At 32.0% G+C, this 283,000-nt stretch overlaps 4 protein-coding genes and 1 pseudogene across 21 annotated transcripts; 3 read left to right on the top strand and 2 right to left on the bottom strand.

The window, feature by feature from the left end:
- Window positions 1-24,796: 24,796 nt before the first annotated feature.
- On the top strand, window positions 24,797-30,831 carry LOC139502403 (uncharacterized). Its single transcript, XM_071291849.1, has 6 exons — window positions 24,797-25,072; window positions 26,081-26,185; window positions 26,604-26,831; window positions 27,524-27,631; window positions 28,124-30,489; window positions 30,659-30,831. Exons 2-6 carry the CDS (start codon window positions 26,101-26,103, stop codon window positions 30,770-30,772), a joined length of 2,901 nt encoding a protein of 966 aa, XP_071147950.1. The 5' UTR covers window positions 24,797-25,072; window positions 26,081-26,100; the 3' UTR covers window positions 30,773-30,831.
- Window positions 30,832-37,783: 6,952 nt separating this feature from the next.
- Window positions 37,784-41,183, bottom strand: LOC139503986 (putative amine oxidase [copper-containing]; annotated as a pseudogene).
- A 26,618-nt stretch (window positions 41,184-67,801) lies between these two features.
- LOC139503985 (putative amine oxidase [copper-containing]) lies at window positions 67,802-117,303 on the bottom strand. Its single transcript, XM_071294034.1, has 3 exons — window positions 117,156-117,303; window positions 70,163-72,108; window positions 67,802-68,101 (listed from the first exon to the last, which is right to left on the bottom strand). The coding sequence occupies exons 1-3, from the start codon at window positions 117,301-117,303 to the stop codon at window positions 67,802-67,804; spliced, it is 2,394 nt and encodes a 797-aa protein (XP_071150135.1).
- On the top strand, window positions 95,557-222,027 carry LOC139503873 (uro-adherence factor A-like). Of its 18 annotated transcripts, XM_071293833.1 has the most exons (29): window positions 95,557-95,672; window positions 100,339-100,459; window positions 101,706-101,809; window positions 104,638-104,776; window positions 116,062-116,204; window positions 130,775-132,038; window positions 134,362-134,501; window positions 150,630-150,851; window positions 153,983-154,113; window positions 160,235-160,354; window positions 170,364-170,381; window positions 185,094-185,228; window positions 185,911-186,057; window positions 186,592-186,675; window positions 187,289-187,389; window positions 194,467-194,568; window positions 197,601-198,727; window positions 201,975-202,351; window positions 203,267-203,458; window positions 203,937-204,107; window positions 206,024-206,155; window positions 208,230-208,378; window positions 209,153-209,311; window positions 211,404-212,117; window positions 212,645-212,803; window positions 213,219-213,512; window positions 216,382-216,402; window positions 219,542-220,077; window positions 220,809-222,027. In XM_071293833.1, the coding sequence occupies exons 7-28, from the start codon at window positions 134,362-134,364 to the stop codon at window positions 220,061-220,063; spliced, it is 5,217 nt and encodes a 1,738-aa protein (XP_071149934.1). In that variant the 5' UTR covers window positions 95,557-95,672; window positions 100,339-100,459; window positions 101,706-101,809; window positions 104,638-104,776; window positions 116,062-116,204; window positions 130,775-132,038; the 3' UTR covers window positions 220,064-220,077; window positions 220,809-222,027. The 18 variants fall into 18 exon arrangements, with proteins under 18 accessions (XP_071149934.1, XP_071149939.1, XP_071149935.1 ...); XM_071293838.1 differs by lacking the exon at window positions 170,364-170,381; XM_071293834.1 differs by lacking the exons at window positions 95,557-95,672; window positions 100,339-100,459; window positions 101,706-101,809 and adding an exon at window positions 102,817-102,960.
- A 37,028-nt stretch (window positions 222,028-259,055) lies between these two features.
- Window positions 259,056-267,815, top strand: LOC139503984 (uncharacterized). The gene is made up of 7 exons (XM_071294033.1): window positions 259,056-259,264; window positions 259,592-259,721; window positions 260,065-260,223; window positions 260,642-260,935; window positions 262,651-262,671; window positions 265,189-265,724; window positions 266,465-267,815. Exons 1-6 carry the CDS (start codon window positions 259,056-259,058, stop codon window positions 265,708-265,710), a joined length of 1,335 nt encoding a protein of 444 aa, XP_071150134.1. The 3' UTR covers window positions 265,711-265,724; window positions 266,465-267,815.
- Window positions 267,816-283,000: the final 15,185 nt, after the last annotated feature.

The following is a 283,000-nucleotide window of genomic DNA, read 5'->3' as shown; positions in this document are numbered from 1 at the left end:
GACCTCTGGGTGTAGCAAGATAAAGTGTTGACAGAAGAAACATTTCATAAACATAACTGAATCTACAGCTGTTAATGTTATCATCAAGACAACTTTAAAGCAGCACTTCACTGTCAGAGTTCAAATCCATCTGGAGATTATCTCAAAATTTTTATTTAAAGGCCAAATAAAAATATATGGGTGGTTCCTGAGTTACCCTACCTACCCTATATTTTTAGTCCTCATAAAAGCCTATCTTTAAGGTTTTTTTTGTCATTTTTCAACAAGCTCTGTTATAGTCAGAATATTGCTCACATAGAATCAATTTTAAAAAAAATCCCTAACTAATTTTAGATGTAACTGGAACCACACGTGCTATTTTATTTGGCCTTATATTATCTGTATATAAACTTCAATGTAAATTCTGTCCTCCTTCATTAATATTAATTTACTGGGTGGTCAGAGTATGTGCAGATGGCTCCTTAAATTTAGACTTTATCTTATTTATTATGTTTAATTAGATATTATGTTAACTGCATGGAAAAAAGTGATGTAACCTTTGAGCTCCCTACCATATCTAGAAATTGTAATTATAATAATGATATAAATATTTGAGCTTGGTGGTTCAGTTTTTTAGGCAAAGAGAATGGCCTATATTTCTGAATGTTTTAAGAAAAAGTGTTCTTTTCTTTTATTTAAAAACATATTTATATTCATTTGTGGTGCAGCTGTTTATTAATTTTAAAGAGAGTGGGGTGGCATTCAAAATGTATTTTGGTATGATTCTCCACCAGAAACCAACTATATGTCCTAGTACAGCCTTCAACAATGAGCAAAGTTGATACCACATTGTATTTTAAGCAGTAAAAGGCTGTATGCTTATTATCCATATCCTGCTATTTTTGTAATTTATTCCTTTTTCCTAGATCCCATTTTTTTCTACGATTAATGCATTTAAATGGGGACACATGGTTGGAACCACACCCTCCCTTTTTCTATTGGGAACCACCCTTTTAAAAATGGCTTGATCCACCCCTGGTGCCAGTCCCCTTACAGAAAGTTTGATTTAAACACGTTTCATTGTTTAACTCAAAATTAAATTTCTAAATCTACATGTGATTTACATTAGGAACAATAAATTCCAGATCATCTACACATTTAAGAATGCTATAAAGCTATTACAATTTACGAGTAGTAATAAAACACAGATAATTTTTACATTTCAGAATGATCCAAGCTAATACAATAACCAGAGTGTACAGACAGCCACAATTAGCAGATGTTATAACAACAAATGTTTCCTATGGTGGGGAGACAGTTATATCATTAAACCAGAAAGTGCTGTAATACAGCCCTGTTATACCTGCTCAACTGAAGTGAGTTTACTCTAAGGCACCTCCATTTATCTTTGGTGGGGGGATGCTATAACAACAAATGTTTCCTTTTGTGTGGAGACAGTTATATCATTAAATCAGAAAGTGCTGTAATACAGCCGTGTTATACCTGCTCAACTGAAGTGAGTTTACTCTAAGGCACCTCCATTTATCTTTGGTGGGGGGATGCTATAACAACAAATGTTTCCTTTTGTGTGGAGACAGTTATATCATTAAACCAGAAAGTGCTGTAATACAGCCCTGTTATACCTGCTCAACTGAAGTGAGTTTACTCTAAGGCACCTCCATTTATCTTTGGTGGGGGGATGCTATAACTACAAATGTTTCCTATGGTGGGGAGACAGTTATATCATTAAACCAGAAAGTGCTGTAATACAGCCCTATTATACCTGCTCAACTGAAGTGAGTTTACTCTAAGGTACATCCAGTCATATTTTGTAAGAGGGCATATAAACTGTTAGATTTTTATATTCTTCAATAATTAAAATAAATTTTACTATTATTTTTTTTAGTAATAAATGAAATGTGATAAAGGAGTATACATTAATGAAACAGCAACACAACAACATAAAATATCAAAACTTATTTACTACACCATCTATAACATGAGAAGATATGTTTCTCTCTAAATCTTCCTCAGAAACCACAGAGAAATTGTGAATAAGTTTAGGAATTACTAAACTCTGTATCCTAAATTCAACATGTGCTCTTATATATTTACCTATTTTTATGCCCCACCTACGATAGTAGAGGGGCATTATGTTTTCTGGTCTGTGCATCCGTCCGTTCATTCATTTGTTCGTTCAGGTTAAAGTTTTTGGTCAAGGTAGTTTTTGATGAAGTTGAAGTCCAATCAACTTCAAACTTAGTACAAGTGTTCCCTATGATATGATCTTTCTAATTTAAATACCAAATTATATTTTTTATCCCAATTTCACGGTCCACTGAACATAGAAAATGATAATGGGAGTGGGGCATCCGTGTACTATGGACACATTCTTGTTTTAAATATTTTTTGGAGGTTAGAAACAGGGGAGTGGGAAGTACTTTAATAGTGAAAAATTAAGTTGAGTAAAGGGTATTCCAGCTTAACTTTGTATAATATTATGTGATTAAAAATAACCTGGAGAAATTGGGGCTTCTAACCTCCATAACCTCTTGGGTTATCCCCCTTCTAATGGATCAAATAATGTTATGATCTTGTCTCTTGTTGATAAAAATATCATGTGTTTCAAATGTGTTTTGCAAAATCTGGCTTCTTATCCACAGTAATTTATATATGCTGGCCCTCTATTCTTTGTTTCCTATTTTATCATTGCAAACTATTCTCTCCGAACCAAGTATACCAGGGTTGTAGCGATGTATCTAAATAATTATATTGAACATGCTATAATGGATTGAAAATGATTTATTGCTGCAAATGTAATTAGAAAAGATTTGTTTATAATTACAGTTACGTAACATGGAGGTTCCCTGCAGGGTTGACATTACAATTATGACTGGATAGCTGCAGGAAGAGAATGATGAAAAGCTATGATGTCAGACAAAGGATTTAAGGTATCAGGAAAAAAACAGAGAAAACAGTTTTAAAAAACTGAAAATTAAATGTTAGTTTTATTACCTTGATAGATTTAACAAACTTTAAGTGTTAAATGTGAAATATTGAAATATAAAAATTTCAGTATAAAAGGATTGAAAGGACTGCATGGAAATAAGACTTTTGCAGAATTAAACAGAACTGCCAAGAGCAAAGAGTACAAAACAGGATGTGTCAAGAAAACAAAATTTTAGTTGTATAGAGAGGGAATGTATTATAATGTTCCTGTACAATACAATGTCACTGTATTTGTTATTAAAAAAACATCAAAGATAACAATTAAATAATAAATAATTATAATGAAATTGTTTGTTTGGTTTTGTTAAATGCCACTTTCATTGATCTCAGCTATACATAGATATAGGAAGATGTGGTGTGAGTGCCAATGAGACAACTCTCCATCCAAATAACGATTTAAAAAAAAGTAAACGATTATAGGTCAATGTACGACCTTCAACACGGAGCCTTGGCTCTCACCGAACAACAAGCTATAAAGGGCCCCAAAATTACTAGTGTAAAACCATTCAAACGGGAAAACCAACGGTCTAGTCTATATAAAATTTAAAAAAAACGAGAAACAAGAACCATGTATAAATTACATAAACAAACGACAACTACTGTACATCAGATTCCTGACTTAGGACAGGTGCAAACATTTGCAGCGGGATTAAACGTTTTAATGGATCCCAACCTTCTCCCTTTTTCTGAAACAATAGCATAACATCACAACATAGAAAAACACACGATAAAATATCAATTGGCAGGCTTAACTCAATCAAAAAACGTACATTAATACACTATAAAAGAATAAATTTGATCTGCGATATCTGAATGCAAATGCACAGTTAATGAAATATTAGGGACAAACATTCAAGGCCAAAAAGCAAACAAACAAGTCCAAACAAAGCCATGTCAAGACACCACTGCGAAATATTTAACCCTTCGACTTAACTTTAGAAAACATATTGCAAGTTATAAAACCATGACATGACAAATATGTCAGAATAATTTCTCTTAAGAAAACTAATGTCCAGATTACTGTACAAAGCAAATAAAGAAGAACAAAAACATGTATTAGATTCAGCATCAAACAGCAACCGGCACTGAATTACAGGTTCCTGATAGTCATTAACCAAACTATTGGTTATAGGGTGTCTAGATTATACAAATAATCAACACACTTAAGGCAGAAATGGCCAATTTTCATCACTCTTTAACTTTACCTTGCCACAAATACACAATGCTCATTACATCAAGTTTGGATAAGGTAGTGTCACTTTTATCAATTTTGAGTTATGTCCCTTTATAAATGAAAAAATTGGTCCATGAGACATTTCCACACTCTAACTTTACTTTTCCTCAACCAAATTGAATGAGTAGATTTGGCGTCTGCATATTTTTAAGCAGAGTCTATATTCTTGTTTCATTACCTTTTTTAATCTAGACAAAATCACTCCCTAATTCCATTAAATTTAGGACCCAAACATTTTTATTGTGTAATTCAATGAACCTGCTACTTGTTATGTAAAGCGTATGTATGAAGAATGCATTAGGGAGGTTTATAAAAAAAATGCATTTTACCATTTGTACAAAGCACAAAAATCTTTCTAATCTAATAATATGAAGCTTATATAATGATGATTAAAAAGGGACAGTGAATGAGGTTTGATTAAATACAAATACACGTCATGATGAAATTTTAATAAAGTTTAGGATGTTATGGATATTCAAATATAGTTGTTATTTTTTTGGTCATTAATATGAAAGGTTATAATTATTTATAATCATGACTAAATGTAATTTTTATTCAGATTCACATGCAATTTGCCATTAATTACATTTGGTGGTGTCTGTAATGTATTAATAATAATGATTTTTAAAATTCATTTCTATAATTATAAAATTAATAACATGTGCAGATGAAATGAAAAAAGATTTTTTTGAAGTGCCTGATTGACAGTGAGCATTTGTAGTATGCAATAGTTAGCAGTTAGTACCATGCTCAATCATATTATGTGATTGCACATTCTGGTAAAAAGTTTTGTATAAGATATTTCCATACACAAAGATATTTTTTTTAAAACATATTTGATTTTTTTGTCAGATTCACTTTGACTTATACATTTTAATAATATGGTATTTCTCCCATTTTTTTATACGACCGCAAAAATTGAAAATTTTTTGGTCGTATATTGGTATCACGTTGGCGTCGTCGTCTACGTTGTCGTCGTCGTCGTCGTCTGAATACTTTTAGTTTTCGCACTCTAACTTTAGTAAAAGTGAATAGAAATCTATGAAATTTTAACACAAGGTTTATGACCACAAAAGGAAGGTTGGGATTGGTTTTGGGAGTATTGGTCCCAACATTTTAGTAATTAGGGGCCAAAAAGGGCCCAAATAAGCATTTTCTTGGTTTTCGCACTATAACTTTAGTTTAAGTAACTAGTAATCTTTGAAATTTTGACACAAGGTTTATGTCCACAAAAGGAAGGTTGGGATTGATTTTGGGAGTTTTTGTTCAAACAGTTTAGGAATTAAGGGCCAAAAAAGGGCCCAAATAAGCATTATTCTTGGTTTTCGCACAATAACTTTAGTATAAGTGAATAGAAATCAATGAAATTTAAACACAAGGTTTATGACCACAAAAGGAAGGTTGGGATTGATTTTGGGAGTTGAGGTCTGAACAGTTTAGGAATTAAGGGCCAAAAAGGGGCCCAAGCAAGCATTATTCTTGGTTTTCGCACCATAACTTTAGTATAAGTAAATAGAAATCTATGAAATTTAAACACAAGGTTTATGACCACTAAAGGAAGGTTGGGTTTGATTTTGGGAGTTTTGGTCCCAACAGTTTAGGAATAAAGGGCCCAAAGGGTCCAAAATTAAACTTTGTTTGATTTCATCAAAAATTGAATAATTGGGGTTCTTTGATATGCCAAATCTAACTGTGTATGTAGATTCTTAATTTTTAGTCCCGTTTTCAAATTGGTCTACATTAAAGTCCAAAGGGTCCAAAATTAAACTTAGTTTGATTTTAACAAAAATTGAATTCTTGGGCTTTTTTGATATGCTGAATCTAAACATGTACTTAGATTTTTGATTATGGGCCCAGTTTTCAAGTTGGTTCAAATCAGGATCCAAAATACAAGAAATTTTCAGTTGCACAGTATTCAGCACTAACAAGAAATCTTCAATTGCACAGTATTGTGCAATAGCAAGAAATTTTCAATTGCACAGTATTCAGAATAGCAAGAAATCTTCAATTGCACAGTATTGTGCAATAGCAAATATTTTCAAATGCACAGTATTGCGCAATAGCAAGAAATATCTAATTGCACAATATTGTGCAATAGCAAAAAAATTTCAATTGATTGGAGTTATCTTTCTTTGTCCAGAATAGTAGTTGAATCAACTTAAATCATTGTTTTATACAATATACAATGTATATTCACTTTTACTACCAACTGATAAATTAAAACAATCTTTACCCTTCAGTGATAACAAGCACCTTTTGTTACATTTTAATATTTTATGATGTATTTAAATGAGTATATATATAGTTATTGTTGCAAACTCCATTAGAAATTTGAATTGAGATCAGTTTTGGAAAAAGGGAAAGGGGGATGTGAAAAAAAATGGGAGGTGGTTAAATTTTTCACATTTCAGATTTCATAAATAAAAAGAAAATTTCTTCAAACATTTTTTTGAGAGGATTAATATTCAACAGCATAGTGAATTGCTCAAAGGCAAAAAAAATATTTTAAGTTCATTAGACCACATTCATTCTGTGTCCGAAACCTATGCTGTGTCAACTATTTAATCACAATCCAAATTTAGAGCTGAATCCAGCTTGAATGTTGTGTCCATACTTGCCCCAACCTTTCAGGGTTCAACTTCTGCGGTCGTATAAAGCTGCGCCCTGTGGAGCATCTGGTTCAAACTTGATATTGTTTTAAGTAAGGATGAATGTTGGTTCTTATTAACACGTTTAAATCCGCTGTCTTTGTTTGCACATGTCCTAAGTCAGGAATCTGATGTTCAGTGGTTGTCGCTGGTCTTCAAACAGGAAAACTAATGGTCTAATGATCTGAGAATTCCTGTTTGAATGGTTTTACAATAGCCTTTTTTGGGGTCCTTTATAGCTAGCTGTTTGGTGTTCGCCAATGCTCTGTGTTGTAAACTTACTTTGACCTGTAAGGGTTTATTTTTACACATTGTGACTTGGATTGACAGTTGTCAGTGGCGGATCCAGAACTTTTCATAAAGGGGGGTGGGGGCGCTGACTGACCTAAGGTTTGGGGGGTGGTCTCCAGTCATGCTTCAGTGATCCCCTATATATATAATCAACCAATTTTTTTCCACAAAAGGATTTAAGGATACAAGCAAATTCAACAGCAAAATAATTCCTTATAAGAAGTTCAACCAAAATTAAAGATTGAATATAAATAAGAGCAAATATGAAAATATCCATAACCCCATTCAAAACGCTATCTTTCCAGAGGTCACCTCAGAAACTAATGGAAAACACGTGAAAAGTTCTATTTCCTTTCAACATCTATAAATAAATTCATTCATATTACAATTTAAAGATGAATGGCAAATATTGGAAAAACAATCAAAACTCCATTATTTCATCAACTGAGAGTTCCTAAAAAATTACGATTAAATTGCTACTTCCCTTATTTAGCTTGTGTACTGGAAGGAAATTGTAACATTAATAGTTGGTCAGGTAATGATGACATCAATAGTCGGTCAGGTAATGATGACATCAATAGTCGGTCAGGTAATGATGACATAGCTTGTTATTTGGTAATTACAAGTATTTCAGCTCATACTTTGATTTTCTAAGTGGAAAGCAAAACAGATCTAGAAAGCACACTTATGGAGCTACATATATGGTAGCTATGAAGCACACCTATGGAGCTACATATATGGTAGCCGCACTTATGGAGCTACATATATGGTAGCCGCACTTATGGAGCTACATATATGGTAGCCACAGTTATGGAGCTACATATATGGTAGCCACAGTTATGGAGCTACATATATATGGTAGTTGCACTTATGGAGCTACATATATGGTAGCTGCACTTATGGAGCTACATATATGGTAGCCACACTTATGGTGCAACATATATGGTAGCCACAGTTATGGTGCAACATATATGGTAGCCACAGTTATGGAGCTACATATATGGTAGCCGCACTTATGGAGCTACATATATGGTTGCCGCACTTTTGGAGCTACATTAATGGTAGCCACACTTATGGTGCTACATATATGGTAGCCACACTTATGGAGCTACATATATGGTAGTTGCACTTATGGAGCTACATATATGGTAGCCACAGTTATGGAGCTACATATATGGTAGCCACACTTATGGAGCTACATATATGGTAGCCACACTTATGGAGCTACATATATGGTAGCCACACTTATGGAGCTACATATATGGTAGCCACAGTTATGGAGCTACTTATATGGTAGCCGCACTTTTGGAGCTACATATATGGTAGCCACACTTATGGAGCTACATATATGGTAGCTGCATTGACTTTTTCCAAGTCCTATTCCTTTTATCACCTTGGTGTTCCTTTCAAAATACTGGACCCTCACCAAACCAAAACAAAGGACCAAGTGAGCTTTTCTCATCACTTGGTGTCCGTCGTCCGTCGTCGTCGTTGTCCGGCGTCGTTATCTTTTACAAAAATCTTCTCCTCTGAAACTATCTGGCCAAATTAAACCAAACTTGGCAACAATCATCGTTGGGGTATCTAGTTTAAAAATTATGTCCGGTGACCAGGCCAACCAGCCAAGATGGCCGCCATGGCTAAAAATAGAACATAGGGGTAAAATGCAGTTTTTGGCTTATAACTCAAAAACCAAAGCATTTAGAGCAAATCTGACAGGGAATAAATTGTTAATCAGTTCAACATCTATCTGCCCATAAATTTTCAGACAAAACAGACAACCTGTTGTTGGGTTGCTGCCCCAGAATTAGTAATTTTAAGGAAATTTTGCAGTTTTTGGTTATTATCTTGAATATTATAATAGATAGAGATAAACTGTAAACAGCAATAATGTTCAGCAAAGTAAGATCTACAAATAAGTCAAACATGACCAAAATTGTTAGTTTACCCTTTAAGGAGTTATTGCCCTTTATAGTCATTTTTTAACAATTTTCATAAATTTTTGTAAATTTTTGTTAATTTTTAGAATTTATTTTCCCTTGTTATTACTGGGCCAAGTTCATTATAGATAGAGATAATTGTAGCAAGAAGAATGTCCAGTAAAGTAAGATATACAAACACATCATGATCACCAAAACACAATTTTGTCATGAATTTATCTGTGTCCATTGTTTAATATGCACATAGACCAAGGTGAGCGACACAGGCTCTTGAGAGCCTCTAGTTTTATGTATTATTACTATAAAATTTCATGAGCAAAAAAACATATATCCGAAAATCATGCAAGCTACAAAAGCCTTGACGTGACAAATGTGTTAAAATTATTAATGTGTACTGCAACATTCAGATGGGAATTATACATTTTGTAGTTTGTGATGTTTATTTTCAACATATATATTGTTTACTTTCACCATATATTTCAGATTGTTCTGTAACTTTTCAAGGTTGTTTACTTTTGCCATATATTTCAGGTTGTACTGTAACTCCCAAGGGTTGTTTACTTTCACCATATATTTCAGATCATAGTGTACTGTAACTTCCCAAGATTGTAATTTTCACCATATGATATATTCAGATTGTACTACAACTTTCCAAGGTTGTTTACTTTCACCATATATTTGAGGTTGTACTGTAACTTTCAAGGTTGTTTTTTTCAGCACATATTACAGATTGTACTGTAACTTCTCAAGATTGAAATTTTCATCACATATTTCAGATTGTTCTGTAACTTTCCAAGGTTGTTTACTTTCACTATCTGTTTCAGATTGTACTGTAGGTTTTTTACCAACTATAACCGATTAAACTGTTGTTGTCTTTTTTTCTTGACTGTTTTAGATTATACTGTAACTTCCCAAGGTTGTATATTTCACTTTCTGTTACAGATTATACTGTAATGCTTCAATGTTGTATATTTTCACTATCTGTATCAGATTGTACTGTAGGTTTTTAACCATCTGTGACCGATTATACTGTTGGTTTTTTCATGACTGTTTTAGATTATACTGTAAACCAGATGTCATTGATAAGATCATGTTTTATTATTAACTTAATGTAATAACATTGTAATCTTATATTGAAGATAGATTATGACAGACATGTATCTTACAAATATCACAAAAACTCGCACGAAACGAGCAGTTTCAATTTATATGGACCGTAAAGCTGTTACATCAATGACGGGTCAATGATGACAGTTTTTTTTAGCTTCCTCTTCTTTCTTCCTGTTTTTTTCTTTCTGCCACCCACTTCTCCTTTCCCCCACCTACTGTCTCCCTGTCTTCCACCAACTTTCTCCTTTTCCATAGCCACCGTCTACCACCCATTTTCTCCCTGTCTCCCATACACTCTCTATTTTCTCCAGCCACCGTCTCCCACACACTTTTTCTATTTTCCCCATCTACCACCCACTTTCTCCCCGTCTCCCCCGCGTCTCCTACCCACTTTCTCCTTTCCCCCCACCTACTGTTTCCAACCCAAATCTCTCCCTGTCCCCCAACCACTATCTCCTTGTCTCCCACTCACTTTCTCTCGGTCCCCAACTCTCTTTCTCTTTTTTCCCACCAACTTGCTCCTTGTCTCACATGAACCTACTGTCTCCCTGTTTTAAACCCACATTCTTCTTTTCCTACCAAAGTTCTCCCCGTCTCCCATCCATTTTCTCTTTTTAGTTTAAACATATTTATTTATAGTGGATTGGGAAACAAGTTTTGCAACTTATATTAATCCCTTTCCACTTTGCGGGTGCGAGTGCTGCCTTGTAGCGGCATTAGCCTGCTCTTTTTCGAAATCTACAAAGGTGTCTTTAACGTGCAAGAGATATGGCTCTTTCTTAACACGGGTCAGCCATTTATCGTCCCCTTCCGACGGACTATCATCGTTTCCTCGAGACCATACTCGCAAATGGTGTCAAGGGAGAGCCGAAAATTCAGTTCCTGAAATTTTCATCCCAGACGGGAATCGAACCAGGAACCTTTGTGTAAGTAGTTTCTCTTTTTTCCAACCCACCTTCGCCCTTTCCCCACCCACTTGCTCCCTGTCCCCCTTCACCAGGTTCCCAGTCATCTATTGCCACAATGTCTATAAAACCTCTTTAGTTCACATGGTGTTAATGGTCCAATGCGAAATACAATACGACGTTGTTTTATACCATTTACCAAAATTTTATTAATATTTTCAAAAATATTATGCTTTGAAAATAAAATTGAGAATGGAAATGAGGAATGTGTCAAAGAGACAACAACCCGACCATAGAAAAAACAACAGCAGAAGGTCACTAACAGGTCTTCAATGTAGCGAGAACGCTATGTTCTGTCAATTTGAAACAAAATTTCAAACTAGAACTTTAAGATTGGTGTTATTGAATTTTAAAATTAAGATCATCCAATAGAAAGACCATGTGTTTGCCCCATATAAAAATGGCAATATGTTCTCAGGTCTGTGCGTTCGCAGTGGCGGATCCAGAACTTTTCCTAAGGGGGGGGGGGGGGTGTTGGCGCTGACTGACCTAAGGGGGGGCCCGCTCCAGTCATGCTTCAATGATTCCCTATATAATCAACCAAATTTTTCCCACGAAAGGGGGGGGCCCGGGCCCCCCAGGGCCCCCTGGATCCGCCTATGGTTCGTTCTTCCGTCTGTCCCGCTTTATGTTAGTTTGGTCAGGGTAATTTTTGATGAAGTTGAAGTCCAATAAACATGAAACTTAGTACACACGTTCCTTATGATATTATCTTTCTAATTTTGACCCCGATTTCATGGTCCACTGAACTGAATGATAGTGCGAGTCGAGCATCCGTGTGCTATGGACACATTCTTGTTCCTAAAAGTTAAAAAGGTGTAAAATTATCTTAATGGTAAATACTGGCCATGGCGAGACATTGAAGCTCATGGGAGTCTCTACAGTTTATAAAATGTTTTGTTCTAAATTGAACGATATTTGTAGCAATGGCATCAGGTTGTCGAGTTCTTGTACAGCAAAACTAATTAGCTTTTTAATAAAAGACATATGTATAAATCTGTTATTACGTATTGATCCTAGTAATGTCGCCTGCCATCTTATTGTTTTACACGTGTGATATACATACAAATTACTGTTTATTATATAGCCACAGAATCAATAATAGCAACTTTAATATCCTGGAGGTATGTTGAGTCACATCGTAGAGAACTTGTTTTATTGATGATATTGCATAAAGTCAGGAAGAGTTGTGACATTAATTTCGAACCTTATTAGTATGAAAAGAGTGTACTTTTTTTTTTTATTAAACCCGAATAACACCAATGTTTTTAGATTAACTTTGGCATTTTCTGTGCATGTGTAGGTACTTGGGACATGATATTTTGTTTTAGCCCTCTCCCCTTTTCAAAATCCGTTATTTTTTAACGGCTTTTGAGAAATGAGGGGGGAGGGCCTAACAAATTTGTCCCCAAGTACTTAGGTTTTGTGTGCAATCCTCCATTGTTCCAGACTTAGGACACAGGTGCAAATTAACGCTAACCTTCACCCAACCTGAAACAATAGTGTAACATCACAATATAGAAAGTCACACTATAAAGCCTTATAGAATCTCAATCAAAAGACATATTACCAAAAACAAGTGAACATACACTAAAAGAATAAATTAGATCAATGACACAATGTAATTAAATACAATATTACTAAAACAAGGGTGAGATATTAAACAATATCAGAAAGACAACCATAATCTTGAACAAAATACCGAAAAGCATGAAAAGGGTCAAGGTTAAATGAACCCTGTCAGACATCAACAGCTACTTTTAGGTACGTAGTGCTTTCCTTGAAAACAAATATGTGTGTTTGCAGAAATAAGTTAAAAGCGATACACGAATGAGACAATACGACATAATTGACCAAAAAGTCAACAGACTGATAAGTTTTGTTAACCGGTACCGTTGTTAGCCGTTATGTATATATTTTGTTTAAATATACTTTTTCACTTTTTTGGTCTTTTGGAAAATGTTGTTTGTGTGGTATTTAGACCCTTCTACAACGAAATTTGTTTTACATGCACACGTAAAAAAAAATTGCGGTTTTTATCCAACGCAATCATAGGTTTGAACGTAGTTTTCAATTTAGACTCGTTATATCGTGTTCGCTTCTTTATTACACAATCAGACAATACATTATAAGAAACGTGCAATGAGTTCTGTTTTTGACATAGACGTAAATTCTGCAGATTTTATTTCCCTGCACTACACGATTATTTGATTTTGTCAACGTTTTCCGCTATAAATTTCACCGGGGAGAAAAAATGAAGCTAATTTTCTTTCGATGGTTCCGAGTGCCAGACGATGATGAAGCGTCTAGCTAATGCTGATGGAAGCCTATTTTTCTGATCGAATTTATTGTGAAACTTTACAAGTTTTATGACAATTTAATGTGATATAATTATTAAAAGATTTTCTCAGGAGAATAAAATGTCTGTTGTCATGGTTATTTGGTATGATTCTTACAAGGAAGATTCTATTTAAACAACAGATCTAGAAAATAGCAACGTGCAAATATCTAATTCCAGTACTATTTTGATGCAAAAAAGCTTTGGAATATCTAAAATTCGTTGTAATTCATTTGTATTGAGCGGACAATGACTGGTTTATGTATCGAATTCACAAAATATCCTTTTCATGATTTGTTATATTTCACAAGTTTAATAATATTAATTACTTCGATGAGAGTTGGGTGCGTTAAGTCCAGTGACAGATATTTGACGCAATTACTTAATAGATATATATATTGCAAAGTTGCTCGACTGGGATAAAGAAAACGATTTTTGACTCCCACTCGAAAATAAATGTTAGATAGAGGCGGAAATATTGTCTTCGAACGGGCGACTAACGGACCCTCACGTATGTGTTCTTTAACATGAGGTCAGCAACCAGCACTAACTAATCGTAGAACATTGGAATTAACGTCCCTATTTACATATAACCATTTTAAACCCCTGAGGTTTCAAAGAAAGAGAAACATTTCATTTGTTAGGGCAAATTCAGTCATTTTATACACTGGAGAAAGGAGTTCCGACCCTCCTTTCTTTGTGAATTCGCCACTGTTTGTTACCATTTATTATCTTTGAGTCTATTTCCTAGGCTTTTTCATTCCAGCTGTTCACCTCATGCAGGTGGATCCATGTTAATACATATTACCAGGATCACGTACTATACTAGCTTCCTGATGCTGCAATGATATATTCCCAGACACATTTATTATAGGTAATTCAATCATAAGGTGGCTGTTAATCTTGTCGTGACAGTTGTTATAGAGAATGTAATCATTTACTTTAGCAATTCAGTGATTTAGAAAATGAAAATGAGGATCACAAGAGGATAAATAAACTGGATACATTTTACTGTGATATGACCTGGCTGTATTGTCGAATTTATCGTTAAAAAAGATGAGAGCTAACTATGATGAAGATCTTTACTGTTTTCAGCGACAGGTCAAGAATAAGGCGTCCCCCCTCAAAATAAAATGTTATGTATCTCACGATTTTTATTATTTTCCGCATACCATTCTGCTTATACTTTCGACTGGCTCCACTCGACAGTTCCTTCCGTTTTCGGGAATTGCTAAAATAAAAAGTAGTTACATATATGAACAAACGGCATCCTCTGAATTATGGACTACTGACTAGACCAGTCGTGTAGCAGTACATCAAATCCAAAACAGTCAAAATTAGGCTCAAATCAAAAGATCGGTAGTAAGCCTATAATAAGCTTAAAACAACAACAACGTAAAACAATTTAGACGCAAATAAAGCCATAATAGAACTTGCGGTTACTAAATGCAACTTAAAAGCAAATTACTGAAAATGAAAATAAAAAGCATTTTAAACCCGTAAACATTAAATTGAGAATAAAAATGGGAAATGTGTCAAAGAGACAACAGCCCAACCAAAGAACAGACAACAACCGGAGGCCACTAATGGGTCTTCAATGCAGCGAGAAAATCCCGCATCCCTAGGTGTGCTTCAGCTGGCCCCTATACAAAAATGCATAAACATGTTTCAATCTTTTATACCGCATTTTACTACTGTAATTTTTATCCGATTAACGAAAACCCGTAAAACTAATAAATCATGTCTTGACCAGATATTATAATAGCTATAATTACGTTTTCCACTCAATTAAATTTTAAAAAAAAGAATGTATCTTACAACGAAGCAAGTTTTTCCTATTGTGAGAGCGTCAGATTGAATACAATTTGAAGACCCCTTAGTCAGACACGACCTCAATAATTATTGTCACTTTTTAAATGGTACGAGATGTCAAATATTAAGCGACGGATAATTGGACACCATTGCGGTAAACGCATTGCTTGTCTCCATTGATTCAATATTTGGTTTATATTTAGAGCGTGTTGCAATGTGTTGTAGACTTAGTTCCAGTTGTATGGCTGATTTACATGCAACCTGGTTAAATGAATAGGTTTGATGTGCAGTTAAAAATATTACAGGAATATCCGAACGAGAACAATTCAATGTTATAAATATGAACCTTATTGTACTGGACTAACACACAAGGACAATGTTGACGTGTTTATCGCAAAAGGTAACAGTCAGAATGGTGCAATGTCAGCTTAACCGGATATATTATTCAGGGCGAACCAGTCTTGCTCATAAATATCGCGTTATAAGCTTTGAAACAGCAGCAACCATGAAATGAAGTACACGAGTTCACTACTGCTTTTGAACTGTAGCACATGAGTTCACGGTGAACCTTGGAATGTATGTAGTACATGAGTTCACTTCTGTCATTGTAATGTAGTTCATGTGTGTACATTGCTGCCCTTGAACTGACGCGCATAAGTTCACAATGCTGTCATTGAACTGTAGTAAATCAGTTCCCTCATTCATTTCACTTTGGAAAATGTGTTCACACTGCTGCCCATGAACTGTAGTACATGAGTTCATGGCTAACCTTTAAATGTAGTACATGAGTTCGCTGCTGCCTGTAAAATGGGGCTCATGAGTTTACACTGCTGCCCTTGGAACTGTAGCACATGAGTTCACACTGCTGCCCCTGGAACTGTAGCACATGAGTTCACACTGCTGCCCTTGAACTGTAGCAAATGAGTTCACCCTGCTGCGCTCGAACTGTAGCACATGAGTTCACACTGCTGCCTTTGAGCTGTGGCACATGAGTTCACACTGCTGACCTTGGACTAACTGTAGCACATGAGTTCACACTGCTGCCTTTGAGCTGTGGCACATGAGTTCACACTGCTGACCTTGGACTAACTGTAGTACACGAGTTCACACGGTTGCCCCTGGAACTATAGAACATGAGTTCACACTGCTGGCTTTGAGCTGTGGAACATGAGTTCACACTGCTGGCTTTGAGCTGTGGCACAAGAGTTACTTTCTGTTTTATGCCATGTTTGTGTTTCTCATTATTTTATACTCGATGCGAAACGTAATTTTTGGTCGTGTTGATAACCGTCCTTTGATTTAGTAAGTAAGCTAACTAAAACAAACGCTGTAACGTTCTAGCCAGATACACTGTACATGTTTCATGAAAACCTCACTTGCGTTGATGTTTTTAAACGATATATATGTGAAATATGCAATGGCTTTTGTATAAAATAATTTAAGCAAGATGAATACTATTTTTACCTAAATCTATTGGATGCATTTGCGGTTAACATCGTTATATATAGCACACGGAAATGAGTAAGGAGTTTAGATTGTCTTCTTTTACATATATCATTAATGTCCAAACATTGTTTTTTTCAGTGAAGCTTGATTAGTTATTAGTTGAACATACTCATTGGAAATGACAGACGATTTAAATAGACGATAAATTAGCACGCGTTGTTATGGTAATAACATGAAACGTCTGAAGATTCAACTACATCAAAAGAATTCTAGACAAACTGTACTAAGTGAACTCCATTGTTTAGGAAATAGTTGTTTTAGGATCATTTACATTGTAAAAAATAATAAAACTGTGAAAGCAATGCAAGACTTGTTCGTAATCATTCACACTATTTTCATTTAAACATTGTCTATCAGCCAAATACTGCATGTAAATGAATTGAACTGAAATAGATATTGGCATTCAGATTATTAATTTCCTATAAATGATACCAAGTCTTCTGCACTTAAAATGTTATTTCATTGAATGCATGTGATTTTTATCCTTCCAGTGTTGGAGCTTTAGACATGATATGTTTTTCTTTTTGTGGTATTCTTAGCTCCAATCCACTTCATTTGAGCTTTGGTGCATAGTTGTCTAATAGGCAATCCTATTTTATAATATTTTAGAGAGAAATCATATCGTTAACTTACAACTCATTTGCACTTAAATATTTTTTTCTTTCAAATATCAACACTAAACACGGCAAATTTAGTGTGTTTATGTTATAGTGAGCGGTCCATTTTCGTCAGAAAATGTAAGTGAACTTAAAATAATGTTTGTGTTTGGCCTGCGACTACTGTGTTATAGTACTCCGGTTTGGCCAAATGAAGCTGGATCCGCCAGTTAATGTTTTTTTGTGCAATATTCTCCAAGTTCAACTCTTTAAGTTTACCTTCATTGATAACTAGATGCAATCACATCATGATTAATGAGAAAGAGATTATTTTTGTGGAATATCAAGTTATTGAATCGACTTATGTCAATTATAGATGAGTCGGTCATTACTTGGGTACAAGGGGAAGTAACTCTATTCATTTTAAAGGAATTTGACTTCCTGAATTGTGTACTCCGGAAATAATTATCTATTTATCCTTACAAAATGTTTTGCTGTAGAAAAAAAAGAACATGTGAAGCTTGACTATTAAGTAGACGTCCTCTGTTACATTACACAATCAATCTTTCTGTATTTACCGTTTAGATGTAATTTAATACAGTTTCAAACACAAATCCCTTATGATAAGGCGGAAGTTGAAAATTACATGTAATTCAACCTTGATATAAACGTATGTTTTTTAAACTGTTGGTATTGTGTTCATTTGTCAGAGAAATTCCTTTGAACTGTATTTGTGTAACAAGATGAAAAGTGTAATTACTGTACTTTTACATAATTTTCCTAAAAGTTGGTAATTTTCATTCGTATTACGGATGTATTGCTTACTGACTGGTTTGGGGCGAAATCACAGGTAGCAGAAGCATTATGTCAATCACAGTTTAGAAATTTGGTAGAAGATAACACAGCTGAAAACAAAAAAATCTCTCTATATATAAACACATTGGCTACTTGTACAAGCAATGATAACGTCGCAATGTTGACCAGGCGATTAAATTTCTAAATAGACTAGTAGTTCATAAAAGTTCTATATTTGAATAAAACTAGAGAATCACATGTGGGTATAAATACGACAATAGGGATAGTAGTATCTTTCTGACATATTTCTAGAAATATACAAGGATGGCAATATATTTTAAAAGTATCTGCTTACATATGGAAAGTTGACAATAGGAGACCAAACAAACATCGGATTTTTCATAGATCCTAATAGTATGCAGTTTTCCATCAGCACCAATACTGACGATTATAACATCTAAATATAGACCAGACCTTCTTGTCTGTCTGACATATACCACAACTAACCGGTCCACAACTATCAGCTAATAAAATACGAACAACATTAAAAAGTCCCTGGAGGGTACCTAAGCACACAACAACAAAAAAGAAGGACTGTAATAGAAAGTATGAATTAAAAAGAACTCGCAGTTATAATTCCAAAAAATCCGATCAAAGTCCAAATATCATCTAATAACTAAATCATGGTTTCCCAGACTAAAAAGGTTGTCCTCTTTCATAATTATTGAAATGTTGTATTAAACTGGAGTAGGCGTCTGTGGCGGATCCAGGGGGTCCAGGAATTTCAACCCCATCCTTTTTTAATGATCATTGCTTTTGAATGGGGAGATATTGTTGGAACACCCCTTTTAAAAATGGCTGTCTTGGATTGTAAAATAGCAAATCTTGGATCCGCACGTGTCCTATCATTTATTTTTAATACTAGTATATATTTTTCCTTTGATAACCCATATACAATGTTATTTTTCGCATCCTGTATCTTAAAAAACAAGGTAGATGCCCTAGCTATCATTTGTATCATGTTTTTTTAACATATATAACAATATATATTTTACCACATTCTGAAAACGAATGAAATAGCCAATCAGTTTTCGTTTAAACTCTTATTATACTTGTATGGTGAAGGATAAATTGATATCGAAGGTTTGAGTGTTGAGAGGAATAAACACAGTTATTTATGGGAGTAATAATTAAGCGCTTAATATCCAAAATGCAGATTTTCATCTAATTTATTAAGGTAATTTTACCTATTAATTTTCGTAATATGCAAATTTTTATAATTTATAATGCATATGATTTATAGAATACAATTTGTTCTCATTTTGTTTAATTTTCTGTCAGTAATGATGATATAGGTATACTATTTCATCGTCACAATTTGACAAAATTAAATTTCAATTTAACACCTGTAATTTTATTATTACCTGCATATTTTCTAATAGATTTTGATAGCAATTTATGAAAGGTTTAAACATATGAGATGTGCATAACAAGCGAATTAGATATGAATTTGTGGTTAGATTGCCAATAAGGCAACTGACAACCAGAGAGCAAATGACGTAGAAGTTACCGCATGGCCTGCAATAATGAACAAGCACCATACGTAAGGTATGATGGACCCTGGCATATGATCAAATGAGAAAACCGTAGGCCTAATTTATATCAAAACATTTGGCGAAATTAAAAACAAAACCGACATCAATCAACGACAACCAATGAATTCGAGGCTGCTCACTTGTGTCAGACACATACATGATAATGAATTTGAGGCTCCTGACTTGTGTCAGACACATACATGATAATGAATTCGAGGCTCCTCACTTGTGTCAGACACATACATGATAATGAATTCGAGGCTCCTCACTTGTGTCAGACACATACATGATAATGAATTCGAGGCTCTTGACTTGTGTCATGCAGACACATACATGATAATGAATTCGAGGCTCCTCACTTGTGTCAGACACATACATGATAATGAATTCGAGGCTCCTCACTTGTGTCAGACACATACATGATAATGAATTCGAGGCTCTTGACTTGTGTCATGCAGACACATACATGATAATGAATTCGAGGCTCCTCACTTGTGTCAGACACATACATGATAATGAATTCTAGGCTCCTGACTTGTGTCAGACACATACATGATAATGAATTCGAGGCTCCTGACTTCTGTTAGACACATACATGATAATGAATTCGAGGCTCCTGACTTGTGCCAGACACATACATGATAATGAATTCGAGGCTCCTGACTTGTGTCCGACACATACATGATAATGAATTCGAGGCTCCTGACTTGTGTCAGACACATACATGATAATGAGGGGTAACATGTTGTTTGTGAGCACTTTACCTACGCTCGAACCAAGGGCAGTGTTTCATCAGCAGAACAAATGCATGTACACTGTTCTAACCATATCGAAGTAAAGTGTACGTCTGTTGATTTTCTAAGTTACGATGGTGAGCAATTGTAAGAAACATAGGTCACCGTTCGGACTTCGACATTCACCTAAACCCCATCTTTGATAGCCAAGGGTTACTCCACCTCCCACAAGGAGAATGGATCATAACCCTTGGCTAGCGAAGATGCCGAAACCTCTACTGCATGTAAAGCTACAAAAGACGGGATAATATAAGAAAAACAAGGACAGACACAACAGTAACATACAGTACAGTAACAAACGACAACGTAAGCTTCCTTTCAATTTTTATAAAATTTGATTTTACGTTTCCGAGTTATTGGATTTTATTCTTAGAAAAAGGAGCGATTTTCAAGTTTACGGATAGTACTAAAGCTTGAAGCATCTTTAAGTACTTTTTTTAAATTCCATGCTCAGAATTAAGCAACATTATATTCGAGCTTCAACGTATAAGTATAAGCCTGTAAAAGTTTAGAAATTTTGAATGTTTTTGAAAATGGGGTTAAATTGAACCTATTCGAATCTCTCCCCGCTAAAATAACTCTTGAAAACATACTGACTAGAAGTTCTGTTTAATATGATCAATATGTAGGCATGTAATATTTGTTACTGGACGTCAAAAGCAAACAATAAGCGCTCAATCGGAAATCCTTCTGAATCAGAAGCAAGAAAATTTATATTCAAAGAGAGACAACTGCAACTCTCCTTTGTATTCGTCATCTGTAACCTAACATGATCTTTCAGAGTGCACACTTTCAATTTTTCCTATATATCCTAAAATGGTATGGCTGCACACTTTCTATTCGTCGTCTGCTAGCTGTAACCTTAAATGGTCTTGACTCCACATTTTGCTTCTATCATCTGCATGTAACATAAAAAAAGTCTTGACTGCACACTTTGCTTCCGCAATCTGTAGCCTAAAATGGTCTTGACTGCACCCTTTGCATTCGTCGTCTGTAACCTAAAATGATCTTGGCTGCACACTTTGCATTCGTCTTCTCTAACCTTAAATGGTCTTGACTGCACACTTTGCTTCCGTCATCTGCCTGTAATCCAAAATGGTCTTGACTGCACACTTTGCATTCGTCATCTAGAACCTTAAATGATCTAGGTTGGTCCCCTCCGTAAAACATTTAGTATGCCGTCGGAATATACAAATATTGTCAAGAATTTCAATAACGGCCGGGAAACAGACTAAAAATGATCTTGACTGCACACTTTGCATTTGTCATCTGTAACTTAAAATGATTTTGACAGCACACTTTGCTTCCGTCATCTGTAACCTAAAATTGTCTTGACTGCACACTTTGCATTTGTCATCTGTAACCTAAAATGGTCTTGACTGCACTCTTTGCTTCCGTCATCTGTAACCTACAATGGTTTTGACTGCACACTTGGTTCGAATTGTTTTACCTTGTCATTTCAAAGCCTTTTATAGCTGAATATGTGGTATGGCCTTTACTCATGGTTGAAGGCCGTACACTAGGATGACCTATAGCTGTTAATTTTTGTGTCATTTGGTCTCTTGTGGAGAGTTGTCTAATTTTGGCAATCATACCACATAACCTTTTTTATATTGCCTGCACACTTTGCTTCCGTCCTCTGTAATCTCAAATTGTCTTGACTGCAGACTTTACTTCCGTCATCTTTTATCACAAAAGGTCTTGACTACACACTTTGTATTCGTCGTCTGTAACCTAAAATTTATTTAAATAGTTTTGGCTCGCATGTTTTTCTTTTAGTTATCTGTAACTGAAAATAGCTTTGGGTGCACACTATAACTAAACCCTCGAGGCCGATAGGGCAGTCTCGGGATGAGACCTGGGCCAATATGGAAAATACATGTTATAATCTATTTATCACATATTTAAGTTTTGCAGAAAAGAGAAAAAATTTCAATTATAACAATTTAATGAAACATAACAGGTAAATTTAAAATAAAATATATCACTTGGAATCGGGGCACATTATCCGATACTCTTCTTTTGCCCCGGGCAATTTTGAGGTTATTACATAAGCCAAACCAAACGTATTCGTAACAAATATGTGATAATATTTCGTATCTCATGTCAGGTTTGTATGTATACTATTTCGTACCTCATGGAAGATTTATATATGTTTAACAGGAAAGTCAAGGGACTGTACATATAACTCGGAAAAGTATCAATATACACAGAATGTCGCTAGTGGGAATCCGGAAAAAATACAAGGCGTCCACAGAGACGTAGAAGAAAGCTTACAGAAAACTTTACAAATATATGATTCGAAATAGTAAACATGTATTTATTCCATGAGGTACGAAATGGTAGATCATTTGGTCCATATAGGGTATGAAATTGATTTTATCATGGGTACGAAATGGCAAATGTGGGTACGAAATGACAGAGGTACGAAATGGTCACGGTACAAAATGACCTGCTTCCGTAACACCACTGTCTCAGTTGAGGGTGAAGGTTGGCGCCAGGTAAAACGTTCAAACCTGCTGTATTTGTTTGCACATGTCCTAAGTCAGGAATCTGATGTTTCTCTTTTCTCTTTGTTTATATATCGTTGGTTTTCCTGTTTTAATGATTTTCACTAGTCATTTTGGGGCCCTCTATAGCTTGCTGTTCGGTGTGAACCAAGGCTTTGTTGAAGGTCTTACAATGATATACAATGGTTTAATTGACAACTTGTGACTTGGATGGATAGTTGTCTCATTGGCACTGACACCGCATCATATTATATGTGTTGTCAGCACACTTTCCTCGTCAAAAACCTACAATTGTCTTAGCTGAACATATAACCAAAAATGTGACGACACACTCTGATTCTATCGTGTAAGAACTTCATCAGAATTTTACAACTTAGTATAAACATAAACATAAGGCAAGGAATATTTCAAAATAGATAAATTCATTATTTTGGTGTACGGAATTAAACACCGATGTTGAAAAACCATACACATATTCGGCTGCACCCGAGGGTGTAAGATTTTTTAAACAATGGTGTTAAATTCTGTACAGCCCTGATTACAACAAGAAAACTAATAATGTCAATTACAAATAGTTATATAATCTCTTTATGTTTTATGCTCTTTCATGATGAAGTAAAATTTGTATACTGCAGATTTATCTTATATTCTTCTATGACGTTTTATTAGTCGAATTTTGGGTTTACGCACAAAAAAGGATGATAAGTAAGGGGACGACCCTCTGGTTTTCTGAGAGAGGGGGAGGGGAGGATGATTAAAAAATTAGTATCTTAGCCCGATAAGAACTGAAACTATTGAATTTGCACAAGGCGGGATGGGAAGAATATTATGCAATACAAAATGCAGGATACAAATGTGAACAAAAGTTAAAAAAAGAAATGATCAATCCGTATTAAAAAATTGATGGCAAAAATAATCACGAAGTTGAAGAGCATTTCAAGCAAAAAATCACAAATGGCTGTGCCAAATACGAACATGCATATCTACAATGTATATATATATCAAGGGGTACAATCAAAATCACGTGATGGATATACACACACCGGAAGTAACAGTCGAGCAGACCGCTTGAAAGGTAAGTAGTCGTATTTACTTGATTATATCAATAAAATTTAATAAATAAGGTAGTGCACCGAATGTAGGATACTATCTAGTTTTGAAATACACAATTATCCTTGCTGGAAAGCGTGCAGTTAATGCGAACACTTCGACACAGTTCCAAAATTTCACCGTCGAAGTGTTTGCAATAACTGCACGCTTTCTAGCAAAAACAATTGTGTATTTTAAAACTACATACTATCCGACATTCGGTGTGCCAACTTATTAATCAAAATTTAATTGATATAAACAAGAAAATGCAAGTACTAACCTTTCAAGCGGCGAGTTCGACTGTAACTTCCGGTGTGTGTATATCCATCACGTGATTTTGATTGTACCCCTTGTATATGCATCGGGATAGATAAACCTTTTCATAAATTTAAATAGTAGTAGCGACCTATATGGAATTGAAAAACTTCAATTATCATCATGTTATTTCCCAATTTTACTATATTTTATATTTTCGCCAAGTCAAACAAGTTATAAATCTACCCTTTAAATAGATTAGCACATTAATTCAAGTTTAAACATGTATATAAGATCAATTCTAATAGGGTTGTATTTAAAATATATATCGATTCTGTTAAAAGGTCATGGTTAACCCATATAACTGTGAATAGAAATTGTTACACATGATAAATTGGGGTATTTTTGGTGTGTTTGGAATTTGTAATTCTCAATATATTGATTAGAAGTCTAACTCTTATCAGATTCAGATTACGAAATGCTGTAATATTTAGTTTTTGAGATGCGTGACAACGTAAACACTGAAGCGAGCGTTGCTTTGTTATTATTTTGATGTAAACAAGAAAATATTGATACAGAAATAGTGGATATCTTTTCAATGTATTGGTTAGTATGTTTTCTTTTAAACTTGAGAACTACTATAAGTCTAAGTATTTCCACATTCAAAATATATCTGATGAAACACCAAAAAAAAGCAAGCATTCGGACAATAACACAACCTAGGGGAGACAATTCATACTGTTACTGGTAAATATTATATATTATTCTTTCTTACTATTTTAAATCTGAACATTGACTTGTGTTTTTATACGGTATACATTTCATGTGTGCTTATATACGGATTTTCTTGTAAATAGTTTTTGACCATTCCGACCGTCCGTCAGTCAGTCAGCCTCCGTCCGTCCTTCCGTCCGTCCACCAGTCTGTCATTTTGGTTTATGATGCTAACTCAAATACTTTACATCGGAGTGCTACCTCACTAGGATATATGTTCACATATACTGATAGAAAAATCCAATTGATGCACAAGTCACTGTGTCAAAGGTCAATGTAGAAGTAACTAGAATAAAAGACGAAATTGGGTAACAAAAATTGTTTCCCATTTACCGTATTTATATTGAATTCATGTTTATCTGAATATATTGTCACATGTAATCCGAGGAAGTTTCTGTTGCTTTTAAGTTTCCTAAAATAAGCTGACATTTGTATAGTAAAGAGGTTTTGGGATACTAGATAGAATATTATATATATGAGATCGCAACTTGAATTGCATATTGAATCACATACATGTATAACGAGCGAAAGATACCTATTGATTTGGAGATCACTTTGTTAATGGCAAAGGTCATAGTTATTATAAATAGGCCTCATTTGTGCAATCAAAGGAAAGCTTGTAAAATACTGAACACGGGACATATAATGAGTAACATACCAAAACTATACCATCAGATCTCTATAATTCTCTTTTCCTTTGGGAAATTTTGGAAATGTGTGTATGAGAGCTTGATCACTAAAGGTTCAGTAATTCAAAACAAAATGTTTTTTTTCAGTCACGTACCTTACTCCTACCATTGCCTTAATTGTTTGTAAACTTGTTTTTTTCTCGCAATTTAGATTCGTGATATTATATAAATATGGACTCGATGGATGATTCATTAGTTAACTACAGTTCCAGATACGAAAAGATCTGCCAACGGCTTGCTAGAAGTCTATCAGAAGGTAAGTATCTAATCTAAAAAAAGACTTAGTTCTGTTATAGCAATACATATAGAACCATTAATTTGGACCCTGTCAGGAAGAAATTAGTACATAGTAATACGCCATATTTACGCATACATGTAGCTGTAACATGCAAAACATGTAAAACTTCGACCATGCTCTTTGGTCGGGTTGTTGTCTCTTTGACACATTCCCAATTTTCGTTCTCAATTTCATTTTGGATAATATTGGTATGAAATTTGTTTTTTTATAATCTAGGATCACTGTTGATCCTTTTGAATATTTAGTTTGAGTTATTGAAAGTTTCATAGCTATAGCCAAGCAGTAGGATGCTAGATAGCTTTGCTCACAATACTTTTTTAACTGATTTAATTTGAATGAATAAATCTATAAAAAAATGCATATTGTCTGTTTTCAGATGACATTAAGAATTTAAAATTTGTCCTTCGAAACAAAGTGGATCCATCCGATCTTAGCACAATAACAGATGGACGGGAATTGGTACACATGCTAGAAAAGAAAGAAATCTTAACGGAAGAAAAGTTACCGCACGTGAGATCGCTACTGAGGAATGCTGGGATTGATGGAGTAGATGATATCATCCAATCAGATTACCCTATATCTTCTGAGGGAATTTCGAAACATGGTATGGCATCTGCTGTGACCTGCTATTTGGTTTGGTTGTTGTCTCTTTGACACATTCCTAATTTCCATTCTCAATTCAATGATTTTAAAACACTGTAATTTGTAAATTTTTTGGCAAGGAAAAGAGGACGAGGTTCATAGAAAACTGACTCAATTTCAAAACAATAAAGAGCCATTTATGTATTTCCTTATCTATCCAGTTTAGCTATAGCTGTGTTGTATATGTATTTACAAATAAGGCGGGGTATAAGAGCTAATTAGAGTCCATATGCATTGCTTGATTACGATAGATATGTTATAAAGACCAAGGAAAGAACATCTATAAAGTTAAAGAACAGGGATATAAACAGCTAAAGGTCATCCGCACGGCCTTCATTAATATTGAGCAAAAATAAATTTTATGTTTTTTTGTTCAATCCAATACCAATTCAAGTGTAATCAATGTAGAGAAAAACAATAATATGTGTTGCCGTTTTTACTTCTTTCTACAAAAATGAACGATGTTTGAACAGGTTAAACACGACGCATACAGCAGTGTTGTACTGGGACTTCAGCAATTCATTTTGGCCATATTGAAAGGCACTTATTACATGTATTATTGCTGAATACATCTTGAAATGGCTATTTAATTCCGTTTAATGAAGAAGAAAAAAAGCGTACTAAGAACTTGAAAACTAATAATTTATGTTGTAGATGGGTTTGACGTCAGATCAATGAATGTTGTTGGAAATTTCAAAGAAACAAAGCAGCTACGTAAAATGATAGACATTGTCGAGACGAAAAGAGCAGTTCTTGTTAAAGGTACTTAGTTATTTTGAAATTTAAAATTTGGATGTTTTATATCAAAATTTTAAAGGATTTTTGAGTAGAACTTTAATCGTTGACTTTATGTTTTAATTTCAACTGCTTGCTGTTTTATTTATTTGTTGTTGAAATTCTCTATCATTGACGTTAATAAAAAAAAAAATGAAGATGTGGTATGATTGTCAATGAGACAACTCTCCATAAGAGACCAAATGACACAGAAATTAACATCTATAGGTCATCATACGGCCTTCTACACTGAGCAAAGTCCATACCGCACAGCCAGCTATAAAAGACCCTGAAATGACAATGTAGAACAATTCAAACGAGAAAACTAACGGCCTTATTTATGTACAAAAAAATGAACGAAAAACAAATATGCAACACATCAACAACCGACAACCACTGAATTACAGGCTCCTATAAAAGTTCATTATTCCTTTAATCAATATAGGTTCTCAAAAAGAGTTACATTTTTTATTATTGCAGGACCTAATGGGTCAGGAAAATCGCAGAGTGCCTTTTGGTATGCCAGAAAATTTCAGGTAAACGATCGATCTTCCGTTGTCTGGCGTGTTCATTGCAAATCCGAGAGAAGTGTCTATTTGTCATTTGCCACATTGATGTCACATTTGAAAATAGAATGTATATTATCTGAATGTGATACACGTGACTGTATTAAAACAATGCTTGACCTTGCTATCGAAAATTTAACCAATCAGAGAAACGTGACCCGGAAGCATTTGATGATTTTGGATGACATTGAATCGCCGGAAGACATTATTGTCTTCAATGCAATGGACAGGTTTATAACAGCGGAAAATATTTACGTCATAGCTACCTCTAACAAACGATTTTTATCTGACCATTACGAAATATATGGAATGGAAATGGATAAAATGACTGAAAGTGAAGCAATGTCCTTGTTTCCGTTCTCATGCAAAAGGGAGGAAAAACAAGTGAAATTGTTGGCAAAAAATCTGGATTATCTACCCCTGGCTCTGTCACTTGCGGCATCGTATATAAAAATAACACACATCAGCATTTATGAATATAATAACAATTTGTTAGGTTCTCAGCTTCTTGCAGACACATTGGGGACACAAAGCCTTGCTAAGTCATACAGCATTACGTTGCAACGTGTAGATGATGAAATTACGAACAATTCTCGGAGAGTTCTCTCCCTTGTTCCATATTTAAATCATAACAATATAGCAGTCACAGTCTTAAAAAGTTTTCTATCGGACCAATTATCTAGATCAGAAAAGGAGATAGAAATTAATAAGCTGTTGCTTGTACTTACTAACTATTCATTGGCTACTGTTGAAGGTGTGGGTGAAAAACGGATTTTATCGATGCATGGAGTTTCCTCTTTGATGATTGAGAATGCTAAATCTCAAGAAAAAGTGCGCCAAGATGTGAATCACCTGTTACGTCATTATTGTTATTATTTAGACACCGATGCCCGACTTGTTGAATCCATGAAAAGAAATATATGTTTTATCCATCATGCTGTTTTGCTATTGCGGAAATATTGTGATTTGTTCGAGGACTCTTTTGAACGCAAAGTGTATGAAAGTTATTTATGTTGTTCAATTGGAGTGACATTTCGATTATACGGAAGTACAGAGCTGTCAGCAGACGACTATTTTGCACGTGCAAAACAAATCATTTTCAATGACATTGTATGTATGCCTTTACCAGAAAGAGCACTGCATACGGGTAATGTTACCCATTTAGAGGACTATTTATACGGCAATTTAACCGAGCAGGAAGAGGCGAGACAGGTATTCATGAAATTATTGGAGATATCGATGACCAGTGTTCCGCTACACTTTGTAGAAATGTTTTTGACAAACAAATTCAGAAATGAAAGAGAAATTGAACTATTTCAACATTACGGGAAAATAAATCCAAAAGAGATTCGGAACAATAAGCTTCCGTTGCATATTGCCAAAGCTATGACTTTGAACGATATAATCGTTCCCTTTGCAAATATCAGAGACACATTTCTTATTGACCTTCTTATAACACTGATGAACAATAGTAGTAAAAACAAGTGGTGGATGGAGGCGGCAAAAGTAAACCCGCGTGCACGTGGTCGTACTCATTTCACGGAACAGCAAATTGATAGCCTAACGGAGTTTCGTTTCGCGCATAATCTTGCGCAGTATTTAAATAACTATTACCGTGAGCATTATCCGTCCTGTAATCCGTTAGCGAGTACAGTAACAAAACGAAATGGAATTTTATACTTTCTCAGATCAAACGAAAAAATTGAAAGTAATGAACTAAAAGATGTGATTGTAACATTAGATGAAATGTTCAATAATAGTGCAGCTACATTTTATGCATCATTTGGTGTGCTCAAATTGGCGCCGAAATTCAACCTCCATCATAGATGTTTGATTACCCGGATGTTGGTCAAGTGCTATGTAAAATTGTGGGAAAATGACAGAGACCAAAACGATCTTTCGGAAGCTCTGTTTCAAGCAGAAAAATTAGTGGGATTATCCAAGGAGATGGAGCTGTGGATAGTATTAACCAGCATTTATCTTGAAATTGCTCAAACCTACCTTCTAAGTCCAACCAAAGAAAATATTCAAAACGCTAAACTGCATTATAAAATGGCTTGTCAGAAGGCAAAAGAGAGTGGTAACATCATTAATACACAATATCATTTGAAAATGTATCAACAGTATATAGATTTCTGTTTAAAATATGGTAATGTAGATGACCTTATTGAAGCTGAACAGATTTGTCTGGAGATGTTAGAGAGATTTATTCAAAACGAGACTAAACAAACAATACAGACCCAACTGAATCGGATTCATCTTAAAATAAGCCAATCGAAGGTAAGGCCAAAAATGTAATGCTTGGTCGTTCTTACTCACATCTGTAGACTCTTGTGCGTGAATTTTCGGAAAAGTTGTCTGGTCCCGTCATTTATTCCGGTTTACATTGTATCTACGTATGTATATTATTTTTTTAATAATTCAGTATGCTTTTTTCTTTTCATTTCAGTGTGACAGACTATACCAAACATTGAAGATGTCTTCCATGTTAATTATATGTTTAGTTACTGTTATAGTGATGCTATGGTTTGGACTTTACGGAGATGGCCAGCAAGAGCTGTGATGACCAATGTCAGTATTTCGACAATATTTTGTGCAATAAAATAAATATCTTTAAATGTCCATTTGTCTCGGTTTCTTTGAAATAGCGATGCCCCCATAGCCTAACTTTATACTTCCTGTTTTGTAATAGGTTGACCGACCTGTTTACGGACGCAGTGTTACATATATAATTGTTGTAATTTTTGTGTTCGTTCACTTTTAAAACAAGACAAACAATATACCACTAAGCTCATATTTTTTTCTAGCAATGAATTGCATGAATAAATTGATTTAACCGACGAAAAATTAACCATAAATAAAATAATCAATCTGTTTCACAAGAAAAGGTTGGAATTTCGACTTAATAACTACAAGGCTGTATATATACAATGCAATATTTCGTATTTCTTTCGACTCTGAAGATAAAAACAAGACAATAAATTAAAGATAATGAAATCCTACCTATACATAAATAAATATACTAAAACTATATGGTTACAACTCAATAAGGCAAATTATTATCCTTTCGATTATATAAATCTTACTTATTCCTATATTATACTTATTTACCATGGGCCTTCGGGTGTTTGAATTTGAGCATTACAAAAAAAATAATAACCAGCAAAATGCCTCGGACGTATCAAATTTATGAAAAAAGTGATGTTAATTTTTTGTTAGATAGACATCCCAGGTTTTACTACGCTCCATTATACACGCATGCTTGCACCATTATTTTGACCATATGATTCATGAAACAAATATAAAATTTTATGTCCATTTTGATATTTTCTTTCTGCGGTATGTCGAAAACAAATTGATAAACGTATATGGAAATAAAAGAATGAATACATGTACTAAGTAAAATTTTGAATGGAAATGGGAAATATGTCAATATGGTCTATAAGGTCTATAAAAAAGTGTTCCACTTCAGTGAACATCGACGCCATACAAACTACAAACCATATAAATGAACTAAAATAAAAAAAAAAATAAAAACATACAAAAACTAACAGAGGCCAGAGGCTCCTGACTTGGGACAGGCGCAAAATGCCACGGGGTTAAACATGTTTTATGAATTCTCAACCCTCCCCTATACCTCTAGCCAATGAAGAATAAAGAAACACACAACAATACTCACAGTTAAACTCAGTTTAAAAGAAGCCGGGTCCGATGTCAGAATAGGTAATAAAAGAAACTAAGCTAAATAAAAATGATACATCAATTAACAAAGGACTACTAGCAGTTACTGACATGCCAGCTCCAGACTTCAATTAAACTGATTGAAAGATTAGGTCTTCATCATATGAAAATCAAGCACAATCCCTCCCGTTACGGGTTTATTATCATACCATTATTCAATATATCAGAAGAACATAACCCGTATCATGCCAACAACTGGTAATAGAATAAATGTGTTTATTTCCGATGCAAAGTTCCTTTGAGTGAATCAATATTAAAACCATAATATGTGTCCTGAATGGCATGCCAACAGTATTGTAACTATACTCTTTCTACCTACACAATTCAGAACACTCTACGCTGAGCAACACGTACCCTATGCAAGTTGTCTCAGATTTCCGTCCGATCAGTTGGTTAGCATTCTATTCCCTGGCTTGCACTTCTATGTTGACATCAATTATCATTGATATGGTCATACATATAAATTACCTGTCTACAAAACGTTTAAACTATTGAAATGCTCAATCTTTTCTACCTAATGAATAGTTTACCTTAGCTTTATTTGGCAAAACGTTTAGGAATTTTTGGTCCGCAATGCTCTTCGTTCTTTATTTGGCCTTTTGAACACTTTATGATTAGAGCCTCACTTATGAGTCTTATGTAAAATTTCAGTCCTGGTATCTATGATGAGTTTATTTGTCCCGTGAATAGAAACTCCGTGTTGCATATTTTTCTGTAAGTTTCAACCCACCTTTTTTCTTAAAATGTCCTGTACCAAGTCTGAAAAATGTCCTTTGTTAAATTATAGTTCGTTTCTGTGTGTGTTACATTTTAATGCTGTGTTTCTGTTGTGTTGTAGTTCTCCTCTTATATTTGATGTGTTTCCCTCAGTTTAAGGTTGTAACCCGGATTTGTTTTTTTTCTCAATCGATTTATGAATTTCGAACAGCGGTATACTACTGTTACCTTTATTTATCTGCCACGTATCACGGGTACTATTTGAAGTCAAAATAAAAAATCGATCTTCAAAACTGACGCAACATGTGGGGACGATTTCTTATTATCTAATAACAAATACCAGCTGTACAGCTAAACAGTTTGACGTTATCGTGTTACTATAATCAAAGCTAAGATGACGTCGACCTCGGATACAAAAAGTTAATTCACGACGTGATCAGTCCCGCGATGATCTCAACAATAATTTCTCATAAAAAAGTATGGGGCAGTTCGAAATATACAAGTTAACATTCATTTTCTCTGGCAGGTCATCTTATTATATAATGCAAATCAGTTAATGAGAAATAAGAGTACATGTTCTTTACAGTAAAATGTGCACATATTGTAGCTAAATTGCAAAATTTGAAAAAAGTATACGTGCATGTTCTCAATCAAGTAAAATATGTCGAAGTAAACGAAAAAGATTTCTCGTCAAATACTAGTATACAATTAATGGGGACCATGATATATATAACCTTTTTCCTTATAAGAGATTTATTCATTTGACAAGCAATTTATAGTTAAAAGCAAATACGCAATTGATTTTACTGCAGTTATGCACCCAGGTATGAGAATCATGTAAACCTGCATGAAAAATAACAAAATATTACACTGTTGCAAGATATTTATAGTAATAATGTTTATAAATAAATGTTTGATGTAACAAGGTATAAAAAATATTGCAGAAATAACAAAATGGGTTAAAAATCAACTAAATGAAGACGACATATGCTAAAATCACTGATACAACAAATAGGGCAGTAACACTGCATTATTATATAAAAGACTGTTTGACTTATATAAATAAACTGTTATGGGAATATGTCCAAGAGACAACAACCCGACCAAAGAGCCGACAACCGCCGAAAGCACCAATGGGTCTTCAAATCAGCGAGAAAATCCCGCACCCAAAGGTGGTCCTCAGCTGGCCACTAATAAAATTATGTACTTATTCTGTGAAAATGGACGTCACACTAAACTCCAAAACTGATAAATGAAATAAAAAGCTAAAACATAAAAGACTAACTAAGGCTCCTGACTTGGGACAGGGGCAAAAATGCAGCGGGGTTAAACATATTTTGTGAGATCTCAACCCTAACGCTATACTTCTAGCCAATGTAGAATTAGCAATACGCACAGAAAACTCAGTTTAAAGGAAGCCCAAGTCTGATGTCAGTATTGGTAACGAAAGCAACTAAGCAAAATGACAACGACACATACATGAACAAAGGACTACTAGCAGTTACTGACATGGCTGTTGCAGACCTCAATTGAAATGATTAAAAAATTATGTTTTCATCATATGAAAATCAAGTATAATCCCCCCTTTTTTAGGGGTTTGGTATAATACCATCATAAAGTATATGAGAAGAACAATACCCGAATAATGGAGATATTTATTTTGATACCAGGTGAAGTTTGACTGAGATTTCGATTGCAGAATGCTTGCTTAATAACAACTACGCGAGATTGTTAGTACCGTGGTCATTAATGTCTCGGTATTTTATTTCATGTATTTCGTCAAATAAACTTGTTTAAAAAACTGATTTCATGTTAAAATTGATTGAAGTTTAAACTATAACAAATATTTTATCAATGACAACTATAAATACAAATATTTAGTAGTAGTGTAAAATCAGAAATTGTTTCGTGTTTTTTTTTTATTGAGAATAATGCAACAAGGTGATTATCGCAATACTTAGATCTCGCATTCAGATATATGATATCTACATCACGGGTAGTAACGTCGTCATATCAACGAACGTTTAATTCAGTGATTTTGTCATAATTTGGTTAAGTGTGGCATGGTTTGGTTAGGTTACTTCCCAGAACGATTGCCCCAGCTTTTTTTCAAATGAGCGAGCAAGGCAAATAAGATATTCGAATCTATATTGTAAATCTAGCGATCTACATAGATATTGTTAGTTTTGAAGAAATTAACTCAGGTAAACAAAATATCGAAATTGATATGGTTTGGTTAAGATTTATGACCCCTTCTGTAGCCATTTTTGTACAAACTTTTCAAACTTCAATTGTATCAAAACTACAGATATAATGAATAATAGAGATAGGCCACTTTGTACACATACCAAGGGGAAACTTGATGCAAAGCATTATTATTTACTGTTTCATTGCATTTAATAGAAAAAGAGTACTTTTTATAGAGAACCCACAGCCTTTATTACAGAGATCTTTTGTATAAAATTTAAAACATAAATACTTTACTTGCTTTTCTATGATGTGCTAGTGTTTATTTCTTTCAAAAAGTTCTAACCAACCTGTAAATTCCAAAATAACTCGTGCTGAATCACTAAAGTCGAGCGCATCCTAACAGGTGTTCTTGATTTGGTCCAAATTTTTATTTGTTTTAACTAATAACTACATTAATAAACTTGTTTTAAAGAAAATTAATGCTAGCACTGCATGCAATAATCCTATATCTATCAGTAATCAAATTGCCATATATGACAGTACAAGGAGAAAGACTGGATTTTCTACAAAATTTCCATATGTTTTGCATTGAATTAACACAAATGTACATACTCCTTAAGCGATTGCCATGGTTCAGTTAATATTCTTGAAACTCGTCGTAGTTTTAATCAAATATGTTATGGTTTAGATCCAATTTATACATTTGTGTTTCAGCTTTATATTGTTTGTTTGTTTGGAGCTGCTTATAACAAACCCAGAGATGCACAATTAATAGATTGATTAAACGAATAAAGCTTATTTAACCAAATTTGGTGGGCTTAATATGCAAATCGTACTTTAGACAATTATAAAACACATACAATCAAAAGAACCGACATACAAATGCGCGAATTTGAATATGACAAGCATTACGTTTGATGTTTTAGCTGTGACTTTAAATTCTGAGAACAACCTGAGTTTCAAGTGTTTTTGTATGAGGAAAATGAGTTATCTCTTTGGATGATGTTTATCATAATTGATTTTCGTTTATTGTTATAAACATGGAATTGACAATCATAACATATATTCTTATGTCTTATATTGTTTAATATACATTAGAGAAGTCTTAATTCGTTAATATAAACATACGAAAGCTCTTAATAACGTAAATTAAACAAACAACAACAATACAGTGAATATAATGGAAAAGAACACTCGAAGTACACAACATATTCCTTTACTAATACACGCATCCATGCGATTTCAGATAACACTGGTTGGATATTTTCTCAGCTTAAAATTAAAAAAAAAATGTTTAACGGTAAACTGATTTTTTTTCATTGTCTGTGCGCTTTACCAGAGCTTGGTGTCAGATCACTACCTGGTTTTAAAAACAGAGTAGAGAGGGAAACTAAACAACTTAATGATCAGCAATATTAGGTCAATAAAACTGAGATTTTAATCCAGAATTGTATTCTCGTGTACAATGTTGTAGAGTGTCTTTTGTTGAATATGTACAAAGACCAAGTTGAGCTACACAGGCTCTTAAGAGCCTCTAGTTTTTAATTCCAAATGAAACAATCGTAAACGAAGAAACCATTGACCGGCAGTAATATATGAACTCATCATAGATATCAGGATTGACATTTTATATTTGTGTCAGACGTGCGTTTCGTCTACCATGTCTACAAAAGACGCTCAAATAAAAAAATTATAAAAAAAGCCAAATTAAGTATGAAGTTGTAAAGCATCAAAAATCATAAAAGTGTTGCCAAATACAGATAAGGTACTCCTGAGGCAGAAAAGCCCAAGTATTTAAAAAAAAATCAAAAAAATGTAAGCAGTTCATTTATAACTATGAGCATATCAATGATAACTCAAGTCAACCACAGAGTTTTCATGAAATCGCAATTAATAGTCTCGCATTTTTGTCAATTCTTCAAAAACCGCAAGAACAAATGCACGCAATCATTTCTGAACTTTAGGAATATATAATTCAATAAGCTGTATTGTGCATCATTAAACTTCAAAGTAAACTCCTACAACTTTTCTACAGATGATTGAATTAAGAGTTTAGGTTTTTGAATGATTATTAATCTAATCAAGCCATGGACCATAAACACCGATAAATCAATACATAAATGAATAATGGTTTTCTTGACACAATTTATTTTGTATACTATGTATTATTATGTCATTCTTTAAACCAATGTGTATACAGAGGTTTGAAAGAATAAAAATTGTCTGTCTGTCTGTCTATGAAAGAAATCACAACTATCATAAAAGCAACAGGAATAGCTATCTATACAACCAGGTTTAATCCACAATTTTCTACATAAGAAAATGCATGTACAAAGTCAGGAATATGACAGATGTTATCTATTCGTCTGAATAGTTTGAGCGTTTGATTTTCCATTTAATAATGGGCTTTCAGTTTTTTGTTTTTAGTTTTAGTAAGTAATTTTACTTTTCTCATAGGTATTTATGCTTATTTATAAATAAATATCATTCAAATAGATAAACAATATTTTGGAAGCTATTCAAATGAGAAAACTAACGGCATAATTAATAACAAAACAATCAACAAAACACAAATATGACAGAAAGGAACCAACAACATACACAGAACTATAGGTTCCTGACTTGAGACAAGCACATTTAGTATGTGTTGGGTTTAAATGCTTGTACTAAGTCAGGAATATGACAGTTGTTGTCCATTCGTTTGATGTATTTGAGCTTTTGAGTTTGCCGTTCGATTAGGGACTTTCCGTTTTCAATTTACCTTTTAGTCCAGTATTTTTGTGATTTTACCTATAAAACATGTTTGTGTGGTGTAACAGAACAACAAAAGAACAAACTATAATAATCAGTATCTATCTAATGTTTACATTCCCCATGTTTGTTTGGTGTAACAAAACAACAAAAGAACAAACTATAACAATCAATATTAACATTCCACAACAGGACATGGATTTTGTTTTAACATCTCCTCAAATGGATTTTTCTTCGGGATGCAATTTACATCAGTCCTTATCCCATGTCGTTGTATATTAACAGTCGTGGTTTTGCCATCTTTTTCAACAGCATCTATTCGTACTGCATTATTGACTGATATTCCAGGGCTCTCATCAAAATAGTTAAATGGCGTCAGATAGAAACTCCGTGACATTCCAGGAGTATGTGTTACGGGGATATCTTCTTTATGAATAATGTGGTACATTCCCATTGTAACCCAGGCAACAAGGTCCTGTCAACATAAATCTTCAATACATACGTATACATAGATAGATACAAAAAAAAAATACATGTATCACTGAGTTGAACTTGGTTTAAATACCTTTTTTGTAAAATAGTTCAATCAGATAAATACATTTAGTCCCCTTATACACTGTATTAAGATCGGGTTTTTTTTTGTAATACGGTCAACCAACAAATTTTCAAGAGCGATTTATTTTCGTGACTTTCGCGAGTAGAAAAATAACGCAAATACAATCGTCGTTAATTTTTCTTGTTTAACTACATAAAGTAAATTTGAAATTCAAAACATTATATAACGTAACGCAAAATAAGGTATCCTCGACAAAAAGCTGGTTTACAGTCCACTGAGTATATTCATAAGAAGATTTTCAAGTTGGTGTATTTTTCAGTAGACATCATCTGTAAAAATTATAATGTTATCATGGCACAACAAGAACTAACTATTCAATAAGGTAATTTATGACTCATAACGGATGTATCGCATCCAAAAGCAGACGCGACCGTTATATGCAGAAGCTGGGTTGCATTTGGAAATAAAATGTAGCATCACAGGCTAGTAAAATAATATATTTGATTGGCCAAAACCCAACGAAGTGAAAATGAAACGATTTCCCTTCTGTATGCCCTCAATATATATTTATTTGTCAATTTAAGCCAACAGAGAAACTTATGTTCGGTTTTATATTCTTAAGTCGGATAGTTGTCTCTTTGTCACATTCCACATTCCCATTCTCAACTTCATTGAGAACCAATAGCAAAAAAAATTATCGTAAGAAAATACTTTTAGCAAATGTGATTTTCAACTTAGAACTGTGACTTATTGACGTTGAAAACCTTTATTTTTTCTGCCAGTCTTTTTTTCATCTACCCCATGTGGTGACTCGCAAGAGAAAACATTGTACATATATAATTTACCTCATCTACAATATTTTCGTTATCGTCGATGAATTGTTGAAAGTTAAATACAGGGTTCTGAGAATGTGCAAACATATTACTACTTGATGGTTCGCTGTCTTTGTACTTCGTAACGGCCACTTGATATTGTGACCAGCTGACAGCTGGATTGTTACCATCACATGGGGGTCGGATGTTTTTAGTCATTCCATTATTTATTAACCTGTATCCTGCCGAATTGCCATACTGGTCTTTGACATTATTATTAACAAAAGTTAAAGTTTTTGGTTGGTTGAAGTCATGTTTACAGGCTCCTTCTAGTTCAGTCTTTTTAAGTCGTTTTGAAAATTTACTTTGCACTATTTTTGCGTTGGGGTCATCGCTCACTTCATTGTGAGTAATTACTGGTTCAATATCAAGAGTTTCGAATCTATTCTTTGTTCCCTTTATGTCGAGGTCAACTTTAAGGTGAAACAGGTGATGATGTAAAGGTGCCATGAGATTGTCCTCCAGCTGGGAACTAAATGAATTATCTCCTTCATACCACGTGCCTACCACGACACCGGAAGCAGTTACTTTAACCTTAATGACCCCATTATGATAAAATATAAAATCGATAATGTAATCATACGAAAAGACTGACGGAATTGTCCGTAAAATCAAAACAATATTTTCAACACCTTCATAGAAACTATGAACATTTTTAAAATATGCATGGTGACGCCTAAGTGGTAGTCCTGTGTTAAATTCAAATACGCAAAATGCGTGTTGATTGAATAGAGGTTTATCAGCAAATTCAACCTTGAATGATGAGCTAAGGAATGTAGCATCTATAGGACAATCAACTCCGGGTACCAGATACTTTGCTAAGGTACCAGACTGGTATCTGTTATCCTGGTATAAAGATGAATATTCATAAGGCTTATAGCCGAAATAAGCGGCTGCTAATTCCTGTGTACTTATTTCATACGCAATACGTTCATTTTTGTATCGAATATTATTTAGTCTTGGTCCATAAAAAGGTGCCATTGCAAAATCGAATTCCCAATACCCGTATGATATATGTCTGTCGTAGATATTATATCGTTTTCCGTCGGGAGAAACTTGCTGAGGATCTCTCAAAGGTATCTTGAAAGGGGGCGTTCCTCTCGATTTATGATACGTCTAGATTTTTCAGTAATGACTGGGAAGGGAACTTTTTGTATATAATTCTTGTATTTATAGTAATATTGAAGAACATCATCTAAACTTTTGAATAATTGTCCATCAAACCATATGTTCGGCAGCGTAAATTTGTCAAGGTCATATTCAACTAAAATCGCAAAATCCAAAGGCCTTATTATACTATAGTCTACATCACATTATAACCACCAAAAATATCTCCGTTTCCTTACACCGGATAAAACGGAAGTGACCTGGTTGAATAAGTTCGCCGTCAAGCACCTGTTACCACAATTGATTAAACGACCTCCATACAAGTCAAACAGCATATCACCAAGTTTTTTGTCTAACAAATCCAAGACTTTTTCTATGTTGTCTCCCGCGTTAAAAGGTCTGTCTATGAAAGGAAGAGATTTAGGCCGATATGGAACATGTCGGTAGCTTGTAGGCATGGGCAGAGGACCAACAATAATTTCAATGACATCCGGTAGAGCAATAGCCCCTCGGAAAATCATTACCTGGGCTTCACGCTTAGGTTTTAGACCGCCATTATCTAGGTAATTTAATACATCTTTTTTGGGTGGTAGAAAGAGATCAGCAACAAAAATGTAGTTAGAAGATACTGACGCATTTGCAGCAACAGTGAGATTTAGACTTGACTGAGAATAAAGAAAATCAAGTAGGCCTCCAATCCCTCTTTTTGTTAAATCACGGAACACAGAGGAATGGTTATTTTCGCGTGTGTCAATGTTTCCATACTCGGACGAAGGCCGTCCACAAGTTGGCAGTCTGTAAACTGTTTCTGTGAAATAAAAAATAAATTCGCAGTTTCAGAATATAATGCCTTCTTGGTAATATTTCTAAAAGCGTACACCAAAACGATGTGATTTGTATCAAACGTTCTAGACAATAAACATTGAGCCAAAAATTGATTCTGAAAAGGCGAATTGATGATCATTAGACTTCTTTTCATAATCAAAGATACAAGAAGGATAAATACAACAGGTCAACATACGTTCTTTTTCTTTATACATTTAGACCAAGGAACTTAAATGTGTGTCTTTTAACTGCATTCGTATTGCCAATGGTTAAGTTAATAACATATGTTATATGTTACTAGACTATTTACTGGATTTGTTATAACATGATCAACACGACGGGTGCCACATGTGGAGTAGGATCTGCTTACCCTTCAGGAGCATCTGAGATCACCCCCAGTTTTTGGTGGAGTTCGTGTTGCTTATTCTTTAGTTTTATATGTTGTGTCATGTGTACAATTGTATGTCTGTTGGTATTTTTTAATTTTTAGACATGATGTTGTCAGTTTATTTTCGATTTATGAGTTTGACTGTACCTTATGTATCTTTCGTCCCTCTTTTATAAAAATAAATATATATCTAAAGGCATTTGTTTTAACAATGTTATGAATCGCAATCTTGAAGTTTTGGCTTTTTAAACATCGGTTTTAGTTTATGACCCGGATTATTTTTTGTCTATCGATTTATGAGTTTTGAACATCGGTATATTACTGTTTCCTTTATTTAAAGCTGTATATCAACTGCAAATCTGTGAAAATAAATATTAACTGCACATTTTGACAGCTGTGTATAAGCTAAACATATAGATTCTACCATTGCATCATGTGTTATACGATATATATCCACAGTTTATATACAATTCTACAGACGAAAAGTTTATATACAGCTTTACAACTGTACAGTTGATATACAGCTTTACAACTATACAGTTTATATACAGCTTTACAACTGTACAGTTGATATACAGCTATACAGATGCACAGTTTATATACAGCTTTACAGATGTACCATTTATATACAGCTTTACAACTGTACAGTTGATATGCATCTATAGAACTTTACATCAAGATTATTTGTACTAAAGTGGCTGTGTATATCATAATTACTAAAGGAACTTTAAGGGGGCTAGCGGGTATAAATCATTTTTTTTTAATATAAGATTTCGCTATATTTTTTTTATAAGTGAACTTTATCATATACTTAATAAAAAAAATGAAATAACAAAATGGGATCACCGTTCATATAAGCTCACAATCTGCCTTCGAAAAAGGCATACATTTTTGTTAATGTCCTTTTTTTCTGTTGAACTAATAGGAGAAATAGACGTATAATCGAAATAAAAAAAAATAACCTAATTACTAAATTCGCTTAAATTTTACATTTATTTAGTTAATGTACAGCTTATTTGAAAACAATAATTCACAATATAGGTCACCGATGTGTGAAAAAAGATATTTCAATTTCACCGTAAATAAATGGCATTTTTGCACCAAAGGGAGATAATTTGGAGTTTTTTCAATGATATACATATTTTAAAAGTCATCCAATGCCAAATCGAATCGATTATTTTGGTTGACTTTTGTACCATATCATACAGAAATAACTTGTAGTGTAATAAATAAAATGTGTAATGAATTAACAAATGTTATTTTTTTTGCTGAAATTTTTGTACCCGCGAGCCTCCTTAAGCGTTTTTTTTTTAGTAATGATGGCAGTTTTCCATACTTATTCTAGCAAACAATTTCAGAAATTCGTTTTGATCACCTACAATATAATTCCTAATACATTTTGTACTTACTTTTTGATGCCCATTTATGGAAAAAGTTATAAGATTTTCCACGATACCGGTATGCCTGAAATATATTAATGTTTTTCGACATATAATGATCAAAATTAATATTAAACAACACATTTTTTTATACAACAAATAAATAGTTGGGCTATTCCTTCGGAATCAAATGTATTTTCCTAAGAGTATGTACATTTGAGAATGATTAGCAAAATCTTAACTAACAGTGCATGATCTCTCAACTGAAATTGAAAATCAATATGACAAGCTTTCAAATGAAGCTCAATGATGATGTGGTGCATATTGTAAATTATACCTATTTAACAAATGCAAATAGATTTAAAAAAAAAATTAAAACTGATCAATGGAAACCCACAAAAAAATACGCGTTCTCAAGAATGGATCTATGTTGTTGTTTATTACACATATTAATGTCCGGTTTTACTGTGATGACTAAATATGGTGATCATGACCAAACACTCATCAAACAATATTTGAACAACGCATTATCTCTATATCTACGAAAAACTCGGAGTCAGAACAATGTGTCTTGGTGGAGTTGCATGTCCTCCTGAGTATTTCTTTTACAATTATATAAGTTGAATATATTCAACCAAAACTATCGAGGGTCGTCATCATTACAACATTCGCCATGTAAAAAGAATATGTATGGCCGAGTCTAACTAGTTAATCGATATCCCAACTCGTCATGTTTAATCTTGGTCAATGGAGTCAGGAGATGATACGTGAAAAAACATAAATTCAAATTAAGACTAAACGTGTCCTTCTCCGAAACAAAAAAATCAAATGTAATGGAGACTAGCTAAATCGAATCCTGCATAAACCGAAAACCTGTATAAACCAAACATATTCTTTAGCAACGTCAAATCAAAATGTATGCGTTGTGAAATTGATAAAACCAGAACATCGCATAAACCGAACAAAATCTTCAGTCGTGAAAAGGTTCGGTTTTGGCAGGCTTCGCTGTATATTAATTGAGAACAAAACTTCCTGACAAGCATTTCTGCATTTCAATTATGAACAGCAATTTTTGTTTACTACATTTTCTATATAGGATTAGTTAATCGGTGTAATACTAAACTGGTAGTTCACGTTATACAATAACTGTTGATACATGTATTTTCAAGCTTTTTGGTTTATAAAACTCTACATTTCCATCAAATGATTTAAATACCTGATATAATACATTCTTATGTGTAATCTAAGGCTTTTCTACCTCAGGAATAGCTGTATTTGGTAAAAACTTTTAGGCATTTTCGGTCCTCGTACTCTTCCACTTTGTACTTGATTTAAACTTTTTAACATTGTTTGATTCGAGCATCACTGATGAGCCTTGTGTAGACGAAACGCGCGTCTGGTGTGAATACAAAATTCAATCCTGGTATCTATGATGAGTTTATCTTCAACTGGTTCGAATCTTGTAATTTATTTGCATTCAAATATTCGACTTATAATATTCCTGAAAAAAAAATGATCCAGAAACGACACATGATATACAGTTCTGTTTTCTATTGTTCCTTGTGTGGTTTTCACTTTATATTTCTAAGTCTTCCTTAGTCATACAATTCGTCACATTTTTTGGAATACATATACATCTTTAATATTCATATTTTTGACATTGAGCGTTGCTGATCAGGGAGAATCTAGACAACCACTTCAAGTACAACTGCAAAAATGTATTAGTCTAACCTATGAAATGTTATTTTCATCTTAAATAACTCAAATAAAAGAACAATCTTATAACTTACGCCATCAACTTCTTGGTAAAACGTGGATAATATTAACGTCAACAGTACGAGGCATGTCAACTTGACTCCCATATTCCTGTTGCAGAATGAAAATGTGAGATGCCCATCATATAAAAATAGAAAGTATAAATAGGTTTAAATAATTATGAAACAGCATGTCTTTGTACGGACAATTTGATTTGTACAGTGAAATGGAACGATATACAAAATTTCAAAAAGGCCTTTAAAGTATATGCTTTGATCTTTGGGTTATGCAAGTGAAAAACAAATGCTTATATAATTTCTTTCTTAGTTTCACAGTAAAATCTACAAGCAATCAGCCGACATATCTTCTTAAATAAAATGACGAAAGTATTCCTTATCGAATTACAAATACAAACCAATTTTACAGTTTAATCGTTTTATTTAACAAAGTATGAAACTGCTGTTAGTATTGAGTAATCAAAACCATAATTGATATTGTTTTATAGTACAAAATGCTCTTGATCAAATATGTTGTCTCTACGAAAAAGAAATTTGGCGTCTTTCGAAGTAAAGACTATCTACCTTTATGAGCATAAAGGTAGCACCTTTTTAAGGTAAGGTTTTTCGTTACAAATAATGTTTTTGTATGTATTACGAAAATAGCGTAATGTTAATTGTTGGGGAAAATATTTTATATTATTATATCTTCCGTATATTTCATACAATTCTATACATTGCAAAATCTGCAAATAAATACCTGGTATAGTTTAACAACAACACTATATAACATGTATAATTTGTACTTAATTGTCAACTTTCGAAAATTGTTAAGAAAACACACAACATTAATTTTTATTCACATATTTATGTCATTAAGATGCCAGGCTATTGCTGATAAGACACCGTTATTGGTAATCCTCTATCTTCAACCATGGAAGTATTATATTGACAATATAATACTTTCATGCTTCAACTAACGAACAAGTACCGCCAGAGGCATACGGATTAAAATTTTAATCCTTGATCGTCAATCTATTAACATGTACTGCAATAGAGATGATTAATATTTATTGCATACGATATTTGTAAAACATGAATAATCTATTTAAAAAGTGATTTCAATGTTTAACATTTTATTTCATATTTTTCTTTCAGCTTTGAAATCCGATATACGACATTATTTGCAATTGCATGCGATTCCTTCATTAAAGTTTGCTTTGTCGTGATTCCAGTCTGAGAAAGTCAATTAGCAGGTAAACAAAAACAAATATGAATGAGCTTGCTCACTACTGTTCGTCCAAAATTAAAATAAATATATCAATTGGAGAAAGCACCAAAATTACACACCAAAATAAAGCATATGCTTTTCGAGAGAAAATCGCCAAAATATCCCGACGCCAAAATTTCCCAATTAATGGTAATGAAAGGAATGAAATTATTGAAATTGAGACGTTCTATTATTATTACTTTTACTGTTTGGTCTGTTTCTGTGATAACCGTTTGACGTGGCTCGGTACTTATACATCCCGTTAATGTGTTTGCATCATCTTTCATTTTTGCTGTTGTGTTTTGATCGTGTGTCTTTTTGTGTTTCTTTGTTACATATGACGTGACTCTGTACTTTGAAAGATCCCGCCATTATTTTATTGTTCTATAACATGTCTTTATGTTATTGTTCTATAACATGTCTTTATGTTAGTGTTCTTTAATATGTTTTTATGTAAGGGTTCTATAATGTGTTTTTATGTTATTGTTCTATTATAAATTTGAAAATACTTTGAACGACAAAATTATTTTGCTCGCGTAGTGGTATTTACCATGTGTGGTTCTTAAAAATTCTAAAGAACTTCTTGATAATATTAAATCTCGGTCTTTTTCTGAAATTTGTTCTTACAGAACTTTTGATATTTTAACCCTGAAATACCACCCTTCCTCGTGTGAAATTATATATTGTTTTTAAATACTTTGAACGACAAAACTATTTTTTATTCTTCTTGTGTGTTTTTCATTTTCTGACGTCAAATACGCGAAGCAAAGAATGTAGTTTTTTAAATTTTATAGATGCTTTTTTGTGTCTTTTTGTTAAATATTTCTTTGTTTTGAGATTGTGACACAGTGATGGAATTTGATGCGACTGGCATACAAGTGAGAGGTTTAGCTCTATAAAACCAGGTTCAATCTACCATTTCTACATAAGGAAATGCCTGTACCAAGTCAGGAATATGCAAGTTGTAATCCATTCGTTTGATTTTTTTAGCCCCACCCTGGATCCGCCTATGATATCGGAAGATTAAAATAGTAAAGATTTATATATAAAGCATTTATATGTGTAAAATTAGGGTATTTTAAAGTATCGGCTTTTGTATTAATCTGTTTGAAACTGTTCTGATTGGGAGATTCTTTTCAACGTTATTTATACCAAAAAAAATTACTAGTATATACATTTTTTAGACCTTTTTTATATTCTTTTATATGATCAATTCTACATGTATTTGCAACTTATCCCCATGCATCTCAGCACCGCCGCCTACCCCTCACATACACAAAAATGAAGCATTTGGAATAAGTTAGAATCAAAGTAAATCAAAACGTTTTTAAGTAACGACATATATGCATATTGCATGTATTGTGCAACTGATGCCGTAATAGTAAGCTTTATATCCACAAATTTCAAAATGTGACAAATTTTACATTTTTCAATCTTTGCTTAACAAGAAAATGAAACGCAGTGGCTATGTCTTATTGTTTTTTTTTGCAAATTCACGTAAAGTATTTACATATTTAAACCTGATCAATGACCATAACTGGACACTTCTTTGATGAGTTTATCCAAAACCCCCCGTCTATAGATGGACTGATCTACGATTACTGAACTGGTTACATTCCGCTCAATCAAGTGACATAATCGAAGTAATACTTAGGATTATTTTTTATAATATTTGTATAGATAATTAGTGGTACATTGTTAATGTTCATGAAAAAAGCATTTAAAATGTTAACAAAAACAATCAATCGTAATAAACACTGATGAGCTTAGATGTGTATAAAGTTGAGGGGATTTAGACTTCAGTTGGTGATCACCTAAAAACTACTCAATCGGGGTCTTTTATCTAGTTGTATATTCTTTAGAAAAGAAAAAGTGAGATGAAATTGAAATTTTCTAAAATCTTGTATATTCGAGAATAAACAATTTTGTCAACTTTAAATGAACTAAAAAGCGCTAAAGTCGATTGGAAATTACTCTCTCGGATAAAAGCCATAGGAAAAATAGTAACTAAAACAATTGAATAAGTTATATGTATTGACCAAGCAAATCAGTATATACCATTTAATATGCACGGCTCTGCTGACCATAATTAATCTGAACGACGTAGAAGTTCGGGTTAAAGGTCATCCAGAGCGTGCAGATTAAATCGTATATGCCGATTTGATTGGCCAATAACTGTTTTAACACATGTGGCAGTCAATTTACGTGAACGTTTTAGAAATGTTGACGATATTCCGCAATCCACGGATCCTAGGAAAGTTTCTTGTTGGGCAAAGAAACGGAGAAATACGACATTGGTAAGTTTTAAATTAATAACTTTTTTTTAATATTTAGACTTATTCTAAAATTGCGATTTAATGGTAGATTTTAAAGAAATTAAATAAATGAACGATCTTTGAACTTACGCCATCAACCTTTTTGTAAATTGTAGTTGAAATTAACGTCCAAAGTACGATGAATGTTAACTTGACACTCATATTCCTGGTACAGAAGGAAAATGTGAAATGTAATTCATATAAGTATGTAAAGTTCAAATTAGTTTGAATGCTTATGAAACAACACGTTTTTTGTATGGCCAATTTGATTTGAAATGGAACGATATTAATTTTTCAAAAAGAAAATCAAAGTATATTGGATGCTTTGCTCATTGGCTTATGCAAGTGAAATTCAGCAAAAATGTTAATCTATTTTTTTTTCTTAGTTTCACAGTAAAATCAAAAAGCACTGCTTATTGTAAATCAACCGACATGTCTTCTTAAGTTAAATGACGTATGTACTCCTTATCGAATTACAAATTCAAACAAATTTTACAGTTTAATCGTTTTGTGAGGGGGTCGGAGGGGCTCTGATCCCGAAATCCCGGGTTTACAAAACATGTAATTCCGAGGTCCAGAATTAAAAAAATATTGAATCCCGAAATCCCAAAATTAAAGATTAATTGAGCCAAATTTCATAAAAAAAGTCAATGATGCATTTTTTTTTTAAATTTGATAAATATACAGCAAACAATTACGTTTTTTCAACATTCATGAACACTTGATAAATTTTAGTTATTTCTAAACAAAATATTTCATAAATTTATAGGATACTAATATGAAAGAGAACTTATACATAATTTAACAAGAAATAAACAGCTTGTGTTTATCTTTTTAAACAAAAATGTTTCTGTAGGGAGGGAAAATACGTCCACGTTGGTGATACACTCGGGAACGAAACGTCCACCAGCAGTAGCATCAACATGGTAAATATTTATCAAAGGTACAAGGATTATAATTTAATTTAAAAATGTGGCAAAAAATAAGGGTACAGCTGTCACCATTGTGTTATAATCTTAATCACTATGCCATAGAAAATAAAAACAATATGTCAACAAAGAAGAACACTAACACAATAATGGGATGTACAAGCATCGAGCCACGTCAAATGGACAATACAAAAAAAAAATACATAAAAGTAATAGTAATAATTTAAAAAGACAAATACAAGAATACTTCAACACGATATATATTAAGAGGATAAACAATGCAAGTACCTAGAATCTATACTTTAATACCATCGTGTGTGATTTGTGAAGTTGATACGAAATATTTATCAACAAGGTCTTGCAATTGGTATCTTCTGTTAAAGATCTTCTTTTTTCAAAAAAAAAAAAGGAGGAGACCTATTTAGCAAACCCCTTGTTCAGCAACCTTCTCCTGAAACACTGATGACGTAATACAAAATTTGGGTAGTAGCTGCAAGCCGACTGAGATAGGAAATATATATCCCATATACAGGTGAAATTGGTATATTGCTACTAAGATAGTCCGAGACCACAATTGTCGTCCCTTGATTTTCGTTGTTCACAAATATAGTCCCTAGTGTTGACAGTGGGTTACTTGCCATTATTTTTCATACCCCTTCCAAATTTATTTCTCCATGTTGAATGCCTCAAATTGCAAGAAGGGGGTGAAATTACACTTTAAAAAAATTTGGGTTCAGAATTTTAAAGGAAAGTAGTGATTTGGTCCAGGTGAAAAAGGTTGAAAATTAGCCCTTCGGAAGCTGTCAAAAGATTTCAAGACGCCCTAAACATTAAAATGTTGATATTTTGAGTTAGAGACGATGAAGTTTTCTATAATTTTAATATAATTTGTCCCAAAAGTAGTACAACACACTGTAAAAATTTCATTGAGAAAGCGCATGTGGGATTTTTTTAATTTTCATTTATCTTCTAAAAGAAATGCACTACGAAATAATTGTTGTCTCGGACCAAATGCTGGAAAGTGATCATTTTAAAATTAAAAGAGTCTCGATTCGGTAATTGCGATGACCGCTTATGTCTAATTAGATGTATAAGTCCACAAATGTAATTTCTAGTTCTAGACAATTTAGTAATGTAACCAAATCACAAAAGTTTGGTTTGTTAATGGAAAGAACATCATCAATACATGTATAATTGAATGTTCATTTAATGATCTGGCTTCTTTGATATTTTTATTTTTTACACATGTCTTGAGGCACTCAGACTCATATGAAGATAAGAAGAAGTCGACAAGGAGAGTCGCACAATGTATTCCGATCCGTAGAGATGCCGACAATTTGCTTTAAATTTCTACCTCTAAAATCAAAAAATATGTTGTAAACAAGAAACGCCAGACAGTTTTACCCAATACTTTATTTATTTTTTTTTGCCTAGGAGTCAATATTTTTAGAAAATGTGAGGTTAAAATGGACCTAACAATAAAAATCAAAGGATTCAACTCTTTTTATGCAGATTAGATAAATATTTAATCATTTAATGGTGAATTTATTGGGTCTCACTATATTCTGTCTTGATTTAGATTTGATGCATGAATTTCCCATCAATAACTGTAGATTTTGTCTAACATTACAAAAAATTTACCCACACTATTGAACTGATTATGAAAAAAATACAGTAACATTTGAAATAACCAGTATTTCAAAATGAATAAAAAATCACGTACAGTTTATTCAATTACTCTTTTTTATTCAGATGTAATATCATTATCGCACATACAAAATCTTGTTATATGACATGTTTACGGCAGTTATGGACTGAATAAAGCTTTACGCATGCCAAGTGTTTCTTTTATTGAAACAAAGATTTACTCTGCATAATTTTATGAAAATTGCCTGTTAAACAACAAATAGAAGGAAAATATCTTAAAGTCTATTTCTAATATGTCCATTGATAAAGCGTCATGCTAAAAAGTATCACGTAGCCTACTGTCCCTTAAAACCATGAATCTATATACATGTATAAATAACAAAATTGAGAATGAAAATGGGAAATGTGACAAAGAGACAACAAACCGACCATAGAGCAGACAACAAACCGACCATAGAGCAGACAACAACCGAAGGCCACTAATGGGTCTTCAATGTAGCGAGACACTCCCGCACCCGGAGGCGGCCTTCAGCTTGCTCCTAAACAAATATATACTAGTTCAGTGATAATGGACGTGATACAAAACTCCGAATTATACATAAAATAAGACTGATTACGCGCTTCTAAAATCAAATGCTAGTCTATTTCTAACATAGTACGACAAACGCAGTTTATTTTAGTTTACATAAGTTCAAAATAATGGAATTGCAATTACTATACATTGGTTGTGTAACAATTCCAATCTCTTTAGTTTATGTTGTATGCTTACGCATGTTAAAAATTAAACACACATACATACCCAGCTAACACATAATATTTTCATGATATTATTGACTGGTTATATATATATTTTTCAAAAATATTACCAAAAAACATTTTAAAGACATTTTTACATCAGAAATTATGCATTAATGATATTTTAACAATAATATTTCGTCCCAATGTTTGATTGCTAATATAAACACATTTTTTGTAAATATTTTTTTATAATGAATAATAAATATTTTTTGCTGATGTTTTTAAAACGTTAAATAGACAGTTTTATAAATGAGAACAATTGTATGCCGAGGAGATATTTCTTTGCAATATTCAATCAATATCTGATGGACATTTTTATATAACATTTAATATATATATTTTTTAGATGTGTAAAAGAAATATTTATAAAACATTTTTGATTTACATCTATGTAAAGTATAGGTTTGATGTATAATAAAATATCTTTTTGATGTAACATCAATATACTTTTCTTGTCCTAATCAAAAATATCAAAATGGTAATATCTAATGAATATTTCAATAACATCATAACAATATATTTTGTCGATTTTATTTAGAAAATATTAGTTAAAGACTGTTTCATAATAGTTTTACAGTGAGTTGACTGTTAGTGTTGCTCTCCACCAATTGCAACTCATTCAAAATTTTGACCAAATTGCAATTTGTTTTATAAAATCAAATTGTTCAACTGGTCAGAATATTGAACCAACTGCTGTAGAAAACCACAGCCAAGTCATGAAAGTGCAAGGTGATAAAATAAAACATACTTACAATCCTATAAGACTTTGACTCCACTTTAATGATGTTGTGACAAAATTAGTTTATCAGTTTGTATAGTTATATTATATTCATTTCCATGCTGAAGGGGAACTGTTTATTTTGAATTGCTATTAAATTGTCCAATCTAAGCTTTCATATAGTTTTTCTTTCTAAAAGTATTCTATATTTATAAGAATCAGATATCATTATAAATAAAACATCATATATTCAGTAAAATATGTGTGAAATAACAATATGCTATTGGTAAGTTTTCAGGGGAGATAACCTAAAATATTATTCTTTTGAATAAAGACTTTTTGAAAGAAAAGTTATTATCTCCCCCATGGAAACTTCCTACAAACATATATTTCAATTTTACACATATTTTACTGAATATGAAATGTTTTAATTCACATAATGTCTGATTCTTATAAATATAGAATACTTTTAGAAAGAAAAACTATATGAAAGCTTAGTTTGGACAATTAGTTTTTCTTTCTAAAAGTATTCTATATCTAACTTAAATGAAAAATTATCTAGCGAATAACGATTGTGTTCTAAGAGCATTGAGGACCCAGTAAAAAATCAAAATGATAAAGTCATACCAAATAGGACTACAATAATCTGTGCCTAGAACTAGAAAATTCTTTGTAGTTTGTAGTTTGCCTAATTCAAAGTTTTTAAACAGTGTTTATAAAAAAAATATCATTGATAATTCATGCCAATAAAGAAATATTAGCCAACATTGTGCCAACAATATGCCAACGTATTAGGTACTTATCTCCCCCTTTTATACCACATACTTGAAAATTATATTATTCCAATGTTCTAACAAAAAATGTGCTCTTCCTTCTCTTTATCTAACATTTTAAAATCTGTATAGTCATTTAAATGTATTTACCTAAATGATTGAATAATTTTATACACAAACAAAAAATATTTAAAACCAGCCCAAAACAACAAATACAATTTGAATATACTTTCATTTTTTTCATTTTCTTGTATATCAACACATCATTGACACGAGTGATTTTTCTTACTCTCCAATAGATAGTTGTTAATCTACTGAATATATAAATTATAATATCAACCAGTAGAATATATGAATTGACTTAAAATCATTCAATTCAATGCCTCAACTTTTTAATAAAATGCGAATAAGGTTGACAGACTGTATTTAAAAAAAACATTAGGTAGACATCAATAAAACATATCCTAGACATTAGAAGAATATTTTGTCCAGATGTTTGAAAGATGTTGTCTGGATATTTTTAATTGAAACTGAATTATATCAAAATTATGTTATTTCAATATAAAATCAAGATATTTAAAAATAATGCTCTTTAAACATTCAGAGCAGATATTTCCAGAAAATATGCTATTCACATGAGTATAGCCAGACATATCACATCAAATACATGTTTTTGAATGATATTTTGGTGATATTTTGCAATATATTTTAAAAATATCAATAAAATGTTTTTGTGCTACCTTGGTACGTATTTCGTTTATATATATATTATTGGCGAAATAGGTTAATATGTTTCATACCAGATTTCCTCTTTAACATATAAAACTGTTCATCAATGAGTACCTCTGTTAAAGAAGTTGTATTTCTGTTGAATCAACTAAACGATAAAAGAACGAAACTACAAACGAATGATTAAATTAAGGCAATAGTAACACACAGCTGTTAAATGGTCGTGAATCGATTAAATAATAACAAATTTAAGGGGGCTCGCGGGTCTAAATGATTTTTTTTATGTAATATAGGATTTCTCTATATTTTTCTATAAATGAACTTTATCTTATACTTAATAGAAAAATGAAATAAAAAAATGGGGTCACCGTTCATTTTCGCTCACAATCTGCCTTCGAAAAAAGCATACATTTTTGTTAATGTCCTTTTTTTCTGTTGAACTAATGGGAGAAATAGCGGCAATATCGAAATAAAAAAAGAGCTAAATTACAGAAATCGCTAAAATTTTACTATTATTTAGTTTATGTACAGCTTATTCGAAAACAACAATAAAAAATATAGGTCACCGATGAGTTAAAAAAGATATTTCAATTTTAATGCCAAACAATGGCATTTTTGCACCAAAGGGAGATAATTTGGAGCTTTTTCAATGATATCTACATTTTAAAAGTCCACTGGGGCCAACATGAATTGATTTTTTGGAATGCTTTCTGTACCATATGATAAAGTAACAGCTACTTAAGGTAATCAATAAAATTTGTAATGAAAAATTAATGTTTACTTTTTTCAGAAAATCTTATACCCTCGAGCCTCCTTAATACGATATATATGGGGTCAGTCAATTCCATATGCGGTGAGATCGAAGCTCGAATACCCATATAGAATTTACGGAACTAATATATACCAATATTAAGTCACTAGCACACTATGTAACGAATGTTTCTTACCAACTATCTAAAAATAACGTTTTTATACTAGTGGCAAAAGTTATCAAGACTTCAATACCGTAATTAAAAACCCACTTAAATTGGTCTATACTTTCTGACTTTTTATTAATGATTTGTATACTTAACAAGTCCTTGTTTTTGTAAGAGACGTAACACTGCTACTAACCATGTACTGAAATAAGCACCGCCTATTAACCTAATATGGAAAAAAATGTAAAATTAAAAACTCAGAGGAAAATCAAATCGGAAAAAGTCCCTAATCACATGGCAACATCAAATCACAAAATATATTAAAAACGAATGGACAACAACTGTCTTATTCCTGCTTGGTACAGGCATTTTCAACTGTAGAAAATGGTGGATTAAACCTGGTTTTATAGCGCTAAATCACTTTGTACGACAGTCTCATCGAATTCCGTTATATTTACAATGATGCGCGAACTAAAAAGACATAAAAAATAAAATAGTCAAAATAAGGGTACAGCAGTCATCATCGTGTTACAATATTAAAAAAAAAGAGTTTGCGTGTGTGACGTCAGAAAATTTATACGTCACATATTTTTGTCGTTCAATGTTTATACAAACAATTCTAAAATTTTACATGAGAAATGTTAGAATACAGGGTTAATAACTCGAAAATATGTAAGAATTAATTCCAGAAATAGCCCGAGATTTAAAATAGTCTAAAAGTTCTATAGAATTTTAAGAATCAACAAATAGTACATTCCACTACGTAGTTAAATAATTTTGACATTTTTGGTTCCACGTATTTTCTAATTTATAACAGAAATATAACATAATGTATCCACGTGGTTGCTCTTACCAATCATATTCCAAGAAATGTATAGGACGTAAGATAAGATAAAATACTACTTCTTTTTTAACTCAATCAACAATTCCTTTAAACAAAAACGAAAATAGGAAAGGAAAGGAAGTTATAAATAAAGAGCGGTAACAAAAGGTATCACATATCCTTGCGAAATGAGTGAAAACTCAAATCGGTTGTTTTGAATTTGACAAGGTTGTTCTGATTAACAAAGGCTATGCATTTACATAAAAGTGATTCCCACCTATATCTGATATATTAGACGCAATGTGTCCATAGTTCTTTGTGAATGATAAAAAAAAAGCAAGTCACACAATTTGTAGGACAAAGTGATACCGGTTTTCAAGAAAACAATTGGCTTTTAAAATTAAATAAAAAAATCTGTATTCATCATTTTGTTTTGTATTTTTATTAGTGTGACTTTTCAAAGTAAACATTGATAATATACGGTATGGGTTTCCCATTGTCGAAAGCCTCACGGGTGTCTAGAATTGCTTACATTAAATTCATTTGAGGTTGTGGTGGATCTTCTTGAAGCATTAATGAATTTATAAAATCGTTCAATCACTATTGTTTAGAATAATAATCTTCATGATTTGTGAATTGATTTGTTGGTTTATTGATATTTCTGGTTTAATGCAATTTCAGCACTACTGGCTTTTTCGTGGGGTTTTTGGTGGGGTTCGTGTTGCTTCGTCTTTATTTTTTATGTTGTGTCTTTTGTACTATATTTTGTCTGTCTTTTTATGTTTTAGCCATGGCGTTGTCAGTTTATTTTCGGTCTATGAGTTTGACTGTCCCTCTGGTATCGTTCGCCCCTCTTGTATATTGATGAATAAAGCCAGAATGCCTACAGAGAAACATATATTTATTTTATTTTGGCTGTTGTCATGTCAGTAAAAAGAAATTGGTTTTAACAGTTTAAATAAATAAAAGTAGAGATTATTGGGTCAAGTATGGTTCAGACTAATCAAGTATTGTTCAGACCTTTGGTCGAGTATGGTTAAGACTGAACAAAATAGGTCGAGAAGGGTTAAAACTGTTTCAGACTGGTTGAGTAATAGTTCAGACTATTTTCAATGGAAAAGATAAAGATCAAGTACAATCAGTACAGTGGAATATGGTTAAGACTGGGGTCGAGTAATGTCGAGTAAAATTCAGACCGATTCAGAATGGTCGAGTAATAAATCCGTACAATCGAGTACATTTATAGGCCATTTCAGACTTTTACTAGTTTGTTGTGGGAATTTTAATTAATGCGTGTCCTCAGTTTTAATACGCAACACCATGCAATTTTACAGCATAGTGCTTTGAATGTTTAAGGACAGGTAATTGCTTACTAGGTGAACCGTGAATTCAGTATAAGGTAAGGTAAACTACCCTCCTTTAAGTGTCGACTACACAGCTACTTTTGCATAGGTACTATTTCTGTACTGAAAATCTGTAGTGCTTTTTTTACTTTCAATATTTAGTTCAATTTCTCTACTTTAGAATTATTGTAATATGTAGGTACTTGTACTTTCCAGTACTTGATTTGTACTTAAAATATTGGAACAAAAAAAAATACCAAAAATGATCACCGTATTCTATGTTTGAACATCATAACTTTAAGAGAATTGAAATAGACAAACTTTCAAAATGCTGAAAATGTAACCGTGCAACCAAAAATGAGGGGTACTTAAATTGCAAGTACAAATCAAGTACTGTAAAATACAGGTACCTAAATATTACAATAATTCTTAAGTAACAAAATAGTACTGAATATTAAAAGAAGATTTCCTGTACTACATATTTTTGGTAAAGAAATAGTACCTATGCAAAAGTAGCTGTGTAGTCCGACAGATGATCAATCTTTATTTCTGTAGTACCAGACTTCTCCGAAAGGAAGGTAGTATACCTAACCGAACAATGACTTCACGGTTGAGCTAACAAGCAAGCTAACGAAATAATATATCTCTACCCACATGCTCATTGCATTCTGCTGTAAGGCTAATGAAATATTTGTTTGTGCTGTCACAAGTTTTTGTATGTTTTCTTTTTCTTGGGGAGGCTTGCATATATTAGCCTGTTGCAAGTCCAATTTAATATATTTTGAAAAAGAAAAATACATGGTTAAACAAAACCGCATTTCTAATGATATGATGTGTTATATAAGTTCACATCAACAATACAGATTTAAAAAAAAAATGAAGTGACCAATCTTAATGTTCCTTATGTCGTAACTACAATACCCTTCTCTTTTCACGAATGTGACCTACCGAATTCGACTTTTAACCGTATTTGTAATAACATAAGCAACACGACGGGTGACACATGTGGAGCAGGACCTGCTAACCCTTCCGGAGCACCTGAGATCACCACAAGGTTTTGGTGAGGTTCGTGTTGCTTGGTCTTTAGTGTTCTATGATTGTCTTCTGTACTATTATTTGTCCTGTTTTCTTTTTATCTTTAGACATTGCGTTGTCAGTTTATTTTCTATCTTTGAGTTTGACTGTCCCTCTGGTATCTTTCCTCTCTCTTTTAACAATGTTTAATGGTACATTACTTTGGTTGATTGCTCTCATATTTACTTTTCTTTATACATGTTATAGTTTGAGCATACCTGTGGTCGTTTCCAGACTTGGTACAACCCTTTTCTCATGTAGAAAAGATCCACCGAATTTGTAATTCTGAAACAATTATACTGTTAAATCTGCTTTGGACTTTTGCCTAATTATACAAGTGGAATCACAATTATTTTTCTTTGGGAAGTGACTAGGTCTAACTCACTATCTATCACTAGCATAGCCAACCTCTGATCATTCTGATTGCATCTTGATATAGTCTCCATTCATGTGGCAAGTCTTCCGGTTATAGATCAAAATTTATGAAACTTCAAAACCATAGCCATCTTTATGATGGTTTAAAAATGACGACTTTCCACACTGACTGACTAATCGAGATACAAAAAACTGACTCATTGAGATATAATAAATGTAACGGTACCAATTGTCTTGCACCAGATGCGCATTTCGACAATACATGTCTCTTCAGTGATGCTCGTGGCCAAAATATTTGAAATCCAAAGCTTTTATAAAAGATGACTAGTCGAGATATAAAAGACTGACTAAGCGAGATATAAAAGACTGACTAATCGAGATATTAAAGATGACTGATCGAAATATTAAAAAAAACCAAACTAATCGAGATATGATAGATGACTAATCGAGATATAAAAGACTAACTAATTGAGATATAAAATACCAACTAATTGAGATATAAAAGACTGACTAATTGAAATATAAAAGACTGACTAATCGAGATATAAAAGACTGACTATTCGAGATATATAAGTCTCGTCTGTGTACATGAAGCTTTACATTGGACATTTTATATAAAAAATCAAAGAAAAATTAATGAAATCCGCAAAAACAGTACATACTGATTTAGTTATTTCTCAATGTGATAAATATAATGATCACCATTTTACGAAATTTCCCATTGATCATACAGTCTGAAAATTTCTGTCTCAGCGGAGTCGAGTGATATGAAAATTATCGTTAGAAACTATTTTATTTTCAATCACCTATTACATAAGCCCTTAGTTGCACAGGGAAGCAACTAAGGGGGTCACTTTTTTACAGTCTCATTTGTTGGGGAAAAAACAATTGAGGAAAAAAAATCCCATTATAAATAATTAACATCTATCTTTATAAACATCATCTATCTTTGTACACATTAAATGTACATATAATTATCATCTATCTATATTTTAATAAAATTGAGAATGGAAATGGGGAATGTGTCAAAGAGACAACAACCCGACCAAATAAAAAATAACAGCAGAGGGTCACCAACAGGTTTTCAATGTAGCGAGAAATTCCTGCACCCGGAGGCGTCCTTCAGCTGGCCCCTAAACAAATATATACTAGTCCAGTGATAATGAACGCCATACTAATTTCCAAATGGTACACAAGAAACTAAAATTAAAATAATACAAGACTAACAAAGGCCAGAGGCTCCTGACTTGGGACAGGCGCAAAAATGCGGCGGGGTTAAACATGTTTGTGAGATCTCAACCCTCCTCCTATACCTCTAACCAATGTAGAAAAGTAAACGCATAACAATACGCACATTAAAATTCAGTTCAAGAGAAGTCCGAGTCTGATGTCAGAAGATGTAACTAAAGAAAATAAACAAAATGACAATAATACATAAATAACAACAGACTACTAGCAGTTAACTGACATGCCAGCTCCAGACTTCAATTTAACTGACTGAAAGATTATGATTTCATCATATGAACATCAGGCACAATCCTTCCCGTTAGGGGTTTAGCATCATACCATCATAACATATATGAGAAGAACATAACCCGTGTCATGCCAACAACTGTTTTTAGAATAAATGTGTTTAGTTCCGATGCAAAGACCTTATCAGTGACTCAATATTAACGCCAAAATATGCAATCTTTAATGACTTGACAACAGTATCGTAATTATATCCCTTCTTAATAAGTCTATTCAAAGGTTTTGTAAGTTTCTGAGGTGAATACTGACACCTTTGTGCTTTATAAAGAATATTTCCATAAAAAATTGGATGTGAAATACCTGAACGTATTAGAAGTCTGCATGTTGAGCTATATTTACGAATGATGTCTTTATACCGATGATAAAATTTAGTAAATGTTTTGACTAGTTTGTGATATCGAAAACCCTGGTGTAATAATTTTTCAGTAATACATAAATTTCTCTCGTTAAAATCTAAAACATTGTTACATACACGAGCGAATCGTACAAGTTGAGATATATAAACACCGTAAGATGGTGACAAGGGAACGTCACCATTTAAAAACGGATAATTAACGATAGGAAATGAAAAATCATCCCTTTTATCATAAATTTTAGTATTCAGCTTTCTATTAGTGATATAGATATCAAGATCGAGAAAAGGGCAGTGGTCATTGTTAGTATTAGCTTTATTTAAAGTAAGTTCAACAGGATAAAGTTCATTAATATACATACTGAAGTCGTCATTATTGAGAGCCAAAATATCATCCAAATATCTAAAAGTATTATTAAATTTGTTTATCAGATGTTGTTTCGATGGGTCTTTGCTTACTTTTGTCATAAAGTGTAACTCATAACAATACAAAAACAGGTTCGCAATTAGTGGTGCACAGTTAGTCCCCATTAGAATTCCGATAATCTGACGATATACGGAATCCCCAAAGTGAACAAAAATGTTATCTAGTAAAAATTCAAGGGCATATATAGTATCAAAGCATGTCCAATTAACATAGTTTTTTTGTTTATTGCTACAAAAAAATGACCTAAAAGAGTTTGAACATATATATTCACATTCTGATTTTCTGAATGCCCATTTAATTAGGTGTGTGAATTTTTCTTAATGAGAATGTGAGGCAATGCGGTATACAGGGTAGAAAAATCAAAACTTTGAACAGATTCAAAATCACCAATATAAGCATGCAATTTATCAAGTACTTCCAACGAGTTCTTGACACTCCAAAAGTAATTTATTCCACTATTGTCGAAGGCCTTATTTGAACAATTTATTATCAGGTTTTTAATTGTACCAAGTGTGCTTGTAAGAAGAATAGACAATTTAGTAGTTGAACAATGGCTTGAAGACGAAATAAATCTATATTTGTAAGGGGTTTTGTGTAGCTTCGGAAGCCAATACATAGTTGGGACTTTCATTGTATTTGGCTCTGCTTGTAAAGCGGTGGCTAAAAGTTTATGTTTGTTACAGATATCGTTTTCTGAAAATGGAGTCAGTTGGAATGTTGGTGAATTGGTGATTTCCTTTTTCAGAACCTCAATGTAAAATTTACGTCAAACAATAATAATATTATTAGCAGCTTTATCGGCCGGGACAAAAACAAATTCCTTGGCTAGTTCTTTTAGTTTATGTTTGATACGAGAAATAGGTTTATTGTGGTTATTGTTAATAGTAAAATGTTCTTTAAAATGTTGAATACGTATATCAACTATCTTCATTACTGAATTAAAAAAAGAGTCCAAAGATTTTTTGTCAGCTTTTTCCCGTTTTATCCATTTCATACAGTAAGTATGGAGTGAGTCGTGGATGATATTACGACACTCATTCCAATTAATAATAGACGGGGGACGATATTTAGGTCCTTTACTGAGGAATGATTTAACTCTCGGTCTTGAACGATGTAAAGATCTCCTGTTATAACATGGGAAATGGGTCCATAAATATATTCGGAATTACTGCAATTACATGAAGTAGGTGTTTTTTCACTGATATTAACATCTTTACACAATTGACTATAATTAAACACAAATTTCCGGGTAGATTTCTTGTAAATATAACAAATAAGAGGTAGCTCAGTATTGTCAAAATATCCAGGAATTTGTTCTTTAACAGAATGGTCGTTAAATATACCGGCAATATTTACAAAATCAAAGCCTTTATTGACATACTTAATTTTAATAAAATGTTTTTTATGATCTTCAGGGCGATCAATTTTGGAAAACAATTTAGAATAACAATATGCCATAATAACTTGAACAATTTCATACTTAGGACTGCTATATGAAATTGTGTTGCAATCCTCCTTTAGTACATTACATCATATATAATCATTTGAATAAAGTATTCATTTTATCTGTATTTTTTTGTCTCCTTTACCTGTATTTATTAAGCAGTTTCAATTTTATAGCACTTTAAAAAGTGGGAAAATATTTAATGCTAGTTTATAGTTAGTAGATATAAAAAAAATTGCATTGACATTTCCCCTTTCATAAGAACATCAAGAAAGATATATACAAAAATGAATTCAGTATTGAAACATCCTTTTTAATTCGCCGTTTAAGAATCTAATGCATTCTGGGTAGTATTTTCAAAAATGTACACCAAATAAAGGCAACAGTAGTATACCGCTGTTCAAAACTCATAAATCTATGGACAAAAAACAAAATCGGGGTAACAAACTAAAACTGAGGGAAACGCATTAAATATAAGGGGAACAACGACACAACATTAAAATATAACACACACAGCAACGGACTAAGCATTAGACAAAATCCGATGAGAATAACCAATTTAACATCAAAACCAAATACATGAATTTGGGATAGAAAAGTACCGTGACACGTCTTAAAGTACACTCAAATATAGGAGAAAACAAACGACACAACGGAAACACAACGTAAATATGTTACACACACAGAAACGAACTATGATTTAACAATGGCCATTTTCCTGACATGGTACAGGACATTTTTTAAGAAAAAAATGGTGGGTTGAACCTGGTTTTGTGGCATGCCAAACCTCGCACTTTGATGGCATTGTTAAATATAAAATTAAAATGACAACATAATAATACAGGACTACAATACAAATAAATAGCAGAACGTATTAGGCAAAGAAACACATGAATAATAGATAACAAAAGGCATAAGGCATAAAAGACTGACTAATCGAGATATTAAAGATGACTGATCGAGATAAAAAAAAAAACCCTGACTAATCGAGATATCAAAGACTGACTAATCGAGATATAAAAGATTGACTAATCGAAATATTAAAAAAACTAACTAATCGAGATATGATAGATGACTAATTGAGATATAAAAGACTAACTAATTCAGATATAAAAGACTGACCAATCGAGATATTAAAGACTGACTATTCGAGATATATAAGTCTCGTCTGTGTACATGAAGCTTTACATTGGACATTTTATATAAAAAATCAAAGAAAAATTAATGAAAATCGCAAAAACAGTACACACTGATTTAGTTATTTCTCAATGTGATAAATATAATGATCACTATTTTACGAAATTTCACTTTGATCATACAGTCTGAAAATTTCTGTCTCAGCGGAGTCGAGTGATATGAAAATTATCGCTAGAAACTAAGGGAGCATGTGCCGTTATTAATGAAATAATCATGAAATCAACATGAAATTAACAACGTCGTCATATGTAAAATAGCGATCAAAAGATTATAATTGGTAATCTCACCTCAATGGCTTTTCTCATTTTCGCCGTACCGGCACCTGCTTCCTTAGTTTCTAGCAATAACTTTCATATCTCTTGACTCCGCTGAGAAAGAAAATCTTCAAACAGTATGAATTTTTGACAGAAATAATGTGCTACTTAGCTCTGCACAATTTAGATTCTTTTATCAAAACAAGTTTTCGACGTCTATATATATATTTATCACAATTTCATGTCAAAGATCATTTAAGCTTATACAAATCATTTTGTTTGCAGTTATCTAAAAACTTAATTCGAATTATAGACACGATTCTCTCGTCTGTGTTTTCTTCTTTAAAGTACATATTCTGAACTGATGTTATGTAGGTTGATTTTTGTGAAAAGGGAGTTAACCCATTAGTTATATAAGTAGAATTTACATGCTTGATGATATAACCCCCTTATCCCAATTATATACTAGTTAGAATTTACATGCTTGATGATATAACCCCTTATCACCATTTAAACATTCACAAAACAATATTGGAATAAAAACCAGCTATATCAATAGAGACGAACGATTTGATGTGAGAAAAAATGAAGAAAAAAAAATGAACTCCAATTAAAATTCATAACGAAAGTCCGTAATCAAATGGCAAACTCAAAAGCTCTAACGAGTGGATAACCACTGTCACGTTCCTGACTTGGTACAGGAAGTTTCTTATGTAGAAAATGGTGGAGAAATGTTTCGTTTTAAAGGTTATTAATTAAAATTGAAAAAAATATTTCTAAAACAAAATTAGAACAAAGAGGGACGAAAGATACCAAAGGGACAGTCAAACTCATTATTTGGGATACACGAGTGCATTGGATTTTTTATTTGGAAAATATATATTTATATTTTTGATAATATTGCAATGTTTGACACAATTTACTGGACATGTTGTTGGGATTTATTTTTTTTAATCTTAAAAATATTTAATTTACAATCACCTGTTACATAAGCCCTTAGTTGCCCAGGGAAGCAACTAAGGGGGTCACGATTTTAACAGTCTCATTTGTTGGGGGAAACAAGTGAGGGAAAAAAATCCAATTATAAATAATTAACATCTACATTTATAAATATCATCTATCTTTGTACAAATTAAATGTACATATAATTATCATCTATCTATATATTAGTACATTACATCATATATAATCAATTGAAAATATTTAATGCTAGTTTATAGTTAGTAGATATAAAAAAAATGTGACATTTCCCCTTTCATAAGAACATCAAAAAAGATATATACAAAAATGTATTCAGTATTGAAACATCCTTTTTAATTGCCGTTTAAGAATATAATGCATTCTGGGTTGTATTTTCAAAAATGTACACCAAAACGTCTTGATTGGTTGAAAACGTACAAAACACTGGAGATTCATTCAATGCCGTGAAATTGTTTTCATTTTGGGGTACGAACAATGAAATTACTCATAGTACTTTAGATGCTGAAACGGTCAATTGTATGATGTTTTAATCCAAATGTTTTACACATGGACTCACTGTGCCACTGTTCGTATTTACAAATTTGGTACTTCGAATATCCCATTGTTCCTCGAATTGCCCATATGGTGCAGTAAATTTTAGTCTAATACAAATTTGATGAAAATTGTTTCCTCATCAATGTTTTTCACACTCATATTGTAACTAAACTGTTTTTAAAAATGTATATTCAGTATGGTCATGTGACTTTATAGACATTTATTCAAATTGAACTGTGAAAAAAGGCCTTTTCCATTTTGAATGATTCCCACATGATTTAATGTTAATAGATAGACAGATAGATACTTTATCGTCTAGAAAAATAAATACAAGTTTTCAGAGAAACATACAATATTAATACAGATACAATAGTTGAGGTAAACAAATACAGTAAGATATTATAAAAGTACAAAATTATGATGGCATACATGCTTAGTAACATGTATAATGACAGATTAAACTCAATAATCATTAATAATTATCATTTCTATCCGTCATTTTAGTCAAAATATCTGTTAGATACACCAGCAGAATTTCTCAAATGTGCATAGATTATTCATGTCTTTTTCTGAATAAAAGATACTTTGACATACAATTTTGAAATAGGATACGAGAAGAAAAGTTTTAATTAGTTATCAAAGGTACCAGGATTATAATTTAATACGCCAGACGCGCGTTTCGTTTACATAAGACTCATCAATGACGCTCAAATCAAAATATTTATAAAGCTAAACAAGTTGAAAGTTGAAGAGCACTGAGGACCTAAAATTCCAATATCAAAATTAGCTTTTCGAAAAAGCTAAGAAAAAATAGTGTTATCGAAGTTATTTTTGCTACACGAGGTTAATGTTAATGAAACAATTGTAATAATGCATTCTATAAGTCTTGCCTGGCATATAATATATCTATTAGAAACGTACGCAGCTTGTCAAATATCGACTTAAAATATTGCATATTATCTAACATGTCGTTGTAAAACCCCCAAAAAATATGTCAAAGGAACATTCATTCAAACTCGTGTGTCAAAAACAAACTGACAACATCAAGGTGAAATATATATTTCTAATGAACTTTTCCGATAAAGTGTGCTAAATTTTCATATTTACGTCAAAGGACAAAACTGATGTTTTGTCAAAATTAAATTAAAATTAGTTTAAGTCAATTTGAAAATTTGATACCACCTTAAATGAAGAAGAAATATTGCTTTATGCTACAATGATTCGTGCTACAAACGATTTTTCAAGAAAAAAAAACATTTCCTTTGCGCCAATAAAATAGATTAATACAAAAAATAGTATTTAATAGCATACTAGCAATTAAACATATATTCCTCCGAAATCAGTCATTGTAACCATAATGAAAGTACAAAACACTGATAACATGGTTAATAAAAGATTTTTCTAACTAATGTTATACGGCCAGGGTTCATATTTTTGTTTAAGTTTGATGTAGGGTTCATATATTTCTTTCATTATCATTATTCAAAGGTCTTTTAAAAATCACAAATAGAAAAGCATTGAATCCGGTTTTTTTTCAATGTTCTATTTTAGAATTTTGTCTATTATTTGTTATTAATTTTGTGCTTACTTCAACATTTTTGGAAGATCAAGTGTCATACTTTTATTTATTTTTTTAATTTCATTTTCACTATATAACAATTTTGCAAAATATTTTTTTTGTTTCTGAATTTTGAAAGAGCGAAAGTAAGTGCTTAAAAATACTTACTGTGTTTTACCTGTTATTAATTAATAATGGTTTAAACATCAAACATCACCTATTGTATTTTGTTTGTAGGTTGCATATATTTTTTATCGAATGTTGGCATAGGTTGAAGACACCATTCGTATTGCATTCTATTATACTATTCTAATAATAGTTCAATGCGTCAATCAATCCGTTATTGTGAACCATCTTGTAAACGACACGGTTTACCTGCTTACTGATGTATCTGCACTTACCTAAAGTTGGTCATAACTATATCGTAAATAAAGGACGCAATTTATATACTGTGGATTCATGTATTTTAGTATTATAAAAACATTTTTTTTTGTTGTCTTTACCTCGTTTCGTGGGTTTTTAAAGAATTTGTGAGATTAAAATAACTATTACTTGAATAAATTGTAAACTGTTGTATTCTTGCTTTCATTTTTGTCGTTGTGTTTTGTCTATAGAGTGTTTATATTTCATTTGTTTTTCTTCGTTGACAGAGTTGTTTTTTTTATCGTGATTAAGATAAGAATAAAATGTTCACTGCCGTATTTCATTTTCTGTAATGATTACATATTGGATTTGCTAAAACATATTGTCAATATAATGGAATAATGTGCGTCTGTCTTATAGTTAGATGTTTAGCTAGCTATAAAACCAAGTTGAGACGACCTCTGCTTGCGTAAAGAAATGTTTGTACCATGACAGGAATATAGGAATATGACAGTTGTTTTCTATTTGTCTGATGTGTTTGAGCTTATGATTTTTCCATTTGCCACATGATGAACAGGATCTGATTACCTTTCCGGAGCACCTGAGATCACCCCCGGTTTTTGATGGGAGTTTTGTTGCTAAGTCTTTCGTTTTCTTTGTTGTGTCTTGTGTACTATTAGTTGACTGTTTGTCTTTTTCATTTTTAGCCATGGCGTTGTCAGTTTATTTTCGATTTGTGAGTTTGACTGTTCCTCTGGTATCTTTCGCTCCTCTTTTAATGAACAGTCGAATAAATAAATATACATGTGCAAATCATTCACTTGAAAGTGAAGAGGTTAATATTTTTCATTAATATGGAATCCATAAAAAAGAAGATGTGGTATGATTGCCAATGAGACAACTATCCACATAAGACCAAAATGTTACAGATATTAAACAACTATAGGTTACTTTTTTTTTTAATTTAGCATTGTACTACAAGACATGGATTCTCTTTCAGTTCCGCTTCAAATGGATTTTTCTTTGGTATACAGTCTACATAATTCCTAGTACCATATCGTCGGATTTCAACAGATTCTGTTTTGCCATCTTTTTCCACAGAATCTATCCTTACTGCATTATTAACTGCTATACCTGGGCTTTCGTCAAAGTAGTTATATGGTAATAGAAAGAAGCTACGAGACATACCTGTTGTATGTGTCACGGGTAAGTCTTCCTTCTGAGGAATATGGTGCATGCCCATTGATACCCAGGCAACTAGGTCCTGTCAATGAAAATGTACAAGTGTAGACTATTACTCCAGTAATTTAGCTACTGTAGTTTCACTTGTTTTATAGCTTGTACCAATTTTCGTAGATTTATGACATTACATTTCGTGGTATTGCAAAAGTGTGCAAACAACCTTATGAGAAAATTGTAATTTGTTACGCATTTAAATTAGTGTTTTTTCGAAATCCTTGAAAATATGTATCCGACGAAAAAGGATGAATCCTCCCTACTTCAGTAATTGAGTTAAAATCATAAATTGTATGACATAAAAATAAAATTAAAACAATACTTGAACATCTGAATCTATTTCCTGGATTTACCTCTAGAAAAAGGCTCAAAGCCGATTTTTTTTTAAATCAAAGAATATGTTTTTACAGTCTTATGCCTAATGAGTTTCAGATTTTTTGACAAGTTAGGACCTTCAAATAATAGTTGAATCCATCTATATAAGAGATATAAATGAATATTAATTTCTTTGTACAACGTAAGACTGTCTAGTTTAGGTCTGTGTGTAGTAACAGGAATGACGGCCAGTCGGAAATATGGGCATGGTGAATATTCGTATTAAGACCTGACATTAACTTTCAACTATTCATAGCATTACAAGTACCAGCATTTATACTCAACCATTTGCGCATTTGATCAATTGGTGTTACTTCAGTTATGTTCAAGTTAATAAGCTAAGGTAAGCGTACGACCGTAGACTGCTAAAAAAATGTGTTACATTTATGTGTAAAGTGCATACATAAGGAGTAGTCATAATACCTTTATAGAGTAAATATTTTTAGTCGGGGACTAATTTTGCAGAGTTTGACGTTATGGTTTTCGGACTATTTCCGGTAAATTATGAATAAATACCGTATGATAGTTGACTTTAAATACATACTTTGCATGCCATGCCATCAAAGGCAGATAATTATGTAAACTGGCCTGTTTAAAGCAGACATGTCAATAGAGCAATTCTAGATCTGATTTATCACAGAAAAAGCCTCTATTCTTCAAACTAATCAAGAATACTGTGAAAGAAGCTAAAAAAAAATAACGGAAGACTAAACAGTAAAGCCAAAAGCATTAACGACATTGAATCTATAAAAACTACTAAAGAATACGACAGTGGTAAAACATGACATTCACTCCCCCCCCCCTTTTCCAGTTTGAATTAATTTGAGTTCATGGAGTTGAAAGGACATAAATATGACATTTTCTCTTTTATGGCCAGGTATTTCAAGGACGAATTATGTAAAAATGCACAAGAAATTAACAATTAAGAGAATAATATATAATATGCTAACATTCTTACCCAACGATATCCCGAGATTTCCAAACTACAAGATACACAGGAACTGAAGATAACTCATTTCTAATGCAGGATGGGGTTTCTACATAATAGAATGTTGAGGTCGGACATGTTTGAAATTCTTTTAAATTGCCTTAATCTATGTATCTCTACAGTATTCACAATACAGTGTAGTAAAATCAACGGTACCAATTTCCTTGCACCAGATGCGCATTTCGACAATACATGTCTCTTCAGTGATGCTCGTGGCCAAAATATTTGAAATCCTAAGCTTATATAAAAGATGAAGAGCTATTATCCAAAAGGTCCAAAGAGTATAGCCAAATCCGTGAAACAAATCAGAGCTTTGCATGAGGGAGATACATTTCTTAATTTATAATAATTTCTATCATTTTGTAACAGCAAATTTTAATAAAACAAAAAATCCGTATTTTCATGCCAGTACCGAAGTAATGGCTACTACAGATGTCAATCACAGAAACAAGTAAAATCAAAAACATATACTGCACTCTGAGGCAAATTCAAAACGGAAAGTCCTTAATCAAAGGGCAAAATAAAAAGCTTAATCACATGAAACAATAAGATAACAACTGAACTGTCATATTCATGAATTGGTCCAGGGATTTTCTTATGTAGAAAATGGTGAATCTAAACTGGTTTCAAAGCTAGCTAAACCTCTCATTTCATGACAAAATCGCAACAAATTCCTAAATATTGACAACGATGCGTGACCTAAACAAACAGAACTAAATACTTTACCTCATCTACAATATTTTCGTCATCGTCGATGAATTGTTGAAAAGTGAAGACAGGGTTCTTAGAATGTGCAAATAAGCTGCTACTTGCTGGTTCGCTGTCTTTGTACTTTGTAACTGCCACTTGATATTGTGACCAGCTGACCGCTGGGTTGTTACCGTCATTTGGAGGTAATATGTTTTTGATCATTCCATTATTCACTAATCGATATCCTGCCGAGTTGCCAAACTTGTCTTTTGCATTATTATTAACAAAGGTTAAATACTTTGGAGAGTTGAAGTCAAATTTGGTAGCTCCTTGTAATTCGGAATGTTTTAGTCGTTTAACAAACATATTTTGAACGATAGTGGCATCAGGATCCTCGCTTACTTCATTTGGAGTAAGAACAGGTTCAATATCAAGAGTTTCAAATCTGTTTTTCGTACCTTTAATATCAAGGTCAACTTTATAGTGGAACATGTGCTGATGCAAAGGTGCCATAAGATTATCATCGACTTGGAAACTGAATGGATTTTCCCGTCCATACCACGAGGTCGCCACCATACCGGAAGCTGTTACCTTGGTTTCCATTACGCCATTTTGGTAAAATATGAAATCCATCGTGTAATCATACAGCAGGACGGTCGGAATTGTTCTTACTATCATAACAATAGTCTCAGCACCTTCGTAAAAGCTATGAACAAATTTACGGTATGCATGATGTCTTCGAAGTGGAATTCCTTTGTTCAGTTCAAAAACACAAAAAGAATGTGCATTGACAAGTGGTTCATCGCTTGATTCCATTTTGTAAGAAGAACTAATAAATGTAGCATCGGATGGACAATCAACTCCGGGAACTAAATATTTCGCAAAAGCACCTGTCGTATATCTGTTATCTAGGAAAAAAGCTGTGTATTCCGAAGGCTTATAACCAGAATACATATTTGCAAGTTCCTGGGAACTAATCTCGTATGCAATACGTTCATTTTTATATCGAATGTCATTGAGCCGTGGTCCTAACATAGGGGCAACTGCAACATCGAATTCCCAGAAACCATAGGAGATATGTCTGTCGTTTATATTATATCGTTTACCATCGGGGGAAACCTGTTGGGGATCCCTCAAGGGCGTCTTAAATGGAGGAATGCCTCTAGACTTTACAATACGACGAGAATTTTGTGTGACGTCAGGAAACGGAACTTTTTGTATGTCATGCTTATATGTCTGGTAATACTGAAGAACATCTTCTATACATGAAAACAAATGTCCATCAAACCATATTTTTGGGAGCGAGAACTTATCGAGATCCCATTCTACCAAAAAGGCAAAATTTAAAGGTCTCATTAAATTATACTCTACGTCATGTTTTAACGACCAAAAAAATCTTCGTTTTTCAACTCCAGATAATACTGATGTCAACTGATGAACGAAGTTACTAATCAAGCATCTGTCTCCACAGTTTACTAAGCGCCCTCCATATAAATGAAACAACATGTCACCAAGTTTCTTGTCTAAGAATTCCACGACTTTCCCTATACTGTCTGCTTTATTAGTATAAGGTCTGTCTATAAACGGGAGGGATGTAGGTTGGTATGGAACATGTCTATATCCTGAAGGGTTTGATAGAGGACCAACGATTAATTCTATCACATCTGGTTCTGCTATAGCTCCTCGGAAAATCATAACACGGGCTTCTCGTTCAGGTTGAGGAAATCCATTATCAAGATACTTTAATACATCTTGTTTTGGAGGTAAATATAGATCAGCAACAAAGATATAGTTTGATGTAACTGAAGCCTTTTCAGCGACAGTAAGGTTTAAACTTGTGTCAGAATACAGAAAATCCAGTAGACATTTAATCTCTCTTTCTGTTAAATCACGGAACACAGAGGGATGGTCATTTTCACGTGTATCAATGTTTCCATAGTGATACGAAGGCCGTCTGCAAATCGGCAGTTGGGAATTTTTTGCTGTAAAACAAAAATTAATATTGAAATTTGTTCACTGACGAACTAATACGAGGAAATTAAGTCCCTCAAATCCATACCAACACACATATCTAATACATTTGGACGACCAAACATATTTTTTTTATTTAGTAGGAGTGTTAGATGCAAAATTAATTGTCATCCTTAGGCAATCACTTGTTCAAACTATGAATGGATGATTAGATTTTGATTTTGATTTGATAAAATTTATTCTCTCTTTCTTTATTTTACTTATTGTAATACGCATGACCAGTCGTACATAAGAAAGATAACCATAGAACATCTTTACATTTTTGGCTGCCGTCTAGTATGTAAATTAGTTTTGTTTTAATACATGCTTTTTGTTTCTTGCTAGTAAAACTTTTTACAATAAAATGCCGAATTCAGGCGATAGTAGTTTACCGATGTTCATGCCACCACATATGCATACCCTTCAAGAGCACCTGAGTTCACCTCCAGTTTTTAGTTTGGTTCATGGTGTTTAGTTTTTGGTGTTCTTTGTTAGGTCTTGTGTACTATGTTTGTTTGTTTGTCGTTTTACTTTTTAAGCATGTCGTTGTCAATTTATTTTCGATCTGTGAGTTTCACTGTCTCATTAAATAAAGAAATTATAACCCCCTGGAACATCGTATCAACTGAGAGATATAGACTCTGTATGCAGGCGCTTCCAGAATGTTGATACATAGAAATTTATTTTCACGAAGCAACTAGCACAAGTCATACTAAATTGAAGTAGAAGCAGTGGTTTTGATTTTTTTGTTTGCAAAACGTGTTTTAGAAAAATCTGAAAAATATAAAAGAAACCAAAATCTTTCTTGCAGCATTATATGAAAAGATTTAAAATGTATGTGTTTTTGTGGGTTAAACTTTTTTAAGTGTAGTCTTTGTCTTTTGGCAGAGATTTATTCGCTTGACATTGATTGATGACATAAATGTTACTTTTCTTCTGGATAACCTGAGATCATCCCTTATGTGTTTTTGTCAATCTTTTTCTATGTTGTGTTTTGTGTACTGTTGTTTAACTGTTATTTGTTTTAATGCTGTTCTATTAGAACGAACTCCATATCTAATTTGTTCTTTAATACTTAATACTTAAGGTGGTACCCAACACTTTCACTAAAATTAATTTGGCTCGTTTAGTTTTCATAAAATTTTGACACAGTATTTACTTTGACCCTTTAACAAAAATATAAAAAATTCAAAAAATTTGAACCACCCATTTAATCAGAAAAATTTCACTGGTTATATAGCAGTTTGACATACACTTATTTTGATCATTGAGATGCTTAATATTCCCTTAACAACACAACGTCATTAAAACGTTCTGCTGATTTTACAGAGTTATCTCCCTGTAGTGTTAGGTACCACCTTAAGAATGTTAGTTGTCATGTTTTGGAATTTTTGTCAGATTTGCGGAATCCTCTGGTTTTTACCATTTGAATGCTTAAAAAATTTTGCCCATTGACCCCCATACTTTTTTTTTTATTAGACATCATTTACTTGTATGCCATCTGTTAAAGTTTTATAAAATCCTTGTTATTTTATTTTTTTTAGAACTTAAACTTGTCAATAATAAAGCTACGAAACATCAACAGAGAAGATTTTCCCGCCAAAATTCCAATGGCTAATATCTCGAAAACAAGCACATTGACCTATGTATTTTTTCTCCTTTGGTTCCTTTATTAATCCCCTATTAATATATGCTAGTGTTATGGAAAGATTGTTGTATTGAAACTGAGTTGCGAACCTCCTTAAAGACCAAACAGCCTATTCATTTTTACCAGTGATTTTTCCTTTAAATTTTGTGTGAAGATATTTCATGATTTGAGGAACAAAATATGATGAAAAAAATTGGGGGTCACCGACTTAGTTTTGTCACTATAGCAACCTCAGTTTCGTGTTTACCCGAATATTAACATAATATATGCTTGTTATCTAAACTCTCAAAAAAATCCTTTATATCAAACCTACAAGCATAATTCTTGTTTCACCTTAAACAGTAGATTTATATCTATTAAATACAGGTTCAAGAGTTTTTAAGTATCATATTGTTTTGATCTTTAAAAATATGATTTATTTCATTCCCGCCAAATATTAGACGTAAAATGTAAAAACGTTTCTAGTATTAGAAAATATCTACCATTGATTTCTTCATAAAAATTTCAAGAAGGAAAGTGCCATGTGTTCTCTTCAAAATAGTGTATGTCACCGACCTTTCAAAAAAGTCATGAGTAATTTTCATGTTTTTTTCTCGTTCGTTTTGAAGAAAAGAGTTGTCTTTCTTCAGAACATTGCAAACTTTCCTTGCTGGCGCACTATTTGAAAAAAAATCGCAAATTGGACGTTTGAAACCCACATTTAAATTTCCAAGAATAACACCTATATTCACCTAATTAATTATCCGGTAATACAAGAGATTAAATGCATGTATCAGTATCAGATCTTATGATGTTGTTGCCGCACAATATTAACCTTCAGAAACACCATCCGTCGGAATGGAAAATTGTTTGAAATAACTTTTCACGCCACTTTTGTTAGGAAAGTCTGTTTTGTCCTCTGCCCCTCATAAGCAAAATTATTGAATATAAAAAAGAAAAGAAATGAAAGATGGCACACTGGCTAACTTACAGAGTATTTGACTATATCAGAGTAGATGTGTGTTTTTGTCGCTTCAATTTCAGATGAATTTCATTCGCTACTGTAAACAGACGGACATACAAAAGCATGGACTGACTTCTTTATACTATTATTTTTCCCGACTAAGACGAATGTATAGAAATTATTCCATCTAGTTTGTGAATTCATTATTTCGATATAAGGAAATTAAAGTTATAGGTATAATATATGAATTAAAGTTTTTGATTCTAAAACGTTATACATCTATCATAAAATACAATCCCTGTTATTACTACCTCACGTGTTTTGAATAAACGAGACAGTAATAAAATATAAAAAACAAAAGCTTTTTAATTCAAAAATTTATTTAGAAATAATTTTCCGTTGAAAACTACAAACTTAAGTAAGATTTCTCCAACAGAATAAAATATTATAACTCTAAATTGCTCATTTTGGAAATTAAAACGAATACAAGGTTGTTGCCAGCAATGAAAATCGATATTTGTTTCCAATCTTTCCGGTCATAGTTGTAGCTACATGTAAGGGAAAGATTTTATGGATTTTTTTATAATTTTTTGGAGCAATTGTTTTTGTCATAAGTTAAATTGACAACAATTTAGTTTTAAACACCGAAAATTTTGATTTTAATTCACATTCGCTGAGAATTTTATTAATATGTTTTGCCTTACAGATAATTTCCTACTGCATGTAGGGTACAACTTTGGTTGGCTTCCTTGCTTTGTTTGTATAAATGTTTATTCAAGCTTTGCAATTAAGATTGACATCTTCATACATAGGTATGTAAACCTGTATATATGATATTTAAATTCAATTGGACGTTATCAAACTATAATTATACAAAATATACAAACAAAGCAAGCAAGCTAACCAAAGTATTGATCTACATACATTAGGAAATTAGCTGTAAGCATTAGTGAGATCAGGCGAAAGCCAATGGGTCTTCAGTGTAGCGAGAAACTCCCGCATCCAGAGGCGTCCTTCAGCTGGCCCCTTAAAAAATATGTATACTAGTTCAGTGATAATGGACGTCATACTAAACTCCGAATTATACACAAGAAAGTAAAATTGAAAATCATACAAGACTAACAAAGGCCAGAGGCTCCTGACTTGGGACAGGCGCAAAATTGCGGCAGGGTTAAACATGTTTATGAGATCTCAACCCCCCCCCCCCCCCTAATACCTCTAGCCAATGTAGAAAAGTAAACGCATAACAATACGCACATTAAAATTCAGTTAAAGAGAAGTCCAAGTCCGATGTCAGAAGATTTAACAAAAGAAAATAAACAAAATGACAATAATACATAAATAACAACAGACTACTAGCAGTTAACTGACATGCCAGCTCCAGACCTCAATTAAAGTGACATATAAAATTTTCTGACGTCAGACATGCAAACGAATGAATGGGTTTGTAGATAGTAGATGTTTTTGTGTTCTGTTAAATTGTTCCTTTTAAAATTATTTCACGATGATGGCTGCTGTTCCCATATTTTGACTATTTTATTCATTGTGTCTATTATGTAAATATAACGGAATTTGATGAGACTGTCTTCAAAGTGAGAGGGTTAGCGCTATAGAACCAGGTTTAATCCACCATTTTCTACATTTGAAAATGCCTGTACCAAGTCAGGAATATGACAGTTCTTGTATCAAAAAGAACTACGACACTACAGAAACATAACACTAAAATGTAACACACACAGAAATAAACTATAATATTACAATGGTCATTTTCCTGACTTGGTACAGGACATGTTAAGAAAAAATGGTCAGTTGAACCTGGTTTTGTGGCTAGCAAAACCTCCCGCTTCTATGACGATAACACAATGTGAATATCACATCATTTTATGATGATTTATTATTAGAGTATTTTTTTATTATCATATTAACCAACACATGTTCAAATAATTTAGATACTTCTTTTAAGTGTTGTGACCGTTTACCATTAGCAGTTGCTTTAAAAGCAACCATCATCAGACGTATACGACCAACATTTGTTGAGCACAAATCGTTGAACTAGGTGAAACTGAAAAAAATTATACTATAACAATATTTAAAGACAAAACATTGAAGTTCATATAATTTCGCTTACAATAGTAATTTGGTTCAATTTCGACAGACTATGCTCAAAGCATCGATCATGAATTATTGCATTGCGAATTTTCATTCAAATTTGTATTTAACATTAAATGAAGAATTATTGCAGTCTTTTGGTCATCATGAACATTTATTAAAAAAAAATGTCAACAATGATATGTGAAGTAGACACCACTCATACATATTCAATAACTGATCTCGACTGATTCAAAATTTATACAGGTAAACACGATGATTTACATATATGTTTAACCTATAACATGAAATCAAACAGACCTTAAAAATTCATATAATATCACACATGATTGAGGCTATTTATAATTATGTTTATATCGGGTTATCTGACCGTTGGAAAATTAGTAGTGTACAAAAATTATAGAATATTCTGCCGGAAACTTCAGCGATCAAAGAAATCACAAAAAAAAAAATGAAATTTGATATCAAATTCAAGATGATAATCTGTTTACCTCTTTTTCATCATCGAAAAAACGTTGTCAATTCCTGTCATCAGTGACGCTATGATCAAAAACGTAAAAAGGGACAAATGAAGAATGATAATTTAGAACGTCGATGAAATTAAGTGTTTAGAGTTTTGTAAAGTACAGCTTAGTTGATATATTCCTTGGAAAGTGAATGAAAGATTTTTAACTTACGCATTTTGCTTCCTGTGTAGTTGCAGAAGAAAAGAACATGCAGAACAGGAGAACACTTAGCATCATACTACTTTTCTCAGACACAACTCAGAAATAAATGTCAAACTTTATATACTGGGTTTAGGAATCAAAGCCTAACTAATGATTTTCAAAACACATTTCTGTTAAGTGAAATCTAATTGTAGCAAACTTATAAATGAAATCAGTTGAAAATATACAGTCTTTTGAATGCTTGGTGGGATCACTCATGTATAGGCTGAAAAAAACTGTACTATTTCAATTAAACCGAACAATTGCTGGGTTCATTTAACAAAGTACCTTGATATCATATACTAGTAGTTTAAAATATATTTTTCCATCATAAAATTATATTAGGCATGCATATACTATTATTAATTTTCTTTTTTGGCTGATTCTGACAAGATCAAAATTAACTAGGCGGTAAACAGCATGTGCTGTGATTGAGAACATTAAGTTTATATGATCTTTTATATAACTTTATAAACTTAATTTACTGTTTTAGCCATAAACATTAATAAACTTTCGAGGCGTTCCAATCTTATTCACAAAAGAATTCATTATATATCGAGGAAGTCATATATTATTTTGTGGATGTTACTGGTAAAGGTGGCACGATAGTATTTACGTTCCGGTCTTTTGTGTACCCTGCTTAGTCAATGTATCTGAACAGTGTGATTGGACAGTATCTACTGAATGTACTTTCGCAAACAGAGGGGTGAAGCAGGTGTAGAAAAAGAAGAAATAGTTTTTGATAGAGGTAGAAATGATGATTTTTGAGAATTTTTTAAACATAGCAAAAAAAGGTAAACATTCTCACAATTATTCAAATTCTTTTTTGAATATAATATTGAAAGTACTTCGGTAAACTGAGTATGTAGATTTTTAGGCAGTGTTAGAAAGTGGTGAAAATTCTAAAAAGGCTATTATTATCCCTATGGGCCAGGAATTACAACCGTGCCACCTAATGTGTGGATGTTACTGGTATAGATGAGATAAGGCGACAGTAAAGAACCGATATTCAAATATTGTAAGTCGATTAGAAAGAAACAAAGTGACAGAATCAGGGGAAAATAGAATAAACTCCAAAGAGCCAACAAGTTACGTCGACAAGGAAAGCGTATCCTGCAAACATAATGTTATGATGATAAGTGTTCAACGAAGAACAAATTTCTAGTTGAGGTATAGGCAAAATTTCGAAAATCATAAAATAAAATATTCGACAAAATGAAAAAAGTTAAATCACAAAAATACTAAACTCCGAGGAAAATTCAAAAAGAAAAAGTCCCGAATTAAACGGCAAAATCAAAAGCTCAAACACGGCAAACGAATGGATAACAACTGTCATATTCCTGACTTCGTTTATGTATTTTCTGATGTTAAGAATGATGGACCTAGGTATTTTCTGATGTTAAGAATGATGGACTTGGTTTTATAGCTAGCTAAAATCAACAAAAATTCGTACAAAATGTTAAAACTTCCCTTTTATTCCAAATTACGAACAGTTTATTTGGTAAATGTAATAACAATAACGGTACCGTTTTCTCTGCACCAGATGCGCATTTCGACAATACATGTCTCTTCAGTGTAAAGTGAGTCTGAAAATGTTAATATATCAGTGTCAAGATTGATTAGCTCTTGCATTGGATTCCACATATAACAATGATGTAGCTTGTGTTTTGTGTATAATATTATATATTTTTTTAAACACCATCTTTAGATGATAGGTATTTTATCGTTTATTTTATAGTTTATTTTCGATATTCATTTATTGTATATTCAATAAACTAGTATATGTATAATATATTTCTCGTATTCTATTGAAAATCCCTTTCAAAACCCATTGTTAAAAAATATTTCATCAACGCGTTGTAGCCGGTGATCTTTAAAGATCATTGGATCATTGGATGATATTAAGGATCATAGCCTTTTTAGCTAACTGGGTGAATCAAAATATGCTAACAGGTGTTCATGAAATTGACAACTGCGTGGAATGTGAAAAGCACTTAATCTAAATACGGACTTATTTATGTTATAAGGTCTTTAATTAAGTAAGACGCCCACATACATACTGATTTGTGACTTTTTGCAACTCTTTTTGGACGCATGTTTTCTTCAGAAGAAATTACAATTTCTCTCTTTGGATTTTCTTTTAAAAAATTTCTCAGGCTTATTATTACGATTTTTTTTATAGATTTACGAATATCAATGTAAATCGTCGCTTTAAAATGTCGTTTAAAGTTACAATATTTTTGTATTGTCGTCTTTGTCAGATTGATGTGTATGTTTGTTGGAATTTTATTTTCAACTGTGTTGTATGTCCGCGATGTATGTTTACACAATTTTGGATGCTGGATTATTGTCACATAAACAAAATATGTCTATTTGGGGGTGCTCACATAATATTCTCAAAATAACGGATCTGTAAACAACTTTCATACACTTAAGAGGTTTGGCTAGCTTAAAAATGCTTTGATACACCGTTTTCTTCGGGAAAATAATGTACAAAACAGAAATATTACATAGTTTCCCGTTCATTTTTAAGGTTAATATATTCGAACATTTGGTTTGTAATTGTTTTATGGACACCCCCATTTTGAATTAAATTTAGAGTTTGATATTCTTTACAGGATAAACAAGTGGGAAAAAGAGATAAAAAGGGGGATGATGTGCTATTACGTATGAGTCAATAACCCGAAACCTTGAAACAGGATATGTAATTATATATACCGGTAATATGTATTTATATTCTTTATTATTTGTTGCATTTCTAGTTTCATCTATTCAGGGTTAATAAAGTATAGCCAATCAATAATTGTCGGCCATTTTGCTTTCCCTATGACGAACAGTACAAGCCACATTTTTCCATTCATAACATTGACGGTACCAATTGTATTAATGACAGAGACGTCCAAAACTTTCTTGTTATTTCTATTTTTATTATATGAAACGCATAAACCATTATACAATGAAACGTGTCAGTTATATGATATAACTTGTTGTCTTTATATCATGTGGAAATTAAATTAAATATTTTATTCACATGAAACATCATTTCAACTATGTTCATTTTACATAAAACATGGCTTCCATAACAAATATATTCTATACTATGTTTAAACCCTGAAATATATTTCGAAAGTATGTCCAAATGCATTATAAGATCTGATGTTTTCATCATATAATGTGATAATTGTCTTATATCATAAAAGAGGGACGAAAGATACCAAAGGGACAGTCAAACTCATAAATCGAAAATAAACTGACAACTCCATGGCTAAAAATTAAAAAGACAAACAGACAAACAGTAGTACACATGACACAACATAAAAAAACTAAAGAATAAACAACACGAACCCCAACAATTGTGAGATATATATCCCGTATGCAGGTGCATCTGGAATGTTGCTACTTAGAAATGGAAAATTCACAATTGGAAAGCTGAAATCACATCTTTTGTCGTAAAGTTTTGTTTTCAACCGACCTTCATTGTCAATTTCTAGATATAAGTCAAGATATGAGGCCGACTTAACTGTATTTGATGTATCCTTTATCTCTAGTGCGATGAAATAAATGCGTTCCACATAGTCACCAAATTTTGAGTTATTTAGTAAAAGAACATCATCTATATAGCGGAAAGAAGTGTTAAAGGACATCGCTAACTTCTTATCTTTCTTCATAAGAAGTTCCTGTACGAAGTTAGCCTCAAAATAGTAAAGAAACAAGTCGGCAAAAAGATGGGCACAATTTTTTCCCATTGGAATGCTGACAGTCTGTTGAAAAACAAGTCTTCCGAATGTAACAAATGTCGTCAATCAAGAAATCAAGCATCTTGATAATGTCAGTTTCAGAGAATTTTTTGTTTGAATCAGTGTGATTCGTTCAAAGTAGGATTTATCCCTCCATAAGACAAGTTACTTGTATCTACGTTGATCATTCTTTTTTATGAAACAAAGCAATACCAACTCTTTCAATTTGTCTTTTAGTTTGGAATGTGGAATACTTGTGTAATGTTGACAAGTTTATCAAGCAATTAATGTAGTGACTTTTACAGACAAAAACGATGTTATTTGGGGCTTTGTCTGCGGGGACAACAACATATTTATCATGGAGGTCGGATAAGAACCTAAGGAAGCAAGTGCCCGTTGTGAATGATATTAACAACGTCGTCATAGGTAAAATAGCGATAAACAGATTATCATTGCTCATCTCATATTTGGCTGACAGCTATCAGATGGTATCTATTTCAAATACATTTTCAGACGTACAAAAAAAACCGGGTGTACCTAAATGATCCGTATTAGGACCGGTGTTGTTTTTAATTTTTATCAATGATCTTCCTTTGTCTAATCCTAATCATAACACCGATTTATTTGCTGATGATAGCACCATATCAGTCATTGGACAAGACAAAAGTTGCATTGGTCAAAAATTTAATACGGTTTTACAAGATATTTTTTGCTGGTGTTATGACAATAAAACGGCTGAAAATATATCTAAAACGAAAGCTATATGTGTTGACTCTAAACAGAAGCTTTCCTTTACATCAAATGAAAACATTAATCTTGCTATGAATGGACAACAAATTAAAGAAAGTACACGTGAAAAGTTTTTTTGGTATTTTTATTGATGCATCTCAAACTTGGTCTTCTCATATCGATTATATAATCAGAAAAGTTAACTCTTCTTTAGCTAAAAAGGATTAAAGAAATATTTAAATCACAAAGCTAGACAAATGTACTATAACGCTTACGTTTTACCTCACTTAGATTATTGTTGTTCAATATGGGGAAACTGTAATAACTTTCTATTAGATAGTTTACTAAAACTGCAAAAAAGTGCAACAAGAATAATTCTAGACGAACATGGTTACACCAAACCTTCAAGCGAATTATTTCACGAATGTAACATTGTGCCGATCACACAAAGAATACTTATGTATAAGGCAAACATGGCTTTAATCCAGAATACATATGTCCAGTCTTATTTCATCAGCTTCTGCAAACCATAAATACAATACGAGATTTTCATCGTCAGATAATTTTATAATTCCAAAACCAAATACAAAGTTGTAAAAGTCTAGTTTCTCGTACACTGGACGACATCGACGACGACGGAATAATAGGATCGCTTAGTCTCGCTTTTTCGACAAAAGTCGACGGCTCGACAAAAATCAAATAGAGTATTAGAATTTAAACATAACTACACAATCTATGTACTTTTAACATAACCATGATATAAGTATTGTAATGCCATATCATAATTGTTTCAAGTTATTGTATTTTCATATTGTATTTACTCCTTTTTTTTTTTATTATTATTGAATCTGTATTGTTTATTTTTAATGTAATTATTATTGTACAAAGAGAGCCTAAAATTATTAAGATCCTTACACCTGCTCTGCAAGGTTTTTGTGGTGCTTAGGGTAGTAAGTATGGACAATTTAAAGTTGTGCTCTGTGCTCTTAAAAGATTTAGGTGACAAACCTATTTTGTTAAAAACGAAACCTTTTTTAAACCTTCAACTAGCTTTCCGAATGTCTTTTTTTATTTTAATGTTTTCTTATATTTTAAATTGTGGGTCATGAAAAGAGGCCTATAAGTTGAATTGTAAATATATATAATTTGAATTGCATTGTATTCTCTTCACCGAACCCAATTTATTAAGAAAGCTATGTATAGCCTAGACAAAACAGCTTACACCTTGTACTTATAAATAAACAAACAAATTGAAAACAACAAAAAAACTAACCTAGTCAAACCTGAAATTATCACTGAATACCCATCTCCTAACCATTAGTTTGTTTAAAGGCCACATTTATGAACTGTTGTAAGATGTTCTTTTTTTTATCTGAACACCTTTTTTCATTAACCTTTAAAGGTTGATTTTTACATGGTAAAGTTACACTACCGTCTTATGGTATGTTTGTAATTTCTTTTAAACCAGATGTATTCATAAGCACATGTCCCAAGTGAGAAGCTTGTTGTTTAGTGGTGTGTTTTTTTTTTTGTGTTGCAGTTCATATCTGCTTTTTTTCTGATTTGAAGTTAAATTAGATTTGTTTTTTCTTGTTTGAAATGTTTTATAACAGTGTTTTGGGGCCCTTAGTAGGATGCTGTCCAATAAGAGCCAAGCTTTTGTGTTGAAGGCTGTATTTTAACCGGCATAAATAAATGCATCATAATAAATTTCGCATCATATGTAACATATCTCTATGGCAACTTTGAGATGCTAATGCTTATTCAACAAGTCAATCAATAAACTATTGCGAATGTACATGAAAGGTGGTCATAGAAAGAACAGATGTATTCCGAATAACATCCGGTGTTCCGAAAGAAGTACAGACATCGTTCAATATATACTGCATTAACCCGTAAATACGTAGACTGGTCAGTTCGATAACAATATAGTGATTTCTGGTTGAATTCATTACATTAGACTTCACTCTAAAGAAAAAAAAAGGAACCGAAATCTAAAATAATTTATAATTAATAAAGGAATTAACACTTTTAAATTATCCCATTTTTAGGCAAAAACGTAATGTCCAACGTTACATTTTGTGTGCAAAAGATCGGAGTTCCGTTTCTTTCCTCCGATCATCGTAAAACCTCATAGAAGTATTGCTATTGTTATAGTTATTTGTGTGTTAATGCAAAATCAATATCACTGAAACCGTAATCCGAAAAGGTTATTTTTGAAAACAGTCTGAAAAATGTCCAAGCATATGCAATGTTACTTTAAAAGAGGGACATAAGATACCAAAGGGACAGTCAAACTCATAAATCTAAAACAAACTAACAACGCCATGGCTAAAACTGAAAAAGACAAACAAACAACAGTACAAACGACACAACATAGAAAACTAAAGAATAAACAACACGAACCCCACCAAAAAACTAGGGGTGATCTCAGGTGCTCCGGAAGGGTATAAATCCTGCTCCACATGCGGCACCCGTCGTGTTGCTTATGTGATTACAAATCCGGTAAATAGTCTAATTCGGTAGGTCACATTCATGAAAGGGAAGGGTATTGTAGTTACGACGTAAGGAACATATCCTATATCATTTGTGAAACGGTTATTCCATAACGGTCAACCAACTCGTGATGGCGTCCGTAAAATTTACGAAGGGATGGTTTCAACTTCACCATTTGGAACTCTTGGTTTAATAGCTTCCTTGTGAGCAGCAACCCTCTATCAAGAAAATCATGATAGGAAATGCAAGCACGGGAATATCGTATCAATTGGGAGATATATACCCCGTATTCAGGTGCTGCTGGAATGTTGCTACTTTGAAATGAAAAGTTCATAATTGGAAAGCTGAAATCATCTCTTTTGTCGTAAAGTTTTGTTTTCAACCGACCTTCATTGTCAATTTCCAGATGTAAGTCAAGAAATGAGGCCGACTTAACTGTATCTGTAGTATCCTTTATCTCTAGCTCGATTGGATAGATGCGTTCCACATAGTCACCAAATTTTGAATTATTTAGTGAAAGAACATCATCTATATAGCGCAAAGTAGAGTTAAAGGATATTGCTAACTTCTTATCTTTCTTATAAAGTATAATTCGGGTTTGTGCATTTATACCGTGAAATTGAAAAAGCTCAGAGGAAAGATATTTAATATATTTTAAAAGTCTTATGGCTATCTTGTCTTAACGAAAAACGCTGTAATTTCTTTATAATTACACCTTATATAAGAAAGCCAGATTTTGATTGGTTGATAGCCAGTATTTTTCGCATATCCTAATATGTTTTCCTCACTTCAAACGAATTTGCCTGTTTTTTACCACTGCCGCTGAGTTTGCCTTAAATACCATGATATTTGCCATTTTGGATATTCCTTTTTTATCCTCGCGAGCGTCTTCCCGCCAAAATTTATTCGGAACATTTCTAACTTTATCACGTTTATTAAAAGACAACATGGTTAAGCACTACTTTTTGAGTTAAACCGAATACTTTTACAACAAAAATGTCATATATGAAGTGGAAAAAAGACGTCTATACAAATGAACGATTCATGATAGTGCAACAATGACGTTTACTACAAAATGGGCTAAGCGCGAGAAGATTATGCATTGATACAAATCAGAATTAAGGAACTAAATGGGTCTTTCAACGTCAATCTTTAAAGACCCAAATGTAGCAAAACACTTATCATACCTCCATGACAAATATGTTATTGTCCCCGCAGATAGAGCCACAAACAACATCGTTTTTGTGTGTAAAACTCGTTACATTAACTGCTTGATAAATGAATTAGGTATTGACAATTCACTTGGAAACTCAACATATACCCTCACGACACTTACCAAACAGGAAATCCTGGATAATCATAGGTCTGTTCTATGTTCCTTTGGAATTTCAACCAAAGATGAAGAACTGGATCTTCCATCACTGTATTGGATACCTAAACTACATAAGTGTCCTTACAAACAACGGTATATTGCTGGGTCTTCCAAGTGCTCCACGAAACCTCTTTCTAAATTATTAACATCTATTTTATCAGCAATCAAAGACGGGCTTTAAAGTTATTGTGAAACTGCCTATTCTAGAGGTGGCGTGAATCAGATGTGGATACTTCAAAATTCCAAAGATCTTCTAGAGTACATACAATCTAACTCTCTTTCATCTTGTAACAGTATTAAAACATTTGACTTTTCTACTCTTTATACAAGTATTTCACATTCCAAACTAAAAGACAAATTGAAAGAGTTGGTATTACTTTGCTTCATAAAAAAGAATGGCCAACGTAGATACAAGTATCTTGTCTTAGGGAGGGATAAATCACACTTTGTAAAGAATCACTCTGATTCAAACAAAAAATTCTCCGAAACCGATATTATCAAGATGCTTGATTTCTTGATTGACAACATATTTGTAACGTTCGGAGGAAGTGTTTTTCAACAGATTGTCGGCATCCCAATGGGAACAAACTGTGCCCCTCTACTTGCCGACTTGTTTCTTTATTATTATGAGGCTGACTTCTTGCAGGAACTTCTTAGGAAGAAAGATAAGAAGTTAGCAATATCCTTTAACTCTACTTTCCGCTATATAGATGACGTTCTTTCACTAAACAATTCAAAATTTGGTGACTATGTGGAACGCATCTATCCCATCGAATTGGAGATAAAGGATACTACAGATACAGTTAAGTCAGCTTCATATCTTGACTTACATCTAGAAATTGACAATGAGGGTCGGTTGAAAACATAACTTTACGACAAAAGAGATGATTTCAGCTTTCCAATTGTGAACTTTCCATTTTTAAGTAGCAACATTCCAGCAGCACCTGCATACGGGGTATATATCTCCCAATTGATACGATATTCCCGTGCTTGCATTTCCTATCATGATTTTCTTGATAGAGGGTTACTGCTCACAAGGAAGCTATTAAACCAAGAGTTCCAAATGGTGAAGTTGAAATCATCCCTTCGTAAATTTTACGGACGCCATCACGAGTTGGTTGACCGTTATGGAATAACCGTTTCACAAATGATATCGGATATGTTCCTTACGTCGTAACTACAATCCCCTTCCCTTTCATGAATGTGACCTACCGAATTAGACTATTTACCGAATTTGTAATCACATAAGCAACACGACGGGTGCCACATGTGGAGCAGGATCTGCTTACCCTTCCGGAGCATCTGAGATCACCCCTAGTTTATGGTGGGGTTCGTGTTGATTATTCTTTAGTTTTCTATGTTGTGTCATGTGTACTATTGTTTTTCTGTTTGTCTTTTTAATTTTTAGCCATGGCGTTGTCAGTTTGTTTTAGATTTATGAGTTTGACTGTCCCTTTGGTATCTTTCGTCCCTCTTTTCTAGCGATAACTTTTCATATCACGAGTCTCCGCTGCGAAAGGAAATTATTGGTCGGCAAGATCAAAGAAAAATTTCGTAAAATAGCGATAATGGTATACAATGAAGAATATAAAAGTCAGATGTACATCATCCTATTGTGTTAGTGTCGTTTTCAATGATATAGAGAGGAATGCCACCATATAAATGAAAAATCACATCAATAAAGAACTTCATATAAATGTTAGATTATGTATATTTGTTAATTGCATATTACAAGATACAATCAATACAAAACAAACAGAAAACTTTCAAACAAATGCAAAAAAATGTCTGAATAATTGTCGCTTCCCAAACCAAAATTAGTTAACACATCGAATATCGAAAATAGCATACAGTATCCCTTAAGTATTGTAGAAACAAAAGCTAGCTAATATGTCATTGGGTAATAAAATAAGTGTTAGTAAACCACATAATCCCACTTGTTAAGAGAGGCATGTATAAACGTGACATGATGTAATTAACGCGCAAACAGCGCTTACTTTTGTTTATTCTTCAACAGGGAGGCTATAATCAAGTTTCCGGATAATTTACTCTAATATTTTCAATCAAAAAAGCATTTATCAGTTACCTTTATCACCACGTTTATTTTTTTAAACTGTACAAATAACATGTTTGAGATTGGTTATCTAACAAAAGGGACGTTAGTATTGAAAAAAAAACATGTTCATTTGACAACCAAACTTCAGTGTCAATAAAGTCATCGTAGACAGCAGGCTTAAGAATTGTAGACGCCAGACGAGAGTTTCTTCTACAAAAGACTCGCCAGTGGCGCTTGAATCAAAAAAGTTTAAAAGGCCAACTAATGTACATATTTCAAAAACATTTAGGGCACAAAATTACGAATGGTTTAGCTAGAGACATATCTAGTTAATATGTCTCTGGCTTTGCAGCTGCTAAGTAAAAAATCTTTAGTAATAAGAAAAATTCAAAGTTTTGTTACTATTATCACGGCCGACACTCGGCTAACCGAGAGATAGGTCGGTTAATCTATATTGAGTATGCGGCTATATCGGCGGTTGGTCTGTTAATCGGGTTGGTTATACGTCTGTTAAGAGTAAAACGCACAATTTTAATATTAAAATCTATTTAATATACAGATTCAAGGTACATTATAAGAATCAAATCAAAAAAAGAAAAATGTCTGACAAAATGATATACATTTTCTAACTGTAAAAACATTTCATAGTCTGCGCAGTTTTCAGTAAAACTGAAAGGCGTCGCGCAAGTATGTAGTATTTATGCTTATACGCATAGCAATTTTTGTAATGAAAGGCGAAAAAAAAACAATTTTAGATATCATTTAAAGGACACAAAATCGTACATTGGTTCTAAAATATAAATTGAAATTAGTAAATATTTCATAATTGTAATATAACGTGAGTAATACCACGTTTTAGTGAACATTATGGGAATAAAGTCTGTTAATGGGTTGGACAATTGAAATTGTGTCAGTTAAGAGTTATTTAGCCACGACAATAGTTGTGCTACCTTCATATTTTCCAGCATATTTTCCCTTTGAAAAAGTTAAGAATGAGATGCTCTTGAGTAAAAAAAATGACAATACGCTGCAACAGTATCCTTCTAGTAAGAACATTTTTATTTTGACTTCCTTTGCATTTTATTAAGGGGTGTGTCACTTCAATATATGGATATGGATTGCTTGCTAGAATATGCATGAATCTATTATTAACGTTTTCTTCTGCCTTAATTTTTGTGTCTGTTCAAAGTAGCACGTTCTCAAATCCGTCCGAAAGTGTCTTTCTAATACAACACAGGGGACATATAACGTGTTGTCGTTCTCATATGCACATGATATTTGTCACTGGACGTTAAACTCTAAATCTACAACATCATCCGATTAGTTCTTTTCTTCTATTACTGAATCATCTGTTGTTTACAAATCAGTCTAAAGAAGTAAATGGAAAGGAGCGAATGCAGCTACATTTGGTTATCTTAAGTTTTAATTCATTTTATTCCGTTTAGTTCCTTTTTACATAAGTGCAGAGGAGAACTGCAGTTGTCCGCATGTAAACTTTTAGCATTTATTACCAATATGAGTATACATAGCAATCCGTTACTGTTTCAACACCCAGGGGTGTTTCATGTCTTTATTCTCAAACAGTTATTATTTTTTTCTATCTTTTTTTTTATTAATGCATCACTTCCTACTATCCTTATCTATTATTCTATATATTCTGTGTTTCCATCCAGATTCTCATGTATACAATGAGGGTCCGGATTGGTGGTGTTGTTTATTTCTATATTCTTTAAATTGTCTGTTACTTTTCTCTACATTTTATTTTATCTTACTCATTATAATTTCTTTATCCTTTATATATTCTAGCATCCCAATATATTTTACTTACTGATGTTAAGTTACATTACGACGTGTATCTCTGATTTATATACTAGTTAATACCAATTTAGATACAAATTAGTGTCATTCATGACAACCTAAACAGAATCCACATGATATATGCGACCATTCTTGGATGAAATCAATATGCATAGATTATAACATGCCCTTCTCTATATATTATCCCTGGTATCATCCCGAGACTCCAATATCGGCCTCGGGGCTTTAGCCGAGGGCCAATATGGGTCGAGGGATGATACCAGGGCAAATATGGTAAAACATGTTATAATTTTTACTAGAACACACCCGCGAAATCGCGGGCATATACAGCTTGTGAACTGTTGTATGATGATTTTTTGTAAAAGATATTATGTATGGAGAATTATATAAAAGGTATCTCCCTTTTTCCAAAGTCCGATATTTGTTTCCTTTCTGTTAAATACAATTATATTCGTGTTTCTGGCCTACGACCACAATTATTCTTCTCCTTTTCTACAATGCTTCTTTTGGTAAAAGTCAAATCAAATTAAAAAAATTGCACCGTTTCAAACATGAAATAAATGTAACTGCTTATATATAGACCATTATTAGCCTAAAAAATATGCTTCTAGGACAATCCATCAGTGCTTTTTTTAGAGCCTTATTAACATGCCAATGGTATGATTTGAATCATGTATAAATGACTAATACCGACTAAGGCTAATTTGAGGGGTTGTCGGAGGGGTCCTGATCCCGAAATCCCGGGCTTAAAACTATGAAATACCGAGACGCAGAATTTAAAGAAATTCATATCCCGAAATCGAAAAATATATTCCAGGATCCCGTAAGGATCAATCCCCAAATCCCGAGCTTACAAACATCCGATCCCGACGCCCTAAACACCATGATATGGAGAACGCTCTGATTGGCTTATCTATTTTTCATTTTTGTTATCTATCATACGATTGGTTGTATTTGTGCATGTTTTAAACCGGAAGTCTTGTCTATGACTAAAAGTCAATCTGATGACGGAATCATATCCGGACTCCTTTTTTGTCGTTTTTCTCCCAAAATAACTCAATCTGAATAATCATAAGAATGGATGACAAATGCGACTATGCATGTTACCTATCGGACACAGAGGCATGATGATTGATTTATTGTGGAAGGAAGAGAAGCGAAAATGAGGTCTTCTCGTTTAATAGTATAGAAGCTATTTATCACATATTTAAGTGTTGCAGAAAAGAGGGAAAACAAGTTCAATTATAACAATTTAATGAAACATAACAGGTAAATCTTAAAAATTTATCCGTATCCGTAACAAATATGTGATAAGATATAAATAACACATAGCTGAGAGGGGGATGGAGCAGATAGGGTCCCGAGAAAACATTGTCAACCGCGGCGAAGCCAAGGTTGACAATGTTTTTTCGAGGGATACCGATCTGCTCTATCACCCTCTCAGCTATGTGATATTTGATTTATTATATTGAATGTCCTATCATCATTTTCTTTAACAGATGAGTTTTATTATAAAGTATTTTCTATGTAGTCACGTACTTGACAGCATAACGGGTATTTGAAAAATCATCAGAGGTGAAGTAAATAGACAATAGTAGTGCATTGACTTGACATATCAACGATAAAAGGATTAGGCCCGAAACGGGAAAAAAGCAGTCTGCTATCAAGAAAAAAAATATTTTCAATTGTTGTTATTTTATTATTGTTATTTATTTTATTTAAATTTTGGGTAAATACCCCTTTCAAAAGGCCTCATATCTGGCTGAGAAATATACTACACAATGAACATGATGAAAGGTACATCAACAGTTGAAACCTTTCGATGGTGAACGAATGCGTTTAATATCAACAATAAGCATAATACACAATGATTTATAGGTTTTAAAGTTAAAATATTAACAAGTGAAATACGTTTTCCCAACAATTGTAAAAGAAATAAGTTTGAGTCGTTCCACGCTTCGTTGTATAGTAAATTAGAACTTTAAGCATTGTCTATAAAATAACTTGATGTAGATTCAATTCATTGTCGTTTAAACTGCCGATTTTTGATTGATCTAGCCGAGAGGGTGACATTCCAAAAAATTGTCACCCGCTCAGCCATGTGATAGAGTAAATTAACACCTTCGTATTAGGCAATCAAAATATGGCATTTTAACATGATGTATAATAATACTTTAATATTACACTTTTTTTATATCAGTTTTCAATATTCATGGCCTAAATTCATTGTTCATGTCAGTGTTTCCGTATATGTTATCTTTCATTGCTCATGTGTTGTTTCCGTATATATTATGTTTCATTGCTCATGTGTTGTTTCCGTATATTTTAGCCGCTCGTCTTGAGCCTACCCATTTGATCCGATAACACCCCATACAGCAATAAAATTATACTTTTATTGCCATTCATAACTCTTAACAGACCAATTAACAGACCGAGTTTTATATCCGACCCATTAACAGACCAGGTTTTAAATAAAGATTGATTTATGTCACCAAAATACAGATTTTTGTGTAGATTTTTCACACAATGATATCAATTTGGTTGACAAACATAATGCCTGTCTTTGTTCGATGTTCAAATTATCGCAAGCAAGTAAATTCAACCAACGTGTCTTTTTGTGTACATCTTGTGTGTGTAAAATGTGTATAAATTTATTGATGTGAGTTCGTGGTCTAGTGGTTAAGACCGATGGCTACAGTGCTGAAGGTCCCGAGTTCGATTCTCACTCGGGGTGCTAAAAATATCAGTACATCAGAAGGGTAATTTTCACCCTCTCACACACATCTCTGGTACCCACACCGGAGTTTAAACTAGAATGGGTACATAGGGGGCCTCGGTTGGTCAAAGTTGTCCCCTACTTTGACCAGGAGATCAATCTTCTGATATCTCTCTGGTTTGTCTGTTTCCACCGAGTGGCCCGGTGGTTCTCTCCGAGTACTTCGGCTTCCTCCACCATAATAACAGACTTCCCGGTGTCCTACACGCTCCCTTGGGCGGTGTTGGGTGGGGATTGTTCTGGTGGTGGGATAATATTGTAAAGGACACATCTCCATTAATCCTTAGGGAGTGTACATGGATCCGCTGTACCCTTGCAGTCAATCAAGGGGTGCGTCTACATTGGCGGAATCTCGAGTACATACATACATTGATGAGTAACACGCCTTTTCATTTTATAGATCGTACATCGAAGCTAGAAAAATAATAATTACACCACTGGATTCAGTACATTGAATTGTTTTGTTAGACATGAATATTTTTTATGTTAAACATATATTTAAAAAGTTATACAATGAAACATGGAGAATTTTCAATGATTTCCTCGATAACACATGATTAACAGACTTTAACCAACCCGATTAACAGACCCACCGCCGATATAGCCACATACTCAATATAGATTAACCGATCAATCTCTCGGTTAGCCGAGTGTCGGCCGTGATTATGAAAATTTAAGTCAACTTGGAAAATATTATATTAGTTGCTATACTGTACTGTTTGGGAATATTACGAATAGCGTTTTATGTTAAATTGTAGAAAAGGTATGCACTTGTATAACTAATAGTTATCAAAGGTACCAGAATTATAATTTAGTACGCCAGACGTAAAACTGTCCAATCACAACACGTAGCACAATTCATATTAAATTGAAGTAAATGAATAAAAATGCGCAGTGACATATATGTGTATATGTCTCTGATATGCGTCATAAATTCAAAACTTGAATCAACATCCAGTGCAAGAAAAGAACGGGTAAATCAATTCTAAGTTAAGTATTTAACAGATAAACAATATGATACAAGCATGTATGCAGATCAAAATTGTTTATCAGTATAAAATCTTAAACTTAGAAAAAAAAGCATACATGTTAACCAATGTATGTTAAAATCATTTGATTAAAAACAGTACATTAAACTCAATAAGTCATGTAGGATAATCTGTATCAGGTTCGATATTTTTTATTATAACTTTGCGTCCGTCATCCGTCGTCGTCGTCCGGCGTCGTCTGTTAACTTTAAAAAAAATCTTCTCCTCTGAAACTATTTGACCAAATTAACCCAAACTTGGCCACAATCATTATTGGGGTATTTAGTTAAAAAAATGTGTCCGGTGACCCGGCCAACCAATCAAGATGGCTGCCATGGCTAAAAGTAGAACATAGGGGTAAAATGCAGTTTTTAGCTTATAGCTGAAAAAGCAAAGCATTTACAGCAATCTAACAGGGGTAAATTGATTTATCAGGTCAAGATCTATCTGCCCTGAAATTTTCAGATGAATCAGACAACCCGTTGTTATGTTGTTGCCCCTGAATTGGTAATTTTAAGGAAATTTTGCTGATTTTGGTTATTATCTTAAATATTTTTATAGATAGAGATAAACTGTAAACAGCAATAATGTACAGCAAAGTAAGCCCTAAAATTAAGTCAGCATGACTAAAATGGTCAATTGACCCCCTAAGGAGTTATTGTCCTTTATAGTAAATTTTTAACAATTTTCATAAATTTTTACTAACATTTTCCACTGAAACTACTGAGCCAAGTTCATTATAGATAGATATAATTGTAAGCAGCAAGAATGTTCAGTAAAGTAAGATGTACAAACACATCACCATCCCCAAAACATAATGTTGTCATGGATCCATCTGCTTCCTTTGTTAAATATTCAGAGCCTCTAGTTTTTGTATATAGATGTTTTGTTATTCTTTGTGTGTTTTTATCCGTACTTGTTTTGTTGTTCTCGTGATTAATGAGTGCACTAGTATGTTTGTCATTTTCCCATTTAAATAACAACTTGTGTTCACAACAGTTTTCAAACTTTGTACTAAGGAGAGCCCAGTGCATTTAGTCTAAACAGGTCAATTATGCAATTCCCCTTTTTGAAGTTTTACCATCTTTCTATGTCTGCCATGCATGCTTCTGGTAACGAGTACCTTAGCGAAGTCAACGTTCTAATCGCATTGGCATCCTTCATAAAGCAACGCAAAATAAATACCCCTATTCACCTAATCTTTTTCAATTGGTACATTTTAGATGGTACTTTTCGTCCTTCAATTCGGTGAAACAACTTTGAAAACCGACCTATTATAATGGTCTGTTACCATGGTTACGGCAGCTAGCTAGATCATGAGTATGCATGACCTGTTTTAAGTTTTACTTTGAGAAAATCGATCTTTTCAAGTGTAATTTGAATTAAATACGAACATCTGGTGACCCATTGGTGGCCTTTTGCTGTTATCTGCTTTTTGTTCGGGTTGCTGTCTCTTTGGTATATTCCCCATTTCTATACGGCTCAATTTTATTTGAAACTACATTTGAAAATTAAAAGAATAAAAAAGAAACGATCAATGCAGACAAAATTTCTATATGTTTTCTTGATTGCTTTATTTTAATTGGAGGATCGATTAATAGATAATGTAGGTAGGTATGGAGCCATTATTCCAACGACTGTGCTAAATATAGACCCTCACGGCAAGATAGTCAAGGTAATTAAATGTCACCCTCAATATGAAGCTGCCAGAGACATTGGATTTACTATGCGTAGTACCTGTAGGTATATTAAATTGTCACTCACTGCTCAAGTTGTCGGAGAATAGAATGATTGTACTTTCAACGGAATTATCAGTTTGATTTCGTAATACCATCACATGAACATGAACAAATATGAAGATTTGTAGGCCATGAATACAACAGTAGTTTATTACACCAATGAAGACATTCTTTTCTCTACTTGGGGCAAGGATTGACATTTTCAGTCCATGCTCGGGATTATCAATTCATTTTTTAGCTACAGGATACGTTTTTTTTTGGCGGGAAATATCTAGGACGCTGAGCAGCATCTGCAGTCTGAGAAAATAATAATGATCATGACATGGTAGTTATCCGCCGAAACATGTCATTTATCATAAACATTTGTCAAAGACAAAGGTATTTTGATACTCCATAACAGTAAGCAAAAACAGCTTATTGGATTCACACTATACATGAGGCCCCTCATGGCATGCCAATTAATTAATCACTCCTCTGAAACTATTTCAGTATTTGGTCAAAATTAACCAAACTTAGCCACAATCATTATTAGGGTATTTTGTTTAAAAAATGTGTGCAGTGACCTGGCCAACTAACCAAGATGGCCGCCATGACTAAAAATAGAACATAGGGGTAAAATTTAGATTTTGGCTTATAAAAGCATTTAGAGCAAATCTGACAAGGGGTTAAACTGTTTATCAAGTCAATATCTATTATTAAATTGACCTTACCGGATACTGGAAATCCTATGTTCTATGTTCCCACCTTTAGACGATCAGGTTTCTATTTCAGAACAGATTTTTTTTACGTTTTTCGTTTCTATTGTGAGGGAATATAAATGTAGGGTTAGGATAGACGTGGGATTCAATGCAAAATATTATTTGTCGCCAGCTGGGTGATCAAGAAGAATGATATATTTGCCCAGCTGAAAATCTGGTCACATTGGGCAACTGGGCCACCTTTGAAAAAAAAATCAGGGCGGGCGGGGATGAAAATCTATCAATTAATTTTGATTGGCCTAAGCAGGATAATGATCTTTAATCACAAAATAAAATAAATAAAAATTATAACACGTATGAAAATAAGCTTAACCATTCATATCAAAAACTTAATATAAATGTGACAACTTTCCATCCAAGTCACAATTTATAAAAGTAAACCATTATAGGTCAAGGTATGGTCTTCAACACGGAGCCTTGGCTCACATTGAACAGCAAGCTATAAAAGGCCCACAAATTTTGAATGTGAAAACATTAAAACGGGAGAACCAACTGTCTAATCTATAAAAAAAAATCAGGACGGGTGGGCGGGGGATGAAAATCTATCAATTAATTTTTATTGGCCCAAGTAGGATAATGATCTTCAATCACAAAAACTAAATAACAATTGCAACAGGTACGAAAATAAGCTTAACCATTCATATCAAAAACTTAATGCCAATATGACAATGTATGACAACTTTCCATCCAAGTCAGAATTTATAAAAGTAAACCATTATCGGTCAAGGTATGATCTTCAACACGTAGCCTTGGCTCACATAGAACAGCAAGCTATAAAGGGCCTTAAAAATTTACTGAAAATAATGTGAAACCATTCAAACAGGAGAAGTAACTGTCAAATCTATATATAAAAAAAAACAAGAAACGAGAAACACTTATGAACCACACCAACAAACAGTTTTACTGAACATCAAATTCCTGTGGATTTAGGTTGAATTATTCCCCTTTAATGGTGTTTTAAATTATTTCATCTGACCACAGGACAGGTCTGCTTGGGAAGCTTTTGCTATCATTTGGCATCAATCTATATAATGTTTTGTCACTTGAACCAAAAGCTATCAACATTTTTTGTTATCTGCCTTTTTCAAGTTTTTGAATGTTTTGCAATTAAATGCAAATGATGAGTATTTAAATTAGGTTTCTTCAATGAAGCAACAGTACATTATTTGATCTTATTCAGTGGATTGATACTTGGGTATATGTGGACAATATATTAGTAAATATATATATATATGTTATTAATTAATCTTATTCTTTTAGATTTTGTAAGCTCCTCTAAATCTAAGGTCTGCTTGATCAGGTTTTGTTATCACAATAAAAAAAAATATATGCATCAATGTTTGTCAGGTCAATGTCAGAATGATATCATTTTTTTTTGTATTCCACATGAAACAATTGAAGGGTTCAGGAAACCTTGCCTCTCCAGTTTGTAGGCCTCATACCAAAAAGTTGATATAATATAAGTGTATCGCTCTAGGTTCCTGGCTCATGTCATAAAAATATAGCCTAGAGTCAATAGGTCAGAAATATAATCATAAAATTTTATATTTTCTTAATTAATATATGTAAACAAACTCCTTTATTAACAAATGATTAAGGCTTTGTGTTATAAATTATTATTCTATAGATTTAGTTAAGATACACTACATGTCTGGTTATTGGGGCATGGCAACTGATTGTTGCAAATTCCTATTGATGAAGATGTTTTGACTTGTTGAAATATGATAAGTACTTTTCTACAATGGTACAAAATGCTGACTGGCTTTTTTTGTTTTTTTTGTTGATAAGTAAATATAATTTTCAATTCAAGGTTATGTATATGGACCATAATTTGCTATTTGGCTCCGTTTCCTATAACTATAGAAAAGTGATAAAATGTGAATTACTGTAAGAAAAGTTGTAACTACATCTAAAGATGCCATTATTTTTATCAACATACAAGTGTGTGCTACTCTTCCCTAGAAAAAAAATTGAAATTAACAAATTTCAAAGATTATACGACCGTATTTGTGTTGTTTCTCGCGTTACTTTTCGCGTCCGAAGTGCATAACGCTGACTAATTTATAGATAATCGTCACCGACAAATTCGTAATTTTTGCTTTAAAATAACTAAGAACATCGACCAATAAGAATAGTGAGAAGAAAATGACGAGATTTATAAGTATTTCTGTAGCAGGTGTAAGAACACTGTCGTTATTTTGGTTTCCCATTTCGTAACGCACATTTGAGATGGTTTAATCTGCTTTGTTGTAAAAGAATTCTTTGCAACAATATGCAAATACGAACTCTCGCGAGATGTTCAAACAGGTAAATCAGAGATGATTTACATTCTTGTTTTGTCCTTCGTAATAATTAAGTTAGAAAATGACGTTATCGTTATGCGTTACATTTCACACGAAACAGAAGTCCATTTATTTATTAAAATTGTTTTTGTCGTTAAGTTCTAATCATTTCCGGTCATACGTGAAACATGTGACTAACATGTGATCACGCCCTTACAGCCGGATATACGAAATACTAGGTCTAAACATTGTATTTGTTTCCAACGGGATGTAAGCAAACATAATCTGTAGGCTTGTTTCATCTTGTTTAAAAAAGGAAAATACAATTGTCAAAGAGATTGCGCCGGGGGTCTATTATTTTTCCTATGTGCATAATGTTACATACGATCTTGTGTGAAAATAAATGCCCAATGACTTGACAAAATCGATTTCAGATTTGACCGACGTTTTAACACACTTCGTTTCCCAATAATGATGTAAAGGGTCCTTGGAAAATTCAATCGAAATTACGTCTCCTATCATGGTGCCGATGTTCGTTGGATTGATTTAGCTTCAGCAGTAAATATTACTGGATATTTTAGGTGAATAAAGATAATTTAATAAAAAATACATGTTAATGTACCGTTACACTTGGAATGTACAAAGTTGGTATCTTTGTCACAATTTTTAATTAATTTTTTTTATTCATGTTCTGCAAACACTTATCAGAAACGCAATAAACTTGTCAAAGGAAAAGTAAACTTTTACCATGCATGACTTGAAAGGAAGTACTTTATTGATTTTAGCCCACTAAAGTAGGTTAAAATATGGAAACCATGTAGATGGTGTACAGGTCACAAATATCACATGGTGCCTATTTTAAAGATGCTAATTCCAAGTTAAAAGTTGTTTTCTTTACTGGATTTAAAGAATTTTACATTACCAATGATTTGGAATAAATTGTATATAACTGGAATTTCAAAACCAAATATAAATACATTTTTTTGGCTAAAACATCAAGATACAACGATTATGGTATCCTGTATCAATGAAGAAAATACTGAAATTCCTGAATAAATTGTACTAATTGTTTTCAAAACAAGCACATATTTAGGAGTTTTATAATACTGTTACATTTAAGATGGATTTTAAGAAAAAGTATACTGTTCAGATCATTTTAAGCAGATTTTGCAATAAAATAAAACTAAAAAAATGCTTTCGGTTTCTTATGGTTTCCTGTCGCGTTTAAAAAAACCTTTAATTTAACATTGAAAATAGATTTTAAATATTAACATGAAGCAAGTAACACTAGTAATGGTGTTCATTTATGTCTTTTGAAATATATTGTGCAAAATAAAGAAAATATAGATTGGTTTCCTGTTTTGTTTCCTGTCACCTAAATGGTGAATCAAAATGTATTAATTTTTTCTCGAAAAACTCAATTGTTCCATTAATACTATTCTAACATCAACACAACCCACAGAATAAAAGTTAAAGTTTTAGAACTTATAAAAAAGGATACAAAAAGAAACCAAAGGCCGAATACCAAATTATGGTCCATATTTATAGCCATATATATTCATAATATTTGCATAACCGTTAAAAGATGTACTAGGAAATCATTATTATTTGTGGGATTCCAATTTTAGTTGACTTCGTGGGAAAAAAGTAAAATCACAAAAATACTGAACTCCGAGGAAAATTCAATCGGAAAGTCCCTAATCACATGGCAAAATGAAATGACAAAACACATCAAACGAATGGACAACAACTCATATTCCTGACTTGGTACATGTTGACCACAAACTTAAATTTTGAAAACAAAAAAAAAGATTTTTATTAGGTTGGCATGCATACTATAAATGGCAAAACCACAAAATCAGATATCCATTAAAATACAATTTCCCCTCAATCCACAAAAATTGTTTCCCATGAAAATAAGTGAATCCACAGTATGCTTTTATACATTTTGTAAGTCAATAAACTGTTGGACAACAATCAGTTAGTATATATTTTGTCCTTCAGGCTTTGTCAGGATTGGAAAACATTTCACTAGGGTCTGAATGGGAGTTTACAGACAAAAGAAAAATGAAAAGAGAAATATGAGACAAAAACAGGAAAAGAGAAAAATGGCCTAAAATTACTGGTAAAGTATACAAAATACCTTCCCTCATAATGTCAAATAAGATAACTGGTTTATAAATTATGTGTATCTAAAATGATATTTTTAGCTTAATTTAGATAGGATTTTAAAGCATCCATGTACAAAAATCTTCATCTCTGAAACTATTTGACTAATTGGAACAAACGTAGCCACAATCACCCTTTATTATAGACCTTCTTCCAATGATCCTGCCTGTCAACCAATTTGTCTGCAATGACTGATAATAAACAATTAAGAATCAAATGCTTCTTTTTGTAACTTCATTGGGGTGTAAAAGCGTTGACCGAAGTACATTTTGTATGAAGCGTGGAAGCACTTGATTGTAGAACCTTGTGTCATCTTTATTGTGTAATCAATGTTAATTTCAGAAGGACGCGTTATTGGTGTTTGCCATTCAAAATAACTCTATCAAAATGAAACATACATTTAATGTTATCATATAGGTATGAAATGCTAGTAATTGTCTTATATCTTGAAAACTATTTAATATGTTAGAAAGAGAAAATCCATGAAACATTTTCACCAATTCATGAAAAAAACATGGTTTGAATCTACAATATATGATCCTTTACATGACAATGTATTTTAATATACAGCTGAAGGAAGCCTCTGAGTGTGGAAGTTTCTCGCTGCATTGAAGACCATTGGTGGCCTTCAGCTGTTGTCAGCTCTATGGTTCGGTTGTTGTCTCTTTGACACATTCCCCATTTTCATTCTCAATTTTATTAAAAGTGAAAATCCATGAAAAACATTTTTTCACCAATTCATGAAAAAAAATAAAATGTGATAGCTACAGTATATGATCCTTACAATCTACCTAACAAATCAAGGTTAGGTTGACTATTGTAACCTCGTATATAACCAGATTCATAATCCACCCACAATGGCCATTCATACATGTAATCTAACAAAAACACACATTTTAACCCTTATCAAAACTCTTCTCAACTACTTCAGTCAATTGTTGTAAGGTCCAGGGTTACGTTAAATAAAGTATGAATTTTAAACTTCAAATCACTCTTTATAAGACTTTATGTAAATAAAAGCTTAATTCTGTTGAAAGCACTACTTCAAAAATATTTCAAGCTCTTATGATTTATAAGAAAGCATAATATTTAGAATAAATTTACATTTTATTATGTTGTAAAATTTTAATTCAGCATGGTATAGTTAAAATAGTTGATGAATGTTTGATTAAATTTCTTAATGTTCAAATTGTCAATTTTAGGCATGGAATTTATACATGGTGCTGACGTCACATTAGCTATTATTGGGAGAAGAGAACTTATGAACTTATCATGAATCTAACAATAAATATATAACAGGTACAAGGTAATAGTACTACAAAAGTAAAAGAGAGCCCCCGAAAAAAGATCAATGGATTTTTTTTTATGTTTAAATACTGTTTTGGCGTAAAGTATCATCTGACGTCCATTCTCACTGAACTAGTACACAATTTTGTTTAGGGTGTGTGATTTTTTTCTCTGTGCTGAAGACCCATTGGCTGTCTGCATCTGTGTTTTATGCCCCACCTACGATAGTAGAGGGGCATTAGGTTTTCTGGTCTGTGCCTCCTTCCGTCCGTGCGTCCTTCCATCTGTCCGTCCGTCTGTTCGTCTGTCCGTCTGTTCGTCCGTCCATCCCATTTCAGGTTAAAGCTTTTGGTCAAGGTAGTTTTTGAAGAAGCTAAAGTCTAATCAACTTGAAACTTAGTACACATGTTCCTTATGATATGATCTTTCTTATTTTAAAACAAAATTAATCTTTTGACCCAATTTTCATGGTCCACTGAACATAGAAATTAAAAGTGTGAGTTTCAGGTTAAAGTTTTTGGTCAAGGTAGTTTTCAATGAAGTTAAAGTCCAATCAACTTGAAACTTAGTACACATGTTCCCTTTTGGTTGATCAATTTACTTTTAAGGCCAAATTAGATTTTTTACCCAATTTCACGGTCCATTGAACATGGAAAATGATTATGCGAGTGGGGCATCCGTGTACTTTGGACACATTCTTGTTGTTCTTTGGTTCGGTCTGTTCACAAGCCTTTGGAAAATATATATGTACTTCTCATAAATAAATGGTTTAAAAATACCCATAAAATCCACCAAAATAGATATGTTTAGGCATAATTTTCTATTATGGAAATAAGGATTGATCACACAGTTTACAGCTTCATGTCCTCTGGTTATTTTCAAGTTACGTAATCCTATTTTGATTACACTCTATGCACAAAGCAATACAGTTTTTGCAATGAAAAGTGCATAATTTTCCTTCCGTAATCTAGATAAATGAACCAAGTTATGCCAGAAGCTATTTGATTTAGAGTTTTATTTTATTCTAACATGACCATGAATGTTTGTGTAATCATTAAGTGTAGTGATGCAGACATCACCAAATACATCATGAAAGTGGTAAGATATCAGCTTTTCTTTGTTTAATACTTTTAGTGATTCTACACCATTGCATATTTTTACTTGAAACAGGTAAGGCAAATTAAATATCAGCTGATAAGAGGACTGTCCTATAATTTATAATTGTCATAAGTAATTAATATGAAAAAGAAGATGTGGTATGATAAGTAATGAGACAACACTACAAAAGAGTCTAAATGACACAGAAATGAACAGCTATAGGTAACTATACGTCTTCAACAATTAGCAAAGCCCATACTGCATAGTCAGCTATAAATGGCCAAGAATTATTCTGATAGGAGGATGTGGAATAGATATTTCAAAGAGAAGTTTCTGGGTGATCGTTGGGAAATATTCTGAGTAATTATCTTTGGCTTTTTATCTATCTTATATATAATAAATAATATAATAAATACAATATTTATAGAGCGCATTATATAATGACAAAAATTACTCTAAGCGCTTCACATTAAAAAATATATAAAATACAAAAATACATAAATCATAGATTACAAAGCACTATCTTAAAAGAATTAAACAAGCAAATAAAAATTTATAAGATACTTATAAAAGAAATAAAAATGCATGTACTCTAAAATATATAAAACTGTCTAAAACTAATGCAGTCAATTAAAAGTATATAAAAACTACAAGAAATCCTTAAAAGCAGTCCGAAATAAATGAGTCTTGAGTTGCTTTTTAAAAACATCTAAGGAATTTACACTCCGTAAAGACGGTGGCAAATTGTTCCAGAGTGTAGGCGCAGCCTTGTCAAAACGCCTCTCACCGTAGCTTTTCGTTCGAACGTCATTTGGAGGATGAAGGAGCATACTATTTTCCGACCTGAGGGATCTACTTGGCTTGTATGGCGTAATTAAATTTTGAAGGTAACTCGGAGCCTTGCCATGCTGTGCTTTGTACACATATAAAATAAGTTTGTATTGGCAACGGTAATGTATGGGTAGCCAGTGTAACGAAATTAAAACAGGTGTAAATGAGTCAAATTTCCTTTTTCGTGTTATCAAACGTGCTGCTGTGTTTTGTACCCGCTGCAATTTACTGATAATGTTGGTGTTAGTACCGTACAACAATGCATTGCCATAGGTAGATGTATTTGTTTAATTTACACTGGCTAGCCGCTAAAAGCAAATATAGAGGAGGGTTGAGACATGATTCCCCCCTCCCCCTCTTTATCAACTGTTGTGCCAACCCCTTCGTGTAATGTTAACTTTAATTTTAAAAGTCAAATTTTTTTATGGAATCTTTATAAAAATAGTATTCTGTGGATTTGTAGGTATATTTATATATTGTATTGTAATACTAAACTAGTATTTTGCACAGCTTGAAGGAACTTCAGAAGCTTATCAATGAATGAATGGAATTACATAAAATATATTGATTATCATTATTCATATAAACATTTAATTGTTATTATAGATTTTTATCATTGTTTATTAAATTTCAGTTGAAACCCTTTGGCTATTTTAATTTAATCTCATAACATGAGATATATATGTTATACATCTATAAATTAATATATAGTGTTATAAGCTGCAAACTGTTTATCCCCTACAGGTACAGTCCCTTTAAATTGTGTCCTTACATAGAGGTGTTGTGGTTGGCTTTCCATACTTTTTCACACTTCAATGACCAGAGCTATTTGAAAGGTAAAACAAAATCATTCACCTGTGACATAAGATTAACTAATCTGATTCTTTTAATTTGTTTGTGCTTTCTCTACCTGAACAGGTGAAAATCTGGTTGATTAAATGAAGAGGGGTCAAGGGAATAGACATGACTTTTTGGAGTTTTATAAAAAGTGAAATGTGCTGAGCATTGATGTTAACTAGAATGGATATATAAAGTTTTACAGAAGATTATATATAAGGTAAGTTTTGGAAGTTTAATAAGATATTTTACAATTTATTATGTATATATATATGCTTAAAATGCAAAAAAAATCAATTTAGTTTTTATTTGAAAAGTTTCGAAAGTTATTGAAGAAATTTTGCATACAACAGTGTACAAGTAACGCTATCACAAGATTATTAGTCTTATAAGCAATGAGACAGCTTTGCTTATGTAGCAAAATATTTGGTCCAATATAAGTACAAATGTACTAAGTTTGTCTGTTTCTCTGCAAACAGCAATTCTTCCTAACCATGCATTAACTATTTCCCACTGGACATAAAGCTATAACCTCTTGCCTGACAGTGTGTATCTTTTTAAATATTGTTTCCTTCTGCAATCACGCCAATTGATATTTTGTTTTTAAATTTTCTACATTATTTTGTAAATATTCTATTAGGAAATTCATGTAAAGAACCTGACTTTAAGAAATTTCCACTTATCAACTCTTTGACTTTCTCAGACTGTTCAGCTAGTACATTATAAGTAACCAAAAATTACTGCTGCATTACAAAATAAAAAGTGTTTGTACTTATGTACATCTAGTTAAGACAAATTGACCTAATCTTCATCTTAGAAATAGGAAAAATGAAGCATGAATGCAAAAAGTGGAAAATTTGATCTATTTTGAATTTACAAAATGAACATATTTTGTCATTGCAGTTATTTTTGTGTCCAATTATAGATTGAGCTATATTTGTCATCTAATTACATGAGGGAGTTACTATAGAAGTTTGTCATGAAGTTTGTTATCTTGTATCCTGTTTAATACAAGATGACCTCAAATTGACAGGCTTATTATTATAATAATGGTCATTATGGTCAATTATCACATGTATGAAGTTGACATGAATATAAAGCTTACCAATGTAGACTTTTATATTCAATCAGTGCATGAGTCCTGACAGTTGATTTCTGCTTTCACATCTTGAACATGTATGAAATACTTGCCACTGGACACTGGATGTTAAGAAACAACAATCAATCCTTACTTACCACAATTTAAAAAATGATAAATAATGTAACAGCTTTGAATACACTTTTTTTTTTATAATTCTATCTAGTTTCTTGCAATTATCATGAATATGCTTGAAATATTTGCCACTGGATGTTAGGCCCATAAAAAAACCTGTTATCTTTACCTGTATTTATTGTAGTTTAGATGGATGTATTTAAATTATTTGCTTGATATTGAATTTATTACTGTTTTATTAAAACATACTGTTTTATTAAAACAGTTTGCTTCCAGCAATTTCACCTAGGATTAAGGTTTAGGAATTGGGGGCCCAAAGGGCCCAAAAATAGCATTTATCTAGTGTCAGAACAATAAGTTGTGTATAAGTATTTCAATTGTTCTGAAATTGTAACCCTAAATTCACCTGAGCAATATTTGTTTTAATAAAATTAAGCATCTCTTTAAAACATTCAAATAGAACTGATCTGTTGCCAGAAGATAAATAGAAGCCTTTTAATGTTTAGGGGAAAACCATAACAAAAATGATTTGTAGAGAACATATATTTATATTAGATATATATACATACAACATGTACAGGGAATTTCTTTAAATATTGTTATTACAGCAAGTTGCATAACCACCAAAAACCAATTGTCCAAGAAAAAAACACACATACAAACAATAAACATTGATAACTTGATGCAAACTTGGTACAGTGTAATACAGACAGAGCACATAATATGGGGACGAAGTCCCCAATAACAGTAGAAAAATCAATAAAAAAATCAACAAAAAAAATCGGGGAAATTCAAAATTTTTATTGTACTAATGAATTCAAAATTGTTCAATTTTTTTGATGTCATGTTTTGAATTTCGCATTTGCGCAGAAATCTATAATGTACTTCCTTTTTCCGGTCTCGTTTGTATAAATCTTTGAGTAAAATATATATTTATCAGTCTAGTATAAAATAGGAAGGAACGCAATGCCAATTTCATTTTTAATAATTCCTTGATATGAAAAAACGTTACCTGATGATAGCGTTTCTTTGTTTACATTGCATATGACGTCATAACTTAAATAACGTCACAACTAAAATCCCTAACAACAGAACCAAAAATCAGATTTACGTTTCTTTTTTTTAACGAATATTTAAGTTACAAAAAAATAATTCATACTGACTTCGTCCCCATTTACAGGTAATGCCTGCCTCATATTATGAGATTGCCACATATTTACTGAACTAAAAACACTAAAAAAGTGTGAATCTTTAGATTGTACAGTTAGTATCATAACATTTTACTGGAGAAATACTTCCCTTTGCATGATGAACTGGCATATATACTGTTCGTCCATTTATTTTTGTTGGATACCAACTTTTATGGGTTCACAGGTTAATGTGAACCATAAATAAGAATGAGAGTCAAATTTTCTAAAGGCTTGTAATGTACGAAAGTATGCAATTTCAGGACCTTTTATACCTGACTAATGTTAATTCAGAAATTATTGTGATGTTTTTATTATTGCGAAAAATGCGACAGGATTATAAGCAAAATAATTTAAACTCATTTTGAAATTTTTTATATAAATTAAACAGCATTTTTCTCAATATTGCAAAAATTAAAATTGTATTTAAGTCCAAAAAGGCAAAATCACAATAATATATGCATGCAATAATTTCTGAATTTACAGTACTTGGTAAGGGTTTTACTCGTTGTTGAAGGTCATATGGTTACCTGTAGAGGTGTAATTGTTAATGTATGTGTCATTTAGTCAATTTGTAGACATTTTGAAACCACAAAATATAATAAAAAATGGTACCTCTAAAATTGATGAATCCACATTATCTTGCTAGTATTACTGTATGTGCGGCTCCCTTAACGGTTGTATATAAAATATTTGTAATAACATTTCCATAGTTTCTAGTTAGCACACCTTGTCCACAGTGCCAAGTGATCTTTTCTCAACACTTTGTCACTTCTTGTCCTTTGCAAAAATCTTCTAAAAAAAAATCAGCTAGTCAAAAATAGTCATCTGACTCCTTACTAAAGTAATTGCTCTTTAAAGATGATTTTTACCAACCTTTTGTGTGTTTTTGCTTAAAAATGTAGGGGAAAATCTTCAGTAAAGGGCAATAACTCTAACAAGGAGTCATGTTAAGATTTTAGCCAAGTTGACTTATACATGTATATATGTAGTCTTCACTTATGTTGATAATTTTTGCTCTGACATTTTCTATTATCTATCAAAGTTTTTACACTTTTTTAATGATTTTTCTTTTTAGCCATTGTGTTGCCTGTTTAATTGGATTTTATGTTTTCTGATTGCCAACTTGGTATACTTTCCCTCTTTTTATTGGAATTTTCAAAGTTAATTTTGACCACTCAGAATTTAATGCTTTTATAAGTATTTAGTAGGACCCTTACCAAAATATTTTTACAAACTGTTTACAGAGTTCTACTCAGAATAGGTAATACGATTACCCGTTCCACAATAAACTGACCATTTTAGTAGGTACCTACCTAGAAGTATTTATACAAACTGTTTACATAGGTTCATTCAGAATAGGTCCTTCAATTACCCAATCTACAATAAACTGGCCGTTTTTGTTTATTTTAAAGTTTTATTATTATAACAAAATGACATTCTTTTGTTAAAGATGATAAATAATTTTATTTATTTGTGTTGGTTCAGGAACAATGGTCTTTAGAAATACACTGAGTTTGGATTACATGTACTACAAGATCCACCAATAAAGAATCCTACAGACAAATTCATTGCAATAAAGACAGCTATAAATTTTCTTTTTTCTGTCAAACCATCAAAGACTGGAACAAACTATCATCTGAAATTACCAAAAACAGTACTACAGAAAACTTCAAGGATGCACTCACACACAACATGCTCCTTGATATTTACCCTCATCTGAAATAAACAGATACTCCTGTTTTTATCTTATACCAAAAAATAAAAATAAAAAATGTATGTATGTAATATTTAAAAACTAAATAAAAATTGTATAAATTAAAAACAAAGAAAAATTGTAAAAATTGAAAATACGAAAATATATGACCAAAAACAACTTTGAACAAGAAATATTTTGTTAATTTATATTTTGACAAAAATTATCCACATAAATTTATTAAAAAACATTTACCAGGCATGTGCCGGAAAGTAAACATCAGTACGTTGATGGTTTTCTGTAACAAAAGAAGGAAGGAGAGTAGTAAAGGATTACATGTATTTAGTATTAGATGTAGACATTTTTACAGTTGAAATAACTATTCTGATATAAAGTTTAGTAATATACATGTAATAGAGTTATGTATTGAGTGTTATTATGCTAAACAAAGGCTAAGAACACAGGGGCAATACACAGACAAGTTTTTGGCTTTAAAGGTCTAAAGGAATAGTTTTCTCATTGAAAATCAAATTACCAAATCTCTTTACTTTTATACATCTTGCTGAACATTTTTTATAAATGCATTTTTTCCTACCCTGTGCTAGAAGGGCCTATTATGTTTTACAGTCTGTCCATTAATCTGCCCTGTTTTAGGTTTAAGCTTTTGATTTAGGTAGTTTATCATGGAATTATAGTAGTCATATTAATTACTTATTCATTATGATTAAAAGATTTTCAAATATATACAATAAATACAGAATAAGACAAATGTAAGAGTTTATTTACATTTGAAAGGAGATGTTGATAACCAAAAAGACAACAATATCACTAGCAAAACACTTAAATTTGTTATGATTTTTTATGCAATATTTTCTGAAACTTTATGCTAAACTTAGTTGGTATACATGTATTTTAGTTCTATTACCAAATTTTGAATTCACCAACCGTTCAAATTTTCTCAAATATTAAAAAAAATACAAAATTGCAAAGTTTCGAAAATTTGTATTTGTTTCTTGTTTTTTTCTTGGCCTGAAGCATACATTCATTCCTCGACACCAATGAAGTGTGACCCTGAATACAAACGATTATCCTACTTATCCCTTGGTAGATTGAAATCAAAATATTTAATGTTTAGAAAGGTATTTTAAATCTATTTACAGCTATTCAAACTTTTCAACTTGGCGTGCTTGATTAATTTATAGCAATACACATTTAATAATTGGAGGTATTAATTGTCAATTTTTACTGGACATCTTAGAAAATGACTTTAAACGATAAGGCAGTACAAACAGTATTATTCGTACTACTACTAGACAATTTTATTAATGTCAGGATTAAATTTCTTGTGAGCACTTAAGCCTTTTAGGTGGTATCTTGTTAGTAATTTATAAGAAAAAATCAAGAATAGGATTAAGATTTTTTTTATAAATGCCAATATAACTGTCATTTGCTATTGTTTAAACAAAGATATATGAGGTATTTATCCATGTCTCAAATTCAGCACATTCTCAGAAAAAAACAAAAAAAAACACAAAATTGCTTCTCTACATCTCAAAGTCACAGTTAGACCTTCAACATAGAGAAAAAAACTCTCACCACATTGCAAGTCTAAGACGTTCCCTAGCACCAGCTTTTGGATAAACTTTATGTAAGACGACATCTACCCAATCCTAATTAATTCCTACTTTTTACAAGTGTTTTATGTCTTGTATACTATACATGTAGTTGAAAGGCATTATGTTTTCCAGCTTATGGGGCCTCATGTTTAGCACCATGTGCGGCCTTCCAGTCATCTATTTAAGTCTCTTCGTCCAACTGTCCAGTATCAAGTTAAAGTAGTGGTTAAGAATAGTTTGTGGTCAAATTAACTTGAAAATTTGAACACATATTTGTTATGAGGTTGACATTAATTACGTACCAAACTAGAGTTTTGACCAAGATTTCACAAATTATGGAAATAAAATAGTGTGAGTTGGGCATGGTGTCATATGGGAGCATATATTCTTGTTAAATCTTTGCAGGTTCCTCCAAACAGGATAAAACATGTTAGATCCCAAATTTAGGCCTTTTTAGGTCTAACAAGATGACGGACAAATTAATTAAGTTCATTTTTGTGGTAATATAATAGATTCTTTTGGGTGATTGCCAGATTTAATATATTTCATGGAATAATTAGCTTAAAATAGTTATATGACCACTCTGAACTTTTGGAGGGTTATACTGGATTTCATCCATGTTTCCAACCATCTGTTCCATGATATTTTTCTAGTGCTTTTCTCAGAAACTACATATCTCCTTAGCTTCGATCCTGACATTTGTTTTCTGGTGTGTGCGTCCATTTGTTCATCTGTTCGTCCATCTGTCCGGCTTTAGGTTTTAAGTTTTTGGTCAAGGTAGTTTTTGATGAAGTTGAACTCCAATCAACTTGAAACTTAATACATATGTTCCCTATGATATGATCTTTCTAATTTTAACGCCAAATTTGAGTTTTTACTCCATTTGCAGTGCACAGTCCACTGAACATAGAAAATGATAGTGTGGATGGGGCATCCATGTACTTAAAGGACACATTCTTGTTTATAACTGTGTGATACATTTTCAAATTCTCTTCTCAAAATATTGCTGTGTAACAAATACTTAAAACTCTGACACAAAATGATTGTATTTGAAATTTTTGTCACATTTTTTCTAGGGAACTACAACTCTGATGTTTGGAATTAAGCTTCATGTGAGCATTATGTTCTACTGTGTGCTACTCTTCATTTGCCCACCAACTTCTTGTTAACGGAATATAGTGATATCAGGGTTGTCATGTGAGAGAGCAATATTTTTTTTTGTAGATAACAAATTAAGTTTTTGCACTTAAGCATTGCCTGGAATTGGTCAGAATATTGGATTTGGAATTTTATCTTACAAAACTTGCAGAAATTCCCCGGTTTCGACAGTTTATCAAATATTGACAGTGTTAAGCTAATGCATGATGACAATGGTTATGGAAGCATATTTAGTGTTAATCAATGGATAAACTTTGAAACAAATCCTGGTGGATATTTGCCTTTCTGTCTGAAGATATTCTTATTAGATGACAGACAACCATGGTATAATCATGAATAAAGTGAAATGTGCACCATTTACTTTGATATCTTTACTTATATTAGTAACTGACAAAATTTGAAAATATTAGCTATGATTATTAAACTTTTTCTATTATAATCTACCTTCTAGCACAGACAAAACAAATCTTAAGCTTTCAGTAGTTCTGTTCATTGATTGGGGTTTCATCCTTATTTTCTGTTCAATATTTTCTTCTCCGTTTATATAAACTAGTAGTTTTGTTGTTAAAGGAATAAGGGTCAGAGTGGAAATGTTGCCCATTCCTAAATTTTCTTCAACAGCTATTACCATGGTGTTTTTTTTAACAAGTCTTTATTGTAATTACATTAATTGCTTGAAAACTTCCTTTTTTCCCCCATAGTAACTGAAAAAAATTGTTTTGAAAATATAAGCCACAATTATTAAATTTTTTCTATTATAATCTACCTTCTAGCACAGTCAAAACAAAATGAATCTTAGTGGGTGATACCAAAGCTTTTAGAAATTCTGTTCATTGATTGGGGTTAATGGAACAAGTATCAGTGTTGGAATGTTGGCTCGGACCTCTAAATTTTCTTTGACAACTATTACCATGGTGTCTTTTTTAACAAGTCTTTGTCAAATAGTTATGTTAATTGCTTGAAAACTTGGTGGTTTTTGTTCCATATTTAATTATTAATATACTGTATTACATGAACCAATTAATTTCATGATTTTTGTGAATTGAAAAAATAACAGGAATATAAATAGTTGTGAATTTGTTAATCTTTGATCTCCCCTTATTGAAAAACATAAAATTCTGCAAAGTTAAAGCTAGAACGGGCTCAGCACAAAAGTATATGCAAAAAAAAAGGTTGGTTAACAGTAATTAGAAATCAATAAACTGTCAGAAAGATCTAAATAACAAGTAATTTTGTAAAATGCAAATACAATTATAAGAAAAAAATATGTATTAAGTATCCCATGGGGATGAAAAATGAGAAATTGATTAGATTTAGACCAAATTGGACCCAGCTTTGATGAAAGTAATACAATTTTTACATTGACGTGTAACAGTGTTTGTATCTCTATGTGTCAAATTTGCCCAAGGTCAAATAATGTCAAGATAAATCCATTTTGATACTGTTTTAAAATTAAATTGCTATGAAATGTTAACTTGCCCTTAGAAAATATTGGTTACGCAAATTTAATTTGAAATAAGGTCAATATTAGTTTATGTACAGAACATATGGAGTATGTATGACCTTGTATCATGTGTATTGCTTATTATGGTAATTGATTCCCCTTTTAATAGGTAAGAATTTATATTTGCATTTAAAATGAAGATAAATTTCTGATTTTTTTTAAAGTTTGCATGTACGGTAATACTAGTTTACAAACATAGATTTTACCACTGAAATATTATATTTTTGTCTACACCTGTGACAGTCATATTGTCATATTTTTTTTAACCAATTTCCAGATGTTTAGAATTTCACAATTGCCTTGAAAATGTTTGATACATGTACTAGTTGTAAAATAGATTTTCTGTATGATGGGGACTCAAGGTCTTGAATTCAGTTGACTAAAATTTTGGTTTGGTCACAGCATATTTTACAAGGTTTCTTATAACATGTGGTAAATTGATTGCCAATGAGACAACTCTCCACAAGAGACCAAAATGACACAGAAATTAACAACTTTAGGTCACTGTACAGCCTTCAACAATTACCAGAGCCCATTCCGCATAGTCAGCTATAAAAGGCCCCGAATTGACAATGTAAAACAATTCAAAACGAGAAAACTAACGGCATTATAACAGGAGCTATCTCAAAATGCTTATTAAGTCTAGTTGATTGTCTTCCAATAAGCATATTCATAGAATCTGTCTGAGTGAATGTCTGATACACCTATAAGTGAATTGATTTGATATGTCTGGAATGATTTACAGCTAATGTGTTCATCTTTGGACATCTTATTGGTGTTTTATTTTAAAGAAAATTATGTTTTTGCATGCAAGCCTTATAAATGCCATCACAATGGTAATTTCAGACAATATCTCAATTACTGTGAGTCAATACTAAAAGCAAGAACAAATAAATGTCGTATTAAAAGTGATGTAAAAAAGGCTTAGAACATCTGAAGACAGGAATCCCAAATTACTTTGAAACTGGGGATCCGAAAAGCATTTATTTTTATTTAAGTTGTTAAAATTTCGTAGAAAATACATATAGTTAGCTGTCATTTCCAAATTTTGGTAGCATGTTTTAAAATTCATCATTTTAGCATTTCCTCAAAAAATGACTAGTTTAAAACAATTCAAACAGGAAAACCAACATTCTAATCTATATAAAAAATGAGAAATGATAACACTTATAAACGACGTCAACTTAAACAACCACTGAACATCAGGTTCCTGACTTAGGACAGATAAAAACCAATGCAGTGGGTTAATACTTTTTAACACTCTCTTATCTTCACCCTAACCTGAAACACCATTGCATGTCTTATAGATTCCATTGATAAACTTGATGAATGACCTGGAAAACCCCTTGAATATTTTGTTACAAAAAGAGTTGAGTCTGGTGTAAAGTTATTATCATTAGGGAAATTTGGCACATTTCCTGATCCTGGTGTATCTTTTTAACTTAAGTATTTTTCATCAAAAAAAGGTAGCAATAAATGTCGAAAAATCAAACAAAGATAAAGATTGTAAACGATAGAAATCCCCCCTTTTTTCCCTATTTAAATTGTTATAATAGGAAGTAACCTTTTCAGGAACTATCTCTGATTTAGGGGTTAGTGTTTGAGAAATAAAATATACTGTAAATCATTAACACAGATGTGTTATAGCAATATATATTGAGAAATCATGAGGGAGAATAATTCACAATTGTTGTGGAATAAAGGATCGTTGAACTGTTGTATTTACATTTGATTGATTGTTGGTCGTTTAAATCAGCCGACTACCACAAATCTTGTGTACAATAATTGAATCAAACTACGTTATGTTACATAGGGATTATAATGACGGAAGACTTTGTTACCTTTGAAGTGGAATTAAAAAAAGGTGACAAATTGTTGCTGTTCAGGGCAAGAATGTAGATGTTAGTGCTACAAGTTTAACTAAGAGTTGCTGTCCTTTCTTTAATATATATGCAATGTTGATAGAAAAGTACAAAGTGTTATGTTTCAAAGTCATTCATCATAGTTTCAAATCAAGAAAAAAGATACAATTTTCTTTCAATGAGAATTGATGTTGAATAAAGAGTTCTTGCCCTTTGTTACCCAAATTTTCTTTCAATAAGTTTTGATGTTGAATAAAGAGTTATTGGCTTTTGTTATGCAATGTTGATTCAAAAGTACAAAGCATAGTGTTTGAAAGTCATTCATCATGGTTTCAATTTAAGAAAAAAATTACATTTTCTATTTAATGTTGAAGAAAGAGTTATTGCCCTTTGTTGAGGAATTTACTGTTTCTATTCAATGTTGAAGAAAGTGTTATTGCCCTTTATTGAGGAATTTACAGTTTCTATTTAATGTTGAAGAAAGAGTCATTGCCCTTTGTTGAGGAATTTACTGTTTCTATTCAATGTTGAAGAAAGTGTTATGGCCCTTTATTGAGGAATTTACAGTTTCTATTTAATGTTGAAGAAAGAGTTATTGCCCTTTGTTGAGGAATTTACTGTTTCTATTTAATGTTGAAGAAAGAGTTATTGCCCTTTGTTGAGGAATTTACTGTTTCTATTCAATGTTGAAGAAAGAGTTATTGCCCTTTGTTGAGGAATTTACTGTTTCTATTCAATGTTGAAGAAAGAGTTATTGCCCTTTGTTGAGGAATTTACTGTTTCTATTCAATGTTGAAGAAAGAGTTATTGCCCTTTATTGAGGAATTTACAGTTTCTATTCAATGTTGAAGAAAGAGTTATTGCCCTTTGTTGAGGAATTTACTGTTTCTATTCAATGTTGAAGAAAGAGTTATTGCCCTTTGTTGAGGAATTTACTGTTTCTATTCAATGTTGAAGAAAGAGTTATTGCCCTTTGTTATGCAACATTGATATAAAAGTACAAGGCATTGTGTTTTAAAGTCATTCATCAAAGTTTCAAATCTAGAAAAAATATTACAGTTTCTATTTAATGTTGAAGGAAGAGTTATTGCCCTTTATTAAGGAATTTCACACCTTTCACTTAACAAATGACCAAACATTACATGGTCATTCATCACTAAAAAGACAAATCCAAATCTGACAAAGAAAACCAAAGAAATACCAGGTTAATCTTATTATTGAACTTTTATAATGTGATTTATTGATTTAATGTTTCTTCTATTTCTTAAGATGTCATGGACAAGAAATGATGATATAAACCTCCTACGAAAAGAAACATAAAAGACTGCAACAGATTGGACTGCTATAACAACGAAAGTTATTACTCAGTGTTAAAGATGGAGAAATTTTTACTAGGATTTTAGCTGCTTGAGGTAAATGAATTTTATGACAGTTTACGATATTTATTGTTGATATTATGACAGTTGTATGTTATTTGTAACAGTTGTGACGGGACTCTGTGCGAGGGTGTTTGATTAAAGTTGCATCTGTTGCAGTTGGTTGTCAGATATATAAGATAACAACCCAATATAGTGGTTCAATTATACATTGCAACTTGGTGTTTAGTAAAATATTGATTCTAATTTGAAACATTAACTTTACCATACATTTATGAAGATTATTTGTATTTTAATATTTTAACATTTTAATTTTTTTGGACAAGTTTTGTCACTTGTATGTAAATAATGTCAGTCTATATGTTTGTTTGTTAGTCCTACTAATATTTCTGTTTCTGTCTGTTAGTCCTACCATGGAAGTATTATATTGACAGGAACTCCAACAAACCGACTTCAAACGTTTATAATGCGATGCCGCAAAATCTTTAAGTATCTGTTAATTAATTTGACATCTTTCAATTAGTTGTATCGATGCATGGGTTCAACGACGTTTTCGGGATACTCGTAATTACGGAATTTACCGAAGTAACCGGATGTATACATAAATGTCAAGGATATGACATTTAACGACCATGCCAATATTTGGCAGTTGACAATTTATAGTTTTTAGGTTTTCTATGTTAATAAACTATCAACATTTACAAATATTTCACTAATCAATATGGACATGCACGATTTTGATGATGAAGAATTTGAAAAAATTATCGGAGAAGAAATTGAAGAGTTTTATTGCTTTTGTAAATCTGAAACATGTTCAATAGAAAAGATGATTCCGTGTAAAGGACCCGACTGCAAAACAAAATTTTTCCACCCAAAATGTGTCGGATTAAGAGTCAAACTTGACATTGATATTAATTGGCTTTAAATTTACTTTCCGATTATTAAAGTTCTTTCTCCAGCGCCTTAATTTCATTCTGCATGACTCACAAATATACTGTGGATGACTAGTTGTGTCTTGTTCTATATCAACTTTTAAGGCAAGTTTTATATCCCTTGAAAATCTTGATTTATCGTATGGCAAATGATTCTTAGTGTGTGGAATAGTAGAACAACATAAACGGCAAAGTTCCGCCATATCAGTTAAATGAAAAAAAAGTAATGCTATTCTTCATTTGATTCAGTTGTAGTAAAAAATTAACCATCCCCCTTTTGCGCTACCAATGTGAAACAAAATCATTACTGACAACTAACTAATTAATTTCAAACAGATGCCATATGATCCCCCCCCCCCCCCTAAAAAAAAAACAACTGAAAAAATAACATAATCGTTTGCATGGACATCATTTTCAATCGCAAATATCTATTTATTCTTTATATTCGCTTATTTGTTTCTCTGTTATTTGTTTTGTGCATAATCAGGCCAATAGAATTTTTTTCATATATGAAATGGATTTGCTAAAATATGTTTAAGGCTGTAAGGTGTCCTATAGTTGAAACTTCTGTTTCATTTGATCTCTGGTGGAGAGTAGTCTTATTGGCAATCATATCTTCTTATTTTTATATTGAATTATAATAAATGTCTTGTGTAAGGAAACAAATAGTTGTAATCTGCATGTATAATTGAGGTTTACTGCTAACAAATCACTTGTTGGATTGTTTACTGAAAGTCCCGTGTCAAATGTTTCATTCATTTCAACAAAAAGAAAATTTTATAAATTTCCCAAAACAAATCCGTCAGACGCCAGAGCAATCTCGGACCAGGTTGAATTAAAAAAAAAAAAGAAGGTGTACATGTAATCTGTGTTTTAACTTGATACATACTATATGGAGAGACAATCACGGGCGTATAATTATCCACCTCTTAGTGCTTAAAACAATTTCTATAAATATGTTAAGTTACATTTTACGATCGAGAAAACTATTAATATTTGTGTTACACTCGATTAAAATTTACAATCTTTAACTTAAAATTTGAGTTATCAGGCGCCATCAGGCACACTACACGGACATCAAATTATTTTCTGCAAACACTCTACTTCAGAGTCATGTAATCTGCATAATCCGATATTTCCCGATTTCCTAGTTCTAGTGATAAAAACATATTAGACAAAACTAAAAATAATCTTACCTTAATCTTTCCAAATACAGTTATTTTTCTTTTGTCATTCTGTTAAATATGGACCGATTTTTAAGATTTTTTCAGCTGTAGTCTTTAATTATTGAATAGAAACAGGTGTCGTTATTCATGTAGCGATTCGCAATTAGCCACAGGAGTTTCCGTGTTTATTTACATTGGTAGGTAAATTAGACCCTCGATAACAGATCACGTGATAAGATCAGTTTCTGTAAACTACACACGCGAGGGCGGCATCGCAGATACCCCACAAAGGAGTAATCACATACTTGACATACTGAATCGGAACCTTTTATTTCCCTAAAGAAATCAGTGGGGTGCGAATGTGCTAATTTTTCGTTGGAGTTCCTGTCAATATAATACTTCCATGGTCCTACTAATATTTCTGTTAGTCCTACTTCTAATATGTTTCTGTCTGTTAGTCCTACTAATATTTCTGTTAGTCCTACTAATATTTCTGTTTCTGTCTGTTAGTCCTACTAATATTTCTGTTTCTGTATATAAAAGGTCACCCTCTATGGAAAACAGATAGCTGATGATAAGAGCAGTGGCATAAAAAAGATGCATAGTACACAATTAAAACAGCCAGACAGGATGAGGTTGACCTGACATGACATGTTTTCACTTACTGTGAATTCATTAATATTCGTTGGATACCAATTTTCAGGGATTTTGTGGGAACAGGAGAACCACAAATTTAAATGTTTAACGAAATACAAAATTTCAATAGGAATAAAATTGAGAATGGAAATGGGGAATGTGTCAAAGAGACAACAACCCGACCAAATAAAAAACAACAGCAGAGGGTCACCAACAGGTCTTCAATGTAGGGAGAAATTCCCACACCCGGAGGCGTCCCTCAGCTGGCCCCTAAACAAATATATACTAGTCCAGTGATAAGGAACGCCATACTAATTTCCAAATTGTACACAAGAAACTAAAATTAAAATAATACAAGACTAACAAAGGCCAGAGGCTCCTGACTTGGGACAGGCGCAAAAATGCGGCAGGGTTAAACAGGTTTGTGAGATCTCAACCCTCCCTCTATACCTCTAACCAATGTAGAAAAGTATGCATACTTTCTCAAACAATGAATTTAAATATCCACAAATATGCAAGTTTTCCACAATCCACGAAAATTGGTACCCACGAAAATAAATGAATCCACAGTCATATTTATGACCTTTACTGTAGTTTGACTGTACTGATGACATATGACCTCATACAATTAGATTCCCCATTTCCAGAAGGTATTGAGATCCTTTTAGTGCTTTCTTTTGGTTTATAGATATTTCACATTGTTAAGATAGCAATCACCAATAGCAAGACTAGATTTGTTTAAGATGAATGGATGAACGGTTGACAATGTTTTCTCGTGGTAACAATCTGCTTTATCACCCTCTCAGCTATGTGTTACTTATATAGTATATCTCTTATTTTACTTTTGCTTAAAATTACGCCTTTTTTATCCCCCAAAATAGCAAAAATGATCAGCGAAACAAGACATATTTTGAACAGGATTGCAATTCAGGCTTTTGTTAGCCTCTTGTTTGCATATTAATTTTCTCAACTTATTTTGCTTATTCCAATCCTTTTTCCTTGTGTGTTCAAAATTTGGTAATGGTTTGTAAAAGTCTTTATATCATTTTAAAAAAACTTCTGATATTTTTGACACCTTATTCTCTGTCCAGCCAATTAACTTGATATAATCAATACTTATTAATATTTATGATATAATCCAATTAAGATTTAATTGTTAATTGTTCTCATAAGTAACTTAAAGTGTCACTTAATATACCCACCTGTCAATTAATAATAAAAAGATATATTACATGTACATGCGCGTAGCTACGTTTACGTCAAAACGCCCGGGCGTACACTTGAATTTTGAAAATAAAACAAATAATCGACATAGAAACTAGAATAAGAAAAACTGGTCAAAAGAACATCATCCTTGTGCTTCTTTTTTCAATGGATTGTAATTTTGAATAAAAAGGGACTTAATTTACTCAAATAGATCATTTAATATATTTGTTCGAATCTTTTGTAAAAGTCTGAATCTACTATGAATTCTACGTACTTTTCTTATATTTTAAGCAATTCACTGTCTGCTGTTTGTATTTTTGTCGAGCCTGTGATTTATGTCCCAAAAGCGAGACAAAGCGGCGTCAATATTAAGGTTTCGAATGTGGATAAAGTCTTTTGAATGAATCTCCGTGAAATTTTACGAAAGTTGGACAGAAACTGTTTATGATCAAAAGAGTATTCAGAGCAATAATAATAATTCAATTATATCTTTAAATTTCCCGCATTTTAAGGACAAAATGTACTTCTTTCTGCAATTAATAAGTGGTCGCAGTTTGGGCGCACATTTTGTTATTTCTCAATTACATTAACTACTTGTCGAACCTTCATCGAATTTTATGAAAATGCCGAAGAAGCTTTTTCTATGACTAATGTCTAAAGCTAAAATTTTGAAAGCATTTGTTTTCATTCATTTTCTGTTCTTTTCTAATAGACAGATAGCCGGACTCCTCTTTAAGCAAAATTTTTTACATGCTCAATTTACAAACCTTCATAGATTGTCGTGAAATATTCCAGATCAAGAAAAAAATATCAAAAGAAAATTTTAGATTTGTTTTTAAATCCCTTTAAAGGAATGATATAACATTGATTCACTTTTCGTGGGAAGAAATCCTAGGTGTTCCAGAACTTTTTTTGTGTTCATTAAAAGGTGCTTTTGTCGATTGTATGCTGACTCACGGCACTCTTTAAACTTATTTAAAAGTAATATTGGTTTGGACGTTTTCTCTTAAACCACTGACCATTAGGCTAGGTTCCAGTTTAACACGATGAATAAGTTAACATATTACAAAATTTAACCAAAACAAATAAACCATTTAGATTCAAAAGTATGTTGCTATCAATGATTTTTTACTGACAGAAATCATTATGGTACAAATGTATCTTATTCTCGATAGCTTTTGGGGGCTTCGTCCCTTTCGAACCCACTTACAGCAGGTGCTTTAACATTGAGCGGTTGGCACCCCTCATATCCCTCGCCAAGGTTCGGGCGTACACGTACACGTAAAAATGACCCAGCTACGCCACTGTAATAGACCTCAAGAATTGCATTGAATATTCTTAAACACACAGGTTAGCTTCTAAAGTACACGGACTACGCCCAATTTTAAATTTAATGCAATATAGTTAAAATATTAAGATATATGACGTGCTATATCAACTTGAAGTCTTCCACCCATCTTGAAGTCAAAAGTCTCATTCTCCATAGCTTTCGGGGGCTTCGTCCCTTTCGAACCCACTCCCAGCAGGTGCTTTAACATTGAGCGGTTGGCACCCCTCATATCCCTCACCAATGTTCGGGCGTACACGTAAAAATGACCCAGCTACGCTACTGCATGTACCTTTTTATAAAGGTAACAATGACTTTAACGAATACTGAATACCAAACCTTTTTACAAACAGCATTTTTGAGTGGATTAACTAACACTTGTGTGGATTTGTAAGTGGATAAGATTTTGAAGGTAAATGATGGTCAGATTTGTAAATTAATAAATTTTACAATAATTTAAGTAGATAAAAAAAAAATGTTTCCATCTTTTTAAAGTATTTATATTTTTTTATATGGTAAAATTCATTGAAGTTATTGTGATATAAGTTTTTGTTCAAGCGTCAAATCAAGGGAATTCATGTCTGAGGGATACGAAATCCATCTTGAGGTTTTAATTTTGTTAGTGACACCATTACTTAACATTGACATTTATTTAACTTCTGGTATATGGACCATAATTTGCTATTGGGCTCGTTTCCTATAATGATAGAAAAGTGATAAAAATGTGTATTACTGTAAGAAAAGTTGTAACTACATCTAAAGATGCCTTTATTTTTATCAACATACAAGTGTATGCTACTCTTCCTTAGAAAAAAAATTGAAATTAACAAATTTCAAAGATTATACGACAGTATTTTTGTGTCGTTTCTCGCGTTACTTTTCGCTTCCGAAGTGCATAACGCTGACTGATTTATAGATAATCGTCACCGGCAAATTCGTAACTTTTGCTTTCAAATAATAAAGAACATCGACCAATAAGAATAGTCAGAAGAAAATGCCGAAAACAATAAGTATTTCTGTAGCAGGTGTAAGAACACTAGCGTTACTTTGGTTTCCAATTTCGTAACGCAAATTTTAGATGATGTAATCTGCTTTGTTGTAATAGAATTCTTTATAGCAATATGCAAATATGAACTCTCGCAGTTCAAACAGGTAAATCAGAGATGATTTACATTCTAGTTTTGTTCTTCTTAATAATTAAGTTAGAAAATGACGTTATCGTTATGCGTTACATTTCAAACGAAACAGAAGTCCAGTTATTTCCTTATTTTTATTAAAATTGTTTTTGTCGTTAAGTTCTAATCATTTCCGGTCATACGTGAAACATGTGACTAACATGTGATCACGCCCTTACGGCCGGATGTATGAAATACTAGGTCTAAACATTGTTTTTGTTTCCAACGGGATGTTAGCAAACATAATCTGTAGACTTGTTTCGTCTGGGGCAGCCCCGATGTTCCGACACCCCGTAAGTCCGACACCCCACTAGTCCGACACCCCATTGGTCCGACACCCCATTAGTCCGACGCCCCATTGGTCCGACACACCAATAGTCCGACAATACAATTAATCCCGACCAATAGTAGTAAGCTGATACACAGAAACTTACTAATTTGTGAACCTAGTGTTGAACCAGTTTTTTTTTTAGAGCAATCAGGGACACATCGATAGTACTATTATGTAAATAGTTATCTTTACGAGGAACACATAAGATAACTTGCATACCAAAACTGTGAACACACACTTTCCACATCAATTAACCCGCTATCCGAACGGAATTGCTTACCTCTCATCCCTCCATTGCGGGAGATGCAAACAACAATCTTCAACTTCAACTCATTTATTGGTAAATGAATTGATTCAATATTGTTGATTAAAGATATAGATTCATTGGTTAGTTTGACCAAAACCGAAAACTGTGAGTTCTTTCCGTATTTATTTGATTGTTTATTGTTTGTCCTATTATATAGATCTATTGTATTTGAAATAAAAGTGAACACAAATTCAGAAATTTTACGACTTAGATCAAGGGATACCCCTAGAGTATCTATATTAAAGGCAACAAAAAAAATCGACCTATTATGTATATAAGAAGAAAGGACACTACAAATGTTCAAGTAAAACAGTCCCTATACATTTTTGTTCAGGGGCCAACTGAAACACGCCTCCGGGTGCGGGAGTTTATCGCTGCATTGAAGACCTATAAGTGGCCTTCGGCTATTGTCTGTTCTTTGGTTTGATTGTTGTCTCTTTGACACATTCCCCATTTCCATGCTCAATTTGACTATTAAGAAAAATAAAAGTTGTTTAAAACAAAAACTCGCACTCACAACCTGAATTGTAACTAGGTGATCTCGAAGGATATGAACAACACTACAAAGAAAGTCTCATCAGAAGATCGCTATATTCTTACTTGTTACCAGTATTCGATTTTGCAATAGCAACAAGTACATGTATATTATTACAAAAAGCATGTAGCTAGGCAAGGTATCAAAATATCAACAAAATAAATGCAATTTAAATATTGAAAGTAATGTTATGGGAGTTCTGTGTTTGTTTTTTATACGCCCGTCAAAATTTTGACTGGACGTATTATGGTATACAAATGTTTGTTTGTCCATCTGTCTGTCCGGCGTAAACTTGTCGCAGCATACTCATCCAAATTTCATGAAACTTAACATAGTTGTTTCTTATGATGGTCGAACGATCTGAATACTTTTTGAGTTACGGGTCTTTATAACTAAAACAGGGGCGTAGTTTTTCACATATCGCGCTGTATCTCAAAAGCCATTTATGATTTTTGCTTAAAACTTACAAACTTCTTAATTTTATTAATCTCAAGATCTATATACTTTTTGGTGTTGATTGAAAATTTTATTTAGAGATATTGAGTTTTTTTTTTATATAAAAAATGGGGGAGAGGGGGGGGGGGGGGGGTCACATGTCGCGCCGTATCTCGAAAACAATTTATGACCATTGCTTACAACTTAATACACTTCTTAATTATATTAATGTAAAGATCTGTATACTTTTTGGTGATGATTTAAAAAAAAAGGGGGGTTTCACCTGTCACGCCATATACATGTATGAAACTATAATTACTGATTATTGCATAAAAATTCACACACAAGACGACGGACATATCATGCGCTCATGGCGCAGCTGTTCATTAATTAAGTATTGCTGCGCATATATCTACATACGCTGACGTCATCATGGCGAATGCAAAATGGAGTTCTTTATCGCTTCATATACCGGATACCGGGTTGTTTTTGCGGGGTGTAAATTTTCGCGGATAGAATAAAATCTCAGAATTAAATACCGCAAGTGAACATGCAAAGGTATGATTAAAGTTATGAATCCGCCAAAATAATAACTTCCAAAATATTTCGCATGTATACTTTATTCAATGAAAATCGTGAATTGTTACACACGCGAAAATAATCAGCTACATACGGTATATTAATACAACCAATGAAATTTCAAGAGCATATTTGTTTTAATAAAATTGAGAATGGACATGGGGAATATGTCAAAGAGACAACCACCCAACCAAAGAGTGTACAACATTTCTTTGTCAAAATTTTCATACTTCTTGAGAAATATATATCAGTAAAAATCATGCATAGCATAGTCATGATAATATAACACATATATAATAGCGTTCGCAGGTACCTAGATACATGGGTCGTCTTATTGGCCATAATGCACGCGAATGCATTACAAGAATTGTATGTAAGCTCCTTATTAACATAATATTACGGAATTACTTATACAGGCATTTTCCTTTTGAAAACTATCACCAGTTGTGTTTATACCTCATAGTTTATAATTTACATAGAGAATATATATACTGTCATCTTGTGACTGTACATAATTCAACTATAGGCTCTCAAGAGCATGTGTCGCTCACCTGCATTTACTAATGCTTAGACAGTAAAAGTTAAGAAATCAGAAGATAGTACTGTAACAAAATCGACGTTCCTCAATTAAAGTTTTTATGATTTTGCTAATTTTCAGGTAGGCTTCAACAAGTGGATATATAAAACAACTTTTAGGAATTGATATAAGTCAACCGCGATTGTCGATTCCCTGAAATGGAACTTGTTTCCCCTAAAATTGTTTTAATCGTGCCAATGTATATATAAAAAAGAAGATGTGGTATGATTGCAAATGAAACAACTCTCCACAAGAGACCAACATGACACAGAAATTTACAACTATAGGTCATCGTACGATCTTCAACAATGAGCAAAGCCCATACCGCATAGTCAGCTTTAAAAGGCCCCGAAATGACAATGTAAAACAATTCAAACGAGCAAACTAACGGCCTTATCTGTAAAAAAATAAATAAATGAAAAACAAATAGTTAACACATAAATAAACGACAACCACTGCAATTCCAGGCTCCTGACAGGCACATACATACATAATGTGGCGGGATTAAACATGTTAGCGATATCCCAACCCTCCCCTAACCTGGGACAGTGGTACAAATGTACAACAGTACAACATAAGAACTTATACTATACAAATCAGTTGAAAATGGCTTAACTCATCAAATGGATAAAAATACAAGTGGACGTGGTCGGGTACTTGTACATCTCAACAAGAAATTGACACTAGGAACAGATTTGTTAGCATGTTTTTGAGTGTAAATTTTATATATCTTATGTACGAATGCAGTTTGCAATTATGTTTTTCAAGCATTTGCATAGTTACATATAATGTCATAATCTATATTAAAAGTGTCGGACTAACGGGGTGTCGGACTAGTGGGGTGTCGGACTATTGGGGTGTCGGACCAATGGGGTGTCGGACTAACGGGGTGTCGGAATATCGGGGCGACCCCGTTTTTCCGTTTTTCGTCTTGTTTAAAAAAGGAAAATACCATTTTCAAAGAGATTGCACCGGGGGTCTATTGTTTTTCCTATGTGTATAATGTTACATACGATCTTGTGTGAAAATAAATGCCCAATGACTTGACAAAATCGATTTCAGATTTGACAGACGTTATGACACACTTTGTTTCCTGATAACGATGTAAAGGGTCCTTGGAAAATTCAATCGACATTACGTCTCTTATCATTGTGCCGATGCTCGTTGGATTGATTTTGCTTCAGCAGTAAATATTACTGGATATTTTAGGTGAAAAAAGATAACTTAATAAAAAATACATGTTAATATACCGTTACACTTGTAGTGTACAAAGTTGGTATCTTTGTCACAATTTTTAATTATTTTTTTTTATTCATGTTCTGCAAACACTTTTCAGAAACGCAATAAACTTGTCAAAGGAGAAGTAAACTTTTCCATGCATGACTTGAAAGGAAGTACTTTATTGATTTTAGCCCACTAAAGTAGGTTAAAATGTGGAAACCATGTAGATGGTGTACAGGTCACAAATATCACATGGTGCCTATTTTAAAGATTTTAATTCCAAGTTAAAAGTTTTTTTCTTTACTGGATTTAAAGAATTTTACATTGCCAATGATTTGGAATAAATTGTATATAACTGGAATTTCAAAACCAAATATAAATACATTTTTTTGGCTAAAACATCAAGATACAACGATTATGGTATCCTGTATCAATGAAGAAAATATGGAAATTTCTGAATAAATTGTACTAATTGTTTTCAAAACAAGCACATATTTAGGAGTTTTATAATACTGTTACATTTAAGATGGATTTTAAGAAAAAGTATACTGTTCAGACTTTTTTAAGCAGAATTTGCAATAAAATAAAACTAAAAAAATGCTTTCGGTTTCTTATGGTTTCCTGTCGCGTTTAAAAAAACCTTTAATTAAACATTGAAAATAAATTTTAAATATTAACATGAAGCAAGTAACACTAGTAATGGTGTTCATTTATGTCTTTTGAAATATATTGTATAAAATAAAGAAAATAAAGATTGGTTTCCTGTTTGGTTTCCTGTCATGTAAACGGTGAATCAAAATGTATTATTTTTTTCTTGAAAAAGTCAATTGTTCCATTAATACTATTCTAACACCAACACAACCCACAGAATAAAAGTTAAAGTTTTAGAACTTATAAAAAAGGATACAAAAAGAAACCAAAGGCCGAATACCAAATTATGGTCCATATCCCATTTTGTCATAAGCTTACTTTGGATTATCATACATTCATACTTTCTTATATATAATGTATTTTTTTATTCAAAGATCCTTTTAAATTTTATGTGGAAAAAAAAGAAAATAAAAATGTTACGGAAATAAATTTTAGTCGTACAGACATGCTATGCTACAAAATCGATGAAATTGATGATTTACTTAAATTTCACAGAATAAAGTTTCATAGCAATACACATATATAGAATAACTATACTTAAATGTCTCGAAATATATAATTAATTTGTACAAGGCTCATCATTAACAGGTAGAATACAAGACTCTGACAAAGATATTTTCTATCATGTTTCAGGCTTATACAAATAAAATTGATTTATTGTGAAATTATATAAATAATAGTTTACTTGCATTGAGTGCAATAATCAAAGACTTGAAAATTGATATTTTCTTGTTTTCAGAATTAGAATCATTAGTAGTCAAATTCATGTTCACTGATTTGTCTCAAATTCTCACATTTAATTTATAACATACTAAAATGTTTATATATAGAATCATATTCAAAACAGTGTGGTCCTGGCCATTGATTGGCGACCTAAATTATCCCATTGACTGGGACAGATTTGGTGAACGTTTGTCGGTAACAATCACTGCTCACTATGTACTTGTTAAAGACACTGAATCTGTGGGGTCACCAAAGGTTCTCAACACCTAAATAAAAACATTCGAAAAACGAATCCGGAATAATACGATGTGTTGATTTATATCAATAATATAAATCAAAACATAAAGGTTATTCCTGAATAATGTTTCGAATTATTTTATTATTAAAGGCGTTAAGAACCTTTGGTGACCCCACAGTTTAAATTCTATAATAAGCAAGAAGTGAGCAATGGTCGTTACAGACAAACGTTCACCTAATCTGTCCCAGTCAATGGGATAATTTAGGTCGTCAATCAATGGCCAGGACCACACTGTTTTGAATTTCATTCTATGTAAATTACAAATTCTTGTTTCACTTTCAACGTTGACATTATTTTCCTTTTAATAACTAAATACATGGCCATACATATATGTAGCTTATCTCTAGTTAAGGAGTTTAATTGAAGATCACATGAATACAGATTTATTTAGGTTGAAATATTGACTTGTAAGTAAATAATTCATCGCAAAGTTTATTAGCTTATTTAGCAAGAATTAAACCGAACTGGCTGCTATAAGAAAATTATGATTTCACTTTTTATGCCCCACCTACGATAGTTGAGGGGCATTATGTTTTCTGGTCTGTGCGTCTGTTCGTCTGTCCGTCTGTCCGTCTGTCTGTCTGTTTGTTCGTCTGTGCATCCGTTCGTCCCACTTCAAGTTAAAGATTTTGGTCAAGGTAGTTTTTGATGAAGTTAAAGTCCAATCAACTTGAAACTTAGTACAGATGTTCCCTATGATGTGGTCTTTCTAATTTTAATGCCAAATTAAACTATTGACCCCAATTTCACGGTCCACTGAACATGTAAAATGTAAAATGTTAATGCGAGTTGGGCATCTGTGTACTATGGACACATTCTTGTTCACGTCACTTTCGTTATTCTCTATACAGTAAGCGATCAGAATTGAGTGAAACATATTAACCACTTTTAACCAGCCTGTCTTTGCCTTTACTCCTTAAAGCATGAGTGAATTTTACTACACAAGTATATAACAGCAAATAGATATTTAGACCTTTTAAGTTAACTATTTGTGCTTAGCAGCCAATACTCAATCTCATTCCTTCAATCACACAGCCATGAAATCACTCAAAGGCAGTTTTAACAGTCATTGAAGATTGTAGGTTGAACTGTAGATGATCCTTTATTCCATTAATAAGTCTAATGACTACTAACTATAAAAATTGTGTCCTAAACAATTAATACAGCCAAATCAATATGATAAACAGATATTTTTATGTTTAATGACATCTACTAATGATTCAGAGATGATTGTGTACAGTTTAAATAAAAACAGGGTTCATACATTATGTATGTATGTATGTATGGTTACATTAATATGTTCTTAGTGTTTTGATATTAATGTAATATTGGCCACTGGACATTGGATAACTATCCATTATCCTCACATCATGACATTGATGATAAGTCCTTGTCATACATATATACTTTTTAACCCAAATTAAACCATCATCAAAAGACTCCCAAAAATAAAAAAAAATATTTAGCCTTTTACAATGTTAAGTTGTCCCCCATATTTAACCGATAAATGATGAATGTGTACAGAAGTTATGAAATGTTATTGATTAATACTGGCAGAGCAGATATGGTTATTATGCTTATCTTGCAAATCTATAGTAATACCAATATATGGATTAAATATAATGACATTAAATCTCTGAAATGTTCTTTTCAAGGTGGTGGTCAGTCCTAATTATCAGCTTGTAATGTGTAGAAATTGGTCAGTTTTACAAGTTTCTAAGTAAATTTCTGCAATGCAATAAAACAAGAAAACAGCCAAATAGTGGTCAACCTTCCTAAAAAAAGGTTGGATAGTGTCCAATAGGAAAATCTCATTTAGTCAAGACTTCTAAATATCTATCTTTTTATGCTGTAGCGGAGTGGGCATTAAGTCTTATACCTCATCTATTGTCTTTATATACTAGCTTGCTTATCCTGATTCCTTACAAATACGATACTGCTGAGACCAGCTGTTTACAGGAAAAAATGAATTAATTCTAGTTGTCCCTAATAACAGGAAATTATCTCTAGTTTCATTTGTTATTGATGAGGTTGACAAAGTTTTGTACTGATAAAATTGACTTCATTTGTTTGTCAAATGACTGCATGAAAATTATACTCGTTATGAGTGAAATACTGAAAATTATTCATAATTTTTTTTTCATGGCATTTTTAGGGTGAAGGTGAGCCACAAATTTTAGTCTTAATTTTCGCCAAGATATGAAATCTTGTAGGATTGATATAAAAAAAACCTGTAAAAGCATAAAAAATCAAGTTTATAGAAAAATTGAGAGGTACATGAACTCACAAAAATGAATAAATTCATATTATTACATAATTTAGACGAGGGAATAGATGTTTTTTTTTCATAGATCAATACTACAAGTCAGAAGAGCATTAGGTAAGGAACAAAATAAGCTAAAATATTGATAGGTATTGGAACTCTTCAAGATATTTGATTTTAATAAAATGGCGGGAAAATGCAAAATATGTGTAAAAATTAACTGTTTATTCTTTTTTATTTACAGGAACAGTTGTGAATACGAAAAATTGAATGTATATTTTCAAGAAGTGAACAGTGCAAGATTATTTCTACAAACAAAAGCAGGTAAAAATCCTTGTTGATCAGACGGTCATTTCAAGTTCCAGACAAACATTCAAATGATCAAGATTTAGTTGTATGTCAGTACTAGACAGTAGAAATTAAATCTTTGACAACTGGTTAGACGAGACGAGTCACAATGGAATACTTGGGTTGCAGTAAAGAAATAAAAGCACCATTCAAATGAATTATTAATACAATTTCGCTATTATCTGACATAATCTGTCACTAATTGATCAACGGAAAACTCATATATTGTCGATTTCACTCGGAATACAAATCCTTCAATTTCATGACTGACGATTGTCGTTCATGTGTAATAGAACTACAATATAGATATGTATTGTGACTAATTTAAACTATAAGGAAAATCATTATAGAAAATATGCTGTTTGATAGAGCTAATTTGAATGTAAACTGCAAAGAAGTCATCATAGATGAATAAAAAGCAATAATTGCCTAGCTTAAAATATAAGCAGTTTCGAAGATCTGATATGATATTGGATTTTACTTATCTTGAAATTGAATTAAAAAGAAGGAATCATCATTCTTTTAAAGCAAGACAAATTTTGCTGATGCTGAAATTTTACGTTGGATTATGGTTGCTGATTTCGTTTTTCGTCATGTAAAATTGAATTGGGATTTAAATAAGTGAAGAAGTGAATGACAAGTAAAGATTTATATTGAAAAATAATTGAATTGGGAATAGAAAAAATGAAATAGATGATGTCTGCTATGGCTGTTATTCAATAAGACTTGATTAGAAGGAATGAAAATTAAGTTAGAAACTCTTGAAACAAAAAGATAATTAATCTTTTCTATACTGGAAAATAATTTGAAATTCTTATTGGTTGAACCTGTGAGGAATATGCAGAGGAGTTATATAAGATATCTACTTTGAAAGATAGTTAAAAAAAACGGTTTTTCATGAGTATTGTGAAATTGTGGATCTTTATTTTTTCTCAAATAATTGTATTGTGCAATTTTGCTGAAATTTTGCTGAAATTTTTCAGTAAATTATAAAAGTTGAATTGGAGGACATTGAGAAATAAGCAAGAAAGTGAAGAGTTTGAACATATTTTTTATTTGATGGATATTGTTTCGCTGTTTTATAAAGAAAATCATAAGAATGGAATTTCCTGTCATCTGAAAAGGCACAATAATTTGGAAATTTTAACCACAGTTTAAAGGTAATGTAATATTATACAAATACCTTACTTTTTATAATGAAATTGTTCAGGTAAGTATTTTACAACTTATATAGTATCAGTTTAAGATTGGTTAATTAAAACACATTAAAAAAATGGCAGTTGACCTTATTTAATCTGTCATCTTTGGAGGCTTTTAACATTTGACAAAGTAAAAATTTGCAAACTATATATATATATATATACCTGCTCTGTTTATTAGCTGCAGAAATTAAAATCTAACTGTTATTATTGTTGTGACAAATTCTGCATACAAGCGTGTTTTCTTGAAAACTTTATATGGTGGTTCACCTATATCCATGAAATGTAGTATACCAAAATTACCAACAATTGAACATAATACTTAGCTTAGGCTGGTTCATGGGGTTTGGATTGGCAACAAGCATGATGAATCTGACTGTTTTTCTGAAGAAAAAAAGAAAAAGTATGAAAGGAAAAAGGATGTCAATTTTAATCAGGCGTAAGGTCAGTTCCCTTTCTATAAATAAAATAAATAAAATTACGTCATTCTATTATCCTATAATTTAAAAATTATCCTATTTAAAAAATTATGATAAGGAGATGCAGTTTTATAATTGCAAATGAGACAACTAGAGTCTATCTATCAGACATCAAAATGAAGTGGTTGAAAGCAATTATAGACAATCATATGGCCTTCAACAATGACAAAAACCTGTGTGTGTTTATAATTTTTGCCAAATTTAACAACCATTATAAATCCCACCAATACAATGTGTGAAATAATCCAATGTTGACCTGAAGTTATTTGGAAAAAAGTTTAAATCCTACAATTTTCTATACCGAAGAATAAAACTATTATAAAGATGTCGAAATAATATCCCAATACTTGTCATGAATGAATACTGAAACTTTTTACACGGATTAATAGATATTTATTCAGTCTCAATGCCACTTGCATATAACACATCAACATTTTTTACGTGGATTAATAATAATTTATCCATTCATACGACCAGCGATATACAGTGTGACATACTTAGTGAGAGTATTGAATCGGAACCGTGAAGTTTTTAACACTACATTTATATACTTGGTTGAATAACGATCTTTTGAAATCATATGCTGCACTTGTTTAGGTATTTAATAGGAGATAGTTAAACAAGGATAATATTAACTGTTGAAGATGTGCCACTGTTGTTTGTTTATTGAAATAGAAAGTGAAGAATTACATGTTTTGTTGTTAAATTGAGAGTGAAATATGTCAATACTATTTGGCTCCGAGTGTGTTTTATAGAGATTACAAGATTTGAATATTTAGATTATTGGACTTGTTAAAAATAACAATAAACAAATTGTGTCAGATGCTGGTTGTTTTCATTGAAATTATGTGTATTTGGAATTAACAGGATGCAAAGTCAGGTAGATATTTTATAAAACTTGCATTTTTTTTTAAAAGTTTGACAATATCCTTTAATTATAGATCACAGAATTTTAATATATTTTTACAATCTTTTATATTCATTTTGGCCTGTTTAGAAATACATAGCAAATGATATTGCATTAAAAACAAATTGCTCAAATTGAAAAATCAGTGATCATGGTAAAAGGAAGACCAGATTAATTTGAAATTCAGCCCATCTTCAACTGTATGTAGACAAATGAATGGTGTACTGATGTCTTGTCTGTAAGGACTCATTTGACCTTGGCCCTATTTTCAACTGAACATGGATTATTGAAAGGTTTACTGATGTCTTGTCTGATAGCATTAATTAGACCTTGACCTTAATTGCAACTACTTGGAAATTTGAATGGTGTACTGATGACTTGTCTGATAAGATCCTTTTGACCTTGATCTCATTTTCAACTACCTGAACTATTGAATGGTGTTCTGATATCTTGTCTGATAAATTTCATTTGACCTTGACCTCATTTTCAATTACCTAGACTATTGAATGGTGTACTGATGTCTTGTCTGATAGGATTTATTTGACCTTAACCTCATTTAATTTTCTAATGTCTTTGACTTTAAATATTTGTTGTTTATATCATGTATATGTAAGAAGATGTGGTATGAGTGCCAGTGAGACAACTCTCCAAGAAGATCAAATTTTCCTGAACATTAAGTAATGAGTCGGCGATATTTATTTTGTCATATCAATGTAAGGTGTTCTGGCCCATCTGATAGTGTTCACATGACCTTGAACTCATTTCAAGGTTATATATAGAAAGGAATACTGTTTCAGAAAATTATAAAATACTTGATCTTTCAATGATGTGATGCTACATTTCTAATGTCTATATAAAGATTAGATTTTAATCGCTCATCTTGTATTCTTTATTTTAGATGTCTGTAAAGATTTCTCCCATCATGCCTCAGGGTCGTCAGGTCAATATGGGTCAGATGAATGAAGAAGAATTTGAAAAGATATTACAAGTGCTGCAGAAAGATTTTGAACTTCGACAAAAAGAACAAGATAGACTGAGGTATGATAATTCTGTGCTGTGGCTTGAACATGTTAAAATACTAAGCATAAAAAAAAATCAAAAAAAAATCAAATATTTTACAGAATATCTTCACCATAAAGTGGTTATTTACAGCTACAGTGTTCATTTCATACAAAATGCTGATCTTATGATTGGCTAACAGACAAACTATGTGCTTCTATGATATGTTTCCAAATTATATGAAAACAACTAAAGTTTATAATACTATTTGCTCTATATCCATTTATATATATATATAATAATTATGAATAATTGATAGAAATATGCAACAACTTATTTTCATTCTATGATGTTCATTTATGAATACTATCGGAATTGGATATTGAAATCTACATCTTCCTTTATATGCAAATTTATAACAGCTAATGACATATAATTGATTTCGTTAATTACTTTCATCTCACTAGAGAATTTCTTCAAAGGAAAACATACCCGCCATATATTTTAAATTTGAAGATCTGAAAATATAAAAATTGAATTAGCAATGGAAAAAAAGCAAGCTACAATCACATCTTTAGCATAACCATTTCAAATTGTACTTAAACATAACTTTTTAACTAAATCCCATACATCATTTTGCACTTCATTCATACCTGAGAAACGCATATCCTAATTTTAGATAGTACAATTTTGGTGGATGACTTTTAAAAAAGCACTTATGCCTATTTTGTTTTCTGTTGATAATGTCTCTCAATGATTAAATTTAACCTTTCCTAAGTAAAACTCTAATCCATTGTTACAAATGATGTAAGCTAAACTTAAACTGATCCCATATTGAGATGAAAGAGGGGCTGGAAAGGGGTGGTCTCCATTTCTGTATATAAAAAAAAAAGGCCATTTTTCTCTTCCTTTAAAATTTATTTTGTCCAATTTCTCTATTCTTTAAATTTTAGCACCTCATTATTCTCTTTTTCTTGTTTTTACTCTTTATTCTCTGTTCTTTGTCATACTTCTCAGTTCCTTATTATTTATACTCTATTATGTAAACCTCATCCAGACCCCCAGGATAGGTAATAGCAATTTGTACAAATAGTTTTACTTTTTAAGGTCATACTAATATACAGCATTACAAACCCCTATTAACTAGATCCTTAATAGTTTGAGGAATCATTACAATTGTAATACAAATGTGTTTGAAGTTAAATTTCAATTTAACGAACCTTTACTAGGAAGCATATTTTAAATTGGTTGCTTTAATTTAGATTTATATTCATCTGATAAAATGCCTGCAACATTGGTTTCGTTAAAAATTCAACTAAATTGAATTTGATTAAAATTGATGATATAAAAATGTAGGTCAGGTCAACTTGACATTGGTTTATTTTGTCGAGCCTTCGACTTTGGTCGGCTTTGGCGTCGTTGTCGTTGTAAAGTTTTTGAAATTTTAATAACTTTCTTAAAGTATACTGGATTTGTACCAAACTTGGATAGAAGCTTGTTTATTGTTTATGATCATAAGATAGTATCCAGAAGTAAATTTTGTAAAAAAATAAATCCATTTTTTCCATTTTTTACTTTTAAATGGACTTAGTTTTTCTGTGGGGAAACATTACATTCACTCTGTGGTTAAATTTTTTAATAACTTTCTTAAACTATCCTGGATTTGTACCAAACTTAGACAGAAGCTTGTTAATGATCATAAGATAGTATCCAGAACTAAATTTTGTAAAAAAATAAATCCATTTTTTCCGTATTTTACTTTTAAATGGACTTAGATTTTCTTCCAGTTATCATTACATACAGTTGACAGTTAGTTTTTAAAACATTTATTAGATTAATAAACTATCCTGGTTTTTTACCAAACTTTGACAGAAGCTTCTTACAAGATAGTATCAAAAGGAATATTTTTATTGATTTTTTTCCTCATTTTCGTTGAGCCTGCTATTTACAGCAAAAGTAGGCAAGACGCTGGGTTTGGCAAAACCCTTACAAATGTTTTTAATGTGAGGTTTTTACAAAATGAAGACTTTCAAAAAATTCTTACTTGGAAAACACCTTACAAAATCTTCAGGCTATTGTATTTATGACTTAGTATAGTCCTATATGTTTATTTTTTCAGCTGATAGAATTTGTAAATATTACAAAAAAATAAAGTAGAAATTCTCCATTTATGAATAAAAGACGATAAGGGAATTCCTGCCAATGAAAGTGTCATCCAATTATAGCCAGTGTTTTATATTGAAGATAGAGAATACTCGTCTTTGCCACCTTTTTTTTGCAGTCAACTTCAAGCTGTATTTTATCCCCTCAGAAATATCTCAATTTTTGCATTAGTTTATTAAATATTCTAATGGTTCTGTCACAGATTCATATTTACTCTATTTTATAATGCTTTCTTTAATCTGATATAAGGTGGTGACGGTAACTGAAAAAGCAGAGGTTGATAAAATCGGTACAACTTATTATTGTGTGGGAAGTCAATATGTAGAATTTGTTTATATTTTGACAAGTTTGTATAGAAAATGTATTAGATTACATTTGTCAAATGTCTGAGTGAAAATCTGTTCTCTTTCAAATATTAATGACATTTAAAAAGGTGATTATTATACTGAGTGCCTTTTAAAACACAACACATCATATACATTAAAGCCCCACTTGATCAACTTTTGAATAACCCTACAAAAATATAATTTCAATGCATGAATTTCTCAAACATTTTTCTACATGTTACTTTCTGGTCATTAAAAACTTACATAGGGGTTAAAAATCACAATTGACATCTTTTCAACCAAATTAATTATCTCCATTACATTTTGAATACTTTTGCTTTAGGGTTTTCTTTTGGTGTAAGTTTGCAATTGTAAGTGTGAATTTGTAAATAAATTAAAATCCGAAATTGAAGACTGAAAAACTGCTGGAATTTTTCTGTAGGAATATCCCAAGAACTCTACAAATTCTTATTTCCCCAATTTTTTGGTGGGGTTAGTGTTGCTTAGTCTTTAGTTTTCTATGTTGTGTCTTGTGTACTATTATTTGTCTGTTTGTCTATTTATTTTTTTGCCATGTCGTTGTCAGTTTATTTTCAATCTATGAGGTTGACTCACAGTCCCTCTGGTATCTTTCTCCCCTCTTTTAGAAACTAATAATTAAAAAAAACCCATTAAGGAGGCTCGAGGGTATAAAATTTCAGAAAAAAAATTAAACATTATTTTTTACTACAAATTTTATTTATTACCTTTAGTAGTTGTTACTTTATCATATGGTACAAAAATAATTCAAATAAATCAGTTCTTGTTGGCCCCAGATGACTTTTAAAATGTAGATATCATTGAAAAAGCCCCAAATTATCTCCCTTTGGTGCAAAAATGCCATTTTTTGGCATTAAAACTGAAATATCTTTTTCAACTCATCGGTGACCTATATTTTTTTATCATAATTTTCAAATAAGCTGTAATTATGGTAGTTAAACTAAACTATTGTAAAATTTTAGTGATTTCTGTAATAAATTTCTTTTTTTATTTCGATATTGCCTCTATTTTTGTCGAGCCTGTAACATTTGTTGCAGACAGCTCGACATAGGGATAGTGATCCGGTGGCGGCGGCGTTGGCTAACTTCTTAAAAGCTTTATATTTTAAAAGGTGAAAGACCTGGATGCTTCATACTTTGTATATAGATGCCTTATATTATGAAGTTTCCGTCAGTGTCATGTCCAATGTCCTTGACCTCATTTTTATACGCCCGTCAAAATTTTGACGGGACGTATTATGGTATACAAATGTCCGGTGTCCGTCTGTCTGTCCGTCCGCCTGTCTGTCTGTCCGTCTGTCTGTCTGTCTGTCTGTCCGACGTAAACATGTCACACCGTAACTTGAGAACGACTTATCCAAATTTCATGAAACTTAACATAGTTGTTTCTTATGATAGTCAAATGATCTGTATACTTTTTGGTGAAAATAAGATTAAAACTTTTTGAGTTACGGCACTTTGTAACTAAAACAGGGGTGATTTTTTTTCACATGTCGCACTGTATCTCAAAAACGATTCTTAATTATGGCTTAAAACTTTAAACACTTCTTAGTTATATTAACCTTAATATCTGTTTACTTTTTGGTGATGATTCAAAATTTTATTTTTGAGTTATTGAGTATTTTGTAAAAAAAGGGGGAGGGTTTTTTTTTACATGTCGCACCATATCTCAAAAACGATTTATGATTATTGCTTAAAACTTTACACATGTCTTTGTTATATTAATCTGAAGATCTGTATACTTTTTGGTGATGATTCAAAATTTCATTTTTGAGTTATTGAGTATTTTGTAAAAAAGGGGGAGGGTTTTTTTACATGTTGTGCCGTATCTCAAAACCATTTATGATTATTGCTTAAAACTTTACACACTTCTTTGTTATATTAATCTAAAGATCTGTATACTTTTTGGTGCTGATTCAAAACTTTATTTTGGAGTTATTGAATATTTTGTTAAACAGGGGAGTTTTTTTTTTACATGTCGCGCCGTATCTCAAAAATAATTTTTGATTATTGCTTAAAACTTTACACACTTCTTTGTTATATTAATCTTAAGATCTGTATACTTTTTGGTTTTGATTCAAAATTTTATTTTTAGTGAAATTTAGTTTTTTGAAAAAAAAACAGGGTTGGGGATTTCACATGTCCCCGCTGTGTCTCAAAAACAATATATGGTTATTGCTTAAAACTTTCTCAGAATCTATTTATGATTATTGCATAAAACTTCCACACAAGACGTCGGGCGTATCATGCGCTCTTGGCGCAGCTGTTTATTATGGTTTAGTGATCACTTGAAAAAAAAGTTCAGATTTTTTGTAATGTTAAATTTTCTCTTATTATAAGTAATAGGATAACTATATTTGGTATGTGCGTTCCTTGCAAGGTCCTCTTGCCCGTCAAACAGATTTCACTTGACCTCGACCTCATTTCATGGAGCAGTGAACAAGGTTAAGTTTTGGTGGTCAAGTCCATATCTTTGATACTATAAGCAATAAGTCTAGTATATTGGGTGTATGGAAGGACTGTAAGGTGTACATGTCCAACTGGCAGGTGTCATCTGACCTTGACCTCATTTTCATGGTTCAGTGGTTATAGTTAAGTTTTTTGTGTTTTGGTCTGTTTTTCTCATACTTTATGCAGTAGGTTTACTAAATTTGTTGTATGGAATGATTGTAAGGTGTACATGTCTAGCGGGCAGATGTCATTTCATGGTTTAGTGGTCAAAGTTAAGTTTTTGAATTTTGGTCTTTTTATCTAATACAATAAGCTATAGGTCAACTATATTTGGTGTATGGAAATATTTTATGATCTATATATGTCAGTTGCGCAGGTTTTATTTGACCTTGACCTCATTTTCACGGTTCATTTCTCAGTATTAAGTTTTTGTGTTTTGTCAGTTTGTCAACTATAAGCAATAGGTCAATTGTATTTGTTGTATGGAAGAATTGTTAGCTGTACATGTCTGTCTGGCATGGTTCATCTGACCATGACCTCATTTTAATGGTTCATTGATCTTTGTTTAGTTATCTTGGTTAATGTTAAGTTTATGTGACAGTTGTAATAAAGCTTTATATTTAGGATTGTCAACATAATATCAGTGATTAGTAAAGAAGGTGAGACATTTCAGCGTGTGCACTCTTGTTACCTGATTAGTTCAACAGAACTTTTATTTCATTTTTCTATTATAAAAGTATAAGATAAAGTTTATGTATAGAAATATATAGCGAAATCCTATATTAATTAAAAAAGTTGATTTAGACCCCTGAGCCCCCTTAAGGGTTGAATTTCTTTTGCCACTCAGTATATTTAAGATATTCATCCACACATTCTTCTTTAAAGTTTAAATCAATAATGTTCAATTTAGAATTAACTAGCATTGCATTTTTTTGAGTGAAACCTTTGCTGTAAAGTGCATTTAAAATTATAAAGATGAAAGGCTTACTTTCATCAAATAATTTCAAACTGAAATTCAATGAATATTTAAATCATTTCTAGCTGAATGTTGGTTTGTAAGAGCGTGTTAAATTACTGACTGCAAATCATATTGCTTTAGCGTAACAGTCACCAAATTATCTCCGGATGGCCATGTTCACTTAATCTGTCAATATTTTTTATTTCTCAATCTGGATGGTTAATTTGCCAGTTCTAGCTGCTCTTGACCCTGTAATTATAGAGAACCATTTTCAGTTGTCTCTCTAAGCAGGGACATGCAGTAGTTATTTTTTGCCAAAAATGATTAAAACACTTGTATATCACTTTTAACTCTTAAATCATGCTTTGCATGGGCAGGGTCCAATTTTGTCAGGTTCGATACCAGTCTATGATTGTCAAAAGGAAACGATTTGTGTTAAAGTGTGCAGTAACAGAATCAAACCAGTAATTGAACTTCTGAGGATTCAGTTATTTTCTTGGGTATCAATTTTCATGGATATTTGACTTCAGGGTTTTGCCAGTCTCTGCATGAAAATCCTATTGAAAATTAATTATTCGTTAAACATTTGAATTTGTGGTTAACCTGTACTAAAGAAACCCATGAAAATTGGTATCCAACGAATAATAACGCAGTAAAAGAGAACTGTATGACAAAGACATAACATTACACAATGTAAATCTTATAAATTTTTGTTTTATTGTACTGCCAAAACATTCGTGATTTGGTATAATTTTTGTCTTCTTCAGTCTGATAGACTGTGATGTTGAAGGTTACGGAAAACCTGAGGTTGATAAAATCAGTATAACTTAATATTGTGTGGGAAGTCTGTTTTAAAAACTTGTTTATATTTTAACACGTCTGTATAGGAAATGTATTGTATTACATTTGCCTGAGTGAAACTTTGTTCTCTTTCAAATATTAATGACATTTAAAAGTGATATATATATATATATATATTTAAAATGAATTGCACCAAACAGTAATGCATCTGGCATTTTCTGCACATTCTTCTTTTAGTATGATTTAAATCAATAATGTTCAAATTGAAATTGAAATTAATGAAATTTTTCAGTACCGGGTAAAACAAATTGCTACAAAGTGTATTAGAACATTAAGATGAAGGGCTTACTTTAAAGGAATAATTCCACAATGAAATGGAATGAATATTAATGTAATTTCTAGGTAAATATTGGTTTTAGAAGAGTTGGTTAAATAACTGATTGCAAATCATATTTATTGTTTGAGATTTCCAGTTGACAAACCATATATATATACCTAAAAAATTGTAGACTGCTCTGTTTTTCGTCTATTTGTAAAGCACCATCAGAGATACTTTTTAACCGGATTTTTGTGACAAAAATGTCGGTTATTGATTTGGGGATGTACGGCGGGCGGCCGGGCGGCCGGGCGGCAATCAAATGTTGTCCGTGCATTAACTCATGAACCGTTCAACCAAAGCTTTTAAAATTTTAATATGTTATTACTGACAACTATACGAAGGTCAAGTTCAATAATGGCGATTTTGACTTTTACTGTTCAGGAGTTATGGTTCTTGAAAGATTGAAAAATGGAGTTTCCAGTCGTGTCCGTGCATTTATGCATGAACTGTTCTACCAAAGCTTCCCAAATTTTAATATGTTGTTACTAATGACAGAATGGAGGTCAAGTTCAATAATGACGAATTTGACTTTTACCGTTCAGGAGTTATGGTTCTTAAAAGATTGAAAAATGGTGTTTCCCGTCATGTCCGCGCATTTTCTCATGAACCATTCAACCAAAGCTTTTGAAATTTTTTTTTTTTAACTTTTTATTTTTTTTATTTCCAACAATTACAACATATACATGATATACATACAATATAATACATATAAGATAAATACAATGTCATTTTTATAAATAAATCTTAATTGGAAATATTTTACATTTTCTATAGAAAAGATAAAGAAAAAAAAAAAAAATAAAAGATAAAAAAAAAATAAAGAAATAAAGAAGGAAAAATAAAAAAAAGCAAAAAACAAAAACAAAACTCAAAAGGATTATCCAGTTACATCCCTATCTTTATTTTCAATATCACATAATTATGTTGAAATTATTTTTTTTATATTAACGAGACATATTTCTTTTGTAACAGCCATCAACACTGATCAAGTACATAACATGGCAAAAATATTTTCTTTAAAAAAGATTATAATTAAGTAGTCCTAAGTAATTGTAACAACAACAAAAAAGACATTAGTCGGTATACAATAATAGTTTTTCAAAAACATTCCATACATTGTCAAATTCAGTTATCTTTTTATTTTTTACAGCTATCATACTCTCTAATTTATACATATCTTTCAGTTTTATTATAATTGCTTGCAATGAGAGATTCTTTTTAAAGCATCTAGAATTATACATATATTGTTTAATATAAAGAAAAATAATGTTATATGGATTGTTGGGAAATATTTTGGATAAGTCTCCAAAAAGAAAGTTTAATTTATTCATTGGGAGACTTATTCCACCGGAAAGGAACCAGTTATCAACATCCTGTAGAAAATCTTGTACAGTATTGCAATTCCAAAATAGGTGTTCTATAGACTCATTATCTGATTTACAAAATGTACACAAAGGATCATCAGTCAATTTTATTTTTACTAAATACTGATTTGTGGCAATAATGCAATGGTTAATCCTATATTGCAGCCACTGTAATTTACTATTTTTAGTAACAGCAAAAGGCAGTCTGAAAATCTTTTTCCAGTTCAGGTTCTGTTCACCTAAAATTTTAACCCACTTAAGCTGTCCAGTAGGAATAACATTATTTCTAGTCAGTACAGAATACATATCTTTTGATCCTTTACAATGTTTTAAAAATATTTGTAGACATGATGGTATAAAAGGACAAACTAATTTGTAAGATCCTTTAGGGAAAGATTTTGATGCCTCTTTCACTGCCGAAATAACACTGTTAAATTTAAGAAAATCTGTGTTAATGTTATATTTTTGCTTAAATTGGTCAAATGAAATATACAATCCATTTTGGTCAACTATATCATTTACAAATCTAATACCACTTTTGAACCAATCTTGATAAATTACTGATTTATGACCAATCTTAATAATATTGTTCAGCCATAGTGGATTTGATAAAAATGAATCATAAGTAAAATTTCTTTCTTTTTGAATAATCATTTCCCAGGATCTTAGTACATCTTTCCAAAAATGGTTGTTAACTTTCATATACAGTTGTCTAATATAATCAACACCACAACTAAACAACTTTCTTTTATCTATATTTGACATGAAAATATTTTGCCATTTACTATCTCTCTGCAAAATCCTCCTAATCCATGTTGATTTAAGTGCTGTAATGAACATATTCAAATCAAGCATTTTCAAACCACCCTCCAAATAATCTTTGATTAGAATATCCTTCTTAACTCTATGTATAGGTGAGTTCCATATGTATGAATAAATAAGTTCATTTATTCTCTTAATAATATCATCTGAAGGATTTGGCAGAGAGATAATGAGATGGTTTACAATAGGCAAGACTAGAGTTTTAACCACAGTTATTCTCCCTATAACAGTTAGATTCCTTTTAGACCATTGATTTAAAGTATTTTTAATCTGTACAATTCTTTCAGAATAATTTATCTTAACAATTTTTTCAAGATCTACATCAAAATTAATTCCTAGTAATTTAAAAGAAGTTTCACCCCAGGACAGATTTCTGTTAGGACATAAGGTATCTGTACTATATTTTTTGCTCCCAAACCAAATAACTTGTGTTTTTGTGAAGTTAATATTCAGTCCAGATATTTTTGCAAACCAGTCTAATTCTAATAATGATTCTTGTAGAGATTTTTCACTCCCATCCAAAATCAAAGAGGTGTCATCAGCAAATTGTGACAATTTATGCTCAACCCGTGTGACCTCTATACCACTAATGTTGCTATTTCCCCTTATTTTCAATGCCAGAATCTCAACACATAAAATAAAAAGATATGGAGACAGGGGGTCCCCTTGTCTACAACCTCTTCCAATAGTAAAAAAATCTGAAAGGTTCCCCCCCTGGATGACAGCAGAGTTGATATTATTGTAAAAAACTTTAACCCAATTGATGATAGATTCGCCAAAATTGAAAAATTTCAAAACATTTATCAAAAAATCCCATGATATTGAATCGAAAGCTTTTTCGAAATCAATCAAAAGTAATAACCCTGGTATTTCATGTTCCTCTGTGTACTGTAATATATCATAAATGAGTCTTATATTTTCCCCAATATACCTTCCACTAATAAAACCAGTCTGATCAAAATTTATCAGTTTATCAAGAACACTCTTAAATCTGTTTGCAATAGCTGCTGATCCAATTTTATACACAGTGTTCAGTAAAGATATAGGGCGCCAGTTTTTTAAAAAGTGGCGGGGTTTATTCCCTTTTGGCAAACAAGTAATAATCCCTTGTTTTTGTGTAACAGATAGTTCCCCTGTTTTTGCCCCATAATTTAAAGAATTTACAATAAAAATTTGAAGATCCTTCCAAAAAAATTTATAGAACTCTGCTGAAAAACCATCCGTTCCAGGAGTTTTGTTGTTTTTCATTTTTTTCAATGCTTCTCCAGCTTCTTTAACAGTAATTGTACCTTCCAAGCTTTCTTTTTCCAGAGACGAAAGTATAGGGACATTTAAATTTTTCAAGTCTTTTTTAAGATCACTTAAAGTACTTTTAGTATCCCTTTTTTTATAAAGATTGTCATAAAAATATTTAACTTCATTCAGAATATCTTTTTGTTTTGTTATAATTTCCCCATTTTCTTTCTCTACTTTGGGAATAATTTTACTCATAAAATTTCGTGATTCTAAGCCACAGAAATAGTTAGTAGGTTTTTCCCCTTCCTGTATCCATTGGACACGGGATCTTACTAATTTCCCTTTCAATTTTTGTGTTCGTAAACTTTCAAGCTCATGTTTTTTTGCTTCTAATGTGTTAATGGAATGTTCATCAACTCTTTCCTCTAATTGAGTTATTTCATTTCGAAGATTTATTTCCCTTTTTTCGTCTTGCTTTTTTTTATAGCTTGAATATGAAATTGTCTTCCCCCTAATTTCCATAAGAAGAGTCTCAAGCAAAAGCTGACAGTTAATTCTAAAATGAATGTCTGTATTATCTATTTTGTCAATATTTTCCATATTATAAACTAAAGCACAATATTGTTTTTTCACTTCCTGAATTTTTTGCTTAATAGTATTTATATAGTCTATATCATATAATAAAGAGTTGTTAAACTTCCACAAACCTTTGCCCCTAATGAAAGGGTTAAATTCTAAATCTAGCAAAATCATAGAGTGATCTGACCGATAGCTTGGAAGTACATTACAATTTTTTAGACTGTTTAAAAAGTTTTCAGTGAGAAGAAAAAAGTCTAATCTAGCCTGTTTAAAAGGATTTCTCTTCCTCCAAGTGTATCGCTGTACATCTGGAAAAAGTTCTCTATACGGGTCTATCAAATTTCTTTCTTCAATAAATTCCAATACTTTTTCCCTAGCTTTCGGATTGTTAATATTCACATAGTTGCAATAATCTATACATGGGTTTTGGACAAGATTGAAATCACCACAAATAACAAAGTATTCATTTTCAAAATCATCAATAACAGACATAATATTAGAAAAAAAATCAGGATTGTCTGTATTTGGTCCGTATAGACATACAAGAGTTATCTTTCTATTTTCTACAAGAATATCTAAAATTAAATAGTTTCCATTTATATCTTTTTTCTCTTTCAACACTTTGCATTCAAAATTATTATTGAACAAAATAGCTACACCTCTAGAGTTTGAGCTAACAGATGAAAAATAACACTCATAACCCCACATAGATCTCACTATGTTTTCTATATCATTTGTAAAATGAGTATCCTGAATACAATATATATTAAAGTTCTTTGACTTCAGCATATCAAATACGTCTCTTCTTTTTAATGTGTTACGGAGGCCTTGACAATTAACAGACAAAATCTTTAATGAACTCATTGATAGTAAAAAGTTTGCATCCAAATTACATCAAGTAGTTGAATGAAAGAAATAAACATAATTTTCCAATAATGATGTAAACACAGAAAAGTAATAAGAATGGGGATGTCAAATAAGATAATTTTCAAAGGAGTGTTTAAAAATAAATGAAAAAAAATAGAACAATAAAAGAGAAAAAGTTTAAAAAAATATTCAATGGATTGAATATGACAATTGTGATAAAGCATTTTCATAATTATGAACAATGTTTCACAATTTTTTAGTTTTTACAGAATAATATCTTTACATTAACATTTGCCATAAGTGTCACTTATATTTGTAATTGTGAGAAGTATATATTTACATGTTCAATTATAAGAATAATAGAAATAAGTGACTCAAGGGAGATAACAAAAAATACAAGTTAAGTCACCTTTAAGGTAATCATAAATGTCATGATTGTATATGCTTAGGTTTTAAGTATACTAATTTTACCATAAAGTTTCTATATAATATAAATTATCATCAACATTTCTTATTATTATAAAATAGTAATGTACAAACATAATCTACAGCAGAAATACTTGGACATATTGATTCAAGGGAGATAATACAAAATTAAAAAAAAACAAAAAACAAAACAAAAACAACATTGAGTCAAGTCACATTCAAAATAAGTAGTTAAACTATTTCTTATTTCTAGATATAAATTTGTATAATTTTACAGTTACTTTTTAAGGTGTCAAAATGAGTACTTGAAAAAACATTTTCTATTAATTTCAGTTAAAACCAAGAATTTCAATACATTTTGTCTATTTTCTGTTTTGTAACCTTGTCCTTATATTATCAAATAAGTTAAACTTCAGTTGTAAACCATCTTCCAATCTACCATATACTCCAGAGTTGTAAAACCATACAGATTCAAAACAGTTCATGTCTCTCAGTTTACTAATAAGCTGCATGTTTCTCCAGGTAACGTCGTCACTAATGCGTACTTTGTTATTCAAGTTTTTTCTCTCTACCATCACTTTTCTTTTCACATCGCTATTGAAAAGTCTAACTATCATTGGTTTTGGTCCAGGTTTGTCTGATGGCAAGCGGTGGATTGCAACAACATCCCTTTTGAAATTTTAATATGTTGTTACTGATGACAAAATAGAGGTCAAGTTCAATAATGACGATTTTGACTTTTACCGTTCAGGAGTTATGGTTCTTGAAAGATCGTAAAATGGCGTTTCCATTCACGTTGTTGCATTTACTCATGAACCATTCAATCTAAGCTTTTCAAATTTTAATATGTTGATACTGATGACAAAATGGAGGTCAAATTTGATATTGACGATTTTCACTTTCACCATTCATCAGTAATGGTTCTTGTGATATTGCCAGGACACAAATAAATGTTAATAAATCCGGTTTGCTGTCGTTGTGACAGCCTCTTGTTTTTTAATGGTTGTGGATCTTAAAATGTGTTATGGTCTGAATTCCTTGGTAAATTGTATAAACTGCATTATTATTCTCCTTTTGTGACTTTCTAATTTTATTAAATTAGAGAAATTACGATTAAGTTTTTTTTGGTGTTTTTTATTGGTGTTTTTTTTTTATCTAAAGAGAAAAATAGTATCTATAAGGTAACCTATCTGTCTTTTGCTGACATTATACTTTATATTTATTGTCCCACAGTTTAGATTAAGATCCACATGCAACATGTCCAATGTCATGCAGGAATTTTGTTTTGAGTTGTGATTTTAAACCACATCACATAAATTTCCATAGATGTAATCTAACAAAGTCTATTATACAATTGAAAGTTTGCACTAATAAAATTCTCTGTGGAAATGAATTAATCAGAACAGTTTACTCTCAAACAAATAAATTGTTGAATTGTAATTTTCTGCTTAGATTGCATGTATAAATGCAGCAAATGATTGATGGATAAAAGTCTGATATTGAGCAAGGTGAAATGGATTCTGTGGTTTTATACTTGTTTTATGGTTATTTGTGTAGTTGGAGACTATTAAATCAAGTATATACCACATAATGCTAGGGTTCAGGTTGATGTGATTCTATGTCAATCGGCCATAAGTTCATGCAGGAAATCTAAATAGAAAATAACATTAAACTGATTAAATTTGAAGGTTATAAAACACAAACTCACTATAAACTTAAAAGTTACTTTCTGAATTATGAAAATAACATAGACCTGAAACAGTCTCTTTTATTAATATAATCCAGTTAATATGTTTCCATTATTATTTGTAGTGAGATTCAGGAAGATCGATATTGAAGAAGAGAATCATTTTATGTTTACATGCTCCCTTTATTTTTAGCAGTAGGGCCAGAAAGATATTGAAGAAGAGAATCATTGTATGTTTACATGTCTCCTTTATTATTTTGTAGTAAGATCCAGGAAGATATTGAAGAAGAGAATCATTTTATGTTTACATGACTCCTTTATTTTTAACTCACCTGGCCCGAAGGGCCAAGTGAGCTTTTCACATCACTTGGCGTCTGTTGTCTGTTGTCCGTCGTCGTTCACTTTTTACATTTTGAACTTCTTCTAGAGAACCCCTAAATGGAATGAAACTAAACATGGCATCAATGTTCCTTATGAGATGCTGACCTAGTGTTATTACTTTGTAGCTGATCCATCATCCAAGATGGCCTCCAGCAAGGGACTTAGTTTAAACATAGGACCCTATTGGAAATGCATACAAATGACTTCTCTTGGAGAGCCACTAAATGGAATGAAACCAAACATGGCATGAATGTTCCTTTTGAGGTGCTGACCAAGTGTTGTTACTTTGTAGCCAATCCATAATCAAAGATGGCCGCCAGCGGAGAACTTAGTTTAACATATGACCTCTATGAGAAATGCATACAAATGACTTCTTTTAGAGAACCACTGCATGGAAAGAAACCAAACATAGCATGAATGTTCCTTATGGGGTGCTGAACAAGTGTTGTTACTTTGTAGCCGATCCATCATCCAAGATGGCCACCAGCGGGGAATATAGTTTAACATAGGACCCTATTGGAAATGCATGCAAATGACTTCTTTTAGTGAACCACTGAATGGAATGAAACCAAACATGGCATGAATGTTCCTTATGAGGTGCTGACCAAGTGTTGTTACTTTGTAGCTGATCCGTCATCCAAGATGGCCTCCAGCAAGGGACTTAGTTTAAACATAGGACCCTATTGGAAATGCATACAAATGACTTCTCTTGGAGAGCCACTAAATGGAATGAAACCAAACATGGCATGAATGTTCCTTTTGAGGTGCTGACCAAGTGTTGTTACTTTGTAGCCAATCCATAATCAAAGATGGCCGCCAGCGGAGAACTTAGTTTAACATATGACCTCTATGAGAAATGCATACAAATGACTTCTTTTAGAGAACCACTGAATGGAATGAATTCAAACATAGCATGAATGTTCCTTTTGAGGTGCTGACCAAGTGTTGTTACTTTGTAGCTGATCCATAATCAAAGATGGCTGCCAGTGGAAAACTTAGTTTAAAAATGGACACTATTGGAAATGCATACAAATGACTTCTTAGAGAGAACCACTGAATGGAATGAATTCAAACATAGCATGAATGCTACTTATGAGGTGCTGACCAAGTATTGTTACTTTCTCACCGATCCAACATCCAAGATGGCCACCAGTGGAGGGACTTAGTTTAACATTGGATCCTATGGGAAATGCATACAAAAGACTTCTTCTAGAGAACCACCGATTGGAATGAAACTAAACATAGCATGAATGTTCCTTTCCTATTGAGGTGCTGGCCAAGCGTTGTTACTTTGTAGCCAAATTTTATCTTTTTTCATATGATTTCAAAAACCCTTGGAAGTTAGAGTCAGGTGAGCGATACAGGCTCTTTTGAGCCTTTAGTTTGTAGTAAGATCCAGGAAGATATTGAGGATGAGAATCATTGTATTTTAATTTTTTTTTTATTGAAATCATGTTATGTTTACATGTCTTCTTTATTATTTTGCAGTAGGGCCAGGAAGATATTGAAGAAGAGAATCATTTTATGTTTACATGTCTTCTTTATTATTTTGCAGTAGGGCCAGGAAGATATTGAAGAAGAGAATCATTTTATGTTTACATGTCTCCTTTATTATTTTGCAGTAGGGCCAGGAAGATATTGAAGAAGAGAATCATTTTATGTTTACATGTCTCTCTTCTTATTTTGTAGTAAGATCCAAGAAGATATTGAGGAGGAGAATCAGAAAGCTACTGTATTATCAAAGAAAACTAAACTGAATGAGAATGTTTGTATTCGATGTTGTCGGTCCTTTGGAATAATATTCAACAGAAAGCAGACATGTCAACTGTGTAATCTTTACATCTGTAAATCTTGCTGCCTCTATGACAGAGAGAACAAGGGTTACATATGTCATACATGTGCCGAGGCCAGGTGAGTTTTCTTAGATTTGGTGCTGTGCTTTTAGTTATGTCCCTTTTGTATTGCAGTGATCTTTCATATGAATCATTCTGCCTCTATGTCAGAGACAACAAGGCTATATATGTCATATCTGTGCTAGGCGAGATTTTCCATTTGGTTCAATGTTTTTATTGAGTAATATCACTTTGTTACTGCAGTGTGATCCTTCATATATGTCTTGTTCACTCACTTTCAAATTCAGTGTGATCAGGAGATACCTCAGCCTGAAAAAGCAAGGCTATTTCAAAAATCTGATCCTACAATATTGCATAAAAATAAAGTTTAACCCGCCACATTATTTATGTATGTGCCTGTCCCAAGTCAGGAGCCTGTAATTCAGTGGTTGTCGTTTGTTTATGTGTTACATTTTTGTTTTTCGTTCATTTTTTTACATAAATAAGGCCATTAGTTTTCTCGTTGAATTGTTTTACATTGTCTTATCGGGGCCTTTTATAGCTGACTATGCGGTATGGGCTTTGCTCATTGTTGAAGGCCGTACAGTGACCTTTAGTTGTTAATGTCTGTGTCACTTTGGTCTTTTGTGGATAGTTGTCTCATTTGCAATCATACCATATCTTCTTTTTTATATTTGATTGACAATGAGACTTAGTAAGGAGGGGGGGAGGTATATGTGGTGATAGGACATGCCCCTGGAAAAGGTCACCTTTTCAAGCATGAAAATATGGGAATATAGGCAGGGAAAACTATCAGAAATATATGATTAGGTCGATTAAGTAGTACCATAATTTCATCTTTCTTGGTGTTTCCCGACTGTTTTTAGCAACCAATTTTTCTCTTATGGCACTTTGGTATTCTTTCATTACAGAAAATTATATTTTTACCTACTCAATATATGAAAAGGTATACATTTTTAAAATCTAAATTATGTGAAAAAGGTGGGTTAACAGAACCCCAGCAGCACCCCCTATCAATTAAGTATTGAAGTAGCCAGCCCCTCTGAACAATGAGACAACTATCTACCAGAGTCTAAATGATGTCAATGTAAGAAACTTTAGGTCATTGTATGGACTTCAACAATGAGCAAAACACATAATGTATAGCAAGCTATTGAAGGCCCTGATATGACAAAATTGAAACAAGTCAAATGATGATTGGTCTTTTTACTGACAAACTTTTTAAAATAATTTTACCACACCATTTCCTAATTAAGACATGATTTTTATCTTGAATAGAAATCTATGCCATTAGTCTGAAATCTTCTCCCAAAACAATGAAGTTATTGCTAAAATCAATTGTGGTAATACGATTTTTATATGAGAACATTAAAATTGCCCAGGATGAAATTAGATATTAATTTGAGGTATTGCCATTAGTTTGAATGTCATAAAATGGTTTGAAAGTATTGATTTTCAGGTAGGTTAACGAGAAATGACAGTTACACCTGTTACATGCTATATTATTTGTTTGAAATATTTTATTTTTAATAAAAATGATGTAAACTTTATTCTATGCATACTTCTATCATGTCTACATCAAGACTAAACACATTGTGTGATAAACAACATGTTTAAAGAAGCATATAATGAGTCAATTTAATCATATTTACATGTATGTTACATATCACTCAAGGTCAGTCTGTGACAGAAAAAAAAATGTAAATAACACATAATTCTGACATGAAAAATATGAAACAATACATTGAGAAAACTAACAGCCTAACTTATATAAAAACGAATATGAATGATATGAACCAACAGCAGACTCCTTACTTGGGACAGGCACATGAGAATGTGACTGGGTTAAACATGTTTGAAGGTGCCTACCCTCTAGCATGTATACTATCATTTTTGTCGAGCCTGCAACTTTTGTTGCAGAAAGCTCGACATAGGGATAGTGATCCGGCGGCGGCGGCGGTGTTAGCTTACTTCTTAAAAGCTATATATTTTAGAAGGTGGAAGACCTGGATACTTCATATTTTATATATATAGATGCCTCATGTTACGAAGTTTCCGTCAGTCACATGTCCATTGTCCTTGACCTCATTTTCATGGTTTAGTGACCACTTGAAAAAAAAGTTCAGATTTTTTGCAATGTTAAATTCTCTCTTACTGTAAGTAATAGGATAACTATATTTAGTATGTGCGTACCTTGCAAGGTCCTCATGCCCGTCAGACAGTTTTCACTTGACCTCAGCCTCATTTCATGGATCAGTGATCAAGGTTCAGTTTTGGGGGTCAAGTCCATATCTCAGATACTATAAGCAATAGGTCTAGTATATTCGGTGTACGGAAGGACTGTAAGGTGTACATGTCCAACTGGTAGGTGTCATCTGACCTTGACCTCATTTTCATGGTTCAGTGGTTATAGTTAAGTTTTTGTGTTTTGGTCTGTTTCTCTCATACTTTATGCAATAGGTCTACTATATTTGTTGTATAGAATGATTGTAAGATGTACATGTCTAGCGGGCAGATGTCATCTGACCTTGACCTCATTTTCATGGTTCAGTTGTTATAGTTAAGTTTTTGTGTTTTGGTCTGTTTTTCTCATACTTTATGCAATAGGTTTACTATATTTGTTGTATGGAATGATTGTAAGGTGTACATGTCTAGCGGGCAGATGTCATCTGACCTTGACCTCATTTTCATGGTTCAGTGGTCAAAGTTAAGTTTTTGAGTTTTGGTCTTTTTATCTAATACTATATGTCATAGGTCAACTATATTTTGTGTATGGAAATATTTTATGATCTATATGTCAGTCGTGCAGGTTTTATTTGACCTTGACCTGGTTTTCAAGGTTCATTGCTCAGTGTTAAGTTTTTGTGTTTTGGTCTATTTTCTTAAACTATAAGCAATAGGTCAACTATATTTGTTGTATGGAAGCATTGTTAGCTGTACATGTCTGCCTGGCATATGGTTCAACTGACCTTGACCTCATTTTCATGATTTATGTTAAGTCTATGTGACAGTACTAGTCGTAATAAAGCTTTAGATTTAGGAGTATCAACATAAAATCAATGATTAGTAAAGAAGGCGAGACATTTCTGTGTGTGCACTCTTGTTTTTATGTGTTTTGTTTAAATTTTTTATTGATAGTTCAAAAGGCAAGACACATATGACCTTTATGATGTAAGTTTATATTTACAGGGAGTTGAAGATGAAGTCCTGTGAATGGTTTTATGATAATGTCAGTAAGAAGTTCAAAAGATTTGGCAGTGCTAAAGTTGTTAGAACTTTGTACAAACAGAAGAGGAAAGACTCCGCTAGACGATACCACAGTATGTATCTATTGCAAAATACAACCTTTGCCTTCATTTCATGGTTTGTTTATTGTGAAAAAAAGCAAGGGTCATATTTTTTTTTAGATTTTATGAAACTTTAGAAGAAGCATTTTATATTATGTAATGCAACTTGCACAGACAGAAGTAAATAAGAAGTGGTCACGAGGTTTCTGCGGAAACTTTTTCTATTTAAACTGACTATAAGGATATTATTATTCCAGATTAATTCTTGTTCCCCAGCATTCATACTTTATAAGAATACGTAATTACAGATTTATTTTTGTATCCACGACTCATAGTTTATAAAAGTATTATTTTAGATTAATTCTTATTTCTACTGTTATCATCCTGTACTTGACTTGATTTTAGCATAAAACAATTCGTAATGTTGTTTCCTGACAAACTCCGGTAAAATCAATAAACAACAATGTCCAAGGTCTCGTTCAGACTGATGAGGATGTTTTCGTTTGACAAATCAGACAATACAGGAATAATTGAGTTTACTATCAGATTTATTAAAGGTTCAGCCTCTAACTATCAAAGTAATTGCGTTTGGGATTAGATATACTGTTGAATCATAGTATGTCATAGGTGAAAGTACATTATATAAAGGTATAATCCTGTAATTCTTGGGTGAATCAAATTAAGGAAACACAGAATATTTAATCCTATAATATTAATATGATAATAATAATAATAATAAATTCTTTATTTAAAGAGGGTAAACACAGTTAGTTACAATTACTAATCATCCCTGAGGCCCTGAGGCCCTCATATACATGTTTACAATACAAGTAAAAAAAATATAAAAAAATGTAATAATAATAATATGAGAAAAAAGCAAACATACAACCTATAAACACAATTGTATAGACATAATAGTTCAATGTACGTGTACCATGATTAAAAGATATAAAACAGTTACAGATTGCATGTAGTAAATAGATATAATATACAAATCATTAAAATCATACATTCTAAGAGTAATAGTTGCAATCATTTCAGACTGAATATTGGGACTGTCTCAAGTATTGTTTTAAACTGTAGGGATTTAAAATCTACTTTTAATTGAAATATATATATGTATATGATTCTGTCAATAGAGGTGTTTCAAAAGAAGTCTTTCCCATTTGAATGGAAAGATATATCTGTTTTTAAACTTGTTCCTGGAACAGTTCGGGTTCTAGTCCAGTCTTTCAAAAACAGCCTGACTGTTATCTATAGCCCCCCCCCCCCCCCTTCCAGTGTTGTTTAATTTTTGTATTAATTGTTGTAATTATCAATTAGAGACAGAAAGAAAAAAAAATAATAACTGAATAAATATACTTTCCTAAATCCACAAAATAAGCCAACAATATTGATAGGTCATGGAGCTCCTCTTCAAGATATTTGATTTATAAAATATGGCGGGAAAAGGCTGACTCAGACTTTTACCTTATATTTGCATTGATATCATTTGGTTCTAAAATTAAAAGAAAGAAAATCAAGAATCTGCTTAAATTTTGTGAAATGACCTTTTATGAGCTATAAGTCTTATAAAAAGATAAATAGGTGTTATGTGGCAAATCATTTTACCTTGTATCATATTGAAAACACCAAGGAGTCCAAACATTTGACACAAATTCCAAAACCTCACCTAAGTACCTCCTTAGAGTACACTTTGAATATTTGACTCTGAGAATCACACTTAAAATCTCCAAGTAAAAGGACACAAGTTTGCAACAACTGACTTAGAGAGGACATTTTTTTTAAGTGAAAGTACCTGTTTTGGCCACTGACTTGAAAGATACATGAAGCCAATAAATTGTAATCTGGCACTGCATATTTGATGGTACTTGTATTTGATATTTTCTGGTACCTGAGTTTTCATGCTTTATTACAATTTTAGGTACAGAGAATTTGCTTGGTAAGGTTTGCTCACAGGTGAAAGTTAAACAAAAATAACCAGTGTTGACACATCATTATCAAGGCCTTGATTCTCATATAGGAATATAAATTGGTCGTATAAAATCTGAAGAATAGGAAGCCATCATATCATATAACTTCTTACTGCATTACGTAATCATCCTTTTCACATATCCATATCATGTTACATAATAACATCTATTTCATATCATTTATAATAATACTATGCTGTATTTCTTTTTCATATCTTTTAAAATTATATAAAAAAAAAGTAATTCTCTTTTCTTTTTATTCTAAGGATGTTATGTATAAAATCTCCAGCCAGCACTGTATTGAATCGTCTTAATATTATTTCTCCATGCCATACACAGTACAAGTTTTTCTCATTCTCAGTATGTGTTTTTTCTAGCCATATTTGGTATGTTTTGTCTCCATATGTGTTTTATCCTACCTCATGTGTATTTCTGTATTCCAAGTGTGTGTTTTATCCTACCTCATGTGTATTTCTGTATTCCCAGTGTGTGTTTTATCCTACCTCATGTGTATTTCTGTATTAATCCCAGTGTGTGTTTTATCCTACCCATGTGTTTTTCTGCTTTCTAAGTATTTGTTTTATCCTACCTTATGTATTTTTCTGTATTCTCTGTATATGTTTAATCTTACCTCGTGTGTTTTTCTATTTTTCTCAGTATTTGTCTTATCCTAACGCATGTGTTTTTTTGCTTTTTCTGTATTTGTTTATCCTATATCGTGTGTTTTTCTGCATTCCAAATATGTGTTTTACTTCTCAGTATGTGTTTTCTTCATACTCTGTATGTGTTTTTATTATTTCCTAGTATTTGTTCTTATTCATTTTTAGCTCACCTGGCTCGAAGGGACAAGTGAGCTTTTCTCGACACTTGGCGTCCGTCGTCTGTTGTCGTCCGTCGTCTGGCGTCCGTCGTCGTTAACTTTTACATAAACCTTCTCCTTTGAAACTACTGGGCCAAATTAAACCAAACTTGGCCACTATCATTATTGGGGTATCTAGTTTAAAAACTATGTCCGGTGACCCAGCCAACCAACCAAGATGGCCACTATGGCTAAAAATAGAACATAGGGGTAAATATGCAGTTTTTAGCTTATATCTCAAAAATTAAAGCACTTTGGGCAAATCTGATTTGGGCTAAAATTGTTAATTATTAGGTCAAGATCTATCTGCCCTGAAATTTTCAGATGAATCGGAGAACCCGTTGTTGGGTTGCTGCCCCTAAATTGGTAATTTTAAGGAAATTTTGCAGTTTTTGGTTATTATCTTGAATATTATTATAGATAGAGATAAACTGTACACAGCAATAATGCTCAGCAAAGTAAGATCTACAAATAAGTCAACATGACCAATATGGTCAGTTGACCCCTCAAGGAGTAATTGCCCTTCATAGTCAATTTTTAACAATTTTCTTTTACAAAAATTACTCCTCTGAAACTACTAGGACAAATTTAACCAAACTTGTCCACAATCATCATTAGGGTATCTAGTTTAAAAAATGTGTCTGATGACCCTGCCCGTGAACCAAGATGGCCGACATGGCTAAAAATAGTACATAGGGTAAAGTGCAGTTTTTGGCTCATATCTCTGAAACCAAAGCATTTAGAGCAAATCTGCTGTGAATTAAATTCTTCATTAGGTGAAGATCTATCCTTCTGTGTCATTTGCTTAATATACATAGACCAAGGTGAGCGACACAGGCTCTTTAGAGCCTCTAGTTAGTTTATGGTTTTTTTCATGAGGTTTTTTTTCATCATAGTTCAATATTCTGGCTTAAATTAAAAAAAAAACAACCCAAAAAACCTGTCCAACTAACAATAGATATATATATGTATAAAGTTGCAGAAAACTACAATAGTCTGTGAGTAGATCAATATAAGTCTGTTTGTTTGAAGTTCTCATCAAATTAGTCTTTCTATTAATCCTTACCTTTAGTCATTTCTTATCACTAGGATCAAATTGATTACTCAAAGTCATTAAGCTTTCTGTTGCTTTCATTTCATTATCTTTACCGAAATGTGATTTCCGTTTGTCTGTTTGATTTTGTCACAATATCCTGAACTTGAAAGAAAATTTATTATTATATCTATATGATGATTTACTGTGCATTGTCCAAGATCATTCCATCATACTTGTCCTGCCTCAATTTGCATAAAATGTTTGCCACTGGACATTTAGCCATTTATCATTCATTTTTGTATCAGCTCTTGTATAGTTTCTACAAAGATTATTTCATTTATCATTTAGGAACACAGGTCATGTATATTTTTTCCAAGAGTTTTCTGATTGTCATCCAGAAACACTGCTTTACACATCATGCATTGTCACCAAACACTTTGCTTTTGATTGAACACACATCAAACATTGCAAATATGTGTGTAAGCATGTTCATGAGTTGGTTGCTTGGTGAACACACAGTTTTGATAAGGGACCCACTGTGTGATACCCTCATGGTTAGTCAAGGTAATTCAATGCCTGTTAAGAGTTTAGTAAAGTGTTCATCAGCGTGAGTTTGTTGCTTAGTGAACACTCAAATTTTGGTGAAGTGTGCACAAGTTTTGTTGCTTGTTAAATCACAAGTGTTGGTGAAGTGTTCATGGGATTTGTTGCCTGGTAAAAGCACAGTTTTGGTTAAGTGTTCATGAGTTTGTTGCTTGGTAAAAGCACAGTTTTGGTGAAGTGTTCATGAGTTTGTTGGGAGGTGAACATATAATTTTGATGAACTGTTCATCGGGCTTGATGAAAAATAAATTGTTATGCTGGTTTATTATTTTCGGACACATTTTTAATTCTTGGAACCTGTTCTGTTCTGCAATCATTATACATTTATTATTACAAAAGTTTGATGTGATTGGAGCAATTTCAAAAACCACATGCAAGCTAAAAAATTGCAATAATATTTACAAATCACCACTCACCACCACTTATGGACTAAGTGTGACTTATGTATTATGATTTGTATGCTGATCACAACACTGTAATGTTGTTTTTGATGATGTTAATAGATGTCGTTGAAGCAGATTAACATCATGGGAAATGTTAGTTTACAGTGAAACCTGTCCAAAGCAAATACTTTCAAATTCAGAACTAAAGTTTTGTTTAGCAGATTTTTTTTAACATAGGTTATTGTTGAATGTTCTCTGTATGTCCATGTTCCAGTTTTCAGTTTGGACATGTGTCCAGTTTTTCTCACAGGTCAAAATAAAATAAGTTAAGTTGGTAGATTTTACTGTTGTTAAAATATGTTCTACAAATGTTATTCAAGTTGGTTGGTTTTTTTTTTATCAAAAGGAGAAAATTTTGAATTTAATAATTTACTTCAAATAAATTTACATATATATTTCTAATGTAGATTTTTTATATCTCTTTTGATGGGTACATTTTGCTTCACACTCCAATGGTGTAAATACTTTAAATTCTACAGGTTTTACAGCTTTTTAGTAAATAACAATTTATAATTTAATTTTGGATGTAACACATCTTCTGATTGGCTGATGTTATTTTGTTATGAGCCCATAGACATAATTTAGTCATGTGACCGTGACATCATCAATGTTTTTTCATCGTTTTCTACCGTTTAAAATGGAATTTAGAATTAAATTATAAAAAAATGACTGTAATATTTTTTCTGTCTATTGGAAATAACATAAAAAATGTGGTGCACACTGTTGATAACCCGCTACGCGCGTTATTCAGTGTGCACCAAATTTTTTATGTTATTTCTTCATAGACAGAAAAAATATTACAGTCATTCCTTAAATAATACACATTTTTGTGATAAAAGCAAATTTGTCAAGGTTAGACCAATCATACATTCTAGGTATTAGGTTTCACATTGCAAGAAGTTTTGTTCTTTATAGTCTGGTAGAGGGATGATTATATGGATTTAAAGGTGTTTTTTTTCTCCACTATTCAAACTAAGGTTAAAGGGGAGTAACTCAAATTGTTTTGTTATTTAAATATTCTAAAAGTCGAGACAAAATGCTTACAAAAAAATAGTCTCTAAGCTATCTCTCTCTATAGGAAATAAAAAAAACTGTTTGAAGTATGAAAAAAGTTTTTCATATATAATTATGTGTTCGATGATTAAATAGTTTTTTTATTTGAAAAGAATAAACCTGAACTTGAAACCCTGATTTTTAATTTTTTTTTTTAATCATTTAACTCTCATTTTGATTGTTTCAGCTGATAATGAGAGTGATAGTGGCTACGATCCTTCACTTCTGTCCAGTAAACAATATGGATCCCTACAGTCCCTAGACAGATTACACCAACAAGTAGAGGGTCATGACAGGGACACAGAAGGTAAGACTAAACACTAATAGTTTAAAGGTTTTGAAAATTTCTTCCTTTCCTTTGACAGTTGTCATTAAGAGGACCCCAGCAGGGAAAGTGACACAGAAGATAAGACTGAACACTTATAGACACTATAAAGGGCGTATGACATTTGCGCCGATTTTGAAAATTTTCATTCTTTCATTTGCGCCGATTTTATTTTTCATTTGCGCCGATTTTATATTTTTTCCTAATTGGATTTACAGGTAAGTTACAGGTAAATTCATACTTTTACATTGACTAATCACAGAGTATAAAGACAAATCAAGTGACATTGCAATTGGTAAATGGCTATCCCAATGTTTCGGGTTACCATTCCTTTCCCTAAATGAAATCGATAACTGCTTCACTTTTGACATTGTCTGACACTCCTTCTGATGACAAATGTCATATATTCTTAGACAACGTTCAAGTACACATTCCATAACGGTCAACCAATTCGTGATGGCGTCCATAAAATTAATGAAGCGATGATTTCAACTTCACCATTTGGAACTCTTGGTTTAATAGCTTCCTTGCGAGAAAATGCGAACTCTAGAAATGCCCCCACCAGTACGTATGCCAGACAAAGAAAAGATGTCCTTCGTTATCGACAATTACGCCAAATATAGAAGAGACGAAATCATAAGAAAGGAATTTATTAGATGTGTTGCCTATACATACTCGGCAAGAACAGATTTATGATTTGAATGTATTCCGTTTTTATGGATTTGAATGCGGTACATATATTTTTAATTCGTCATTTTAGTATAAACAAAGTTCTTTTATCTTAGGTTTTTATTTCTTGATTTTAAGCAGACAAGTTATATACATGTTATGATTGACAATTCATAACATATGCACAACTGGCTAACGGAAGAGTTCTTTAATGATAAATGAAAATAACATTACTTGGATGGAGAGTTGTCTCATTGGCACTCATACCACATCTTCTTATATCATTTCACCTGTAATTTACCTGTTATTTACCTGTAAAAAAAATCGACACAAATGAAAAAAAAAATCGGCGCAAATGAAATGCAGATCGGCGCAAATGCAAAACGCCGACTATAAAGTATGAGAAAATTCCATTCTCTTGACAAGTTCCCTCAAGATGGCCTCAGCAGGCAAAGTCTGAAACTTAAAGACATTTTTAAGTATATGAAATTTACTTTCAATTCCCTTAACAGTTGCACCCAAGATGGGCTCAGCAGGGAAATTAACACAGAAGGTAAGACTGAACACTTATAGACACTGAAATTTGTGAAATTTCTCTTTATTTCCCGTGCCACCTGTACCCAAGTGTGCCCCAGCAGGGAAAATGACACTGAGGTTAAGACATTAACTTAAATACACTTTAAAGTTTGTGAAAATTCCCTTTATTTCCTGTGACAGTTGTTCCCAAGATGGCCTCAGCAGGGAAAAGTGAAATACACAGTAAGACATTAACTTTTAAAAATACACTTTATACAGCCCTTTCACGGAAGTTTAGACAGACTAAAGGATCTGAAAAGTTGACTGGCTATACAGCCCTTTCACAGAAGGCTAATACACTTTAAAGGATCTGAAAAGTTGACTGACTATACAGCCCTTTCACGGAAGGCTAATACACTTTAAAGGATCTGAAAAGTTGACTGGCTATACAGCCCTTTCACGGAAGGCTAATACACTTTAAAGGATCTGAAAAGTTGACTGGCTATACAGCCCTTTCACGGAAGGCTAATACACTTTAAAGGATCTGAAAAGTTGACTGGCTATACAGCCCTTTCACGGAAGGCTAATACACTTTAAAGGATCTGAAAAGTTGACTGGCTATACAGCCCTTTCACGGAAGGCTAATACACTTTAAAGGATCTGAAAAGTTGACTGGCTATACAGCCCTTTCACGGAAGGCTAATACACTTTAAAGGATCTGAAAAGTTGACTGGCTATACAGCCCTTTCACGGAAGGCTAATACACTTTAAAGGATCTGAAAAGTTGACTGGCTATACAGCCCTTTCACAGAAGGCTAATACACTTTAAAGGATCTGAAAAGTTGACTGGCTATACAGCCCTTTCACGGAAGGCTAATACACTTTAAAGGATCTGAAAAGTTGACTGGCTATACAGCCCTTTCACAGAAGGCTAATACACTTTAAAGGATCTGAAAAGTTGACTGGCTATACAGCTCTTTCACGGAAGGCTAATACACTTTAAAGGATCTGAAAAGTTGACTGGCTATACAGCCCTTTCACGGAAGGCTAATACACTTTAAAGGATCTGAAAAGTTGACTGGCTATACAGCCCTTTCACAGAAGGCTAGACCGACTGTTAACCAACTAATATTTGGGAGCTATTTATTTTTGCAAGCAAAAGAATAAGTGAATGTAAATTGTGAATTTGTTAAACTTTTATTTATAAATATATCAAAAAATTGAAACATCATGAAGATGGATTACTGTGAAGTAGAGAAGAAATGGATAAACGTAAAATGAATTGAAGTATCTGCGAAAATATGTTGGTTAATAATATGCAAGAATTCTTGACTGTGTATCATATAAAAAAGGTAGACGATCTTACATTTCTCAAGAAGTATGGAGCCTTTTAGACAGACTTTCTTGACAGCACTATTATTAACTGACCAAGTATTGACAGAGATACAATGTGTTATTTAGACTGCTAATTAGTTAATGGACCAGTATTCATTATCATTCAGAACCAAATAAAAGATACAATAATTTATTTATTTAAAAGTACAACATAACCTCAGTCACATTAGTTACTTGGCTAATCATTAAATTATAGTAATCTAATAGTAATAGAAAATGGTCTGAAAGCCAAGTCTGATAAATAAATATTATTATGCTGAATATTTCACCAACCCATAATGTTTTTAAATTACCCAAGTTGCAACGGTTGACAAAAAGAGGTTTACAGTAGTAATAGATCTACTAATACTGTAAACCAACTTATTTTCGCGGATACTTTATTTCGCGTTTTACCCTTTCTAGACCACTTCGCGGGTATTTAATTTCGCGATTTTCTGATGTACTTGATGAAGTTTAATAAGGAATATTGGAAATTTTACATATTCGCGACGATTTAAATTCGCGTTTTTTTTCTACTCGCGAAAGTCGCGAAAATAAATCGCTCGCGAAAATAAGTTGGTTTACGGTAATTTGTATTTTCATAGCAAAAAAAATTTTATGTGCCTTTCTGCATTCTATAACATAATTGTCTCATTTTTAATGGGTCTGTACTGTAGTTGGCATGTTGCAAGGCTTAATTTCTATTAATTAAAGCCTCATTTTCCAGTGGCATTCAAAATCCAAAACTATCATATCCCAGTCAACCCCATATTGCAGGATCTTCATATTGTATTTATTGTTAATTTGATCTCATCCTTTTACTCATGAAATAATTGCCTCTGGACATTACGGAAACAAGAATTGATAAACCACAATGGAATTGCTAGATGTTGGCAACCATTGTTCCTACTTCAGTATTAAAAAAATACTCCTTAGTTAGGACACCTCAGAGTTTTATAGACCATGAACATGAATTGTGGATATTTCAATAATATTTATATATTTATCAAAGAGTCAGACTTAAATTTAAGTGCGTTAAGAATACAAATTTTGTTATATGTATTTATCAAATCTAAATCATTTGACAACATTTGAATTTGATGTAAAATGGGAGATAACTCTAGATTAACTGTTGAAGATAGAAAAGCATGGGAGATAACTCTGTTGTTTCTAGGGAAAACAATCTTCTTCTATATAACTCCTTCCAGTTAGGAACACCAGGTAAAATTGATAAGTATCTTTTTCTGTATTCACACTGGCAGTTAATTTTAAAATATATTAAACGTTCCCCATCCAACATCCATGTACAAGATTGAAATTAAGGATAATAAAATATTGGCAATGGCAATTTGGAGGAAATATTTTGAAACAAAATATGTATCTAATGAAAATCAAGACAAAAAAAATATAGTGTATGTTTAGCTTAAAGATCAAAGTATGTTTACCTCAAAGTGTTTTCGTTAAATTTTCTTACTGAATGATAATAAGTTTAAGTAACACCTCTTTATTTGTTGTTCTGAAATTAATTTGAAAATTTCAGCCCATTTATAATTCAATTATTACCTGTCACCTGAGGTGTTAGGATTGACACTCTGTAATATCTTACTAAAGGTTACGCTTATTTTTCACCTGAAGAAAAATAAGCATATTGAATCTTATGTAAGTCTATTTACTCGTCTAATTGTCTGTAAAGCATGAATTGCCAAAGGGGGGTGTCTTTTGATGTGACGTGATTTAATTTTGACTTTAAAGTCTTATTAGTTTAGTTTCGACTCTTTATCATAAATTACAAAAGGCTTGATGATAAGGGAAAATAATGTAAAAATACTAGGACAGCAAAATAAAAACCCCAGTCAAAGATAAACTGATAGCACCATTCAGTAAAAAATACAGAAGTCCTGTGAAAAAGCAGAGGCTGATTGCATTTAGACGGGGGAGAGATAGTTCATGGGCAAATATAGTTATGCCTCCCTGATGATCCCACTGTATGCACCCTTATGCCTGTCCATACCAGGTACTCCCTAACACACAAAACACAAAAAAAAAACCACTGTATAAAGTCACGAATCCCAATTATAATCTTGCTATGTATATGCTCTCTTACACCCTGGTGTATTAGGTACTGCTAACACAATAAAGCCACCATATGCAGTGGTGTTCCATCACCCCACTGATTAGACCCCTAATACAACTGGCCTTACAGGGTACATACTCCTAAAAAATTAAGACACCATGTGATATACAGTGTCCCATCATCTCATTGTATGGACCCTAACACCTGAGTGTCACTGCAGTACTCCTTACACAATTAAAACACCACATATAGTTATGCCTCCCCTATAATCCCACTGTATGCACCCTTACGCTGGGCCATTACTTATAGGTTAGACAATACTTGGTCATGTTTTATGAAGATTTAAGCCCAAGGCGAAGCCGAGGGCTTAAATCTTCATAAAACATGACCAAGTATTGTCTGACCAATTTAGAACATATTCACACTTTCGAGTGACCTTACAAAATTAGCCTTTCCCATTGTAATATTCAAACCTTAAAAAGAGTTCACATTTTATAATGAACCATAACATAGGTAATCATCATTTCAATGGATGGAATGAAATAGCACTGACATAGTTTGTGAGGACCGAACGGATAAATTGTTTTTCTTCTGCTTCAGGTAAAATTTAATACTAATATATCTTGAGATTTTTTTATTTTAAAAAGCAACAGAATGTTATATTAATCCCCTTTTTGAAATTTGATTTTTTTTTATAATTTAAAATATAAAACTCTGTATAAGCATTTAAATCCAGACCATTCAACGTTAAATGCTTACTTTTTTTAATATTGATAACTTTATATGTATTGTGTTTCTCCGTAAAAAAATCCTTTGCTTTATATATCAGCAGCCTGAAATTGTTTTCTTAAAAGAAAAAAAAAATCCCTCAAATGCCCGGTTTATAATAAATAAATATTATTTTACTTACATCCTTACCCCCATTGTTTTTGTTTATTCTATATATGTGTACCATTAGAACATTTATGAAAATTTGCAAAATTCAAAATAATTTGTTTTAATCTTTGCTCTTTAATCAGTAGGCTCTTTTCCAAGGGAAAATGCCTCAGGTGATTGTACACTTCATTAGTGCAGTTATTAAGAGTTCACTTTCATAATTAACTGACATTGAAAAGTCATTCATGTATAGCATTTCATAGTGCATGGAAAACCATGTACTATGAAAATTAGAGGGTGAAAAACTGACTTTTCATTGGACGAGAAGGGGTGAGTATGTTCTAAAGGTACTCCCAACACAATAGAAACACCACATGTCGTTAAACCTCCCCCTAAGTCTGTACAGTCACTTTTACACCTGGCTTTTTCAAGTACTCCTCACATAATATAACAACAGATGTTACTGAGCTTTGTTAATATCTTTTTATTATTGATTTTTCTTCCTGTTGCAATATTGTCATAGAAATAAAACATTTATTTCCTTTGGGGGTCAATGTTATTGTTTACAGTCTGGGGTAATGTCTCAGAGGTTCTCTGTAGGGTCAGATATAGATAGGGATATACAAAACTAACATTGAGGATGCAACAGTATTTAAGAATAGTTAGAAATCAAGGCCCTAAAAACATTATTGTTAGCTATAAAAGGTCCTAATCAAACGTTTTATTTTCTTCAGAATAACAATTAGCTTTAGGTAAAGTTAAAATGGAGAAATACAAAATGATAGAAATAAAAATATTTAATATCACAACAACAAAAATCGAAAGTAACAAAATTTAGAAGTTGAAATTAATTAAAGATCTGTGGAAAAGAAGATTGCTTAATATTTTATTTAACATGCATAAATATATCTTAAAAACAATATCGGTAAAATGAAATTTGTGGAATGGAGCATTCTGTTCCAAATATGGGACAAAAACTTTTTTTTTATAATAAATGTCTTAATCAGTACAAAAATATTTATTTCCCGCTGTTTCAATGACAGATTTCATATGAATATGTTCAATTCTGTATAGTTAATTTTATTAAATTACGAAAGTACGTTAATGAAAAACTGAAAGTATTTAACCAAAAATCCAGAACTTTTGTTATTTTTAGATAGTAGGAAATTCAAGTTTTCATCAAAATTGTTTCTTTTTGAAATTGTCATTAGTAGCAATAAGAGAAATATAAAACTTTTTTTTAAGATGAATGATAAAAAGCAATTTATAAAAAATGTTGTTGACAACTTTTATTAAACATTGATTTCATTGATAACACTGATTTTATCTCCATTTTATCTGTTTTACATCCTGTATTGAGCCCCTCTCAGGTAAATAGTCATTAAAGCATGACACACCTGAGGCCAACTTTGAACTTTAACCTTTTTTATGATGTTTAAAGAAATAGACAACCATTGATGTGTTCATAGAAGTGATAATGAGAAATAGACACATGTGGAATTATTATAAAATAGAACACTTAAAACAAAGGACAGGTGGAGAATTTTAATTTCTCACCTTTATACTGGAAGACAAAATTATGGATTTATCCCTTGGATTAAAAATTTGTCATCATAAAAGTGTCACACCTGGTTTTCATATGAGGCTGAATTTATTGTCATATTTATAATTGTGGCTATGATGAAGCATATGTTTAATTAGTGAAGGATGAACTCAGGATTTAGATAGATTACAACTTTCGGTATTATGATCCGTGGACGGAAAGAGGGGCAGAATTTTGCCTCTTGGTTCCTTGGATTTGATGGGGGTAAGTGCAAGAAAATTTCTTTTTATGTGTGAAGATTATTATTTATAAATATAAAAAAACAATAATTCATATTTCTATTTTTAACTAATTACTCATGAGAATCTAACCTTTGAAAACCTAAAATAAAAAAACTGATTTGTAAAACTATAATAATGACAGTTTATAAAATAAGTTTGAATAAAAACTGAAAAAACCCTAGATTTTTAGTAATATTCAGGAGGGAAACACTGTTAGCACCATGGGAGAGAGAGAGGGGGGGGAGACCCCAAATTTCTTTCCTGCAGTGACTGATCATGGAATTTGAATTTTAAAATCATATCAAATTTGAGAAAAATTTTAACAAGAGCATTTTTCCTTTTTCTGTCTATTAGAATGACAACATAATTAAGAGATGCTAAGCATAATAGTACTACATGTAAGCAAGGATTTGTATGTCACTAATAAATGACACAAAGAGTGTTTTCAATAACAACTAAAGCTTGTGGATGGCTTTAAAAGATGTCATTGATCCCAAAAATTAATATTTAACCATTGAAAAAAAGTATATTAACAATCATTTAACAATCATTTAAATCTTTTCCCTGTCATGAAAAAAATCTTTGGTTTGCCTTGTTGTGAATACTTAAACAGGAAAACATTTTGATTTATTTACAATTATTAGAATATCATGATCAAAATACGTCCTTGAATAATACAATGGAAAAAATATGTGTCAAATGATATAATGAAAAATGTGTCATAGAAAAACAATGAATAAAAACCACAAAAGAGAGATTAATCTCAATTGTCTTAATACCTTATGAGTGTCTTAAATACTGTCTTATCACTGTTACTACTTTAACACTATATACATTGTACTATACTATATGTATTATAGTAGTGTCAGCTTAATATTTAACTCCTATCAAATGAGGGGGGAGGGGGGAGGGGGTGTATTAAGCTTATTTGTTCACAGTATATTCCAGATGCTTTGTTTTGTGACTTGTGTGCCCACTAAGGCATTCTTAGAAGAAAATGAAATAATAGCTAGGAACTTGAAATTTAAACAACTGAGATTTAAGAGAAAAGTTAAGTTTATAAAAGCTTTAAGGCAATAAAAAATTATTCCTGAGGTCGTTCATTCAGTGTTCAGTGGCAGATATTCCATGCATGTTAAGGATTGACATGTTTAGAATATTTACATGTACATGAACTAAATGTATATTGAATTTAATTAAGGACTCAAGAATGTGTTGACTTTGATAAATGAGAAATTAAGACAACCACATAAGAAACACAATACATGTACATGTATGTAAAGTAATTAAGAAAATGTTAACATCTGTGCAGCACTTGTCACTTAGGCACTACCTTTAGCAGTAGTAAATTATCATGCCATGACTCTTCTTAAGAGTTGTTGCTTCGTTATGGATGTGTGACATGTTGAAAAAAAAATACTAATATAGTATAGACTACTACATACATGTTATAGTCAGAGGAAGAATTAGGGTGGTCACAATTTATGGAGCTACATATATACATGTATGATAAGCGCATATCCTTTTTGCGAACTTAGTACTAGTACTTCAAATGTTGTCTTGTCACCCTTCCTTTCAAAATTAAGAATCTGCCCCTGATAGTAAGTCTCTGAGAAAGAAAAAAATCCTTCTTGCTTGGAAATGATTTGTAACTTTGTTCTTTACAGATTAAAATAATAAAAATTTCAAAGTTGATTTCAGTTTCAAGTCAGTAGAAACATAGGCTATGATTTGACTATCAGATTTGAGGAAACTTTCAAACATAGTTTGTAAAATCAGATGGTTAACACAGACAGACAGCTGTCTATATTTTTTATTTTGTCTGAGTTTACTGCCCTCCATTCACCAATGCTACACCATGTATTTAAGATATTGTATTTCTCTTGAGAATAATAGATCTGATTACTCTTGCCTAATAAAATCAATTTGGTATTTTATGGTAATTAAATTGATAGCAAATGTCAATATTTATAGCATAGGGATCAATATATCTTAATTAGGTAATGGCCTACAATGTATGTCTATATCATAGAGGTTAAAAGGAGGAGGTTTATATCCTATAGGTGACCGATCATTTCGTAATATGATAAAAATGGACCAGACTTTTCAATAAATCCAGCTTTCAATATGGCCACAATAACATTGCCCTTGAAAACTGGATTTATTGAAAAGTGTTCCATTTTTATCATAAGGCAAAATGATCAGTCACCTATCAGGTGCTATTACATGGATATTATATGGGCAATTTCATACCTCATAAATTAGGAGACTTTAATATACTGTGCTTTAAAGTTTTACTAAGTTATGTAAGTTACATTAAGGAATAGAATTTTTACTTCAGTGGCATCGTCTCCTAGATGAAATTTAGTTTAATCCTGGAAAGGGTTAACACAGTCTTTAACTTTGCTGTATGGGTTTTGCTCGTTGTTGAAGGATGTATGACCTATAGTTGTTAATTTATGTGTCATTTGTTATTTCTGTGTCATTTGGTCTCTTGTCTGGAGTGTTGTTTCATTATAAGCAATCATACTGCACCTTCTTACTTTTATATTTGAGGTCTACTTTTATATTGGACTTGTATATAATAACATGAATAATAATGTATAATATCTGATATAGAACAATGTAATAAATTTCTTATTGTTTATTATTCTGCAGTGGACCTTACTAAAGATGGTAAGTTTTAGAGGTTAAAGGAAGATTTCATTTTATACTTTTTAACATCTTCCTATTCTTGGTGGCATGTGTCGCTTTAATCCATATCCTGGTATAGTCTCAAGTTTTGATTTTATTTTTTGGAAAAGTTGTAGAATCATGTGCATGAATATACCTAAAATTGAGAATGGAAATGGGGAATGTGTCAAAGAGACAACAACCCGCCCAAATAAAAAACAACAGCAGAGGGTCACCAACAGGTCTTCAATGTAGCGAGAAATTCCCGCACCCGGAGGCTTCCTTCAGCTGGCCCCTAAACAAATATATACTAGTCCAGTGATAATGAACGCCATACTAATTTCCAAATTGTACACAAGAAACTAAAATTAAAATAATACAAGACTAACAAAGGCCAGAGGCTCCTGACTTGGGACAGGCGCAAAAATGCGGCGGGGTTAAACATGTTTAAATTGTTACATTTACAGTATGTACCTTTCATCATCAAAAACAGTAATCTAAATCGTGAACTTATATTTTGTCTAAATTAAATATTACCTGCACCACATAGAAATATGAAATCCAGCCAAAGTTTTAGTTTAAAAAAGTTGATGTTGAAGTTGTGGTCAATCAATTTATAACTGGTATAAGTCTGACATGAAATTTTTTAAAATATCAAGTTTACTAGTATGCCAATGTTTTGACTGAGAATTTAAGAAAGAGATTTTTACCTCCCTTACATTTTAGTCAATAAAGACCATAAGATGACAAGCACTTTAGTAGGTTATATAAAGTAATAACTGACCACCTTTTATTATCATGTATATAATTATGTTGTTATATTTAGACCATAAAACAGCCAAGAGATCTGTTAACATAAATAAATAATAAACAACTTGTACTTAGCTACTATAAATGTACTTATTTTGGTTATGAGCACTTAGGAACATGTTTGATATCTTCTTTAAATTATGAAATCTTTTGTTAGCTTGTATATAGTTTTCTCGTTTGAATTGATTTACATTGCCAATTCTTGGCCTTTTATAGCAGACTTATGATGCAGTCTGGGTTTTGCTCATTGTTGAAGGTCGTATGGTGACCTATGTTTCTATGTCATTTGGTCTGGTTGAAAGTTAATGTATCTTTTGGCAATCATATATCTTCTTATTTTATCAAATTGTTCGGTAAATTTATTTCTATATTTTTGACCATATATATATGCATAACTTCAACAGCTGACTAAATCACTAGGAGTAGCCTGTTGGTGTCCTGCTACGATCGGCTATAAACCCACTTGAAACGAAAGGCAGTTAATAAATGTTGATTCGTAGGAGTTGTGAAATACTTCAATCATTGTATTTCAACTATTTATCAGTGATTACATGTTTTTTTGTGTGATGAATCATTTTGTAGAGACAGCTGTGAATTTGAATTGTTAATCAATAGAAAAATTAATAATTTATTAAAATATTTATGTCATCTCAAAAAATTATTGAAAATCTAATTAAAAGTATGATTTTACATTTTTTTGTAATCGGTTAGGAATTTTTATGTAGAAAAATAATAATGATATTTTTGGTTAGGTAAAGGACATTGTGGGGCATTGATCATAACTTAAGCATGACATAGCTTCTTCTTGTGTAGATGACACTGAGGTTGTGAGTTCGAACCTGCTCGTGGGGATGCACTCGACTCCAATCTTTATTGACTAGTTTTCCTATCGAAGGTCTGTGGTTTTCTCCAGACACTCCAGCTTCCTCCATCCTCAAAAACTGACCACCAGGAAACAGTCCACAAGTGGCAATTAAAAAATGGTTTAAATACACTATATATATAATAAACAATTAAATAATCAAATGTAGATGAAGAGACAACTGAAGACTATTTATAAATATCATACAAATAGAATGTGTCCTCAAAAAATGTGAGGTGCTATAAAGAGACAAAAAGATATGATACATGTAAGTGAAGATGTCAAACGAGGAAATCTTTTGTGATAACATTTGTTAAAAAAAATTATTCTTTTTATGAAAAGTTTCGGTTTCAATTTCTTATTTTCATAACCTTTACCTGTGATATGATATACGTCTTGTAGTTTACTTAAAGTTCCATTGAAATTGTATAAGGATATTTTATAACATTTTTTTTAGTTATTCATGAAATTTTCTAAATATTTGAATAAATTAAATGTCACATAATGTATAGGTTGTAATTTTCATATTTACAAATATTTTCATTTTTATATAATGAGGTTTTGAATGACCTTAATTTGAAAGATGATATATTATGTTGTTCAGGGAACCATAATTTTTACCTAAGGAAATCACAATCAAAATACAGATTGTAATCTACATGTATAAGCCCATAAGCTTCAACTGTCTTGCATTTCAAGGTCTAAATATGATTTAGGTTTCAGCATTATTTTCTACCAGTCATCAGGTATGATCCCAGAATTGGCATGCACATGAAATATTAAAAATGCTCATTTCAAAATAATTGAAAATATAATTAAAAAAATGCAAAGGAAGATAGATCCCTGCAGACTAATAGAACCAGTCGCTCATTTGAATCATTGAAAGAAGCACAAGCCATAATGTCCAGTGATTCAGCTAGACCATTTTTAACCGGATTTTTGTGACAAAAATGTCGGTTATTGATTTGGGGATGTACGGCGGGCGGCCGGGCGGCAATCAAATGTTGTCCGTGCATTAACTCATGAACCGTTCAACCAAAGCTTTTAAAATTTTAATATGTTATTACTGACAACTATACGAAGGTCAAGTTCAATAATGGCAATTTTAACTTTTACCGTTCAGGAGTTATGGTTCTTGAAAGATTGAAAAATGGAGTTTCCAGTCGTGTCCGTGCATTTACGCATGAACTGCTCTACCAAAGCTTCCCAAATTTTAACATCTTGTTACTAATGACAGAATGGAGGTCAAGTGCAATAATGACGAATTTGACTTTTACCGTTCAGGAGTTATGGTTCTTGAAAGATTGAAAAATGGAGTTTCCAGTCGTGTCCGTGCATTTATGCATGAACTGTTCTACCAAAGCTTCTGAAATTTTAATATGCTGTTACTGATGACAAAATGGAGGTCAAGTTCAATAATGACGATTTTGACTTTTACCGTTCAGGAGTTATGGTTCTTGAAAGATTGAAAAATGGTGTTTCCCTTCGTGTCCGTGCATTTTCTCATGAACCATTCTACCAAAGCTTTTGAAATTTTAATATGTTGTTACTGATGACAAAATAGAGATCAAGTTCAATAATGGCGATTTTGACTTTTACTGTTCAGGAGTTATGGTTCTTGAAAGATTGAAAAATGGAGTTTCCAGTCGTGTCCGTGCATTTACGCATGAACTGCTCTACCAAAGCTTCCCAAATTTTAATATGTTGTTACTAATGACAGAATGGAGGTCAAGTGCAATAATGACGAATTTGACTTTTACCGTTTAGGAGTTATGGTTCTTGAAAGATTGAAAAATGGAGTTTCCAGTCGTGTCCGTGCATTTATGCATGAACTGTTCTACCAAAGCTTCTGAAATTTTAATATGCTGTCACTGATGACAAAATGGAGGTCAAGTTCAATAATGACGATTTTGACCTCTACCGTTCAGGAGTTATGGTTCTTGAAAGATTGAAAAATGGTGTTTCCCTTCGTGTCCGTGCATTTTCTCATGAACCATTCAACCAAAGCTTTTGAAATTTTAATATGTTGTTACTGATGACAAAATAGAGGTCAAGTTCAATAATGACGATTTTGACTTTTACCGTTCAGGAGTTATGGTTCTTGAAAGATCATAAAATGGCGTTTCCATTCACGTTGTTGCATTTACTCATGAACCATTCAATCTAAGCTTTTCAAATTTTAATATGTTGATACTGATGACAAAATGGAGGTCAAATTTGATATTGACAATTTTCACTTTTACCATTCATCAGTAATAAATGGTAATGGTTCTTGTGATATTGCCAGGACACAAAATAAATGTTAATAAATCCGGTTTGCTGTCGTTGTGACAGCCTCTTGTCTGTAAATGTCCTGAAAAAATTTGAAAGATCATAAGTTATAATACTATAACAAGAGTTATAATATAGAATATATTATAACTGACAGGGGTTCAATTTAGTGCAGGTCCAATATCCTGGACCTTCTGTTTTTCATCAAATGTCAAACTTTAAATATGTCAGATTTATTTATTCAATTGTCTGATTACAATTAAGAAAATCATCTTATATTTTAACTTTATAAACGTGACCTTAATATGGGTATATATCAATATGGTACAAATTCAATCAGCTATACAAACATTGTTATCAGCTTTATTGGTTAATCATTTATGTGTAATTAGTTGATAAGATCTTTGTTGATTTAGAACTGACCTTATCTTAGATTATCTTCCTTGAATAATCTAAAATTATCTCCCCTGAACAAGACAAAATCTCTTCATTTTAAAATATTTCATAAATAAATAAAGTAATTAGAGGAATTATTTATTTACTGTGATATTAATTCCACTGTTAACATTAAGGTTTAAGTTACAAAGGCTTGTAACAATTAAAGTCAGACCAAAAGGCTGCTCATGATTTTAAAGGTGTTGGAATTTACTATGGAAAAGTGGACCTTAGCCATGATGGGGACATGACTTTAAGTCAATTAGATTCAATATAGATTGTTAAGAACTGAAAAGTTAAAAACGACACAAACAAAATGAATAAAGAAAAATCACACTAACAAATAAATAAAAGAAAAGAAAGAAAGCCTAGGGAAAAGTCAGAGGTCAAACAATATTAAGGTTGAAAAGGACACATCCCTTTAACTTTTCAGAAGAGCAAGAGAAATGCTGCTGGTTGCATAATAATCACCCATTCATATTTAGTATATTTACGCACATGTAAGGCATGTTTCATATTTAGCGTAAACCATAAATAGTATGTATTTACAGGGATCAGCTGTCATATTTAACCACTATAAGACAATATTACATGTTTATAGGTGTATTCATCATCTTAGTCATCATTAGATAATGTCATACAAATTAATACACCTTCATTTTTATTTTCTTGGCCAGTTTATCATTTTGTGATTTTAGTAAGAGTATGACAGGGGTGGACAAGGCATTAAATGTCCGTAGGTTGTTTTAAATATGAGATATCACATATTTGTTTGCGGTTTATTTTATCAGTTTCTGCTATATAAAAAAAAATTATGGTTTAGAACGATAAATTAATATTAATAATGGGTACCAACTCATAACTTAAAGACTGCATTTTTTTTTTAAAGAAATTTTGCAAATCACATTTTATGTATCGCCCAATTCATCTTGCCACAGCTTCATGTATAAAAGATAAAAAGTATACAATTATTTTGGAATTATTGTTTGTATGTTGCATTTCCTAAAATTAAACTGAAAGAAAGCAATATATTGACACAATTATATGACAATCACAATGATGATTCAAACATCAGCTGAATTTGCAGAAATAAATATGGTACATAATATTTCTTCAAGGGGACACAACTCTAGAGTGTCAAGTTCTAGTTCAAGTAATTTATTGTTTTACAATTATACTTCATACTCTAAAGTTAGCCCTATCTTACTATTTAAACTATCAATTGATCAAAAAATGACAAATCTGTATAATTGATAGTAGGTCTATACCAAAATGCTGATTGTTTTGTTTGAATTAGGTACAATATTTAGGTTGTATATCTAAACTGAACAATCTAAAATGTCAACAAGGATTGTAACAAACTACGTCCATTGGAATGTCAAATACCGCCATTTCTGGGCAGTTGTTTTCCCTGCTATGTTAAGGGATTAAGTTAATGTAAGCTTTATGGTATGGACCAGATGAGAAACTGTTGCTTAGGTAAATATATGAGTTTATCATCACACTGTATCTATTTGAAATGGCTCATCATTTGGCTCTGTGCCTGTGAGAAAGTGGAAAGTTTGTTTTGAAGTTTGAGAGGTTGTGTTTAAGTACTCATAAATTGTCAATCTGATATACTTCAACATGTGCACTCTTAATCCAATCATTAATCATCTTCTTGAAACTTTATTTTCAAAATTTAAATTCAGCACTTGCTGAGCAATATACTAAAGGTAAACATTAAGTTGAATTGTCAGCGAAATGATTTTTCCTGATTGTCCTGTAAATTGTGTTTTGACTATCTGCTTATTGTATAAATCTTTTACAAACAATTGCATGTATAGTCAAGCCTGCTATGGGCCAGCTAAAGCCCACCTCAGGGTGATGGATTTTCTCTCTGTGTTGAAGATCCCTTGGTGGCCTTTAATGTTTTCTGTCCTTTGGTCTGGCTGTTGTCTTCTTGACTCATTCCCATTTCCATTCTCAATTTTATGATCGAGTCTGGGTGTCTTATCAAATCACCATTTTATTGTCCAGCTGCAGTATTGTACTTATCCATTTTGAACAATTCAAGGTCACCTTTCTTCTAAGGTCATTTGTTTCTCAGGTCCAATGCCAATTGACCTTTTTATACTTATTTAACTGTACTTGAATACACATTCACAGGACATTACACTGTAATTTAAAACCTAAATCTGTATGGATACCACTGATGTGCTTAAGATATGCCAGCAGCGGAAAAATGATCGGAAAAATGATTGCCGAAAGTCTCTTAGTATGCCTCAGTACAGCATAATAATAGAAGGTGGTCATTTTGGCGGATTTAATGTCTGTAGTGTTAGGTACAACACTATTCTTAATAACTTAATGGCCATTTTATGTTTAAAGAAATAACATTTAATTATATGGACATTATGCTGAAGGGTTTAACCATGGCATGCTTAATTCCCATATTTCAGTATTATAGGCTTAAGTGGTCATCCAGGCATGCTTTATTCACATAAATGATTTTAAATATTGAATTTGAAACTGAGTCTTTTTGTTGATGTGACATTTAAAATATATAATTGTGTTCCGGGTGGAATTAATGGTTTAAAAAATGTTGCTAGTTGGGCTTGTTTTTTTTTATTAAAAGATCACAATTTTATACTGAGACCATCTATGATCAGAACTGTTACAAGTATCATCAAGTCGGCTTCTGAGGTTCTAATTTTGTAGAATTCCAAGGGTCAGATCAATTGAATAGTTTGAAACCTTAAAATTGAGCAACAGGAACCTCACCACAAACCCCAAGGGTCAGATCAATTGAATAGTTTGAAACCTTAAAATTGAGCAACAGGAACCTCACCACAAACCCCAAGGGTCAGATCAATTGAATAGTTTGAAACCTTAAAATTGAGCAACAGGAACCTCACCACAAACCCCAAGGGTCAGATCAATTGAATAGTTTGAAACCTTAAAATTAAGCAGCAGGAACCTCACCACAAACCCCAAGGGTCAGATCTATTGAATAGTTTGAAACCTTGAAATTGAGCAGCAGGAACCTCACCACAAACCCCAAGGGTCAGATCTGTTGAATAGTTTCCCCTTATCTGTTTAATTATTGTTTACTCGTAATGTAATAAGCTTCAATTATGATTAAAATTAAACTTTAAAAATTGTCAAAAAGGAGATTTTAACTTGAAATAATTGGTACATGTATGTATAAAAAAGATCAAAAAAGGAGATTTTAACTTGAAATAATTGGTACATCATGTATGTACAAAAAAGATCAAAAAAGAAGATTTTAACTTGAAATAATAGTTACGAAACAAACTATAATACAAACTAAATCTCCCAGGATTTCGTCAATTGCAGACTGTATTTTAAGGTTGATATATCAGAAGGGTGTTATTATGCTTATTAGGTATAATTACTATTTCAAATAAATTCTTTGTGGTTAAAGAAGGAGAAAGACAGATTAAATCATTCCCATGACTAAGATTTACATCAATCTGTCTCAGGTTATAATGGTGTGCATCTTGTTAAAAAAGATTTATTGTTAGTTTGTCTGGTGGGAAATTCTATATTGTCTCTCCATGTATGGAAATGTTACACTTAAAACATTTTTTTCAGAGTTTTTCATTTGTTTTTGTCTGGTGGGAAATTCTTTATTAACTCTTTTATGTATGCAGTATATGTAAATGTGCAAGCACTTAAAAGAATATTTCAGAGTGTAAATGTGCAAGCACTTAAACGAATATTTCAGAGTGTAAATGTGCAAGCACTTAAACGAATATTTCAGAGTGTAAATGTGCAAGCACTTAAACGAATATTTCAGAGTGTAAATGTGCAAGCACTTAAACGAATATTTCAGAGTGTAAATGTGCATGCACTTAAAAGAATATTTCAGAGTGTAAATGTGCAAGCACTTAAACGAATATTTCAGAGTGTAAATGTGCATGCACTTAAAAGAATATTTCAGAGTGTAAATGTGCATGCACTTAAAAGAATATTTCAGAGTGTAAATATGCATGCACTTAAAAGAATATTTCAGAGTGTAAATGTGCATGCACTTAAAAGAATATTTCAGAGTGTAAATATGCATGCACTTAAAAGAATATTTCAGAGTGTAAATGTGCATGCACTTAAAAGAATATTTCAGAGTGTAAATGTGCAAGCACTTAAAAAGAATATTTCAGAGTGTAAATGTGCAAGCACTTAAAAGAATATTTCAGAGTGTAAATGTGCAAGCACTTAAAAGAATATTTCAGAGTGTAAATGTGCATGCACTTAAAAGAATATTTCAGAGTGTAAATGTGCAAGCACTTAAAAAGAATATTTCAGAGTGTAAATGTGCAAGCACTTAAAAGAATATTTCAGAGTGTAAATGTGCAAGCACTTAAAAGAATATTTCAGAGTGTAAATTTCTATCCCAAAATTAAAAAAAGGGAGTATATTTGTTCTACTGTGGATACATTTATTTTCGTGGGTATCAATTTTTGTGGATTGAGGAAAACCAGTATTTTCGTGGGTATTTGCTTTTGTAGTTTGGTCAATCTCTGCATACAAAGCTTATAGAAAATGTGTAATTCTTCAACATTTGAATTTATTGTTCACCTTTAATCACAAAAACCACGAAAATTGATATCCAACGAATTATAATGAATTCTATTCTATAAGGAGGTCCAAACGTTTTTTGAAACCTCGACAAATATAATATTTGAAAAAATTGGGTTGCTGAACAAGTGACATATTTTGAAAGACAAGTAATAGACAAAAATATTGTTTATTTATAATTGATGAATAACTTGAGGACTATCTTAAAAGTACTTGAATTGGCCTATATATCATTTGAAAAGATTCCATTTGTTATATTTATAAAGCATCAGTATTTGTGTTATGTGAGTTAATACATTACATGATTTATTTACTTTTAAACTCACATTAAGAGCAATTCAAATGTTTACAGTAAATCAGTTTAACTAAGTTCACGAGGGTTTACATGTGTATTCAAAAATGTTTTCAAAAAAAAATCTTTTATGATTCCTGCCTGTATGTGGTCCAAAGTTTAGGGTAGTGAGTTGTAAAATTTAATATTTGTCAACTATCAATTTTAAATTCAATTTCTCTTTTGAACGGGATTTATCAGGCTTAAGATCTTTAATGTTTGATAAGATGACACTGTAATATTTCCATATTAAGCAAATACATTGCTCTCTTTACACTTAGCATAAATTTATGATGGCTCGTAATGTTAATTTATTACGACCAAACATTAATTTATTACGGCTAAACATTAATTTGACGATTTATCATGGATAGATGTTACATTCATGATTTAAGACAGAGTTGGTTTGAAGGTAGGTTCATTGCACTGTTTACTTATTCTGAGGGTCAGATGATAATTCACTTTCTTCGTGACCTGAATTAGATTTCAGATAACTGTGTCAGTGAGTCAACACTATTTATAAACTCTTTGGACTAATTATTTATTCCTTTTTAATGACTTGCAAAATAACATTTACTATAAGGTCATTGTAAACAGATGGCTTTAAATAGCAGTTGACTGTCTTCTTCTGAAGTATAACATGCTAGACTTTAAAAAGCAGTTGACTGTCTTCTTCTGAAGTATAACATGCTAGAAAAACTAGTGGAGAAAGCAACACAAAGAGATTTCTATAACATGACTGCCACAAATGATACAGTTTTTTTTTCTCCTTTTCAGAGCACTTCAGTTCATGGCAGATTTTTTTTTTTTTTTTTTTTGGGGGGGGGGGGGGGGGGAGGGTTGGATTGTCATTGTTCACTCAGCTCAATTGTACAAATTCTGTTGGACTTTTGTTTGTTGGTTCATCTTAATTTAAAACTTCGGTCTCGGGCTCCTTTAAAAAGTAATAATTAAGTTTAAGATGTATAAATTTGGTGGTCTCATTTGCTCAATATTAAGATTTCTGTTTATAGCCCTTTCTGGTCTGGCACATTTGTCTGTTCCTCTTCAATTTTGATTTTGGTTTGGGCCACTTTAAAAAAAATTTTATGATAATAAAAAAACAAGGTATGTTATCTCTACAGATAATCATCTTGTTCAAAAGAACCCAGAAGCACTGATACCTTATACAATATTTGAAGGTTGTCATTTGTTACAGGTAATTACAATAGCCAATATACATCACACAGGTATGCATGCCTTTGATGTTCTTTGATGTTTAACAGGTTTACAGGTGAGAGTGTGATATACACCTTAAACAATGAAAAAATACATGTTATTATCGGAGAGGGGTCGTTGAAGGCGGGATACATTTTCTACCTTATTTCACATATTGGCAGATACATCTAATCAATGTATGTGTCTGTGTTGACAAATTCATTCCACCCATTTTCAGTTGTAGGATAGGAAGTGGTCTACTCAGATACATGTATGTCATCATTGAAATGATTATAAGATTTCACATGATAATGTCTGAGGGATTGGTAGTTGCTTCAGGAGGGGCCATAATTTAATGGTTGTTTAAACTTTCCTCCCAAACGTTTGTGGGATGTACATTTATCAGCAGATTTTCTAGTGGGTGTTCTGAGGATGTATTAGGATTGACATTTGTATTTGTTATTGAAGATTTTTAAAGTTTAATTCAGTCTTTTGTGATGAAATATTTGTGGTTTTTAGGTCTTCCTTTTGATTTTATTTAAAGCCTTTAATAACCTGAATATTTAATGTTCTTTAACTTCAAGGTCTCTTTGATTTTAGTTCATATGTTTTAAAATTGCATTCAATTTAAATGTTGAAATAGAGATGAAAATAAGTTAAAACCTGATTTAGTTAATAACACTTTGATACAAAAAAATAAGAGGAAAAAAGTTAATCTTTACATGAATGTATATTTAATAAACCTCAAATAATTTTTGAAGATAACAGTATAAGTCGCGATAACCAGACATAGATGCTTAAAATATGAGTTACAATTAATTGAACAGAGCAGTAATAAAATCTGTCATATAATTCAAAAGAATTGGTGAGAAAATTTTGTTTGATTATATAGGGAATTCTTTACAAAAAGTTCTGGATCTGCCACTGAACACTCTGGTTGAACCAGTTTTATGGGCTCTCAAACTCCCCTTTTTCTCTTTTCAGACTATTATGTCATAGTCTTTAAAAAATGGAAAAAAAACAGTCATGACATTGCACATGTTAATTTTTAGGAGTTAAACTTTCCCAATAAAATATTGTACAGGAAATGCATTTGTGATTCATTTATTGTCAGTTGTCAATTAAAATCACAATAACAAATAGTCATGCATTGAAAATTTAAAATATGCCATTTATTCAATGTTTTTGTTTATAAGAATATTTTAAGATGATTTGAAAATTAAATCAATTGTTGAAATCTAAACTAGATGATGAACAAAGAAGTAATTGGAAAAGGCAATGATCAGAAAACATAAACATGGCCTTTTTTATCATCCTTTTGTTTAAATTTTGTATTTCGGATACTTGTGTATACATGTATATGTTACGCTCTTGACCTATGATACATACACATGTTTAGAAATTATCAAAATTAATTAAAACGAATGAAATAAACGAGGACAATCAGATTAAAAGATGAACAATTGATGATTTCTCATAGTAAACAATTGGTATACTCTAGTGGTCACTGAAGCGAAGTTCAGTTGTGATACATGATCTTCCATCTATGATCCACCCCTGAAGCTATCTACTTAGATCTTGTAACTAGATACCCTTTAACAAATATGTATGTTTGGAATGAAAAGATATTTTTTTTTAGATGTATATCTTTTTTATTGTTTTCTAGTATGAAAAAATGTATGATGACATTGGAGTAAAAAATTTGATTCTCAAGGGCATTTGACAAAGGTATATGTATTGTAACGAATCACTTGAAGAAGTTTAATATTGTTTTGTTGAATGTTCTACATTCTGATACAAGTGTAAACATAAACAATAAAAATTTATAGGTCAACTCCATGCAGCCTGTTGCTTCTTTAATTTTTTCCCTGGTCTTGGCCATTATCATCTTGTTTTGAATCTCCTTTGGCTCTAAATTTGTTATGATGACCGTTAAGAATTTTATTTTCCTTTTCCCTCATAATATGTTCTGGTCTTGGTCTCCTATTGCTCTTAATTTGTTCTGGTCTGTTGGTCTCCCCCAATCATCTCGTTTCTTGTTAAAGCTTAGTGTATCTGTACTGGAAAAAATAATTCTAGGTTGCATGACTTGACTTGTACAGGTCGTTCCATCATATTTATATTATGACAAATGGAGTCAAGAAGACTCATATTTATTCAGGAATTGTAAAAAGATCAGCTAATATGAGAACTTTAATTCCAGGGTGCATATTAGTTGTGATTATAGGACCACAAATTCCAATTTACATTACTGCTGATTACCAAAGCATTTTTAGAAAAATGAGTTCAAGTTGGTTCACAATGTACTATCATTGAACCTGTCACCATTGAAATAGATAATATCATATTTTTATTCAAATAATCTCGAGTAGGCCAAGATACGAATTAAAGAAGAAACTCGTAAATTAATTTCATAATTTCTCTTGACATATATAATGTTTTCTTATACTTATTTGCTATCTTTCAAAATAATCGTAATAGTTTTGGATGAAAACGACCCCCACCTCCGATCATAAGACACCTTTATATATGACAACTTATTACCTGTAATCTAAGTCCACAGACAATTTGTATGAGCTGTCATTGTACTTGTCAACGTTGTTGTAATAGGGGGTTGTATAACATAGAATTAACATCAGTTGGGGGAACCCTATATCCTTATTTATATATGTAGATCTTACTTGGATAGATCTCATGTGAACTTAAGAAAAGTCTACTCATACTTTTTAAATCGTTTTTTTTTTTTGTGATAGTAAATGAATTATTAAAGATCAAATACATGTATATAATATTGGAGGTTCACAAATTTAGTTCAATAGAAATTTTATACCCAAAAATCAAAAATATAATAATTTTAATGAAATATTACGTGGATACATTTACCTATTGGTTTCAGTTTTCATGATTGTCAAGTAAAAAAATTGTCTTATTTCTTGTGTAAAAGTCTCAGGGTTTCACAATTACTCCAAAAATTGTAATTGAATAGTTGTATTTAAGTTCCACTATTTAGATTTCACATTTCCTCGGGGGTACCCTTGCAAATGGGTATCCCACGAAGATTAACGAATCCACAGTTTATATATTTGACTTATATTTTTGTAATGTTTGCTTAAACTTGATTTTTCGAAGAATATATTTCTATTTGTCCTTAAAAAAAATTAAGCCAAATTTTGCTGCAAGAAGCAATGAATTCAGAAGCTGTGTATTCAACGATTTATTTAGTCGAGTAACATCAGCAATTTAGTGACAGATTTTCTAAGCCATTTACAAATATTATTACGCCCCTGGTATAATTGGTAAATATTGACTTTCACTGATTTGTTACATTCAGAATAGAGTTATTGGCCTTTTTAAAACGTTTTGATGACTTGAAATGAATAGTGTTAAATGTTTGCGTTAGTGATTATTTGTTAGAAAAGTATCATATTGAACAAAAAGTAAAGCTGTTTTTTACCATTTTACATATGCTTATAAAAATAACACTATGTCAAGTGTACGATCGGTGAATAATGACTACACTGAAAAGCTCCGGTATTTAAAACTTTTGTTAGAGGGTTGACTTAGGGGGAGGTGGTCTATTTGTTAGTGTCTTAATGTTATTATACTCTCAGCTAAGTGTTAGTTTAGTGGTGATATACCATCAAAAGCTGGAATTTTTAGAACTGTTACTCATTATGTACTGTGTACCCTTTTGAATGTTTATTTTGCACATGTTTTTAATCCAAGGTTCAAAGGGTTTTTATGACATTCAGCAAAAATTGTTGCAAATTTGAGACCTTACTTAGGTCTGAGATACAGTGAAACCTAAATAAAACAAACATCTGTATAATAAATAATTCTTTGAGTCAAATAATATTATTGCAGCTTTACACAATTGTTTAATAGTTGTTAGAAAGAGGCTCTGAGAAACCACAGAATATTCAATCTCATAACTGGATGAAATTTTGCACCTTTTGAAACATTATGATTAGCTTTTACTCTAAATGTATTCAAAATTCTCACGTTCCTCAGTCCTGAAGATATGTTTTGAATGATTGTTTTATCCTACTTAAAAAATCGCAGGGGGGTATTATTTTTAGGGAACAGGGCAAACAGGAACACTATCAGAAATGTATTTATTCTTGTAGCCAATGATTCCACAAATAAAATTGCATGTTTCCAAAAAATTTAAATATATATGAACAATTTCAACAAAGATTATTTTTTATTCAAATTTTTTATTTTCCAGGTTTTGATCCAGTGATTCCTGCTCCTATTCAGTTTGGTCCATCAGTGAAACCTCCTCTTAATAAAGATATAAATAGCAACCATAATGATAGAGGAAGTCATGAAGAGAAGGAGAGCTCCACAAAAGGGGTTTCAGGTATGTATAAACCAATTAAAAAATTATGTACTGTAAATTCAGAATATTAGATGTCTTAATATTTATTGCAGAAGTTGTGGCATAAAAATTTTGAAAAATTCAAAAAGTTTTTTTTTTTAATTGTATGTATTGTGTTCAGAAATGTCTCTAACTGATATCTATTGTTGTTTAACAGCTTTAAATGCACACTATAATTTCTTTATTTACAACTACTTTTATTGAACATTTAAAAAGTCTGTCTACTTTTAATTGTGGATGTTTGATCTATTGCATTTGTTAAACATCCAACTATTATAATCATATATAGCAGTACAAAGAAATGTGACTACAGTAAAATCATTTTTTTCACAAGTTTAAAAGATGATATGAAATTTCAGTACTCATATGACCATATTAATATTTATATCAAATTTTCATATCAAGTTTATCTAAATTTAGAAAAATGATCTCTTGATTATTGTTATTCAGTCATTCGTATTTCAAGAAGTGTTGCTTTTTTGTTACAAAGTGTTTTGAAACCTGAAAAGATTCCAGAATCATGTCACTCAGGAAATAGGAATATAAATTCTGAAATCATACTCTTGTTATGCCTGCTCTTGTCGTCATGTAAACTGATTGTCTACATAAACATTATTTTTTAATCAATTGTGAAATATAAATGTTTATAATTACTCCTTTTCAGATATATACAAGGAGGCATTTGAGAATGCTAAGACTACAGAGGAAAGGAAGTTCCACGGACGTTTCGATATGTTCAAGTCTGAACTACAGAAATCGTTGGAGAATCTATTGTCCAGCGGTGTAAATCATAGTTACAGCAATAATTCTTGTAAGGGGATTTAATGTGTAGAATTAGGTTATTTGATTTACATATATTGCAGCGTTACGTATACAAGTAACTTACTGCTATTTGTATGCAATTACTGGACCTCACAAAAGTTTCCTAAACATTTTGATGTACTAATAGAAAATTTTTGACACCACAAAGGAAAAGTGATTGTTGTATGACGTCAATAGTTCACCATTCACATATTGTCACAGATTTCACAAAAAGGGATCATCATCGAACATCTATTGAATATACAATTTAAATTTTTGATAAGGTCAATGGTGAGTTAACTAACTTCTATTGGAAGTTAAGGAGCCTGAACAGCTATTTTAAATGCAAGATTAACAAAGAGTGCCAAAAATTTGGAAAAGGACAAAAGCAGACAAATTAATTCAGAGACCACCTAGAATAATCCATATAGATTCATAGAAAAAATCTTGTCATTAAAAAACACAGCACATAATTTTAGATTACTGTTGCCTTGATTTTTCGTTGATTTTGTTTTTAATTGTTTTTAATTTGTTTTAATTTCAGATAGTGATGTTTTGGTGAATTACAGAGGGAAGCTCAAAGATCTCATTGTCAGTCTATCTCAAAGATTAGAAATTGTTATAGAAAGTAAGTGTATATATGTTAGGACCTTCTTTTGACATGGAGCTGTCTCCCCTTAAAGTTGTTAGTTATCTGTCTGAGTAAGCAGGGGTGTATGAAAATAACGTGTGGTATAATTGCCAACGAGACATCTTTTCACCAGAGATCAAATGACATAAAAGTTGACAACTATAAGTGACCGTACTGCTAGCCTTTAACAACGAACAAAACCAATATATATACTACTGTGAATTTATTTTCGTGGGTAGCTATTTTCGTGGTTTAAGGAAAACTAGCATTTTCGTTGATATTTAATTTCGTGGTTTTGTCAAAGTCTGCATTAATTTCTCTAGAATATTTGTATTTCATTGAACATTGATATTCGTGGTTGACCTGTACCCACGAAATCCACAGGATGCACTAATCAGAAGGCCCTGAATTGACACTAGTCTATGTTTTGTCACATTTTCATGTAAAATGACCATTAGTTGATATTCCCTTTGAAAGGCATACTTCAAAAATATTAAAACTCTTTATCTTACAGGTGCGATATTTTTATAGAATATAAGTTTCACAGAATAAAATTGAAAAGTAGAAAATGAATGATTTGGTATAAATTACATACTTCTTTTATTGACAGGTTTCGATAGTACTTCAGATGACCCTTTAGAAACCTCACAGAAAGTTCGTCAGCTGGTATCCAGACTGGTTACTGAAAGTGTTGGTGAACAACTAGATCTGGTTTGTTTTCTCTTAAATATTTTGAATTAAAAAACGAAGACATACACAATTGTACAATTAAGTAATCAATAAATTCTGTAAAGATGGGTAACCCATGACAAACCTAATAACAAAACATACAAAAGTTTTTAAAAAGTACCCAAAGAAAAGAGAGAAAAAAATAAAAGGCAAACTAAAAAAACTATTAATGAAATGACAGACTAATTTGGGAAAATACGGAGTGTTTCAAAAGTACAATGCTGGTCAACTGACCAACCTACTAATGAATACAATATATTAACAACAACAGACACAATTGGTCCAGAAGGCCTGACTTGATACAGGTATAAAATGTGGTAGGGTTAAACTAGTTTTACAATTACAAAAACATCTGATTTTGTCTTTTCTAAACCATATGTCAAAAAACTAAAACACAATAAAAAACAAAAATTTCATGCAAAATATCATTTAAATTTTGTAAATATTTGTTTATTCAGGGAAATCATTTGCTCCGCTACACTTGTGCGTTTAACATCATCTGTTGTCATCTATTGAACAATAAGACTTGTATATTAAGTTCCGCCGGAGTATTGATGTATATTTTATGGCTAGTATTAATGTGTCATATGAAGAAAAATAGGTTAAAATTGCATCGATCGTTATTAAAAATGATCCTGATTTGAATACAGAGCAGACATATAAGAAAAAAGTGAAATGAAAAAAATATATATTTATTTTTAGTTGTGAATGAGACTTTTTAAAGTGTACATGCATATCCGTGCAAAGAGATTTTGATTTACGATGATAAAATTTATATGTCAGCATAAACATTTGAAAAGAGGTTGCATTGTTGGAAAATATAGACTTAGTAGTCTAGTTAATATATACAAAAGATGTTTATGGTAAAATTTAAATTGCCTCCTTAATTTTTACACTGCAATTTGATTTTGAAAGACTTCGCAATTTGAGTCAGTAAATTTTCATATGACATCTGACATATAAATTATAAATACATCTTTTGTTCTTTTTTATTGGATTCAGGAAATTCACCATACATAATCTGTAACAAATGAGTTTTCTTTGAATTCTATAGCAAATATATTTATATAACTTAAAAATGATTCAGGTTCATTTGAAAAATTTGAAAAAAATTACAAATTGTGTCATTTAACATAGCGTTATTGATGTGGTGTTAAGTCAGATTTTAAAATATGTAAATATGTACCTTGAAATAAGACCTGTGGTAAAGCTAAAAGCACATTTGTTTCTAACCTAAACGATGTAAACGATTACGCGCGTAGTCGTTTAATCCATTTGTTTCTTACATTTTTTGGTCAATGTTTACATCGTTCACATAAACAATGTACGTGCAAAATAGTCGCGTAGTCGTTGATCGTTTATCGTTGAGACGTGTAAACGATAAATTTGTTTCTGCATCTGTCGTTTAAATAATTACGAGCACGTGTTGTTTTCGCAAAGTCCTGGTTATTTATTTCCCACACTTTTACCTGTTTGTTTACAGTGCGTGAGTGTAATCTATTTCTGTCTGACTACGTGGGGTTGATAAAGTTTATTAAACGATGTATTTGTTTCTAGCAGCTTAACGTTTACTAAACGATAGTCATCGATGACAAAATTTCGGGTTAGATACAAATGCACTCTAAGCCAATATGATACATAGAAATATGTTCGTGGGATATATTATTTTACTTTCTTTCTGTTTATGTGTCTATCTTTTTCTCTTCATTTCAAATATGAAGTGGGTTTTGCTCATTGTTGAAGACCATGTTGCTTACATCTACATCATTTGGACTAAGGTGGATAGTTTTTAGTCATTTGCAAATTATACCACATATCCTTATTTTTATATTTATATACCTCAAATGTAGCTGGAAAAAAAACTGTCAATTCTCTCCCCCCCCCCCCCCCCCCCAAAAAAAAAAAATGAAATAAATAAAAATAAATAAATAAAAATAAATGAATAGATAAATTAAAAATACATATATATGTACAGAGGTTGTGTAAAAAAATATTGAATGCATTGCCTTGGAAAATACCATTGTGCTGACAAACTAAGAAAAAATTAAATTGTGAGTTGAAGTATTATAACAATTTTGGTTTTCTTTATAGATCTTTACTTTTTATAAAGCAAATTCATGCATTCCACAAATTATTTAACAAGTTTGAAGATAATCATTTGATATTTTCAAGGACTTTTGGTATCTTTTGATTTGTCAAACTATTTGTAGATTTAAATATCTGTATATTTACATTGGAAACCTATACAATATGAAATTAGTTTTCATGTATTATGATAAAAACTAGGTCTGTAGGGTACAGAAACTAAATCTCTAGAAAATGGGGCCAAATTTTTTAATTGTCATACCTTGATCTTACGAGGATTACTGACGTGACGTATTTAAACGTGAGAGTAGGTGAATTGTTGACGTTTCTACCACTGACAGATTAATTAAATCTCTATTATAGTATCATACTATCCTATTCACTGATAAGAGATATAAATATATAGGGCGCTTTAGTATTTTAATAAAAATATCTTGAAGACTTGTTACTTTTGCTTTAATAACATTAACAGTACCAATTTTTCTGTACCAGATGCACATTTTGATATCTCTACAGTGATGTGCAAGGCCAAAATATTTGAAATTCAACACCCGAAAAATTGTAAACCCAAAATAAATGTGGTTGGGAAAGATATGTTTGTTAGCTCTCAACTAGTATCTTGGACAGTGACTTAACTGCACAACATAGGAACAAACAATAAATTCAATTGGATTTGGCTTGACTCAGTCAATAGGGATTTTTATACCAACCACATAATATTTTGCAGCTTAATATGGACTAAAATTAATGAAAATTGCAAATTTATTGCTTTCTCATCCCAGATAGAATTCTCTTTATAAAGTTTCATGAATAAATTTATGAAATATTACATATTATATTTTAACATATGTATGTAGTATATGTTAAAACTAACTTCATGCAAGAATTTTAATATTTCTCGGTCCAGTGAACAGGTTCTATGGAGCCTGGGTGTTCTTTGAACCTTATAATGATACCAGCTTATGTTCAAGTCTTACAGTTGAAAAGATAGTTCATGGATTAAAAAATCTTAAATTTCTTTATCAATTGAATATGTTTGTCATCTGTGATGATTATCCTTGGTAAAATCTTGTTTACAAATTTGAATTTTGTGAATGAAACTTATTCCTAAAGAATGCGATCTATACACTGTAGGAGAAGTTTCAATGACAAAATGAAATCTCATACTGATTTCGTTCAGTTTTTAGCTCACCTGGCCCGAAGGGCCAAGTGAGCTTTTCTTACCACTTGGCGTCCGTCGTCCGTCGTCGTCGTCGTTAACAATTTACATTTTGAACTTCTTCTAGAGAACCACTGAATGGAATGGAACCAAACATGGCATGAATGTTCCTTATGAGGTGCTGACCAAGTGTTGTTACTTTGTAGCCGATCCATCATCCAAGATGGCCGCCAGCGGGGGACTTAGTTTAACATAGGACGCTATGGGAAATGCATACAAATGACTTCTTTTAGAGAACCACTGATTGGAATGAAACCAAACATGGCATGAATGTTCCTTATGAGGTGCTGACCAAGTGTTGTTACTTTGTTGCCGATCCATCATCCAAGATGGCCGCCAGCCAGGGACTTAGTTTAACATAGGACCCTATGGGAAATGCATACAAATGACTTCTTTTAGAGAACCACTGAATGGAATAAAACCAAACATAGCATGAATTATCCTTATGGGGTGCTGACCAAGTGTTGTTACTTTGTAGCCGATCCATCATCCAAGATGGCTGCCAGCGGGGGACTTAGTTTAACATAGGACCCTATGGGAAATGCATACAAATGACTTCTTCTAGAGAACCACTAAATGGAATGAAACCAAACATGGCATGAATGTTCCTTATGGAGTGCTGACCAATTGTTGTTACTTTGTAGCCGATCCATTATCCAAGATGGCCGCCAGCGGGGACTTAGTTTAACATAGGACCCTATTGGAAACGCATACAAATGACTTCTTCTAGTGAACCACTGAATGGAATGAAACCAAACATGGCATGAATGTTCCTTATGTGGTGCTGACCAAGTGTTGTTACTTTGTAGCCGATCCATCATCAAATATGGCCGCCAGCAGGGGACTTAGTTTAACATAGGACCCTATGGGAAATGCATACAAATGACTTCTTTTAGAGAACCACTGAATGGAATAAAACCAAACATAGCATGAATGTTCCTTATGGGGTGCTGACCAAGTGTTGTTACTTTGTAGCCGATCCATCATCAAAGATGGCTGCCAGCAGGGGACTTAGTTTAACATAGGACCCTATGGGAAATGCATACAAATGACTTCTTTTAGAGAACCACTGAATGGAATGACACCAAACATGGCATGAATGTTCCTTATGAGGTGCTGACCAAGTGTTGTTACTTTGTTGCTGATCCATCATCCAAGATGGCCGCCAGCCGGGGACTTAGTTTAACATAGGACCCTATGGGAAATGCATACAAATGACTTCTTTTAGAGAACCACTGAATGGAATAAAACCAAACATAGCATGAATGTTCCTTATGGGGTGCTGACCAAGTGTTGTTACTTTGTAGCCGATCCATCATCCAAGATGGCCGCCAGCGGGGGACTTAGTTTAACATAGGACCCTATGGGAAATGCATACAAATGACTTCTTCTAGAGAACCACTAAATGGAATTAAACCAAACATAGCATGAATGTTCCTTATGGAGTGCTGACAAAGTGTTGTTACTTTGTAGCTGATCCATTATCCAAGATGGCCGCCAGCGGGGGACTTAGTTTAACATAGGACCCTATTGGAAATGCATACAAATCACTTCTTCTAGTGAACCACTGAATGGAATGAAACCAAACATGGCATGAATGTTCCTTATGTGGTGCTGACCAAGTGTTGTTACTTTGTAGCCGATCCATCATCCAAGATGGCCGCCAGCGGGGACTTAGTTTAACATAGGACCCTATGGGAAATGCATATAAATGACTGCTTTTAGAGAACCACTGAATGGAATGAAATCAAACATGGCATTAATGTTCCTAATGTGGTGCTGACCAAGTGTTGTTACTTTGTAGCCGATCCATTATCCAAGATTGCCGCCAGCGGGGGACTTAGTTTAAGATAGGACCCTATGGGAAATGCATACAAATGACTTCTTTTAGAGAACCACTGAATGGAATAAAACCAACATTGCATGAATGTTCCTTATGAGGTGCTGACCAAGTGTTGTTGCTTTGTAGCCGATCCATCATCCAAGATGGCCGCCAGTGGGGGACTTTTGAATGAAATTAAACATGTTCCTTTCCTTATAAATGAGGTTGTGTTGTCACTTTTAGCCAAATTTTATATTTTTTTATATGATTTCAAAAACCCAAGTAGAATCAGGTGAGCGATACAGGCTCTTGAGAGCCTCTAGTTTTGAGTTTATTTTTTGAAATGTTGTCAACTTGGGGGTAATTGATTTTAAACATTTTGAAAGGATTGTAAAATAGTTTTGACATGCATATTTTTGAATTAATTTTATGTTTTGTTAAAGAAAAAAATTAAAATTAATAACCACTATCATTATCATGATTATATCTGATTTTAAAAACTGGAGTCATGGCCTTACACTCGGGAAAAGTATTAAAACTAAATATGAAATAAATATAAATAATTATATATAAATATGTGATCTATACATTATATAGAAGTTTCAGTGGCCAAATAAAATCTCATACTGGTTTCATTCAGTTTTTCCAAGTATTTATTTTGAAACTTTGTCAACTTGGGGGTAATTGATTTTAAATATTCTGAAAGGATAGTAAAATAGTTTTGACATGCATCTTTTTGAATTAATTTTATGTTTTGTTAAAGAAAAATATTAAAATTAATAAAAACTATCATTATATCTTTTTTGAAAACCTGGGTCATGGCCCTACACTGGTAAAAAGTATTAAAACAACTTATGAAATAAATATGATTATATTTTAATTATATGTGATCTATAAACTAGGAGAAGTTTCAATTGCACATAGAATCTCATACTGTCATTCACGTTTTCCCAGAGTATTTATTTTTTAAATGTTTTCAATTTGGGGGTACACAATGTAATTGATTTTAAACATTTTAAAGGATAGTATAATAGTTTTGACATGTATATTCTTATATTAATTTGGTTAAAGAAAATAAACATTCTGAAAGGATAGTAAAACAGTCTTGACATGCTAAATTTAATTCTAATTTTATATTTTGTTAAAGAAAATTTGATTATGTCTGTCATTATTATAATAGCTCATTTAAACCCCTATGTCAAGACCTAATGCACAGTCTGGGGGAAAATATTATAAAATATTTGAAATTGGTATAAAGGTATATGTAAGCATATCAAAACAGAATGCAACAATACTATTGCCTTATTGCTGTGCAATATCTCATTCCATTTCAAGCAAAGTCTAACTACAATAAAAAACAATACAAAACAATATTTTTTTATTTTTCAAAATTAAAGGGCTGTTAAGAGCATAAAATTAATAACAACATGACATAAACATTACAGAGTGATTAAAGAAACATAAAATAATAATTCAAATGCATGAGGAAAGGGGCAGTGGTCAAGGGGAGATAATTTTGCTATCTATAAGGGTATTTAACTAATTTTCTGATTTTCTAAGTTGCAGGCCTTTAATTATCAAGGTATGCACATAAAGGAGATAAAAGTCTGCTATCTTCAGTACTCATGATCTATGTAAAAAGATAATTTCTGTTTAAATTAACTAAATTGAAGTATTTTTTGATATTATCAGTCATCTGTAGCCTGTCAACACTGATGTAATGAGTTCAAATTTAGCCCATGACATGTGGTCTCAGCTCCAATTTTAATTGACTAGGATAGCCAGTTTTCCTACCTATGGTCAGCAGTTCTTGCTGGTCATTATGGCTTCCTCTACAAATAAAAAATTACAGCTACAAAATAGCAAATAGTGCTGAAAGTGGTGTTAAACACCAATTAATCACCAATTTAGATAATTATTGTTAATATTTCAGGGTTCTGATGAAGCTGTTTCCGATCTCTCGTCTTTGTCTGAGGAATCATCGGATCCCATTAAGTCTTTCGAAGATCAGCTAGCTCATGCTGTTGTTACTAAGGTTAGTATAGACATATTTACACTTGTATGCAAATGTGTTTACCATTACATCACACAGGTTCCTGTAAACATCACAATTTAAATATTTTGAAGTCAAAATTAAAAAGTGATTCTAGTATCATCAGACGGCCTGTTATCGTCAACCAGTATAATCGCAATATATCTACCCTAAGCGCAAACACAGTAATACGAAAAAACGTCTGTTCCGTGTTGCAACTAAATTATCTATACTACCAGATATTCTCAATTTTCGCCATGAAAACCCCTAGTTTATGTAAGCCAAGATGCAGATACAATGTATTTATCTATATATCTACAGCATAATAAACAAATCAATCCATTTCAATTTATTTTTCATGGTAAAATAAATGAAACGAAAATTCTGCGAAATGATGTTATTGTCTTCACATGGCAACAAAACAGGGTGATGTCACAAGTATCTTTCCTTAAACAAAAAAACAGATGTAAATAACTGCGTTTTAAAGCTTCTTGTACACCTCAGAACAAATAAAATTACTTAGGAAGAAAATATATAAGTGAAAAATGTGATTAAAAAAAAAAAAATTATGGAATTTTATAATAATACATATATTATCAAAATTGGGTATAACGGAGCAGCCAAAACAGTATCGTATGTATAGGGCTTTCATGGTTCACAAAATAACCGAATTTGTCCTATTAGAATCGAAATAATTCATAGCAGCCATAGATTTGTTTTCATTTAACCATGAGTTAAGCATTTATATTCTTATTTTACCCCTCGCTAATGCTCAGGGTAAAATAATCGAATATAAATGATGTTTGATGTCAGAAGGTTATTTGAAGAAGATCTAAGGTCATTTGGAGGCAAAATTCAGCTAAATACTAAAAGTGTAAATATGTTTATTGAATCAAGGGATACATCATGCTGTTGTTACTTTAGGTTGATACTGATTTTGGGATATATCTCATGCTGTTATAACAGTTGAATTCAGTTTAAAGGATTTCAAGATTTTCAAGTAGTTATGCATTTTGGCCCCTTCTATTTCTGCCATTTCCATTGTTATGTAATAGGGGCTAATTGCTTCATTGAATCTGTCATCTCTAAATAAAAGTACAATGTATTAGTTGACATATCTTTGATATGTCTCATTAAACCTTAAACTTTTAAATGCCTATAAACATATAATGATCAAAAAGGTTTAAATTTCCCTTTGTATTAAAGCTCTAATTAATCAGTATTAAAATAGTTCATTCATGATTTTGGAACTTGATATACATATAAACATATTTAAGGTGAAAGTTTTTCTTTGTTAAAATGGTGTGAAAAAAGTTAAGAAACTAAATGATTCACAAGGAATTATTGCAATAATATGACGAGATTTTGCATTTGCATGTGTGAATAGTGAAATTGCAATCTAAACAGTGAATTTGGATTTTCTTGAAGTGGCCAAAATGTGTTTACATTGTTTTATTGTGTGGCTTTCCAGCAGCCTGAAGGAACCAATGGTCACCAATTCCTTCATACAGGTTGTAGTCTTATTTAAAATGTTTCTCTTTATTATGAATCTTGGAAAAAGTACTTTGACCTATTATGGTTTACTTTAAAATTACAAATTGTGACTTAGATGAGAGATTACAAGTGCCTGCCTCATTGGCACCCCTACCACATCTTTTTATATCTAAATTATTTTCATAAGATATATTTAGAATCAGAAACACAGTCATTTCTTTGTATATTTGTTTTCTGAAATCATTAAAGTAAATGTGGCAGTAAGACAAAATCTACTGTATGTTACAATTTTTTGGACATTAAATTCTGTGGAGAATTATGATGCTTATAACATGTTTATTATTTTTTTATTCCAAATCTGTTTCTCTCTGGGAACTATAACTTTTCCACCAATAAAAACTTACTATAAAGAAACAGCACAATAGTGTAGAAAGTGGTTTTAAACAACAATCAATCAATCAATGCTTTCAAGACAAGAAGTCAAACTCAGGTCCTTGTTTTTGATTTGTATTTTTTTCCAAAATTAAGTGTTGAAGGCCGTACATTGACCTATTATGGTTTACTTTTTTAAATTGTGACTTAGATGGAGAGTTGTCTCATTGGCACTCATACCACATCTTCCTATGTTTATATGCATTGAAACCTTATAGGTAAAAGATTCAATATTTCAGAAATACTCTTTTGTTGAATTGTACAATGGTACTCCATGTCAGATAGTATGCATCCTTACTTTTTACACAATGTGTATACATTACTACTGTGTGCAAACAATATGTATACATATGCTGTTTTGTTCACCTGATTATTTACCTTTGTTTTCCTACATTTAAGTCAATAAGTGTGACAAACAAGAAAGACGTTTTGTAGCAATAGAACAATGATCTTTATCCTTAGAATATAAGAAGATTAACTTTATAAATATGAAAGAATTTTGATATTTGGTAAACACCCAAATAATAAAAGACAATACAATATGCTCTATTTAAAAACGCTCCATCACATTCACATGTGAAACAAGAGGTAAATACATACAAAATACATTCACATGAAATGGAATATATTTATAATAGAAGACGATAAGTTTTATACTTTCCGATAGGATATCATTGCAATGTTCCATCTTGGATTTTTATATCAGGTGAGTTTTGTCTCAGTATACATCCCATTTTAGTTTGATTGATGAAGTAAGTTTAAACTTAGTTCTCGGTAAGATCAACTTGCTTAACAAATTACACATGATGTGCCATAATATGTTATTTACTTTTAAAACATTATTGTGTTAATGTTTTAATATTTTTGTAAAGCAAATGAAACATTACTTTGTTAGCTATTTTATTTAATTCTGTTTTAAAAAAACCCAACACAGATTATTTCACTAATAATCAGTTGATTTTACAAATTTGAAAAAAATAATAAATCAGTGAATGAATACTTGACAGTTAAAGGGAAATAACTCAAATATTTTACAAGTTAAAAAATTTTCTTGTTCAGTGAAAGGGAGGTAACTCAGGTTATTAATTTTTTAATTGATTTTATTTTAGGTGCTAGAAAATCACAGAAGAGATCATCATCTGGACTTTTGTCTTGATGAGTTGGATGGTCGTAAAGATGAAGTTGACCAGGCACGGAACTCTTCAATGTCGGAGGAGAAAAGTGACAATGAGCGACAGTTTGATAGTGAATCGATGCCTAGTGATAATGAAAAATGTGATACTGTTCATAGTAATTCCACTGCCAAAAGTCATGTGACAAACAATGGCAAAGGTCATGTGACTAATAATGTGAATCAAAAAATAACTCTGCAAGATAGTTCAATGCAGTGTGAACCTTATGAAAACCAAAAAGAAAGCAGTTTTCGAGAAAGGCCCAAATCAGTAAATGTAATGGTTCAAAGTGAATTGTATGAAAACCAAAAAGACACTATATTACTGGAAAGACCAAAATCTGTGAATGAAATGGTGCAATGTGAATTGTATGAAAGCCAAAAAGACAGAAGAAAGCCAGAAAGGCCAAATTCTGTGAATGAAATTGTTCAATGTGATATACGAAGTGATGTAGATAGCCTAGGACATAGTGATTTAGAAAATGATTTATGTGAATCAGAACAAATAGAAAAATGTGAATCTGTCAAAAGTTTCAGTAGTTCTAGTACAAATGTTGAAAATGAATTTGAAAAATTACGCAGTTTTGCGATGGACTTGTCCTCGAGGAGCCAACCTCAGGTTCGTCAGGTCGAGGAATATTTAGATGAATTACCGATGGAGGTAGAGAAAGTGGATAGAACAGAAGGACAGCAAGAATTTTCTTCGCGCTATGACACTTACGATCGTGTCCATGACGATACTCGTATTTCATTGCCCAGTCTTGAGGATTATGATTACGACTATGGGACGAGTGAAGTTGATCCAGATTTATTATCAATGAATCTTGCTCCTATTATTGAGGAGGATGAAGAGGGGGCTGAAGATGAGGATGACGACCTTGATGATGAAGAAAAAGAAAATAAAGGTCAAGGACAAAATTGGAAGGGCAACTGGATATTTAAAAGTCCAGCTGGAATCACTCCTTACAAAAATGTTGGTCAGACAAAAAAAGTGGAAGGACTTTCCCAAGTGTATATGACCATTCCTCAACCTAAAGAATATATGTCACCAAAAATAGGTCAAAGGTAAGTTCAAATAATAGTGACTTCAGTGACATATAGAACACACACAGCCATTCAGTTAAAATTCAATTAATGAGTAAAAATTGTTGGTTATAATATCACAGTTAAGTTCTTCTGTTTTTAATAAATATTATTTAACAGGGTTAAAAATCAGTTTTTATACCTTATGAAATATGACTTGAATTTCTGCTTACATGCTGAAAATAATTAGGTACAGCAGGGAAGATGAATATTTTTTTTTTTTTATAAAGTTTTTCACAGGTTTAAGGGAAACTCTGCATTTATCAACTGGTGGCCTTGGACTGTTATCTTCTCCTGCTCTTTGGTCAGTTTGTTGTCTCTTTGATACATCTGACATTTCCATTCTCAATTTTATTGATAAACCAAAACTTAGTAGGATATGAAGGGATACATACATTTGTACTTTAGTTATGCCTTATTAAACTCAGCAACAGAAAGGTGATTTTACCCGATGAAGTACATGTATAATGACTGTCAATGAGGCAATTCACAGACCAAATGATGTAGAGGTTTATCAGTGATGTCTAAACAAAGCTCCAAAATTACAAAAAAAACATTTAGAAAAGACATGACTTTCACCCACTGAAAGGTTCCAGATTTTGGACAGGTGCTCTAAAAAACAATTCCCTGATAAATCACCTTGTTAAACATATTCAAGGGTATACACAGAAATCAGAGGAATGAATTATGTAAGAATGATTCAAGTATTTTACATCATGTACATTATAACTTGTCGTTGCCTCACGATATAAGGAATTTTTTTGCATGTAATCAGTAACAGGTTAACAACAAAGTCATTTGACGAACTTGAGACATTTTTACCGAATGTTTTACCTTTAAAATCTAACATAAAAGTGTCAACATGTTATCTGACAAGTAGAGGTTATTTTCAATACTTGGAACATTGAGTCGCATTGAATTACAAGACTTCTTACAGTTTTTGTTTTGAAATCTGATATAAACAAAAGTTTGACATGTGAAAGATGATACCATATTTTGGGACTTATTATAAATGAAATTTGATTGAAAATTGGGATCTGTAATATACCTAGGAACTTAAGAACATTAGTACCTAGTGAAAATGTGTATATACTGTTATATAGCGACATTTTTTAGCAGGTTGGAGGATAAACCTAAGGGGTAAGAATTTTTAGTTTGAAGGCAAATTGTTTGAAACAAAAATCATTTTGTGTGCCTCTGACATTTGAAAAAGGATTTTTGCTAGATTATTTAGACGTTTTCATTGAAACATTTTATAAATTCATCTTTTTTATTTGTTCATAACAGTTTTTCACTTTTTAGATTGGTGTTTGGATAATTTTTTGATTCATTTGAAAGCTTTATTTTTTAATAAATATGCTGGTTAATGTGGATCTATTAGCAAATGATTAGTAGCTCATGTTTAAAATTAAATTAACTAGCTTTTGGGTTAAAAATAACCACTTAGCATTTTATTAAAGTAGATAATTTTTCAAAAATATTCCAAATTTATATATTTATGTCAAAATAGAACCTGAAAATACCCACTCTCATCCAATAACATAATGTATTGCAGTCCAATCGCCTCCTAAGAACACAGATAGTTTTCCTCTACACTTACAGGCACTGAATTCCCAAATAGTAGTTATTTATATCAGCTAGTTCAACAAGTTCACAATTCTTGTTTTCAAAATTCCAATAGGGAACATATTTTATATAATTGTATCAATTAACCAATTTTTTCAGTTCTTTATTTTTCCTCACAACTACATGGCTGACATTACAATGTACATGTGTATTTCCTTTTTCCATCATTGAAAAGATGTTATAGATAATTTTCCTTGGAAAGTTCACAATTGTTTTAATATTTTGTTTTATTTTTTAACTGAAAAAAATGTTATGAGAATATAGATAACAGAATGGTGAACACATATTATTAAGTAAAAGGATAATTCAATTTTTTTTGCCTGATATAAATTTGAATAAAACATGTACAATGGGAGATAATTCATGTAGATTTAAATTGTTTAAAAATTGAAATGAACACCAGATTTACACTCAGTTACAACAGCCAAGCATGAAGTATTACCTATTTTAAACATTTAGAATATTGAGGCTGCAAAAAAATAACAATAAAATTGAGAATGGAAATGGGGAATGTGCCAAAGAGACAACAACCCGACCATAGAAAAAAACAACAGCAGAAGGTCACCAACAGGTCTTCAATGTAGCGAGAAATTCCCACACCCGGAGGCGTCCTTCAACTGGCCCCTAAACAAATATATACTAGTTCAGTGATAATGAACAGCCTTGAATTCATTTTTTAAACTAAATAATATATTTTGTAGTGCAGTTTAAAGGAACATGTAGATGCATCAAAACATCAATTATATGCATAGATCACATAGATTTTAAGGCACTTGAAACAAGTATTATGGTCTCTTACAATGTTAGGTAAAAGTTTAAACTAATATACATCTGTTTAAAACGTGAAACAAGATGAAAGGCTCTTACATTACAACAATGTTAGTTAAAGGATTATATAATTTACTAGTATGTATTTTACATATAAAGTAAACATTGTAAAAACTCCTTATCAAAGCCCACAATTGTTTGCATTCTAGTCACAAAGTTTTGTTGCTTAACTTTCTAAAGATTTGACCTCATTATGACCTGAATTATAAGCCTTTTTTAGCAATAAAGTTTATACTCAAGTGTTTATGTTACTTATGTGTTTATATTGCATTCAAATTTGGGAGCTAAAATGGAGTTCATCTTGTCAATCTTAGCTATATGTGTTGTATATTTTATTCAAAGACTGATCCACAGGTACTGTTAATTTTTCTTTTTGATGACTTCTTGGTAAAATTTTATATTCTAATGTGGCAACTTTCTAGGTTTAATGCCTTAATATTCTGACTTTTTTTTTAATAAAATTTAGACTTGATTCTTTTGAATTGGATGTTATTTCATCATTGCCAGGGTCAAATCACTAGATGAATGTTCTCATATTTAATAAATGTTTGTAATTTTATTTTTTTGTAACAACTAGTCCATTTGCTTTTGAAATTCAGAATGACTTATTTTTCTTTAATTTTTAAATTTATAATGGCCTTTATTCAAAATGCAAGCATTGCAAGGATCAGTTCACTCAGAAAAGGTGTCACATGTTTGACATTGATATTTTTGTTAAACAAAAAAACTACTGAAAAAATGTTTCATAATATTAAATTTGATTTTTTGTTTTCAGAGATGTTGATCAAATGTCAGATTTATCCGATGCGGAAAGTAACCTTAGCGATGAAGAATCCTCATTTTATGCAAATACCTCGGCAGAAATTTCAAGAATTAGTAAAAAACATGGAAAGAACAGAATGCGATCATCTTCAGTTCAGACAGATGAATCTGATGTTGATGATGTCAGAGAACGGTCTTCATCCATGTCAAAATCTCATATTGAAAGTAGTGCGGATGAAAGTGTCTCATCAAAAAAGAAAAAGTTGTTAGAGGAATATGTGCCAGCAGATGGCGAAGATCCAAAATTTGAAATCCCACCAGAAAGTTTGGAGGTCCCTGAAGGGGAACCTGCCAAGTTTTCATTGCGTTTTGCAGGCACAGAACCAATAAGTGAGTTATTTGTACTTTTAAGAGCCGCAAATTCAAAAAAAAATTGTAATGTTTTTATTATTGCAAAAAAGCTTGTGACTGGATATAGGTTTAGCAAAAATATTAACATGCATTTCAAATTATATTAGCATTGCTTGCATGTAGTTTTTTGCCTGTGATTATTCTAATATATTTGTGTTAATTGTGCTAGAATAGGAAAAGTAATTGCAGGCAAAACATTTTGAATTTGCAGTGTACTATAAGTATTTTATCTTCAGATCAGTGTTTTATACATATAGTTTATGCAAAATAACAAAGTATTATTAAGTCAATAATGGTCACAAATTAGTCATTGGTATGAACACATAAATCAGTCACTTTTGATCTTGAAAATTTGTCATGCACAACAAGTTAATCCTTAGTCGTACCAATTCGTGAACTCTTTTTTTGGAAATAACTGTGGAAAAAAAAGAAAAATCAACCCATCTACAAAATAAATCAAAAATATACAGTCGACTCTTGTTATTTCAAAACTGGCAGGGCATGGATAAAATTTGTAGTCGTTCAAGTTTTGAATCGAGTGAATACAATAATGGGGAGATAACTCCAATTTGCATGAAGCTTATATTTGTTTGATTTTATAATCAGGCTTTGTACATCTTTCTTATTCAGTTTTTTTTTTATTTAACATGTTTAAATGTGTTTTTGTTTTCTAGCTGTAGTTGTTTTATACTGACTTTTCATAAGTGAGACTCATGCTGAATTTTCAGTCAAATAAGAGTCGACTGTTCATGTGATTCAGTGAAAAATTTAAATTATTTGCAATACATGTACCGGTACACTGATTTGACAACAAATACAGCATTCTAAAAATTCATATATATACAAATTTATGAAGTACAGTAATTATGTATTATTTCAACTTATCTATTATAGATGTGTTTTGGTATAAAGTTGAGGATGATCTTGTAGAGTTGATGGACTCTGAACAATACACCACCAGTCGTGATGGCAACCATTGTTATCTTACAATCTACAATCCTGTGAAAGCTGATGGTGGACAATACATGGCTATAGCTATCAATGAGAAAGGACAATGCTGCCAGTATATGATTCTGTCAATCAAAAGTAAGTTCTAACTTTGGAAAATTCTGTGATTTCTGCAGAGGTCATAAAAACATAATTCTCTGGTGATCCATGAAATTAAAGGCACCTGTCATTGGAAGTTGCCTTTTTAAACATGTTTGAGGGTGCCCAACCCTCCCTAGCCTTGTCAGTGATGTAACAGTACAACATAAGAACAAACTATAGAAATAAGTATAAAAAAACGGGTGTCAAAAACATAGACCAGAAGTGGCAGGGTATTTATAAATTCCCACCACAAAAAAGACACAAAGTTGTTTGTATATAATGCATTCATGTGAAGAGTCCAAAAGCCGAAATAAAACAAAAAGGACTGAGTTTGCTTAAAAAAAATAAAAGATATATGAATGTTGGACATAAAATGTCTTTATGAAAGCATTACATATTTGAAATAAGATCAAGGACATAAAGAAAAAGGGATTTTTATTTGACATATGACAACAATCATGTTTCTCCCTTTCAGAAAATAAGCAAGAATTGAAGAAGCCAGAGTTCCTAAAAGAAATACAAGATGTTGATGCCACTGAAGGTCAAACAGTCAAGTTCAGGTGTAAGGTCAAAGGTTATCCACAACCTAGAATATGTTGGTATAAGGATGGGAAGCTTCTGGCAAATGATGATTGTTATAAGATAGGTAAGCTTTTTACTTTTATTTTATTATAGACCAAATCTTGAAGAGGACATTATATTGTAATCCCTTTGTCCCCCAGTTTGTCTGTTTGTCCATCCATAACAGAGGGGGGATAGTGTAGGACCTTTATCAGGACTCCGGGATCGGATGTTTTAAAGCTCAGGATTTCGGGATTGACCCTTTTGGGATCTGGGAATTCTTTTTTCGAATTTCTGGACCTCTGGATTTCGTATTTTTATGCCTGGGATTTCGGGATTTCATGTTTTTAAGCCCGGGATTTCGGGACCAGTACCCCTCCTATCCCCCCTCATAACATTTTTATTCATCACACTTTTCTCAGAAAGCGCTTAGCCGAATGACTTTATTTTTGTTTGGCAGCTTGATAATGATGTAAAAGTAAAGTATTTATGCATTTTAGATCTGTTTCCACTTTACAGATACTTTAAATTTTTCTATATGCTGAATGAATTTGTTTTTAATTTTCCCCTTTTTCTCAGACACTGATATGACATATTGTAAAAAGATTTTTTGTTTTAAATTTTCAAAACAATTCAATAATGTGTTGACATTTTGCAATCTAATGTTTATATCATGTTATCATATGATTGATGACCAGGATTCATTCGCCTCCATAAATGTTTAACATGTCAAAATTAAAAATTAAATAAAGAGGCACTATATGGGAAAAAGATTATAATATTGGAAAAATTAAGTTATTTCAAATGTTTTGCTTTGAAAAGTTCAAATAAAAAATAAGGGTTTATTTAAGTTAATAAAGAGCAAAAAACAGTTAAAAGGCACTATGCTGCATTAAATTTGCGCTTTGAGAATTTTGCACAGTCAGCTAAATGCAAAAGTCGGAAAAGTGCTGTCCAGGAGCTGAATTTACCTCACAGGGAATTATGAAATAGCATTTTTTCCCACAAACTATGGCATCACATCCAAAACACAATCTTTAAGAATTTCTTATCATCCAGCTTCAAGTAATATATAATCTCATTACTATAGTAGTGACAAAAACCCTGGCCTAGAACACTGCATTTGTAGGCATTAATTGACATCATATTAAATAAAGGGCTAAAAAATTAGCTCTGCAAATGGTGTTTCTGTTCATCATAGTTAAATGCTTAAAGCCCTGGCAGAGAACACTTATAGGCCTAGACACCATATAAAATATAAGGGTAAAACATTTCACTCCTCCAATGATCTGTCCGTCATTGTATTATCCTATATATGGACCCCAGATTATGTCATTCTCTCACATGCTCATTAATTTAGAATACACACAAGGCCATGGGATATATTTGTCAGGATTTTCTCATCTATTTCAAATCGTTTCTGTCATGGAATGTAAACTCCTATACAGATTTGATTATAAAAATATTTATTTTTCTACATGTATGTTTTGTTGTGACATCAGATTAGTTTAAATCTTGTTATGTATGACAGCTGTTAGGACATTTTTTACAAGGTATTAATAGTTTTATAGTATACATTCTGGTTAATGATTTAGATTATGAGGTTCTGACCATGTACATTCTAGTTAATGTTTTGCAGGTTAATTTTGACAGTGTACATCTTAGCAAATGATTTACAGGATGTGACTGCATTTGGTTTTGTTTAAAAGAAAAAAAATCTGTTTCATACACAGAAGACTGTTTTCTTTGAGCAAAATTTAGATTAAAATTGTTTTTTATTGCAGCAAAATTTAGAAACCGTGATTACATTTTGCCTGAATGAATGATGATTTATGCTTTGACATTTTTCACAAAGGATTAATGGATTTACATTGTACATTCAGGTTAATGATTTGGACATGTTGGAGGTTTTTATTGTGTACATTATAGTTGATGATTTGCATTTTGTTTTTAAGACTTTTTCATATGACAACATAAAGATTAGATTTGTTTTATTTGCAGAAAAGTTTGGAAACCGTGATTATATTTTGACGATAGACTTTGCCTCAATGAATGATGATGCAGAATATACTGTTGTGGCCAAAAACATCGCAGGAGAAACCAAATCTGTGGCACAGCTAATAGTTGATACAGGTAAGGTGGTAGCATATAATGATAATATTTTTTTCCTCTAAATATATATGTATAGAAATTTTTGAAATACAAAAATAAAATGCGGTATGATTGCAAATCAGACATTTCTCCACAAAAGACCAAATGTCACAAAAGTTATCAACCATAGGTCACAGTACAGCCTTCAACAATGAACAAAGCCCATACTGCATAGTCGGCTATGAAAGGCCCAGAAAAAAAAGCAATGGTAAAAGTATTTAAATGCAATTACTATCGTCTTAATTTATGAACAAAAACAACAAACATGTAACGCAGCCATTATTATTGAAATTGTTTAGTGATAGACACCAATTTATAAATTTGTATTATCTATGAAAATAACAAGATGTGATATGATTGCAAAGAAGACAACTTGATGCAAGAGTGACCAACTGATGTATAGATAAGTCATATTTGTTTTAAGCTGATTGTTTTGTCATAAATCAATGAAACAATGCATCCTTGAAGCCAACAAAGTAATAACTTTTTTGTGAAACTCTGATAAGCTGATTTGCATGAAGCAAATACCATTAATTCATCACATTAAGCTTGCTTAGGCCACACCAATTTGATCCCTTGTTCGACGGACCCGCCCGCACCTATTTTTTTCAAAACAGAATTTTTTATTTTTTTTATATTCCCGCTTCCCGCATCCGGAATTGTAATCATGTCCATTTCCCGCACCGTTTTTGTTTGTAAATATTATAAAAAGATATCAACATTTGTTAAATTTATCACAGTTTAACCTGTATATAACGATTTTAAACATAAAAGCACCCCACCACACTGTGTAAATATCTGTGATAATATTTGTTTCAGCATGAAACCTGGAGTGCTCCGATAAAAAGTTATAACAGCGGGTATTTCCGTGAAGAACAAAAAATTGGTTTCTTTCCCCCTTACTTATATTCCCTATCAAAAAATGATCGTTGTTAGAATAAAGTACAAAGAACTTCTGAAGGATTTGCCTTCAACTGCAATTATATTGTATGCTGGCGAAACAAAACTATCCAAAGCCGCTGCATGTTTATGCACCTGTCCTGATTGATTCAGGAGCATGTCGTTCAGCAGTTATCGTTTGTTGATGTTGTTCATTGGTATTTTCCCGTTTGGATATATAGATTAGATCGTTGGTTTTCCTGTTCGAATTGTGTACGCTAATAATTTTGGGGTCCTTTATAGCTTGCTGTTTGGTCTGTATCAAAGCCCTGTATAAAAGGCCGTACTTTGACATGTGTTTGTTATTATCAGATTGAGAACAACCATCCCTCAGACAAGGGGTCATTTTAATGATGTAGAAAAGAAAATAGAAATACCAAGGACTTGTATAGTTCTTCTATACAAAACCTTTGAACACTTAGAATTTTGTACTCAAAAAGAGGAGAGTTACATCATATTTTAAACAAATTTTTCTTAAAGAGGGGTCCACTTATTTTGAATAATATTAAACTGTTAAAGTAAATGTGTTAACATGGTTAAAGTCCAGGAATATTACTAAATTCTTGGACATGTTTTGACCATTTAATACCAGATAGATATATAGTTCTATGAGAACATATGAGCCCTTTTGTACAAACAAATATATTATAACTTATATTGATCCCTCATAAAACATGTAAAAGGGATATTTATAACATTAAGGGGTTGCCCCCAAACTGATTATGATTTGGATGGAGAATTGCCTCATTGTCAGTCACACATACATAGACCAGATTTAATTATTTCTTGGTGAACAGGGAAAAAATACTTCAGAAATTAAAGAAATGTCAAAGTACAAGTGTTAAATCTAGTTTTAATACTGTCAAAACCTATTATTTTATGTTTACAAAAAAAAATTATAATCGCTCGCCTTTACTTTTCAAGCTTCGCCTCAAAAATTTGCAAATTAAATATTTTTTTATTAAAATTTTCAAATCGCTCGCTCGCCCCAAATTTTGGAGTCCAAAAATCCGTAGAACAAGAAATTAAATTGGTGTGGCCTTAGTGTAAAGAATTTCATAACCTTTGTCCAATGTACTTTAAGTCCATATTAAAATGTCCTAAACTTTTTTAACAGATGAGGTCAAACCTAGCCAGCCTGACAGTCTACCAACATCATCACAGCGTAAAGATGACCAACAACTGACCAATCTAAACAGGAAGTTATATGAGACAAAAACAGACGTCACTGATGCTGCAGAGGACTTACTCAATACCGCCAATGAAGTAAGATTTTAAAACTTTTGGTTATAGGTATCATTGAATCTGTACCATAAAATACAAATTTGAAAAGTCATTTTTACTTCAAACTATGAGTTTAAAAGAAAACAACATTGATATGAATTATCTGGGTTTTGCTAGTTTTGAAATTAGGTATATGATTAGTTCTATATTATACTTGTATATTCTATTCTTTACATAACATTTCACATTTGTAAAATGTATTATATAAAATTATTTTCCTATATATAGAACCACTATACATATATACTCTATTAATTATTAGTATAATCAAGAAGACACAATCACTGCATGTAATAATTATAACAGGATAATTTGGTGAAGTCATTAAAATTCTGGGTAGATTCAAGTTAATGTAGGCATACCTCTTTGTAAATATTACTCCACATAGTTAAACATGTATGCCTCAGATTTACCCAGCATTTAATGGCAATGCTTCTGAATTTATACATGCTGTATTATTTATTAATTTTAATCATTTCATTTATGCATTTTGGTCCAAACCTGAAATTCAGGATTTGTTTACAGAAAACAGTTGAATTCCAAAAAATAAATAGATAATTTTAATGATTTTACAGCATGTATCACCAAAGCAAATAGCAGAAAATATTTTGAATGTTGTTTATTGGACAGAATGTTAGGTGTTCCTCAAATTATAATTTATTTTAAAATTATATGGAACATTTTAAAAATTTAAATGAGTCAAATTTTCTGCTGTTTTAAATGTATACTCACCTAACCATTTAATTATACTAACAGTTGACTGACATCCACAAGAGCTTAGATGAAGTTGATCACATGCTTTCATCCTTTGAACATGACCTTGACCCAGCTTCTGATGTTACCAATAACAACTGGGCAGATACGGTTCTATCCCATAATTTAGGACATAGTACTTTATTGAATTATCAAAAGATGGTGAGTGGTGCAGATTTTTGACAATTCACTAGATGTATCAACTTTACCTTTTATTAACCCTTTCCTGCATCATAAAGCCTTTTGTGGCCTCCCTTTTTTCTCCAAAATTGTGCCTTTTGACTCCTCTCACTATATTCCATATTTCCATCCTTTATGTGGTACCCTACCGGTAATTGAAACATTTTGCCCCCCCCCCCCCCCCCCAAAATTTTTTTTTTTTAAAAATGATATGGAATTTTTGATTTCATTTAAGCTGTTAAGTTTATTTTCAACATTTTATTGAAATAAGCATCGTTTTGTCAAATGGTCGTCTTTCAACAATATTGAGGCACCAAATCATTTTTGTCGAGCCTGCGACTTTAGTTGCAGAAAGCTTGACATAGGGATAGTGATCCGGAGGCGGCGGCTACTGCGGCAGTGGTGTTAGCTAACTTCTTAAAAGCTTTATATTTTAGAAGGTAGAAGACCTGGATGCTTCATACTTTGTATATGGAAGCCTCATGTTATGAAGTTTCCGTCAGTCACATGTCCTTGACCTTATTTTAATGGTTCAGTGACTACTTGAAAAAAAAGTCACAATTTTTTGTAATGTTAAGTTCTCTCTTATTATAAGTAGTAAGATAACTATATTTGGTATGTGTGTACCTCGCAAGGTCCTCATGCCCGCCAGCCAGTTTTAACTTGACCTCGACCTCATTTCATGGATCAGTGAACAAGGTTAAGTTTTGGTGGTCAAGTCTATATCTCAGATACTATAAGCAATAGGTCTAGTATATTCGGTGTATGGAAGGATTGTAAGGTGTACATGTCCAACTGGCAGGTGTCATCTGACCTTGACCTCATTTTCATGGTTCAGTGATTATAGTAAAGTTTTTGTGTTTTGGTCTGTTTTTCTTATACTATGTGCAATAGGTCTACTATATTTGGTGTATGGAATGATTGTAAGGTGTACATGTCTAGCTGGTAGGTGTCATCTGATCTTGACCTCATTTTCATGGTTCAGTGGTCAAAGTTAAGTTTTTGAGTTTTGGTCTATTTTGCTTATACTCTATGCAATTGGTCTTCTATATTTCGTGTATGGAATGATTGTAAGGTGTAAATGTCTAGCTGGTAGGTGTCATCTAACCTTGACCTCATTTTCATGGTTCAGTGGTCAAAGTTAAGTTTTTTAGTTTTGGTCTATTTTTCTAATACAATAAGCAATAGGCCAACTATATTTGGTGTATGTAAATATTTTATGATCTATATGTCAGTCGTGCAGATTTTATTTGACCTTGACCTCATTCTCACTGTTCATTGCTCAGTGTTAAGTTTTTGTGTTTTGGTCTGTTTTTCTTAAACTATAAGCTATAGGTCAACTGTATTTGTTTTATGGAATTGTTAGCTGTACATGTCTGCCTGGCATAGTTTATCATATTTATTTGACCTTGACATCATTTTCATGGTTCATTGATCAATGTTTGGTTTTCTTGGTTAATGTTAAGTTTATGTGACAGTTGTAGTAAAGCTTTACATTTAGGACTATCAACATAAAATCAATGATTAGTAAAAAAAGGCGAGACATTTCAGTGTGTGCACTCTTGTTCCCATAAGTTCAATTTAGATGTTGAAAATTTTTTACTTGCAATTTGAGAAAACAAATGCTACAATCTGCATTCTTTTGTTAGCGATAAAAAGCAACAGTTGGTAAATCTGCAATATTTAAGGCTTAACTGTTATGTTTTCAATAACAATCCCAACATTTTAATTCCTAACCTTTTTTGGTGCACAATTCTTATGGACACTATTATGTTGAGGTAACCATTGCATGCATTAGGCTAAAATTTATAACACCTCCAATATTATATGTAGCCAAATATGTAGTCTGGGAAAGGGATAAAATGGTTTTCCTTTTAATATCATGAACTCCAAAAAAAATTAAAAAAAATACAAGCTTCTATGTGAACCTTCATGAAGTGTTTACATATATTTTCTTAAATTTTTGTCAAACTTGTGTAGAAAGATAACATGCTGCTTCATTGAAGTTTTAAATGAAAACTGTTAACACCACATCTTTTATTGGGAATTTAGTATAAACTTTTTTCAATTATAGAAAACAGCAGCTGAAAATGTGAGAAAAACCAGTAGGGCTATTGACCTTGTAGAGTCTACAGACAATTTAATTGACAATAATAAAATGGATTGCTTAGCAACTAGCACACCAAGGTCATCAGAAGAATCCATTCATACACCAAGGTCAAAGAAAGACATTCCAGAAAACAAACCAAAATGGTTGCAGTTTGTTAAAGAGGACGGTGACATTCCAACGCATTCATTGCTTTTATCAAAACAAAGTAATAAGACAAATGATTCATATTTTAATCAGCCAATCAAAACAACAGAAACTGGTCATGTGCCTTTATCTGTTGACACTTCTGATCATGTGACTACAAAGTCAGATGATTTTATTTCAGACACTTCTTTTATACCAGAAACTGTTCATCATTCAAATGTTGATCAGATTCATTTGACCGTTTCCAAGGACAATACTGATCATGTAACAAATACTCAGCCATTAGATACATCTCTAGACTCATCAAATATTTCAAGTGATCTGAATGACAATGTCCTAGATTCTGAACCACAAACTGTAAATTTTGGTGCCAAGCCAGTTCAGGCTGAATTCTACAGTAGAGACTATATTATAAATAATAAAAATACTCCCTCTAAACCTCCACGGAAAAAGTGGGAGGTGAAAACAGATCATTATTCTCCTGGTGCTGAAATTGTAAATAAACAGAAAGATCTGGATAACGTGGAGGAAAAGGTAAGAAATAAGATTGAAATAGACCAATCTTGAGGTTTTTTTACAAATTAGTTGCACAAATCAGTTACATGGGTTGACACAAGGTCAGTTGGGATAAATGATGCCCTTGAACAAGCCCGTCTATAACTTTGATGTCATAACATAAGCATTGTGTCAAAGGAAAATAGCAATATTAGTTTTATGATTTTTGACACTATTACAGAATAATAGTTTCTTGTAGTAAAAAAAACCCATACCATAACACTAGTAAATGCTCTTCCCATTCACCAAAGAAAAAACTGAAGTTTTTTTTTAATCATTATTTAGTTATCAGGAATATTTCATCAGTTAAAAAAACCTTTTTAACCTAAAGTTAAAAAAGGAAAGACACAACTATTAATAAAGTTGGTTTGTTAAAACAATCACAAGGAAATAGACTTTTATGGAGTTCAATTATGGAGTTAAAAAATATCTTTTTACATTATTAGAAAGGGAACTGTCATTCAATTTTTAATTTAATTATTTCAAAGTGACTTTATTTATTTCAGATTTACATGTCTGCAAGCAAGTTATCAAACCTTGAATCAAAACTTAATCACCTCCAACAGGAAGTTAACAGCACTCATTCTGATGATAAAAGAAAGATGTCATACCTGGAAGATGACATTGCTCAAACTGTTGCTGAGACTTGCCGTTCAGATCATGATGTAAGTCACTACAAAAGAGATGAATGAGGTCAAAGAGAAACTCATCAGTGAAAACTAAAGACCAAGCAACACAAATCCACCAAAAAAACTCAGAAATTTAAAGAAACTATTATAAGCTATAGATAATTAAACTAACTGATCACATTGAGGTAACCTTTATGAATACCTAAAACTTAATCTTGTAAAAGAGGAACAAAAGATACCAGAGGGACGGCCAAACTCACAGATTGAAAATTATCTGACATCGCCATGGCTAAAAATAAAAAGACAAACAGACAAATAATATTACAGAAGACACAACATAGAAAACTAAAGACTAAGCAATGAGAACCCCACCAAAAACTGTAAATTATCTATATTCAAATTGAAATTGTACTCATTGAAACTGTGAACATAACAAATTAACTTTTAACAGGTTGGTGCTATAGAAAGATCTGTTGAAGCTCTCCAAGTCTCCTGTCCAGCTTCTCCAAGGTCTGCTGATGATGACAATTCCAACATGTCTTCCCCAAGTCTGTCTATTGACTCTGGATTCTCATCAATACGAGAGCGACCTCAGCCAACGGTCATTATTGGTACAACAGGAGAGGACGATCTACCTGAAAGTAGGACAGAATTAAATGAAGAGACGGGGGTCGAGTTACCATCGGTAAACAGATTGAAGCAGTTGTTTGCACATTCACAAGAGGAAGAGGCTGCATTCAAGAGGGTTAGCATTGACTCACTTTTCCAGAAGTTGTTAGAATTTTAAAAATAAGAAATATGGTGTTGGCCTTTTCTTCTTTTGTTGGCAGGATATATATATTATAAATACAAATACATTCTAGTAGAATGCATGAACAAATATACATGGACATCTTTTACCTAACAAAAATTATCTGGAGTATTTTGATTGCTTGAAAAATGCATGAATGCTTCAAATCAGTTAAACTTTTCTTTTATTATTAATTTTGCACTTAGTTGATAAAACTATCCATCAAAACTGTCTGGTTAAGAATTTTCCTAAAGGTACTTATTTAAATATTTGGCTTTCCAAGACCCTCAGTAGAATTTTTCTTATAAAGAATTTTTGTCGAGCCTGCAACTTTTGTTGCAGAAAGCTCGACATAGGGATAGTGATCCGGCGGCGACGGCGGCGGTGTTAGCTCACTTCTTAAAAGCTTTATATTTTAGAAGGTGGAAGACCTGGATGCTTCATACTTTGTATATAGATGCTTCATGTTACGAAGTTTCCGTCAGTCACATGTCCAATGTCCTTGACCTCATTTTCATGGTTCAGTGACCACTTGAAAAAAAAGTTCAAATTTTTTGTAATGTTGAATTCTCTCTTATTATAAGTAATAGGATAACTATATTTGATGTGTGCGTACCTTGCAAGGTCCTCATGCCCGTCAGACAGTTTTCACTTGACCTCGACCTCATTTCATGGATCAGTGAACAAGGTTAAGTTTTGGTGGTCAAGTCCATATCTCAGATACTATAAGCAATAGGGCTAGTATATTCGGTGTATGGAAGGACTGTAAGGTGTACATGTCCAACTGGCAGGTGTCATCTGACCTTGACCTCATTTTCATGGTTCAGTGGTTATAGTTAAATTTTTGTGTTTTGGTCTGTTTTTCTCATACCATATGCAATAGGTCTACTATATTTGTTGTATGGAATGATTGTTAAGTGTACATGTCTAGCGGGCAGATGTCATGTGACCTTGACCTCATTTTCATGGTTCAGTGGTCAAAGTTAAGTTTTTGAGTTTTGGTCTTTTTATCTAATGCTATATGCCATAGGTCAACTATATTTGGTGTATGGAAATATTTTATGATCTTTATGTCAGTCGAGCAGGTTTTATTTAACCGTGACCTCATTTTCACGGTTCATTGCACAGTGTTAAGTTTTTGTATTTTGGTCTATTTTTCTTAAACTATAAGTAATGTGTCAACTATATATGTTGTATAGAAGCATTGTTAGCTGTACCTGTCTGCCTGGCATGGTTCATCTGACCTGGACCTCTTTTTCAAGGTTCATTGGTCTTTGTTTAGTTATCTTGGTTAATGTAAAGTTTATGTGACAGTTGTAATAAAGCTTAGATTTATACTTAAGACTATCAACATAATATCAATGATTAGTATAGAAGGCGAGACATTTCAGCGTGTGCACTCTTGTTAAATAAAAAAAAAAGAATGAATCTAAAACTGTTTTGAAATTGGAATCTTGTATAAAGTTGCTGAATATTTTAGTTCTACGATATTAAGGGAAAAAATATAGCTTCACAAGTAGAATTAAAAAAAAAAAAAAATTGAAATTATATGAATGGTTCAAAACTAAATGAGTTATCAACAATAAGGTTCTAAAATTAGAAGTAATGCTACTTAACCATGACACTGAACATGTTTAATAATTCACAAGGATATTTGGATGGTAAATGTCAACTAAGTGTGAATATACCTATAAGCTTTTGCTGAATATTGTCTGCTATAAAGCTTATTGACCAAAGATATTTGTAAGGATTTTTTGTCCTTTTGTTCCTGTAGAATCATACTCTCATATAAACCTGGTTTTCAATTGGTGAACTTTGAACTTTAAAAGAAAATTTAGTATCAAATAAGAAAACTTCTTGTGAAGTATAAGTCCATTTTAAGAACAACATACAAAATACTGATTTGAATTTCACAAACGCACACACGATTGGACTTTCACATGCACGGTAAGTCACTGAAACTAGTTGTCATGGTAACAACAGACATGTTTAGTGTGACGTCCATTTTTGTTTTGTATATTCTCGTGTGCAGTGAATTTGTCTATTCTTTTTAAACCTCATTGTTAATTTATTTGTCATTAATTATCTGCATATTGCTGCCATTCTTAGCAGGTGCTCTCTTTATATTTATTTTCTATTTCAATTAATATCTGAAGGCTGTTCCCATTTAATTATAAGGCCAATAGGGTTAAAAAAAAAAAGAAGAAGTTATTATTCCATTCAACTGCTATTATTAAGTCATTTGTGTGTAAAATGCAGATGCAAATTAAAATTACCCAACATTATTTGATTAATAAGTACAAGGTCTCAGTATATATATATATTTATTTTTTTCGAAATTGTTCTTTTGGAAAAAATTAAATGACATATTCATTTTATTGTGCCTTGTTTGTTAGTCTGGAAATTAGTTGAGCAATTTCTGTTTAATTTGATAATTATTTGACACATCTAAAAAAAAAAAAATGAAAAGTCCCATTACTAAAAAATACAAAAAAATACACCCGTAATTGACTTGAAAATGTAATACTATTTCAATCAGTATTGTAGAGGAGCATGCATTGGGTTACCAAGAATAGAAAATGTAGTAAAACTAACTCAATACCTTAAGTGTAAATTGGAAATAGGGCATACTTAACCAACCTTTATTTGAATTCAGTTAGCACTTAGAAAACACAATAATTTAAACTTGGAACTTTTTCTCTAACAAGCAAATCTATATGTATAAATTCTTTCAATACCTCTCCCCTCTATAAACATGAAAATGGAACAGCCTTTGCATGTGTTGTGTGTATAGCATGTGATTGTATGTTTGTGTAATTTCCAGAGATCTAGTTTAGACGGACCGGTAAGTAAAGGGTTACCTCCCATTATAGACGTGATATATTATTACTGCTTACATATTAACTTTGATTTTGTTTATAGTTTAGAGCATAACACTTTTTCAGCCATTTTCTGAAGCTAAGTAAAGGGATTGTAACCATGGTAACAAGTTTGACCTGGAAATAACCTTCACACTTTTTTGGTAAAAAGGATGGGATAAAAATTTCAGACAAATATTGTTTAGTTTCTACAAAAAAAATTCAACTGATTCCACGAATGGTCTACTTTGAAAATATTTTCAAGTTTAATGATTCTAAAGTATATAAAAAAGAAATAGATTTGATGACGAAAAATTGTTTAGATAATCTTGAATAAGAATATTCTTTATACAGACAGATGCATGGTATGAAATTTGAAGGTAGCTTTTGTGTGGCTGGAAAAGTAGAGTACATGCTCTTAGTTTAACAGGAAAAATATTTCTACTCTTTTTTTTCTTCTATATTCTATATTTTTTAAGACGTAGCTGCAACATTTATATGGAAAACATATGTATTATCATCTATTTGTTTATTTTTGTTTACAGAAAGAAAGTTTTAAATGCAACTTAAAAAATATTTTGTTTTGTTTCTTACTTATTGGACAATTTTGCTGATGAAGTTTTAAATCAGGGTTACTTAGGTGTTTGTAGTAGTTCTGTGATTTTGGATAGGTTGACATTAGAAATATTTTTCTGCTTCTTGACCAGTCTTTATGTTGTTAATTATAATTTAAGAGGTCATTTTATAAAAGTTACTTATAGCATGAATGTCTTGTAGCTGTTTTTAAAAATTGATCTGGGGAAATTGAGGCCTGAACTATTAATTAAAATTGAAAGATGTGTGCTATTTCTGTACATTAATGTGTCTTAGCTAGAGAACGGAGCAAATGCTTTCATGAAAATGCATGTCATGCCTATTTGGGAGAAAAAAGTGATAACTATGCATGTGAATAAAAAAAGGATTTAAGATAAATAAAGGACTTTACACTGACAATACAAAGTTAACCATTTAAAATATGTATTTGTATTGTTAAATACATCTATAATACTAAAATTATGAAGTCCAATTTGTCAGCCGTCATCGGGTAAAAAACGACAAATCAAAGAATTCAACTCTATATAGAACAATTATAGGCCAATGGTGTAGATTAAAAATTACACCACTCCAGACCCTTTTGTTTTCCACATAATTAATATTGCCAATAATTAACAAGTTCCGGGTCGAATCCGATACCGATACCAATAGTATATTCACCTGTTAGCTATTACCTTATCTGTACGTTCCGCATTTGACAGGCACACCACCAAACGGCGTATTTAGAATTTTGCTATATACACGGGTCATAATCAAAGGGCTGACACTACTAAATTCTATCATTGTCAAATTGTTCCCTATTGTAGTTTTATTCAGCAATCAGCAAGACTTTCTAAGATAACTAATATAGGACAATGCTGTTGATTAAAAAATACTCCATTCCTGGATAGCCAGGACCTTTTGTTTTCCAAATAATTAATATTACCAATAATTGATAAGTTCCAGGTCGACGGGTTCAAACAGAAAGATTTGAAAGCAAATAAAAAAACTGTGTATCTTATAATCGACATGACTTTATCAGATCACAATACCAATTACTAAAATAAGGCTTAGGCATAGTTATATACTTTAAGTCAGTCACGGACCCGCAATATCACGGGTGTGTACTTGTGGCCTTTTAATACTATAAAGAAATTCATTGATAAAAGATGTTTTCATCACACACAAAAAAAAGATGATCTAAGGATTTCATATTTTACTTATAAATTCATTTCATTAACATCAAACCATTGTTGATGGTTACAACTAATGTCAGAAAAACAGTTACTGAAGAAACTTTTAATTCTGCACTCTAACTTGAAGTCATCTGTATGTTCATTAATTCAATAACAACAAATTCATCAGATATAATAGAACACAAAGAAAACTAATTTTACTGGTTATACTAATTAAAATGCTTTTTCACAAGAACACTTTACTAACCTTGAATACAATATTACCAAGTAATTGATGCCTCTTAAAATCCTCAGAATAAATTAAATTTTTGTACTCAATGGGTAACCATTGATCCAAGGCCTCACGGTCATAAAACTTTCGAGCATGATTTTTGTACCCAGATTCTAAAATCAACTAATCAAATTGCTGGATTTCATGTTTTGAGCATGATTTTTGTGGTCTGAGCACTGAGCAAAGTTTTATGCCTTCAAGGCCAGGTCCCTATGTTAGACCATATGACATTATGCAGTTTTTAATAGTCCTTTGAAAGCAGTTTTAGGACTATTGGACTACTCAGAAGGTTTATGACTGTTAATAGTTTTAGGAATAATAAAAAAGTTTAGAGATGTATGAATGATAAAGAAATCAAATGAATAAATTCTGCAAACCTTTAAAACAATTCAGTATTTTCAACTGACTTTGCAAGCACTTATAAAAATCCAATTATTATGAGAGAATATATTTACATCTGGCTATCATATGACACGAATGCATTCAGTTACATATTTTTATTCTACATGCAAATCTTAAAAAAATATTAAAAATGGTTGATTATTTGTGATAAATCCCAGTTTATTTGTCCTAATTACATATATTATATTCCATATAACACAAACAATTTTATTATAACCCACCAGTATAAATAAATGTATATAAAGTGACATGTATTTATAATTTAAAATAGTAAAAGATATGGCAATTTTAATCAAATGATGATTAAGCACCATCTTCTCTCAGATCTAATATGTACCATTAAAGTGTCCATCTAAACATTATTTTTGAAACTCTGTATTTTATTGTAAAAAAAACATTTGGATAAAAAAATTAACATATGGAGGGCCTCAAAAGTGGAATGTCCGTGAAAATAAAATATATTTGGAAGAAGCTTTGTGTGAATGTGTAAATTAGTATAAATATAGATTTTTTTTGTAAGTCTTCACATACCATCTTTTTCCTGTAGCTAAAATAAGTTTCACTGTTATATTAAATCAAACTGTTCAAAATAATTAAGAAAATTCCACTTTTACGAGATTTATAGGCTACAGCATGCAAACCATAGAAACAAAACTTTAAAATGAATATTATTTCTTTTCACAGGTCCATAGTATCACAGCCAGAACATTAGGGAAAGATAAAGTAGAAAAGATAAGATCTATGGCAAGAACTGTCAATCATCCATCCCCATTGGCTGCTGAATCATCCAATCAGAGCAAAGCTGGAAAGAGTCAAATAACTGTGACATTAGCTCCTGTTAGTCAAACAATAAGTTATCAACCAAAAGCCAGTCAGATATTCCCAAAAGAGAAAGGAGCATATTTCCCTCCTGATCAACCAATCAAAAGGGACAATGCAAGCAAAATAGAATCTCAACCAATCAGCAAAGCTAACACAAGTTCAAAAAGTGTTAGAGCTCCTCCTCCACCATGTCAATCAAACCCAAGCCAAACTTTTTCAAAAAATGAAACCAGTGATGAAACATCATCAGAGAAAAAGAAAAATTCCAGAATACGTGCTGGATGTATAAATGCCAGAGCCAAGTTTTGGGAGAAGAAGATCCAGGGTGATTCCACTGGAACTGAAGAGGAATATCCATCAATGTTGGAGCAAGTCCCAGATTGAGTTACATTGGAAAGGTACACACTTTTTTTTCTCATTTTATTAATTTTACTTGGTTCGAATTGTCAAATTTTGAAATGTATATTTTTGATTTGCAATCTTTTTTGCATAAATTTTGATACTTCAACATGTCTGTTCTATTTATTTTCATTTAAAAACGTAATCAAATTATTTTTTTTTTTGGGGGGGGGGATTAAAAAAACTGGAAATAGTTTTGTCTGCACTGAATAATTGTATTGTTTTTACCCAAAAGTGTCAAACGTTTATTAGAAGTTAATGACAATGATTATGGAAATAAGACTGAATGCAAATGAGACAACTATCCATGAGGCAACTGTATGGCCTTTGAAAATGAGAAAAATCCATGCCGTATAGTCAGCTAATCTGGAACAATTTAACTGAGAAAACTAATGGCCTAGTTTATAACAAAACCAATTACACAAATTTGACAGATTGAAATGAATCAGAGATATACATTGAACTATAGGCTCCTGACTTAGGGCCTGCACATAAAATATGTGGAGAGGTTAAAAAGGTTTTTGTTCCCCTTACCTAATGGATAGTGGTGTTACAGCACAATATGAGGACAGATATAAGAAAATGTGGTATGAGTGCCAATGAGACAACTCTCCATCCAAGTCACTATTTATTATTTTATATTGATCTTAAATATTACTTTTTCCAAATTCTCTAAGCCTGGTTTGATTCTAGATTTTCGTTTTAATTGATTTAAATTCTTTATTTTCAGAAACTTAAAAAGAGTCTTCCACAGAATGAACAGATCTGTTACGACACCTACCAAAGATCGTCTCATCGTTACAAACTGTCTGATTATCTCCCTTTAATAAGATGGTCTCATTTTCAGGTTCAAGATTGTCTCCCCTTGATGTATTCACTCAAACATTTACTGAATGTGTTTTTTCTTGTTTTAAGAAAAACAGTGGTATGTTTGATATTAATTTGTCTTGAGAAATAATACTAATATTAATCTGATTATTTTTAACCAAGAAATCTGAATTGGCATAGTGGATAAATTTTGTGCAATTATGAGATAAAGTTTACAAAAAAGCATTTTTTTTTATTGAATATATAATTGAATATGAATTTTATGACAGTTCAATTATGGTCTGCCCTTTTTATGAAATGTATCAATAATTGATAATTTCTTGATCTAGATTCTATTCCTCAAAATTTGTTAATGCATAATTTATGTATAATTTAGAGCATTCTAAAACATTCACATGCACATTATTTTATGCCTATGTGATGTAGTCAAGTTGTCTTTCTTTCTTTTCTAAATATAAATTATATTCTGGGAAGATTTCTAGCACAAAATTGATGAGCCAGTTTTTAGGGGGATATTACACTTGTGTATACGTAGTTCCTATGTATTACTAGCTAGCCCTTTCAATGAAAAGGCAAATAAGGTATATAGATTTGTATTTCATATAACTAGCATCGTTCTTGAAAGAAAATTGCATAAACAGAAATTTATTCGTAAGAGAAGTAGTTCCTCCAGGGAATGAAATATAAAATTAAATTCAATTTTTCAACACTTTTCTAGCACAAAATTCATTTCCCTAGTAAGGCGGAGAGTAAATATATCCTGTTTCTTTGTACTTTTAACCAGATCTCTCCCTTAGAATAACATTTTGATACAGAAAAAAATAAATCCAGAAAAGTACATACAGCATATAGATTTAGATTTGATATAGCTAGCGTTTGTATATATATATAAGTTGTTACAACTGGCTGAGCCAGATATGATATTAAAATCAATAATGCAATATATAATATGGGTAATAATTATCATACTGTTGTAATACTGTTATTGTTGTCATTGTTTGATATTAATATTCATAAAGTATCTCATGAATATTCATTGGATATCTCATCAAAACTTTCTATATAATATGATATATAGAATGTGCAATATTTTATTTAAATAAAAAATAACTAAACAATTATACAGCTGTCATTTGTTTTATTGTCTCAACTGCTACGAAAGGAAGTTTGCAAGACATAGGGAATCACAATCCAGCAATTTCAGTGTAAAAGGTAAAATCACAAAAAAAAACCTGCGGAATATTTAAAATGGGAAGTCCCTAATCAAATGGCAAAATCAAAAGCTCAAACACACCAAACGAATGGATAACTACTGTCATATTACTGACTTGTTTTTTTTTGTAGAAAATGGTGGATTAAACCTGGTTTTATAGCTTGCTAAACCTCTCACTTGTATGACAGTCTTATAAAATTCAAGTATTTTAACAATAATGTGTGAACAAAACTATCAGATAAAAAAACTGACATAATAAATTATTGGTATAAAGCGTAGAGGAGGCTTTAACTTTGTTTACAGATTCCTTATGTTATGATTTTCCCCTCTGTAACGTATGTCTGTTATCTTTGCCATCAGTATCACGAATCAGTGACTGCTTCAAAAACATTTCTGATTTTTATTGTCCTGTAAGTTTCTCACTCATTATGAGTATTATGAAAACTATAATTGGCTTCCTTGCAAAAAAAAAGTAAAATCACAAAAATACTGAACTTCCAAGAAAATTCAAAATGGAAAGCCCCTTGTCAAATGGCAAAATCAAAAGTCGAAACCCATCAAATGAATGGACAACAGTCATATTCCTTACTTGGTACAGGCATTTTCCTATTTTGAAACTGAGTAGGGAACCTCCTTAAATTACTTTCTAGTTTTAGTCCACCATTTGAAGTTGCACATATTTTTCATTGATGTATGTGGATACTGTCGCTTATCATGAATGGTATTAATAGCCTCACTAAATTTTGAATACTGTGGAAAATTGGTCGTTTAAATATTTACTTTTCTTTTCTATCTTGGTGTGTGATTCCATCAGTATCTTTGAGAGGTAAGATACCAACGCATTTCATACTTTGAATATAAATTTTCAGAATCTTTTAGGATTTGCAGACAACTCAGTATTAAAATAATATCATTAATGTGGTCTCTATATAAATGCCTTTCTAAATGTTGTCTGGCTTGAGTCTTGAATAAGTAGGAGGGAAGTCAAACATTAAGTTGGATATAAATTAAGTAAATATACATAAGTTGATAAAATTGGCGTAAATTAAACCAGTAGTTTTCGAAATGGAAGTGGGGCAAATTGAGAAGTGGTATTGGCGCAAATAAGTTGTGGCGCAAATGAGTTAATTTTTTGCCCAAAAAGATATCACCCGTTTTTTCACTAAATTTTGCATTCGTTGTTGTCACACTCGGCATGCGCATTAATTTAATGCAAATCATAACTGGAGCTTTTGGTTTTAATAGAGATCACAAATTCTATTTAATTTTTTTTTTTTGGGGGGGGGGGGGATCCATTGTTCCCAGTAGAAAAAAGGTGAACATGTAAAAGAGAATAATTGTCAATTTTGTGTACTCTTAAAATTCATATGAATTTAAGACAAACACAATTCCTAGAGTGAAAATCCAAGGAGGAGCCCCGTGTTAATTTTGTTATGAAATGTAACTTTAAACTTGAAAATCAATCCAAATTTGTTTGTCGTGAAATATAGATATTAAATTATATTTGGATATGCTGTGAATATAGATATTAAATTATATTTGGATATGCTGTGAATATAGATATTAAATTATATTTGGATATGCTGTGAATATAGATATTAAATTATATTTGGATATGCTGTGAGTATAGATATTAAATTATATTTGGATATGCTAGTAATTTTTAAATTAAAACTTATGTCATTTTAGGTTGAATCAACCGAAACAAACTTGGAGAATACCCAATTCATACAAATTAGTTAACTCGTATGTATAAAAATAAACATGACAATTGCGTTGTATAAAAAAATCAATTTAAACACATAGCTAGAAACGAAAGTACTAAACTTCGTTCAGCAAGGTAAGAACGTTTTTTTCTCTCAATGTTTCATGTAAGATAATTGAATGGACGGTTTTTGTATTCCAAACGAAAACTGTTTAAAAGTTTTGCCAAATTCGGCTTAGGTAATCTATTTGTGAGGTAGAAAAGTCTTAGTCTTTCAAAAATTCAAATGTTTTGTAAACAGTTAATTTGTAAATATGAACATATTATAATTTAATGGTAATTCACGTCAGAACAAAATCAGTGCTACTGTGATGGTGATACCCTCGGGGAATCAAAACTTCACCAGCAGTGGCATCGACCCAGTGGTTGTAAATATTCTCATCATAGATACCATGGTTAAATTTTGTATTTACGCCAGACCATTGTTTCGTCTATAAAAGACTCATCAGTGACGCTCGAATCCAAAACAGTAAAAAAGGCTAAATAAAGTAGGAAGTTGAAGAGCATTGAGGACAAAAATTTCTAAAAGATTTTTCAAATACAGCTAAGGTAGTATATTCCTGAGGTAGAAAGCCCTTAATAGTATTTCAAATACTTAAAAGTTTTTTAAACAGTTAAGTTATAAATATGACCATACCAATGATAATTCCTGTCAGCACCGAAGTGCTGACTACTGGGCTGGTGATACTATCGGGGAATTAAAACTTCACCAGCAGTGACGTCGACCCAGTGGCTGTAAATAAACTCATCATATATACCATGATTACATTTTATATTTACGCAAGACGCGTGTTTAGTTTACAAAAGACTCATCAGTGACGCTCGAAACCAAAAAAAGTTAAAAAGGACAAATAAAGTACGAATACAGCTAATATATATATTTTTTTTTAACGTGGATAATATATTTTATTGCACTCTGTTGCTGTTTACAATTTACTTAGTGTACAGCATTGCACTAAGTATCCCTGATATATTAGTTATTAGGTATCCAGGGAGAATATCTAATAAAAGTAAATTGATGTTACATTACAATATTACAATATTTTAAATGATTTCATGTTTACCGGAGAATTTCACTTGGAACCGTCCGATAGTGGTTTTTAATATTAGATAAATGTGCATTTATTTGCCATCATCATCTTTGTGATTTGGATAAATTTAATTCATAAGACTTAGACAATTTGTCTAATTTTAAAGGTAAGTTGACCATAATTTTTGTGATGTTTTGAATCATAATCGAAGTTTTAACTTATTTGAAAACTATGGTATTTTAGACTAACATCATATAACTAAACTACCCAGGTAAACATGATTATACACAACATCAGAGTATACAACACAAAGTTGTCAAAATCAAAATAAAATAAATAGTAAATGAAGAAGACAAAAAAAAAGTGTGTATTAAACAATATTGAATAATATATTTTCATTTTTTAACATGTGTTACATGTTAAAGTACATTATTATCACAGGACATGCTCAAGTCATGTGACTTAATACTTTGGTCATGTGACCTCAGGGATATTTATTATTATTTATGATCATTTATGTAGTTTAGGGTTTTTATGATCAATTTACTGTTTTTTCTTTTGATTACATTAATGACTTCAACTATATATTTTATTTCTGCCTTGAATATTTTAAAGATATCTATTTTTGTTCTCTTTGAGTCAGAGATGTAATATGATTTGAAGATAGAAAAAAAATATTAGTCAAAAGGAAGTTAATTTCATAGTAAGCTTCATCATTTATTTTATATCCTACTATAAGATTTTCCATATTAAAAATGCTTTCATTGAAACCAAGGACGTATATGTTAGTTATACGTCCTTGTTGAAACCTATAAATTTAAAAAGGTTCAATATTTTTGATACAAAATCACTGTAAGTTGTAACTGCAAGAAAAATAAAAAAAGTTCAGAATACAGCTAATATATATAGTCTCAATGCACATTTTTTCTACTATAAACCGATTGAACTGTGAATCTTGTTATTATCAATTGATTTTGCCATTTATTAATGGACTTTCCGTTTTGAATTTTTCTTGCAGTTTGGTTTTCAACATTTCTCTTTTTTTCAAAGTTTCATAGAATTTCCAAATATTTTTAAATATGACCAAGCCCTTTTGCATATAAGTGTTTGAAACTGCCCAATTTTCATAGACATGTTATAGTCAGAGTACATGTTGTGTCATTTAATGTACTGTGACTACTATTACTTTCATGAGTAACCAGACACGTAGAAATAAATTGTCAACGAATACTTCTTGTTTACATACAAATGTACTTGCATATAAAAAAGTAAATAAAATCTTATTAAAACGACTGTCAGGAATGGCTAAAAAATCTCTATTTGTATAATGTTAATACTTAAACAATGCATTTTCAGATTTTTTTTAAAGCAATCTTATTACATTCCCAACTTTACATCGGGAACCACTTAAATAATAATCTTCTAACAACTCTCCATACTTTAATATCTTGTCTAGTAAGTTTAATGACTATATAAAAAGCAGTACTGCAAGCGGACAGTTGCTTTGGAAATACATATCTTTGAATTCTAACGTTACTCAAGATATTTTGTATGAGACCAGAAAATATGACGGTATGCTATATATATAGCTATTAGAAAACATAACAAACGTCTTGCATATTAGATCTGGCATTGACACAATTTTAACACTGTTTACATTCTTCAATTGTTTATTATATCTTTCCGATCTATATTAAATTTTGTTTAAAGTTCGACTGAATACACACATTGAGACTTCATAAACATGTTTAACCCCGCCGCATTTTTGCGCCTGTTCCAAGTCAGGAGCATCTGGCATTTGTTAGTCTTGTATAATTTTTAATTTTAGTTTTTTGTGTACAATTTGGAGTTTAGTATGGCGTACTTTATCACTGAACTAGTATATAAACTCATCATAGTTACCAGGACTAAATTTTGTATATACGCCAGACGCGCGTTTCGTCTTCAAAAGACTCATCAGTGACGCTCGAATCCAAAAAAGTTTAAAAGGCCAAAATAAAGTACGAAGTTGAAGAGCATTGAGGACCAAAATTCCTAAAAGTTTTGCCAAATACAGCTAAGGTAAACTATGTCGGAGGTAGAAAAGCCTTAGTATTTCAAAAATTCCAAATTTTGTAAACAGTTAATTTATAAATAAAACCATATCAATGATAATTCATGTCATTACAAAAGTGCTGACTACTGGGCTGGTGATACCCTCGGGGAAATATACCTCCATCAGCAGTGGCATCGACCTAGCGGTAGTAAATAAACTCATCATAGATACCAGGAATAAATTTTGTATATACGTCAGACGCGCGTTTCGTCTACAAAATACTCATCTGTGACACTCGAATCCAAAAAAGTTTAAAAGGCCAAAATAAAGTACGAAGTTGAAGAGCATTGAGGACCAAAATTCCTAAAAGTTTTGCCAAATACAGCTAAGGTAAACTATGTCGGAGGTAGAAAAGCCTTAGTATTTCAAAAATTCCAAATTTTGTAAACAGTTAATTTATAAATAAAACCATATCAATGATAATTCATGTCATTACAAAAGTGCTGACTACTGGGCTGGTGATACCCTCGGGGAAATATACCTCCACCAGCAGTGGCATCGACCTAGCGGTAGTAAATAAACTCATCATAGATACCAGGAATAAATTTTGTATATACGTCAGACGCGCGTTTCGTCTACAAAATACTCATCTGTGACACTCGAATCCAAAAAAGTTTAAAAGGCCAAAATAAAGTACGAAGTTGAAGAGCATTGAGGACCAAAGTTCCAAACAGTTTTGCCAAATACAGCTAAGGTAATCTATGTCTGAGGTAGAAAAGCCTTAGTATTTTAAAAAATCTAAATTTTGTAAGCAGTTAATCTATAAATATGAACATATCAATGATAATTCATGTCAGCACAAAAGTGCTGACTACTGGGCTGGTGATACCCTCGGGGATATAAATCTCCACCAGCAGTGGCATCGACTCAGCGGTAGTAAATAAACTCATCATAGATACCAGGACTAAATTTTGTATATACGCCAGACGCGCGTTTCGTCTACAAAAGACTCATCAGTGACGCTCCAATCCAAAAAAGATTAAAAAGCCAAAATAAAGTACGAAGTTGAAGAGCATTGAGGACCAAAATTCCTAAATGTTTTGCTAAATACAGCTAAGGTAAATCTATGCCTGAGGTAGAAAAGCCTTAGTATTTCAAAAATTCTAAATTTTGTAAACAGTTAATTTATAAATATAACCATATCAATGATAATTCATGTCAGTACAAAAGTGCTGACTACTGAGCTTATGATACCCTCGGGGAAATATACCTCCACCAGCAGTGGCATCGACCCAGTGGTAGTGAAAAAACTCATCATAGATACCAGGACTAAATTTTGTATATACGCCAAACGCGCGTTTCCTAATATATATTTGTTAAGGTGCCAGCTGAAGGACACCTCTGGTGCGGAAATTTCTCGCTGCATTGAAGACCTGTTGGTGACCTTCTGCTGTTGTCTGCTCTATGGTCGGGTTGTTGTCTCTTTGACACATTTCCCATTTCCATTTTCAATTTTATTGAAAGAATTCACAACAAAAGAAATCAATGACGTCTTTATATTTAAATATTTAAATATTTAGCTTATATTCATCAATAAAAGCCGTTTCAACATTTGTATTATTCACAGCGGATAAATTACTAAACTAATATTGGAAACAATAAACACAGTAAACCTAGGGGTATGAAAGACTTTTTCCCGTTTTAACCAAGCAGTCATTGAAATAGTGCGTACGCAATAATGGTGTTTACATTTGGAGATATGAAAATGGTGCACGAGCATCTATTCTGTAGAATCAAGCTTATATAAAGCAAATAAATTCGGAAAGGCCTACACAGCTTACTAGACCTTTAATCGTGTAACCACATGCTAATCACACTATTGTATTTATCAAAGAGACAATCCGTTTTGATATTCAAAACGAACATAAAAATGAAAATATGTAAGACAACATTTGTTTCTAATCCCTTTATTGAGTTCTGTCAGCTAAGAAGAGACAAAGTTACCATGCGCTCTCCTTGAGATGAGAAAGCAGATTTTATGGGGCAATCATAGTATGGTACTATAAGCTCCGAACGGGAGGGATTGTGCTTAGTTTTCATATGATGAATACATACTATTGCAATCAATTTAATTGCTAATAGTGCTTTCTTTATGTATGTTAACTTTGTCATTTGTCTTAGTGTCGTGGGTTTCCTATTCTGACATCGATCACGAAATCCTTTTTAACAGAGCCGCTGTGCGTATGTGTATGTTTTATTTACACATTAGCTGGAGGTACATTTGTATATGGGAAGGGTTGAAAACTCACCTCACATGTTTTACCATGCTTCTTTTTTTGCGCTTGTCCGAAGTCAGGAACCTCTGGCCTTTGTTAATCTTGTATGTGCAATTGTTTATTTGTAAACTTTGAAACAAAGGTCTAGTACAACTGTCAGAATAAAATACGTCTGTCTTAAATCTTAAAATTATGCCAAACCGGTTACTCGGATAATCGTTCGACCGATTAACCGGTTAACCGGTAGTATAAGTTGACGTTTGAAGGCCCTATCTATAGTGCTCTACACATGTACGTTATTATGATACGGTGAATTGAAGTTTGTCCTTGTTGTATTATAAGGCTTGTCTGTGAGGTTTCCTGACGAAGTTTGACTTTTTATAATCCAAAACATCGTTTATACTATGGCGTTTATAATAAAGTCAGATTGAAAATTAAAAGAAAACTTCTTGGTCTTGACGAAATGAATATGTCTGAAACATATAACCGTTTAACGTTTTTTTTTCGACATTCGGTTCTACCGTTGGTTATCCGGTTAACCGCTGACAACACTAGTATAAATCATATCTTAATATATTTTGTAAAACTTTATTTTAAGAATATATGTCACTTTCTATGTCAGTTAAGAATAATTTTATGTTGAACATATGAAAGGAATTACTTATATTGCTAAATAAAATGAGTGTTTGATTGACTAGAACAAAAAAACACTCGAAGTAATTAGACTTAGCTTTGTAGAATTGAAACTCATTTCCTGTATGAAAGAACCATTTTAGGTCTTGTTTTTGCTAGCACGATTTTGGTTTTTTAATTGGAAGAAAACATTCTTAAAACCAGCTTCGCAGACAAAGATGGTTAATTGACGAGAGAAACGTTGTGGTCAGAATTAGTCACAAGAGTGGATCCATGTTTCTTTTTCATCAGGATTCAAATTGAGGTCTTCTTGTTGTAGTCGGCCACGTGAACATGTTTTACGTAAGAACAGATGTTTAATTGACGAGGAAAACGTTGTGGTCATAATTAGTCACAACAATGGGTCCAGTTTTCTTTTTCATCAGGATACAAATTGAGGTCTTTTTGTTGAAGTCAACCACGTGACAGTATTTCATGTAAGCTCAAATAAAGGAACAGTGAGTGTCGCTGTGAACAATGGCGTTGCTAAGGATCCCGTCATATCCTTCATAACTGTGACTTTCAAATCCACAAGCATACGGAAAAGTCAATTTTGGAAAAAAATGCATGTAAATGAATTATTTATGCTCAACATTGTATCCAAGTATAAAAGAATACCAAGTCCAAATAAATTAAAAGGGTAAATAAAGGCAACAGTAGTATACCGCTGTTCAAACTCATAAATCCATGGACAAAAAACAAAATCGGGGTAACAAACTAAAACTGAGGAAAACGCATAAATATAAGAGGAGAATAACGACACAACACTACAATGTAACTAACACACACAGAAACGGACCAAGCATCAGACAAAATCCCACGAGAATAACTAATATAACATCAAAACCAAATACATGAATTTGGGATAGACAAGTACCGTGACACGTCTTATCGCAATGTCAATTTACACTCAAAAATAAGAGAAAACAAACGACGCAATGTTAAATTGTAACACACACAGAAACGAACTATAATATAACAATGGCCATATTCCTGACTTGGTACAGGACATTTTTAAAGGAAAAAATGGTGGGTTGAACCTGGTTTTGTGGCATGCCAAACCTCGCACTTTAATGGCAATGTTAAATATAACATAGAAATGACAACATAATATTACAGGACTACAATACAAACAAATAGGAAAACGTATTAGACAAAGAAACACATGATTAATGAATAACAAAAAGCATCAGGTTTAAAATTTAATACGCCAAAAACGCGCCTCGTCCACACAAGACTCACCAGTGACGCCCAGATATAAAAGATCGAACGCGAAAAAAAGTACAAAGTTGTACAGCACTGAAGATCAAAAGTTGAAAAAGGTTGTGTCAAATACGGCTAAGTTTGTATGCTTGGGATAAGAACATCCTAATTATTTTGAACAATTAATGCTATTGCAAACAGTAAATTTTATCAAATGAATATAACAGATATACATAATGAAACTGAAGTATTAACTCATTATATAAAACAAACACGAATACATAATGAATGACCAACACAGAATAGACACACCCGACTCAGTCCAGGCCTCAACGCAGTAAATTAGGAAAATGGCGTCACATACGACGGTGAAAAGGCATTAAAAACTACGTCACATACGATGGTGAAAAGGCATTAAAATTTGAATATATGACATTTCTGAAACAGCAGAAAAATTACGTCACATATGAAAAACTATATCTCAAAAGTAAGATAGAATTAGGATTGATTAAAGATTAAAATAGAACTAAATACTGATATTGTATTTAAACACAATGCATATTGCAATACTTATTAATAGCAATTAACTATAATATATATATGTGCAGTTTGTTATGAATCCAACTTCAAACTTAAATTATCGTACAGATTATGTTGACCAAAATTAAATCTAATAAATGACGGCGGTGAATAATTTTTGTTTCCATAACACATAAATATAATAGAAAAGACGTCAACACATTTGACAAAATCCAATGAGAATTACAAATATAACATTAAACATTTAAACTAAATACATGAGTTTGGGATAGACAAGTACCGTAACACGTCTAATAGTAATGCGAATTCACACTCAGCAAAACAGTCACAATCGGGAATAAGTCATGTTTGGTAATCAAAAGATTAGACGACATAATGACAAACCACAATCTACCATGTGGTAAAAATGTCCTTATAAAAAATCAGTCAGATGTATTGATAGCTGATAATCAATATTTAACAGTGTTGAATTTTTATGCTCAACATTGTACCCAAGTATAAAAGAATACCAAATCCAATAAATTTCACAGGGTAAATCAGTCAGATGTATTGGTAGTTGATATTCAATATTTTAAAGTATTGTTTTGTGTTGTTGTCATTTTACAAGAATACATTATTACGTTTAATCTTTTCAATATGTAATTGCTGTAGAGTTATAACAATAGATTGTCTATTCTAGCCCGTTAAACTTTGGGTTCTGAGGTCGAATATTACTTGTCAAGAGGTGTGTTTGGTTTCAATCTTAATTGCCGATGATTGAAAGTTTTCCTTTCGAAATTCAGTCTTTTTTCCGGGTACTTAAGCTTCCACCAGAATTACAAACTGGTCGCCATGATTTTACTGGAGCTCAGAGTTGATCTGTTTCACCAGTGGATCAATTTTTGTCAGATTAATACTTACTAAATTTGTTTAAAACTAGTATGTAATTGGTAGTGAAGTAATCACTAAACTATGAAACCTAAAAGGAGTCTCGTTGTTAATTGCTAATATAATATAACTTTAAACTAAACGAAACAATCTGGTGAGACAAATTATACACAATACATACAAACCGGTGAACCAGAATATATGAAAATAATAATCACTATTTTCGAATGTTATGTTGTGATAATTGCATTGCATTAGAAAATATATTTAAACACGTAGTTAGAAACAAAATACTTCGTCGGCGATTTACACCAGGTAAGTATGCTTTTTTATTCAGTGTTTTATTGAAAACAATGGAATTGATGGTTTTTACAATCCTAAAGTATGTCGGGATCTAAATGTAGAACAGTATTCGTCTGTTGTTGATAATGTTTATGATCTTATTAAATCTATATAAATAAATGTCAGGATTTTTCTTAATATTGTTAGTGAGATATTCTGAGGGTTCAGTCAACGTAAATTTTTCAATTTCTCTGATGAGTTCATGTTTTTTCAAAAGAATTATTTTCTTTTTTTCAAACCATGAATAAGATTCATACTTATTTTTTTTTATATTTGTCGTCTGACAAATGCCCACTTGAACAGTATTTAATTATTTACAGATAAAATTGTGAATCTTGCTATTATCAATGTTTAAGCTTTTAAGATGTTTTGCCATTTTATAATGGACGTTCCGGTTTTTTTTCTCTCTTGCACGTCGGTGTTTTCGTTATTCTAATTTTATCTGAGTTTTACTGTAAGTCCACTATATTACAAATACAGACGGCACAAAAATCTCAGATTAAAGAAATGACCATTGGCTTTATGTACATTTCATGTGATGCATTAATAAGATCTAGATTTTTTTGCAGCTGAATACTTCATAGCTATATACTTGTTACTTTCAAAGATAGCTAATAGTCTTATCAAAACGAAAGCTAGGAATGGTAATAATATGCAACCTGCTCTATCTGTATAGTGTTAATAATTAATATGGGGATTTATAATTGGTGCTCATTGTCTTTTTAGTCATTGACAAAAGGAAAATCTTTGATGGCAATCTGAATACATGATCACAATGTACACCATGAACTCAATAAAAATCTATTATTCTGGGGTTTCTGTATTCTTTAATAAGTTATACAATTGAGAATCGAAATTAAGAATTTTTTCTTAGAGACAAACATACAACCATAGAACAGAATACCCCCAACAAACATGTGTACTAGTTCATATAAAATGGACGTCACATTTAACTCCGCAATATATAACTGAAAGAGGGACGAAAGATACCAAAGGGACAGTCAAACTCATAAATCTAAAACAAACTGACAACGCCATGGCTAAAAATGAAAAAGACAAACAGAAAAACAATAGTACACATATATGAACTTATATGAAAGAAAAAAATACCATGCAAGACAAACAAAGCCCAGATACTTCTGACTTTGGACAGACACAAATATGAGACGATGTTAGTCTAATTAGTGTAGTAAATTTAAAACAAGCTACAAAACAGTAACATTGGATTTATAATATGTATGTCACTGTTAAAATTTATTTGGTATCCGATATATTTTAGTTACGAAAATGTCGATATTTAAAAGATACAAGTAATCATAACATACGTCATGCAGGTGTACGCATAAGATCTGTCATTGATATTATTGTTTCGCTGTACACATGTCGTCAAATTTGACTCTTCGATAACAGAATTGTTTTTAATATATCACCTATCTTATTTCTGACGTCTTAAAAAGTTTGAATGCATATACACAGTTAAAATCATAACAAGGACAAAGCCTGACGTGCTCTACATTTAAACACTCAGCTATTTGATCAAAGAGAGCCGTTTAAATACAATTTGCATTCACTCCAAGCTAACAAATTATATAATTATACAATCAAAGTAATGTTTGAATCAATTACAAAAAAAATATTAAAAAAAGGAGTCAGTTACCATAATAAATTTAGGCGCACCGAATACCTATTCAAACTGCTTGTTCTTTCTTATTGTTACCTTTACTGATCTTTAATAGTTATATCGGCTTGTCATACTTCATGCGGCAAATAATTAATAATCAGATAGTTATCAATGTAATTGTATGTTGAATTTAATTACAATACATTTAAAAGGTGTTAGAACCTCTTGTGTTTGCCAGAAAGTTCGTTCAGTCTTGCATTTTCTCTTTTGAGTTTTGTATAATTCATGTCTATTTGGGTTTTTTTCTTTGCGATTTCTTTGTCCGTTTTGTTTAGACTGATGAGTTGGAATGTCCCAATATATCTATCCCCTCTCGTCTGGTACCGGAGAACAATGTAAATTTAGATTAATGAAAACATGAGAAAAAAATTCAGTAATTCTATTTCTATATATTTGGCATTGGATTATCATTTAAATCTAGTAACGCTAAAACAATTTATTTGGAAGTTTCATATTAAAAAATAAGAATTACTGGCTAGGGAAATACACGTTGAATATTAAGAAGGCTTTGTCCAATTACTTTACTAGCTACTTTTTTTTTTATAGAAGCGCATTTATAAGTCCCCACTACAATATATGCAACTAGCAAAACAAGTTACCTAACTGCTTATTGAAAATTGTTGTTAGTGTGGGGTCGTTGTAGCAGAATACAAACAATGAATACATTCATGTCTAGGTACGAAATATCTGTGTCATGAAATTGAAATAAACTAATCACATACACCAATATAAGATACTTGTTTAAAAAGGTGTAAATCGGAAAGACACAACTTATCTTCTAGTGTTGCTCCAGTTGACCAGTTTGTAAAGGTCAACACACAAACTACAATTGGTTAAACAAATTTAAACAATAGGTATAGTAATGGGCCAAAGTATAATCAATGACCGGATTTTTACGCGAAAGGTCACACTGCAAACAAAAAACATGTCGGCGAATTTATTGGAGGCGAGCAATTAAACAAAGTGAATTTTATCTGAATTTTGACAAATAAGATTTTTTTGGAGACAAAAGTACGTAAGTTTTATAATAAAAACTAGCCAGTTCTTGTCCATTCGTTTTTTATGCGTTTTGTTATTGGATTTTGACATGTGATTATAGATTTTCCGAATTGATTTTCCTCTTAGTTCAGTATTTTTGTGATTTTACTTTTTTTTTTTTATATTAGTGGAAAACACATCCTGTCATCAATGTAGGTGTTTAGTTCTTATTACATTTGAACATATATGAAAAGAATCTGCCATTCTATGTGTTGCAATAACGGCTTCAGTGAGAGCATATGTCCATCCACTACTACGCAATATTTCACTCAGACTTTTAATACAAGTCATTGTAATGTAAAATCCACCAAACATGACGATAAACTCTTTTTCTGCGTACAAATCTGGTCATTCCCACTGAAATTGCTTAGCCAATACCAAAGTGGTTGATCTGCAGCTATTATTATGGTTGCCCGGGATTTAGAAGTTAACCACCTTTTTCACCTTATTCAATGAATGCTTGATCATTGCACCTGAAAGGACGTATTTGCGGTTTATATGACCACGACCTAATTGTGTGGATCATTTTTAAGTGTATTTGATAGTTGTAGTGCAATTCAATATTGATGACTACCAAAGAGGGACGAAAGATACCAAAGGGACAGTCAAACTCATAAATCTAAAATAAACTAACAACGCCATGGCTAAAAATGAAAAAGACAAACAGACAAACAATAGTACACATGACATAACATAGATAACATACAACTGAAAAAAAAATCGGAACTTTTCTTGATTGAGTTAAGTGCCAGTCTTTGTAAGAATCAGGCAATTTAGGTAAAAATTAGAACATGATTAGAAAAAACCCACCGAGCTAATCATGCTATTTAATACTAACCATCATCATGAGTTAAAAAGAGTTAGTCTTTCGTTTGTGGGTGTCTGTTAATATCAAATAACTTGGTTAGAAAATTGGTTAGAATGATATCAAATTACAGAGTTATCTCCCCTTATTCGTTAATTTCTAGTGCATTTCAACCAAATTGTATCTTCTATTACCAGAACAGAAAATGGAAATGAATGTTATTTTTGTGCATAACTACATATTATGAACTGAAATCAATGTCAAATTGGGTGGGTTTTTTTTATCATGTTTTCACCACTGCCTGATTCTAAGGCAGACTGGCACTTTAAAATTCAACTATCATCTTTCTTACACTTCATGTTCTTCGTACGGGCTTTTTTATTAGCTCTAATTACTTTATTTCATTTTCAGAGTCACATACAATATGTTTTGTGTTGTATTGACGTCAGCTGTCAAAACCGACATCAGCTATCGGATGAGTTTTCTTTTCAATGCTTAATCTTAACTTATTAAAGATGAGGTTGTATCATTTTATCGTAAAGTACATTGAAAAATCTAATTGAATATTTTTTTTCTGGAAACGTTTTAACAGGTACTGCTATCAGACGATTTCTTGTCAGCACCTGTGAAAGTATTGGAAGACTGTATCATACTTGACAAGATTCAACAGATATAAGAATGGATGTTGCACAGGTTCCTGTTGATCTTCGACAAATGTATAATGACTACTGTTTGAATAATATGCCAGGTATGTATCTTTCGTGTATAGCTTCCTTTTTAAAATCCGGCTTTGAGTATCACTATCGATATAAATGTATTGTCAGTTTTTTTTATGTTGATTGGATGCTGTCATATGTATTTTTTCTGATTCTTATATCTTTCCTGTCCACTTTTTTTTTTAATGTTTTACAAAAAAAGCATACCATTGCAGTGTATTTTCCGGAATTTGCGGAATAATATAGAATTGTCATGCGATAACGTAACAGTAAGTCATGCAATAATAACCGGTAGCAGTTGATATCAAACGGAAGTAGTTGATATAAACCAGAGTCAGTTGATAACAAAAGTCATATTACACGACTAAAGCAATTCTTCAAATCTAATGAACAAATGTATGTACAAATAAGTTTATTAAGGGTAAAATTATACCATTATTTTCTATGAGTATAAAGGGATTGCATCAAAGTTGAACGATACAGATTAAACAGCAGGCTATTTATCAAATATTCAAAACTTAAGTATTTACTACTAAATATTTGATAATATCAGATTATTACATGGCATTTTTCATATCGCATGTATTATCAGCCCTAGGTTCAATATCAGCCCAAGAGCCGCATATGCTTCAACAATGGAAAGAAATAACAGCTAGATTCATATATTGATCCTTTTACGTGGTACCCAAATAGAATTTCAAGGAGTGAAAAGTTCACGGACGTCGGAATCCAAATTTAGTTCATTCGATATGACATCTTTCTATAATTTGCCTGAAAAGAGAAGAAAAGTATTTCAATATGTACGAATCGACAAGAAAAATAATTCAACAATACACACAATGAACACTGGAAAAGTCAACTTTTTTAAAAGTAACTTTCTAAATTATGTTTAAAACTTTTAAAAATTGTATTTATTTAATAATTTATTAGATGTTTTTTTTTTGTTTTTTCTAATTATTTTACACAATATACTTTACAGTAACCAAATAATTGTTTTGTACACTACTTTGTAAATTTTCACTGAAAACGTAGCATTGTGGTGTATTTTCTGGAATTTGCCGAGTATCACTGGAATGCCTTGCGATAACGTTACGGAAAGGCATGTGATAACAATCGAAACATGTGATACACTTTTCATATCAGCCCGCTAAGCACCAATTCGAAAAATATGGAATTTAAGTTAATTGAAAGCTATTATCATACAGTAAAAAATCATATGTTATTTAGTCTAAGTATATGATAAATATTTTTATTATTATAAGTGTTATTATTATGAGTACTATAAACAAGAAGACGTGGTATGATTGCCAATGAGACAGCTGTTCACAAGAGATCAAAATGACACAGAAATTAACAACTATAGGTCACTTTACGGCCTTTAACAATTAGCAAAGCCCATACCGCAAAGTCAGCTATAAAAGGCTCCGAAATGACTATTTAAAACAATTCAAACGAGAAAAATAACGGTCTTATTTATCTATTTATGATTATTATGAATATTTTCAGGAGGATGCTTCATAGATATGAAGTGGACGATCATATTAGATAGGAATGTATTATGGCAGGTGCTGGTTAAACCTGTAAAGCAGTGTAAGTGTAAAATACGTCCATATCTTATGGTAATATTCTATACAAAGCACAAATATATCGTAATTCACCTCAAAGGCTTACCAAATCTTTAACCAATAAGGATACAGTTATGATACTATTGTCAGGCTTTCAAAGGAGTCATTTCTGAAATTAATATTGCTTTACTCATAGGTTTTTTGCATAGAAAATATGCTTAGTCATTACAAAACCAGATGTTGGCGTGATATATGTGATGTTCTTATTCTTTTTATCGTATAATGGTATGATACTAAACCATTAACGATAGGGGTTGTGCTTAACTTCATATGATTAAGACATAGTCTTTTAATCGGGTTTCGAGCTAGCATGTCAGTCACTCCTTTTAGTCCTATGTTTATACATGTTGATAACGGTCATTTTCTTCTGTTACCTGTATTTACAACAGGCTTTCTTTTACCTTGAATTTTACTTGGTTTATTGATGTATTTTCGTTTATTCAAGATTGACAAGCCGTAAACAGGGAAGAATGAGATCTCACATAACGCTTTTAAACCCATCGCTTTTTTTCGCCCATCTTAAGTCCGGATCAAATGACTTTGGTTTTGTCTTTTTTTTAAATGTTGGTCCTTTTATATGTTTTGGAGTATAGTGTGACGTACATGTTCGCTGAACTAGTAAACATTATCGTTAAGGGGCTAGCTAAAGCCCGCCTCCTTGTGCGTGACTTTTCTCCATATGTTGACGGCCCATTAGTAGCCTTCGGATGGTGTCTGCTTCTGATCGGGTTTTGTCTCTTTGACGCATGCTCTTTTTCCATTCCAAAATATACATTAGTGGTTTCTAACATTAACATATCAAATTAAAATTGTATAATAATACACCATTTTGTAGCAAAAAATATCTTCTTTACAAAAGAAAAGAAAAAACCCACGTTATACCAAAGTACAGAACTGACATCTGATAGTAATCTTTGGGATTGTTAGTTCAATAGGAGATGTATCGACACATTGCTGTAAGAATAACACGTTATTCTGGATTAACATTCAACAGATACGCTAAATCTCAATTATTTGAAAGCATACGGGTGTATAAGAACTGGAACAGTTAGAGAGCTTGGTGAAGAATGGACCTTAAAAAATCTATTCAAAGTCAACTGTACCTAAGTGAATTGAAACTTTACTCTTTTTTATAATTTTAATGAATCATGTCAGTTCCGAAACTTATGTAATTCAAAAATTTAAAACCTTTATAACAATTTATGATTTAATTCTTCTATACCACTACAAGTATGTATTTTATAAGTTATTAGTGAAACTGTGTTGTTTTAGTTAGTTTATAAACATATTTATTTAAAGTGGATTGGGAAACAAGTTTTTCAATTTGTGTTGTTTTAAGTAATTTATAAAGTTCGGGCTTAGGTTATATCATATTCCTTTATTGTTTACTTTGTGTAGATTCGTTCCAATGTTATCGATAATCTCATTGGAACTTTTGGTCCTCAGTGCTCCTCAACTTTGTACTTGTTTTGGCTTTCGATTTTTTTTCATCTGAGCGTCACTGGTAAGTCATATGTATACCGTAGCTATCATTCGTGTGTTTCTCTGTCCTATATGTTCTACAGTTTATTTGTCTTGTCATGTAATGTTGTCATTTTAATGTTATATTTAACGTTGCCATAAAAGCAGGAGGTATGGCATGCAACAAAGCCAGGTTGAACCCATCATTTTTTTCCCTTAACATGTCCTGTACCAAGTCCGAAAAATGGCCATTGCTATACAATAGTTCGTTTCTGTGTGTGTTACATTTTAATGTTGTGTTTCTGTGGTGTGTCGTAGTTCTCCTCTTGTATTTGATGCGTTTCCCTCAGTTTTAGTTTGTTACCCGGATTTGTTTTTTTGTTTGAATTTCGAACAGTGGTATACTACTGTTGCCTTTATTCATATATGTATACTAGTTAACAAAAAAAAAGATACAAAGTTAACTTTGTCAATATTTTTTGTATTCTTTAATACAAGTTTTTGTGTAAGTTAATTTCTGTATTCAACGCAAAAATGCATCTGTTAATTCATTTTTTCAAAAATATTCCAGATCAAATAAAACGAAAATACTGAATAATACTTTTCCCGTCCTGTAATCGAGTTTGTAGGGAATAAATGAAGCATTTCAATCTTTGATGTCAATATTTGGGCTACTGCATCTGATAAACATTGTGCCATCTTTAAAATTTGATGTCATGATTACTACAAAATGAGCGTGAACAAGCTGTTTGGATGGTTAGAGCTGAAATATGCGTGGCAAGGAAAACAATATCAAGACTGTAGATTCATCTATGACAAATAAAGGCAACAGTAGTATACAGCTGTTCAAACTCATAAATCCATGGACAAAAAACAAAATCGGGGTAACAAACTAAAACTGAGGGAAACGCATAAATATAAGAGGAGAACAACGACACAACACTACAATGTAACACACACAGAAACGGACCAAGCATCAGACAAAATCCCACGAGAATAACAAATATAACATCAAAACCAAATACATGAATTTGGGATAGACAAGTACCGTGACACGTCTTATCGCAATGTCAATTTACACTCAAAAATAAGAGAAAACAAACGACGCAACGTTAAATTGCAACACACACAGAAACGAACTATAATATAACAATTGCCATATTCCTGACTTGGTACAAAACATGCTAAACAAATGAAAGCCTACTTAGCGGGGGGCCCAATAATACGCCACAACGTCAAGACCGCGCAATACGGTATACGTCTTTAACACTTTCACAACCGTACATTTTATTCAGAAATTACAGCAAGGGGAATACTCAGACGTCACAACAATATAATTTCGGGTCAGACAGTAAACCGATGGCTTGGTAAAAATGGAACGCATTCAATATGTATCCTCAAAGGGCCGCTCCGTAAACAGCGCCATTAGGCTGCAAGACTAGAATAGGCTCGCGCAAGACGACGTTTGGGGTTGCACACTTTGGGATTTGGGATCATAGTTGTGTGCGAATTAAACATTGTCTATTATGAGACGTTCAAGCAGTCAGATTATTCAAACACAATAAATTCTTTTTTTTTTAGAAACAATGATTGGTTTAAAAAAAAAAGGAAACTAACCAGTGGTTATACATATTCGTGTATATATTTCTCCGCATCGGTTTCTTTACAGATGGTTGGAAGAAATTTTTTGATTTCCTTCTCGGTTCTTGGGACAAAATAATAATTGAGTTACCTGGCATTGGAGATGTATATGCTCAAAGACTGCACCGTTTCCTAGGACCCTATTGCTCTGTAAGTTGACACACACAATAGTGATTATACATTGCCATCAAATAGTTTTCCTAGATCAACCATTATCATGTTAAAAATTTAGTATAACAATAAAATTTTATACATATTGGCAGTTTGAGAGACCGCAGTTGATAGAATGGTTATTTAAAATTGATTAACAATCTTTGAATAAGCTCATTCTGTTATCGGTTGATTATTGTCTATATTGTTTAACAATATTCATTAACAAGGCAATAAATAATACAAGCATACTATCAAAGACCCGGCAGAGCTAAATGAGCAATACATATGAACGACAGAGTCTCGACTATATGAGACTATAACTTAAAAAGCAAAATAACAAAAGTAACATTAAAACCTGTTTCACTAAAAATAAATTAAATACATGAACCATAAAGGTGATGAACAATTGTCCTTTATAAGTTTCATCAATTGTTTTTGTCAAATAAAAGAGGAACGAAAGATACCAAAGGGACAGTCAAACTCATAAATCTAAAACAAACTGACAACGCCATGGCTAAAAATGAAAAAGACAAACAAACAACAGCACACACGACACAACATAGAAAACTAAAGAATAAACAACACGAACCCCACCAAAAAACTAGGGGTGATCTCAGGTGCTCCGGAAGGGTAAGCATATCCTGCTCCACATGCGGCACCCTTCGTGTTGCTTACGTGATAACAAATCCGGTAAATCGTCGAATTCGGTAGGTCACATTCATGAACGGGAAGGGGATTGTATTTACGACGTAAGGAACATATCCGATATCATTTGTGAAACGGTTATTCCATAACGGTCAACCAACTCGTGATGGCGTCCGTAAAATTTACGAAGGGATGATTTCAACTTCACCATTTGGAAATCTTGGTTCAATAGGTTCCTTGTGAGCAGCAACCCTCTATCAAGAAAATCATGATAGGAAATGCAAGCACGGGAATATCGTATTAATTGGGAGATATATACCCCGTATGCAGGTGCTGCTGGAATGTTGCTACTTAGAAATGGAAAGTTCACAATTGGAAAGCTGAAATCATCTCTTTTGTCGTAAAGTTTTGTTTTCAACCGACCCTCATTGTCAATTTCTAGATGTAAGTCAAGATATGAGGCCGACTTAACTGTATCTGTAGTATCCTTTATCTCTAGCTCGATTGGATAGATGCGTTCCACATAGTCACCAAATTTTGAATTATTTAGTGAAAGAACATCATCTATATAGCGAAAAGTAGAGTTAAAGGATATGGCTAACTTCTTATCTTTCTTCCTAAGAAGTTCCTGCATGAAGTCAGCCTCATAATAATAAAGAAACAAGTCGGCAAGTAGAGGGGCACAGTTTGTTCCCATTGGAATGCCGACAGTCTGTTGAAAAACACGTCCTCCGAACGTAACAAATATGTTGTCAATCAAGAAATCAAGCATCTTGATAATATCAGTTTAAGAGAATTTTTTGTTCGAATCAGAGTGATCCTTTACAAAGTAGGATTTATCCCTCCCTAAGACAAGATACTTATATCTACGTTGGCCATTCTTTTTTACGAAGCAAAGCAATACCAACTCTTTCAATTTGTCTTTTAGTTTGGAATATGGAATACTAGTGTACAGAGTAGAAAAGTCAAATGTTTTAATACTGTTTCAAGATGAAAGGGAGTTAGATTGTATGTACTCTAAAAGATCTTTGGAATTTTTAAGTATACACATCTGATTCACGCCTCCTCTAGAATAGGCAGTTTCACAATAAATTTGAAGCCCGTCTTTGATTGCTGATAAAATAGAATATTACTTGCTAATAGCAGTTCATACATATCAATTAGACCGTTGATTTTCCCGTTTTAATGGTTTTACACTAGTAATTGTGCGGCCCTTTATAGCTTGTTGTCGGTGTGAACCAAGGCTTCGTGTTGAAGGCCGTACATTGACCTATAATGGTTTACTTTTTTTTGTTATTTGGATGGAGAGTTGTCTCATTGGCACTCACACCACATCTTACTATGTCTATATTTATCGTATATGTCAACATTATTATCTTTAACTTGGAAAACTAGTATTTCAACGTATTTTCAGAAAAACTACACTTTAGTAAGGAACTCATATAAGGCGTCCTCATTTTTGTGTAAAGTACGTATCTCTAATTAATTGTGCCATTAACAGTTTATGCCTGACTATTATTAATATTATAGTCAAAGACTCGGTAATTAGTCAAAAATCGTCTTTTAAAGTCAGTTACTCCTATCGTTCAATGTGTTCGGATATATTGACATTTCTAAAGATCTTGAATCGCTGGTCATATTTGCCTAGATAGTTTCTGCATATTCGATAAGTTTGATGTAAATAAAAAGAAGGTAAATATGAAGAAGTTTTGACCTTATTGGCGTTTCTCATCCTATCAAGGTTTTCTCTATATAGACAGTTAATACATTTGACCGATTTGCTTAATTATTTGCTACTGGTTATAGCAAAAAAATAATACCACGTCCCCTAATGATCATTCTTCACATGTCTGTTGAAATCGATTGTATTATTTCAGAGGAAAAGATCTTTTAAAAAGTATACAATCGACAGGACAATCGTCAAAAATCGTCATTCATGACCTCAATTAATTTAAAATTCATAAAAAAAACCCTCTAAACTTCATGTTCTTATTTGTATTGTTGCTGTTTACTTTTTTTTTTACCGATCTATATAACATTTGTGGGAAAAAAAACCCACATGTAAATCTTAAATCAATATTTGAAGGCACATTCCGTAATGGATCATCCAAGGTTATCTAAGGGTTTTGGTTAAACGGACATATGTTTAAATCTTGCAGTGCCCTTGTTTTTGTTGAAACCACTACAACTTGTCTAGTATAGTTTTGAGGTTATAGACAGACTAATAATGTAGATAAAACCAATAATCCTTCATCTGAAGACTAACCGCTTAAGCAATCAACTAATAATATTGTTTTAAAATGTGTTTTTCTCGGTTTTAGTTTTATATCCTAGATTTGTTTGCGTTTGCGCATTTGATACTCTAAAATTGCCGATTCCAAAATGAAAAGCAAAAAATTGAAGTTTATAGTTTGAAAGTTTATAGGCACGCCATAAGTTTGTTGACCTTGTGTAATATGAACTTATTATGTACTATCCCTTATTCGTTCAAGACACATATTTACTTCATTTCAGGTGAATCAATTGTATAGCATGTTTCGATGCTGGGGTGTTGTCAACTTTAGACTCTTTCTACATTGGGTATGTGAGGCGGAATTAAGCCCTGCTGGGAATTCGCACATAGACAGAACTGTTGCAGCAATCGATCAAAAACATCGATTATCCAACAACCTACCTGTGTATTTATTTGATCCGAACCCAAATCTTCAGGATAAATGACAAGCAATGAGGAATACGACGATCACACTATATCTTTCTGTTTATAAATTTCTCGTTTTATGCATTTTTGTGATTAACATTTGTAATGCTTCATTTGTCTGTTATTTTTCTATAGCCATGTTGATACGATGTTTGGTATCTTATATCGTACAGTTAATGCGGTTTTGACCTATTAATTGACCTTCCACCATTTGCTTCTATTGTGAATGTATGTTGTTACAAAAATGATATCGATAAAAGTTTTGTTCGGAAATTTATTTGCACCGAAGCGATTAGATGGCATTGAATTTTGCGATGTTTTTTTATTTTACCTCATATCGATAAGGTAAAATAAAAGTAGACAATGTTGGAGTAACTCATTTATCTCAAACTTTAAATACCTACGTTGATTTTGTTTTATGATCCTTCGACAATAATTTGAAAATTTACCATCGAAGGTCAAACTATGTCTTGGATTCACACTTTTTCTTGGGGAGCATCTCTATTAAAAGATAATTAAAAGTCCAGTTTTCTCAGTAGTAACTTGTTGTGTTATTGAACCAAGTGGAGACAGCTTAAATTATTATGATTGTTTGACAGGAATGTTTTTTGTGTTGCTTTTGTCGATAAGGCAATGATAATGCATTTATAGTGTGCTTTGTGTATATTCCTTTTTGTGTTTTTGTTTTCGTTACATATGACGTGTCTTCATACTAAACGTCCCGTCATTGCGTTGATGTGCTATGCTAAATTCTTGTATTCTTGTGATTCATTATTACAAATGTGTTTTGTCTTTATGTCTGTTTTTGTTTGTTTGTTACATATTTCTTTGTTTTTATAAGGTCATCTAAGGGTTTTGGTTAAACTGACATATGTGTAAATCTTGCAGTGCTCTTGTTTTTGTTGAAACCACTACAACTTATCTAATATAGTTTTGAGGTTATATACAGACTAATAATATAGATAAAACCCATAATCCTTCATTTGAAGACTAACCGCTTGTTTTGTTCACACATTGTTGTCCATTTAACGGAATTTTATGCGACTGTCATAAAAACGAGAGGTTACGCTAACTATAAAACAAAGTTTAATTTACTATTTTCCACATAAGAAAATGCATGTACCGAGTCAGAGATATGACAGTTGTTATCCATTCGTTTGATGTGTGTTTGATCTTTTAATTTTTACATTTAATTAGGGATTTTCCATTTTGAATTTTACTCGTCGTTCGTTTTTTGTTGTTATTTTACTATTTTTTCGAAAGCGACATCAATCAAAGACAATTAACATTATGGTTAACTTTATTTTTTGAAAGTTGCATATTTATATTTGTACATATATTTTATATTTTGTTCATTACTTCATGATATGTCTGTACTTAGTTTTTTTTAAACGACTGGTGTATGCATGAATTCTGTTTTTGATTAACTCAAGTGTTGTTTAGTTCCATAATTATTTATGTTATTTGAACAGAGTATGTCAAACTTTGTTGAAAAATTCGCCGTTTATTTGTTTTGTTGCAACCAAATACATATTTTCCTTTTATTTGCAAAGTAAAATATTGGAATATAATGTATTTATCTTTAACATGTTTAATGATATTTGTTAAACATTTTTCTAATATAAGTCAGTCAATTTATACAGTATAATTATAAATGAACTTTTTATGTTTTCAAATTCGTACATATACACTATGCGGTCTTTGTCGGAATTTTTTTTTTTAGGTATATGCTGTATAACTGGAGAGGTTTACCGAGCTTTTCTCCAGTTTTGTGCCAAATGCAAAAACTTATATATTTTTATGACATTGACCTTGTTTTTATACTGCAACTTTATTGATATCTTTTTAAAATGTAACACACATTCCAAACTTATTTTGATCCTTTGATGAACTCTTAATTGTGGAAAAGTGTTCAATGATGAAATTGACATTGCACAACATGTAGATGTTAATACATTAAGGACATAAGCATAACTAGTTGCAGTACAAATCATTGCCTTTGCTCAATTCCAGCTGACTATGTTGTTTCTTTCACATGCCACAGAAGATTTGTACATAAATACTACATTTTTTCTTTTACAATATTGAAGTCTCCATCAATTTATTATATAACAATTTTTTATAAGTTGACTTCTTTTTTTATTTTTATTAAAATAGAAGGTATGTTGTTTAAAGGGGCGTTACGCAAAACAACCAATTTTGCATTTGCGCTTAATGTAGATATACTGTGATTATACTAGTGGAGGATAAAAGGCCATCATTTTATTTTCCATTATCGTTAATAATGGGTTTGGCGTTACACAAAATTTCATCATTCAAATTCATTAGAAATGCATGTTTTTTTGGTATTAAACTTTATATTAATATTTGCTAATGAGATAGTTTTGATTATTAAAAAAAAGGGACATACTGCCTACAAAAACATCTGCTCAAATGGAGTTTTCAAGAAGAACAATTATAATCGACACTACATATGTTTTATGGTCGCCTTTACGAATTGGTTGTCTAATACAATGTGTCTTCAGAACAATAACCTACGATCAATTTGAGATATACACTTAATTGTGGCCAAGCTTAGCGAAACGTCCTGCGACATAATATAAAGTTGTGATGTTCGTAACTTCGTATATATATATAAAACTATATAGTTTCCCGTCTTGTTTCCTGTTTCCCTGGTTCTGAGATATTATAGTCAGATAATAAGTAATTCCTTATATAAGTTCTGATGATTTATTAAGCTATTGATGTCCATACACTTTAAATACAGTGGTCGACGTTCTTACCATCAATCTATTGTTTTTCCCCCAAAGGTTTTCCTAGCAGCCGTCAGTATGACGTATCTAATCCGGGCTCCCTCGGGACTACGCGCAGCTGTTAGTGTACCCACAAAAGACCCGACCGGGTTCGGGACCAAAGAAAGTGTCCCGACCGGAAGTATAATATAATAGTAAGAACGTCAACCACTACACTCCCCCTTTCTTAAGACCTAATGAGCAACAGCCAATGCTCATTAGTTCCCAAGAAGGTACAAAATATAATTTACAAAAACATGCACTCAACAATTAACAATTTAAAACTGGTAATAAATTAATGTTCATCAATAAAAGAAAATTCAATGTTATATCGATCTCTGCATACACAGTTCATCACTATCCAACGTTCTAAGTGTAATCGGTAAGTATAATCAAATACAGTAATTATTGTCACATTTGAAATACACAGTTCATCTTTAAAATAAAACACATGGCACGATTAACAGGATGCAGAATTCAATGTATCGTGATGGAAGTTACACAATGTTTGACGAAAAAAAGACATATAAATGGTTGAACATAAGTTTACATAAATAAATATACGGTGGTGGCTAGTCTACTTGTATAAATAAAGGTTCCATATTCCCAAGCCAAAGTATGAGCGTCTGCTCATTTCAAATCCTTAGTGTAGACTGCCCAGAACCCGGTGAGTGACGTCATACTTATAGTTCCTATGGACAACGAGCCCGGCCGAGCACGTGCCAGAACAGGAAGTCCCGATAAGGATAATTTCATGGCCGGTCTCGGAAGAAAGAGTTACGGAACTATAAGTAATTCTAAAGTTAACCAATTTCCCCAAATAAATAGAATATAGACAAGTAAACAAAGTGACCACCATTACACTCCCCCTCTCTTTAGACATAATGTGCCCACACATTAGTCCAAAGATCGGTGAGGTATACTTTAAAATTTAGAATACAGACACATATAATTATCAACAACAATTAATTTACTGTTAATGTCATATAATAATTATAATTTGAAAAATAGTTCAAGATATTCGGTCATTCACTTAATGTTCAAAAGTCACAAATACATGTACATCACGAGACATCATCACGGAGTAAGGAATCCAATTATAAAGTTCGAGCGGAGCATCCAGGCATACATCTTGTACAAGGTTCCAGGTAGGTAAATATGGTAAAAGTCGTCTAGTAGTTTCCAAATCTGTAAAGTAGTCCAAGTAAGTGTTTCCCAACATTTTTAAATTCCATGTGGTTTAGTTACGTTAAACCTATCGGCAAAAATGCCAATATAAAATCCAATGTTCTCTCGTGGCCAGCTATCCATGCACTGAAACAATTTCTCCCATATTCTGTCAGACACTGGAATAAATTAAGAAGCACATTCTTCTTATAAAATCCTGACTCACCAAGAGTCTTTAAAAAGTCTATCATACACGAGCACTGCACCACTTGATCGGGTGCCCCAATATGTAATTTTATAGGTCACCGAAAGCATATAGCCCATGGTATTACTTTAACCATATAAAACACACATTTCCATACTGAAATCCATACAAACTGATTGTTTGTTTATCAAATATATTCAAAAATTAGAAAGTCATATAAAACAATTGGACTGTAATAATAAATCATTCCTTGTATTCCAGTAATCCCCAAACAATATTCTTAGCCATGTAGACAACACACCCATGGTGAACCAATTAAGGTTTACAATAAAAATGTATACGAAAAATATATACCTATTCTCGCGCTGTTCTAGCACCTAAGGTATTTCCAAAATTGCCTCTGTATACACCACCGAAAGCAGCTTCCAACAAGAGTGTACGTTCTTCTATTATCTTTATTCTAGTCACAACTCGTACAAGACAACCCTATTCCAGCTGTATGACAAAAATGTCATTAAATCCAAATCCTTGCTATATCCACAATTTCTACATTTACCTAAGCCATATTGCTTAGCAACTGAAAAGATTCAGTATTAATTTCCTCCACGTCGTAACGATCCCACCAAACTGAAATAATTCAATTTATTTCCAAAGACCAAGGTTAAAATAGATATCAAGATGATATTATATTATAAATATTATTGGGTGCAATACTGTACTTTTAATCCTTTTTTCAAGATTAAAATAAACCGGACAAATTTCCAGTATAATCCATGACTGCACCATATAGCCTATGACTAACGGTACAACTTTGAAGTTTTGAGAATTGTTAATTCCCTCCTTTCCATGCAAGAAAGGTAAATAATTGTTATTACATCCATACTGACAAGACATAGATATGCAGACAATACTGCATGACAGAAATACAAGTACAAAATGTACTTTTTAATCCAAAACAATTTGAAGTACAATCAAAACAAATTATTTGATTTTCCAAATCCATTTATGACAATAAATATGAATACGAACCAATAAACAGAACTAACAAATTTAACAACTTTTTCATGGTTAGAACGACAATGAGTATTCCCCTTTGGTACCTCCATACAAACATTCCTTAGATGGCAGACCTGTGCTTTGACGTCGAAAATATGACGTCATATTGTAAACATGGCGTAAACAATCGCCGACTTCCTGGAAATTGAAAAGCCATAATAAGCTTTCTACCGAGATAAAATGCACCTAAATATTTTATTTTGATGTGGTGTACACAAAAATGTTGTGTTTGTTTTCCCTTTATGCAAGAACAGCATATTTCTTCTGGAACGTGAACAAAATGTTCACCTTGTGCTCCAATTTGGAATTTAAAATCTGGATTTCTAATTTCATTTTCTGAAAGTAAGTTACACTTCACTGTATTGTTGTACAAAACGATATTGAATGCATTACTGGTCATTGTCGGACCGGCACAAACAGCGGAAATGACAAGAAGACGAACAATAAACTGTTCGATTTTGACTCCTTGGGATACAAAAATCCCTTTTATTCCAACCATATTGCCGAAATAATGACAAACAAAATGTTTGTTTTAGTTATTGTCCTCTAATATCCCGGACGAGCCCCCAATGTAATAGGAGTGAAAGTTGGGATGTTCGTAACTTCGTATATATATATAAAACTATATAGTTTCCCGTCTTGTTTCCTGTTTCCCTGGTTCTGAGATATTATAGTCAGATAATAAGTAATTCCTTATATAAGTTCTGATGATTTATTAAGCTATTGATGTCCATACACTTTAAATACAGTGGTCGACGTTCTTACCATCAATCTATTGTTTTTCCCCCAAGGGTTTTCCTAGCAGCCGTCAGTATGACGTATCTAATCCGGGCTCCCTCGGGACTACGCGCAGCTGTTAGTGTACCCACAAAAGACCAGACCGGGCTGGGGACCAAAGAAAGTGTCCCGACCGGAAGTATAATATAATAGTAAGAACGTCAACCACTACACAGTCAAACAAACTTTATAAGATGAACTTGTAAAGGACCGATTGTTTTCATTGGTCAATTCAAACGTTCGACCTCACACCTACAAAAATAGAACACGGGTACTATAAAGTTGAATGGACTGATCGGTATTCACGTTTACCTGCCTTTTCTTTACTCAATGGGCTCGATGAACTAACTTTGTACTTAAAATAAAACCGTACTTAACTACAAAAAAAAACCAAATATATTGCTCGATTTTTATAGTAAATGGGTTTGTGTAATAAACTGTCTTGTTCACTATTCATATATTTCGCAAGTTTTATGTATTCGACTAAGGATAGTGTGATTTTTTTTTTCTGATTCAGTTTACTTTATTTGGAAAAAAAGTATAATTCCGAAATTTTAAGTAAATTCAGAACATGTAACCAACCGTGATTTGTGTAGAGAAAAAAGGAAATGGCAAACCATAGCACACTGGACGGAAATGTACTTTCTTAACTTTAGCGATACACTTCATGAATTCTATAATTAACTGTTTTGCTATTCTCGTTTGAAAACGAACGTAAATTAAATGTTGTAAATATTTAAATAGTGTAGTTACATGGGAAAAAATCAGTTTTTAAAAGCGAGTTTATGCATTAAATGTCTTGTAAAAAGTGAGTCCCTTCTTGTACATGCATTTTGAAAAAAAAAAACAAATGTGACGTCACTTTGTACTTTGTGCCTTGCACTGGCTTTGGCTAACACGGCTGTGTATTTTTGTAATGTATCCGTTTTTTTCTGTAGCTAGTCACCACTTAAATTTAATCATGTATATCTATTATATAGTCATTTTATAAAATTTACTGTTTGCAAAAGTATGAATTATTCTAAAACAAATAAGGATGTTCTTGTCCCAGGCGTATAACCCTGGTCGTATTGGTCACAACTTTTTTGAACTTTTGGTCCTCGTTAATCGTCGACTTTGTACTTGTTTTGGATTTCAAACTTTTTTCATCTGAGCGTCGCTGATTAGTCTTGTGTGGACGTGGCGCACGTCTTGCGTAATGATTTTTTTTTAAAATCTGGTACCTGTTGGCTATTATTCGTTTGTTTCTCTGTCCTATATGTTCTCCCAATTATTTGTATTGTAGTCATGTCATGTACTGTTGTAATTTCTCTTTCGATATATGAATTTCGAACAGCGGTATACTACTGTTGCCTTTATTTGTCATCCTTGATTAGGTCTTTCCACTTCTTTGTGGAAAGACCTATTGTATTTTCTTCTGATTTTTTTTTCTTCTGCCTAATTTTGTTCTTGCGATAAATATTTGTTTTGCAATATGTCGCTTAGATATTTGGTATATGATATCGAACAGTTTATGCGCTTTTGAAATTTACCCTTCGTAACCGAATACTTTCCTTGTAGGAGTTATTTCCCCTTATGCATTTGATATAAGTGATATGCATTTCTATCTTGTAAACCATAAGTGATAGACACCTAGGATCTTTTGATTTGAGGTCCTTCGTCTAAAAAAATGAAAATTAAGTCAAGGTCAAAGGTCACGGTCATGTTCTAATTTTTTAATTAGGCTTATTTTCACTTGTTCCCAAAAACCGTTAAAGATATCAACAAATTATTTTTACTCAATTGTAAGTCGTAACACGTAAATTTTGATTGCAAGGGTACGTTGAACGTAAAAGGGAGTATTAAAAATACGCATATGGTGATAAAACTCATTGACCAAATATAATTTAAACCTATGGTCTTTTGATTTGAGGTCCTTGCTTTTGACCTTTGCTTTATCTCATATGTTTACATGATAAAGCCATGAGACTGTTGGCAAACGGTATCAAACAATTTAACATTGAAAAAAACAATCGGCAGTTACCTTGTGTAAACCGGAAGAAGCTATTTTTTAATATAAAAGTATAGAGAACCAGATATTTTTTGGATCAGTGTCAAGTAAATATTCCAATATTATCGGAAGTAACGATTTTCAAACTTGAAGTAACAAATTATCGCCCTTATTTAAAAAAAATATTGCTATAATTTGACGATTGAAATGACATTTTAAACTTAATTTTACAACTTCATATGAAAATACATTGTTTTTAGTGGAAAGACCTTCAATTGTTCTCTGAACAATTGATTTGTAATTAGGTCTTTCCACTTTTTTGTGGAAAGACCTATTGTTTTTCTTCTGATTATTATATTTTTTTCTTCCGCCAAATTCTGTTCTTGCACATTTAACATTTTTAAACATTTGTTTCTCAATATGTCGCTTAGATATTTGGTATATGATATCGAACAGTTTTTGCGCTTTTGAAATTAACCCTGCGTAACCGAATACTTTTCTTTGTAGGAGTTATCTCCCCAAACACTGTTTTCCTTGTGTCCACGACTCCATCGCAACCGTAAAAGATTACGACAAATTTATTTTACAAAATTGCTCGTTATGTCCTTCTCATGATTTGTCCTATTTTGACCGAAGCGATATGAACGCTCCATATGAGAGTTATTTCCCCTTATGCATTTGATATAAGTGATATGCATTTCTATCTTGTAAACCGTAAGTGATAGAGACCTAGGATCTTTTGATTTGAGGTCCTTTGTCCAAAAAAATGAAAACTAGGTCAAGGTCATATTCTAATTTTTGAATTTGGCTTATTTTCACTCATTTTCATTAACCTTATAAGATATCGACAAATAATTTTGACTAAATTGTTAGTTGCGACATGTCGTAACTTAATAATTTTAGTTGAAAGGGTGCGTAGACAATGAATGGGAGTTTTCGCCCCTATCATATCTAAAATTATATGTAAAGTGATATAACTTACTAACCATATATATTAGAGACCTAGGGTCTTTTAACTTGAGATCCTTAGTTTGTGACCTTGAAATTGAGGTCAAGGTCATAGGTTAATTTGACGTTCTAGATTTTGACCTTTGCTTTAAATTCATATCTATATATCATAAAGCCATATGAACTGACATTTTAGACTGATTTTAATATTTTAATATCAAAATAGATATTAACTGGTGGAAAGACCTTCATTTGTTCTCTGAACAATTAGTTTTTAATTATTATTATTATTATAATTTTCTTCCGCCAAATTTTGTTCTCGCGTAAAATTCAGTTCCTGAAATTTTCATCCCAGACGAGAATCGAACCAGGAACCTTTGTGTTAGTAGTCCGATGCACTAACCACTACACCACGGCTCTCAATTTTGGTTGAGAGGGTGCGTAGACAATAAATGGGAGTTTTCGTCCATTTTATATTTAGAACTATGCGTAAAGTGATATAACATATTAACAATAGATATTAAAGACCAATGGTCTTTGAATTTGATGTCCTTGGTTTATGACCTAAACATTGAGGTCAAGGTCATTGGTTGATTGAACGTTCTAGATTTTGACCTTTGCGTTAAATTCATATTTATACATCATAAAGCAATAGGGATTAACATTTTAAACTGAATTTTGATGTTTTCCTATCAAAATATATTGTAAGTGGTGGAAAGACCTTCAATTGTTCTCTGAATAATTGGCTTTTAATTTTTCAATATTTCGTTTATCAGTTTATCATTTGGTCCTCAATGCTCTTCAACTTCGTACTTTATTTTGGCCTTTTAAACTTTTTTTGGATAATTGTTTTGCTGCAGTATAATACTTCGACCCCACAATTTGAAATTTACAAAATATTTATTGAATTCTTTTGACCAAATATTTGTAAACAATACAAATCTTTGTTTTTACGTTCGTAGTTACATAGTACATTCCATTGTCAGTCGTCACCTGTGTCAATTCACGTGCACACTACGATTGTTGTTGTTTTTGAATCTTTCGGCCAATAAAATGAGACGTTACATGTTGTTTGTTTGTGATACGCCAGAATGTTATCAATGAACAATCAATCACTAAACTTGACTGCATTTCAGTGTAAGTTGTTTTCTGAAAAGAGCCTGCAAATACAATTTAGTCAGTCTCATATCAAGTGATTGAAAGTCGTATGAGAACAAACTCTACGACAGAAGGGCTGACAAATTAAACAATACATAGTTAGACGAGTTGTATATATAATATATAAACAACTCGTCTAAACATCAACCCAACAATGTAAGATCTGTAAATTTGTATTCGCAAATTGTTTGTTCTTCCCTTGCCGGGATTCGAACCCATGCTACTGAGATATCGTGATACCAAATCGCCTGCACTGTAGCCCTTCCGCTAGACCACACGACCATCTGAGCTTCATAAAAGTGAAGCTTTCGGTGGCCGTATATTACCTTTCCACGTCAGTTTTAATCTAGCGTCGTACTACAGTACATGATATATAAGGCATGGAGATGTTATTCTTACAGATCAGTTAAATTATCTATAGTAAAGGATCCTACAATTTAATATAAGATACAGTCACAGAAAATAATTATATTTATAAGTACGTCTGAGCCAGTGACAACTCTACAACATATTTATCTATCGGATCACCAGTAGTGATGGTGATACATGGCTGTGTACATTATGTATATACAACTCGTCTAAACATCAACCCAATATATATAATCATAATTTGCGCATGCGTCAGTGAAAATGGCTGTGAATTTAAAATTGATTTGTTTTGTTCTTCCCTATATATACAGTATCTGTGGTTTGAGTGCCAATCAGACAACAGAAAGCAAATCATTATAGGTCAAATTACGACTTTCAACACCGGACCTTGGGTAACATTGAACCACATGCTATAAATGGCCTTACAAGGATAGGACAAATCCATTCAATCCAACTGTCTAATCTATGTAAATACCAAGAAACAAGAACACTTATCAATTCCCCATTAACAAACGACAACCACTGAACGAAGAGTTCCTGACTTTTGACTCGTGCGAACAAGACAATAACAATCAAAACCAAGGAGTAAACAAAGATTCACAAATCCAAAGGACATTGACATCAACAGTTATAAATAATAATTAAGAAACAACACGAACTCCACTAAAAACCGGTAATGAAATCAGGTGCTCCTGAAGAGTAAGCATTTCCTGCACCGTATACGGCACCCATCGTGTTATTTCTTTGTTCAGTTCGGTAATGATAAAATATAAAAAAAGAAGATAAAGTTATTATGACCGAGGAAGAATATCAGATATGATTTCTGACACACTTTTGTCATAATGGCCAATCAGCTCATGATGGCGAACGTAAAATGTATTTCACAAATGCAGTAGATTCAAAATTTTAACAACAACTACATATCTGATCAAAAGACAAAAAATGTCAATGTTTTCTCATTTTTTCTAAGTGAGTTCAGTAGAAAAATACGTTTGAAAATTTAAAGTAATGTTTTAGCAACTATTAGAAAACATGTGAATAGTCATATTAAGTGATTAAGTGATATTATTTAATATATGTTTGATGTACAAAATGTAATATGTATTTTACAACTAATCACTACCCTGGGTGATTTGTGGATTGTAACAGGGAACATCAGGAGGAGCTTGGATTCCTGAAGGATGTTGTAACAAGCTAATGTTTGAAATAAATATGTATTTATGTTGTTCAAAAACTCCAACAACAACAACATTCAGCCTTAACCGAGGCAGTGTTGAGACTTTACAATGCATATGTTAATTTCACATACAGTCAGTTTTGCAATTGTTTTTTGTCAATTTGATCTGATCTTTGCAATGTTATTATTTTATTTTAATTTCATGACACATATATTTAATATTTTCAACTTTGATGGGAGACACTATTTCATAGTACTACACTTACTTCAAACTAACAACCTTTTACTGGAGCAAATGACGAAGATCAGTGTGTAGAGATCATTACTTACTGACATTGGTTAAAAAGGTATGAAATTGGTAGTTACGTAAAAATAAAAATAACTAAATCAAAAGAAGGTTCGATGTTTATTTCTAATAAAATACCGAAAAGATATATCTATAAAACATGTAGCTAGAAACCAAATTACTTCGTTCTCGATTCGGACTAGGTAAGTATGTTGTTTTATGCTTGTGATTTTTTATACGTGTTAGTCAGATTTTAATCAATTTGATTGTCGTTTGATTAAAAAAAGAACACTTACGGTGTATGAAACTTTTTTTCGAGAAGTATATTTCGCCTTTCTTCTTGTACCGGAGAAACATGTGAATTAAGAATAATGAAGAATGTCTCAGTAATTCTATTAGAATATATTTGGTATTGAATTGTCACTTATTCTTACGGCTTTGTACTACAACGCCACCAGCATCGTCAAATGTTTCACTAAATCGTAGTAATACTTACCTTTTACAACGTATGCAACTGGTAACACAGTATAGGTAATTGCTTCATTATTAGTGTGCAGTCAGTGCAATACAAACAAGGCACTGGCTATGGTTTCCTTTATTGTAATGAAACAATAATAAAACAAAGTTATTGTTACATTGGAGACTAATTACCAGTTTGCAGGGTTGGGTAAAGAACTGATTAATTAAGAATGTAACAATCATATTGGTGTCTTCAGTTACGATGTTTTATTGTTACGTTTATGCACCCGAATGTACGCTGGGACTAGTTTCATGTATTAAAAACAAACTTGATCATTTTGACTTGAATTTTACAATACTGCATACCATTTTTTAATTTCTTACATTTAAATTTTTTAAATTTCTATCATTTTTAGTTGAGAGACGTTTCTACACATCCAGCTATGTTGTTTGGGGATCTTTTGGGGGTATGTTTCAGTCCGACGCATTTTGTTGTGAAACCACTCTAGGCAGCCACCACAAAAGAAGTATACAGCAATGTGCACGTTGGTTTTGCAGACTCTACAATTCCACTTTGCAAGTTTTTGAAGTTAAGAAACTTTCAATGTCCGTCATCATTAAGGTGAAAATAATAAAAACAATTTCATCACTGGTCATTTAAAAAATTTCATTCATTCCAGCTTCTAATTAATAGACCCTGCTTCTTACTATTTGTTATAGCACCATATGAGTATCATTTTTGTTTACTACCACTGGGTTGATACAAATCATTGAGAATTGTTATTTCACAAGAGTTATTTGTCAGCCCAGTCGGCACTTGATTATTTGTAGTCTTTAACAAAGTTCTAGTACATTGTACAACAGTCAAAATAACAAAAGAACACGTTACACATCTGTATAAATCATATATTGTAAAGCTCTTTTTTTTTAATATTAGTCCCTTTCTCCGTCAGTTAAGAATAATGTTATCTTAAATTTATAAAATGAATTACTTGTATTGCTTAATACAATTAATGTTTGATTGACTAGAACAAAAAACACTCAAAGATTTAGCTTTGAAAAATTGAAACTCATTTCCTGTATGAAAGAACTCTTTTAGGTCTTCTTTTTGCTAACACGTTTTCGGTTTTCAAATTGGAAAAAAAACATCATTAAAACTTCGCAGATTAATATGTGCAATTGACGAGAAAAACATTTTGGTCAGAATTAGTTACAAGAATGGATCCACTTTTCTTTTTCATCAGGATACAAATTGAGGTCCTTTTGTTGAAGTCGGCCATGTGACAGTATTTCATATAAGAACATATAAAGGTACAGTGAATGTCTCTGTGGTCAATCGCGTTGCTAAGGATCCCGCCATGCACTTCATTACTGTGACCTGGAAATCTACAGACAATTCAATTGACAATAACAAAATAGATTGCTTAGCAACTAGCCCACCAAGGTCATCAGAAGATTCCATTCATACACCAAGGTCAAAGAAAGACATTTCAGAAAACAAACTAAAATGGTTGCAGTTTGTTAAAGAGGACGGTAACATTTCAACGCATTCTGATATCAAAACAAAGTAATAAGACAAATGATTCATATTTTAATTAGCCAATCAAAACAACAGAACCTGGTCATGTGCCTTTATCTGTTGACACTTCTGATCATGTGACTACAAAGTCAGATGATTTTATTTCAAACTCTTTTTTTTTACACCAGAAACTCATTATTCAAATGTTGATCAGATTCGTTTGACTGTTTCCAAGGACGATAGTGATCATGTGATTTCAAATAGATACATCTCTAGACTCTTCAAATATATCAAGTGATCTGAATGACAATGTCGTAGATTCTGAACCACAACTGTTAATTTTGGTGCCAAGCCAGTTTAGGCTGAATTCTACAGAAGAGACTATATTATAAAAAATACTTCCTCTAAACCTCCACGGAAAAAGTGGGAGGTGAAAACTGATCATTATTCTCCTGGTGCTGAAATTGTAAATAAACAGAAAGATCTGGATAATGTGGAGGAAAAGGTAAGATAAGCATTGAAATTTACAAAATATGATTACCTAAAATACGATCTCTTTTTTCAAACTGACAAATTAAACTTCAAATAAGAAAATGCATAGAAATGATAATACATGTACTTAGAATGGAGACGAAGTATGTTTTATTAGCCTTATTGTATAGCCTGAGGCTTTGTCATTAAAATTATACAGATCTATCATACATTCTGTCATCTCAGCGGTGTTGTCATTGGCAGCATCAACATTTAGACTCAGTTGTTGGTTAAAGATTTTTAAGACATTTATAATTACTTGGGAGTGATAACTATCATTCAATTTCAATATTTTAAAGCCATTTTATTTATTTTAGATTTACATGTCTGCAAGCAAGTTATCAAACCTTGAATCAAAACTTAATCATCTCCAGCAGGAAGTAAACAGCACCCATTCTGGGGATAAAAGAAAGATTTCATACCTGGAAGACGACATTGCTCAAACTGTTGCCGAGACTTGCCGTTCAGATCATGATGTAAGTCATTAACACAGAGGTGAAAGATACCAAAGGGTGATTCAAACTCATAAGTCGTAGATAAACTGACAACGCCATGTAAAAACTAAAAAATAACCAAAAGAAAAACAACAGTATTCAGAACACAACAGAGAAAAATAAAGACTGATCAACAAAAGCACCACCAAAAAAAGCTCACAAATTTAAAGAAATGATTATAACCTATAGATAGTTAAACTTATTGACCACATTGAAGTAACCTCTAAATTTTATTGACCACATTGAAGTAACCTTTATGAAAACCTATAAACTTACTCTGGTAAATTATCTATATTGAAATTGAAATTGTACTCATCTTATCTAAATGATAAATTGACTTTTTCATTTTTACACTTATGAAATTGTTACCAAAATAAATAAACTTTGTAAATTTTAACAGGTTGGTGCTATTGAACGATCTGTTGAAGCTCTCCAAGTATCCTGTCCAGCTTCTCCTAGGTCTGCAGACGATGACAATTCCAACATGTCTTCCCCGAGTCTGTCTATCGACTCAGGATTCTCATCAATACGAGAGCGACCTCAGCCTACGATCATTATTGGTACAACTGGAGAGGACGAGCTTCCTGAAAGTAGGACAGAATTAAACGAAGAGACGGGGGTCGAGTTACCATCGGTAAACAGATTGAAGCAGTTGTTTGCACACTCACAAGAGGAAGAGGCAGCATTCAAGAGGGTTAGCATTGACTCACTTTTCCAGAAGTTGTTAGAATTTTGATTTATTGAAATACGGTGTTGGCCTTTTCTTCTTTTGTTGGCAGGATATTTATTATAATACAAATACATTCTAGTAGAATGCAGGAACAAATATACATGGACATCTTTACCTAACACAAATTATCTGGAGTATTTTGATTGCTTGAAAAATGCATGAATGCTTCAAATCAGTTAAACTTTTCTTTTATTATTAATTTTACACTTAGTTGATAAAATTATCCATCAAAACTTTCTAGTTAAGAATTTTCCTAAAGGTACTTATTTAAAATTTTTGGCTTTCCAAGACCCTCAGTAGAATTTTTCTTATAAAGAATTTTTAAATAAAAAAAAAGAATGGATCTAAAACTGTTTTGAAATTGGAATCTTGTATAAAGTTGCTGAATATTTTAGTTCTACGATATTAAGGGAAAAAATATAGCTTCACAAGTAGAATTAAAAAAAAAGAAAAATTGAAATTAGATGAATGGTTCAAAACTAAATGAGATATCAACAATAAGGTTCTAAAATAAGAAGTTATGCTACTTAACCATGACACTGAACATGTTTAATAATTCACAAGGATATTTGGAGGGTAAATGTCAACTAAGTGTGAATATACCTATAAGCTTTTGCTGAATATTGTCTGCTATAAAGCTTATTGACCGAAGATATTTGTAAGGATTTTTTGTACTTTAGTTCCTGTAGAACCATACTCTCATATTTTTTCTCATTTTTTTAAAACTTAAAAAACACATGAACCTGGTTTTCAATTGGTGAACTTTGAACTTTTAAAGAAAATTTAGTATCAATAAGCAAACTTCTAATGAAGTATAAGTCCATTTTAAGAACAACATACAAAATACTGATTTGAATTTCACAAACGCACACACGATTGGACTTTCACATGCACTGTAAGTCACTGAAACTAGTTGTCACGGTAACAAAAGACATGTTTAGTGTGACGTCCATTTTGTTTTGTATACTCGTGTGCAGTGAATTTGTCTATTCTTTTTAAACCTCATTGTTAATTTATTTGTCATTAATTATCTGCATATTGCTGCCATTCTTAGCAGTCGCTCTCTTTATATTTATTTTCCATTTCAATTAATATCTGAAGGCTGTTCCCATTTAATTATAAGGCCAATAGGGTTAAAAAAAAAAAAAGAAAAAAAGAGAAGGTATTATTCCATTCAACTGCTATTATTAAGTCATTTGTGAAAAATGCAGATGCAAATAAAAATTGGCCAACATTATTTGATTAATAGTACAAGGTCTCAGTATATATATTTTTTTTTTTTCGAAAGTTCTTCTGGAAAAAATTAAATGACATATTCATTTTATTGTGCCTTGTTTGTTAGTCTGAAAATTAGTCAAAAGAACTGAGAACAATTTCTGTTTAATTTGATAATTATTTGAAACATCTAAAAAAAAATAAAAAACGGAAAAGTCCATTCCTAAAAAATACAAAACAATACACCCGTAATTGACTTGAAAATGTAATACTATTTCAATCAGTATTGTAGAGGAGCATGCATTGGGTTAACAACAATACAAAATGTAGTAAAACTAACTCATTACCTTAAGTGTAAATTGGAAATAGGGCATACTTAACCAACCTCTATAAACACGAAAATGGAACAGCCTTTGCATGTGTTGTGTGTATAGCATGTGATTGTATGTTTGTGTAATTTCCAGAGATCTAGTTTAGACGGACCGGTAAGTAAAGGGTTACCTCCCATTATAGACGTGATATATTATTACTGCTTACGTATTAACTTTGATTTTGTTTATAGTTTAGAGCATAACACTTTTTCAGCCATTTTCTGAAGCTAAGTAAAGTGATTGTAACAATGGTAACAAGTCTGACCTTGAAATAACCTTCACACTTTTTTGGTAAAAAGGGTGGGATAAAAAGTTCAGACAAATATTGTTTAGTTTCTACAAAAAAAATTCAACTGATTCCACGAATGGTCTACTTTGAAAATATTTTTAAGTTTAATGATTCTAAAGTATATAAAAAAGAAATAGATTTGATGACGAAAAATTGTTTAGATAATCATGAATAAGAATATTCTTTATACAGATGCATGGTATGAAATTTGAAGGTAGCTTTTGTTTGGCTGGAAAAGTAGAGTAAATGCTCTTAGTTTAACAGGAAAAATATTTCTACTCTTTTTTTTCTTCTATATTCTATATTTTTTAAGACGTAGCTGCAACATTTATATGGAAAACATATGTATTATCATCTATTCATTTATTTTTATTTACAGAAAGAAAGTTTTAAATGCAACTTAAAAAATATTTTGTTTTGTTTCTTGCTCATTGGACAATTTTGCTGATGAAGTTTTAAATCAGGGTTACTTAGGTGTTTGTAGTAGTCTGTGTTTTTGGATAGGTTGACATTAGAAATATTTTTCTGCTTCTTGACCAGTTTTTATGTTGTTGATTATATTTTAAAAGGTTACATCTTACAAAGTTATCATTTACTTATAGCATGGATGTCTTGTAACATTAGTTAAGAATTTATGTGGGGATACTCAGGTCATTATCATTAATAATGATCAGAAGGCTTTTGCCATTTCTGTAAGATAATGTGTCTAGCTTGAGGTCAAACCCAATGCTTTCATGAAAATGCATGGCATGCCCAATCGGGGAGGGAAAAAAATGAAAATTACTCATGTGCTAACAACGTACACAAGCTAAAGTAAAGAGCAAAGCTTTCATGAAAATGCATGTCATAGGGGGAAAAAAGAAATTGTTTGTACTAATTAAAGATGATCTGTGGTAAATGTAATCTCTAGGAAATCACTATGTCAATACAAAGGTTACCATAAATATATATCTGTATAGCTACAAAACAGCCCAATTGTTCTACAAAGGAATTTGTTGATAAAAGATGTTTTCATCACACACATAAATAGATGATTTAAGGATTTCATATTTTACTTATAAATTCATTTCATTAACATCAAACCATTGTCGATGGAAGATGTTTTCACCACACCCATAAAATAGATGATTTAAGGATTTCATATTTTACTTATAAATTCATTTCATTAACATCAAATCATTGTTGATGGTTACAACTAATGTCAGAAAAACAGTTACTGAAGAAACTAACATCTGCACTCTAACTTGAAGTCATCGGTATGTTCATTAATTCAATAACAAATTCTTCAGATATAATAGAACACAAAGAAAACTAATTTCACTGGTTTATACTAATTAAAATGCTTTTTCACAAGAACACTTTACTTACCTTGAATACAACATTACCAAGTAATTGATACCTCTTAAAATCCTCAGAATAATTTAAATTTTTGTACTCAATGGGTAACCATTGATCCCAGGTCCCTATTGTTAGACCATATGACATTATGCAGTTTTTAATAGTCCTTTGAACGTAGTTTTAGGGACTATTGGACTACTCAGAAGGTTTATGTCTGTTAATAGTTTTAGGAATAATAAAAAAGTTTAGAGATGTATGAATGATAAAGAAATCAAATGAATAAATTCTGCAAACCTTTAAAACAATTCAGTATTTTCAACTGACTTTGCAAGCACTTATAAAAAGCCAATTATTATGAGAGAATATATTTACATCTGGCTATCATATGACACAAATACATTCAGTTACATATTCTTATTCTACATGAAATCTTTAAAATGTTAAAAATTGTTGATTATTTGTGATAAATCCCGGTTTATTTGTCCTAATTACATATATTATATTCCATATAACACAAACAATTTTATTATAACCCACCAGTATAAATAAACGTATATAAAGTTGCATGTATTTATAATTAAAGTAGTAAAAGATATGGCAATTTTAATCAAATGATGATTAAGCACCATCTGCTCTCAGATCTAATATGTACAATTAAAGTGTCCATCTAAACATTATTTTTGAAACTCTGTATTTAATTGTAAAAAAACATTTGGATAAAAAAAATTAACATATGGAGGGCCTCAAAAGTGGAATGTCCATGAAAATAAAATATATTTGGAAGAAGCTTTGTGTGAATGTGTAAGTTAGTATAATTATGGAATTTTTTTTTAAGTCTTCACATACCATCATTTTCCTGTAGGTAAATAAGTTTCACTGTTATAATATTTTAAAATCAAACTGTTCAAAATAATTAAGAAAATTTCACTTTTACAAGATTTATAGGCTACAGCATGCAAACCATAGAAACAAAACATTAAAATGAATATTATATCTTTTCACAGGTCCATAGTATCACAGCCAGAACATTAGGGAAAGATAAAGTAGAAAAGATAAGATCTATGGCAAGAACTGTCAATCATCCATCCCCATTGGCTGCTGAATCATCCAATCAGAGCAAAGCTGGAAAGAGTCAAATAACTGTGACATTAGCTCCTGTTAGTCAAACAATAAGTTATCAACCCAAAGCCAGTCAGATATTCCCAAAAGAGAAAGGAGCATATTTCCCTCCTGATCAACCAATCAAAAGGGACAATGCAAGCAAAATAGAATCTCAACCAATCAGCAAAGCTAACACAAGTTCAAAAAGTGTTAGAGCTCCTCCTCCACCATGTCAATCAAACCAAAGTCAAAATCCTTCAAAAAATGAAACCAGTGATGAAACATCATCGGAGAAAAAGAAAAATTCCAGAATACGTGCTGGATGTATAAATGCCAGAGCCAAGTTTTGGGAGAAGAAGATCCAGGGTGATTCTACTGGAACTGAAGAGGAATATCCATCAATGTTGGAGCAAGTTCCAGATTGAGTTACATTGGAAAGGTACACACTTTTTTTCTCATTTTATTAATTTTACTTGGTTGGAATTGTCAAAATTTGAAAATGTATATTTTTGATTTGCAATCTTTTTGCATAAATTTTGATACTTCAACATGTCTGTTCTATTTATTTTCATTTAAAAACATAATCAAATTTGTTTTTTTTTTTGGGGGGGGGGGATTTAAAAAAACTGGAAATAGTTTTATCTGCACTGAATATTTGTATTGTTTTTACCCAAAAGTGTCAAACCTTTATCAGAAGTTAATGACAATGATTATGGAAATAAGAATGAATGCCAATGAGACAACTATCCATGAAGCAATTATAGGCAACTGTACGGCCTTCGAAAATGAGAAACATCCATACTGTATAGTCAGCTATAAAAGGCTAATATGAAACAATTTATCTGAGAAAACTAATGGCCTAGTTTATAACAGAACCAATTACACAAATTTGACAGATTGAAATGAACCAGAGACATACATTGGACTATAGGCTCCTGACTTGGGGCCCGCACATAAAATATGTGGAGAGGTTAAAAAGGTTTTTGTTCCCCTTACATTGGATAGTGGTGTTACAGCACAATATGAGGACAGATATAAGAAAATGTATATGAGACAACTTTCCATCCAAGTCACAATTTATTATTTTATATTGATCTTTATTATTCATTTTTCAAAATTCTCTAAGCCTGGTTTGATTCTAGATTTTTGTTTTAATTGATTTAAATTCTTTATTTTCAGAAACTTAAAAAGAGTCTTCCACAGAATGAACAGATCTGTTACGACACCTACCAAAGATCGTCTCATCGTTACAAACTGTCTAATTATCTCCCTTTAACAAGATGGTCTCATTTTTAGGTTCAAGATTGTCTCCCCTTGATGTATTCACTCAAACATTTACTGAATGTGTTTTTTCTTGTTTTAAGGAAAACCGTGGTATGTTTAATGTTAATTTGTTTTAAGAAATGATACTAATATAAATCTGATTATTTTTAACCAAGAAATCGGAATTGGCATACTGGATAAAATAATATTGTTCAATTATGAGATAACTTTACAAAAAGCATTTTTTTTATTGAATATATAATTGAATATGAATTTTATGACAGTTCAATTATGGTCTGCCCTTTTTATGAAATGTATCAATAATTGATAATTTCTTGATCTAGATTCTATTCCTCAAAATCTGTTAATGCATAATTTATGTCTAATTTAGAGCATTCGTAAACATTTACATGTACATTATTTTATGCCTATGTGATGTTGCCTTTTGTTTTGATCCATTATATTGTTGAAATGTAGTCAAGTGGTCTTTCTTATCCCCTTGCAAACAAATGAAAAAAAAATTATGATGACAATTTTGGGGAAAGACGGCTTTAAAAGATGTTACCCTATGAATGAATTAGTATTAGATCCTTCATCAAATCAAATATAAATTCTATTCTGGGAAGATTTCTAGCACAAAATGGATGAGCCAGTTTTTAGGGGGATATTACACTTGTCTAGTTCCTATGTATTACTAGCTAGCCCTTTCAATGAAAAGGCAAATAAGGTATATACATTTGTATTTCATATAACTAGCATCGTTCTTGACAGAAAATTGCATAAACAGAAATTTATTCGTAAGAAAAGTAGTTCCTCCAGGGAATGAAATAGTAAATGAAATTCCATTTTTCAACACTTTTCTAGCACAAAATTCATTTCTCTAGTAAGGCGAAGAGTAGATATAGCCTGTTTCTTTGTACTTTTAACCAGATCCCTCCCATAGAAGTACATTTTGATACAGAAAAAAATAAATCCATTAAAGTACATACAGCATATAGGTTTAGATTTGATATAACTAGCATTTGTATATATACATATAAGTTGTTACAACTGGCTGAGCCAGATATGATATTAAAATCAATAATGCAATATATAATATGGGTAATAATTATCATACTGTTGTAATACTGTTATTGTTGTCATTGTTTGATATTAATATTCATAAAGTATCTCATGAATATTCATTGGATATCTCATTAAAACTTTCTATATAATATGATATATAGAATGTGCAATATTTTATTTAAATAAAAAATAACTAAACAATTATACAACTGTTATTTGTCTTATTGTTTCCTCTGCAACAAAAGGAAAAAAAGTAAAATCACAAAAATGCCGAACTCCTTGGAAAATTCAAAATGGAAAGTCCCTAATCAAATTACAAAATTAAAAGTCCATACACATCAAAGGAAAGGATAACAACAGTCATATTCCTGACTTTGTACAGTCCTTTTCCTATGTAGAAAATGTGGATTAAACCTGGTTTTATTGCTTGCTAAACCTCTGTGTGTGAACAAAACAATCAGACATTATAAATTATTTGTATAAAAATTAGAGGCGGCTTTAACTTTGTAAACATATACCTTATGTTATCAATTCTCCCTCTGGCATATGTCCATCATCTTTGACGTCATTATCAGTATCTGCTTGAGAAAGCATTTCAATTTTTTATGCCCCACCTACGATAGCAGAGGGGCATTATGTTTTCTGTTCTGTGCGTCCGTCCATCTGTCCCACTTAAGGTTAAAGTTTTTGGTCAAGGTAGATTTTGATAAAGTTGAAGTCCAATCAACCTGAAACTTAGTACACATGTTCCCTATTGTATGATCTTTCTAATTGTTATGCCAAATTATATTTTTTACCCAATTGTACGGTCCATTGAACATGTAAATTGACATTGCAAGTGGGGCATCCGTGTACTTATCAGTGTTATAAAACTGTAATTGGTTTATGGGTTCCTTGCAAACATAATAAATTTGAAATTGACTTCATTTCATAAACAAGTTAAAGTTACCTGATAAGCTATCACTTAGTTATTGTAAGCATTAAATTCACTATTTGATATATGGCATTGTATAGGGTACAATCTGGCAGGTTTCATCTGACCTTGAAATATCTTTCATGGTTAATTGGTCAATATTAGGTTTCTTGGTCTGTTTTTAGCTCACCTGACCTCAAAGGTCAAGTGAGCTTTTCTCATCCCTTGGCGTCCGTCGTCCAGCGTCCGTCCGTAAACTTTTACAAAAATCTTCTCCTCTGAAACTAGTGGACCAAATTTAACCAAACTTAGCCACAATCATCCTTGGGATATCTAGTTTAAAAAATGTGTCCGATGACTTGGCCATCCAACCAAGATGGCCGCCATGGCTAAAAATAGAACACAAGGGTAAAATGTATATTTTGGCTTATATCTTTGAAACCAAACCATTTAGAGCAAATCTGACATGGAATAAATTTGTTGATCTGTTGCCCTGAAATTTTCAGGCGAATCAGACCACCTGTTGTTTGGTGGCTGCCCCCGAATTGGTAATTTTAAGGAAATTTTGCAGTTTTTTGTCGAGCCTGCAACTTTTGTTGCAGAAAGCTCGACATAGGGATAGTGATCCGGCGGCGGCTACGGCGGCGGCGTTAGCTAACTTCTTGAAAGCTTTATATTTTAGAAGGTGGAAGACCTTGATGCTTCATACTTTGTATATAGATGCCTCATGTTACGAAGTTTCCGTCAGTCACATGTCCAATGTCCTTGACCTCATTTTCATGGTTCAGTGACCACTTGAAAAAAAAGTTCAAATTTTTTGTAATGTTGAATTCTCTCTTATTATAAGTAATAGGATAACTATATTTGATATGTGCGTACCTTGCAAGGTCCTCATGTCTGTCAGACAGTTTTCACTTGACCTCGACCTCATTTCATGGATCAGTGAACAAGGTTAAGTTTTGGTGGTCAAGTCCATATCTCAGAAACTATAAGCAATAGGGCTAGTATATTCGGTGTATGGAAGGACTGTAAGGTGTACATGTCCAACTGGCAGGTGTCATCTGACCTTGACCTCATTTTCATGGTTCAGTGGTTATAGTTAAATTTTTGTGTTTTGGTCTGTTGTTCTCATACTATATGCAATAGGTCTACTATATTTGTTGTATGGAATGATTGTAAGGTGTACATGTCTAGCGGGCAGATGTCATGTGACCTTGACCTCATTTTCATGGTTCAGTGGTCAAAGTTAAGTTTTTGAGTTTTGGTCTTTTTATCTAATACTATATGCCATAGGTCAACTATATTTGGTGTATGGAAATATTTAATGATCTTTATGTCAGTCGCGCAGGTTTTTTGACCTCATTTTCACGTTTCATTGCACAGTGTTAAGTTTTCTTAAACTATAAGTAATAGGTCAACTATATATGTTGTATAGAAGCATTGATAGCTGTACATGTCTGCCTGGCATGGTTCATCTGACCTTGACCTCATTTTCAAGGTTCATTGGTCTTTGTTTAGTTATCTTGGTTAATGTTAAGTTTATGGTACAGTTGTTATAAAGCTTAGCTTTTTACTTAGGACTATCAACATAATATCAATGATTAGTATAGAAGGCGAGACATTTCAGCGTGTGCACTCTTGTGGTTATTATCTTGAAAACTATTATAGATAGAGATAAACTGTAAACAGCAATAATGTTCAGCAAAGTAAGATCTACAATTAATTCAACATGACCCTTAAGGAGTTATTGCCCTTTATAGTCAATATTGAACAACTTTTCGTCATTTTTTGTAACTTGTACAAAAATCTTCTCTGAAACTATGGGCCAAATTTAACGAACTTGGCCACAATCATCATTGTGGTATAAAGTTTTAAAAATGTGTCCGATGACCCCGCCTACCAAACAAAATGGCCAAGATGGCTAAAATTAGAACATATTGGTAAAATGCAGTTTTTTCTTTATATCTTTGAAAGTAAGACATTTAGGGCAAATCTTTTAAGATTTAAACGTCCATCATAATAAGATCTATCCTCTAACAAATTTTCAGATGAATCCGACAACCCGTTGTTGGGTTGCTGCCCTAAAATTGGTAATTTTAAGGAAATTTTGCAGTTTTTGGTTATTATCTTGAATACTATTATAGATAGAGATCAACTGTAAACAGCAATAATGTTCATCAAAGTAAGATCTACAAATCAGTCAAAATGACCAAAATTGTCAGTTGACCCCTTAAGCAGTTATTGCCCTTTATAGTCAATATTGAACAACTTTTTGTCTTTTTTTAACTTGTACAAAAATCTTCTTTTCTAAAACTATGGGCCAAATTTAACCAAACTTGGCCACAATCATTACTAGGGTATCTATTTTAAAAAAGTGTTTAATGACCCCGCCTACCAACCAAGATGGCCGACATCAGTAAATACAGTAACAGGTGAGCGACACAGGCTCTTGAGAGCCTCTAGTTATTAAATTATAAATTATAGGTGAATTAAATTTGTTGCATGTTAACATACTGCCAATCAAGAGACACATTTCAGCATGCCCACTCTTGTTTGAATCATCCCACAAAAATGGAGCTACGTTTGCCACTAAGGATATTAAAATTTTCAATAATTTAAATGTCAATGAAACCCCACTTATAATTCAAAGAATCTGAAAACAGGACGTAGGTGATTGACTGATGTTAAGTACGTTGTACCGTTAAAAGGGACAAACTCATCTGTTCTAACTTGCCTATTGATATGGAGTCACTCTATTTAGTAGAATCAAACAAATTTGCGGTACAAATTGTTACTTAATTACAAAATTAAAAAATAGTTCGCAGACAACAGGTGTTCTATAGATATATGTAGAGAGTGTCCACACTGTACTTGTAATCCTGTAAGGCTTTCATCGGATTTGATCCTGCATGAGCATTACTACTGGACCTGCCTACCATTGCTAATCTGTTGAGATCACTTCCGTTTTTGTTTGTATTGTTGTGTGTTTTTTTTTTTGGGGGGGGGGGGGGGGAGGAGGGTCGTGTTGCTTTGTATTCAGTTTTCTATGTTTTGTTTTGTAAACTGTATGTATTTATGTCGTGAACGCCGGGCTTAATTCAGTATAGACCCCACTCATACATGATAAAAGAAAATAAATTTAGATAAATGAAAAAAAATCAATTTGTAAATAATTCAATTGAGGTAAATTTGGTATTGTATTGTCACTCAAATATAATTGTGCTGAAACAATTACTCTCTTTAAAGACCCATATTATAGATTATATGCTTCTGGATATGAAAGTTTACAATGCAGTGCAGTCCTCGAATGAGTATAATCGCGCTATTGTCTATGCTAAGTGTGACAACACAGGTGCAAATAAAACAGTATGATGGAGCGATTAAGGGATGCTGAAGCTCAGTGCCCCTTGCTTGAAAGCATCTAGTAAGGACTAATCTACCATAGGTTATGGAAGGCGAATCCATATCCGAATATCTAAGTGGAAAGAATGTATGTTGATGTTCTGGCATAGAATAAATCAATAAATCGTGTGTAAACTTATTACTGATGATGAAGCATGTAACTCGACCGTTTGTTTTTCTACGAGAATATGTGCTATTCTGATCATCATTGCAAATCTAAATCTGACCCTACTCAGATACCTAGAGTATTATCATTGATGTTTTACTTCTGGATTGTTTTTCATAAACGGCCGGCTGATCTGAATATTTATTACCAGATTTATAATTTGATACGCCAGACGCGCGTTTCATCTTCATAAGACTCATCAGTGACGCTCATATCAAAATAGATAAAAAGCAAAACAAGTTTAAAGTTGAAGAGCACTGCGAACCCACAGTTTCAAAATATTTGTGCCAAAAATGGCAAGGTAATCTATGCCTGGGATAAGACAATCCTTTGTATTTCTAATAATTCATACTTTTGCAAACAGTTTATTTATGAAAATGACCATATCATTGAAATTCATGTCAACACTGAAGTGATGACTACTGGGGTGGTGATTACCTCGAGAACGATACGTCCAACAGCAGTGGTATCGACACAGTTGTTTAAATAGTTACCAAAGGTACCAGGCTTACACTATTATACGCAAGACGCGCGTTTCATCGTCATACGAAATTGAAGAAAATCCTTACTATTTTTGATAATTGATAATTTTACCAACAGTTGACTTATAAAAATTATCGTATAATTGATATTCATGTTAATACCAAAGTGCTGACTACTTGGCTGATGATTCCATCGGGGATGACAACAGCCAAAAACACACTGGATAGTAACTGGCACATGATTTATCTCCTTCCTCGAAAATTGGCTCGACAAAGACTTCTACACAATCTGGTAGTGTAGTGCCTTGATTGACTGTTGTAAATGCTTCTACAAGGTATGATGCATGTTCGCTGAGAATTCCTGTTAGAATTCATCTGGGCTAACTGCCTTGTGGACATTTAAGTTTCTTACTAATTTTAGTCCATCATTTAGAGTTACACATATTTTTTTATTGAAGTATGTGGATACTGTCTCTTATCAAGAATGGTATTGATATCCTCATTAGTGTTGAATACTGATGAAAATTGGTCGTTTAAATACTTGCCTTTTTTCTATCTTAGTGTGTCAGTCTATCAATATCATTGAGAGGGAAGATACCAACAGATCCCACGCATTTCATACCTTGAATAAATTCTTTTAGGATTTGCAGATAATTCAGGATTAATAATACCATTTATATGGTCTGCTATATTTTTTTCTGAATTGAAATTATCAGTTAATGCTAAATGTCAAGATAAGAATTTTTTTATCCATGGTTGATTGCATCTTGAAATGAAGTTTTCGATCGTGTCTTTTTTCGAGTACAAAAGTATGGTGAGTTTTTTGGATATGATAAATTTTTAAACTTCAGTTAAAGGGCTGTTCAGGCTAAATTATTTTTCCTAGCCTTTTCAACTTGTTACTAAGCATCTACTTGTTTCCAATTAATTATTTTTTTCTTCACATGTTTTTTAATTTTAGCTGTTATATCAGTGTATATGTTACAGTAAATAGGTGAAATTAGGAATTACACGTAATTACTAAACATTTCAGTAAATACCTGTAATCACTAGTCAATTTAGTAATTACATGTATTTACTAGTTGTTTCAGTGATTACAGGTATTTACTGATTTTTTTGGTCATTTTTACAGCTATTTACTAACTTGATATTTTTGTTTAAAAATTAAAGACATAATTCAAGATATCAAATAAGAAAGTAACGGGTAGGGATTTTTAGGGCTTACTTAAGTATCAAGGAGTATAAGGCACATTAAAAGTGCATACTCTTCAGTGTTTGTGAATTGAAACTGGAAAATGGTTGTTTTATAAGTTTTGAAACTCCCTAAAAATCATTTTGAGCATGCAAGACAATGATATCAATCCAATATTGGGAACAGCATTTTTGAGAAATTTATAGGCAATTTAGCCAGCTATATTTTAAGATAGACATTATATTATAGCAAACTTGGTTAAATGATCTTGATAATTTTTAAAATCTCATAATTTTGTTATATTAAAATCTCCATCAGGCATACTCTGCATATCAACTTGGCCAATAACATGAGTTAAATTCCTTTTACAAAATAGGTTTAACTACGACTTCTTTTGTCAGACATTTGCGATGAAGCTGACATTCTTCACAAACAAATTTATACAAATTGATGGCGTTAAGAGTCACATTTTCATATTTCCGTGTTTTTATGAGTGCTTCAAGACCTCTAAACTTAAACTTATATACCTCCAACAAAATTTTATCATCGTTTCTTCCTGTATAAGAATGATCTTTTTGTGGATTGAAAAAGTCAACTAAATGATCCATCCCTTTTGTTTTACTTTCAATGTTGACATTCTTTTCCTTTTTTTCGAGCCTGCGTTTTTTGTTGCAAAAACAAGACATAGCGAACCAACCTAATAATTCCGTCGCCAGCGGTTTCCACAAATATTCGCTCTGTGGTTATATTTTTAAAATTATCCTGGATTTCTACCAAACTTGAACAGAAGCTTCAGTTGTTTATGATCAAAAGATAAATTTCAAGAAGTAAATTTTGTAAAATTAAAATCAATTCACAAGTTTTTCCGTATTTTACTTATAAAGGGACTTAGTTTTTATGCCAGTTAACATTTCACACTGTGGTTAAATTTTTTTAAATTTTGATAACTTTCTCAAAATATCCTGGATTTCTACCAAAATTGGACAAAAGCTTGTTTATGATCATAAGATAGTATCTAGAAATAAAGTTTGTAAAAATAACTATGCTTTTTCGTATATTACTTATTTAAACGGACTATTTTGTTCCAGTTAACATAACATACACTCTGCAGTTAAAGTTAGGATTTCATAAACCATCCTGAATTTTTTTTAAATTTTGATAGACGGAACTAGTCAAAAGATAGTATCTAGAGGAAAATTATAAATATTTTTTTCCCTATTTTTGTTGGGCCTGCGACTCACAGCAAAAGTAGGCGAGACACTGGGTTCTGCAAAACCCTTAACATTTTGATAGCTGAATACTCACTGATTTTCTAATTAGTATTACCATAACTTTTGATCAGTTGACCATATTACAACATTGTTTTAACAGTTAGTAAATAGGTGTAAAAATTCATTTTAAAATCAGTAATTACTGGTAATTACTGGGCAGTTCTAGGAATTACTTGTATTTACTAAGTGCATCGGGAATTACATGTAATTCCTAAATTTTAGTAATTACATGTAATTCCTAATTTCACCTATTTACTGTAACATATATATCTATACAGTATAATGCTCACTAATGCATGTTAATGACTGGTATCGGTTTCACTAGTATAGGTCTGTCAGTAAGAAAAAGGTCTAACATGTGATTTAGTCTTGTAGGAAAAGTTAGTATCCGTTCCAGGTGAATGTCTTTAACTCTGTTTACTCGCATTGGATTTTGGTGATCGATGATATATTGTTATTTCTCTAATTGTTACACGATTTACCCTTTTCCTAACATGTTGATTATTTTAATTTAATCAACGTGTGGTTAGTTTCATCTTAGTTCTTCATTGGTCAAAATTCAGTTATGACGTCGAATATTCATGCTTTCCTCTGAATTTCCTATTGTGACGACATACAAAAATGCGACCAGGCAGGCCAAGATGACTTCACCTAGAAAGAACTCATCTTTTTTCAGATAATTTGAAAAAGGAATTTGAAGATGACAACTAGTTACTTAGTATTCCTTGGTTTATGTTAAGTGTTAAGTGTTCATATCTGTTTCATTTGTGTTTTTATTGGAGATGACGTGAACGCTGGTGGGCTTGGACTCAAAGTAACATTTCAGATACAAGAATTTTTATACGGCCGCAAATTTGGGATCGTAACATGGTATGATGTCGTCTGAAGACACGTTGGTATCCGGACAATAACTTTTAAATTTCAAGCGAAGGTTCAATACAACAAAAGGAAGGTTGGGATTGATTATAGGGATGATGTTTCCAACCGTTTAGGAATTAGAGGCCCAAAAGGGCACCAAAACAAGCATTTTCTAGTTTCAGGACAATAACTCGTGTATATGTATTTTGATTGCTCTGAAATTGTACCACAATTTCAAGTAGAAGGTTAGAATTCATTGTAGGGGTTATGGGGCCAACAGTTTAGGATTTAAGGGCCAAAGGGGCCCAAAATTAAGCATATTTCTAGTATCCAGACAATAGCTTGTGTTCAAGTGTATGGATCTCTCTGAAAGGTACCATCATACAAAGGAAAGACTGGGATTTAGATTTGGGATTATTACTCCAAAGTGGGTTTCAAATAGTAGGACGATGAGATTTTTCTCAAATATTTTTGAGGGATTCAAAATTGTTTAAATTTCCAATTTTTTAAAAGTTTCAAGAAGAAATTTCCAATTGAACAGTATTGCGCAAAAGAATTGTAAGATCTTTGACCACATTTATTTTGTGTCAAAAACTTATATTATGTCAAAAATCTGACCACAATTTATATTTAGACAGTATCAAACTTGAATATTGTGTACAAATTTGCCCCAACTGTTCAGGGTTCGCCCTTTGCGGTCGTATCAGGCTACGCCCAGGGAAGCACTTTATTCAAGATACGATCATTCAACCTTGGATAAACCACTGAAATAAAAAAAGGAACAACTTGAAGATAGAAAAAGAGTGAGTTAAGAAAACAAATGAAAATCTGAACTTGACATTGCATTAACTGATATTATCAACCCAGAAAAAATGTAGGGTTGCATATACATATATAAACCATATTAATGATATTATCAATCAGTGGCAGCAAGCGTTCTGAATATTCATTGTGTTCATGCAAAAGGGAAATGTGTTTGAAACTGCATGATGAATTTACAATAAATGACTATTGAAAAATTTGACATTCCACAAGTAACCTAATTCTATGAAATATTTCACCTGGCTAGATCATTATATACAGGAGTTGACATGTGCCTGCATTCTGCATGGTACCACTTGCTGCAGGCAGTCAGTACATGCTACCCCTTTGCCCTTCCAACTTACTACTTCCAAACAGATCTGACCACTATATATTGAAGTCTTAGATTAGAATCATTTGTTAGAAATGCAAGGGTTAGACACACGTGTATGTGCTGACCTAGAGGTTTTACATGTCTGATGTTTTTTGGTTAACGACTATTTATCAAACTAAAAAAATATGATACTGAGCTCTACGGTTTCATTTTCATTCGTTTTATTCACAGACAATTTATCCGGAGAATAACACTTTATATTTTAAGTGAATGGATCTCTATGAATTTTTTTAAGAAGGTTTAATAGCACAAAAAAAGGTATGGATTGATTTTGGGGATAATGTTTCCAACCAAAAGAGGCCCGAAACAAACATTTTCTAGTTTCAGGATAATAACTCGTGTTTATGTATTTCGATTGCTCTGAAATTGTACCACAATGTTTCATACCACAAGTAGAACGTTGGGATTCATTTTAGGGGTTATGGGGCCAACAGTTTAGGATTTAAATGCCAAAAAGGGGCCAACAAAATACTTTTTAGTTTCCAGACAATAACTTGTGTTTAAGTGTATGGATCTCTCTGAAATTGTACTACAAGGTTCCATATGGTTTTTGGTTTACGACTATTTATCAAACTAAAAAATATGATACTGAGCTCTACGGTTACATTTGATTCTTTTTATTTACAGACAATATATCTTTCGCAATGTTTTTATCGTTCACTATGCAAAGCAGAAATTCAAACCAAGTTAACGATTCAATGCTTCCATTTTGCTTTTTCGTGTGAGATAAAATAAGGGGGAGCGGGAAAAAAAACTTGTCCTTAAACCATTTGTGTACGTTTGGTGAGAACCGAGAGAAATTTAACTGATTAATGATTTCTACTCAGAATGACTATTTCTATTCTCCTATCGTATACATATGTAAAAAAATTGATATCTTGCCATTAATAAATCAAAACAATCAAGTAAAATTATGTAATACCTTTAGAATATGAAGTTTCTTCACTGAAACATTTGCATTCGTTGTTGTCACACTGGGCATGCGCATAAATTAAATGCAAATAATGACTTGTCCATTTGTTATTAAATGTTTTACTGGAGATCTTAAATTCTATTTAATTTTGGAAAAAAGTCCATTGTTTCCAATAAAAAAATGTGCACAGTCAAAATTGGGAAGAGTTGTCAATTTTTATGTAAATGTAGAGCAATGTTCACCGTTTGTTGGTATTTTTTTACAATCTTTATGAGGGGGGAGGATATACCTTTTTATGTTATCATGTTATGACCCTTTTCAGTGTGTGGTTTACTGTTATCTGAGATCAATTTAAGTTGTTAACTGTTTTCAACCCACTTTGTTATCTGTTATCAGCATTTTTGCATATTTTGTTAACTGTTTTGACAAAATCGAGGTGTTGTTAACATGTTTACGGCCCCCTATTGCCCCCCTCTTATATAAAACCTTAAACAAAATGTAGTGATTTTTCTTTTTTTCTTCATATCGTGAAGGTATCCTGATATTCAGATGATTCAATAAACGTCAATTTTTTAAAAATATCATGTGATTTCATATGGTTTTTTCCCAATAGAATGATCTTTTTTTTCAAAATTTTAATGAGATTGTTATCTTTGTATCATTAAGATAGTTGTCATCACCATCAGCTTTAGTTACAACTTAATTCTCAAGTAATTTACAAATGACAAATGCACAATTTAAACAGATAGAACTGTGAATCTTGCTATTATCAATTGATTTTGCCAATAAATAAAGGACTTTTTGTTTTGATTTTTTCTTGAAGTTTGGTTTTCATCATTTCTCTTTTTTTTCTAAGTTTCATGGAATGTACATTATACTACAACTATAGACAGCTATATTTGATTTTATGCCTAAAATATAAATAAAAAAACAAAATATTGTACGGCAAAACAACACAACAACCTCTCAATAATATACCCATAGCTTCACATAGGCATCCACGACATGCGACCCTTTAAAGCTGGAATTAAGAATAATTAATTTAATTGCTTAAATGTTTGAATAGGAGCAAGAAAACTACCTTTATACATATCTAAAATAATTAAACAGAAGTATTTCTTTTTCATTTGAAGTAAAAATTATTTTAGACATGTTAAACAGAGATGAAAATTGTTCTGATGAATTGTTGTTTGTTTGACTTAAAATTAGCATTGTCGGAAGGTTCATTTAAAGTATTGAAATCGCAAAGCAAGACATGCATATTTCATGATGATGCATAATTTTATTGCTTGTGTTTCAATTGGTTTTTTTCAAATTTAGCGTGAACAGACAGCTCTTCACTATGCTGCAGAACACAACAACATGGAGATTTTAACCATTTAGATTTATCAAAATAAATAAATACGACGAAGCGATTCTGATTTGAAACTGCTCAATTTTCATAGACCTGTTATATTGTTTAGCAAGTTTAGTGACTAAAGTATATAACAAGCAGAACTGCAAACGAACAGTTACAGTCCTATGAAAGCTCATTTTCATATATTTGTCATCGTTAAAATCATATTATGTCATCCAAGATATTTTGTATGAGACCAGAAGATATGACGTTTTGCTATTAAAAGCCGTTTCATCAAAACTTTCAAAATTTGCATTATTCACAGCTGATAATTACTAAACAAATAAACTGATATTGAAAAACGACATAATGAAAACACAGAAGTATTTGTTTCAAAAGCTTTAAATGCTTTGTCCAAGATATTGGTACAAGCAATATAAAGATCTTTTAAAGCAAAATCAAATACAAAACGAAGGAGAACCTGCTTTTAAAACCAGATAAAAAGAACGACTTCCTATTATGGCCAAAAATTAAACTGGAAACGTCTTTGTCAAAAACAAAGCAAGCGAACCTTAAACGTGATTGAGATATTTTTTAACTAGACTTTTCACATTGTCACATAAGAGAGTTTGAATTGGAATAGTTTTTTTTTTTATGTATAACATAAAAACAGTATTATTACATCGCTTCAAATGGTATACTTGAAACATTCTGTGATTTGCTGACGCATTTATTGCTGGTAAGGCAGTAATGGATAATTTCAAGCCACCTGGGAAAAACTATTTGATGATTCTGCAAATGATGTCATACTGCCTTACATAACATCTTGCATCGAAAAGTATTCAAGAGTAGACATTGCATTTGACTAAATGAACAATTTAAAGGGTGTGACAAGACAAAGGCCAGGCTCCTGTGCTAGACGGGAAGGTGTTGATTCAGGAAGAATAGCAAGGGTTTAGAGTAGTTTTCTCTGTGAAAATGACAACAAAACGAAATGTCTCAAGTTTCTTGCAGACAGAATTTCTGCTTTAGAGACTTTAGAAAATGTGTATGTTACTCATGGTGAAAATATTCTTTGCATTTTCCATAAGGATACTTCCAAGCTATCCCCTTGTAATCATGAAGAAGCACATACACAAATGTTTGTCCATGTTCGGCATGATTAAGAAAATTGTTGTATATAAAGTTATTTTAGGTAGTACTGACACCGATGTAGGAATATTAAGAACTGCAGCACTCTTAAGGTTAGGTGGAACAAATTGGGGATAGGTTTTGGAAGAATTAAAGACTTTTTTTCTTCCTGTACGTGATATATCAAATGTATTTTGTCCTCGTGTAGCTACTTCACATTTCTTCCATGCATTCAGTGGATGTGACACTTTGTTGAATTTTCGTGGTAAAGGGAAGAGGTCAGCCTTGCTGACATGGGAAGTATTTCCAGATGTTCGGACGTTTTTTGGGGGGCTTATGTATGAAGACACAGACATGGACATCATAGAAGCATTTGTTTGCATAATGTATGACAGAACAACGTTTTTTTTCTCATTCCTGTGTTTGCATAACAACACAGGGTTCTTGGCTGACTGATATTATTAGTGACCAACCATTCATCAGTTAGCTATAACAAAGGTTGGAAATATATGTAAACAAGAGTATATTCTACAATTTACTGTTCTATACGGTAAATAAAGAGTAGTATACCGCTGTTCGAAAATGGAAATAAAACGTAACTCGAAGTTGCTGAAGTTGACATTCGTTAGTCTGTGCAGATAGAGCTAGCATAGTAAACATATTCATCAGTACGGCGTGTTGCATGTTGATGTTATATAACGAGTTATACGAATTTATCGGTAATTTGTACATTTTTCCTTTGATGTGTACTAGCTGGTATTGTCAGTATCAGTGCATTGGCCGTGATATACAAATTATTGGGTTAGTACGCAAATGACATGCGTGAATGCAACGCGTAAGGATCTACTTTCCCCTTTCCCCTTTCATTCACAAAATTGCACGTTATTTTTTTCTCTCGCAGAAACGCACGAGATAGAGCTAGCATAGTAAACATATTCATCAGTACAGCGTGTTGCATTTTGATGCCATATAACGATTTATACGAATTTATCTACCATTGGTAAAATCCGCTGTACCCTTACTATACCTTAATTAAACAAAGTGGTAAAGCATATTATAATTTGTATCTACTGGTCGTCTTAAAAGAATGACATTCATATATCAAAGAGAATCCATATCAAGAAGAAATTAGACCATTATTTTGACTTGTAAGGGCTTTATCAACGTCTCATACTGGAATGTGACTCTTGTAGATGTAGCATGTAAAATGGGGCAATCCCAACTCCGTTTCAGAGAGGAAAGTGAATTATAATAACAAAATAAGAAACACAACACTAAATGAATCGCATAAATGGATGGTACTTTTGCTCTGGATGAAAGTTCTTATAGCATTTTAAACAATGTGACTTTTGTAGACCGAGAAACGAAAAATGTGAACTTGATTTCAAGAAGATCAAAGAAGTTCATTACTTAATTTAACACTCAGTTAAATTAAAGTTGTTCTTTCATATAACAATCATTATTTGTCTGATTAAATCCCAGTATATCTTCCTGATCTAGAGAAAAAAAAAACCTAACAGATACAGCCACCTCCTCATCCTATCTAGACATTTACCTCAATTTTGACAACCGCTATCATATCAGTACAAGCATCTATAACACACGCGACGATTTTTTTTGTTTATAAATTTTCCTCAACTAAACACCACTAAACAAAATTCACCTGCGTACAGAGTATACACATCTAAATTAATACGGAGTATACACATCTGAACTAATACGATATCAAATAGCTCGCAGTTGCTCTTCAAATTTTGTAAAACGTCATTGTGTTCAAGAACAAAATTCATATGTGTTACCACAAGAGTAGCAGATTCACGAAAAGGATTACATTCCATAAAGATTGCAGACATAAATGAGGAAGTCATTGTTGTTGTTAGCAAGATATTTTGAACAGATCTGGTTTTATGCTTCCAAATACAAGACGTTGTGAAGTCAGTACATTCTCATGCCAATGCAAGTAGACGTAGCGTTTGCGGAATAAGAACGCAATTTTTAGTGTTACTCTATGGTCCCCTCAATGTTTATATCTGGAACTTCGTAATTATCAAAGAATATATCTAGTAGCTAGTTTTTTTTGTTTGTTTGGGAAATGCTGGTACTTAGTCAGAAATATAGTCAGAAATATCAGTTAGTTTCCTTGTCCGGTTTATTGATAGCGTTTGATTTTTTCAGTTTTAGGTACTTCCCCTTTTGAATTTGCCTTGAATTTTATTATATTTGTTATATAGATATTTTAATAGTATTAAAATGTGTCTAGCCAGAGTGGATAAAAATCGTATTGCTCAAGATGTAGGTGTGAAATCTGTTTCTCTAATTATTTTTTATACGATATGAATACAATCATAATCCTTTTTTCTAATGATCTGCAAACAGAAGTGTTCTTTCTATGTCCTGTTATCAGGAGTGGTTGCCTTTTTTCATGACTTTACAATAAAAATTAGAGGAATGCAGGACAATTAGACGTCATAATCAAATTCGAACAAGTGGCAAATTGAGATGAAATGAACTACACGTTAATTAAGTAG

The sequence above is a fragment of the Mytilus edulis genome, chromosome 14 (genome assembly GCF_963676685.1).
Source record: "Mytilus edulis chromosome 14, xbMytEdul2.2, whole genome shotgun sequence".
In the NCBI taxonomy this organism is placed as follows: domain Eukaryota; kingdom Metazoa; phylum Mollusca; class Bivalvia; order Mytilida; family Mytilidae; genus Mytilus; species Mytilus edulis.
Note: the sequence above shows the minus strand (reverse complement) of the source record. Positions and strands in the feature narration are given on the sequence as shown.

Excerpts from the sequence above, each read along its gene's own strand:
- LOC139502403 (XM_071291849.1), top strand. The coding sequence starts at position 26,101 with ATGGACTCGATGGATGATTCATTAGTTAACTACAGTTCCAGATACGAA. Across the intron at positions 26,186-26,603 it reads TGCTAGAAGTCTATCAGAAG|ATGACATTAAGAATTTAAAA; the intron begins GTAAGTATCTAA and ends GTCTGTTTTCAG. Across the intron at positions 26,832-27,523 it reads TGAGGGAATTTCGAAACATG|ATGGGTTTGACGTCAGATCA; the intron begins GTATGGCATCTG and ends TTTATGTTGTAG.
- LOC139503873 (XM_071293832.1), top strand. Across the intron at positions 198,728-201,974 it reads TCACCAAAAATAGGTCAAAG|AGATGTTGATCAAATGTCAG; the intron begins GTAAGTTCAAAT and ends TTTTGTTTTCAG. Across the intron at positions 213,513-216,381 it reads AAGAGGCTGCATTCAAGAGG|AGATCTAGTTTAGACGGACC; the intron begins GTTAGCATTGAC and ends TGTAATTTCCAG.
- LOC139503985 (XM_071294034.1), bottom strand. The coding sequence starts at position 117,303 with ATGGCGGAACTTTGCCGTTTATGTTGTTCTACTATTCCACACACTAAG. Across the intron at positions 72,109-117,155 it reads TAGTCATCCACAGTATATTT|CAAAAAATTCCCAACTGCCG; the intron begins GTGAGTCATGCA and ends TTTGTTTTACAG. Across the intron at positions 68,102-70,162 it reads ACGAAAATATTGTAGATGAG|GACCTAGTTGCCTGGGTATC; the intron begins GTAAAGTATTTA and ends TTTCATTGACAG.
- LOC139503984 (XM_071294033.1), top strand. The coding sequence starts at position 259,056 with ATGCACTTCATTACTGTGACCTGGAAATCTACAGACAATTCAATTGAC. Across the intron at positions 259,265-259,591 it reads CATTCTGATATCAAAACAAA|AAGAGACTATATTATAAAAA; the intron begins GTAATAAGACAA and ends TGAATTCTACAG. Across the intron at positions 262,672-265,188 it reads GATCTAGTTTAGACGGACCG|GTCCATAGTATCACAGCCAG; the intron begins GTAAGTAAAGGG and ends ATCTTTTCACAG.